Below are 288358 nucleotides of genomic sequence, written 5' to 3'. Positions count from 1 at the left end.
TCTTACCGGTCCTATTTCCATTTATCTCTTGGTCATAAGGAGGACGCCTCTGGAAGCTCCCTTTTGATCTTTCTACTTCAATCTCCATCTAGGGATGGAATCATTTAATTAGCGTCACTTTCCTTCCACTAGCGTCACTTTCCTTCCTTACCTTACTGTGTGACAAGAGTTACTTTTAATTTAATCTTTATGCCAACTCCAGAGTGGATTGATACACAGAAGAGTGAAGTAAATTAAAAGTAACTCTTGTCACACAGTAAGGTAAGAAGTAAAACAATAATGTAATACACCAGAGTGAGCTTAGTGGAAGGAAAGTGACGCTAATTAAATGATTCCATCCCTAGACGGAGATTGAAGTAGAAAGATCAAAAGGGAGCTTCCAGAGGCGTCCTCCTTATGACCAAGAGATAAATGGAAATAGGACCGGTAAGAAACCTCTAGGCCCATTAGTAAATCAATGCTGAAATAGTTGCTCAACTGAACATAAAATAGAAAAATGCATGTTTTTTTGCTTTATAGTACTGAAGTGGTCAAATTCAATACATTCTGAGGAAAGACCAGGAATATCGAATGATAAGGTAATTAAACAAAGGGAGTAATAGAATCCCATTTTGAATTGAACAGAAAAATCTAAACAAAAATTAAAATATGCTCTTTTTTATCTCGTCCCAAAAATAGAAATTCCATAGTAACAAAGGGTATGGAAAATTTGAGCAGATGCTAAACGGACTCATATGACTAGAGAAAAAGCTCCAGGGAATATAACCTGGGTAAGTTAAGGAAATGGAGAGGGGTGGATAGATCCAGTTAATTGAAAGAAAAGTTAACTCTAGCCCCAGTCACAATAAATGGACCCGTGAGAAATAAGGAAGCAGGTATATTGAAAAAATCCGAGAAAGGGGTGTGGAACAGGACTGTCCTGGAAAGTAAAGAAACCTGAGTCAGTCATTAGCTATGGAGTAATGAAAATACACTTCACTACTATTGTCCTGCCCATTAGCCAACCTGCCTATAGACAATGATAACAGACAGTGAAGGACATTTAATAATGTCGTTAGCAAAGGTGTGCACGAATCAATGTAAAGGTTACCAAATACTAGGATGAAATCAGTTATGTACTAAGAAAGTGAAATCGATGCTATAAGATGGGACCTAATGCAATGCTTTATGATATATGTTTTTGTAGATGTGACCAAACAGGGAACGAGTCCTGAAGAAGGTGCAAGAATAAAAGTGGCACCGAAACGCCGCGTCGACAGTTTTGTTCCTACTAAGATATTATTTCACTACCATGTATTAATATGTCTTTTTGTAAACATAGCTACAAAAGTAGTTTTTAAACTTAGAATTGTCTTAATGAATGTGTTATGAATATGCTTTGTACCAATTGAATGTATATTTTACAGTGTTTTTTCATGTAACAGTATTGCGATACTATGATCTTTTAAACTAAATTTTATTAATAAACGTACAAATATTTTAATAGAAATAAGTCTTTGATTTATATATGGTTCCCCATTGCACAGAAGGTTTTTGATATTTTACATTGTAAATTTGGTAACCTAGACAATATTGCACAGTCTTTTTGCATGTCGGTGGTCACCCCAAAGAGGTAAGGCACACCGCTCATAAGGTATAATCAGGAGAAGGTACTCTGTTTTTGCACATAAAACAAAAATGAGCCATAGTAGGAGGACAAGTACACCTAACACAATCCATAATTCAATCCATGGTGAAATCAGATATATTTCTTTGAGTTGATGAAAGAGTTCAGTCATTTTTTCTTTGAAAGTTTTAGTTGCTGGCGTTTCTTCATGGTTACATGCATCTTCAGAAAAGTCATCGAAATTGATGAAGTAGCCAGATCCAGTTCTGCCAATTATTGGAATTGCTTCCGGATTTTCATTTAATCTTTGCATTTGTGTAGTCAGAGGCTACATCATTGTAGATTGGTGTTTCTTGACGAACTGTTGCAATTTGGGTTTCAAGAGGCACAAGTTCCATGGCTTTGTTGCATAGTCCTTTTTTATTCGCTGCAGGTTTATCAAATGTGATTAGTCTCTCAGTTTGAACCTCTTGAATTGTAGCAAGGTTTGGTCTTCTGCTACTTCTTGGGAGTCCACTGGGCCTACTACTTATTATTGGCCACATGATTGTGGTTTTACCAGGTCGATTGATACAACTCTGTTCTCCTTTTTACCAGCAAGGAGCGGTAGTACTACTGATCTTGTTCCGCTGACAGCTAAGACTGCTTTTCTGTAAGAAGGCCTAAATTCCTTCTTCACCGCGATCTTTTCTCTGACCAGATCCCCAATCTTTGGAATCCAGACAGGTCTTGCTGGGACAGGTGTTTTTTCTTCATTTATGTCCTGTAAAACAGCCAAACGATCTTTGATATCAAAGGTGTTTTGTTCCACCACTGAAGTCTGACAATCGAGGTTACTGATGGTCTTTCTGGTACCAAACAAAAGTTCATACGGAGTGATTCCCCACAGAGAATTTCTTGGCAGATTATTAAGACTACGTTGGACACTTGTTAGATGTTTGACCCACCCGTCACCCGAACCTAATACCCTCGCTGTTATAGATTGCTTTATGCCACGTTTTTTTCTCTCCACTACCGCATTTCCCTCGGGATGGAATGGACTAGAGTACCGCAATGCAATGCCCATGCTGGTCATGGCCTCCTTGTAAGCTCGAGAGCTAAACGCAGGACCCTGGTCAGAATGTAGCATGCCAATTGCGTATGTGCCGATAAAGACTCACAAAATCTTTTATAACAGTTCTGGCGTCAGCCAAGCGCTGGGGCCTCATCTAAATGAATCTCGTCTTAATAATTATGGGATCGCATTTTTCCGTCTGGATGTTTGGGTATATATAGCCTAATGCTTTCTAATAGAGGTGTCTGGGCTGGTGTCTGGTCCGGTTCACAACTGCGATCTCTGTTGCAGTCCTGACAATTCATTGCAAAGTTATAAATTTGCACGCTCATCCCCGGCCACCAGTATTGTGATTGTAATTCTATTAGAGATTTCAAGATCTCTTGGTGCCTCAGTCCCATTCCCATGTGTGCTTCTTGAATCAAGTGAGCCCTCCGGTTCGTGTTTGGAATTACTCTGTCCCCCACTCCAGGGATTTGAGCAAAAGGAACGGAGTTCGCATCATTTATGTATGTATTGTTGAGTGGATAGTTGAGAGGTAATGCTGCATAGTCGCCTTTTAATGAGGCTTTTACTGCCAGCATGGTTTCTCCATCTATTTGTTTTTTAGAACGCTTTTTTGTAGCTACGGAAGCCGGTTGAACCGCTTCCGTTCTGGCTCTGCTAGCCAATGAATTCCCTGCAACGTGAACACCATCACGTTGAAGACTCTGCATATGTATCACGTGAGTCTTTTGTAGTTCTTTCTGTAAAAGAACTACTTGTTCCCAAAGCAACATATGCTTTATTGTGGCACCTGTCTCATCTTTGTAACCGTTCTTTATCCATGTCTGCATGTAATTATTGTAAGACTGGACGCAGTAATGCGAATCGCACACTATTAGTGTGGGGAATTCGCAATTGGCATTCTCAAGCGCCATCTTTAAAGATCTTATTTCAGCTCGCTGAGCTGTACAGTTTCTGGGTGATTCAGTTTTAGTGACCATCGGTCTGAATTTACCTAAGCGCCAGCGACCTTTAACAATCGCGCATGCTGCATTGTAAATTTGTTTTTCCACAACGTGGCGTTGTGCAAATCTGTCTGTGTAGATTACATAGGTGTACTGTTCTAGAGGCAGAATTTCGATTGACAGAGGACATTCATGTTCATATTCCAGATCTTCTATTTTTTTCTTTTCGGATCAAATGCGTGTTTCACGTCTGTTGCAGCAAGAGAATTTTCCCATTGTATCCATTTTGGATCTAAAGCTTTAGCATTCGGAATGCTTGGTCTTGTTACTGTCTCAAGGGCTGATACTGCTGTTAAAACAGATACGCTCTTGCCTTGGGCTAGGGCTCTTTCTTTTGCTACAGCAGTTTGAACCGCACCGCAGTCTGAATTCTATTTCAGCTTGTGTGTACAAGTGTGATTTATAAGCTATTTGTACCGTTTCTCCCTCATTAGAGGTCAGGTACGTGAATCCGCATCTTCCTGGGATGACTCGGATTACAAGGTTGTGTTCGTTCGCGCGTGTTTGCAGTTTTGTTTTAGTTAACATATCTGTTTGGATTGATCTTAAAATTTTTGTGTGTTTCTGAATCCAATTGATTGGTTTGAAATCAGGTTTTATTAATTCGTAGAGAGGTTTAACCCTCTCTGCATAGTTCAGAATGTAAGTTCTTCTGAAACTCAGGAAACCTAGAATTGATTGTAAGTTTTTCAGCGTTTTTGGAGCTTGGAGTACTGCACACTTCTCTAAGAAGTTGTCTGCTAGGCTTTTGCCTTCACTTGATAATTCATATCCTAAAAATAGGACACTTAGGTGGGCAATTCGTGACTTTTTGAAGTTGAATTTGTACCCTTCAGATGCGAACCCAAGTATAATGGTGTTCACTCTTCAAGTGTGTCTCCAGGTCATCGTCTGTAAGATAGATGTCATCGACATAGGATAATGCCTCATCATCATACATTTGTAGTAATTCTGTTACCCTGGCTGAAAATAATCCTGGGCTGTTCTTGAATCCCTGTGGGAGATGAAAAAATTGCTTTTGGGCCCCCATACAGGAGAAAGCAGTCAAATACCTGCTTTCTGGTGCAATGTTTTGACAAAAGAAACCATTTGAGATATCTAATGTCGTTTTATATTTTTTGCGCACGATGGTATTCATTAGTGCTGCACTGTGTGAGTTTTGTACTGCAAATGTTTTGCAGCATGAGTTTAGGTGTCTGTAGTCCAAAACTAGACGATATGAATCGTCTGGCTTGGAGACAGGAAACTAAGGATTGTTCATTTGTGAGGTGTATGTTTCAATCACCCCCTGATATTCAAGTTGATCTAAGATCTCCCTGACTTGTTTTTTAGCTTCTTGCTTGACAGGATACTGCCTTTGTGCCGTTGGTTAATTTTTTAACTGAATCTTATGGTGAGGAGAATCCTCATCCCATCCTACATGATTTTTATATAATGCAGGGGCTTGGGCCACTGCCCATTTTCTAGCAAATGTGTATTTTTTATGAATCGGAAAGTGATTTGAGAAGGCAGGCATTATCATTTCTTCACCATGTGGGCACTCCCTGACAAACTCTGGTGGGCAGTCTTTTTCTGCTAGCAGGATATCATAGCCTTTAGATAGATTCTCCCAAAAGAGACCTCTTATTTTCCTAGTTTTGTCCCCCTCTATACGTAATGTTATTTCATATAATTTATGGGGCACACTAACTCTGGTGTCTGCAGATGCCACTTGAATGTATTCATTCATGTCCACTGTCTCCAGAAGATTCATCAGGATCTTGTGAGCTATGGTCACTTCTGCTGCGCTGTCTAACATTGTCTGGGCCCATTCTCCGTTCTTGAGTTGTGTCCTCAGAATCCTCGGCATGTTGTATTTTAATGCTGGCTACCTTCTTTTTGGGAATTGTAATTTTTTACTTTGATGAGCAGGTTCCTTGTCTTAGGACTTGACGCACTCTTCTTTATGTTCTGACCGTCCTCTTCTTTCCGATTTCTGTGAGGAAGTCTGAAAAGATCGAGAGGGACGTATATCAACATCTTGATATCTGTCAGGTTTTCTTAAATTATCCCTATTTCTAAGGTTGTATCTTTTTTCAGAGGGCTCCCTTTGTGGAGACTTGCCTCCTTGTTCTGGAGATCTACCTCTCCGTTGGGGAGACCTTCCTCTGGACTGAAATTGTTTTTCTCTGGGAGTGGTTTGTTTATTACCCTCCCACCTCCTTTTTGGAGTATTGAGATTATTTTTGATAAAGCTTTTTTCAGGATTTTCAGTTAGTTGCAGTTTTAGTGGTTTCCCACCAAAACTATCTCTACCTAGTTCTTCATAGGATTTTTCAATTATTCTGGCAAGTTCAGAAGGTTGTTCTGCTATATCTGTTTCTTTGAATTTTTGGCGGCAGGTTGTACCGTCAATTGTCAATTGAACTAATTGTCTATATGCTTTTGTTAATTCTTTTAGCTTAACTAAAAGTTCTCCGCTTGACATTTTTTCAATGTCAGGATGTGGTGTATAGCTTGCTAGAACCGGCCATGTGGCTCCTGGTCTACCTAGTGGACCGAGCCTGGTGAAGTGATTTTGATGTTTTAGGGCGCCATTAAACCAGAGCTGATGCTCTTGGTACGTTAGTGGAATTTCAATGTCCTCAAAAGGAACGTATTCCGTTGGAGATTCATCTATTTTGTAGTAGTGAAAATCGCGTGTCACAGCATGTGCTGCTGGAAAATGTATCCAGGAATAGAATACCTCTGTCTGCTGATACTCATGGGCCTCTACCACAAATATGACTGTACCACTTCTTGGTGATACCCCATTTTTTTAATAAGTTTGTAAGTTACTCTCTTCCTTACATTGACTGGGATGATTATAGCATCCGGGTCATCTTACCGAAGACTTGTGTCTTCCGCTAAAAGTTGAGCTGCTAAAGCATCTCTTTCTTTATCCTCTTCACCTTCCGACATTTTACTGACTGAAAGGTTTTTTGCAGAGCAAGTTTCATGGAAACAAAGATTAGGTGCACGATATTTCGGAACACTGTATCCTTCAACGTTGACTAAACCAAAAATTAATACATAGGAATCTCTTCCTACTAAGTTTCGGCAGATATTAACCTTTCACCCACTCCAGACGTCTATTGGAGTATTTACGGGAAAAAGGGGTCTGTGTGAAAGGCACGACTGAGTTACTCTAGCATCTAGCGTTAAATTATCGCCTTACCAAACGTTGGGCGCCATGTAGTGTAGTTCCTATATTCCCAATAGGCTCTGCGCATTGGAATAACATAAACGATAGTTTAGACGTAGGACTGAGGTCGACTAGGTCTCTATTGAATATGTTAGACTTAATTATGAATGCCAGCTAGCTCAGAGGTCACTAGAAACTTTCTCGAGTAAACAAGAAGGTGTTCACTTTCCTGAATAGATAAGAAGGGATTCGTTTCTTACAACCGCAGAACATGACAACTTTGCTCCCTCCAGAATAAGGAGTATATCTCCAGAGTCGCTGAAACAATAGATAACTATTTCACTCAGTCAATCGTGCATACTTAGTTTCACCAGAAGCGCAGAGAAATAGAGAGACGGGCGTTTTCAATAAAAGTGGTTATTTATTGAACAGTCTTCTTTCTCATGCAAGAGAAGTGAGTTGCCACAATTGCAATACTTGTCATTAAGTAAAGTGCGTACAGTAAAAGGAGTATAATAAAATAATACTGTAAAAGCATGGTATAGTTTCTTAGCCATACGGTATCTAAAATAGATAAATATATACATAGATAAAACCATGACTAAACGTACTCAACTGGTGCTTCTAAGATACGCCTACCCCGGTGTCCCTAGCCTAAGCCTAGTACGTGGGAAGGAGTAAGTGAGCTGTAGTTTAAGTTAAGATAGTTTTTGCCAAGAATCTGAATCAAGAATTCTCTAAGGATCTAATCAGCTCCGTACCTTGGCTATAGAATGAAGAGGTCTTGTATCTCTTTCTAAGGACTCGATCTCCCAGCAACCCGCAAGGGTGACTGGAAACACTGAAGCTGGATTTCTCGGCAGGAGAAAAGACAGCGTCTCTCTCAGTGCATCAATGGGAGTGTGGGCTTCCTTCGGCACTTGCCAAAGCAGGGCGTCGGGCAAGTAGATAGCTGATCTGCTCCAAACCACCGTGTGTTTTGCTAGGGCAGCTGCTGGTATATTTATACCTGGAAGGTGCAGAGTTTGACGTAAGGTTGCACATAAGACGTCACTAAGAACTCGCAGTTCTTTCAGGACTCCAGGAGTTCATGGACAAATCAAAACAGAAGCAGGGGGAATTCCCGGGCTGCTGGAGGCTTGGTTTGTTTTAAGAACGCGTTGTACTTTCTAGGAGTCTATGGGAGTAGCCTTTCCGTATTTGGGCTGCATTGGCTATGACTGAATATGGATATGATTCTTATGCCTTTATAAGGATATGATTTGTTATAACCACATAAGAGCATAAATCGGGAATATTTAAATAGGGTCCTAGATACGTTCACAATATCACGAAGGACCACTCTATCTCGTACCCGAAAAATATCCACCGAGTTCTCACAAATTTTGAAGAGGACGCGCACAGATGGAAGGCCGTCGCCCTCACAATACTAGGTCGGGCGGCAATGTATAAAATGATTACCCTGCCGCGGTTCCTGTGAAGAACATTGAAACCTGAAACAGGGGTCCCACCGATACTTGGTCCTTTTAAACCAACAAAGAAGAAATTGGCACAGAAGCTGAAATATAAAAGAGCATCTTTAATAAACTCAAATGAGTGAGACTACGTCACAGAGAAGCCTTAGCAACTGAATGAGGCAGTCTCAGGAGTACGTAAAACAGAGGCTTTATATATGCTTAGGGTTACATACTCCGCATAAGACCCAGGGGCAGACCTGGCTCATGTAAGCATGCAAAATGACTAAGATGGGCATACAAGATCTGCTTGCTCAACAAAGTGGGAGGAGAGTTACTTCTCCATACAGCAGCAAAAATATCCTGACAGTTATACTAGAGAAGCAGGTGCATTCTACTAGCTAGGCCCTTATGGGCATGTGCGTAGGTGGAAGATGCTAAACATAGTTTAGTCTCTAGGCAGACTACAAGAGCAGTTAACAGAAAGGTAGGACCGAGCAAATGGCAAACAAAATGGCTGCCAGAAATACAAAATGGCTTTCACAAAGCGGATAAGATAACTTCTACTAAATACAAGATGGCTTCATCTAAATGCTAACCCATTGCTGTCAATTTACGACACCTGTACGCATTGCCAAACGAGTACTTCTCCCTTCCTCGGCAGGTATTTCAAGAGATAAATGAGGGTCTCTGAACGTTGCTTTGGCTGGGGAAACAGCCTAGGATAGCCCTCGAGACCCTACAGAGAAACCAGTATAATGGGGGGATCTCCCTACCCAATATATAGGCATACTATTGGGCGGAACACCTGGCGCCGATAAATGACTGGCTTCATGCCCCGGCGGATCACCCCACTTATAGACTGGAACAGGGAAAATTGGAGCGGCGTACATGTCTACACTATATATATGGTGGTAGGGGTAAAGAAACGCTACTATCCACGACACGGGTGACTGTAGAGCTGTGGGAAAAGGCAATAAGAAAGATCGATTGGCGGCACAAACCGTCGAGACAAACCCCGATATGGCACTACACATGGCTACGGGAGCTACATAAGTTGAGGGGGTTCAAAAGGTGGGACGACATAGGTATTTCAGCATTGGGTGACATACAGAAACAGGGAGCCTTGAAATCCTTTCAGGTGTTGAGGGCGGAATGTGGTTTGCACCACACTCAGTTTCTGAAATATGCACAAGTACGTCAAGCCTGGCAGGCGGAAGAGGTGCTCTCGGGCCCCTTGCCGGAGTATGCTCCACTGGAGGGTCGCCTACTACAGGACCAGGTCCTGTCTAAATTAGTTTCCTTGACTTACAAAACCCTGCTTAACAATATGCCGGACGGGCTGGTGAAGCTGAAAAGTACATGGGAATCGAACCTGGGGGAGATGGACACACTTGACTGGGAGACTGCCCTGATGCACCCTAGGGAAGTGGCAATAAAATCCCGGCTCCGACTCATCCAATTTAAAATTTTCCATAGAGCTTATTATGATAGGTATCACTTGCATCGGATGGGGCGAGCCAGTGACCCTAATTGTCTATGGTGTGGGCATGTCGAGAAATACTTTTATCATACCATTTGGGACTGTGGGATCCTCTGGAGCTACTGGGCCAAGATAGTGAGGGCGCTTGGTGAGATACTTGAAACAACCCTACCGTTGGAGCCTAAACTGGTTTTATTAGGGATAACGAATTAAGTGGATTTGACCCGAACCCTTTTAATTTTTCTAACACTGGCCCTAGTGGTGGCAAAGAGGGATGTGGCTCGGGACTGGGGAGCTCCGGACCCCCCCGAGACTAGACAAATGGAGGAGGGGTATGGATATTTACATGGCAGCAGAACGGGTTACATATAAAGCTAGAGGCTGCCCGAAGAAGTTTAATAGAGTGTGGGGGAATTGGCGACGTTACTATGGTTTTAACGGGGGCTTTGAGTGAGTGAGAACTGTCCTGTTTGCAGCCCTGGCGCTCGAGGGTGGGACTCAGGTGCAGCTGCATGTTCTAGAAGTAGGTGGCGTGTTATCATATACAGATGAAGTGATATGTTTTGTAAAACGCCGGCGATGGAGGGTGGTGGGAGGGCAGGGTATGATGGACAATTATATGTGACATGCTTGATATGTTTCTATGGTTTGAAAATGCAAATAATAATAATAAAAAAAAAATAATAATAAAATGCCTTCATGTTGATGTAAAACAACTAAGCAGCAAGGCCATAGAATGAACCATTGCGCTGATCACACAGTTAAACATATTGCTGAATATGCATCACGCTGCATTACATGAAAAGCAGAGGAGACATGCTGTATTGAGTCACTCTATCCTATCACGGGCAGGCCCCAAGAAAAAACTGCTTGTGGGGTCACTGTAAGCTCCTTAAGCAGAATAACACGTGGTACAATGTAAAACACAAACAGGGTTGAAAACGCACCTTTCACCAACATAACAGTCTAATGATATTCTGCATTTTTCCGCACAGAATGTCAAAGCCATTATAAAGATAAAATTACAAATCTGTCAAAATGCAATGCAAGCCCCTTAGTCACTCCAAACATAGTGTCCAGCGTCTCCCTCCAGGACTACTGCTCCCACAATGCCTTGGTATTGCTCCTTGCTCATACGCCTGAATTCAGACACTGGATAGCGTTTTCTGGCTGCCAACACGGACAAATTCAAGACCGCGGCAACATGGTGCAATAAGGTATTGATCATTAACCTCTTTGGTGCTCATGACGAGACCAGCTTGTCATGAGTCACAGTGGAGCTGTACTCATGACAAGCTGGTCTCGTCATAACGGCTCCGCTCTGCCCACGTGCGAGTAATTAACTGCCTGTGCAGGCGAATGAATCAGTGGGCAGAGTCGTGACGAGACCAGCTCGCCATGAGCACAGCTCCACTGTGACTCATGATGAGCTGGTCTCGTCACTAGCACTGCTGCGCCACCCCCCTGCGCCCCCGCACGGTGGGGGAATTGTCAGGTTATATCAAGCACTCTTACCTGCGTATTCTTGAACTCTTACCTGTAAGGTGCTTGATTGGTTTTGCAGAGACACTATGAGCCAAACTCCCAGAGACCCTATCCTACAATCTGTGATTCTTTTATAACACTAGGATTGAAAGATATCAGTCAGGGAGGAAGGCCGGAATCGGACGCTAAGGTTCTTTTCTTGTAGTCGACCTGCGAAGCAACAAGAGCTCCCTTTAACTTTTGTCCAATTAGGTAAACTGTGACTTTAAGAACGTCTAGCATAAATCTGCATGATGACTATTCTTAAATTCCTACCTGCGAACTACTTGTGTTAAGCTTCGCGTCCTGGAAGTCGTGGAAGTCCTGTTGAGTGAAGTCGAGTCAGCTGAAAGTGGTTGAGATCTTTCAGAGGCTTGTTTCTAGGTTGAGTTGTTATCTTTTGTTCTTTTGCGCAGGACAATGCTTCGAATATTCTGTGAAACAATACATGAAATCAGTGCATTTCCTTTTTAGACTTTCACTTTCTTACTTATCTAACCTTTCCAGAATTTTACTTACTTAACATTCCCCTGCTTGATGCTCTATTCGACTTCAAGTTGAGCGCTTCCTAAAATTTACATTTAGTCAAAACAAACAGAAACATTTTAAAACATTTTCACAGTACACACTGTATAGGTTTTAACCTGTCTGTAAAATCATCTGTAAAACTTTTATTCCCTTCTTTAAAAAGAGAGTCCAAAAATTGTTCTTTCTTGAAGAGTTGTCTTTAGCTAGCGTTGGGCGCCTTAGAAGGAAGGAATTGTACTTAGCTTTCTTCTTTCTTTTTCAGGTACATCGTGGGTTCCTGTAGACTCCGACTGGTACGCTGCACAGATGTCCCTGAGGCCCGAAATCAAAAGCGTGATGTTCCTCTGAGGCTGTTCGGAAGGCTAAGCACCTTCTGGAAGTCTGGGTGTGGCTTTTATAGTCTTGCGACACCCAAAGACGTCCGTTCTGCCGCCTACGTGACCCTCGCCCTTACGCTGTGCTCAGAACTGAACACAGCGCGAGGACTAATGCGTGCAACTTTAAAGGCTCACAGCGCGAGGGCTAATGCGTGCAATTTTAAAAGTTCCCGAAGTCTTTCCTTTTACATTTCTTCCTCGCGCTGTGTTGAAACATTCACACAGCGCGAGAACAGTGCTTCAGTTTGACCTTAACATGATATGATCGTCAACAACAGTGACTACGAACTTTGGCATTTATAATGGCTCAATTTGAAAACAAGCATTGGCATAATCACAGAATGCAATGTATCGTCATTCCTTATTGTATGCACCAAACACACACATGCACTTAAGGAGTGCTGGATGCACGGGACAGGGGCGGGTTTCTTTAAGGGAAGATCTCCTTATTTACAAGGAGTTTTCTAGGTGAGGTAATCACGGATGGCAGAATCATGACAGGAATTACCCCCGCAGGGAAGGGGTTAACTTTCCCCATATGCCAACACAAGCCTAGCATTACAGAGTGTATGCCGGTACTCCCTTAAGGCTTTATAACGAGTTAATCCTTTTAGCCACTGACGCATTGCTGAGTTCGAGCCCGGACTCCCTGGGGGTTTCAGAATGGGTTAATCCATTTAAACAATGAGAACTTGCTCAGTTCGTACCGGACTCCCTGGGGCCTTTATAATGCGTTAATCGCTTTAGCCACTGACGCATTGCTGTGTTCAAGCCCGGACTCCCTGGGGGCTTTAAAACTCTTAAATCAATGAAGTATGATAACAGCAGGTCTTGTCATGTAGTGGCATGCAAACTGTGCATCCCAACATATATGCGAGGTCAGGGGAGACCCTATTTCTTATCTTTTTTTAACCCTTTTTTCTTTCTCCCTCCATGGAGGCACAAGATGGCTGCCAACACTTCCTGATTTGAAGGGTTGGCAGCCAATTAGAGCCAAGCTCATGCTCGGGGTTTCGCTCCACCCAGATATCGATATTTTTTCTTTTTCTCATTTCTCAGGAACCTCTAAATGGATTTACACCATTCAACGAAAATGACTCATTATGAACCAAGGGCTAACTTTTTGCTGAAATTGGTGAAATTTCATTCAGCAGTTCGGGCTGCAGCTTTGTCTAAAGTTTCCTATGGAAATTAACACGGGGAACACGCGTTTTCGGATCCACTTTTTTCTCGGCCCTCGCTCAATGAATCACCCCTAAACTTTCAAGACAGGAGCTGACCGGAGTGGGCCATTAGTTTAAAAAATGTAGCGAAGATTTATCAACCGGCGCCAAAGTTATAGGGAAAAGAAAAAACGCTTTTCCTATGGAAACTAGGTCCAAACTATGACTACCTACTGGCGACCGCCAGTAGGTAATATATATATATATATATATATATATATAACATTTTAGAATTTTCTAGAAACACTCAGTCACTGAATGATGTCATCAGTGATGCCACTGTGATGTCAGCAGTGAAGTCACTGACCATATCATGAGTGATGTAATATGTGACGTCATCAGCAGTGCATTGCGGGGGTGTGAGTTAAAGTTAGCCGAATTTCTCTGGTATTATAGAAGTGAAATGTCCAACTAATTATAAAATCCCTGAAACCTGTGTTTTTTTCAGTGACCAATAGCGCGTGTTCAAAGGACCCGTCTTGTAAGAGGTCTGCGAAAATATTGGCAATATCGCTCTTCAAACAGCCAAGGTATTGGACTTTGCAAGCCACCTTGAGTCAGGACCAGACAAGCAGCCGCTGCAATTTGCAGTACGTGACTGCACGGGGATGCGGGATCACGGTAACACCATGTCACGGCCCGGTTTGGCGCTAGACTTGGGGTTGAGGCTTTGGGGACTTGAGGCGGCCTCGAACACCAGAAATGTGGGATCCACTTGGCAACAATTAGCCCTCTCCCCCTTTCACCATGCACAGCAGCGCTCACATGAGCACAACACAGCTCCGCCACTGACACCTATCAGAATAATGGCAGCTGGGAAATGAAGTCCCTGAAGAACTGGACTACACCAGCAAGCAATCAAAAACGGAGACTGCTTCATTCCAGCCAATGGGAATGCATTGTGACTTTGAAAGGAGAGAGGCAGTGCATCCTAGTGTAATCCGGCATCTGACGAAGGCTAAACGCCGATATACATTATGCCCTGTTATGCTGCGGTGAATAAAGGACTGCCAAAAGATCAAAAGATTCCCCGCTGGTCCTCTGCTTGTTTCAATGGAACGGAGTTATGTATATATATATATTCCCACGTTATAGTTAGTTGGACTCACTATAACTTGCGCGTGCAATGCACTGCTGATGACGTCACATATTACATCACTCATGACATGGTCAGTGACATCACTCATGACATCACTGATGACATCTCAAATGACATCACTGATGACAACATCCTTGTGACAAAGTGTCAGACCTCCTATCAGCATAAAATAACCTTTGACACACACATTCAAAAATAGAAACTAACATTTTCTTAAAAAAGGAGAAACCAATACCAATTACAACAACTTATTAGGTAATTCCAACAACTACATACACATCCACTCATTCACCAACAGTTCTATATAGTCACTCATGCATGTACTTACTCATCATATGTACTCATACACCTATACATCCTGTTACACACTAATCTCATCCATATAGTTACTAACACACAAATTCACATATGCAAATAAACTATCAAAAAACCATTTACTTGATTATACTGCTATATACACACCACTACACATACTTCTACAGAAACGGAAACATATTTACTCTCTTAAACAATCAATTATAAAAACACATACTCACTAACCCACCCATACACACAATCATCCACCCATACAGTCTTGCACACATGCTGTCTTCAAAATACATACAAATAGTGAGTCACTCATTCATGCATCTGTGCTCTAAGTAATATCCCCCACCGAACCATACAGATACTGATACTGATACTCAAAAAAACAACTAATAACCCATATACACACTCATGTAGCTACTCACCTACCCATGCAGCCACTTATACACAAAGTGAGACACAGATACAGATATTTAAATATTTAAACATTACTCGCTAATATATGTATTCACTAAGACACATTTAATAAGTCAGTTAACCAATCAATTTTACACAAAAAAACATCCATTTAGACATTTATTTACCCATTTCTTCTTCCATCAACCTTTAGATATACATAGAAAGATACACATTCATTGGATGATGTCATCAGTGATGTCATCAGTGATGTCATGAGTGATGTCACTGACCATGTCATGAGTGATGTAATATGTGACGTCATCAGCAGTGCATTGCACGCGCAAGTTATAGTGAGTCCAACTAACTATAACGTGGGAATTTCAATGGTTTTATGCGAGTAAAATTTCCACCTAACTATAACTGGTGTGAAACCTATGGTTTTTTCAGTGCATTTAATAGGTTTTTTAAATGCTAATTCCTAACTATAACTGGTGTGAAACCTATGGTTGTTTCAGTGAATATATATATATATATATATATATTCACTGAAACAACCATAGGTTTCAGGAGTTATATAGTTAGGAATTAGTTTTATAAAAAACCTTTGAAATTCACTAAAAAAACTATAAGTTTTAGTGGTGTTATAGTTAGCTGGACATTTTACTCATACAAAACCAATGAAATTGCTCCTATATAGTTAGTTGTACTAACTATATTTCGCGCACCCGCAATCCACTGCTGATGATGTCACATATTAGATCATTCATGACATGGTCAGTGACATCACTGATGACATCTAAAATGACATCACTGATGACATCACTGATGACATCATCCAGTGAATGTGGTTTGCTTCGTTATTTAAATATGCATTATATATATAGCAATTTACATTGAAGAATGAGTGGATATATATAAATAAATATTTGGATGGAGGATTTAGTAGCAGTGTAATTGACTGTTTACTTGACCAATTTATAATGTCTCACTAAATATAGTGGATAGTGACTAAACTGTGTGAATATATGTATCACTTTGTCAGTTGTTGTGTAAACTGATTCTACAGTTGGTTACTAGCTATGTGAAAGTCTATATTAGTTATTGATTAGTTAACTGAGTATTTGTATGGGAGTGTGAAAGTGTGTGTGGTTCGGTGGGGTGTGTGTGACTGTCCAAAGATGTGTGAATAGTTGATTCAGTAGATATATGCAGTTAAAACTACATGTTCTAACAGTTTGGGTGAGGGAATCTCTTTATGGGTGTGGTGATGAGCAAATATATTTCTCAAAGGTACAGGTCCAACAAACTAGAAAAATAAAAGGCAGTGTATGTGTCAGTTGTTGTATATAAATAAGTATACATAAGACACAATGATTGTGTGAGTGACTGTATGGATAACTGTATACTTGTAATAATGATTTTATAATTCACTAAGTATGACTTACTATCTAAATGAATAGAAGAAGTGGTGTTTGTATAAGTGTTTTGCTAAGTAAATATGTAAGTATGATCCATTGTTTGCATAAGTGAGTAGGATGACTTCATATGTGAATAGGATGCGTGCCGTTGTTTAATGTCGATATAGATGTATAAGTATTTTTGATAGTGTTCTATTGTTCATTGACAGCATGTTTGAGTGAATCCATAGGTAAGTGATTAGATGTGTGAATACATCTATGAATCACTGAGTGGATTTTTAGATACTTGTATTGCTGTGACAATGGATTTAAATATGATACTCTGTATTTTACAAACAGTGATGAAAAATGGTAATAGTGTATGAAAAGGTGTATGTGATTGTCACGTGGATGATATCATCAGTGATGTCATCAGTGATGTTATTTGAGATGTCATCAGTGATGTCACTGACCATGTCATGAATGATCTAATATGTGACATCATCAGCAGTGGATTGCGCCTGCGCGAAATATAGTTAGTACAACTAACTATATAGGAGCAATTTCATTGGTTTTGTATGAGTAAAATGTCCAGCTAACTATAACACCACTAAAACTTATAGTTTTTTGAGTGAATTTCAAAGGTTTTTTAAAAACGAATTCCTAACTATATAACTCCTGAAACCTATGGTTTTTTCAGTGAATTTCAAAGGTTTTTTTAAATGCTAATTCCTAACTATATAAGGCCTGAAACCTATGTTTTTTTCAGTGAATTTCAAAGGTTTTTTAAATGCTGATTCCTAACTATATAAGGCCTGAAACCTATGGTTTTTTCAGTAAATTTGCAAGGTTTTTTAAATGCTAATTCCTAACTATATGAGGCCTGAAACCTATGGTTTTTTCAGTGAATTTCAAAGGTTTTTTAAATGCTAATTCCTAATTATATAAGGCCTGAAACCTTTGGTTTTTTCAGTGTTTAAAAAAAAAAATTGATTGGTTAACTGGCTTATTAAGTGTATCTTAGTGAATAAATATATTAGCGAGTAATGTTTAAATATTTAAATATATGCATGAGTGATGTAATATGTGACGTCATCAGCAGTGCATTGCAGACGTGCAAGTTATAGTGAGTCCAACTAACTATAACGTGGGAATTTCAATGGTTTTATGCGAGTAAAATTTCCAGCTAACTATAACTGGTGTGAAACCTATGGTTTTTTCAGTGAATGTCAAAGGTTTTTGAAATGTTAATTCCTAACTATAACTGGTGTGTAACCTATGGTTTTTTCAGTGATTATATATATATATATACAATTTCTATGGCAAAATGAAACCCCTCATTTTGTTCCTTTTCAAATTAAATGTATTAAGTGTTACCACTTTATTCCAATTAAGATGACTTCAGGTGTGCAATACTTTTGTCATAAGTAAGACTGTTAGCGCTCTAGTTGTTCTTTAGAACACTCTGGGACATTCTGTCATTGGGCTATAGTTGGGCTACATCTGGCTGATATCTGGGCTGCATTTGTTTTTTTTGTCTCTGGTGGCCATCTTTGGGCTACATTGAGCTACATTGGGCTACATTTGGGCTCTAACGTATATATAGCCCAATGTAGCCCAATATATATTTTTTCAAAGTTAATTTTCGTAAAAACCACTGGAGCATATATCTTGAGACATAGCAAAGGCACATCGGGGTACCAGTCCCTACAATTTTGCCAAGTTTGGTGGAAATCCATTCAGCCGTTCGGGCTAACTTTCAGGGAAGGAGCGGAGCTCAGCGAGGCAAAGTTAAGGAAAATTACAGGCAGATCCCTCATTCGGCGCCAAAGTTATTCCCAATAGAATGTTGCGGATTTCCTATGGAAAATAATCCTAACTATAACTACCTACTGGCGACCGCCAGTAGGTAATATATATATATATATATATATATATATATATATATATATATATATATATATATTCACTGAAAAAACCATAGGTTATAGACCATATATAGTTAGGAATTAGCATTTAAAAAACCTTATTTTACTCACACAAAACCATTGAAATTCCATATATAGTTAGTTGCACTAACTATATATCGCGCACCCGCAAACCACTGCTGATGATGTCACATATTACATCATTCATGACATGGTCAGTGACATCACTGATGACATCACTGATGACATCTCAAATGACATCACTGATGACATCACTGATGACAACATCCAGTGACTGTATGTTTCTGTAAAGTTAAAATGTGTCTTACATATTGAAGAATGAGTGGAAGTATAAGTGTCTGGGCAAAGGATTTAGTAGGTGCATGACTGAATGTATGAGTGAGTGATTAAATGTGTCTCACTGAGTGCATGGGTTAGTGACTAAAGTGTCTTAATTTGTGCATCATTATGTCTGTTGTTCTGTAAACTGCTGCATGTGTTGATCTGTAGCTATATGATTAACTATATGGGTTACTGATTGATTGTCCAAGTATTTGTATGGGAGACTGAGTGTGTGTGTGGCTGGCTGGGAGGTGTGTGACTCTGTGCAGATCAATGTGTACTTATATCAATGATTGTATAACAAGGTAAGTATGTGTTAGTATATGTTTGAAAATGTAAGGTGCTCTATGTTTAACTGTATAGACAAGAAAATGGAAGTGTGATTGATTCTTTACAGGACTGACTAGGTGTGTGAGTAACTCCATGGATGAGTGGCAGAGTGTGAGTGTCTGTATAGGTGTATGAGTGCATATGATAGTGTTGTAAAGATGAGTGATTGTATGTATGAATGATTGTATGGGTGAATGAGTGAATGTGTGTGTAGACGTAGGAATCAGTGAGTACATATGTAGTAACTAGTATTGGTGTGTCAATGGTTTCAAAAATTATACTCTGTATTTAACACTGGGTGAAACAGAGGTTATATTAAAATGTGAGGAGATGCATTGTATTGTCACATGAATGATATCATCAGTGATGTGGTCATTGATGTCAAATGAGATGTCATCAGTGATGTCATCAGTGATGTCATTTGAGATGTCATCAGTGATGTCATCAGTGATGTCACTGACCATGTCATGAATGATGTAATATGTGACATCATCAGCAGTGGATTGCGGGTGCGCGATATATAGTTAGTGCATCTAACTATATATGGAATTTCAATGGTTTTGTGTGAGTAAAATAAGGTTTTTTAAATGCTAATTCCTAACTATATATGGTCTATAACCTATGGTTTTTTCAGTGAATTTTCAAGGTTTTGTAAATGCTAATTTCTAACTATATATGGTCTATAACCTATGGTTTTTTCAGTGAATTTCAATGGTTTTTTAATAGCAAATATCATAAGCTGTCGAATGTCAAGTACGTGGTAAGTGAAAACATTTTCGTGTTTATGCACACTGATCTGCTTTGAATGGTGCCCCCCCCTCATTTCTATTAGGAGTACTCTCTCTTTGCACATAGTGAAGGGTAGTTAACGCAGGCCTTTGCCCCCGTTGTAATACGTCGTGCCTGCTTCTCTCTCCATTTGATTGATTGTTATCCAAGTATTTACTGTTTTAGAATTGGTTCTCTTTGGTTCATTCTCTATTTACAAACAAACACAGAGTCGCAATACTCTGTTTAGTCTTTGCAGATAACGAAAAATCGTGTAAAAAAAAAGAAAAGGAATCGAGCAAAATCAGTAGGCCACTAATGGGATCTCTTTTTGACCTCGCTAAAATAGAAACATTAGGAACAACCCCTCATGACAAATACAAAACTAGTGAAATGAACTGAACTCCACACAATGATGGCTGCAAAACAGCTCGGCTCCGCCACCCACCCCGCCCAAAATAACGATAAAGAGCGGCTGCCATGATTGGTTGCGGAATGGCCACGACGGAGCTACGAAATGGTGCTGCTCTCATGCTAACCCCAGCTTCAGTCTGAAACATCCAGAAACACTGTAGACTACCAATTCGATCAGTTCCGGTAGCGCCCCAATGTAACCCGGTAGAGAAGAACTAGCCCTCCCCTCTTTGACTAATGGTTCTTGTTGCCTGTCCCTTCTGTTGTCATTTAACAGAACTATTTAGCCTGCTGAAAGGGGTTGTGTTCCGACCGCTGGTTGGTGGAGACATTTTGACTATATTCTGGACCTGCGTTGTCGCGTAATGCGTCATATGACGCGCCGCGTTAGCGCATCCGGAAGTCATCCGGGGCGCGCAGCGCGTAACGTAAGCATAACAAGTCATGTGACTTGTTAATAAAACTTTTCATTGGTTCATTTTACTTTTCTTATTCTAATGATGAAAGGCTTGGTCATATGACCTAAAAATTACGCTTTTTATTACTTCCGAACATTATTTTTTCTTAAATATATGTTATAATGTTCCAGGCTAATGTACTTTCCCGGAAAATTTACAACTGTCCTGCAAGTAAAATATATTCTTTTTTCGAGAAAAAGAGCGTTTCTTCGTCCCATGACGGAGCCGTTGAGCAAAAGAGGGTCGACCTGCTGTCTTAGTCGCCGATACGCCTGAATATGAGATTCTTATCGATCACTTTATGTTGCAGGAATAGAAAACACAACAGCCCTTGACCATTTATCTTTACTGCGTTCCTTCGTATTATACCTTTTACCCTTCATGTAATTGGTCTGCTTTATTTCACTTGCCTTTTAATGATTCTAAAACAGTGACTAATATTAAAAACTTTACCAATGTATATACTACTACCATGTTTTCTTTTAAAAACCTTTATTGTGAAAATGTCATTATACAAATACGAGCCTATAACCACGTGGGCCGGCCACGGAGCAAACTGTAATCGTATATGATGAGTAGACATTTACACTGTAGAGGAACGTAACGGGTGGGCCATTAGATTGCAAGAACTAAGGTGTCTAACAGTTACGGAATCGGTGGACGACCATTTTATAATTAAAATACGACAGGGCCAGTTACAATAAAATTATCTAGATATACATTTGCGGGCAAGTACCATGGGTGACGTTAATTAGAACTTTCAATAGTACAGTAATCAATAACACATCAGAACTTAATATCAATAGGGATGTCGAAATATTCAATCAATTCTCGTCCCCGCCCGCCATGTGCTTCAAAACTGCATACGTATCTCGTGATTTCAAGGTTCTGCAACCAGTACACAACAAGGAGTTACGAGTCCCATTTATTCCGGCGCCATTTTGGGCGAGGACGGGCAGGTCCAGGATATAGTCAAAATGTCTCTACCAACCATCGACTATGATGATGTTCATATGCTGTATTTATTAGAGTAACACTCATCTGTCCACATGAAATTAATTTGCCACAATCTAAACATGTCATTTTAATCTTTCCAAAGTTCTTCTAAATATTTGGGACCGTTTCCCTTGCCTCTGATGCTGTCAGTGCCACTTCTTTGATGAATGTACTAGCAGGTCAGGGGTTCTCCTCCAAATCTCTCTTTTATGCAGCACTATAATTAATTGGTGCCACCTCTCCATATGACGATGCATGGTATAGTTACCATAATTATATATTTTTTCGGTTCCTCTGGAGAGTTCATCGTGGCAGATGAAGCGTGTAACGTACCGGGCATTTACCTTTTTTTGCATGTACCGTAAAGGAAACAAAAATCGAGCGTCCGAGTTCTAAGGTGTCCCAGGGCCATTTTAGTGGACCAGGCCCAAATCCAAAGAACAGGCCGCCATTTTGAGAGTCCTGTTGCAGCCGCCTGTCGCTGTAGCAGCAAGAGCAGCCGAAACTCAGCTGAATGGCAACTGAAACGGTAAAGGGGCGCCCCACTACAGCAGACGAGCCTCCACCTAGGAAGGCCTGTTCACGCCACCCCCCCCCCTTCGGGCACCCCACGCCGTTATTCGGAGCAGTATTGTAGGATGGCCACACCAGTGCGGCAACTTGCTAGACATCACCTCGGTGGTAACCGAATCTCAGCACCTTTTGGTGTCTTCTCTTCAGAAAATATTGTTGCGCTGCCTTTGGCCCCATTCGCACATCGGTCCGCTACTGACGCCATCTCACAGGCTAATGGGGCGCCCCACGCCGAGTTTCAGCATTGTAGGATGACCACACCAGTACAGCAACTTGCTAGACACCACCTCGGTGCCATCCGGATTTTGGCATCTCAACGCCTAGTGGTGTCTTCTATTCGGAAAATATTGTTGCGCTGCCTTTGGCCCCATTCGCACATCGGTCCGCTACTGACGCCATCTCACAGGCTAATGGGGCGCCCACGCCGACTTTTACCATTATAGGATGGCCACACCAGTGCCACAACTTGCTAGACACCACCTCGGTGCCATCCGGATCTTGGCATCTCAGCGCCTTGTGGTGTCTTCTATTCAGAAAACATTGTTGCGCTGCCTTTGGCCCCATTCGCACATCGGTCCGCTACTGACGCCATCTCACAGGCCAACGGGGCGCCCCACGCCGACTTTCAACATTGTAGGATGGCCACACCAGTGCACCTTACTAGACACCACCTCGGTGCCATCCGGATCTTGGCGCGTTGTGCTGCCTTCGGCCTATTCGCACATCGGTCCGCTACTGACGCCATCTCACAGGCTAATGGGGCGCCCCACGCCGAGTTTCAGCATTGTAGGATGACCACACCAGTACAGCAACTTGCTAGACATCACCTCGGTGCCATCCGGATCTCGGCGCCCCACTGCAGATGAAGTGCCTCTCAACTATGAAACCACCACGGTGACATCCGGATCTTGGCGCGTTGTGCTGCCTTCGGCCTATTCGCACATCGGTCCGCTACTGACGCCATCTCACAGACTAATGGGGCGCCCCACGCCGAGTTTCAGCATTGTAGGATGACCACACCAGTACAGCAACTTGCTAGACATCACCTCGGTGCCATCCGGATCTCGGCGCCCCACTGCAGATGAAGTGCCTCTCAACTATGAAACCACCACGGTGACATCCGGATCTTGGCGCCTTGTGCTGGTTCCGGCCTATTCACACATCGGTCCGCTACTGACGCCATCTCACAGGCTAATGGGGCGCCCCACGCCGAGTTTCAGCATTGTAGGATGACCACACCAGTACAGCAACTTGCTAGACATCACCTCGGTGCCATCCGGATCTTGGCATCTCAACGCCTAGTGGTATCTTCCATACAGAAAATATTGTTGCGCTGCCTTTGGCCCCATTCGCACATCGGTCCGCAACTGACACCATCTCACAGGCCAACAGGGCACCCCACGCCGACTTTTACCATTGTAGGATGGCCACACCAGTACAGCAACTTCCTAGACATCACCTCGGTGCCATCCGGATCTTGGCATCTCAGCGCCTTGTGGTGTCAGTCAGAAAATATTGTTGCGCTGCCTTTGGCCCCATTCGCACATCAGTCCGCTACTGACACCATCTCACAGGCCAACAGGGCGCCCCACGCCGACTTTTACCATTGTAGGATGGCCACACCAGTGCCACAACTTGCTAGACACCACCTCGGTGCCATCCGGATCTTGGCATCTCAGCGCCTTGTGGTGTCTTCTATTCCGAAAATATTGTTGCGCTGCCTTTGGCCCCATTCGCACATCGGTCCGCTACTGATGCCATCTCACAGGCCAACGGGGCGCCCCACGCCGACTTTCAACATTGTAGGATGGCCACACCAGTGCGGCAACTTACTAGACACCACCTCGGTGCCATCCGGATCTTGGCGCGTTGTGCTGCCTTCGGCCTATTCGCACATCGGTCCGCTACTGATGCAAACTCACAGGCCAACGGGGCGCCCCACGCCGACTTTCAGCATTGTAGGATGGCCACACCAGTGCTGCAACTTGCTGGACACCACCTCGGTGCCATCCGGATCTTGGCGCGTTGTGTTGCCTTCGGCCTATTCGCACATCGGTCCGCTACTGACGCCGCCTCACGTGCCAACGTATTTTCTCCGCATTTTATACCCTATGCCGCATAACAGGTCATGTGGCTTGTTTATAAAACTTTTCATTGGTTCATTTTACTTTGGTTTCCTAATGATGGAAGGCTTGATCATATGACCTAAAAACAACACTTTTCATTGGATGAAAACTTTTTTTTTTCCCCAAACGATGAAAGCCCCACCTTGTTTCTGGATGTTTCAGACTGAAGCTGGCGTCAGCATGAGAGCACCACCATCTCGTAGCTCCGTCGTGGTCATTCCGCGAGCAATCATGGCAGCCGCTCCCCACCAGAAGCCTACAGGAGTCGGGGGCCCCCAAAACTTTTGATGAATCCTCAAGGCGGAGGGGACGCTTTCGAGAATGGGGTCCAAGACCTAGCAGACAAGCGTCCGATTTCCAAGGTGTCCCAGGGCCATTTCAGTGGACCAGGCCCAAAAAGGAAACAGCCTGCCACCATTTTGAGAGTCCTGTGACAGCCGCCTATCGCTGCACCGCAAGAGTGGGCGCAACTCAGCTGAATTGCGGCTTTTGACACAGTGGACCAAAAACGGACGGAATGGCAACTGAAACGGTAAAGGGGCGCCCCACTACAACAGATGAGACTCCACCTGGAGAGGCCCGTTCACGCCGCCTCCCCCGGGGCGCCCCACGCCGTTATTCGGAGCAGCATTGTAGGATACCAAAACCAGTGCGGCAACTTACTGGACATCACCTTGGTGCCATCGTTCTGCTGCCTTGGAACTTTTCGCACAACAGTTTGCTACTGATGACCCACCCCCCGCGACGCCCCACGCCAGAAATCTGGACGTTGTGCTGCGTTGGGACTATTCGCACAGCCGACCGCTACTTCGTTGTTTTTCCCTAAAAATGTTTATATGTTATTACTGTTTTTGTTTTCTTGTATATATTTATAAGTTATTAAAGTTTTATAATCTTACTACTTTGTCGGAGTGCTATATATTTTTAATGTGACACATAATTGTAAAAACTTTTATGTACAAAGAGTCATCCCTGGAATCTTCCGCTTCAGGCTCGGTCCCCTCCCCAATCACAATACAGGATGGTTTTCAGATAATAGGAACGCGTCTGCTGTGACGGATCTCATCGAGTGTGGGCCTTGATCTACTATAACTCCTTTGAAGAGGGGTGATTCTTTACAGCTGGGGCCATAAACTACATCTGCAGGGCTAGCTGATAGCCTAGGACCGGCCTGGACAATCGGACACAGAGGAAAAGGAGTGTCAGAGGGTGCGGTAGTGAATAGGGCGAAAGGGAGGTGTCGGGCGGGCACAGGGTGTGATTCTCAGGGAAGAGCAGCGCAGATGGGGGGAGGTTTATTACCCATGCATAAGACAGAGAGCGGGGGTGACCACTGCCTGGGGGAGATGCTTGCGAGGGTGGGGAGCCATGCTAAGGATCAACAGCGTGCACAGAGTGGGTCTGGTCAAGGCATCTAAAATGACTGCCGTGCACGACAAAAGTGTGGCATTTGAAAAAAGACAAGATGGCGCAGACAATGTTTTTCAACACTTCCTGATTTCCTTCTAATCGAACGTTAACAGACGTTGGGGTATATTACCAAAGTTAAGCGATATTTATCCCTAACGATGCTTAGCAATGATTTTTTTACCGCTAAGCATCGTCAGAAATTATCGCAGATAAACCTTGCTATTATCAAGGTTTATCGCAAATACGATAAAAAACGACCGCAATGCATTAATATCGCTGAAAACTCAGCGATATTCATGCATTACCGAGCTAATGCTCTTAGCCATGTTATCCACCTCCCATTGGATAACATGGCTAAGAACTGCTCAGGGCAGGTGCTAGCTTTTGGAGATATTCGCGCTTATCGCGAATATTTCCAAAAGTTGATAATAGGAGATAGCGATGTTAGCGACTGTTTCCAGTCGCTAACATCTTGGCATGCCCACTTTGCATGTCATTAGTGATAAATATCACTCACATGCAAAGTGGGGCCCAAGATGGTCGCTATCTCCTACTAGCCGTCGCTAACTGGTGTTAGCAACAGCTAGGTAATACAGATATAATTTTATCTCCGCGAAGCGGAGCGCTGTTACAGATATATATCTTGTTTTTGAACGTTAATTTCTCAAAATCCACTGAAGCACATATATTGAGACCTAGCAAAGACACATCGAGCTACCAGTCCCTACAATTTTGCCAAGTTTCGTGCAAATCCATTCAGCCGTTCGATTATAATTATTATTATTTTCTTTGCCCCGCGGGGCCCTTTTAAAACCTCCACATCAAACCTAAGAGGTCAAGGAGGATCTACTATGCCCCCTTATGGTCATTTGCCCCTTCGCTTTGGCCTCCTCTTGTCTCTCGATCCTACCGAGAGACAAGATGGCGGCCGCTACAGACTGTTTGCAATGTTTACAGACGCCGGAGAACCAATCAGCTTCGCAAACCTCCGTTACGCGAAGCGGAGCGCTGTTACAGATATATATCTTTTTTTGAACGTTAATTTCTCAAAATCCACTGGAGCACATATATTGAGACCTAGCAAAGGCACATCGGGCTACCAGTCCCTAATATTTTACCAAGTTTCGTGCAAATCCATTCAGCCGTTCGATTATTATTATTATTATTTTTTTTTGCCCCGCGGGACCCTTTTAAAACCTCCACATCAAACCTAGGGGGTCAGCGAGGATCTACTATGCCCCCTTATGGTCATTTGCCCCTTCGCTTTGGCCTCCTCTTGTCTCTCGATCCTACCGAGAGACAAGATGGCGGCCGCTACGGACTGTTTGGAATGTTCACAGATGCCGGAGAACCAATCAGCTTGGCTTCACAAAGCTCCGTACCGCGAAAAGTCCGCGAACCGGAGCGCTGCCCGGTCCGCTGTTACAGATATATATCTTTTTTTGAACGTTAATTTCTCAAAATCCACTGGAGCACATATATTGAGACCTAGCAAAGGCACATCGGGCTACCAGTCCCTACAATTTTGCCAAGTTTCGTGCAAATCCATTCAGCCGTTCGGGCTAAAAGTGAGGCCAACCGCCCTATGGAAAACTCAATGTTAAAAACACGTTTTGGGACCCCCCTTTTTTCTCGGCCCCCCCTTGACGAACCCCCCCCAAATTTTCAAGGGCTGCTCAGAAACAAAATGTGCCATTTTCCTGAAAATTTCAGCCAATTCCGTCCACAAACGCCAAAATTATTAGACATAGAATTTTCAAAAATCCCATAGAGAAAAAATCCTAACTATATATACCTACTGGCGACCGCCAGTAGGTAATATATATATTTATATATATATATATATATATATATATATACATATATATATATATATTAACTGAAAAACCATAGGTTTCACACCAGTTATAATTAGCTGGAAATTTTACTGGCATAAAACCATTGAAATTCCCACGTTATAGTTAGTTGGACTCACTATAACTTGCGCGTGCAATGCACTGCTGATGACGTCACATATTACATCACTCATGACATGGTCAGTGACATCACTCATGATATCACTGATGACACCATCCAGTGAATGTGTGTCTTTCCGAGAAATAAATATGTGTTATATATGTATATGTAAAAGTTGATGGAAGAATAAATGTTTAAATAAGTGTTTAGATGTTTTAAAAAAAAAAAATTTGATTGGCTAACTGGCTTATTAAGTGTATCTTAGGCAATACATATATTAGTGAGTAATGTTTAAATATTTAAATATAAGGATTAGTGTTTCACTTTCTGTATGAATGGCTGCATGGGTTGGTGAGTAGCTACATGTGTATGTATATGGGTTATTAGATGTTTGTTTTAGTATCAGTATGAGTGTTTGTATGGTTTGGTGGGGGTATTACTTAGCACATAGATGCATGAATAACTGACTCTCTGTATGTGTTTTGAAGACAGCATATGTGCAGGACTGTATGGGTGGATGAGTGTGTATATGTGTGTGTTAGTGAGTGAATGACTGTCTCACTAGTGTCTTTATCAGTAACTACATATGTTTTAATCTAGTATATGTGAATATTGATGTATGTAAGTGAGTATATGTGAGAGTATGAGATTGTAAGAGTTCCTGTTTAAATAAGTATGTGTTTCTATAAGTGATTGTTTAAGAGAATAAATATGTGTAAATTTCCTTAGAAGTAAGGTGGTAGTGTGTGTATAGCTCTATATGCAAATAAATGGATGTTCAATCGTTTATTTGCATGTGTGAGTATGTGTGTGAGTAACTTTTGGATGACTGTCGGTGTGTAACAGGATGTATAGGTGTATCACTACATATGATGAGTGAGTATATGTATGAGTGACTATATAGAACTGTTTGTGAATAAGTGGATGTGTATATAGATGGTGGAATTACTGAATTGGTTGTTGTAACTGATATGGGTATCTCCATTTTTTTGAAAATTGTAGTTTCTATTTTTGAATATGTGTTTCAAGGGTTACATTACAGTGAAAGGAGGTCTGTCACTCTGTCACAAGGATGGCGTCATCAGTGATGTCATGAGTGATGTCACTGACCATGTCATGAGTGATGTAATATGTAACGCCATCAGCAGTGCATTGCACGCGCAAGTTATAGTGAGTCCAACTAACTATAACGTGGGAATTTCAATGGTTTTATGCCAGTAAAATTTCCAGCTAATTATAACTGGTGTGAAAGCTATGGTTTTTTCAGTGAATTTAATAGGTTTTTTAAATGCTAATTCCTAACTATAACTGGTGTGAAACCTATGTTTTTTTCAGTGAATTTCAATGTTTTTTTAAAAGCAAATCTCTATAGGTATGAAAAGTAATATTTTTTATAACGAATTTTATATTGTATAATTATGTAATAGTATTTATTTATTTATTTATTTTTTTTGCCCCGGAGCGCTCCCGGGGCGCGTACCGATGCGCTCACCGGTAAGCGCAGTGCTCCGGCGCGCCCTGGGGCGCGTACCGGTGAGCGTCCCGTTAGCGCTAGTCCCGCGAACGAAAACAACATCGTGACGTATCGCGTAGCCGCGTGATGCATCATATGACGCACTGCGTAAGCGCACCCGGAGGCACCCGAGCGCATACGATCGCGCAACGTAAGCGCCGCCGGGGCGCGCCCCCGGGCAAGCACCGGGCGCGTAGCGTAAGCGCGTCGGGTCATGTGACCTGAAAATAACACTTTTGATTGGTTCAGAACACTTTTGGTTTCCAAATGATGAGAAAGCCCAGGTCATGAGACCTGAAAATAACACTTTTGATTGGTTCACAACAGTTTTGTTTTCCAAATGATGAAAGACCTCACCTTTTTTCCTCATTCTCACTTTGTTGTTTGAGTGAAGAAGACCTGCATTCATTCTGTGAGAAAGTCACTAGTAGCAGCTGCAGGTGCATCTGCACCACCACCACCTCCACCACCACCACAAGGACCACCACAAGATCACATTGGTGGTCAAGAAGAAGAGGAGGACGAAGAGGAGGAGGAGGAGAGGCACTTTCTGCCTGAGGACAATCCCCCATACAGACCCAAGGAACATTTTATTTGGGAGTTTTACAAGATGCCAAGGGGTGCAAAAAAAGTGAATGCAGCTAAGGTGACTTGCCTCATCTGTGGTGAACAACTGTCGAAAGGGAACCCAAACAAGAAGTACTCTTTTGGGAACCACACTATGATTAGACATATCCAGAGGAAGCACCCGAACAATTATTCGGCAGCAGAGGTCAGGGAACTGACCAGGAACCCTCCCCATCCTTCTTCTTCAAGCGCCTCCAATCAACCCACTCCATCGGGTGCAGAGGCTAGGGAGATGGTCCCTAATGTACAAACCAGGTTTGCAAAATTTTAATTTGTTTGCATATATTGCAACAAAACAATTTCATATGGTGAGCAAAGCATCACTTTACTCAATCGAGCTGCAGACAACCATCACTGCAGCAAGCAGCTTTAATTTTTTTCTATTTTTTTTTTGCTCCAGTTGAGCTGTTTGCAATTCCCTGTGTTTTGTTTGACCCCAGAAAAACTACAAAAAAATATAAAATTATTCAGAAAAGCCCAAAAAAATGTTCAAAAAAACAGTAAAAAAATATAAAACAACAAAAAGAATAAAAAAACAGTTCTTTTCAGAACTACCTCCAATTTATATAAAAATGCTACATTTTTAAAAAACTCTGTCTTTCTTTTTTTCTCCAGGGTACGCGTACCGGTACGTGTACCGGGGCGCGCACCCCCCAAAAAATAAAAAATAAATAATGAGTGTGTGTGTGTGTGGTGTGTGTGTGGGGGGGTGGGTGGGGGGTGTGTAAGGTGTGTGTGTGGGTGTGGGTGTGTGGGGTGTTTTGGTGTGGGTGGAGGTGTGGGTGTGTGAGGTGTGTGTGGGGGGTGTCTGGGTGTGGGGGGTATGTGTGTGGGGTGTGTGTGTGTGTGTGTGTGTAGGATGTGTGGGTGTGTGTGTGTGAGGAGTGTGTGTGTGGGTGTGTGTGTGTGTATGTGAGGTGTGTGTGTGGTGTGTGTGTGGAGTGTGTGTAAGAGGTGTGTGTGTGTGGGGGGGGTGAGGTGTGTGTGTAGGAGTGAAGTAAATGATTAAGGGAAAGAGAATGAGTGAGGGAGCAAAGGAAGGGAACAGAGGGTAAGGGAAGTAAAGAAGGGGGACTGAAAGAAGTTGAATGTGGGAGGGGAGTTAGGGAAAGGGGAGTAAACATGAAGGATAAGAATAAGTGAGGGAAGCAGAGTAAAGAAACAGGAGTGAGGTAGGGTGAGAACATAGTAGTGAGGTTAAAGCAAAGGGTGATGACAAACTACATTTTTTTAGTCACACTTACCATATAATTAATGTAACTTTAATTACATTTTTTTACTACACTTTGTATCTGTGAAAGAGAGAAGAAAAAATAAGTTATAATTAGTAAAATATGTATTTTAAAATAAAAGACACAAATGAAGAGGTTAAAAATCATAACAGTGTATTTAGAAATAAAGTAAGAGTGAAGGACACAGAAGGGGAAATAAAGTAAGGTAGAAGGACAAAAAGAGGGAAAAAGAAATAGAAGGAGAGCAAATTACTAAGAGTAAGGCATATAGATTCACTGACAGAGAGGAAGAGAAGAAGAGAGAAATGAACTGAAGGTAAGAAAGATACTAAATGAATGTGAGTTAGCAAAACTAAATCCGGAAACAGGAGTAAGTAAAAAGATAATGACTGAGAGGGAAAGGAGTCTAATTAAGGATGCATTTAGAAGAATGAGGAATGGAAGATAACTGAGAGTAAGTGAAGGAGAGTCATAGAGTGAAGGGATGAAGGGAGAGAGGATAATATAGAAGGTTTGAGGGGAAAAAGAGTGAGGAAGTTAGTAGACAGAGAGACTAAGAGAAGGACTGAGTGAAGTGGAGTACAATGAGTGAGGAAAGGAAATGAGTAAGGGAGCAAAAAAAAGGAAAGAGAGGAGAAGAGGACTAAAACAGTGGTACTGAGAGAAAGTGATTTGGTGATGAATGTAAAGAGAAGAACACTGAAAGATAGGAAATGAGGGGTAGTAATGGAACCAGAGTAAAATAAATGGGATGAAGAACGATGAGAGAGGAGCAGTGAAGTTGTTGTAAGAGAAATGATAGAAGGTAGATCAACACAAGTGAACATAACACAAGGAGAGTGAGGGACTGAGGACACAGAGGTAGTGAACAGAAAATAGAGAGAAGAGGTAAAAAAAAGGAGCAAACAAAGATAAGCGAGGGAGAGTGGGTTAGTTATAGTGATAAAGTGCAACAATACTGGTGAGTGAGTAAAGAGGAATTACTAAAAGAGCAAAGGAGGAAAAGACGGAGAAGGGAAGTAAAACAGAGAGACTGAAAGCTGAAATGTGATGCAAGGGAGAGAGGGGATGCAGACAGTTGAAATGGAAATGAGGGGTTGTGAAAGAAGTGCAGTAAACGAATGGATGTGAAATAAAGTGAGAGGCAGTGTGAGTGAGTAAAGAGAGCTGAAACAGGAAAAAGGAAAGTGAGTGTGAGACAATGGGAATACAATATAAATTACACAATACAAACTATAGAATAATTTATACAACATGTTAGATAGTTTATTTTTGCTGTTCTCAGAACATATTGAATTTCACTAAAATCAGTGAGTTCAAACTATTCATCATATTACAGCGGGAAAAAAAACACAATCAAAAAGATTGTGTTTTAAAAAAAACATATAAACTTACAAATCACATATGTACACTAATCTTTGATTCACTTACTTTTCCTTTAGGCCAAATAGTACATCATGAAGGTCCTTTTCGTTGGAAGGTACTCTGCTGTTCTCTAAAAATTCCATTTCATCGACTCTCTAGAAAAAAAGCTCCAAGAACATCTGAAATATGTTTCAATGTTTGCATATACTCCTTCTGTTCAGTCATGACTCTTTGCTCATTCCTTCACCTTTCCTTAAGACCAAATAGTGTCAGATGTATCAGTATATTTTCAAATTACTTAAAACAAACTCAAAAATTACTGTTTTCCCGACGTTCTGAAAGAAAGGCTCAAACAACATTTTCACAATATTTAAATATTCATAATTCCAGCTCTGGCTCTCTCATGTTGAACATTTCCTATAATACTGATATCACTTAATATGCGATCCACTTACCGTACCTTCATGAGAACTATAATTTTTATATTATCTTCATCACTTTTACTCACAATATAATTTTAAACAGCAAACTAACTTTTATTAACTGCTCCCGTCTTCATAGGGCAATTACCTTTACTTAAATTTTGGTTCTAAAAACACTAGGTATGAATTTTTTAAGTCAAACGGCAAACGTTGTTTGAAAGTCAAATGAGTGTCATTACAGTTAGTCCAACCTTTACGACTTTTTAAATAGCATGTGTAATGCCCTGATGTTGTTGAAGGACCGTCATGATAAATAATAGCTACAGTTGCAAAAGTTCTTCCTGAAATTGATAACTGAGAAGCCACAACATTTTTAATAGAAGTTGACAATTTACTTCCATCAGGTCTACATCGTTGGAACATTAAAATGACATATTTACCATAAGTTTGTAAAAATAATGTGGACAGCATTGCAGACTTACATTGGGTACACACCATATTGTGACCAGCTGCTTTAACTAGATTATTAAAGGACACTGATTTGCAGTCTGGTAAAGTCAAATATATAAATCTTTCAGTGTCTATTCTAGTACTACTTGATAAACTACAGTTGTCGCAGTCATGCTGCCATTGATAAGAAAGGCTAAAAAGATTTTTTATATCTACACCTTCATCTTCCAATACATCAAACATATACATTAAAAATTCCTGACAATCCTGCTGAATATTCTGTGAAAATTGATTTTGACCAGAACATATGTCTAGAAGATTTCGAATTTCTGAAACACTTTCTATTTTTACTCTATCACTGCTACATTTCTCAAACACAGAATTCAATAAACAGCAGAATGTTTCATCCCGATTTTCAACAATCTGTTCTTGTAAATTTTGAAGAAAAAAACAACATTAAGCACTACATTAGCATAGCAGTTGACACCAGAACTGTTTTCAAACTGAAATCCAACAACATATTCAACAGAATCCTTTTTCTTTCTGCTTACAATTACAGTTTCATCTACTTTTTGTCTTTTTGCTACTACCTCACTACAAATATTCTCATTTCTTCTTTTTCGGCCTACCACACATTTTTCAAACAGAGGATATTGAGGCAAATGTGGAGCATACTCTCTTCTTAACCTATTGAATTCTTTAACACAATCTAGATCAGCACAAATCTTTGTTTCATCACACTCAATCAAGTACAATCCTGATAAAGTTCTGACTCGTGATAATGCCACATATGCCATACCCTCTTTAAACACAGAACTTCCAATGTTCACCAAAGCACTATCTACACTTAAACCTTGAGATTTATGAATTGTCACCGCATATGCCAAACAAACAGGAAACTGTTTTCGGCGAACATATAAGTCTTTCACAAGCAAAAATCTAGCTGAACAACGACAAATTTGTTCTATTTCGTCAATGCCATCAAATTTAATTTTTAAAATTTCAATTCCATCTCTATTTTTGTAATTCACAAAATCAACAACATGACCCATTGCTCCATTTACCAGACCTCTTTCAACATTTAAATTCCTTCTCAAAATGATACGACAATTTAAACACACATTCAGAGTCTTTTCAAAACCAGCAGTTTTAGATATACTCTTCTCTAATGATTCCAATTTTGATTTCACATTTTCAGACAAAATAATTGTTGCTCCCATATGCTCTATTTTATCTATAGCTTCCAGTTTCACAATCTCTTCATTTTCTAACTTTAACATTTTGTTGTTGAAGATGGAACATTCTTTCAGAGTTGGCATCAAACATATCCCAGATTTGTTCTCGTTAATTTTCTTAAAAATATTCTCTGGAAGAATGTTTTCATTTGGATACAAATTTAAAATTAATCGTGCATGCGGAGTTAATCAAAAAGGAATGGACACTAGTGTCTACTGAACCATTGGTTCAAACTTGACAACCCTCATAGGCAGCCTGATTCAATCGATGCGGTGTATCTTTATCCGCCCCGTCAGGTGTCATGGCATATTCATAGGGTAGTCAAGAAGCGTGTGGTATGCCTGCCTCACCCGAGGCTACCTCTGGTCCAGGTAGAAGTGTCCAGGAATAACAGGGAGGGTAAATTATTATAAAAGGCAGTGTATCTCCAAAAGTTTTTTAATGAAAAAGGGGATGACACTGTCAATTAAGAATTGTCGATATATATATGTATTCGAGTAACTAGATTACCATATACCTATGTATATATGGATGCGTCAACATGTTTCAGCTCTCTAGGCCCAGCCGGGTCTGTAGAGCTTTCGTCAGGACAAAGAACAAACAAAACATAAATGAGGTACTCACACTAGTCGTGTAGGTTCCTTTCGCTATTTTTAGCGTTTCTTATTTAGTCACCTTAATAGGTTCTTTGGAAAACTTCAACAGGGGTGTGAGAGTCGCTAGGCGTGGTCTTTGCCACGTGGACCGCGGTCAGGTCCCTGTGCTGACTCTGTCCCTGGTTACCAACTTCTTTCCCATGCTCACTTACTTTTCCGATTCTTACATCTTGTAGAATATTTTTATAATCTTCATCCTTTGCCTGTCGCATATTTTGAAGTAGTTCTGCATATTTGAAATGTAACCATATATTAACGTTTCCAATGCTTCCTAGGCACTTCCTGGTATCTTCATGCGTGACCATTTTAAACCCTGGTTGTCCTTTCACTGGAGTCAACTGCAGTAGATCTCCAAAAACAATAATGTGTTTTCCTCCAAATAAGACATCATAGTCTGTTCTAAGAATTTCTTGCATTCTCAAATGCACAAAAGCAAGCATTAGATTTGAGACCATGCTTACCTCATCAATGATAAGAAGTTTCATTTTCTTCAGGACTCTGGAAACTTCAGAACAAGCATCTCCAGGTAGCTTGTGGTATTGTAATTTGTTACCATGCTCAACTGGTAGCATCAGTAAACGATGTAAAGTAATCCCTTTAATGTTATGTGCTGCCAGCCCAGTTGGAGCGGTAACAACACAAGACAGCGGTGATTCAGTCCTTTTTTGCAGATAAGTTGCAATTGCTTTAATCAGAAAACTTTTTCCAGTTCCCGCTTCTCCACTCACATACAGTCGGACAGGCTTAAATGATGTACATGAGCACTCTTTTTTCTCATGACTGAATCCATGTTCAACCTGTTCTGTGACTTCGTCATATATCTGTTTCTGCTCACTGTTTAGTTGTTTCACCAAATCTTCTAAGTTAATTACATCCTCTTCAGCTTGTTCCATAGCTCTTTCCACCTCATCCATGGCAGTGGCAGCCTCATTTTGAATAATTGGTCCTCCTAGTGGATCCTGACTCAATGAAGTAGAACTCTGACTGTCTTGAGAACTGTCTCACGCAATCTCTGCAGCAATTGTTGCTTTTTGCTCTATTTCTTCGTTCAACATTTGCAGATAATTTGGAAAAACAGGACATTCTATGGTATCCTTGGTTGCATTAAAAGAGTCTTCGTAACAGAGAAAATCTCCAAGTAGTTCCTCTTCTGTACGCCATGGTTTAAAGAGTTGCAAAAGAGCCAAATAGTAAAATTCCCTTTTGTCTGGATTTTCGCAACTTAATTTTCGATGATTAATCAAATGACCTTTTCTCTGTTTCACTAGACATCCTTCACATCCAATGACAGCATATATTCCATTATTGATATCTTCTCTGATGTTCCTCTTATAAATATATCTTTGCAGAACTTCATAGAGACAAGCGTTCTCAAGGTAAGGACTTCTATTTGGATAGTATGTATCCAACATGTTTGTTTTCAAAATATCTGTACTTTCTGGTTCTTTCTCCGCCAAATACTCTATTTCTTGTACAGATTTCAAAACTCGGTTTCGTGTTGCAGCAAGACCTAGACTCACCCAAATGATGGTTCTAGATTTGGCATATAGACTTGCTGATGACAATCGATCAGAACATTCATATGCTCCAATTTCTCGATGTGACAACATCTTCAGACTGTAACTGTATAATTTCTTGCTTAGACTTTTCATGTGAAATATCCTCCCACATTTCCTTCAGTTCTGTCTTTTCTTTTTTTGTGATGTAAGACGTCACATATCGAGCCACAGCAATAGAGTTTTCAGCAACACATTGAATATCCATGTTAGCATTCCAAATGGACAAAATCACTGGGTTGTAGTCGTTGATGTACTTGGATTCTTCGTTTCTTTTTAAATTGTATGTATTTTTGGGTGATTTCCTCGTCACAGTATGTCGTAGAGAAGACATCAAATTATTTACTCTTCCTTTAGAAATCACTGGTCGTGGAAAGCTGAAACGACATTTTGTGTAGAACTTTTCCTTGTTTTTGAATTTACTACGACAATACTTCCCACAACGATGGGATTGAAAGCGTAAAACTTATTGCCTTAAACTGTTTTCCTCGGTAGTTTTCGGAACAGCACATGTTGAATACTCTTCAATGAAACTCATCACTGTTTCATCCGAATCTGTTCCAAATTTGGGTGCATCTTTAATCCACAACAACATATGTATGTGAGGAGCACCTCTCGCTTGATACTCCTTTCTCCAAAAGAAATCCAAAACCTCTCCAAGTGGAGGATTTTTTTTGTTGGTAATAAAAGAAATCATAGCTTCAAATCTATGATTAAAATATCTGCATACATTCACTGGATCCAAAGAACACAGTTCTCCAGGTGTTTTGAATTCTATATTTTGTATATTTGCATTTGCCTCGCGTATAAATTGAAGTAAGTCGTCCCATGCATACTCGGCACAGCTAAGAGTGAGGAACCATGTAGGAGTTCCTAAGTTTCTTAGCATACATTTCAATTCCCCATGATGACGGTACCAATACTCGTTTGTACCACGCTGACATGCCATGAGATTGATTAGATGAGATTCCAAAATATTATCTTGCAGATTGACTTTCTCCATAAAGTCCCTCGCCGAAACATTTTGCAGATGTGCTCCACTTTTCAGTATATGATTTACTGCATAAGAAAGCCCAGACAAGTCACTTTCATACAGTAGATGAAACAAATATGGAATACATTGACGAAACCTTGGATCTTCAGCATATAATCTTAAAGTCCGGTATTCAGATGCAGGAATTTGAAGTGCTCGATCGTCATATCGTCCACCTCGACCTGTTGGAAATAAATGTGGAAAACAACGAGCTTCCAAACTTTCTTCCCATACACTAATGGGACTTCCTTTTGCTGATTTCATTTGAAACAAGTCAATTGCATTCCCCATTACTTCTTTGGAATGCAAAGGATAAACAGTATAATGTTCATATATTTCTTCACTTGTAGACACATCAACTTTTTCAATTTGGCCAGCTGAACAATCACTGTCTTCATCTGCAGCTGTTTCCGCTGCTCCAGCACATACATGTTTGTAGTACTCATTGTTTTTGACCAAATACAACGTTGCCTTTTTGACTTTCCTAACATCCACTAAATCTTGCCAGATTTTCTTACTCTTTGTCGGAACCCCATTAACTAGAATAACCAGAGGTCCCTCTTCCACTTTCTCTACACCAATTGTATCAATATTTTTCTTGAAATCTAGAGGCAAATAAACAACTCTTCCCTTTAATCCTCTCTGTAAATCCGAAGGAGGCAATTTCCCTATCTTAGGCTCCATGCGAACAATTGCCTGAAAAGGATGGACACATTGAATCAAAATAGACTCATATGTATTTAAATCCATCAATTCAGGAGGAATGTCTACCAACTCAAGATTATTATGAACAGCTCTAGCAGGCATTCTGTTTTGATTTAATTTATTATAACAATATTTACAAATACGCTGATCAGAACTCAAATCAAAAGAATTCTCCACCCACAAATAAGTTGCAAAATCCTTCCACTCATAATTATTTATTTTTTCACTTTTTACATATAAATCAACTAATCTAGTTTGATGCTTATAATGAGTTCGTCGACAACACACACAAGTAAAATTAGGCCTTTCACTTGATTTCACCTTAAACCTGGTAATTTCCTGGTCAAACTTTTCTGTACTTGAAATCTGTACATTGTCTTCCACATTAAATTGTATTACTGTGTCAATTTCTACACTGTCCTCTTTTTCACAAAAATAACAAATCTCAATTTCTTCACAAATCTTCTTCACATCTAATTCAGTTCCATGCAAAAGAGCACTATTTAACTGTTTAAGCTTAAGTGCTGGACTTTTTGCATAATACAACCTTCTCACTAATGTCCTCATTTTGTTATGATGCACTGCTAACATCCTAAAATGATGAAAAACACTCTGACAGACTTTTCTAGAAAGTCAAGCCAGTGAATGCCCTTGCAAACCTGTGTTTTCTTTCACTCTGCAAGGATCTAAGTCTTGCAACATCTTCATTTTCTGTTTTAGACTTTTCTTACTATATGTACGTAAGAAATTACGAAGCACATCGATTGAATCCTGTCGCACACTACAAATACTACTACACTTCCAAGTGTACACTGGACCCTTAGTACGTCTCCCTAAAACTTCATCAGCTAACACCTCTTCTGCTTCTCTAGGCACAAGTTTCTCTTTTTCAATCGGACAACCGTCTTTCACCTCATATGCTCGACCACTGGTGTCAACTGCATGCACCAAATCATTCTCCTGGAAGTAACTCTCCTCATTAAAAAATGGCTCACAACTTGAACTATGCATCCATTCTCCAGAAAAAACTTTACAAAATTAGTCCGATTAATTACTCTTTTGCATCTACTCTTTGATTTGAAAACATCAATTGTCTTGTTAAGTGTCCTAATTTTATTGATTACTAAGATAAATCATTTTTTCTCAACTTCAAAAGCCTGATCAACGATCTTCTCTACACTTTTATTTTTCTTATAAAAAGCATCTCTCTGTTTACCTTTCTTAATATTTTTTAACAAATTTAAAACCACCCTATTGCGAAACATTCGTTTACGAATGTCCCTAAATTGATTTTGCCTTCTATTCCTATACATATTATTGTCTACTGCTGCAGTAGTAAAATTTTTGGGGGATTTCTCCTTCCTCTTCAAATTTGCTCTCTCCTTCTGTACATTCACATGTATATTATCATTTTTTTTGGATCTACATATGTTCTGAAAAAAAGACTTAGTTGTCTTACCAGGAGCTTTTTTCGCGTTTTTTGAAGTATTTGTTGTAGGAGACTGCTTTAATTCCGTTGCTGTTTTTGATTTTTTCCGCTTAGCATCTTTCCGTCTCCTCTGCCTTGAGGGCATATTTCCTTACTATTGAAATCTTGATTTCAATCTGTGGTAAACAAATAAAAAAAATAAAAAAAATCATTATAGACCACTATTACCAAACAACAAAGCAATGACAATAAGCAAACGATATAAACACTATAATGCTTATACATATGACCTTATCTCTGTTTTTTAAATGTTATTCTAAAAAAATATTTCGGGCACATGAATTGGTTTTACATTATTGACAAGGATTAGATAGTATCTGCATGATTAAAAAAATATATTTGCACATTTCACAATCATATCCCCTGTGTTTCCTCAGATTAGTAAGCAGATTGTACACATGAGGTAAGGCCTGTCCTGGGGAGCATAGGTGGTGAGACCGGTGTCAAAGAGTGCACTGGACTGGACTTCATGAAGCCTATCCCCCACTACACTCTTAGACACAGCCCTCACCTTCTTTCCACCCCTGGACAGACCTCTCTTCCACTACACTCTTCAGCACAGGCATCACTTCCTATGCACCCCTGGACAATCCTCACCTCATCTGCAACCCTGAATAGACCTCAACTCATCTGCACCATTAGACAGGCCTCAGTTAATTTACACCCCTGGACACGCCTCTTCTTATCTGCACCCTGTTACCATCAATTATACTCAATGTATTGAGGTCTGTCCAAGGGGCACAGATTAGTTAATGCTTTTCTAAGGGTCAGAGGAGGTAAGTCCTCTCCATTGCACTCATGGACACGGGCCTCAACTCCTTTGCACCCCTGGACATGCCTCACCTCATCTGCACAATCCACTTCCTAATTTGAGGAAACACAGGTGACATGATTGTGAAAGGATCAAATATTTTTATGTAATCATGCACAAACTATTTATTCCTTCTCAAAAATGTAAAAGCCATTGATTTGCCCCCAAATCATTTTTTGAATAACATTTTAGAAACAGAGCGCAGGTCCTATGTACAAGCATTCCATTTCAGTACTGAAAACTCACTATTTTACAAAATACATTTCCTCTCTATTGCAAACATTCCTACCAAGCATTACCAAAAAAATGACACAAACCAACAGCAAAGAAGCTCAGTCTGCTTCCTAATCTGAGGTAACACAGGTGACATGATTGTGAAAAATTTAAATATTTTTATGTAATCATGCACACACTATTTATTCCTTCTCAAAAATGTAAATGCTATTGATTTGCCCCAAAATCGTTTTTTTGAATAACATTTTAGAAACAGAGCGCAGCTCCTATGTACAAGCATTCAATTTCACTACTGAAACTTCACTATTTTACAAAATACATTTCCTCTCTCTTGCAAACATTCCTACCAAGCATTACTAAAAAAAATGACACAAACCAACAGCAAAGAAGCTCAGTCTGCTTCCTAATCTGAGGTAACACAGGTGACATGATTGTGAAAGGTTCAAATATTTTTATGTAATCATGCACACACTATTTATTCCTTCTCAAAAATGTAAAAGCCATTGATTTGCCCCAAAATCGTTTTTTCAATAACATTTTAGAAACAGAACGCAGGTCCTATGTACAAGCATTCCATTTCAGTACTGAAAACTCACTATTTTACAAAATACATTTCCTCTCTCTTGCAAACATTCCTACCAAGCATTACCAAAAAAATGACACAAACTAACAGCAAAGAAGCTCAGTCTGCTTCCTAATCTGAGGTAACACAGGTGACATGATTGTGAAAGGTTCAAATATTGCATTTTCAAAAAGCATCACACAAACCAACAGCAAAGAAGCTCAATGTGCTTCCTAATCTGACCTCTCTATCTATATTGAATGAATCATAACTCACCTTTACAAATGCTTTGGGAGATTGAGAACAGTGTCAGATACACACACCATTATTTCTTTAGCAAAGCAAAAGGTATGTACTCCAGGCACTGCAACCATGAATGGCACAGAAAACCTCTAATTCTACACACACATCCCTCATGTTAACCAATTAAAACTCTTCCCTCTCTATTTTCAAACCAACACCCGTCCCCCCCTCAGCCCTTTCTACCTGTTACCATAGCAACTCCCTCCTCACTGAGCTCTCAGGGTTAAAAGGTTATTCTACAATGTTGCAAATGAACTCAGCAAGGATGTTTGACCTCTCAATACACCAGCTTATCAGGTGCAATCTTTCTTTTAATGACTTTTTCTTAACCATTCAAATTACTTCTTTCACAGAACAGAACCATGCACCCTAACTTTCAGTTTTCAACTATCATTGTTTGTGATTCAACAGCACTGAAACTCCAGTTTCTTTTTGCAAACTCCTACTGTTCCAACTGTCATTTTATTCCTACACTTCATCTGACTGCACCAGAACCTCCTCTCACCATGTATTCTGTCTGGATTATTGGACATAGCTACATCCACTGGGCTCAAAGGTATGCAGCTCTCAGAAATTTTCACAACCTTGATTTTCCAAATGTGCACATCAAATGGATTGGCCAAAGAGGATTGAGATGTCATTAATTGATACCATTGGTGAAAACCTTTCACCAGCTGCCACACCCTGACCTTATAATTTTGCACTGTGGTGGAAATGACCTAGGCACTTTGACTGGGGTAGGTCTGGAAATGGTTTTAAAGGACACCTTTGGGCAATTGATGACACTTTTTCCACAAACTGCCTTGGTATATTCCAATATATGCCAAAGACAGAAATGGAAGTGGTCCAACCAATTTTGTCCACAATTTGAGAAAGCACGGAAACATGTGAATAAATCTGTTTCTGCTTACATGAAAGACTATGGAATGGGTTCAATATACAACAATAACTTGCGTTACAACATGCAAGATATCTACAGAGGAGATGGTGTGCACTTCTCAGATGAGGGGAATAGAATATTCCTTCTGAATTTAAGACTGTGCATAGGAACCTACTTGTAGGTACCTAAATCATCACAGAACCCAAAAGCTCTTTTCAGGGCTACCCTACCTCTGATCACTCAAAATGATTACTTTTCTCTAACTTTTTTCACTGTTTTTCACCAAAGTACGCTCCCCGGTACGCTCCACAGGACGCGTACCGGGCGCCCCCCCGCGAAATATTTTTTGGCCTATATGGGCCTCCTAAGCCCCCCTCAGAAAACCTAGGGGGTCAGGCGGTGTCTACCGTGCCCCCTTTTACCCATTCCCAAAGTTGTTTGTCCTCCATCTTGTGTCTCAATTCTTCCAAAACACAAGATGGAGGACTCCCGTAGCGCTGCCGGTGCGCGTCAACATTTTTTAAAAGGTAATTTACATAAAAACCTCTGTAGAGATGTTCACCATATATAGAATAGGCCATACTACATACCAGTCCCTACCATTTTCCCAAATTTGGTGATATTCCATTCAGCCATTTAGGCTATAGACCTGTCTAAATATCCTGAGGTAAATTACATGACAAAAACACATATGAAAGTGTTAGAAATTACAACCAATTACAATGTTACTTACATTTTGTACTTTTATGCGCTGACATTTGATTGGTTATGTACATGAATATATATATAAAAAAAGAGAGGGAAACACAGCCATTTTGACTAGTACTTACTGAAGTACATTTGAAAAGGATTTTCACTGAAAACTTCAACTGCTTTCACAGAGGTAAGTTGTTAATTTGGAAAGGGAAGTATGTTGTGCACTTTAAGTTAATTTGGGAAAACATTTTCTGATAGTTATATACTATCCCTCTGTAATAGTTATAGATTGAGATAGGCTTCTCTGTAATAGTTATGGATTGAGCTAGGCTTCTCTGGTATAATTATGAATTTACTTAGGCTTCATCACATGCACTTTTTAATAGTTCTACTTCCTGCCTGAAACCATACACTGCCGAAAATTTACTTCACTGTTAAAAACTCAGAAATACCTGTCTGAACTTAAACCCAAAAGTACCCTAACTCAACTGATAAAGTTATTTTTTATGCAATTTACAAAAAGAAAATGGAAGAAAAACAACAATCCAATGTTATTTCTTTCGAAGTAAAGATTGAAAACAATCCAGATGAAAAAAAAATGTCTTGGATTTCATGGATGACTCTATAGACCAACAATTAATTGACTGTTTGGAACAAATTGAATCATGCAATGATAATTATGAGGAAATTCCAGACAATATAATGTTAGAAGTTTTATTAAATTTTGAAAAAGAATCAGAAGAATAAATTTATATTTATTAATCAAAAATTGTTTGAGACATTATTCATTTTTATACGTAATTCATGAAGTACTACCAAAATGATTATAATATAAAGTGAGACTTATAGTATTCTGTGCAACGTTTTTGTCTTACATAGTAAGTTTACTCATTTTCCTCATCATAAGGGAGCAGGATAGACTACACATGATCCCCTAGGCCTTCTCAGGGAGTGCTTAAAGTATCTATTTCTGCTTTCCTGACAGACTATGATATGGATTCCATATACCACAATAACTTCTGTAACAACATGCAAGATATCTACAGAGGAAATGGTGTACATTAAATTTAAGACTCTGCATTGGTACCTACATGTTGGTACTTAAAACACCCAAACAACACAACTCTATTCAGAGCTACCCTACCTCTAAGCACTTTAAATTATTATTTTACTATTTCACTGGGTTTTCACCATAGTACGCTCCCCGGTACGTGTGTGTGTGGGGGGGGTGAGGTGTGTGTGTGGGTGTGTGGGGTGTGTGGGTGTGGGTGGGGGTGTGGGGGTGTAAGGTGTGTGTGTGGGTGTGGGTGTGTGGGGTGTTTGGGTGTGGGTGGAGGTGTGGGTGTGTGAGGTGTGTGTGGGGGGTGTGTGGGTGTGGGGGGTATGTTTGTGGGATGTGTGTGTGTGGGATGTGTGTGTGTGTGTGAGGAGTGTGTGTGTGGGTGTGTGTGGGTGTGTGGGATGTGTGTGTGTGTGTGTGGGGGGGTGTGTGTCTGTGAGGTGTGTTTGTATGTGTAGGATATGTGGGTGTGTGTGGGGTGTGTGTATGGGGTGTGTGGATGTGTGGGGTGTGTGTGGGAGTGTGGCTGGTGGTGTGGGTGTGTGTGTATGGTGTGTATGTGGGGTGTGTGGGTGTGGGTGTGATGTGTGGCTGTGAGGGGGGGTGTGGGTGTGTGTGTGTGTGGGGTGTGTGTGTGTTGGTGTGTGTGTGTGGGGGTGTGGGGTGGGTGTGTGGGGGGGTGGGTGTGTGTGTGTGTGAGAGAGGTGTGTGTGTGGTGTGTGTGTGAGGTGTGTGTCAGAGGTGTGTGTGTGTGGGGGGGTGTGAGATGTGTGTGTGGGATGTGTGGGGTGTGTCTGTGAGGTGTGTGTGTGTGGGGGGGGTTGAGGTGTGTGTGTGGGTGTGGGGGGGTGGGGTGTGTGGGTGTGGGTGTGGATGTATAAGGTGTGTGTGTGGGTGTGTGGGGTGTTTGGGTGTGGGTGGAGGTGTGGGTGTGTGTGTGGGGTGTGTGCGTGTGGGTGTGTGTGGGATGTACTTGTAGGTACCTAAATCAGCCACAGAACACAAAAGCTCTTTTCAGAGCTACCCTACCTCTGATCACTCAAAATGATTATTTTACACTATATTTTTTCACTATTTTTCACGAAAGTGCGCTCCCCGGTGCGCGTACCAGGCGCTCCCCCCGCGAAAATCGAAAAAAATATTAATTTTTTTTGCCCCGCGGGGCCCTTTTATGGCACCCACATCAAACCTAGGGGGTCAGGGGGGCTCTACCCTGCCCCCTTTTCGTCATTTCCCCCTTTGTTTTTGCCACATCTTGTGTCTCGATCCTACCGAGACACAAGATGGCGGCCGCTCCGGACTGTTTGGAATGTTGACAGACACCCGAAAGCCAATCAGCTTTCCGCTCGCAAACTCGCGGTGCGCGCTGGAGCGCTTCCCGGTACGCGTACCGGTGCGCGCTTATAGATATATATATTTTTTTTAACCTAAATTACTCAAAATCCACTGGAGCACCTATCTTGAGACATAGCAAAGGCACATCGGGCTACCAGTCCCTACAATTTTGCCAAGTTTGTTGGAAATCCATTCAGCCGTTCGGGCTAAAAGTGAGGCCAACCGCCTTATGGAAATTAACATGGGGAAAACATGTTTTGGGACCCCCTTTTATCTCGGCCCCAACTTCACGAATCCCCCCCCCCCAAACTTTCAGGGAAGGAGCGGAGCAGAGTGGGCCATCTTCTTTGAGAAATTCGCGAAGATTCGTCCACCGGCGCCAAAGTTATTCTGAATAGAATGTTGCGGATTTCCTATGGAAAACAATCCTAACTATAACTACCTACTGGCGACCGCCAGTAGGTAATATATATATATATATATATATATATATATATATATATATATATATGAAAAAAGAGGGGTGCCTCAGTGAACAGGTCGTACCAACAGGAATAGCGTACACCATCACCAGCAGTTACTAGCACAGCATGACCTCCCACCTTCATGCGCAGCCAAACGTGCATCGAGCAAGATGCTCTTCGTCAGTGGCCATAAAGGGAATGCAGAAGTGGCAATAGATGCAACCCTATTTATTTAGTTAATGAGAGTCCCACCCCATTGGGCGCATGGCATCGTGGTAAGTGTAGTCCATTAAATCGTTGCCTGGGCTCATGGTTGAAATGCACACCTCAGTGGGTCCTGCCCACCTCTGCAAAATGTTAAAATAAAGTCTCCAGCATGTTAAGTTCAATATCTCCCCAAGTGGGCGAAGGAGAGCATGAATGCCAGCCAGCTTCCCATAGTATCCTGGTAGTGAGGCTTCCTGTAGTCCAACCTGTACCTGCGGTTGTGTGAACTTGGAGCCGCCAGATCAGCAGCGGGACCTGTTCGCGGCCGGACCAGCTACTATAAACAAGAAAAAAGAGGGGTTCCTCAGTGAACAGGTCGCACCAACAGGAATAGCGCACACCATCGCCAGCAGTTACTAGCACAGCATGACCTCCCACCTACATGCGCAGCCAAACGCGTTTCGAGCACCACTCTTTTTTCATATATATATATATATATATATATATATATATCTATATGGTGCACAGTCAAAATATCGACTACAAAATATCGACTGGACACAATATCGAGTTTTGAATATCGAATGGACAAAATATCGACTGGACAGAATATAGACATCAAAAATATCGTTATTAAGGTAAGTAATGTAATATCGATTGTTAAATATATAGACATTTAAAATATCGAAGTATATAATATAGTTTATTAAAATTATCGAATTTTTGATAATATTGAAATTTTTATAGTAATATTTATGTTATTATGTGTGTTAAAAGTGTGTATTTATGTTATAAATAATTTTAATTAATGAAATTTTTATTTTTTATTTTTTACGTAATTTAAATCTGTAGCGGGTTGTGGGTTTATAGGGGAATATGGTGGGAAGTAATTTAATTATCATTAATTAAATATGTAAATGTATTTATTGTTATTCATTTTTAATTATTTGTTAATTAATTTCTATTTGGTAATTAATTAACTTTTAATTGGCAATTGATTTTAATTAATTGATTATTTGCTAATTATGTTAATTTTACAAATTTATTTTCTGTAGCGGGTTGTGGGTTTATAGGGGAATTGTGTGGCAAGTAATTTATTTATAATTAATTAAATATGCTAACATATTTATTGGTATTGTTTTAGAATTAAGTGCTAATTAATTCTTTATGGGTAAATAATTAAATTAGAATTGCTAATTAATTTTATTTAATTGATTAATTGCGAATTATGTTAATTTAATCATTTTTTTTCTGTAGTGGGTTGTGGGTTTATAGGGGAATAGAATGGGAAGTAATTTATTTATAATTAATTAAATAAAACAACTTTTTTTAATTGTATTTAATTATAATTTATTGTAAATTAATTTTTAAATGTGAAATTATTAATTGTTAATTTGTAATTCATTTGTATTAATAGTTAAATAATTGTAATACTTAATTTTAATTTGTCATTTTAATTGATTAATTATTATATTATATTAAATTCGTAATTACTTTTAATTAATTTTTGATAGATATTAATTTATATTTATTGAAATAATATATGAAGTCTTTAATTTCCCTACTGTTGCACCTACTGGAGTGGGAATAGTAATTTTTACCTCTACGCTATCCAACGCTTTCTCTACTGTTGCACTCTTTGGAGTGGGAATAGTAATTTAAACCCCTACGCTATCCAATGCTTTCCCTACTGTTGCACTCTTTGGAGTGGGAATAGTAATTTTTACCCCTACGCTATCCAACGCTTTCCCTACTGTTGCACTCTTTGGAGTGGGAATAGTAATTTTTACCCCTACGCTATCCAACGTTTTCCCTACTGTTGCACCCACTGGAGTGGGAATAGTAATTTTTACCTCTACGCTATCCAACGCTTTCTCTACTGTTGCACTCTTTGGAGTGGGAATAGAAATTTAAACCCCTACGCTATCCAACGCTTTCCCTACTGTTGCACTCTTTGGAGTGGGAATAGTAATTTTTACCCCTACGCTATCCAACGCTTTCCCTACTGTTGCACCCACTGGAGTGGGAATAGTATTTTTTACCCCTACGCTATCCAACACTTTCCCTACTGTTGCACCCACTGGAGTGGGAATAGTAATTATAACCCCTACGCTATCCAACGCTTTCCCTACTGTTGCACTATTTGGAGTGGGAATAGTAATTTTTACCCCTACGCTATCCAACGTTTTCCCTACTGTTGCACCCACTGGAGTGGGAATAGTAATTTTTACCTCTACGCTATCCAATGCTTTCTCTACTGTTGCACTCTTTGCAGTGGGAATATTAATTTAAACCCCTACGCTATCCAATGCTTTCCCTACTGTTGCACTCTTTGGAGTGGGAATAGTAGTTTTTTACCCCTACGCTATCCAATACTTTCCCTACTGTTGCACCCACTGGAGTGGGAATAGTAATTTTTACCCCTACACTATCCAACACTTTCCCTACTGTTGCACTCACTGGAGTGGGAATAGGAATTTTAACCCCTACGCTATCCAACGCTTTCCCTACTGTTGCACCCACTGGAGTGGGAATAGTAATTTTTACCCCTACGCTATCCAACGCTTTCCTCACTGTTGCACCCACTGGAGTGGGAATAGTAATGTTTACCCCTACGCTATCCAACGCTTTCCCTACAGTTGCACTCTGTAGATTGAGAATAGTATTTTTTACAGTTATGCTCTTGTACGGTAATAATATTGGATATTATTTAATTATATTATGTTAATATATATATATATGTTTTAACAAATATGATTGTAATTTTTTTTTTTTTATAACTTTCATTAATTATTTAATTATTATAAGTTAATTTAAGTATTTTTAAGTATATTTTAGTAATTAATTTTTAAATTTAATTTAACACTGTTTTTAATAAAGTCGATATTTTTTAAAACTATTTTTGTAAACGATATTTTGTACTCAATATTTTTGTACTTACCTGTTTGTAGATACAAACTCAATATTTTGTCTGTAGATATTTTTTCCTCGATATTTTTGCTAGTCGATATTCTGTAAGTCGATATTATTTCAGTGATCCATATATATATATATATATTTCACAAACATTATAGTTAGGAATTAGCATTTAAAAAACCTTAGAAATTCACTGAAAAACCATAGGTTTCACCCATGTTATAGTTAGCTGGACATTTCTCCCATACAAAACCATTGAAATTCCCTTGTTATAGTTAGTTCAGCTAACTATAACTTGCGCGCCGGCAATGCACTGCTGATGACGTCACATATGACATCACTCATGACGTTTTTGCTGCTGCCTTCGCTTCTGCTCTGCTCTGCTTGGCTCTCCGTTGGTGCCACGGCTGGCTCCGGCGCTGCTGCTGCTCTCCTGAGGCACCCCGGGAGTTCACCTGATCTCCGATCTCTTCGTTGAAGCCGTCGAGCCGCCGTGAAGTGGCCGGGAAGCTATCCGAGCCCTCCTGCAGCCGCACTGGGAAGCTGCTTGGCAGCCGGTCGCCCCGCCAGTGTGTGCCGGCCTGCCTTTGCCGTGAGCGGCTGCGGTGAGCCCAGGGCGGGCGGGGCAGGTGAAACGAGGCCAGGCAGGCAAGGCTTCACTCGGCAGGAGGAGGCTGAGGCAGTGGCGGGCTTCATGATCCCTGGGAGCAGTCTGAGGCATTTTTGAGCCTGAGGGAAGCTGCATGCTCGTGGACCACAGTACAGCCTGTAGCTGCCAAGCTGCCCTAATTGCTCAAGCTACCATTGGAATTCCGCAGGGAGTCTAGGGGAGAAGCTGCAACGTGAGCCCCACAACAGCCAGAGAACAGTGGAAACAGTGTCTCCTGTGAACTACGGAGCTACGGAGAGCGGAAAGCAGAGGGCGGAGTGTGAGCTTGGCGTTTGGCGTTTGGTGCTCGGAGTGCGGAGGAGCACGGAGGTGGGGAGCGCAGCGTCCGAGTGGCATCTGTGATCTCTTGATAGCAGTAGGTACCGCTGCATAGTGGAACAGCGGAACAGCTCACCCTGACTCCGATTCTGATTCAGGACCTTGTTCTCATCCCGATTTGGCGCACCGCTGCACCGCCAACGCCACGCCGTGGAGGCTCCAGCTTCAGCTGAGAGCGGCAAGGGAAGTAAGGTGAGCCACCCGCCCCCCGCACTGCCTCGCACTGACTCGCCTCGCCACACAAGCAGCAGTCTCTGCTGCTAACGCTGCCCGCCCACCCCCTGACCTCAGAGAGACGCGAACAATGGTAGAGGGGAGTGAGTGATCAAATGATCAGCTAGGCGGGCTGCATCAAGGAATCCTAATAATAGCTTTGCCCCCGCTTTAATTAATCACCACCTCAACAAATCACTTTTTCAGCCTCTATCATACCGCTCTTGCCAGGTCGGGCACCCTCTCAGATAGAGATAATTGGCAATTACGGCGGCATCTTTTGAACAAACTCCCCCACCTATCATCACCGGACAACTAACTCAACTATCTCAAACGGAAGGAAATGGCTAGCTTCCCTACTCTTGCCTCTTTGCTTGCCGTTTTACACCTTCCTATATTGGATAACATACTGGATAAGACAGGATAAATATTGTAACTTACATTTTTAAAGTCTAGACGCTGTAATAAAGACTTGACAACTATCATGCAGATTAATTATACGAACAAGGAACGCAGGCCTTATACAACCCCAGTCCAACTATCGTCCTCATAAGTCCGCACAACGCTAAAACGCCAGAATGCTATACCCCATGGGCAAAGACAATACAAGACAAGACACGTCCCCACAGGATAGGACCCTACACAATGGGAATCAATCGGGAGAAGAAAGGACAAACTTCTTCCCAGCTTCTGGATCAGCTCCAGGGACAGATGCCAAAAACACAAATACAACTATAAAGGGGGCTACAGGCATGACAGGCATAACAGGAAGCCTGTGCAATCACGATGACACGGACAACATAGACTGTATCAAAAACACAAATAATAGCATCAGTACTTGCAGTAGAAGCAGCCCCAAAGGCAACAATGACATCAGGAAATACTTTCCACAACATCCAAAACAAGGTAATTCCATTGCCCACGGAAAAGCAATTGATGTAAATGTAAATGTGTGTATACTTGTAAAGCGCACTGCCGCCCCATCTCGGGGCATCCTGGTGCTGTATACCACTGTGGAACCCGTCCTGGATCTCCCTGTGAGATGCCCCCTCCAGGGCACCCCCAAGGTGAAGCCAGGCATCCCAGCGCTGTTGGGGATGTTGTGGAGATTAAGCAAGCTATTGCCCAGAGTTGCAGAGTGGGACCCATGATTAGAGTAGGCACCGAGGCGAGAATTATCGAGTCCACGGACATTGAGCCCAAGACCCTGCCGGGTCGGGAATTGAACCCTGGTTCCGGGCCTGACCTCTGCTTCAGGGTCTGCCGCTTCTAACCAGTGAGCCACACTTCTCCACTGATTCACTCCACTTCTCCATTTGATACTTTTCCTGATGCCTCCAGGCTTGACACTCGCCGCTTTAACGCTAACAAACCATCAGACACAGTTAAAAATGAAACATTGAGTCAAAAGCCCTCATCGACTGTTCCTCTGTTACCAAAAGTCTTGATCGTGAAGGGTAATAAAACACAAGCTGAAGACAATATAAAATCAACCAGAGCCAATGTCCTAGGAACCAACACACTGGCTCCGACAAATTTATCTTACGACCCCCCGGAACTACAATCTATTATGGCTCCAGAGGGAAGTGAAATAAATAAGGAATCTTATACCCCCACAGAAAACACTGTGAACCTCAAGGTTATTTGCACACCTTTGAAATCTCAGCCGGGCTTCCTGAATGCTCCATATGTACCATTAAATTGGGGGACGATGACGTAGCCCCCATACAAAATGAAAATCTTGTCTTAGATTTGTGGCAAGTTTAACAGACTCAAACAAACAGTTGCCGCTCTGGAAATCTAGCTTGGCCTCACAAAGAATAGAAACCCACCTAGCACTAATTAACAAGGCCTTGATATCAATGGGAAATGCGGCATTAATGCAGGCGGACAAACTTGACATTCAAATAAACATTCTGCCGTCCGTAGCAAGCCTGAACACCGGAGTGGATTCAAAACTGGAACCTTTAAACTCCTTAATACGCAGAGCACAGGCAGACACAGAGGTAATGATGAAACCACAACGACTGCGGGTGCTCCCCGTTACCACAGTCTTTGGAAAAACTCCCGGAAATAATGAGCACATTAGTCATGGATCTTAAACATGAGGCAAACAGAAACAAGAACAATACAACACGCTTCTCCCCTCAAAATTCAATAACGAGAACAAATGCAAAGAACATAAATAACGGGACAAAAGCCACACATTCACCCTCAGGGCCCTCAAGGCCAAGTGGAGATCCAATAAACAAAACTACTCAAAGGGATACACAGCCCACTTTGGACCCAACCCTCTGTTCAAAGGCCAGCCAGGACAGCCTAGTGAGAACCCAGGAAATTCCTGGTAATAACATCAATGAACCAAAAAGCCCATTGAGCCCCAACTTTCGGGTATCAAATCTAAACTCACATCCAATATCACAACTCTATCAAACAACTAACAATAACCCTGGAAAAGTGGACGATTCAAATCCATCGCCCTCAGAGCGACAATCCTTATCTAGGAAAAATAAGAAAAAACTGAAAAAGTTAAATAAAATAAAAAAAGACAAAAGCTATGCAAAAGGAAAAATCGAGCATTGGTTTGCGCCAGCAAACAAGGATAATAAAACTACCGGCAGTGAGGACAAGAAGAGTGGGGGTCTAATATTGGCAGACCAAAACAGAGACATACAAACAAGTGGAACATCCACCATGATAACATCTGCCAAGAGCCTACCACGCGTCTTAAGCGAAAACTTGATTAAAGTTTCGACTACAAAATCTCCCGCGCCAAGTAGCATCTTGAATTATGCACAGGGCCTACAGGTCTACGAGCCCGGTCACGATAACATGTACAAATCTGACCCTGCAGACACAAATGCCCATAAGGACCGCCAAACGGAATCTACATCCAACGTTCAACGGGAGAAAATCATTATTCGGGCAAGCCACAAAGACGGCCAACCTCCCTCGGACCAAACCATCACCGCTGGGATTGATTCACAAATCCACACTGTAAAAACAAAAAGGATCGAGGAGGGACTAGCCCAAGGTGACAATCCCACATGGAACCTGATAGCTCCTCTTGAAGCTCCTGCGGTTCCTTTCAACTCACGGAATCTTGTTCAGTTGTCAGACCCAGACCGCGAAACCTAAAAGTATTGCTATATTCCGAATACATCTCACAAGGGAGTTGGGACATCCTCAACAGAGGGAACCTCTTGAAACTCTGCGAAAGCATCCCAGGACTGGAGAACATAAAAACAACAGACATTGAGAGGGTGGCTTTCTCTGGTCCAGGGCCTAGTGAACAAAACGGAACGACAGAGATAACCTTTTCCAACTTTAACATGGCGAATGCACTAAAGGGATACAAAACACAACTGGATAATTGGGGAATAAAAATTAAGGCTCATCCACCGACGAAATACCCTGAGATTTTGAAAGATAATAACAATCAACAGGGAGATGAAGACTTGAAGGGACGGAAAAATATGAACATCAATCATCCAACTCCACCTGCCACCGGATCCATCTTACATGGCTCAATAGGTGGCACACAAGCAATACAGCTGAATAGCAATTCAATTCAAATCTTCAAACATACAGAGGGAGGTAACCGGTCATGCTCAATTATGGGGCAGAGTGGTAAAGACTGGTCTTGGCTTGCCCATGCCTTAAATTCTACTTCCTAATAGTAACATTGACGGTTTACCGAACATCCATCTGACAACAATAAAGAATACCTTGGGCCATACCAGGCATAATGAGCTTGTTTCGTGCAACATTAGCACCGGTCAAGAGTCGGGTAACCATCTAGCACCAACAAACTCCAACATTAGCCACAATGACTATAACAACCCCACGGTAAACAATCCAATCATCAACATAGTGTCTTGGAACGTCGCTGGGATACACAAAGCTGTGCAAAGCCCAGGAGCAGTGGGACTTATGGTTGGAGCAGATATAATCTGTGTACAGGAAACATGGGCCACCTCCTCTACACCAATAGGGAACTACGCCGAATATTTTAAACCTGCAAAAAAGGTTAACATTTTTGAGAGACCATCAGAGGGCATTTCAACGTATATAAAGCATGCTCTGAAAGTAAATTCCTCAACAATACAGAACACTTCAGACATGTTCCTGGCTAGAATTTTGAAAGGCCTCATAACGATTGATGGCCCGACTCCAATTCTCCTCATCAACGTTTACTATAATCGGCATGGACCGTACTCTAACGACAATCTGACCCGCCTATTAAATGAGATCGAAACCCTACTAGTACAGTACGCAGGCATGGACTCAATCATCTTGGGTGACTTCAACATCCACGACTTAGGGCAAACCATTGATGAAAATCATCATAACAGTAACACCAGCAGATTTAATGCGTTAATGCGTGTCTAGAAGCTGGCAACATCACACAGCATAACTACAAAAAACAACCCAACTGTACTGATACCTCCTACTTTTAACAATCAGACAGGGGAGAGGGGTTGGCCTAACGGCTAAGGCGCTCGACCTCGGACCTGGGGATCTGGGTTCGAGTCTCGGTAACGACGCCAAAAACCCCCTGTGATTCTGGGCAAATCACTTAATCTCCCCGTGCCTAAAAAAAAAAAATGAAAGTGTGTCCTCATGTATCGTAACTGGTGCTATGTAAAGCGCTCTGATAACTGATTCGGTTCGGTTCTAGTTCGCACTATATAAAACTCTGCAAAAAAAAAAGACAACTATTGACTACATTTTATTAAGCGAACGCCTACAAAATCATATGTCAAGCTATAACGTACAACCTCGGACTGAAAGTGACCATGCCACCCCAATAATAGAGTTGTCCATGAGTGCGAAAATTAGGCATACTCTTCCATGCATTGGAGCCACAAATGGAGATGAGCAACACAGACTCCTTCGAAGAATCAAATGGGGACCGCATCCGTCCCATAAGTTTGTTGCATGGAAATCAACTTGGAATGGTTGGCAGACCTCCCGTAATGATCAGGGCAGAATTGGAGAGTGGGGCGCTCTCGCATATGTCTTAGCGAGCCAACTTCGAGGGAGCAACAATCAAAGAGCTCACGACAATTCCACCTATAAACTGGGATTCCAGCCGGCAATTAAGAAATCCTCAAAAGTACTCAACCCTAAACGCAGAGCTTATCGAGAAATCAGCTCGATGACTGCAGAAAAAGATTTAAAAGAGGCGGCCAAAACTCACGCAAAAGTTGTTTGGCAAGTGAAACGTGAAGCAACAGAGCGAAAAAGGTTAAAGATCTTCGAGCTGCTTGCCCCCCTAGTAAGACCCAAGAATTTTGGCAATACATAAATAGCTTACCCATGAAACTTGCAACAGGGAGAATCCACTTGATCCAAGTACTTGGATAGCCCACGTAAAAACTCTCTAGACCAACGACCCAGAGAAAAAATCAAATAAGAGAACACCCTTGGAAGAACATCCAAACGAAGAAATGACTTAACCCACGTCCCCTGCAGCTAACGCTACACCTTCTGAAAGAAAGGCTTTAAGAGCAATTTTGAAAAAAATACGCCACAATGGGGCCCACGGAGCAAATGGTCTGCCGGGCTCTCTCTTTAGGGAGGACATCGACTTTTGGGCAGAGAACCTGGGTCAGCTGTATGCAGAGTGCAGGCTCCTGATGGATGTCCCAGACTCCTGGAGGAGATCTCTAATACATCCAATCTATAAATAAGGGCCAAGCGTAGACCCTAAGAACTACCAAATGACTCTGTAATGATACTTTGTATTATTTAAATTTTCCAGCCTTGATGAAGTCCTTGTGTAGGACGAAACACGTGTTGGCGACTTACGTGCTGGGAGAATATGTTTTATGAAATTTGAATACCAATAAAGAAAAGATTGAAGAAATCAAAAAACTGGACTATACTTGAACTTCTATTGATTTGTTGGAATCCCCACTGAATAGAATCGTGGTTTTGTCCCTTACGGTATTTTCCATGACAACTAGAGTGTGTTATACCTAGGGCCTTATGCACTTTATGCCCAGACTGTTACAATATGAATTATTAGGAGTGCTGTAATTAGAATCTCAATCCCCTGTAGCTTATATGACACACACTTTCGTGTATGTCAATAGCACCTTGAGGTAGTAGGTGCCCAGAGTTTCTTTAGCACCCTTTTTCTATAAACTTTTTCTTGTGTGAACCAGACTGTAAGTGTGTACAAATTATATATTGAACAACATTATCCTTTGGAGAGTTGTGCGGACGTTTCCCTATGGGAACACTACTACCTATCTTTGTTGTTTTGATATAAGTGAGCCCTGCACCTCTCCTTCCTCTGTACACGTGAGCTGTGTAAGATTTCTTACCAGACACCTTATCTTGTCAACCACTTAGTGAATAGAATTAAACAACTAGGACCTAGAATGACTAGTTTTTCGGATGACAGGGACAAATTGTTTAGTGATATCTTTTCGGACAAGGGGATCCAATCCCAACCAACGACAAGTGTAGAGGAAAAACCTGTTGGTTTAAAACAATTATTTGTCAAATTAGAAAGGCTCCGCAAAGCGGAACTTTCCCGATGGTGGGACCTGGCCACTTTAAAAAAGTATTTGGAACTTAAACAAATCCCGAGGGGATTGCGTGTGATAATTTTTCCCACTTTTGAAGATCTTGACCTAGACCTTCTTAGTGAATGGGAACATCTAATTTCTGGGTCATCTTTTGAGATGATTGACATCCTTATTCGACATGCGGAACGCAAAAGAGCTAAACTGCTAACTGATATTGAAGCAATAGAAGAGGATATCAAATTATTGAATCTACCAGAAATCACAGAGAAAAACTACAAAATCCTAAAGGGAATACTGAACTCCCACCAAATTTATCTAAGAGACAAAAAGATTAGAAAACTTAAGAGAGACGAAAATGATTATCGCAACGGAAGGATTTTTACTTTCGCTAAAAAGTTTGACGAAATCAAGCCTAGATCAGGTGTAGCCACTTTGTTAAATAAGAGAGCAGATGCCACCATATCAGCAAGTGACTCTAATCTCTCAAGCTGTGCTAGTGAAATTAGTGAGAACAGGAGCGAATCCTCGCTCACGACTATAACCTCTGACAACACTGGCACAGGTTCAGCTCTTTTATTAGAGCTAGAGAGATTCCGCAAGGGAACCAAGTCGACATACAGTCGAAAAAACACAGGAAAAGAACCAGGAGGGGTGGGAGAAAAAACAGGAACAGACGAGAGCAAACGGGTGACAAGATCGGCATCACGTGTACAAAGGAAGTAGTGGTAAATACTGATATATGTAACAACCTTCAAATTGCAAAATGTCCCTCTGATTCTAATGATGTCTCCATTATAAATTTGTCTTCAACAACATTAAGTACTGTAGAGGAAAATGTTCTGAAAAAAGGCTTAAATTTCTGCCCAATGACTAAACCTGATTTTATTGCATTACATGTTGATTTATTTAAATTCACTCGAAGATTGAAATTAAAGAAATTTTTTGATGCAAACAAGAGAGTGTCAACTAACACCAAGATATCTCATTTCTGCTGTAGTTTTTACCCCTCTCGTGTTAAGATTCCAGGTCATTATCTCGGTCTTGTCTTGATTCAACTGGTAACCAGAAATCCTACCAAAGTCTTTTGTTGTGTTTACTAAGTTTTCCAAAGATCTAACTAAATTAGTAGAATAAACAATAATATCGTCCGCATATAAACCTAATTTCTTTGCCCAACCCATCACAGCAAAAGGAGGTATCTCTTCTGAGGCTCTAATTTTACAAGCGAGAGGCTCTATATATATATTAAAAAGTAAAGGTGATAAGGGACATCCTTGCCGGGTGCCCCGCATTACCCTAATAGGAAGCGTAAGAGTTCCATTTATAAGTACTCGCGAAGTCGGAGCACAATATAATGAAAAGATGGATTGCGTAAATTTGTCTCCTAAATTAAGATATTGCAGGAGAGTTTTTAAGTATACAAAATTAACTCGATCAAAGGCCTTGGCAGCGTCTAATGCTATCACTGCCAAGGGATATTCATATTTAGAGGCTAAATCTATCAAACCTATCAAAGAGTAGGTAAGGTCTTTTAAATACCTACTCTTAATGAAACCCCTTTGATCTTCATGTATCAATTTATGGATTATTTTACCAAGCCTATCAGCCAAAATTTTTGAAAAGAATTTAAAATCAGAATTTAGAAGTGAAATCGGCCTATAGGCATCCATGTTTTTTGGAGATTTCCCTGGTTTAAGTAATAAAACAATATTTGCCTCATTCCAAGAGCTTGGAATTTTCACTTCCCCCCTAAAAATTCTATTATACAAATTGCACAGAGTGGGGGCCAACGTATTTCCTAGGACTTTATACACTTCTGCAGGTAGACCGTCTGGTCCAGGGGCTTTCCCTCTTTTGCTATCATTAATCACTTTCATCAGCTCTTCTTGAGTGATTTCCTTATTAAGCCCAAGCATATCCTCATCTGACAGTGGTTTTATTAGGGGTAGCCAGGTCTCAATCTCATTTTTATCTGGACAAAGGTCTTCTGTATACACATTCGTAAAGTATTCCTGAAATGCTTCTACAATCTGTTTGTTTTCTGTTATAGTGTGATCTATGCCCGGTTTCTTAATTTCTTTGATATGATTACGTACGACATCCTTCTTGGCTTTCCACGCTAGTAACTTGCCACATCCCTCTCCATATGAAAAATGTGCCAACCGACTAGCTTCCCATCTCTCTTTAACTCGTTGTGTAAGTATTGCAGTAAGTTGGATTTTTAAGTCTAAAAGATTTTTCTCCCATGGGCCATCTGAAGTAGTCACATCTTGGGGGATTCGATTAGTTTCGCACTCTCGAATCTCTTTTTCTAACATTGAGACCCGACTATAATACAGTCTTCGTTTCTTTGCCCCTTGAGCTCCCATTCTACCTCTCATGAACGCTTTACACGCTTCCCATACTACATCTTCCTTAGCTGAGCCCACATTTACTTCTAGAAAGACTTCTATCTCTTCTTTAAGAGTTTCTAGGACCTCTGCGTCCGCTAAAATTGTCCGATCTAGTCTCCAAACTGAAACGATTTCTTCTGCTTCCAGCCTCAGATTTAGACTCACACCAGAATGATCTGACAAATGCGCCCCTATATGATCTACACCTATAACTCTCTCTTTCAGTCTATTATCAATCAGAAAAAGATCTATCCGTGAGCTGTGTTTATACTTTTTATTGTAGAAAGTAAACCCCAGCTGTTGTGTAAATTTAAATCTCCAAATATCACAGAGTCCTAGTTGCCCCATCATTGACTTAACCTTGTCCGTCATTTTGCTATTCGTTATTGCTCTTGCGTTGCCTGCTCTATCCAGCTTTCCATCTAATACTGTATTGAAATCCCCTGCCATAATAATTTTACCTGGGAAATCCAATAACTCGAATTCAACTTTCTCTAAAACTGTGGGGTCATCTATATTCGGACCATAATAGCCTACAACTATCAACACTTCACTAGACAGTCGTAATCTACAAATCACCCATCTTCCTCTACCATCTACTACACTTTTTTCGACTACTATATCAGCTCCTTTTCTAATCAAAATAGCTACTCCCTTTGTAACCAAGTCTTGGGATGTAAAAATAGCATTTGCAATCCATTTTTGAGTACTAAATATCTCTTTGCTTTCCTTTTGTGTTAAATGTCTTTCTTGCAAGATGATGATCTGCGCAGGTGAATCTTCTAAATATTTCAAAATCAGTAATCTCCTAGATTTAACTCGGAGCCCATTGACATTCCATGTAAGGAACCGCAACTCTTTATTTCCAGCCCTACTCATCGTACTTATCATGCTTGTCACATACTGCCCATTTTTTCTTTCTAATTAAGTCCCAGCAAGACCGCTCATGAGGAATGTTTTTTTTTAATTTTCTCCCCTACCCCTATCCCTCCCCTCTCCCTACACTCTCTTCCCTCCCTGGAAAACCCATCCATTACTCCCATGGCCTAGGCCTGTGGATGTCTCAGTGGTGGTGTATCTTTTTACTATTTTACAAATATTATGGCCGACAATTTATTTCTATTTCTTTTCATTATGAGTAACATCCAAAAAAGCATCTACCTCGTCCACTGTACGGAATGTATACATTTTGTTGTGCCACATGACTTTTAGAAAGGCGGGGAATTTTAATTGAGCCGTAGCTCCTATCTCTCTTAAGGGTGTCAATCGCTTTCCCATCTCCCATTGCCTATTTGCTGTAGCTGGTGACAAATCAGACCGGATATCCACTGTCACTCCATCTATCACAATAGATTTTTTCTTTAAAGCAAGTGACAGAATTTTCTCCTTTAATGAGTATGTCGCGAAATTAATCAAAATTTTTCTTGGCTTGGCACGGTCTGGATTCAACCTAAAAGGATCTCGGTGTATTCGTTGAATGTCACGGACTAGATTTTCCTCAGTTTCCTCTAGTGCCAACTCTTTCTTCAGCAACTGCACTACAAAAGTCTTTATATCTGTCCCCTCTTTTCCCTCTGGAAGTTTGAGAATTTTTAAGTTGTTGCGCCTTTGCATATTTTCCAGCCTTTCTATCCTTTCATCCATTTGCCTGTCTTTAGAGTATAGAGTCTCTATCTCCTTACGGTTATCCAAGACTCTTCCCTGCACAGCTTTCATTGCGGATTCCATCTCTCCTGCACGTGTCGTTAATTTATCTATCTTATCCTCTAACAACGCACATGTGGCACTAATACGCTCTTGATTCTTCCTAGAGGCTTCGAAACCTAAATGGATATCCTGTTCCAATTTTCTTAAAAGTTCAATAACAGACACGTCTGATGAGGCAGATCTCTCTTGCTGCCCTGAGCCCAACTCAATTGTGGAGAACATCGTCTTTTCATTACTACGGGTTTCATCCCTCTTTGCAAATATATCCTCTACCGCCTTCTCTCCCAATTCAGCAGAGACGACAAGTGAGCTTTCAGATAGCATATTTAATGTGACTGATGTTGTAGATTGAAATATCTGCTCCATAGATACCTCTACATCAGAACTAGCCCCCTTGTCTGCCTCCATCTCTGTATCCAAAACCTGAAATGGGTTTGGTGTTGAAAGAGTTGACCAGTCCTGTTCGCGTTCCTCTTCTTCCATAGATTTTAATGTATTTTCAATTTTTTCCTCAAGCTCTACTGCCTCACCAGCCCTACCTTGAGGTTGAGGGATAGAGTCAGGTTTCAACACCAGCACCTTTGGGACTGGCTTAAAATAGAGGTTAAGTGAAGGAACTATTGGGGTCTTAAATCCTGTTTCTTTTTTTTGTTGTCTTTTTTTCTTTTCTCTTTTTGAAGGCGAAACCTTAGATTTATATGCTGTGAGCTTAGGGAAGGCTTTTTCCTCTGTCTCAGCATTTTTCACCCCCCCTTGTGTACTGTCACTTTGATTTAACCCCACAGGAATATCTTTTCCCAGCCTCTTACTCCTTAACTGGTATCTTGTGGGGTTTCCTCCCTCGTTCACCCCCCTGCTTACTTGCGGTATGCTTTTGGGGTTGGGTTTGCTCGTGATGGCTTCCAGCCCTCGACCCCTTCCTCCGCTTGTAGGAGTGCCGATTTTCGCCAGCACTCGGCGTCCTCTGCTGACCCCCTGCGCCGCTCGCTCCCAGCTCCCGGCCGGCAGGTAGCGCGACTCCGCCCCCTCACTCTCAGTCTCGGCACCTTGCAGGGCTGGGTTCTCCGCCATCCGCCACTGCCGTTGCCGCTGTTGCTGCTGCTGGTCTCCCGAACCCAGCCGGCAGACAGCCTCCAGAATCTGCCGGTAGCTCGCCGTGACTTCCAACGACTTCCACCGAGTCTGCCTAACAACCCGGTACGTGCAAGCCTGAAATCAGACGCCGACAGTCGGCCTTTCACATCAAACTAACTCCACCACTTTGCTGACATCCGCGACCCGCTGGTTAGCCGGCCGCCATGTTTTCCCCTGTCCTCCCTTGGATTACACAGAAGATTGAGGACTTGGCTAAAACTAATTTTGACAGAGTGAAAAAAGAGGTTGGTGAAATGCTAAAAGGCTGGATAAACATACCTTTGTCAATATATGGGAGATCTAACCTTGTAAAGATGGTGATTATACCAAAAATTACTTTTTTGTTTGAGACTATTCCGTTGTGTTTTAAAAAGGAATGGTTGGCGAAAATACAAAGTATGATAATTTCATTTATTTGGGCGTCAAAATCCTCTCGAATTTCATGGAAAAAAATAAGAAGAAGGGTAAATAAAGGAGGGTTGGCGGCTCCAGATCTACAAGTATATGCATGGGCTTTTTGTTTAAAAAATTGCAGGATGCTATTGGGTACCCTTGTTCAATCTCAGATTGGCGGACTTTTTGGAATAATGCTGAAGATATCAGGTTATCACGAATTTGGATACTTATATAAGTTTGGAGACCCCAAGTTTTTTAAAAAGGTGAAACTTAAGACTCTGAGGGACCTGGCCGAGATCTGGTATAAAATAAGGAAAGTATTTAAGATCCCCTATCTAAGTTATATGGCTCCGATATGGGAATCTCCGGGAGCTCCTTCCTGGACAAGAGACGCTTTAGCTTTAAATTTGATAAAGGAGCCCGACTTGCAAAGATGGAAAGATTTATTTCTAGACGGAAACTTAATTTCTTGGAGTTCTTGCCAGCAAAAGTGGGGCCCAGTTTTTTCAAAATATAAGTACTTACAGATCCAAAGTTGAGCAAATCAGTCAGAATCAGGGATTGGACGGGAAAATGATTTTGAACTAAAGTTGGAGTCAATGGTTTTTAAGAAGGAAGTTGCTTGCTGGTACTGGCGAATTTTGGAAATGGAGGATGGAACATTTGATCTACCAGAGACCCTGTGGAAGAAAAGCTTGCCAAGGATCGCGACAGAAGACCAATGGCAAGTAACTATGAGCATGCTATATAGAATTGTTAAACCTGCAAACCTAAGGCGAAATGTTTTATTTACCATTCACAGGGCATACTGGTCCCCGTACAGGCTCTCTAAATTTAAGGATGGAGGAATAGTCGAATGTCCAAAATGTAAAGCTCCAAATGTCGATGACTTACATATGTTTGTATCGTGTCCGAATATCAAACTATTCTGGATTGAAGTGAGTAACTCCCTTTCCAAAGCATTGAACCAACCTATTGAGGTAAGCCCTGAATTAATTATTACCGGGAGATATGATTTACAAAATAGAGTTTTGGGTAACAATGTTAGACTTATTTTTTATGCTATGTTATTAGCACGCCGAGAGATTTGTAAATTATGGGTCTCACCATCTAGTCCTACTTTATTGGATTGGATCTTAGCCATGAGATACATGGCTAAGCTTGATATATTAGATCGCTCTAAAAGAAATAGAGGTTTTTGGATACCCTTCCTGCTAAATTTTGGTTAAAGTTATATTTATGTTAAAAGTCCGATGATTAAGCCTGTGCCTGTCTAGCTGGTATATGGATCATCCGAGTACGAGGAATAGAGATGGTGGAGGACACACATCTTGGGTCGGGTGGTCAAGAAGGACAGTTGAGAGGATACCAGAACCAAAAATATGTGTTGTCTACGCCCCATAATTCTAACCAGCCTAATAGACAATAACAGCCCAGTGGCGGATAAGTACGAAGTTATGGGCGGCAAGACGGCAAATGAGGATAAAAAAAAAAAAAAAAAAAAAAAAGAGAGTGTCAACTATACCTTTGTACAATGTAGCTGAAAGTGGTCAGTCTATCAGGGATATACAAAATGTACAAATGTTATTGGAACTCGATGATAGTTTTGAGAACCCTCCAGGAATACAGGACATTATGGATGATTTGGGTATTGAAAGCAATCTTCAAACCAGTAGTGGCCTCAAAAATAAATCAATGTTTGTTCCCCAACTTCCTCATGATAATCTTATCAACTGTTTTTTCAAAGCTGTTACAGAGGAACTCTACAAATTAGAGGACAAGCTAAAATGGGTATCCCTTACCAAATGTGATAATCTCAATACTCAGGAAAGGGTAGCCCTTAAACAACTCTCTGGCTATAATGATACAGTCCTGAAAGAAGCTGACAAAGGGGGAAACATCGTCCTATTGAACAAAAGTGACTACTTCTTGGAAATTGATAGACAGCTTATGGACACTAGATCATATACTAGAATTGAATCTAATCCAACACAGGAAGTAAATCATCGTTTAGAGAGAATGCTTAAATATTGGCACAGCACTGGGGTTCTTTCTGATCTAGAAATCAAATATCTGTATAATCCCAATCCCATGGCAGCATATATTTACATCCTTCCCAAGGTCCATAAGAGTGCTGCTAAACCACCGGGAAGACCCATAATATCTGGGATTGGCTGTGCGACAGAGCACCTCTCTGAATACATAGATATCACATTACAACCCGTTGTGCGTAATCTACCGTCCTTTATAGAGGACACTAAAGACCTCCTCAACAAACTAGAAAACATGACATGGATGGATGATGCCTTGCTGGTCACGCTAGATGTATGTGCCCTATATACCAGTATTCCAGTCAATAAAGGTATGGAGGCCCTTACATACTTTCTCTCTAAACGTGACGCTACTTTGTATCATCACACTGAAATGGTTCTGGAATTCACCCGTTTTGCCCTGAATAACAACTTCTTTGTCCATAACAAAACATGGTATCATCAACACTCAGGTGTAGCAATGGGGGGGAAATTTTCGCCCTCTTTTGCCAATATATACATGGGGTTTTTCGAAGAATTCCATATCTGGAAACATGGTCCCCCTGAGCTGTCTAACCACATCATTTTTTGGTGTCGGTTTATAGACGACATCTTCCTGATATGGGGAGGCAATGAGACCTCTCTTAACCAATTTGTTATGTACATAAATGAGAATACATACAACTCAAGCTTCACCTCACATTACAGTAAAAACAGTGTAGACTTTTTAGACACTACTCTATATGTCAACAATGGCAAACTAGAAAGTAAATTATTCGGAAAAAGTACTGCCTGCAATGCAGTTTTACACGCGAGCAGTGCTCATCCATCATCACAGATTACATCCATTCCATTTGGGGAAATGACTAGATTGCGCCGCAATTGCAGCTCGGAAACTGATTTTCAACATGAGATAGACAACTTAAAGGAACGATTCTCCATAAGAGGATATGATAAGTCAATATTAGACAAAGCCCATAATCGTATCAATAAGATATCCAGAACTGAAACCTTAAAACGTACACCCAAAAAAATACTGGATAAGAGGGATGATAAAATTCCCTTTATTACCCAATTTAACTCCCATAGTAATCATGTGTATAGGACAATAAATAAACACTGGAGTATTCTAAGAATGGACCCTGATTTGGAAACTTATCTAACCAACAAACCCAAGATCGTGTATAGACGAGGACGAACTCTGAGAAATATCATAAGTCCCTCTATAGTCAATGAGCATGTGCAAACCAGCAATACCAACAAATGGTTTCCTAACAAACCCAAAGGCTTTTTTAAATGCACTCAATGCTGTGTATGTCAGTTTGCTGACGACAAAAAGAAGAGCTTCAAATACAACACTCAACAAACCCACCATATTGATCAATTCATAAACTGCAACACCAAGTACACTATGTACTGTATTGTTTGCCAATGTGGTCAGATTTGTGTTGGGAGCTCCACCAGACCTCTCAAAGAAACAATCCAGGAACATTTACGAGCGATTCGCAATCACAATAAAAGTTATCCCCTGGCAGTCCATAATAACACGGCCCATGCAGGATCTGAAATAATTGCGATCAAATTCCATGGCATCACTGAGGTAAAAGCCAATCCTAGAGGAGGTGATAGAGTCACTGCACTGAGAAAATGTGAATTGCAATGGTTAATAAAATTAAGGGCAGTAGATAGGGGACTTAATATTGATTGTGAACTTCATGTCTTCCTGAAAGACTGATTTATGGAATAACACATTCTCCCCGTCTACTGCATACCAAGTGCTAACTGAATAATATCTACTTCTTTGGGTTTTGCACATATGTTGTTTAAAATGTTTTCTTCTCATGTATAAGCTGGATGTCTTGTGTGTCCTATGCATACGATAAAATCTCTTATGATCATGAACCTTACTGTATTATTAGGTCAGCTGTATACCCTATGAGTTGCAGCTTTCAGGCTTATTTGCGGCCAAGCTTTCCCTTCCCGTTTCAACATGTCTGCCATAAGCTTTTGAGGCAGTGTGATGTTTTCCTTCCTCATATAATATGAGGCTGAGTTGTGGCAGATACGCATCAACAATATATTAATACAAGGACAAACTCTTACAGTAAATAGTTGGCTTTAGGAGATTTTGACTGATCATGTACAAATGATCGCAATGCCGCGTATTCGGTTAGATTTGAGACACTCCAAGATGGACGCCGATACAATCAATGCTGGGTATCTATGATAGAGCTAGTCCTTCCTTTATCTTTATGTCCAGTGGCCGACGCCGTACACGGCGGCTGGCGATACTTAGCGGCCAGTGTATAAAATGCCGCCATGGTATGCACTAGGTTTTCTGCTGCGTGAACGGACCTGTGTGGAAACGCTACTCTTTAACCTACTGGTAAGCAGATATGGGACCTTTACAGTAGCGGTAGCTAGCTCGGTTGTAACTGTTGGCCCATTCACTTACCCGATCATGTTTAAATTATTTTTTTAGCGAAGCAACTTTCAGGGTTGCGAAAACGTGTATTTCGCGAAAACGGTTGAGCCACTGATCACTTACCTGGATCTCCACTGCACAGGAGATGTACTAACGTTATAATGATGTGTATATAGTGAGGTGAGTTTTGCTCACTAATCCTAATATCTGGGATATGTGTCTTATTGGGACAATTGATGCATTTGTATATGTATGGTTAGTTAGGCCAGATATTTATGGACAAACTCACCAGTCAGCAATGCGAGCTATTAGGACATTTCCTCTTGCCTGCACCTTTTGTTACATTCTGTGGGGAATCTGGTGAATCCTACCTATGATAACAACCTTGTACTAGTCTCATACCAAATAGCACAGTATACGTTTATATACTAATAGGAAATATAATTGGTTCGTTCGACTGGGAGTAAGGTAGCGTTTTGGTTACTGTTCCCATATAATCTCGCTGCTAATCATTATATATAATTAGACCTGTATGTATTCTTATACGTTTGTATATTGACTTCTGTTGTTACATTAGGATACATGGATACCATCGTTAACTTATTTGATTTCTGAGTGGGGTAATGCTGGTTTACATGCCCCATATCCAGCAGAATAAATACATTTCTATTCTTAGCTTGCTGGTCGTACTATAGATTTTTACCGACATATATATTTTCTTCATTTTAACTTGTGAATCATAGACTTGCCATAATCTTTGTCTGATCGATATATACTATCTCCTTTTCTCTAATTCTTAGTAATACAGCAGCTTCATCGTACATGACTGTTGTCACGATTGATTGACAGATTTGAATCAGTTCCTTACGCTACACTGCAGGTGTCTACTCTATCATCTAATTGTTTGGTGAGTTTGATAATAGGTGTTCATACTATGTAATTATGGCTTATTGACATCAAAACCGTTTTCTCTAAAATAGTATATTGTAGACTATTATGTCACACTGCCGTAGTCTGGATATCACTGTTTGTCCTTGCTCTTCTTGTATTTAATATAGATGTTGATGCTGTCCAATGCCTCTCTGTGGATTTACTCACCATCCCACAATATGTTTCCCGCCATTGATTTGTGTTTTGTTTTCTCTTCAACACCACTAGTTGTTCTAACCTTTGGATTACTTATGCCATTGTAGATATGACAACTATGTTCCATCCTTTTAGGTACTCTGCTTCAAATACACTACAGTTCGCGTTTCTTACCTTGATGAACGAATAAAACTCCACTCCACCACATGTATGGTGGGTGTAGATTTTAATTTTACATAGTGACACTTTTTGTCTGAATCAGATATATGAAATGTCTTTTTATCTGTATTCACCTGGGTTTCTGATCATGCATGATGCCCATGTGCGCTGATTTTGAGATGGTGTGTGATCAGGATTGTAAATATAATACTTTTTTGTGTATATATATATGGGAACCTATTATCACACCAATTGTATTATAATGTATGAGGTTACTGTTATCCTACATAGTAATGTAGCACGGCAACTTGTAAATATGTATATAAATGTATATATTTGACTCTGTAATGATACTTTGTATTATTTAAATTTTCTAGCCTTGATGAAGTCCTTGTGTAGGACGAAACACGTGTTGGTGACTTACGTGCTGGGAGAATATGTTTTATGAAATTTGAATACCAATAAAGAAAAGATTGAAGAAATCAAAAAACTGGACTATACTTGAACTTCTATTGATTTGTTGGAATCCCCCACTGAATAGAATCGTGGTTTTGTCCCTTACGGTATTTTCCATGACAACTAGAGTGTGTTATACCTAGGGCCTTATGCACTTTATGCCCGGACTGTTACAATATGAATTATTAGGAGTGCTGTAATTAGAATCTCAATCCCCTGTAGCTTATATGACACACACTTTCGTGTATGTCAATAGCACCTTGAGGTAGTAGGTGCCCAGAGTTTCTTTAGCACCCTTTTTCTATAAACTTTTTCTTGTGTGAACCAGACTGTAAGTGTGTACAAATTATATATTGAATAACATTATCCTTTGGAGAGTTGTGCGGACGTTTCCCTATGGGAACACTACTACCTATCTTTGTTGTAACTACCAAATGATTGCCTTATTGGACGTGGAGGGCAAGGCATATGCAAGTTCTCTCCTTATGGAATGAGCAGACTGGGTCATCAAGAGAACTTGCTTCCCTTCTATCAAACAGGGTTCCGCACGGGAGGCTCCACCATAGATAACATTACAGCCCTATCATACTTAATACAACAATCAATGGCTCAGGCGACCAGCCTCTTTTCACCTGCTTCATTGACTACACAGCAGCCTTTGATGGTGTAGACCGAAATATTCAATGGAAGAAACTGGCTGGCTGGAACATCTGTCTGAAACTTCTTCAAGCAACCAAATCAATGTACACCCAAACGTGGGTAAGAGTCAAACTCTCGTGTGAATCAGCCATGAAAAAGATCAGCACCGACCACGGCTAAAGTAGGGATGTGTCCTTGCCCGCTTCTTTTTAACTTATATCCAGCATATCAGGGCAACGCATTGCAGGGGGCAAAACTGGTGACTCCTAGGATCGGGGGAGTTAGAATCCAATTGATTCAGTATGCGGACGACCTGGTCCTCTTGGACCATACCAAAGTTGGCCTTCAAAAAGGCTTAACAGCATTAGCAGTGTATAATGCCGAAAACAAATTGGTTGCAAATCCAACAAAATCAAAGATACTTATCTTTGGCCGCTATCCAAAAAAGAAGCTAATAAAATGGAGACTAGGATCACTACTATTATCAAGCACACAATCATATAATTACCTTGGAGTTTGGCTCAGCGAAACTGGTCGGACACAGGTTCATCGACACAAGCTCCAGCAGAAAGCCAAAATGGCCACTTATGCCATTTGCAAACTCCACGCCACTTTGGAAAGTCCAACTACTACGGCAATCCAACGAGTTCTGAGTGCAAAATGACTACCCTCCCTCAATTACGCCATACAGGCGTTCCCAGGTAAATTGGGGCAAGACCTCAAAAGAATCAACTGTGCAGCCTACAAAAAGTTATTTTGCCTTCCGTTATGCACAAGGAACACTCTAATACGTAAGTTAGAATGAATTCTTAACCGGCAATCTTTGGAAGAACTAGCAAGCCTAGCAAAATATTACTACCTAGCCACCACGGCACCAGAGAACTCGATGAAGTTCATTATAAACAAAATATTTAAAAAGCCAGGTAACCCGTGGTCAGCCGGTCTAGCCTCAGCCAAGGAGCTCTTGAATTTAGCGACTGAGAACTGGGACCCCAATACAATAAAATACACAACCATCAAAACAGTCATAAAAAACAAGTAAGATCTTGCTCACGAAAACTGGATATTGAAGCTTTGACAGTCAGAGGCTTCCATGAGACCCAAAGTTCCCCTCACACTTTAAATGGCCATAAACCACACCTTGTACAGCCGTTGGGCAGGCAAGCCCTACAAAGGATTCTGGCTGCAAGATTGCATGCGCTCCCCTTAAAATATCTGTATCCTTCTGTCAAATTAAGTCCAGCAATCACGGAGTGTCGCCTCTGCCACTACAAGCGTGAAACATTGCCTCACAACCTATTATGCTGCCCTGCCCTGTTGTCAGTCCGTAGAATCCATCTAGGGCCCATCCTTCTCCAACTGGGAACGCGGACTGTAAAAGAGGCAGTTTATCAACTATACTTGCTGGACACGGTGAAACACATGGCCAACTTCGCCAAATTCATCTACCATGCGCGACAAGCCCTAATGAACACTCTGATCGCGGTATAACTTGACTTTTAACAGATAGAAGGACCCATGTTGCACATGCTTCCTACACATACATTATTTTATTCAATTTTAGATATGTTTTTATATTGATTGCTCTCTTTATGTATTGATTTTTAATAATCACTCAAATAGAGTATTGTCATTGTCATTTGTCATGACATGGTCAGTGACATCACTCATGACATCACTGATGACATCTCAAACGACATCACTGATGACATCACTGATGACATCATCCTTGTGAAAGAGTGGCAGACCTCCTCTCAGTGTAATATAACCCTTGATACACACATTCAAAATAGAAACTAAACATTTCAAAACAATGGAGATACCAATACCAGTTAGAACAACCTATTCAGTAATTCCAAAATCTACATCCACATCCACTCATTCACCAACAGTTCTATATAGTCACTCATACATGTACTCACTCATCATATGTACTCATACACCTATACATCCTGTTACACACCTACACTCATGCATAGAGTTACTCACACACATACTCACACATGCAAATAAACTATCAAACGTCTATTTACTTGCATATACAGCTATACATACACCACTACACTTACTTCTACAGAAACGTACACATACTTACTCTCTTGAACAATCAATTATAGAAACACATACTTATTTATGCAGGAACTCTTCCAATCTCTCACTCTCATATATACACACTTATATACATTAATATTCAGATATACTAGTTTAAAACATATGTAGTTACTCATAAAGACACTATTGAGACAGTCATTCACTCACTAACACACACATACACACATTCATCCACCCATACAGTCCTGCAGACATGCTGTGTTCAAAACACATACAAACAGTGAGTCACTCATTCATGTATCTATGCGCTAAGTAATATCCCCCACCGAACCATACAGACACTCAGACACTTATACTGATACGCAAAAAAACAACTAATTATCCATATACACACTCATGTAGCTACTTAGCAACCCATGCAGTCACTGAAAGACAGAGTGAGACACTGATATAGATATTTACATATTTAAACATTACTCGCTAATACATGTATTCTCTAAGATACACTTAATAAGTCAGTTGTGCAATCATTAAAAAAAACCATCCATTCAGACACTAATTTACCCATTTATTCTTCCATCGACCTTTAGATATACATATATAAAACATATTTATTTTTCAGAAAGACACATTCACTGGATGATGTCATCAGTGATGTCATCAGTGATGTCATTTGAGATGTCATCAGTGATGTTATGAGTGATGTCACTGACCAGGTCATGAGTGATGTAATATGTGACGTCATCAGCAGTGCATTGCGGGCGCGCGAGTTATAGTTAGCTGAACTAACTATAACGAGGGAATTTCAATGGTTTTGTATGAGAGAAATGTCCAGCTAACTATAACATGGGTGAAACCTATGGTTTTTTCAGTGAATTTCTAAGGTTTTTTAAATGCTAATTCCTAACTATAACGTGTGTGAAACCTATGTTTTTTTCAGTGAACTTCAAAGGTTTTGTAAATGATAATTTTGAAATATACTAATTATTATATTTCTTTCTTTTTATAGTAATTTCCTACATTTTTCTTATAAATACTTATATTTATTTTATTTTTAAAGTTACATTTCATATTTTTAATGTAAAATAATAACAAAACTACATTAAAAAAGAATGCACTGCTAGTGAAACTGCCTCAGTGAATTTGTAAGTGTTTGTTAGAGGAAGATTTACAACACCCTTGTGCCTCTTTTACACCACCGTTGCATCACTTTTCTGATGAAGCAGTGGTGCAAAAGATGCACCAAGAAATACGGTATTTAGAATGTGACGTATCTGGGAGGTACGTCATATTGTAAATCCCTGTACCAGAAGGACACATTCCTACATGGGGAGGCGTTCCTGCGCAATAACACCTCCAAAAAGTGGCTGAGTGAAATCTACGAGATTTCACTTTGTCACTTTTGGGCTCATGCTGTGTCAAAACCCTGCACTACCTTGAAGCAGGTGTAAGGATTGACACAGAATTCTCAGCATAGGGCCCCCAGACCATTGCTGGAGATACGTTGCACTTCCAACATAACTCAAACAATGCACCACCTTTACAGCACAGATACATCACATATATGTACCATTTTTGTCCCATGGTACACCGCATTGTAAATACGGCGCATCCATAGTGGTGGTGTCACGGAGCACAATAACTGACATATTCCTGGGGATATGCCAGTTATTGTATATGTGCCCAGTAGTGTTTTAATGTAGTGATAGGATTACTACATACAGATGAATGAGTCACAACAAAACTAAAACAACAGTGACAGAGTGTTTGCTGGAAGTGTAACGATAAAAACGAGTAAATTGAACGTATAAAACACAAATTTGCAAGTACATAGAAGACTGCATTCATCGTCTATAAGGGTTTTGAAGCAGTCTATGCCCAAAGTCTATTTTAATGCATGAGTACTTAGATAGTGAGTGGATGATTACAAGACTGCAAGAAAAGAACCTGATTGAATTTATAACATCCTCAGTTGTACCACAGTATACAGATAAACACATTCTGCTGAATGGCTCACTACAATATTGAAACAGTAGTGTGAGAATGTTTGCTGGAAGTATTACGATGCACATTGAGAAATTTAACGTATAAAACATAAGTTTGCTGGTGCATAGAACAGTGCTTGCACAATCTATAGAAGTTTGAAACAGCCTATGCACTAAGGCCTCTTATAATCCATGAGTATCTAAATACTGACTGGATCATTATACTTTAGCAAAGAAAGTTCCTCACTAAATTTATTACAGCTTCAGTTTTACCATGGTACAATGAAAAAGAACATACTGCTGACTGGCTCACTACAATACTAAAACAGCAGTGTTGCAGTGTTTGCGGGAAGTCTAAGGATACAGACTGGGAAATTGAAGGCATAAAACACAAGTTTGCAGCTGCATACAAGACTGCATGTATACTCCATACGGATTTTAAGCAATCGGTACCCTCAAACCCACTTTGCATATTTTAAATCAATACAAACATTTAAAGAATATATAACTGAATCTATTACTGCTTCACTTTTAGTACAATAAATACATTAGTAGATAGTGCTCAAACCTTTATTATTTTTCAACAATAAATTTATTCTTGTAACATCTCATAATTTAACAGACATTCCAATGCAACTTTATCATATATGTCATTCAGATCAATTTCCTCGTCAGCAGTTTCTGATTTAATTTGTACTAAAATTTCAACATAATTTAAAACTTCCATAAAATCTCCATCAAAGCTTTCGTCTTCAAAATCACAATTCATGTCTGCAGCACTAATTTCCCCCTCTTCACTCTCATTACCTGTGACAGATACGATTAATTCTTCAATTATACTCAAAGTAATATCCAAAATCTCCTGAGTATGAGGCTGTTCTCTTTCCATAGTTTTTCCTTTATGTTCTTCCTCCTTCTATAAAAATATAAACAGTTAATTTGATCACTTTTCGTAATATATAATACAAAACTACCGTTTTCACCTATTTTGGCCTACAAAAAATACTGTATAAATACTATTATCTAATAACATTCCATTAGTAGAGTTTTAGCCCTTTGCAAAATTATACAACTATAATTACTTATGAGGATTTCCTGTTCTTAGCTTTCCTTAAATTTTGAAAGCAGTCACTCCGTATGACTATAGGAGAAGATTCAGGCTGTTATAGTAAAATACACTACTAAAAAATGTAGAATATGTCTATTCACCTTACCCTTTCCAAAATAATAAATGTGTTTTACTATAATGGAAAAGATAGTATTCATTGTTCAGAATAACACTGTGTTTCTGTGTATATTTAGACATCATTATCACACTACTTTTTTAATACTTTGTGTTTACTCTATCTCTATTCCTCATCTATAACTTAGTCTAACCCTACTAATTACCTACTTCTTCCAATTTCGAACTAGCCTCTCCTCTAGTATTTATCTGCAACCTTGTAGCTTACGGTTCTTTATTTTTCTCACTGCTTATAACCTATTATTACGTAACATTCATTAACCTAGGCCTCTCAGTTTATTGTCTAATTTTTATATTATTAATTTCCTCGTGTTCTTCTACTAACTTTTCTTTATGCAGTTGCTTGTTATCTATTCTCTCAATCCTTCAATATCTTGTGTTTTTCATTAATGTTCCTTCTTAATTCAAAAGTCTTCCTACTATTCCTAACTCAATGTGTTCTTTTCCCTTAAGACCTTGCTTATCACAAATTTTATCGTTTCTTGTTTTAAGTTAGAGAAAATACATCGACTGAGTACATTCAATATTGTCTATAATGTCAGGTAAGTTTACTTACTCACTAACATGTTAAACAACGTTCTTTCACTCTCACAGAAATATTTCCACTTTCTCTTCACAAATGTCTAAGGAGCAATTGAAAATGGATCTGAACTCCGGAACGTCTTCGGTGAAATGCGCACTCGTTAGTGAGCGCGCGCCTCACCAAGGATTCCCCACAACTGTGTAAATGACTAGATCGCAACAGCGTCTTTCAGCCGCGGCCCGTGGAGGGACTTGCGATGGGGCAGGCAGGGGGGGCGGGGGAGTGGCAGGGTGAGGGGTGATAAACAACGGAATCTGGATGATTGCAGGTAAGTAAACAATTACATTAATAAAACGAATTTCGGGCCATATTATCAACAAAACACGATATAAACAAAAGGCGATACATTATCCCCGCTTTTATCAGCAGGAAAGTGTTGATAAAGCGGCGATATTCTATCTCGTTTGGTTGATAATATGGCCCGAAATGCATGCTATAGGCTTCGTGGTGACGATCACGTGTGGTTATGACTGCGTTGTAATGGCTGTTTCCCCCCAGGACACTGCAGCAACCTGGTCTGGGCGTCGTGGACTCCAGGGCAGTAGGCAGAGGGCCACGCAGCTCCTCATACAATATAGAAATCTTTGTGGGGTGATTGTTTCCGTGGTTTGAGGGGTATGATTGAGGCCCAAATATTTAAGTTTTGTAGGGGGGTAACTTTGCATGGTAAAATGTTGCAAGAGATTTGTAAATGTGGTACACATTGTTTCTTATTATTTTGATTTCTTTTCTAAGTTGTAGTCTATTCAGAGGAAATAGAAGTCATTAGTTTTCAATCCTAATCTTGAATATCTTACTATACTATTTCAACATTATTTCTATTGTGGACCGTCATACACCCCTCCCCCCACCACAAAATAAAAGAAGTATGTACTTTTTTTATTAACTTTTATTTAAAAAATAACTAAACGAAATTTTATTATAACTATATTACAAACAAGTAGAAAAATAAGTTTAATAACAAACAATATTATAAGCAAATTGTTAAATGAACTTCATAAGATGTCCGATTGGTAATCTGGAAAACAAAAAAGAAAATTAGAGTTTAGAATTATGTAGATGTGAGTAAATGAGCTGAAGCATTACAAGTCACTCTATGGTTTTACGCTTTTACGTGTGCAGTGTGCCTCGTACATTTCAGTTCTGTTATACTGCTGCGTTTAAGTGGTGTCTATATGAAAGAAAAACCACCCAACACTATACCGTCAGTGACGACAGCCTGGGGTATGCCAAAAATCACCGGACACTACCCCTGCTCGGACTGTAGCGTTTGCCATTTGACTCAAGCTACTAAAACATTGTCACTTGAAGAAGGCAAAGTGTGGACCCAACGTGAACACACGAATTGCAACTCAGTAAACGTGATCTACCTAATCACGTGTCCCTGCCAGCTCCGTTACATAGGCATGACCACGAGAAAGGTCAAACAACGCATCTGCGAGCACCGGAGCAATATAAGGTGCAAAAAAGTAACAACTAAACTGAGTCGCCATTTCCTGGACAATAATCACACTACCAATGACATGAGATGGACCATCATTGAAGTAATTGATGGCACAAGGAATGTACAAAACAGATTGTTTGAAAAAGAGCAGCGTTGGGTATATCGTCTGGGGACCAACATCAATGGCCTTAACGACGACATCCCATGGAACACTGTTCTGTCGTAAACCCTTGAGCCAGGCTCCAATTATCATATCATGTGTAACAGCAATATACAAATGCTCTCCTATTTTTCCTGCTGCTGACTATCTGTGCACTTAAAACAACTAGTGCCTTGTAATTATTCCCAATATCACCACTGAGATCGTGTCTAAAAGCAAAGCCCTCTAAATATTCCCATTAGCATTACTGATATTGTGTGTATGAGCATAAAATGCCCTCTCAATGTTTTTATTGATATATATATTTTTTATATATATTTTTTATAATTCATGCATTAAACGTCTAGTGCCTTACAACTATGCCCATTTCCTTAAATCATAGGAGCACTGCCAATTATCCTTTATTGATCCCGAAGTGGTAGAAACTCTGTCACTAGACACCGACCGTCACAACATTGATGGCCGGCGAGCGTCAGGTTTGTGATTCCAAGCCTCGCTCTGGAAACCGACCGTACCCCGCCCACACGAGCGCGTGCGCTCCAAGCCTCGCTTTGAGCGAGACACGCCCAACCCGGAATCGCGCGCTGAAACACAAACACAGCGTATTTAAACTCACTCTCCGGTCCCGCTCTCCATCGTCGGGGTCCGGTTCAGAGGAATTTTGAAGGTTCAAAAGCGGGTTGCGAGTGCTGAGGGCGTGAGTCTTACATTACCGATAGGACGGTCATCTCAATCTCCACGAGCTAAGTACTTGGAAGCAATGCCATTTAACTCTTTTCCTTTTCAGGATGTGCCAGGCGCGCTCCAATCCTCCTCCCGAGACCCATGGTGCTAGTAGCGCCCTCTTTTAAAGTGAGATATCACCCATATTTACTATCTTAGGGGGGTCACCGACCTCTTGGTCAATTGATCCCTGCTACAAGGTGAATTCATACCGTGTTTTTATTTCCCTTCTACAGCTGTAGTTTTAAACACCACTAGCACTTCACCTCCCAGAGTTTAACGCTAAACATCCCCAAAGGGCTACTTGGATGGTGCTTAAAATAGCGTTTACTATGGGCACACTAGTATTTGCCACCATCTATGGAGCACTATGATAATTCGCAATGGCGTATACTAATTGTATGTATGTCCTTGTGTGTTTGTTTGTACATCTTCTCTCCACAGGTGCTGAAATACCCCTGAACTTGGGGCTTTTTTCTTTAGAATGAGCATCACGCTCTTCTAATTTTAAGCACTTTTTTCACCTTTTCTTTTTTCACTTTCACGCCCCCAGGTTAGGGTGGACTATTAGAGTGTCCATACCGCCGGGGTATAGTCCTGAAGAATGCCTTGGTGAATATATACCACTAGTATGGCAGAAACATGTTGACTGATTAATTAACTGTGTGGTACTTAGCTGAATTTAACCAAATCCTAACAACCTTGGCACGTAAATTCAGACACATATACCACTTACCTGTGTCTTAGGGATCACTCATTAAAAAAATCTTTTTTTGATACCCTCCTAGGCACTTTTAATTATACTTCACTCACATCACGCCCTCCCCACACGACCAGCTCCGCAGTATTTCTGGCGTCGCAGCACACCAAAGAGGCACTCGGCCTCTTTGGTGGGGCCCGATGATGAAGCATGACACTGACCAGGTCGGTGTGTGAGGGCCTTCCTACTCAAAATTGAGTGTGTGTGTTATCCCTTCTTCATTCGCTCCAATTTTGTGGCAGTCCTGCGACTGACCAGACCTCTCTCTTTTTTGTTGAAGTATATGGAAGTACCTACTGCGTTACTGACACAAAAGTGGCATAACGGGATTGTAAATATGTCGACTTATTTCTAATGCAATGCTATGAAGGCTTTGTAGATCTAGGCCTCTGTGCTTACCGTTGTATAAACACTGCGACCAAAGACTTCAGCCAGTGGAATTCATGACTTCAGTTGGGCTGTTCTTCTACATGTGCAAGTAGACAGCAGTGTCTATAAGTTTAAGAGAGAAAGAGAAATGATGTCACAGAGAGGGAGAGAGAGAAAGAGAGAGAAAAGAACATTAAAACTGTCTCACAGAGTCTGGAATTGAGATTTTTTTCTTGAAAAGTGAGACGTAGATTTACAAACTCCTTGCGTCACTTTACCCATGTTAAAAGTATCTCAAAAGTGGTGTAATAAGGTTGTGTCGATCTGTTTGTCAAACTGTTGTAAGGTATTTGTTGTCACTGCTTGAAGGTAAATATAGATTTTACAGAGAAGCTGCTGTACACTACGCACTATGGGCCATATTATCAAGCCTGGGCGACAAAATTATCGCCACTTTATCAGCAGGAAAGTGCCACTAAAGTGGCGATAATGTGTTTGATAATATCAACACTTGAAACCAGGAAGTGTTGGTGGCCATCTTGTGCCTCGGTAGCACCGAGTCACAAGAAAACAGTAAAACAAACTTGAGAAATAAGGGAAGGGTAGAAACATTCTGGTCCTTTGCGGTTGCTCAGGGGGTCGTACATGGATGTTTAGGCTCTTTTTTTTTTTTAAAGAAAAATCGCGCTGTACGCGTACAGAAATCCATACAATTACGAGCAGGAGCTGAATGCTGATTGGCTGTCAATACTCCAAACCAGGAAGTGTTGGCAGCCATCTTATTTGTCACGACAGCCGAGTCACAAGCAAACAGTAAAACAAAGTTGAAAAATAAGGAAAGGGGGTAGGGTAGAAACATTCTGAACCTATGCTGTTGCTCAGGGGGTGGTAGATTTCAAGAGACATGGCTTGCAGATCCCCCACACCTTCAGGGATACTTGCGCTTTTACACCGGCGCGAAAAGGACAGCTAAATATGGGCACCTTCAAGGTGGCCTAGCAACTTACGTATCAATCACAAGCTTCCTGACGGCAAAAGAAGTTGGACCATCCTCTACAGCCTCGCTGGCAGTAAACTTTCCCCTGGCGCAACTAAAAACAGGCATCGCTGATACCGACTTCACTCTAATCAATGTCTATGTTCATCCGAGAAGAAAGAGAAAAGCTGTCAAAGACCTATGCAACTACATGGAGGAATGCATAAGAGAAAGACCTTCAACTAACGTCTTGCTTACTGGGGATTTCAATCTCAACCTCATAGGTGTCACGCAAGATGTTGAGATCCTAACCCAAAACTCAATTTGGGACATTCCATCACAAGGGAAGTCACAAATATCCAAACAAACTAAACTAGGCAAAAAGACCCTAGAAGAACTGGAACATTTTAACATCAGGGCCCTAAATGGAAGGACTTCCGGAGACAATCCTCCGGCCTCAACATTCCACTCAACAAGAAATAGCAGTATTCTAGATTATACCTTCATCTGATTACCATTATTTCAATACATAAGTTCTTATCGGATAGGCAGAAGCGGAGAAAGTGATCATTGTCCCCAAGAAACTACTCTTGAAACTATAAAGCCAAACTTTGAGCCGTCCAAAGAATCATAAGAGTCAGCCCACACTGTTAATTAAAAAAAATACTCAGCACCTAACAGGGTCAACAGCCTTAAAGAAAGCAATAATTCGACTCTAAATGATGATCTGTCGAAATTACAAAATACTATCCGGCGCCAAATTAAGAAAGGAAGAAGTGAGGGAGCTCCGGGACCGAATGGCATCCCGCCCATTCTTTACAAACAAGACGTGGAAGGCTGGGCAGCAGCCCTCGAACCGCTTTTTCTGGAGATAAGACGCTACAACACCGTGCCAAGCTCCTGGAAGGGCTCCATCATTTCTCCAATCCACAAGGCAGGAGATAAGGCTTCCCCTCAAAATTATCGATTGGTGGCTTTAATCAATAACGAGGCAAAATATTTTGCAGGCATCCTCTTAGAAGAATTGTTGTCATGGGCCACAGAGAGATCCTTAATCCCGGTTAACCAGACAGGCTTTGCCAAATCAGTAGGTACAACGACCAATATTCTGACCATGGGCATGGCATAGACAAGGCAGAATCAAACAAATTTCTGCTTTATAGACTATAAGGCTGCCTTTGATCACATAAACCGGAACATTTTATGGTCTAAACTGAACAGCTGGGGGATACCAAGACCTCTGTTGGATCTGCTGATCAACCTACACACAGAGACCTGGGTACAGATAAAGGTAGGGAATGTCCAGTTTTGTCCAGGCGCATACCGACCAACAAGGGCCTGAAACAGGGCTGCGTCCTGGCCCCCACTTTATTCAACCTGTTTTTAGGCGACCTTGCTCCGATTCTAAACAACTGTAACTCCCACGCTCCCAAGCTAGGAGTACTCCATTTACCTTGTCTACTATATGCAGACGACATTGTCTTAATAAGCCACACAAAGGTAGGGCTCCAACATCTACTGAACGCAACATACAGCTACTCAAACAAAAACGAGCTGACAATAAATTTGGAGAAAACCCAGACAATGACCATTAGCCAGAACAAAAGAAAATTAACATCATGGTACTGGAACAACACAAGAATCGGAGATGCCCCAACATACAAATATTTAGGAGTGAAGATCGACAACGGCGGGCAGTTCTCTATTCAGAGAACAAGTATACGAGGCAAAGGGCTATCTTTGGCAATCTCACTGAAAACATTAAACAGCAAACTTTCTGGTCCTTCTCTTCTTCCCCTGGCGCAAGTGATACGCGCTAAACTCCTTCCAACAATCACCTATGGGAGTGAGGTACTCAGAGGAAGTGACGCCAAGATCCTCGATAACACAATTACAGCTGCTTACAGAATCATTTTTAGCCTGCCCAAGCGAACCTCACCAGCATAAATCAGGCTAGAATTCAGCATTGAACAACAACTCTTGGCAAGGCAGGGAGCCTACATCTCAGCCTGGGACAAAGTGAGGAAATCTAAACATGGAACATTAAACAAGCATTTATGGACGGAGCTAACGCAACATCCGTCCTCACCAGCAGCCAAGTTCCTCACAGGCAGTCTGGTGAACACAGGATTGAAGCAGCTCTGGGATACCCCGGTACACCATACAACACTCAAAAAGCTGGTCAAGAAATCGATCAAACAACTATCGTGGGTCCAAGATAAGGCAGCCCTTTCAAAAAGAACGCACAGCTGGATGACCCTGAACTCTTACTCAACGATAGCACCACAGAGCTACTTTGGCGTGGGTTACGCAAAATCCGTCAAAATGCACTTCTTAAAGTATAGGTTAGGCTTGCTACCCTGCATTGAAAACTTCCCACGCTGGATAAAAACCAAAGTTGGTTTCCTTTGTCGGCTATGCGGCTCAGTGCAAGAGGACATGCTGCACTTGATTTGCTCCTGCGAGAAACTGCTGGACGAACGGAAACATTTGCTGAAACATCACTTCAACCAACGAGAGATACGCACACGAAGGAATGCAGTTCTCGCCTGCTTCTCATCCCAAGATCCTCAGCTGAACTGCAGTTTTGTAAAATTTATGAAGGCAGTGGAAAGGAAGATGCCAAAAAACCAATCTCCAAGGGGCTTGATTTGACTAAACATTACATCATCCACTGTCACTGCTGACTTCATAAGAACATGAGGATACCGGGACAGCAAAAATATTTTTATAACAGAAAACAGAATCAAACTTAAAAAAAAGAAATTTTTTAAACATTTTTTTTTAACCGCTCCAGGAAGACATCCTGTGTATAATTGAATCGAGGAAATGTGACTGTGATATGCTGATTTTACTGAATATGTAGTTTTAACAAAATTTTCTTTTCATCTGTTTTGTACTGCAATGGTTTTAAGTAACTATGCTAAATAAAGTACTAATACTACTACTGCTCCTTTATTAATAAATGATTTTGTCGAAATCCATGGCTGGAGGAGTGCGTTTCTTAATGCAGGGGCATTCTTGAAGGAGAGATATATATATATATACACACAAACATACATACATACATACAATTATATATATATTACCGGGGACCGCCAGCTATCTAGGGCTATATGCTTGAGGGGCAGGACCCCCATGCCTTATTGGAACAATAAAGCCCAGGGGAGGGGGCAGTCCATGGGGCTGCAGAGGACCACGTGCCTCCCTGCATTTATTGACAATTGCCCCAGGGAGCCGGCAGTCCCCAGGGCAGTGGGGGCCACCGCATCACAAATAGAAATGTACCCGAGACCTGGCCCACCCGGGGGATTAAAGAAAAGAAGCAAGGGAGCCTGTGCTTCGTTTTTAAAAAACAAATTCTGCCAGATTCAAGCTCCCAAAGTGAATCCCACCAATTTTATTTTTTAATGCTTTTATGGGCCCTGGTGGTCCCTGTGTGACCCCGAGTGAAGGCCTTGGGGGTCAGGGTGTTTCTACCCTACCCCCTTTTCTTATTTTGTATCGTTTTTCTTACCTTTGTAAATTTGGTGTAATTCCAAAAAAGTGTTTTGGGGCCTTCCCTTTTTCTCTGCCCCAGCCTGACGATTCACCCCACAACCTTTAACACACGAGGTGAAGTAAGCAGGCCATTAGTTTTTAAAAATTCACAAAGATTCGTCAAACGGCGCTAAAGATATTGGCTTGATTAGTAATGCCAGGAAAAACTATAGAGGTGCCATCTCCAGGGCAAAGTCAGAGTGGGAGAATCAGTTTTGGTGTGATCTGAAACTGGCAAGCTCTGCCAGGGACTCGAAGGGCTTCTGGGAACTGATCAGAGCTAGAGACAAGCCTGTGGACATGCTTATAACCTGCAACATTCCAGAGGCCCTCTGGTTCGATCACTTTTCCCATCTCTATAATGTGGTAACAGGCAAGGGGGAAGATCCTATTGATGTCTCTTTTTTAGACTACTCTGAGTTGGGCACAGACTATTTGTTTACGGCCAAGGAAGTAGAGGGTGCAATCAAGTGTCTTGTCCCTAACAAAGCTGCGGGCCGGATGGCCTACCAGGAGACCTGCTACGTATTAACCCGCTAGAATGGGGGAAACTCATTGCCACACTACTGACTGCTAGTTTTGCTTGCGCAGCTCTCCCAGAATCTTGGAGGGGCGCTGAGGTCGTCCTGATTTTCAAGAAGGGAAATCGGGATGACCCAGCAAACTATCGCCCTATAAGCCTGTTGGATTCTACACAGAAGGTGGCAGGAAAGGTGGTCTTGGGGAGGGTCCTGCAGTGGGTTGAGGAGAAAGGTATTCTTTCAGATTTCCAGGCAGGTTTCAGATCAGGTACAGGGACAATCGAGCAAACATTCCGGTTGATGATGATATATTGGAAGGTAGTCTGTATCTTGCATTTATGGATTTGCGGACTGCCTTTGACCTGGTCCCCCGTAGTCACCTCTGGAGGGCACTATCTGGGTTAGGTTTACCCCCATATTTATTGTCCCTGCTAATTAAGCTGCATGCAGATAACTTTGCGCAAATCAGGTGGGGTAATCAGGGTCAAAAGACTTCACGAATACCTGTAAACAGAGGCGTCCGTCAGGGATGTGTTTTGGCCCCCACTCTGTTTTCATTGTATGTTAACGGGGTGGTGGGCCACCTCTTACAAATCCCTTCAGATGCTCCATCGCTGGCGGGCAGGAAAATACCCACTCTTCTGTTTGCAGACGACACCCTCCTGATTTCTAAAACCCCGGCAGGACTGCAGAGTCTCTTAACTGGATTCCAGTCTTTTTGTGACTCGAGGGGACTGGAAATAAATACTGGGAAGACAAAGTATCTGGTCCTAAACCCCCCGAAGAAGATTGGCAGGCCACCTTCATTAAAATCAGTCTCCCTAGAAAGGGTCAAAGTTTTTGACTACTTAGGAATTCGCCTTTGCGACACCATGAGATGGAATTGTCACCTCCAAAAGATGCTGTTGAGTCACAAGAGGGTGGTGGGGGCATTACTTAAAGAACAAAGGGCCTCCTCCCTCAAACCGATTGCTCCGGTGCTTGATATCTATAGGGCAAGAGGTGTGAGTGCGGCACTCTATGGGGTGGAACTTTGGGGTGCACAGAATGTGGACCAGTTGCCTTGCTCAGAAAATAAATTCCTCAAGGACTATATGCCATGCAGCCCCCCATAGCCCCAGGGACTGCCTCCTATCCTGGGCTTTACTGTTTTAATTAAAGGCGTGGGGGTCCTGCCCGTAACAGCTCCAGGGACTGCCGCTTCCCCGGGGCTACATTTAAATTTAAAATGCCTCCCCGGGGCCCACCTCCTCCCCAGGGCTACCTTTGAAAAATTGTGTGGGGGAGCTTAAGACCCCACAGGGGGTCCATTCAGACCCCAGACCGGGGAACACCACTACTGCTTTAAAATGTGTTGGAGGGGGGCCAGTGGGCCCTCCTCCAACACAGGGCTTGGGGGATGGAGTCTCAATTGCCGAAAATGGCCCGGGGGATGGAGTCTCCATAGCCGAAAATGGCCCGGGAGGGGGGCTACTCGACCCCCTCCCTTTTTTTATTTAAAAAAGAAATTGGCCGGGCCCAGTGGGATAGGGTCCCTGGGGTAAGATGGGCCTCAGGAGGGAGGCCACACAGCTCCCCTCCAAAAAATCTAATAAAATAAAATAAAGGGCAGGCCCAGAAGGATGGGGTCCCAGGGGCCAGAAGTGAAATAATCTCAATTTTCTTTAAAGTCTTCGGCATATTTGTTTTTGAGCTCTGAGTGAGTTGTTAAACCAAGGTTCCGATAGTGAAAGCCTGGGGCTTCGACGGCTAGCCGGAGGGGCCAATTGCAGGGTTGCGGAGTCAATCTAGGACTGATAGTTCGCTACTGCGAGGTCTAAATCAGGAGAAGTCTCCTGTAATGATTCAGTGAGCAAGGTTTCTAATTTTTCTGCTAATATCTTATTCCATGGCCAACTGGTGATTACCTTCCCTGGGTATCTAGCGGACAATGTTTGTGAAAGAAAGATTTCAAACATAATCATTTTATGGTCCGACCATATTATGGGAAGGGAACTGGTCTATTTAAGGTTGGGATTGTCCAAAAAGATCTAATCCAGACAATGCCCTGCTGGGTGCGTTGGCCCTTTTACAATTTGTCTAAGTCCTATGCTGGCCATTTATTTGGTCAAGGAGTGCTTCTGTTTCTCAGTCAGAGATATTCTCCAAATGGAAATTAAAGTCTCCTGAGATGGAAATGTTGGACCCGCCAGCCTTGGCTGGCTTCCAAGAGTTGACCGATCTTGTCAAGAAATGCATATTTAGTTCCGGGTGGATGATAGAGTAATATGCCATTGAAAGTATTTTGACTGTCTAAATCAATCTTAAAGGCCAAAGCCTCACAGTCTAGATTGTCTGGAAGAGACTTACGGAGGAGTCTGCATCTCCTCAATAAAAAAAATAAAAAAGTGAATAGGCTAAGATCAATTTCTTAATGTTTTTGTGGCCAAGATCTCGTTTTGCAAATTGGCCTCATTGCCTATCACATTTTCCATGGAGAGCAAACAAGGTTTCCTATTTGAATAGAAATCTAGCCCTTTACCTTTTGTAAGTAAAAGAAAACAGGGCTAAAATTCAAACAAAATGTCGGGGCATGAGTTAAAAAAATAATGCTGGCCCATGTTGATGTTTGTTTGGAGTTAGTTGACTACACTTACTTGGTAAAATACATTTTCAGGAACTTGAATGGGAAATGTTTTATTTCAAATTAGATTATTAGATTTTATAAAATATCTAAAATTGAGTGTGTGTTGCTACCACAGATTTCTCCTACAGAACGTTATTTATTATAACTCTCAGATACAGTTCTCACTCTGAACTCTGGCACTTCTGTTACCATGTAAACAGCACCATACATGGTTGTACATTGCTTTGTGATGCAAAACTGATCTTGACCAATGAGGTACTCGCTGCATCTACCAAGTCACAAAGGTCCAACATCCTCATGATATCTCTCATTGCTTTACTGCGATTGGTGTTGGTGGAGGTGTTTTCTAAGGTGTTGGTGGAGGTGTTTTCTAAGGTGTTGGTGGAGGTGTTTTCTAAGATGGCGGGATCATTGGTAAGTCAGGACTTATTTAGTCATAAGTGTAATATATTTCTGGACTAGCCAACCTTAAGGAGATGGTAATTCCATTTGGTTACAGATGAACCTCAGGTCATTTTCTACAATATCTTTGAACTTCACTGTAAAATAAGAACATTTTCTAAGGCACTATTGGGCCAATTCGTAAATCCGTTTTCTCATATAAGTTACGTGTGGCAAAAGTGATAACTTTGCAAGTAAGGTCTGGATAAGTGAGAGTATGCATATATTTATGCCCTGAGGTCATCTAAGACTGCAAACACACGTTATTTGAGGATTAATCCACAATCAAAAGTTCGATGTTAAAAATGGGGATGTGATCGTTGCCAAGTTAGTGTTGGGAGAGTTGTGAGAGCAGACAATGTAAATAGCATTACCACCATTAGAGTTGAAGATTTGTCACTATTTCCAGACATTCACAATGAACTAACCATACTTATTTGCACGGCAATTTGAAGGTGCTTGAATAGATCTGTACATTTCAGAAAGGATAGGCAACAACAATGTTCTCACTCTAAATCAGAAGTAACTGTACAGCAGTAATATATTCATGCTTTTGAGTATTTCCTCCTGCTTTAGCACAGATCTCCAATGGGGGCAGTGTATAGACATTGAAATTGTACCTAGAAGCAAAAGATATATTGTATAAAAGATGTCAATGTTATCTCACAAGGAACACTATTTGATTTTGAAATATGTAATTAGACTATGTAATTTTGCTAATTTATAACAAGGCTAGGTTTAATTTCATTTGGCCTTGGTTTGAAATAGAGACACGTGTCTTTTGAATTTGAGCACAATTAAGAAGGAAATGTATGAATTGCAAAAATGTGCCCTACAATCTGTGTTAAACTTAATGTCGTGATGTTTATTCAGTTGAAATATGCCCTTATTTTATTCTACTATACCTGCCTAAGTGTCTCGGTTGAGGCATATGTGTATGTGTATATGTGTTCATGTATATATGCATGTATGTAAGCAGTGCATTATTTGTAAACGAATAAGTGCCAGGGCTCACAGTTTTGGTTAGATGCAGAAGGCCAGTGATACCATACATCAGGGATGCCGAATACCAAGGCTTTCTAGCCTTGATTACACCTCATGCTACTTCCATCCACCTCTCTACATTCCTTGCCCCTTTATCTCACTTTTGCAGGTTCTTCTCACTTCCCACTTTCTCTCTTTGCCACTCCTTTTCAACCTTTCTCCTCCTCCTTCGTGCTCTCTTTTCTTCATGGTCAAGGTCTGATCATGAAATATAAGTCTGGTTCCCGAAAAGTGAGTGATGTTGAACCCCACCTGCAACCATCAGCTCAAATTAAGCCCTGTATGTAGGCAGTATTTGAACACAGTGAAACTAGCCAATAGACATTCCATGTGTTATTAGAGGGACGGCTGGTTTCTATAAGTGAAAAGGGTGTTAATGGATTGTGGTTTAGATTTCTTTAATGAGTTGTGTCATCAGCTATTTATGAAATTGATGCAGTTTTGGACAGTTGTGATGCATATGGCATTGCCCTCCAAGATCCTGGGTGCAATGGTAGAGAAGTTCTGTTTTTGACTGAAAAATTACAAAACATCTGTTTGCATAAAGGAGCGGATTTGGCAGAATGGCTTTTATCAACTTTGGGAGGGTGGATGATTCCGTCAGCCGGATGGCACTAAAACCTGTTTCCCTGCATGGATCTCAAAAACGGTGGTTTATTTTATGTAAAGTAAGCACTGAAGAGACTGTCATTTTAGACAGTGCTTGATTATCAATGGAACTTTAAAGAAAGTAACAGCGTTTTCTAACATCTCTAAAGTTCTTGATGCAAAAGAACACAGCACAGTAGTGTCACACAAATTAAATTAGCAACTCAACAAACCCATAATCGCTTCCCAGGTCACAAAACATCAAGCACAGTAAAGCACAATAGTTAAACAATGAGAACGCCTGGAAGAGGGCATGGGCACCAAGGGAGGGCGAAACACAGGGGCAGGGGCAACACAACGGGCGAGGGGGCATGAGTGGGTCAGGGCTGTGGCAGGCGTGGAGCATTGGCAGCACAAGAGACCAGGCAGGAATGAGGCAGAGGCCCATGCAAGGAGAACAGGAGGGTCGGGGACGCAAGGGGGGCAGGGGAGGCAATGAAGGGCAGTGTCAGCACAAGGGCAGTGGCAGCTCCATAGATGATGAAAAGTGGACAGGGGCGTGTACACGAAGAAGTGGGGGCAGATAGAAGAGACACGGACAGGGTCAGCAAAGGGGGTAGAGTGGAGGGGGTCAAGGACAGTGGCAGCAAAGAAGGGCAGTGGCAGCACAACCGTCCAGGGATAACAAAAAAGGACAGGGGGAGGATTTAGGGGGCATAAGCAGAAATGGAGGACAACTGTTGCACAGGGAAAGTGGCTGCAAAATGGAGCATGGAGGGAATGGCAGCTGCATGCACAGGGAGAACTGCAATGGATGTAGGGGCTGCAGCGGAGGGCATCAAAGGGACAGTGGCATTAGAAAGTGACTGGGAGACAAGGGTCAGGGACACACATACTGAGTTTGCCCCAATTTGGCGTGCTTTTCTATTTATGCACCTGCTGGACACCCCTGGTAGTTAAGTTCTGCCTAGATAGGAATCGAATTCCTTTCCTCCTCCCCCTCTGTGTCCTTACAGTTCTGCACTTCTCACAGCTAGGAGTTCCTCCAGCTATATGCTCTGATTCCTCTATGTAGTCAGCGTTTGTTTCGTGTCATCATTAATTACTATGTAAACAAAGCTCTTTTTAACTGTTGAGGCAGCTTGATTGGGTGCGTCAAAAGAGGAGTGGTTTCAGAGTCTTCTGGTAACAGCTGAGCACGTACCCTTCCACTGCTCAATCATTTGCCAGGATCAGAGTATTAATGACGTATCCCAAGTTTTCATCTTTAGGGAAAAGTGTGCACTCTCTTTTAATAAAAGTCTGGCGAATTCTGGCAGTAATACTTAGTTGTATTTCAAATACTTTTTAATTTATTTCGGAATCTATGTTAATTTTGTGAATAGTTAAGATCTGTTTCTTAACTTTTTTGCAACCAAGTTTTCCATCTTTAAAATGGCCTCACATTTTCCATAATGCAAATGTTAATGTTAATGTTAATGTTATGGTGATTTGTATAGCGCACGGCTGCCTCAGCCAAGGGGCGTCCCGGTGCTGTGAACAAACAGTTTACAGAAGAAGAGAGGCGCAGAAATGGAACAGTTAAAGAAGAGATGAGTTATAAAATGGAAAAGTTATTGAAAAAGATGGGGTTTGACAGCCTTTCTGAAGGCTAAGAGATCCTGTATCCCACGGATAGCTTCAGGCAGGCTATTCCATAACTTGGCCGCCAGAAAGCTAAAGGAACGGCCGCCCACTCTGGCCAGTCTGGTGCGGGGAATGATTGCAAGATGCTGCCCCTCTGAACGGAGCGATCTTCTAGGGATGTATTCTGACAAAAGCGGGCAAAGCATTGGGGGAGAGGAGGTTTTAAGAATTTTAAAAGCTAGGCACAATGCCTTAAACTGGACCCTTTTGCCCACCGGGAGCCAGTGCAGTTTTCTCAAGGCTCCAGATACCGAAGAATAGCGCGGGAGACCTACCAGAGCCCTGGCTGCCGCATTCTGAACTCTCTGCAATCTAGTGATTTCAGCTAGATTTGCCCCCAATAAAAGAGAGCTGGCATAGTCCAGTCTGGAAAGGATGGTCGCCTGGACAATTAATTGGCGGGTGCGGCAGTCAAAGAACTTCAGAATGGGCCTGATGTTACGCAAAATGCCAAAGCACGTGGCAGCTACTTTTTTAGTGTGGTGAGTGAACTTTAAAGCACAGTCCACCCAGACTCCCAAATTTTTGACGCATTCCTTCGGCATAGGGGGTGGGCCTAAGACATCAGGCCACCAGTTGTCACCCCAGGTCGAAGTGTTTTTACCCAGGAGCAATATCTCCGTTTTCCCGGCGTTTAATTGAAGGAAATTCGCCGTCATCCAGTCGGTGATGTCAGTAAGTGTCTGTTTAAAGTGATGAGCCTCCAGACCACTGCTGTCATTAAGTGACACCACCAACTGGGTATCATCTGCATAGGATACAAGTGCCAGACCGTTTCTTTTAGCCACCTCCGCCAAAGGGCGGACATATACATTGAACAGGGTGGGGCTCAGGGAAGAGCCTTGCGGCACTCCCTGTCCAATGCTATGTTCCTCAGAGATGTAGGGGGGGGTAGAGACTCTGAAAGACCTGTTGGCGAGGAAGTCTCTAAACCATCCCAGAGCTGTCCCTGTAATACCGACTTCCTCCAATCTCGTCAAGAGGACCTCGTGCAACACCGTATCGAAGGCAGCACTAAGGTCCAGCAGGACCAGTGCTGCCGTACCGCCGGTGTCGAGAATGGTACGGAGATCCTCTGAAACACTGAGCAAGGCGGTCTCGGTGCTATGACCCGCTCTAAACCCGTGTTGGGAGTCATCCAAGATGTTATTGGTGAGGAGGAAGTCGGATAAAATGTTGTTGACATGTGCCTCGATGATTTTGGCAGGCCAGGGAAGCAAGGAGATGGGTCTGAAGTTCTCAGGAAGCAAGGGATCTAAAGTGGGTTTTTTTAGAATGGGGGAAACCCAAGCCTGCTTCCATTTGGAGGGAACTTTAGCGGTCGAAAGGGACATATTGATGATGTCACGGATGTGTTCGATGATAAATTCGTGGGCTTCACAAAAGGTATCCGGTTTTAGGGGATCGGCCGGGGAGCCAGATTTAATCTTTTTGCAGATTTTGAGGAAACTCTCTCGCTCGAGCGTAGGTAGAGAGGAGAGAGAGGGCCTGGTAGGGTCAAAGCTAGCCAATGTCTGCGGATATTTAGGAAAGGTGTCATACATTTTCTTGATTTTATTAGTGAAGAAATTAGCCATATTATTACAAAGGTCAGGAGAAATGATAGTGGTGTTAACGTTTTTTTTTGCAGTAAGGTCTTTCAGGATTTTAAATACAGCTTTCGAGGTGTTGGAGCTGTTACTGATTTCATTGGCATAATATGCCGCCCTAGTTCTGCAAACCTTACGATGGTAAGTTTTTTGGAGCAGGACATAATCCTGTTTGAGGTTAACATCGTAGTTTTTTCTCCAGCACCTCTCTGCCTTTTTGCATTCCTTTTTCAGAGTTGCTAATTCGATATTATACCAAGGGCTGGTTGTATGGGTGCGGACCTTGGTACATCTAGCCGGGATCAAGGTATCCAGTGCCTGGGTGATCCAGAGGCAGAACTGATCATAACCTACGTCCAGATCTTCACTAGGGGGTGGGGGATTTAATACCAGGAGATTGTGTAGATCTTCAAGACGAAGTTTTCTCCATGGCCGTTTCTGGACTAATGGGGTAGGCACCGCTACAGGTCTCAGGTTACAAGAAATGGACAGAGTAACTAGATGGTGATCAGTCCAGGTCATAGGGATTGGCAATCCTACGGAACAGCTAGTGATGTTGGAAAATATGGGGTCAAGAAGGTGTCCCGCTCTATGGGTGGGGCCAGTCACAAATTGATTAAGTTGAAAGGCCGCAAGATCAGCAAGAAAAGTGGTAATCTTGGGCTCGGATTCCCTGTCAAGATGAAGATTGAGATCACCTATGATCGTAAAATTAGCTGTTTTAAGAATGTTAGTGTCCAAAAACTGTAAAAGTGAATTAATAAAAGGAGTATCAGCGCCAGGGGGTCTATAGATCAAAAGGCCCGTTGCACAGAACTGTGGGTTAACTTTGATCGAGAACCGTGCGCTTTCACTGCCTTTAATGTCCACTTTGCTAAGCTGGCAATCAAGATGGGATCTGATTATAAGCGCCACCCCCCCCCCCTCTCGTGCTCCTATTCACCGTGTGAATGGTATATCCCGTGGGGGTCGCTAAGTTGCAGACCGAGTCCATTTCATCGAGAAGCCACGTCTCAGTCATGAACAGGGCATCGAGAGAGTGGTCTGTAAGAAGGTCAGAAATTTCGGAATGATGCTTATGCATAGATCTAACATTAAGATGACCTATCCTGAAAGTGTGGATCTTGGGAAGTTTGGGTTTAGTTTTTATAGTGGAGCATAATTGAGAGGGATTTAATAGGGGATATCGTATATGGGCCGGGTTGCGTCTAGCACAGGAACAAGTAGGGTGCTGAAGACCCAAGAGCTCAGCTTTGGAATAGCACATCTTACCGCTACACCAGCAGAGGGGATGACCAGGATGACTGGCGCCTGGCGCTGCCTTAGCGCAGACGGGCAGCTCTTTGGCGGGTCTTCGGCGGGCTGCGCGCCATCGCTGCGCGCCCGAAGAGCTGCGAGGGCTAAGTAGCCTCCAGGAAGTACAACACTAGAGCGCTAACCGCTCTTCCTGCAGGGCAACCGGAAGTGCCCCTACGAGGAGATGCAGGGAGGCGGCTCCAGCAACTGTCAGTAAGGCGTGTGGTGCAGGGGGAAAGTGTATTTTAAAAAGTCACAATAATCACAGGCGCAAATCAAGTTTTCTAAAATAACAGCATACAATAAGTAAGTTTTAAAAACGAGCGCTTTCTTTATCTTACTGCCCAAGGTCTGAACACAAAACGGGTCGGGGACACTGCCACTGCCTCCTTCCCGCAGCGCGCTGCAGCCCTGCTCAGCCTAAGTAGCCTCCAGGAAGTACAACACTAGAGCGCTAACCGCTCTTCCTGCAGGGCAACCGGAAGTGCCCCTACGAGGAGATGCAGGGAGGCGGCTCCAGCAACTGTCAGTAAGGCGTGTGGTGCAGGGGGAAAGTGTATTTTAAAAAGTCACAATAATCACAGGCGCAAATCAAGTTTTCTAAAATAATAGCATACAATAAGTAAGTTTTAAAAACGAGCGCTTTCTTTATCTTACTGCCCAAGGTCTGAACACAAAACGGGTCGGGGACACTGCCACTGCCTCCTTCCAGAAATAATGGTTTCTATTTGAATACAAATCTGGTGTTTTACCTCATCTAAAACCTTTTTAAAGAAAAAAAACAGGGCTAAAATTCAAACAATATTTCGAGGAATGGTTTAAATGAATAATATTGGCCCATGATGATGCTTGCTTGGAGTTAGTTGAAAACTCTTACATGGTAAAGTACATTTTCAATACCTTGATTGAGAAATGTTTTATTTCAAATCAGATTATCAGACCCTATAAGATATCTAGGATTGAGTGTGTGCTGTTAACAGAGGGTGCTCATACAGAAAGGTTTTTACTCTGTTGTTGCCATGGAGACAGACCACCTTTTATGATTCTACTTTGCTTTGTGATGTAAAACCGACTCATTACAATGAGGGCCTTACTGCATCCTTGGTGTCATGAGGGTCCAGGATCCTCATTATCTGTCTCATTTCCTCACTGGAGTTGCCTTGTGTTATCAACTGAGGTCTTCTCAGAGAGATAATTATTGACCCAATTCGTAAATCCTTTTCCTCATATGAGTTTTGCGTTGGAAAAAGTGACAACATGCAAATAAATATTTGATAAGTGACGGTATGCATATTTGTCATGCCGTGAGGTCATCTAAGACTGCATAATCCACATTTTGGGAGGAATTATCTACAATCAAAAGTTACATTTAAACGTGGGGAGGTGGTTGTAGCCAAGTGACATTTTGGAGATTGGATGGTGTAAATAAATGGCATGGCCATCATTAGAGTTGAGGATTTGTCACATATTTCCAGACATTTGCAATGCACTAGTCATACCTATCTGCACTCATTGGAACTTGAAGATACTTAAATAGTACTTTTGGCTGAGTTAAACAACATAACTTTTGTTTTTTGTAGGTTAATCTCAAGCCCCCTTTCCTTTAAAAAGGCATCAAATTTATTTAGAACCCTCTGTATACACACAGGAGATTTTGATAATAACAGGGAATCGTCGGCAAACATCATGGCTGGGATATTACGTGCTGCCAACTTAGGTACATCTAAATTCTTCTCAGTATTCAAAAAATCAACTAGCCCATTTATAAAAAGACTAAAATGGGTTGGGGCAAGGACGCATCCCTGGCAGACACCTCTACCTACGGTAAACAGTCATAATATCGATTCCAAAATATAGAATGGACATAATATAGAAGTAAAAATATAGAATGGACAAAATATCGAATGGACACAATATAGTGGTTAAAAATATCGAATTTAAGGTAAGTAATATCGATTTTCAAAATATAGAAGTCAAAATATCGAAGTATACAATATAGGCATTGAATATATCGATTTTTTAATAATATCAATTTTTTAAAGTGTTTTGTATGTTAGTATATGTGTGAAAAGTGTATATTAATTTTTGTAATGTATGTTTAATGTATTTTAAGTAATGAATTTTATGTTATTTAATTTTTGCGTAATTTAATTCTGTAGAGGGTTGTGGGTTTATAGGGGAATAGGGTGGGAAGTAATTTAATTATATAAAATTAAATATTAATTTTTAGCAATTATTATACATTTTAAATTACATTTTGCTTATTAGTTCTGTAGCGGGTTGTGGGTTTATAGGGGAATAGGGTGGGAAGTAATTTAATTGTAATTAATTAAATATTTTTATTTATTTATTGGTATTCATTTTGAATGTATTATTTTTTAATTGGTAATTAATTGTTATTAATTGCCAATTAATTTGTATTAATTGATTAATTGTTAATTATGTTAATTTTCTAAATTTATTTTCTGTAGCGGGTTGTGGGTTTATAGGGGAATAGGGTGGGAAGTAATTTAATTGTAATTAAGTAAATGCTTTTTTTCATTTATTGGTATTGATTTTAAATTTATTGTTAATTAATTTTTAATTGGTAATTAATTTCTAATAATTGGCAATTAATGTTATTATTTGGTAATTATATTGTATTAATTAAATATTTGATAATTATGATAATTGTATTAATTTATTTTCTGTAGTGGGATGTGGGTTTATAGGGAAATAGGGTGGGAAGTAATGTAATTGTAATTAATTACATATTAAAAATACTTTTTGTGTATTGATAATTAATTTACAATTAATTTTTAATTGGTATTCATTTTTATTATTAATTAGTTTTTGTTATTGAAAATTAATTAGTTGTTAAATAATTATGAATAGGTTATTAATTTTTAATAACTAATATGTAGTTGTATTTCTAATTAATTATTACATAATATTAAATCGGTTATTAATTTCAATTAATGTTTTATTGGTATTGATATTTAATTTATTTTTAATAATATATTAAATCATTACTTTCCCTACTGTTAAACTCACTGGAGTGGGAATAGTAATTTTCACCCTCCCGCTATCCAACGCTTTCTCTACTGTTGCACTCTCTGGAGTGGGAATAGTAATTTTTACCCCAACGCTATGCAATGCTTTCCCTACTGTTGTACTCTCTGGAGTGGAAATAGTAATTTTTACCCTTCCAATATCCAACGCTTTCCCTACTGTTGCACTCTCTGTAGTGGGAATAGTAATTTTTACCCTTACGCTATCCAACGCTTTCCATACTGTTGCACGCTCTGGAGTTGGAATAGTAATTTTTACCCTCCCGCTATCCACATGCTTTCCCTACTGTTGCACTCTCTGGCGTGGGAATAGTAATTTTTACCCTTATGCTATCCAACGCTTTCCCTACTGTTGCACTCACTGGAGTGGGAATAGTATTTTTTACCCCTACGCTATCCAACACTTTCCCTACTGTTGCACTCTCTGGAGTGGGAATAGTAATTTTTACCCCTACGCTATCCAACGCTTTCCCTACTGTTGCACGCTCTGGAGTTGGAATAGTAATTTTTACCCTCCCGCTATCCAACGCTTTCCCTACTGTTGCACTCTCTGGCGTGGGAATAGTCATTTTTACCCTTATGCTATCCAACGCTTTCCCACTGTTGCACTCACTGGAGTGGGAATAGTATTTTTTACCCCTACGCTATCCAACACTTTCCCTACTGTTGCACTCTCTGGAGTGGGAATAGTAATTTTTACCCCTACGCTATCCAATGCTTTCCCTACTGTTGCACTCTCTGGAGTGGGAATAGTATTTTTTACCCCTACGCTATCCAACGCTTTCCCTACTGTTGCACTCACTGGAGTGGGAATAGTATTTTTTACCCTCCCGCTATCCAACGCTTTCCCTACTGTTGCACTCTCTGGAGTGGGAATAGTAATTTTTACCCTTACGCTATCCAACGCTTTCCCTACTGTTGCACTCACTGGAGTGGGAATAGTATTTTTTACCCCTACGCTATCCAACGCTTTCCCTACTGTTGCACTCTCTGGAGTGGGAATAGTAATTTTTACCCCTACGCTATCCCACGCTTTCCCTACTGTTGCACTCTCTGGAGTGGGAATAGTATTTTTTACCCCTACGCTATCCAACGCTTTCCCTACTGTTGCACTCACTGGAGTGGTAATATTAAATGTTACCCTCCTGCTATCCTATGGTAAAATATTGTACATTTTTTATTAATAACTTAAATTAATTATATCTTAATTTTAAGGTTATTTGAGTATTTTTAAGTATGTTTTAGTTAATTATATTTATTATTTCATTAATTTTAAATTACTTTTAAGACATTTAAAGAAATTCGATATTTTGACTGACTATATTTTTTACAGACTATATTTTGGATTCGATATTTTTGTACTTACCTGTTTGTAGATAGGAATTCGATATTTTGGCATTCTATATTTTGGTGACTATATTTTGGTAAGTCTATATTTTGTCATTCTATATTATGTCAGTGATCCGAAATTTATATCTAAGTTAAGGAGGACACACAGAAAGTCATTTGAAGATGTTTCTAGCTGTATAGCTGTGCAACCCAAATGTACACCCATTCAGACACAAAACCCCCTGAAGGCCTCCCCTTTCCCCCCGATGACTCAGCTATGCTTTATGTATTGTAGCCTAATTTAAGGATGTCCCCCCTTGCCCATGTCTCTTGGAACATACAGAGCTCATATTGCTCAATAAAACTTCCCCATTCGGGATTATCCATCTTGGTAGCTAGACCAGCTACGTTCCAAGATAAGATTCGCAGCCTCGATGGATCCGGCCAACTATCTATGACAGCAAGTTCAGGGGAGGGTGGGTGCGGAATCCTCCCAGTACACAAATGTAACTTCTTTGTGGGCTCATTGAAGGAGATAGAAGATTGACTGTTAGTTGGAGCCATCTTACATCCATCAATTTTGTCCCTTGCTGTCCCACTCAACCATATGCTGTTCACACCCTCTCCTGATGTCATAAGCTGGCCTATGTTCTTCCCTACTTGGACAGTTTTCAGCTGTAACTCGCCCTGGTGATAGTGTTCCTATAACCCATACCCCTTTGGCTCGAGTCAATCTACTCCTTCTAGAAGCGGCATATTCTCAAGAACATGTGATAACCATTACAAAAGTAACTAAGCATTCGAAAACACGGCGGGACCATGCGATAGTCTCCAGATAATGTATCAAATGATCATGTTAAAATCAACGCCACACCGCAAAAATGCGAAGCACGAATGCAAACAATATTGCGATGACAAAAAACAGCAAAAAACAGCAAATCCCACGAGTCTTTCGAGAAAATGCACTATAGTAGCTACAAAAACAGCACACCAGAAACAATCCAAAGTGCGTAGCAACATGAATGCACCATGACCGAGTGCAGAGTCAAACGCAAACTCCACAACCCCCACAGACCACCAGCAAGGAACTACGGAGTCGGGAAAGGCCAAGGAGAAGAGGGAGAGGAAGACGGGGTGCCGTCCGCAGCAAAACCAGATCAGAGTCACAGAGGTAACAGAAAACACTACCATCAACTGACCCACGATTAGAGCACCGTGAATGCAGTCGGAGTGTCGAGGAGACCAATGGAAGAGGCCAAGAGGCGCCGGCATGATGTGAAAACCTAAACCAGGCACAAAGCCGCTGCCAAGAAGAATCAATCAATCAATCATGGATATTTATATAGCGCACTACTTACCCGGAGGGTCTCAAGGCGCTTGGGGGGGGGGTGCTGCTACTGCTCGAACAATCAGGTCTTGAGCTTCTTCCTGAAGGAGAGGTGGTCTTGGGTCAGGCGCAGGTCGGTCGGGAGGGAGTTCCAGGTCTTGGCGGCCAGGTGGGAGAAGGACCTTCCTCCTGTTGTTGATCTTCGGATGCGGGGGACGGCGGCGAGGGCGTGACTGGCTGATCGGAGGTGGCGTTTGGGAGCGTAGAAGTTGATGCGGTTGTTGAGGTAGCTCGGGCCTTGGTCGTGTAGGGCTTTGTGTGCGTGGGTGAGGAGACGGAAGGTGATTCTCTTGTTGACGGGGAGCCAGTGCAGGTCTCTCAGATGTCCGGAGATGTGGCTGCGTCGGGGGATGTCGAGGATGAGTCTGGCTGAGGCGTTCTGGATCCTCTGGAGTCTCTTCTGGAGCTTGGCGGTGGTTCCGGCGTAGAGGGCGTTGCCGTAGTCCAGTCGGCTGGTGACGAGGGCCTGGGTGACCGTCTTCCTGGTCTCGGTGGGGATCCACCGGAAGATCTTTCGTAGCATGCGCAGGATGTTGAAGCATGACGAGGAGACGGCGTTGACTTGTCTGGTCATGGAGAGGGAGGAGTCCAGGATGAAGCCCAGGTTGCGTGCGTGGTCTGTCGGTGTGGGTGCGGTGCCCAGGGCGGGGGGCCACCAGGAGTCGTCCCAGGCGGAGGGCGAGGAGCCCAGGATGAGGACTTCCGTCTTGTCTGAGTTCAGTTTCAGGCGGCTGGTCGTCATCCATTCGGCTACATCTTTCATCCCTTCATGAAGGTTGGCTCTGGAAGCGGCGGGGTCGTTGGTCAGTGAGAGGATCAGCTGGGTGTCATCGGCGTAGGAGATGATGTTCAGGTTGTGTTGGCGTGCGATGGGCGCGAGGGGGCTCATGTAGACGTTGAAGAGGGTGGGGCTCAGCGAGGATCCTTGAGGGACGCCGCAGATAACCTCGGTGGCCTCTGACTTGTACGGTGGTAGGCGGACTCTCTGTGTTCTTCCGTCGAGGAAGGAGACGATCCATTCCAGTGCCTTCTCCTGAATTCCGACGTTGCTGAGGCGCTGAGGCAGCAACGGCGACAGGAGGTGGGAGTCCTGTGCCACAGGAGGAGCTGGAGGAAATGGAGGCCACAGTCATCAGTGTGGAGACGGTGCAAGAGGTGGGAGTATGGTCACAGCTCGAGAGGACCGGACACAACATCAACAGGGTGAGCAACGACCAGGGACTGGGGGGCGGGTGGGAGATGGGCACAATGACACACATGCACAATGATTTGTAGCACACTGCACACCCACAATGACCCTGAATCATGTCCCTGACCCCAGTGGCACACTGCAGCACACACACTTAGCAATAACAGCACATCCCACAACAATGCTGTACAAAGTGCAACACCGACACTGCAGAACAGGGGACACAACTGGGTCCGCTCATGCGCAGACACATGCCAAACACCAAACAGAGCAGGAAATCGTTAGATACATACCTACGCGTACAACCTCACATCCCACGGGCATAATGAAAGTTTAAGGGCCCCTCCTGCGATGTACACAGAGGGGCCCCCGCTCCGGATTTAATTTGGTGCACTCAGACCTGAGGACTGGTCTGAGAGGGCTCCCTGCAGCTCGGGGACCCCACCGCACCGCAGGGGATGTGGGGGCCTGTGTTACACCCCTGTCACATCAGTCACGTAGTCCAAAAGTCCACTATCCCACATAAATTTGGCAATACTGCCCAAACAGTCACAATGTACATTGTCATACAGTCTGCATGTCAACAAGAACAATGCGCAAATATACATGTCAACACAATGTTAACATACACCTCCCCTTCACATTTCAGAGGGACAAGCAACACCTCCAGCAGAGCAGACCAGGCAACCCATCAGTGATGCTGCAGAGGACCACCAAACCTTTGACACCCGCGCCCTACAACAGCTGATGGACAACCCCGGCAACCACCACCAGGGAAGACAAGCTACATAGAGGAGAACCCAGCCTCTGCACAGACCACACAGCAGGAAGCACCCGCAATCACGGCTGACACCCAACACGCCACCGAGGAACACATTGCATACAAATGGCAGGTGTCAGAATACCGAAAGGAGTTGGTCGAACAGGTGCTGGTGGGGTCAGGGCTCATGGAAGCCGAATAGCATTACATACGGGTTCTCCAAGTCCCATCAGGGCAAACCTGCACCCCACAAAGGAGACCCACACTGCGACAGAGACACATGCACTTGCACATTTCCAGTACTGAACCACCCCCAGAGTCCCGGAATTACCATTCACACACCCACGCTGGACCTCCATACAACGGCCCAGCACACTCCCCTTACGTAATGAGTGGCTGACGACAAAGCTACATGTCCAAGCACTAACACGCTGCCTGCGAGGACATGGCTGTGTCTGCTGCACACAGCACAATGTAATGTTGTAGGGCCCAGGGCCCTCATGCACACATAATGACCACACTGACACAATCAGATAGTTTGTGGAACTGGCTATGTGCACGTGTTCCCGGCCCCTTTATTGGCAGGGTCACATGTACAGTGACACCTGTGCTGGATGTGTGTGGTGAGTGTAAGCCAGCCCTCACAGAGTGGTTGGTGCTGGCACCAAATACAACAGTGAACACTATGAAGATGGAAACAGTTAACACCAGCATTACAGAGACAACTGTGGAGCATCATGGAGGTAGCCGGAGCAAGTCCATAGGTCACACAATGAGCAAACAGAAGTGTCCGCGAGTTGCAATGCACTGAGGTTGGGGCACCAGAGCTGAGCAAACTCATGCAAACAAAATGTCTAGGATTGGGTCCCTTCGGGATATTTCTAATGCTGCTGCACCAGGGGAAATCACACCTGCATCGTCTTACCCATCATTGTCCCAGGTCTGCCACGCTGCCTGAGGAGACATTGCTGCGTGAACACGCCACAGCACATAACCAAAACAATAATGGATGATGACTTGTGGTGCACTGAGTTAGTGGCACCTGGAGTGCTGAGCAGGGGATCAGGCAGTTGATGACATCCACGACAGGTCTGAGCAACTCCGTTAGCCTGCCAGTACCACTGTTTCGACTCTGGCAGATGGTGGTTGGTGTTGGCCCTGGCGTTGTGGCGTGTGCCTCCTGCGGTGATGCGACGTCCTTGCCGGTCAGGACTCGATTTGATGTATGAGCCCTGGTGGCCGCAGTTGAGGCCGGAGGCAGCGGACAGCGCAGTGCCACATACACATGGCGTCAATGACCCGAAGACCACCGTCTCAGAGGTCATCCAATATTCATTCAGACAGGCTTCCTGACTTGAGCTGCACAGAGTTAGTGGCCCCCGGATGCACAGCTGCCGGCAAAGGCACCCCGCCATGGGACGGTGCCTTGTGGTGCACTGAGGCAGGGCCACGCGGACTGAGTGGGTTCTCATCGATGTCCGAGGTGATTGTGGCAGGGGGTTGCGGGGGACAGTGGAAGATGTCCCGCAGGACATGTTGCAGAGGGTATGAGCCGTCCGGAAGCAGCAAATGGAGGAGTGGAGTGCTACAGCCTCGTTTCCACCAACATTTCAGTATCAGCTACATGAGAATGAAGACAACTCACAGTCCATTGACTCAGACGCCACCAAAGTTCAACCAGAGAGTGTCCATGAATGTTGGGGAACAGACTTAGTGTCACCGTGGCTGAGAGGGGTGCAGTCTGCGATGATACAAGTACAATGATATGAACTCCGCCATTGCTAAATCAGGGCTCAATCCCAAATGTGTGATCTACTGGACCGCAGTGAAGGCCAGAGGCAGCGGTCAGCAGAGGCCCACAGCCACTTGTCGTTGGCTCGCGATCCACAGAGTCAATGACACCAGGGTAGTTGTCGGTAGTATTTGATCACCTCCGTAATGATGATCCTTTTTCACTCCTGTCTGCAATGCGTTTTCCTCTTCACCTCTCCTTGCGTGCAATGATATGTACTCTGCCATTGCAAAATCACTGCTCAGTCCCAATCATGTGACCTACTCGGGCGCAGCGTAGGCCAAGAGCAGTAGTCCGCGTGGGCCCACAGAATCGTTCGGTTGTGATGCACTACTAAGACCTGGTGGCACCACATCGAAGGGAGTATAGTGACATCAAATCTGCCATAAATATTGTTCTCTACCATAGTGTAATCAAGACACAGTTCCAAATGTGTGACCTACTAGTCCGCTGTGTATGCCAATAGAGTACGTCAACAAGAAAGGAGTACTGCGGGCATTGTTCGCGGAAGCCATGATGGTCGTAGCAGGTTGCCAGGTTTGCGTGCCTTGGGCATGGAACTTGCACCGGCACGTGGTGGGCCCTCTTCGATACATGCCGGTGTCGGCAGGTGAGCAGTGAGGCCTGGGTGCGCAGGGGGGGCAAGTCGGGTTCGGGAACAAGCGGCCTGGGGTGCTGCAGGTGCACAGGATCGCATGCCACACTGCTCACGGTGACGGCGTCGGCCGCGTGGCGGGCTGAGGGGCGCCACCCTGGCAGAGACGTTGGGCATTCTGGAAGAGGCCCACACCCAGAGCTACGTGCTTTTTATTCACACCCCTACGCTGGCCTGGCGTACGCCGGGCAAGCCAACTCCGCTCACGCTTACGGGGGACATAATAAGCTACATTTCCGCTTGCTTCCACAGTGGCTGAGGTGACATGGTTGCATCCACTGTTCACTACACTCCATACACCAGCAGTGTATGTCGACATGAATATGTGTGTGGTCTGCATACTGCAGTCTGGCCATCACATCCACGCCACACTTGGCAATGGGTACCTTATCATGCATGGGTCACTCGTCTCCTTCGCACATGCCTGGTTCTCACTTTTCCTCACATTCTGCTATGGTTTGGCTGAGGTGCCATGACGTTGATGGCTCATGTACATGGCTGGCCCAGGTTCCCACAGTAAGTTGTGCTGTTGTGTCTGGTGGGCATGTTGTTTGGCATGTTATATGTGAGTTTGTAACATGTTCATTTCCAGTGTTGTAAGTTACATGATTGTGGAGATGAGGTGTGTGTTGTGTTCATTTGGTACTTGACAACGAGCAGTGCGTTTCCATGTGTGCCATCCTGGTACCGCTGGTTGCTGATGGACTGTCGGCAGGTGAAGGAATCATGCACACTGCCTGGGTGGTTGTCATCGACGTTGGTGGAGATTTCCCTGGGGACCACTGTTCATAGACGTTGGTGGAGAGTTCCCTGAGGACAGATATTACCTGCACATTGATGGGATGCGTGTGCTTTCTGTTGCGGTTATTGTATGCAGTGTTGCCAGGGGGCACCAGTAGGACACATGTGCAGTCAATTGCACCCACAACTTGCGGGAAGACAGCTATGGCGTAGACACCTTGCTTGGTCTCCAGCTGTTCCTGTGCAGTGTGAGGAAAGTAGAGGTACTGGGGTGGCAAGCTAATGATGAGGAACTTTTATAGGGCTACTCGGTCTCTGGCAGTTGTTGGTTGGTAGGTACCAGAGGCCAACAGGTGCAGCAGGGCCAGCAGCTTTGTCTGCAGTGGGATGTTGGTTGTCCCTTTGAGTCTGCGGTGCCTAATGTAATTCTCGGGTGTTGGGTGTGTGAGGTTAGTCCGTTTTCAGGGGGTTGCTGTCTTTGCCTGCGTTGCCACTGTTTTGTGCCCGGGGGAGGAGGTCCTGGGGGTGTGGTCCTGGGGGTGGTGGCGGTGGGTGTTGTGGCCTTCTTGGGTGTCCGGGCTGCATGATCAGTGGCTCCAGGGCATCTGTTGCCCTTCAGGTGTTGCTCTGGGCTGGGCTCCCTTTTGTGGTGCAGTCTAACGCGCCTTATCGCATGTTTTGTGGTTTTTTCGCCAGTCTGGCTGGTCGTTGAGAATGTTGCGGAGTGGTGTTGTCGCGGTTTTTGGCACAGGAACGCCTACTCTGCATCTCATTAGCGATAGTTGCCGGGGGAATTTGGGGAGATGTTTTTTACAGCTGATATCGCGGGTAAACTGGTGATATGGGCTATCACCTGCTTGTGAATAGGGCGTTAGTTTTATTGCAACTTTGGCTGCGATAAAGTGCCGATAACACGGTGAAAGTTCCTTGAGAATATACTCCTCAATATTTTTGTTGTGGGAATATTGAAAAGTGGCTGCCTAGGCCAATCGTAATCTAAGTTATCAGTTTGAAAGTTTTGATTTAAAGGTCTCCCCTCCAAACCATCTTGCTTTCTAAATTGTGGGGGTCTCCCTGGAGGGTAAAATTAACCTAGCAGAATGGCTCTTATGGCCCCCTCCTGTCTCCAGTCATCCCTATTTAGGATTGCTCGGGTAACTAGTGAATATCTAAAATTTATCACTATGCAGTCTCCCTGCATAACCTTGGGTCTCCGCCCACCCAGCCGACTCTGCGGGTTGTTAGGATCTCTCGTGCATCCTCATAATGAAATTGCTAATGATTGGCTAACTAGAACATGCATTTATTTTTTAGATCCTGGTGGGATTCATTTTTCCCCCCCTTCCCAAGCTCGGGAATACCTGCCAGAACTACAACATAAGGGATTGAGGCAGATGGTAGACTAATGCACGGCGGGGGAAGATTTTATTTGTTTCTATGCTTGTAATGAGTCCTACCCCCTCCCACTGTCTGCTTTCTTGCCATTGTCTACTGTTATGTGGATGTACAGGGGTTAGATTGGTCTTACTAGAGCTTGTAATACTCTGTCTTGCTTGATTTGGGGCAGTAATGGAAGCGGGGCCATTCTGTACAGGGGGAGGGGCAGCCTTATTGATAGTGTATGCAGCCTGGGCTTCTTGACAACTGTCAATCCCTTCCCTCTCGTGTGTTACTCCTCTACTACCTGCCCGGGCCTCACGCAACATAGTCAACTTATCAACCCTTTTTACCAGCATTTTGAGCACATCCTTTACAATAGCCCTTACTTGAGTTTGTTAGTCCACCACTAAATTTGTGACACATGCAGGATGTACATTGATCGTTTCGATACTATTGGATGAACCTCCTTCCCCAATGTCTGTATCGTTCATAAATTCTTCTGCAACCTTCTTCCTTTTCACCCCCATTCTCGCTGATGCTTTAGGTTTTCCTTTTTTCACATGTCGTGTAGGTGTGACCCCTGTATTTAGTTCAACGTTGGGTACTTCGTCTATAATTGTCTGGGCCTTGGGTTGTCACTAGCCAAGGGTCCCGGTGCTTGCGATATATCCAAATCTATCAAAGGAAGGTCCAGGTTTGGGGTGAGTGATAGCCGTCTCTCAGTCCGCTCTATTTCTGTTGCCACCACTCCTATTACTCTCTTTAACATCCTGTCAATGGAGGTGAGTTGGGCTTTAGGTTTTGGTTTTTGGAGTGCTGTTTGTTTCTTATCCAAAAACAACAGTTGATGGACAGAATGCAGAACAATGTCATACATTCACCCCAGTACAAAGATCTGGGCCTAAATCCATCGTGTTTTTTGCACTCCACACCACCCCAGTTCAGACATGGCCATATGCAAATCAGCCTTGACCCTGTGCCTCATGGGAACAGTCCAGCCCGAACTGCCAATCCATGTCTTTCCTTGACCGGAATCAAGCATCCTAGGACCGGTTTCTGGCTATCAGCCGTCTTCAGCCAGGATAGCTTGACTCCAGTGGTGTGGAGAGCATGGGACTCACGTCTGAGCATACCCATACCACTCGGGGTGACAAATGCAAAAACAACCGTTGATGGACAGAATGCAGAACAATGTCATACATTCACCCCAGTACAGAGATCTGGTCCTAAATCCATCGTTTTTTTGCACTCCACACCACCCCAGTTCAGACATGGGGTAGTGTGCAAATCAACCTTGACCCTTCGCCTCATGGGAACAGTCCAGCCCGAACTGCCAAGCCATGTCTTTCCTGGACCGGAATCAAGCATCCTAGGACCGGTTTCTGGCTATCAGCCATCTTCAGCCGGCTGTAATGCCAGAAACCGGTCCTAGGAAGCTTGTTTCCGGTCCAGGGAAGGCATGGCTTGGCAGTTGGGGCTGGACTGTTCCCATGAGGCACAGGGTCAGACTGATTTGCATATGACCATGTCTGAACTGGGGTGGCAGAGTGGGCTAAAGAACGGTGATGGATTAAACCCAGATCTCTTAACTGGGTGTGAGTGTTTGATTGGTTTAGATGCTCCGTCCATCACTACCCCCTGTTGTACCGGTTTGTTTCTTATCAGCACAGATTCGCTTACCCATTTTTCCTACTTTTTTTCTGCTTACTTTGTTGATGCTGTGGGGTCACCACTTGTGTTCAATACAAGCAGTAGGGCAGCTGCTCTTTTCTAAGACTTATACTACTTAGCCCCATATAAAAATCAAGCAAACGAGGGAGCCCACTTATACAGTAGGATGTATAGAGGGTTATTTGGGTACTGACCTTAAGCTAAGCGATATCCAGTCTGCTTATTTCTTTGGCAGGGACCAAGGTGGGCGGCCCAGGCCAGCCAAGATCGGCCGTTGAAGGACGCAGATGAGCCCGCCCTTGACTCGGGCACACCTGCGCGCGTCTCGCGCTGCGGGAGCTACCATGGCTTTAATGTGCCTCCAGGCACAGGAAGAGGTATCTCTGAACCCACAGGCTGCTGGGACTCTCAGTCTTTGCTGCTGATGCTGGCCGTTCCCCTCATGGCGCGCGTGTCGGTCTTACTGGGCTTCCCGCGCTGTGGGAGCCCACCACAGCTTTAATGCGCCTCCGGGCACAGGAAGAGGCATCTCTGGCCCCACGGGCTGCTGGGACTCGCAGTCCTTGCTGCTGATACTGGCCGTTCCCCTCACGGCATGCGCGTCAGTCTTCCTGGGCAACAGAACAAACCCATTATAGCTTCCCAGGACACAAACCAATAACCAGAGTACAGCCCAATAGTAACACAATCAAAATGACTGGGAGGACCCAAAGGGGGGCTGGGGCAGCACTGTGGCAGCTTAACAAACCAGGGAGGATGGGGACATGAGTGAACTATGGAGGAAGGTGGAATCTGACTGCATGGTTGCCCCCACTTTTTTCCTGGTGTTTTGCTGGTTTTTGACTTAGATTGGCTGTGGGATCCTGCTATTCAGGACCCCAGCCTAACTGCTTCCTCTCTAAAAGGATTGCATGTACTTTAGGCACACTCCAGAATGGATTCTGGGGTACCCTTATAAGACCCTAGTATATGGTATACTATGTACCCAGGGAATAGGTACCACAGAGGCCTCTCAGGGCCTGCAGCATGTATTATGCCATCCTGAGAGACCATTCAAACTGATACCACAGGTCTGCTACTGCAGCCTGTGTAAGGTGGTGCCTGCACCCCTTACTTAGATATAGGTTCACTATATCTATCATATCACTACACATATAAACCTATGAGTCACCCCTGTGACAGGCCTTATCAATCCTGAAGACAAGGTGCTGGGTTTTGTGTGAGAGGGTGCCCATGCATGAGCAGAGCCCCTCTGCAGCCTTCGGAATCTATCCTCCGGGGTTGTTAGTGATGCAGCCTAGACCATATACTTTTAAGTGCATTATAACCTCACGGTAAATACTAACTTTTAAATGGCTGCAGAGAACCATGTCGTGTTTGGTGTCAAACACCTTGGAATCATACCTCCACACCAGTAACTTGTGTGGGAGGTATGATTACCCCATGGTAGAACCACTAGTGTGGGGCACCGGGCTACCCGGTAACAGCTTTCCTTAACCCTGGCATCAAAAAATGGATGCTGCAGCCACAGACACAAATCTGGCCTCCTGCTGCTGGACGAAACTCTGGCAGAGGAGGCCTGGACAATAGGTTTCCTGTCACAGGGAGGTGTAACCACCTCCCAGACAGGCTTTAGTGTATTAGGACTCGGTGGGTGCACTCCAAGAGTGCTTTGAAGTCTGCACTGGGGACACATTTGGTGTCCCTGTGCATAGCCCAGTTCAAACTGATTGCAAGGGCTACCAGCCCCTGCTCTGGCGCGAAACTGGAGAATGTATGACACTACAACGCATGCTTTTACAACGCATGCCATTACGACACAGGTTTTACAACGCAAGTCGTTACTACGACTTGCGTTGGGGGGCGCTGGATAGTGAATAGTTTAATTTACTATTCCAACTCCAGTCCCCGTGGATAGTAGGGAAAGTGTTGGATAGTAATTAAACTATTCCCTATCCTAGAGCACCCCCCAGCGCAATTTGTTGTAATAACTTGCATTGTAAAAGTTGCGTCGTAATGGTGGTGCGTCGTAAAAGTTGCGTTGTAAAGGATGTTTCCCGAAACTGGACAATGGAAATGGGTGTAGCCACCCCTCTTTCCTGACCCTCCCATAGGTGGGTCCCCAGATTTTGTTCCAACCCTTCCTTTGGTATAAAGTAGGAACCCCTGATTACAGGACCTTAGATTTTATCTGGATGAAACTTTGTTACTGAATCCTGGACCTTCGACGATCTACACAGCATTAGATGACTGAAGAATCTCCCTTGGAGTAAAGGAATTATTCCCCTGCTTGGCAGGCACCAAAGGCGCAACTGTCCGGTTGGCATCTCTGAAGCTCCTGAGGACTGCGATGACATCTGCCACACAAGAGGTGGGCTTCCAAGTGTCCCCAAGGCTAAACCATGTGCTCAGCAATTCTGAGACCTGTAGCCCTCATGGGGACCGTACAACCGGAACCCCTGGACACCATGACCATTTGCAGCTGCATAGACTTCCCGGCCTTCCCAGAGGCTGTGCTTTGGGCAACTTGTAGTTCTGATCCCAAGCAGTGATTCCATCAAAGATCACCAGCTTACACTCCACGAGTGATCCGTGGGCTGGCTCCAAGTGTTTCCTTTTGAGATTCCTTCGCAATCCCTTGTCCGTCGACTGTGGGTCCCTGAGAAGGGTAACTGTACTTTCAGTGGGCTTTCCTGGTTGCTTCACAGGTGCCCTGACTCTCCATTGCTTGGGGAGTCTCCTGGACCTTTCTGGTCCACACCAAAGCCTTTTTACTCTCACCCCATGGGTTGCAGTTGCCAAGGCTTGTTGGTTCCAATTCGGGAACTGAAACGCCAGCACTCGACATCCTTTGTGGGACAGCTTGCCTGCAGCTCCTTGTCATTGTTGACTTCTCCTGGTCGGTGTGGCAGCGGAGTCAAGCTTCACCTCTTCACGCCTGAAGTACCTAACATTAGTGGGCATTCTTCTATCGTGCCCCTGGTCACTGACCAAGACTCTGTCCCCTCTGCTTTCAGGTTCTTCCCATCTTCGATCCAGGCTTGGATCTGCTCAGACACTTTTCTTCTTCACGGCAGCAGCACTTTGCAGAAGATGACCATTGAAATCAAAAACGATTTCCGACACCATTTGACACCTATGCACCCTGCTTCCCTGGGTGAGGTAACTGTTCTCACACTGCACGCGTCCCCAGTGGGGCTCCTGTGTCACTACCTTGGATGGTTCCGTGGGGTCCCCGCAATTCTACATGCTCTAGGCACTGTGTCTAGTCAAGTTGTGGTTATTATACCACTTACTTAGTATATGGTTTGGTCCCCCCCTGGGGCCTGTCGAATATATAGTGCTATTTTACAGTGATATTTTATAAAGAGATTAGTAGGGAGTGTTTAGAAATAAATACATAAATACATATATTTATATATATACCTGGTGTGTTTCTCCTTTCATTTGGTCATTCAAGAGATTAAAGACTGGTAAAACATGCTGCTTTACATTCCTTCAAGACTTAGCCTGAAGGCTGCTCTCCGTAGCCACCACTAGGATAGCTTTCAATAAAGGTTGTTTGTAACCTATCATCAATGAAGGTTCTTTGGACTGGTGCAAGGTGCCCACTTTAATTAGTGGACAGCATATGCCAGACCTACTTCTCACAAACACATCGAGAACTGGGGCCAGGGATTGAGGCAGGAGCGGCGACAGAGGGGAGTGGCAAGTGTTGGGCAGTGGCAGCATAATGGGCCAGGAACGGAGTGGGCACGCACATGCACACAGAGGACAGGGAGGGCAGCAAAGGAGTATTGTTCCTCACAGGGGCAGTGGCAGCACAACAGAACAGGGTAGTAAGGCCTTCACTTGTAGAATTGGGGCAGGGTGGAGGGGGGAGGGGCAGAGACACACCAAGGGGAGTGGCAGCGCAATGAAACAGGGACAAATACAGGAAGGAGGGGCGCATAGAAGGGTTACTGGGGGTCAAGAGGGATGGGGTAAGTCACAAAGGCAGAAATGGAGGACAGTGGCAGAACAGTGGACTAGGGAGGGACGCAGCAGGGGCATGCACATGGAAAACAGGGGGCATGGGAATGAAGGCGGTGGTTATAGCAGCAACGGAGGGCATTGGGGAGTGGAGTTGGCCTAAAGGCTAGGGCGGTCAAACGCAAATCTGGGGAACTAGGTTTGAGTCTAGGCAAGGACACGCAACATCCTGTGATTCTGGACAACTCAATTGATCTCCCCGTACCTAACAAAATAAATGTGGCCTCATGTATTGCAACTGGTGATAGTGTAAAGTGATCTGATACCTGATACCTTCGGGTTAAGTTTGTTCTATATAAAACTCCTTAAAAAAAAACAAATATTGGCAGCACAGGGGCAATGGCAGTTATACAGACCAGCAAGTGTAGGGGCAGGGGAACACACTTGGAGACCAGGGAGTCAGCAGGGGCATCAAATGAGGTCAGTACAGCACAGGGGCAGCGGTAGCACAATAGACTGGAAATGGAGGAGGGCAGCAGCACTGAGGCAGTGCCAGCACAACAGATCAGGGTAGGGGGTGGCAGGGGCATACACACACAGAATGGGGAGGGTGGAGGAGGGCAGGGGGCATCAATATAGGGCAATGACAGGACAACAGACCAGCGAAGGAGGGAGCAGGAGCATGCACCTCGGAGAATAGTGTGCAGAGGAAGGGGGTCAGGGGCATGAGAGGGCATTTATGCATAGGGACAGTGGATGCACAGCAGCCCAGGGAGAGTGCAGGGGAACACACACCATGAAAGGGGAGCGGCGGGAATGGCAACAGCAGGCAGTGGCAGCACAGAGACAGTGGCAGCCAATTGACCAGAGGGCTGGGACCAGGGGCAGCAAATGAGGACTGATCAGGACAGGGGCAGTGGCAGAACCACAGACCGGGGAGGGAGTGGGCAACTACATGCACACTGAGAATGGGGGAGGGTGCAGGGGTAGTGATAGCAAGGGAGGGCTTTGGCAGCACAGGAGCAGGAGCAGTGGCCGTACAACGGACCAGGAATGGAGGAAGCAGGGTACACGCAACGAGAGCTGGGGCCAAGGGGGAGCGGGTTAAGAGGCAAGGGCAGCATTAGAGGACAGTGACAACACAGGGACAGTGGCAGCACAACGGACCAGAGAGTGTGGAGGCAGGAGCACGCGCATTAGGGGATCAAGGGGCAGAGGGAGGAGCAGCAACGGAGGGCAGTTAGAAACCTTGGCCGTGTCTGCACAACAATCTAGAAAAGAAGGAGTCAGGGGCTACAAACATTGGGAAGAGTCATACCCCCAGATTCATCAAAGTCCTGTTTTGCGAGTCCTTAATAGCGATTTTTAAGGAATCGCTAATAAAGACTCGCAAACGGGATGCATGTAGAAATCGCAATATTTTTTGCGATTTCTACTGCTTCCTTATTTGCGATTTGCTAATTGCTAATCGCAAATAAGGAATGACTTTCCCATTCATTCCTATGGCCTAAAGGGCCATAGGAATGAATGGGGAAGTCATTCCATATTTGCGATTCGCAATTAGCGAATCGCAAATAAGGAAGCGATTTCAAGGGTGCCAGGGTGTCCAAAGGAGCACCCCTGAAATGGTAATGTACTCTGGTGTTGCGCACATGCGGACATGTGTGTGTGTAACATACAACTTAGAAAAATGCAAGTTTTTGCTGTTTACCACGTAGTTAGACTTTGCGGTAAATAACGGCCCCAGATGGCGAATTCGCAATTTTAAAATGGTTCACAACTTGCATTTAAGGAATCTCAATTGAGATTCCTTAAATGCAATTATTCGCAATTTAGCGATTTCTAGAATTGCGATTTTTGTGTTTGGGATGATGAATCCCAAATGCAAAAATAGTGCTCGCAAAGGACCAGATTCTCAGAATCTGGCCCTTTGCGAGCCGATTTTGGCTTGATGAATCTGGCTGATAGCACTCAGCCGAGATTACCATGATGGCTTTGGAAGAAGAAATAACAAGCCTTGCACCCATCTTGGCAGCTCACATTCTGAACCACCCAGCCATAGCAAGTTGCATGCTACCACTGTCTCCAGCCAAATCAGACCATGCTGTCTCTGAATTGACCCATGGGGTTGAGTCACGTTATCAATGATTACTTTAAGCTTGTAACCTGTGGCACACAGCAGGTAAGTATGATACAAAATGCCTAGTTCTCCTCAGGCACTTTTGCAGCATAGTCCTGCTGCCACCAGAAAACGTCATAACAATCCTGTGTAAAGAAAATGTAAAAAAAGAAATGGGTACTGACACGTGGTCCTGAGGTTATCTATTCATGCATGGAGGTTTATAAGATTGAGGTCTGTATTTCAGTGTGTATAGTCATTTCATGGGTGCCATGATATTATAGTGCCCATTACTGAGCAGGAAAGACGTAAAGGAAATCTAATGACTTGGTCAGAGATAGCATAATGGACTAGGAAGGGTGCGTGGCACGGGCATCCACACTGAGAACAAGGGTGGGTGTTGCAATGGTTGGATCCTGGAAGACAGCGGTAGGGCCATGAGCACAGAAAACAGGGGCATGGGGAAGGTGTGGGGTTCAGTGGCCACAACATAGGGCAGTAGCAGCATAGGGGCAATGGCAGTATAACAGACCAGCGAGGGAGTTTGCGGGGGAATATACACAAAGAACGGGGGTCAGAGGGAGGAGGAAGTGGCAACAATAGAGGGCAGTTGAGTACAGAGGCAGTGGCAGCCCAGCAGTGAGGGAGGGGGCAGAGGCACACACATGGAGAATTACAGACTGGAGGAGGGGACAGCCGCAGGTTAGTGATAGTACACTGGACCATGGAAGGAGGGGGAGAAACACACACATGGTGAATGAGGGGAGGTTGGCACGGGCAGCCATAGATGGCAGTGGCAGCACAAAAGACTAGAAAGAAATGGGTCAAGGGCGTGCACATGGAGAACAAGAGGATGGAGAGGACATTGGGGACAGGGATAGCAACAAGGGCATTTTAGCGTACGGGCCGTGGCAGCGGACCATGGAGGGCCTGGTCATGGGCATGCACATTGAGAATGGGGGTAGTGGTAGGGTGGACGGGGCTGGGGCAGTGACAGCAACGGAGGGCAGTGGCAACACAGGTGCAGCAGGAGTACAAAGAACCAAAGAGGGGGTTCGCACCTGCATGGACTTGGATAACAGGGTAGATGGGGAAGTGAGGCAGGAGTTGAGGCAGCAACAGAGGGCAGAGACAGTGAAACAGACGTGAGATGGAGGGGGCAGGGGCATCTACCTGGATTTTGGGGGCAGGAGCAGCAACAGAGTTCAGTGGCAGCACAGGAGCTGGGGCAGACCAATGGACTAGGAAGGGAGGGTGCATGGACTTGAAAAAGGAAAACGAGGCAGATGGTACGGGTAGGGCATCAATTGAGGACAGTAGCAGCACAGAGACAGCAACAGCATATACACAGAGGAAACAGGCAGAGGAGGTACTGGCAATGATCCATCTTCTATGGGGAGGGGATTTCAATCTTCACCCATGTTCGAGGGCAAATTCCCAATGCTGTGGGTTTGTGGACGAACATGAGGCCTCATTAGCCCATTTCGCCCACAATAAATTGGGAAACATAATGAACAACATACTCTCCGACTTTGACCTGGTAATCGCTAACTGCCCAAATTTGGAAAAAAACCTTTTTTATCCGACCTATGTGGGCAGAGGCCATCAAACGACAGTCGATTATATTCTTCTGTCTCCAGGACTGCTCCCGATGGCCAAAGCCTACCATGTCATTGCTAATCACCTAAGCGATCATTCCGCATTAAAAATGGACCTCCACATCACTGAATCCAAATCCAAGGTCACCGAAATAGCTAACACTCTCACACAAAATAGGTTAGAACTAGCAAAAAACAACGGTTTCTCAATAAAATGGGAAAAAGTTAATCCCAATGAACTCACAAAAAGTTTTGTGGACCGGGCATATCCAAACATAATTAAATGCCTCGATCCTGCGGCAAACCATAAAGAGGTTTTAAATAATTTTACAGAAATCCTAGAAATAACTAAGGGATTGCTCACGGCGAAAACAACAACCAAACACCCCAGTAAGAAAAGGTGGTTTAACCACGATTGCACTAGAGCCCTATCTGATCTAAAATCTGCTCTACACAATAAACCAAGAGATACGGGCCTTATCCAACTCCTTAGACGAAAATACACCCAAGAACGCAAGCTAAGAGTTCAACAATTGAAAGAGAAGCTCTGGGAAGATCTAAACAAGAGCGCTCTCTCAAAAAATAGTCAGGCCTTCTGGCGAACGGTCAGATCCCCCTATCTCACAGATAACAATTCTCCTAGGATAGAGGTGGCCATAGATGAAGATACTTGGGTAGCCCATTTCGCAAATATTTTTAAAGATCATGTGAGCGCAGATGGGCCAATGAACCCTCTCGCTAAGGTACAATACCCAATTCCATTGTTTTTTGACATTCCAGACATATTAGTGGCCCTAGAAAAAAGTAAGACTGGAAAAGCTCCTGGCCCTGACGGCGTCCCAGTGGACCTTTTTAAATTTAACCTAGATTTATGGGCGCCTATTCTCACAAGAGTCTGCATAGCTGCAGCTAGCGAGGGCGTAATAGACTCTTGGACCAGGTCAATTATGGTCCCCATTTTTAAGAAAGGGGACGTGAAATGCTATCGCCCCATCTCACTCCTGGATTCTCTTGGTAAAGTGGTGGGGAGGGTCATCCTGGAGAGACTTCAGCAGTGGGGCGAGGAAAGAGGCATTATTTCGGACCTGCAGTTCGGGTTTCGAGAAGGCTTTGGGACGGTAGAGCAGGCCCTCAACCTCAGTCTAATAATGGGCAAATACATGCAGGCAAAGAAGAGCACGGTATACATGGTCTATGTGGACCTGTCCGCCGCATTCGACTGCGTCTCGCATTCAAAACTATGGACAGTCCTAAAACAAATGGACGTGGACCCCTCCCTACTAGATTTTCTGAGAGAGCTCTATTCGGGTGCCTCGGTGAGAGTTCGCTTTGGAAGAAACGGCGAGCTGACGGCGCCCTTTGGAGTAGAGCGGGGAGTTAGGCAGGGCTGTGTCCTGGCCCCCTTCCTCTTCTCGCTTTATACCAACGGCTTGGAGGGGGATATGTTGAGGGGGGCCCAGGACCTCCCAAGAGTAAACCAACGCCTGATCCCGGCTCTGCTCTATGCGGACGACGCCGTCATTCTGGCGCGAACTCCGCGCGAACTCCAGAGTTCACTGAACAGATACACTACTTTCATGAGCAGTCTGGATCTAAAGGTGAATGTAAAAAAAACATTTGTCATGATCTCGGGGGGTGTGAAGAAAGGCACAAAAAAGATTTATATTGACAATCAAAGACTTGAGACCACCGCCCAGTATCCATATCTCGGGATTATGATAGATGATAGGCTGACATGGAAACCAGCAGTGGAGACGAGGTGCCATTTGTTTAAAAGATCGATAGCGGCCCTACAGATTTTCTCACAGAAGCTGGGGAGGAGGGCTCCAGTTGAGTTATTGAAAATCTATAATGCCAAATGCCAGGCTATCGCTCTTTACGGAGCAGGAGTGTGGGGTCATACGGACACTAGTGCCCTCCAGGTAATTGAAAATACATTCCTAAGATTTCTCTTAGCTACACCAAAAGGCACATCAACCTACGCCTCCCACATGGAACTGGGAATCCCCTACCTTGAGGACCTTCTCAAAATCCAGCCATTGATGTTGTGGAGGCGAATTTGGTCATCTGACACAAATGCGCTAACACAGTCAATTGTGGCTGACACAATGTCACTCGACCAGTCCTCAAGGCTAAAATGGCTCTGTTATATCAGAAACTTTTTTACGGACCTTGGCCTTGAGAACTACTATCTGCAACCTGAGTCGATAGTTGGCTTGTCGAAGAAGGCCCTGAAGCAACTAGCCCTCCATCACTTAGAAACACTGAGATCGACATCAGAGGCAATAAAACCATCTGTCATTCATGCGAACCTGGTCCAGATAACATATGGCATTCAACCATATCTAACCCTGCAGATTAAAACATACGAGAGAATGCTGATGACCAGACTCAGACTGGACACTTTCTTTAGATTGGTTGTTTTCCCAACGAATAAAGGTTGGGAACCAAGTTTGCCCCCATGTCCCTGTGATGGGAAATCAACACAGTCCAACATACACGTGATTATGTTCTGTAAATTTTACCATCCGCACAGAAAATGTTGGCTTCTCCCTATATTTAGGCGGTGGGGTCTCAGACAGTGTCGTCCAGCATTCTACCGACTTCAAATGCTAGAGACTGAAGAAGTGTGTTATGCAGTTTTAAATTTTTTAAAATGTATCATGAACCACAGAAAAAACCTTTAAAACACATTTTCTGTAAAAAATAACAACAATGAAACATATTACTATTTTAATATGCCTGCTTATAGTTATTGCATACTGTCTTTTGTACGAACTTTTTTTTTTTTAATTATTGTATAACTTGCACTTTTTTATCAATTGTATTGTTGACCGTTTCTTTTATGGTTGTCCTTGTGATATACTGAATAAAGAGTTGTTATTATTATTACTGGCAATATGAGAGGGCAGGAACTGTGGCTCCACAATGGGCCAGGAAGGAATGTGCCAGGGGCACACACATGGAAAATGGGAGGCAGAGGAAGGGCAACAGGGGTAGGAAATGAGGGCAGTAACACTACAACAGCAGTGGAAGTAAATCGGTCCAAGGAGGTAGGGGACAGAGGCACACACAGACAATGGCAGGGCATGAGGGAGGTGGGTAGAGCCAACTTGGAGAGCAGGAAGAAGGGGCAGTGGCAGCACAACAGACCAGGGAGGGAGGAGGCAATTGTATGCACCTGGAGAATGAGGTGGGAGTAGGATGGGCAGGGGGCAGTGACAGTAATGAAGGGATGCAGCCGTACAGGGGCACTTGGAGAATGGTGAGACAGGATTAAAGGATCAGGGGCAAAGTCAGTAATGATGAGTGTTAGAACTGGGGGTCTCTAGTTGACAATGGTGTACACCTTTGACCAAATAGGGACCCTTGCTTCTAAATCAGGACAAGGGGATTGCACTCCTAGATAACCTCTGCTCACCCCCTTGGTAGCTTGGTACGAGCAGACAGACTTATCTCAGAGACAGTGTGTTAAGCATTTGTGAATATACACAGTAATGCAGTGAAAACACTACAGATGGATACAACACAGGTTTTATCAAAATAATTATTCTGTGGAAAAGTACATTTTGCCATGTTGTATGTGCCTACGTGTTCCCCATATTATGCTATATGTGCATGATCGATATGCATGTATACCCCTCTGATCGATTAAAGACGCAATTATAGTTGTGTCCATCTCTAGTATGCCAGTTTCCAGTCCTCGTGAAAACAACGAATATTAGGCTTATGTAAACCTACGTTGCCACATTTTACGGTGTGCACGTTAACTCATTGAATTGTCCCCGTTTCTAGGCCTCAAAAGGGCCCGGACACCAGATTCAGCTCCTGTCTCCTGAACCCTCTCCGAGGAGCGATACAGCCCCCACCTGCATCCCTGACCCTTCGCTTACTTCATGCCTCGCAGTGCCCGGCCCGGCCTGGCTCTGCCTCTCAGTCTGCCAAGAGTATGTTATGTTTCTAGTTATCAGTCCAGCCCTCCTTCTCTGCATTCCTAAGCTACTGCATCGCATCAATAGTTTCCGTCATGGTCTAGCCTTTATGTCTCCATGTAAGAGAAATACTGTATTAATATTCATAGAATATTCCTCGTACACGCAATACATGTAGAATTATGCATGCATCAGTCCTAATGTCTAGTAGCCTTTGCCCTGATAACTTTTGGATTCTATCAATATGTACTCCAAACACCAGATACCAGATATGCCTTAGGTACATGTCGCTCTGACACTCCAGACTTTAGTCTCCTCTTCTAGCGCAGAAGTCATAGCCCCCAGTTCTCCCTGGTAACACGTCATTGCCCGTTTGCGCGCACCACTAGGTTAGAGGTCCCAGCTGCTCAGGTAGCCCCCTCCATGTTTCCGCCCCGTTTATGACACTTCTGTTACGTTACATCACATGTCTATGTATACGCCCTGAACACGCCTTCTTGTTACATCATTTTGCCCTTATCTTTCGCGACTGCTACGAGTCACGCCTATTGCTACGCCTACTGTATTGAATGTAATGCAATTGTTTTGATATATATACTATGAACTGGTACAAAAAGTTGCCCAGTTTTCCCTTGTCCCTTCCCTGGCAGCTGCCATCCCGTACTATTGCAGGCTGTCCTGTTCCTGTCCTTTATGCCTGATTAAAGCCTGTAGACTCAAGATACCTCGAATCCTGACTCTTATTTATTGAGCTATCTGTTTCATTCACTGTATTAAAAAATAGAACCGGTAATTAATTATTTATTTACCACATAATGGCGCCCGAATAGGGACTTGCCCTTTCCCCACGCGCCGGCGAAGCCACGCAGGCCCCCTGATCCTCTGCAGCCATGACGGAACTCTACTGCGCACCGGCAGATATTTCTGCTTCAAGTATCCCTCAGGTCCACGGAGGAGACGGAGGTTGCGGTCCAGCATCCAGACGAGGCGGTAAGGAACGCGGCGAGTCCCGACCAGAGCCCAAGCCGAGAGTCCAAGGTCCGAGGTATCCGGAGGCCCACCTGTAACTGAAGTCCGAAGGTCGTAGTCCGTCGTCGTAGCAGTCCAGTCCAGTCCGAGGCCTTCCGTTCTTGCTGCCCGGTGAGTACCGTTGCTGGGGTAGTATCTAGACAGGGTCAATTCATTTGTCTCTGGTCCGTGGGTTTGGGTACACAGATCCAACACGAAGTGTTCACCTAGGTGGACGCGGGTCCTGACGTGTCTCTTTATGGGACCGGTAAGTTTCGCGCTGTTTTAGCAGTGCATCTAGTCATTCTAGTAAGTTCTGTTCTCGAGAAATTCATGTGTTCTGTCCAAACTGTTATTCTAAATGTTATTCCATGTGTTTTCAATGTCGTGGTATGATTGATTTGTTTTTCCAGTTATTATTGTGTTTATCGTGTATTGTATTGTGTCCAGATTCCAGCCTAGACAATGCCTCTATTCTCGAAATTACGTCAGTTAAAAACCAGAAAAGGGTTATTAGAGGAAGCAGTTCCTGTCCCGCCTAGGGACAGTCCAGGTCATTTTATGTATCATAAGCATGGCTTAAGTGCCATATTATATCTAGACTTATGGGTGGATTACACCAAGGAATTAGACGAGAAATATAGATGGCCCATATCGGGTACATGGGATGCCGAGTGCATCATGCGAGTAGAAGAAGCATTATGGAAAAAGAAAGCCAGACAGTCCCAGAAAGATGCCATCGAGTTATGGCGCAAAGAATCTCATAGAAGAACCGAAAAAGAGATCAGAAAAACAGAATTAAGTAGGGAATCCTCAGAAAGAGCCCAAGAAAGGGAATTAATCGAAGTAGGTGAACGAGTTAAAGCAGAACAGTCAGACCGACAGAGAAATGCCCTTATTAAGGGTATGTATCCTCTTCTTGCCGAGGGCTTGCCAAAAGCAACCCCGGAAGCACCATGTAATTTTCCGCCGCCATTAGTTCCGACTAAGCTACGTCACAAACCGACCGCAGCTGATATATTTCTCTCGTCCTATTTGGATGACACAGTCCCAGCCTATGCTAATCCTGTTCCGCCTGCTCCTGTAAATAATGTAATTCCTGTTCCTCCAGCCACCGGGGCACCCGTTGCAGCACCTGTCATGGCACCCCCGGTCCAGCCTACAGTACATGTACCCGCCACATCAGTCACTCTGCCCGCACGTACAATGCCTGTCGACGATTCTAGTCTAGGAGCAACGGGGGGAAGTCCTCCTGGAACCCCGCCTCAACACAGACGTCTGACGCTACTTGAACTACATGAACGAGCGTTACAGCGTTCGCCCAAACTTCAGTCAGTTGCAGATATCAAGCGAGCCCTTACCGAATGCCGTTATGATCCAGTCCCAGGCGATGATGATATGGTCCTGTATTCATTGCGTGTAAGACGGGTGACCGAATATTTGGACACCCTGCCGAATATGAAAGGATATCTAGACAGAATATATCGTTTTATCCGTACCGGAGTAGATCCAGAAAGTATTGGCGACGCCATGGTTCAAAGAAAAGTCGAGACTCAGCTCATGCTTTTAAAGTTTCTAATTAATTGTTTAATAAGAGAACAAGATTGTCCAGGAAAAGATCAAGAAGAAATGAAAGTCCTGACCAGGTGGAGTGACCATATAGCCGAGGGAAGACACAAGACACAGAACTGTATAGAGAGTATGTACAAGAAAATCCGTAGGGAAATAATAAAGTTACACGAGAAACGAGAAGCAACACAAGCAACCGAGAAAGAAGACGACTCCCCTACCGAAGAGGTAGACGACGAGAATCCCTCCAGAATAGCGTATGTAGGTAGAACTAGACTTCCCGACCGACATAAACGCCTAGATCACAAGAAAGTTTTCCCTCCTCCAGCACCAGAACAAGGTTCTCTTGAGCAAGTATTCCAAGCTACCGATCACATTCTGAAATCACGAATCGGTTATAGTGAACTTAGTACAATGCATGAACAAGAACTAGCCCGATCAGCAGTCCGGTGGACTACTGATTCTACCACTTTTCCAGACGAAATAGTGGCACAAATGTTTCTGAAACTGCCCCCAGCCGAGCAGCGACTGGTGGGTATGTATATGATCCAGCACCTCATTACACTGTATGAGGGACAGCATTCTGATCCAGGTCCGCTACATGATGTATTGAACGAGTTACTCCAGTATAGATGGAGAGGTCTAGGTACTGATTTAATTAGTATCATTCTAGAACAACGCCACAAAAATCGAACGTTTCTGAATCCGCATTTTGTTCATGTCTCACCTCCAGAAAGTAAATCATTTTACATAGATAGACAGCATCCGTTACGAGAAGTACACCCAGTTAGAGGAACGGGTGGTGAACTAGAACGAGTATTTGTTTACACCCCTATCACAAAGATGGAACTCTTAGAGATGAAAAAGTTAATTCCTTGTCACGACAAAGATCCAGCAGGGTTCCATCGAGAATTAAAAGACATGCTCCGTATGGGAGAATACACGTATCCTGATATCATTAAAATGTTAAAGGTCCTGTTGCCCGTAGGGGTATATGAAAAACTCAAGGAAAAAGAATGGGAGGTGGGAGAGAAAAAGATCGATTGGACAGCTTTAGAAGCTGAAGATAATTCACGAGTACCAGGTACCGGTCTTGGGGGTAAAGTTAAAGAATTGCCCGAGTTATTGATACAGGTTTTGCCAAGATTACTAGCCACGAAAAAGGAAGATTGGGATGCAATCTCAGCTTGTAAACAGAAACAAGATGAAGACACTAGTGATTTTTATTCTAGATTCGAAAAATGTTTTATTATTAACAGTGGTCTGAAAACAAGTAGTGAATCGTACCCTCATCTTTTTGTTACCAAACTAGTCGAGAATTCAAGTCCACAAGTTAAAAATCGAGTATTGAAAGTCGAAAGTACCTGGCAAGCTAATACTCCGTCACAGATGTTACAAATGCTCCAGTATCACCAGAACAGAATCAGGGAAGAGCAAGAACACGAAAGAAGACGTATGAAAGACACAAAAATGAAAGTATTAGTTGCACAATCTGTTCCACAAGACAGTCAGAAGAGGGGTCCGAATCAAGCCAGTCATCCTGCAGCTCCCGTTAAAGGGACTTGCAATTACTGTAAACAGCCAGGTCATTTTATAAACGAGTGTGCAGTTCTGAAACACAACATAGCTACTGGTAAAACTAAAGAAAGACCACGTCCGCCCAGACAAGAACAAGTTTCACAGACTTCTCAGCCACCACAGAATGCACAACAGACAGTCACGGTACCGCAGCCTATAGCTGCAACACAACACGTTACACAGCAGATGTACCAGTACGCACAGTCAGAGTATCCAGATTATCAGCCATATTCATGAAACAGCCTAGAGAGGGAGGTAGGCTTGCCTCTCATCGAGATACCTGTAGATCAAGAGGGTCCCTATGTACACAGTCAAGTATTAGGGAAAGACAGAAAGTTTTTGATTGATACAGGGGCAAGTAGGACTACCATCAGTCATGACGAGGTTCCAGGGGCTCCGCTCTGAGGCTCTAAAAATGTTTCCCTTGGATTTTCAGGAAAGCCAATTGTTAATGAAATTTCGAAACCAGTTACTCTAGAAGTTGGTCCATTGTCCCGAACTACTGATTTGTTACTCACGAAGTCTTGTCCAGAAAATTTGTTAGGCATTAAAACATTGAAAGAATTAGGAGCAGTTATTTGCTGTTCCCCAGAAGGGGTCAGACTGTTTCTGAGAGACTTTAAAGGTCATTATGTATTACGTGATTTTGATCCGAGATTATTGAATGTACCACAGCAGTTATGGGCGCAAGGTCCAACTGATGTAGGTTGTATGCATATCACACCCCATCGTGTGACTCTCAAACAAGGTGTAGTTTTGCCACGAATCAGACAGTACAAATTGCCACCTGAGGCTGTAGCAGCCTTATCCAAAATTATTGACGAACTTATTGCTCAAGGAGTGGTTGTAGAAACTGACTCCAATGTATGTAATTCTCCTATCATTCCAGTTCTGAAACGAACTGATCCAAATGCACCTCCAGTATATCGATTAGTGATTGATCTTCGGGAGCTTAATAAATGTATCATACCCCAGTATCCAGTAGTCCCAGATATTTCATCCCTTTTGATAGCCATTGATTCTGAAGCTACGTTCTTCACAGTTATCGATCTCAAGAACGCATTCTTCAGTGTCCCCATTCATCCAGACAGCCAGTACCTTTTCGGTTTTTGTTTAAATGGAAGGAGCTATAAATTCACGCGAGCTCCTCAAGGTTTCACAGAAAGTCCTAGTATTTACAGTCAAGCACTTAAGAGACAACTAGACAATATCCGCATGCCAACTGACACTGCCCTGCTCCAGTATGTCGATGATCTACTGATCACAGCCCGTTCTGAACGTGACTGCGAGCGAGCGTCACTTACAGTTCTGTATTTTCTGGCTGAGATGGGGCACAAGGTGTCCCCTTCCAAATTACAATTCTGTGTCCAGCAAGTGGTCTACTTGGGACACTTACTGTCCAAGTGGGGTAGGCAGTTGACACCTGACCGTATCCAGTTAATAGCGAGTCTTCCACAGCCCAAGACACAGAAGGAGGTACGAGCTTTTATCGGCCTCACTTCTTACTGCAGACAATGGATTCCTCAGTATGCATTTCTAGCCAAGCCACTGATACAGTTAACGACACAGGAGGCAGCCGTATCGACTGTCCTCCCTTGGACCTAGGAACATACACTTGTATTCAATGAATTAAAGAAAGCCTTATGTCAAGCACCTGTTCTAGCGACACCAAACTACAGTAAGCCTTTTACACTTTTTGTTACAGAACGTGATGGTACTGCATTATCTGTTCTCACACAAGATCAAGCAGGACAATACAAGCCCTGTGCTTATTTTTCTAGCACATTAGATCCAGTGGCCCAGGCTCTGCCTGCGTGCCTCAAGTCAGTTGCAGCCACAGCTCTAGCTATCAGACAAAGTGATTCCATAGTGTTAGGACACTCCCTGACAGTACAAGTTCCACACTCCGAGGAAGTTCTTTTAAATCGAACACAGACTCAACACTTGACAATTGCACGTTTAACAGGTTATGAACTGACACTGTTTCAGCCACACATAGAAATCAGACGCTGCAACATTTTAAATCCAGCTACACTGTTACCGTCAGTCACTTCCAATCCTGCCACACATGACTGTGTGGAAGTTGTTAACACTATGACAAAGCCAAGACAAGATCTGACAGATATTGCATTACCTAATCCTGACCTGACACTTTATGTGGATGGTTCATGTATGAGAACGAGTACAGGAGAACTAGTAGCCGCGTATGCAGTGACTACTGACACTGAAGTTATAGAGACACATCGTATTGACACCCTGTCTGCTCAAGCAGCAGAGCTAGTAGCTCTGACCCAAGCCTGCATACGTGCTAAGAACCTGAAAGTTAACATATACACAGATTCACGTTATGCATTCGGAGTCGTACACGACTTTGGAGTGCTCTGGCAGGAGAGAGGTTTCATGACTTCTCATGGAACCAAGATTCAGCATGGTCTCCTCATTCAAGCTCTGTTAGATGCAATACATTTACCGACAGCTATCGCTATCATGAAGTGCAAAGCACATACGAAAGTCACTGACATCATTTCCCAAGGTAACGATCTAGCAGATCGAACAGCCAAGCTTACAGCTCAGACTCCAGACATTCCAGTTAACACGACACAGACACTCACTCCAGATCAGACTACTTGTATGACAGTTAAGGACCCTACACAAGATGTCATAGACATACAGTTACATGCTACTCCTGAAGAAATCAAGAAATGGTCTGAACAAGGAGGGGTCCAGACTGATCAAGGATGGTTGACGAAGGGAAAAGCCACATGGTTTCTCCCCGACTCTATGGTTCAAGTCATTATTAATACCGCATATAGTCCAGCACATCTAGGAGAAAAAGCTATGTTAGACAGTATTCAGAACCTTTGGTTCAACAAGCATTTACGAGCTGCAGCCAAGCAGAAAGTCCGTACCTGTATGATATGTTGTCAGTTCAATCCAGGTAAAAGTGTCCCGGTGGAACAAGGTGGATTCCAACCTCCTGACCACCCTTTTGAAGTCCTCCAGATGGATTATATTCAGATGGAGCGATGTCGAGGTTTCAAGTATGTTCTCGTAGTTGTATGCGCTTTGTCCAGGTGGACAGAAGCATATCCGGTTCCAGATTACACAGCTGCGACCACTGCCAGGCAGTTGGTTCGTGAGTTCTTTCCCCGCTATGGACTCCCTAGGGTCGTGTATTCAGATAACGGCCAGCCATTCTCATCTGAGCTCATGAAACATGTTTCCTTTCTGTTAGGGTACCAGTGGAAGTTCCATTGTGTGCGCCATCCTGAAGCAGCCGGTCTCGTAGAGAGACATAATCAGACTTTGAAAATCCGCATTGCAAAAGTATGTAGAGAAAAAGGTGTAGACTGGCTAGTAGCTCTGCCAGTTGCTCTGTTCTATATGAGGATGGTTGCACATTCCAGATCAGGTCTGTCCCCGTATGAGGTCGTATTCGGCCGCCCCCCAAACATGTGGGGTACACCTAGACCCCGCAGTATTACAGATGTTTCCAGTAATATGCTGACAGATTACCTAGCTTCCTTGATGTCTGCCCTACACTCTTGTCGTTCACAGGTTGCCGCCGCATTTCCAGACAACACCGAGGTGAAACCGCATGAAGTCGTTCCTGGTGAACATGTTTTGGTCCGCAATTTTGATCGTTCAAGTCCGCTGGAGCCCCGTTGGAAAGAACCTCGAATGGTGTTGTTAACAACAAGGACCGCTGTAAAACTTGAAGGCAGGAAGGGGTGGGTCCACCTCAGCCATATAAAGAAGTTCCATGGATTACGACAAAAGACATTTGTTAAGGACTACCTTGTTCCTAAAGACTGCCTAAAAACAGACTCTGAACTCAAGCCTCCCCTGTTAGAGAAAACTCCGCAGCAGGAGTATAAAGAAAAATTAAGGTCTAGTAAAATAAGTCAGCCAGTTTAATTGTCTAAGTCCCTCTCGGGTGAAACGGTTAGACAGGTTCCTGACATGTATGAGATAGACCCCCACAGTGAGAGAGTTAGTCAAAACTCTAAAAGATGTATTATCGTTCTATTCTTCTTGTTATTTTTGAGTCTTATGGTTACATGCATAAGTTATGCTTTACATTTATGTTTTCCAATTTCACATGTACATATGTTTTCTAATGCTACAATAGAGCACACTTTTAGTGATCTGCCTCCTCACGAGCTATCCTATCGTCTTGCTATGCGCAATAACACATTCATTCGAATGTTACACTATTCACACCAGACCAGCAATGCCACTAATTGTTGGGTGTGTGGTCGACTCCCCCCTTTCCAGACACCGAAGGGAGTTCTGCCACTTTTTCCTTATCCGTTTTCACATAATGGTTCGTGTGGAGCATGGTCCACGTTAACGTCATCCTCCAATGATATGTCCCTTCTGAATAGAACATGTTTTCCAGACAAGCAGGGTCTCTCCCATAGAACAGGATTAGATCTAGAAAATGAAGTATATGATTTAGGTAATTATTCTTCGAATTTTATGGTCCTGAATGTTCAGTCTGATACTACTCCAGATTTGCCTGCTATTTCAGTACTACCAGTCAAAGGCAAATTATGTGTCAGAAAACATGGTTCCGCACATGTAGGACATAGTGATTGTACTACTATTGTCAAGTATAGTGACAGTGGGAAATCTATTTTCAAAGCCTCACGTCATTCTTATTTTGTTTGTGGTCAGACCGCATATGTTCGTCTGCCCCTCGATTGGGATGGAACATGTTACATTGCCTTCCTACTGCCACCAGTTTTTCTAGCCCCATCCGATTATCACAGAAACACACATCTAGTACACGTCAGACCTAGAAGGGAGATCGAGTCCCCAATTGTCGATCAAACTGAAACTACTCTAGAACAGTATCAAGACTTCAACAAAGGTTTCTTTTTCTTTATAGGACCTATCCAGAATAGTAAGTTAATACGTAGGTTAACCAGAACCCTTGAAGCTGTAGTGAATGAGACTACTTCCGCTCTAGGTAATTTAACAGAAGAGCAATCTGCTATGCGTTTTGTTGTGCTCCAAAATCGTCTCGTTCTTGACGTCATCCTGGCCGATAGAGGATGAGCATGTAGAGTCATCGGATCTAGTTGCTGCATTTTCATTCCTAATAACGCGCCGTCTGTTTATTCAGCTATAACCAGACTTCATAAAATTGCCCATCAGTTACACCAGAATCCAGGCACCTGGACATGGTCCGGTTGGCTCTGGAGTATTATATCTGCCTGGGGATGGAAAGTATTGTCATTCCTAGGTATTGCAGTAATGATCATATTCAGTTGCTGCCTCTGTATACAATGTGGCCCTGCGATTTGCGGCATGTGCGCTACCTCTTGTATTCCTAGTCCTAAATCCCGTTCCAAGACAAATCGAGACGAGCAAATGATGCTATATGAAATGATAGATGGTATCATGAATATTGATGTTTCCTGATGGAAACGTAGGGCACAAGGAGGGAATGTGGAAAAGTAAATTTTGCCATGTTGTATGTGCCTACGTGTTCCCCATATTATGCTATATGTGCATGATCGATATGCATGTATACCCCTCTGATCGATTAAAGACGCAATTATAGTTGTGTCCATCTCTAGTATGCCAGTTTCCAGTCCTCGTGAAAACAACGAATATTAGGCTTATGTAAACCTACGTTGCCACATTTTACGGTGTGCACGTTAACTCATTGAATTGTCCCCGTTTCTAGGCCTCAAAAGGGCCCGGACACCAGATTCAGCTCCTGTCTCCTGAACCCTCTCCGAGGAGCGATACAGCCCCCACCTGCATCCCTGACCCTTCGCTTACTTCATGCCTCGCAGTGCCCGGCCCGGCCTGGCTCTGCCTCCCAGTCTGCCAAGAGTATGTTATGTTTCTAGTTATCAGTCCAGCCCTCCTTCTCTGCATTCCTAAGCTACTGCATCGCATCAATAGTTTCCGTCATGGTCTAGCCTTTATGTCTCCATGTAAGAGAAATACTGTATTAATATTCATAGAATATTCCTCGTACACGCAATACATGTAGAATTATGCATGCATCAGTCCTAATGTCTAGTAGCCTTTGCCCTGATAACTTTTGGATTCTATCAATATGTACTCCAAACACCAGATACCAGATATACCTTAGGTACATGTCGCTCTGACACTCCAGACTTTAGTCTCCTCTTCTAGCGCAGAAGTCATAGCCCCCAGTTCTCCCTGGTAACACGTCATTGCCCGTTTGCGCGCACCACTAGGTTAGAGGTCCCAGCTGCTCAGGTAGCCCCCTCCATGTTTCCGCCCCGTTTATGACACTTCTGTTACGTTACATCACATGTCTATGTATACGCCCTGTACACGCCTTCTTGTTACATCATTTTGCCCTTATCTTTCGCGACTGCTACGAGTCACGCCTATTGCTACGCCTACTGTATTGAATGTAATGCAATTGTTTTGATATATATACTATGAACTGGTACAAAAAGTTGCCCAGTTTTCCCTTGTCCCTTCCCTGGCAGCTGCCATCCCGTACTATTGCAGGCTGTCCTGTTCCTGTCCTTTATGCCTGATTAAAGCCTGTAGACTCAAGATACCTCGAATCCTGACTCTTATTTATTGAGCTATCTGTTTCATTCACTGTATTAAAAAATAGAACCGGTAATTAATTATTTATTTACCACAAAGGAGGTAGGGGACAGAGGCACACACAGACAATGGCAGGGCATGAGGGAGGTGGGTAGAGCCAACTTGGAGAGCAGGAAGAAGGGGGCAGTGGCAGCACAACAGACCAGGGAGGGAGGAGGCAATTGTATGCACCTGGAGAATGAGGTGGGAGTAGGATGGGCAGGGGTCAGTGACAGTAATGAAGGGATGCAGCCGTACAGGGGCACTTGGAGAATGGTGAGACAGGATTAAAGGATCAGGGGCAAAGTCAGTAATGATGAGTGTTAGAACTGGGGTCTCTAGTTGACAATGGTGTACACCTTTGACCAAATAGGGACCCTTGCTTCTAAATCAGGACAAGGGGATTACACTCCTAGATAACCTCTGCTCACCCCCTTGGTAGCTTGGTACGAGCAGACAGACTTATCTCAGAGACAGTGTGTTAAGCATTTGTGAATATACACAGTAATGCAGTGAAAACACTACAGATGGATACAACACAGGTTTTATCAAAATAATTATTCTTTATATAGACTTAACACATGACCACAAACAACGAAAATCCACAATACTGTACATAAACTTGACTTAAAGATGATAAAAGTTGCTTAGTTCATGTTAACGCAAAACAAACAAAAGGCTCACAGAGTCGGAGATGCTTCGGTTCTGTGATCCGGGGGAGATGATGCGTCGTGCCGCAATGCTTGCACAGTGTAGGGGATGCATTGTGATCCTTAGCGGTGTGGAGGTGATGCGTAGATTCTCGTCCAGCGGCCTGGTTGCGATGCGCAAGATGGCACCTCGATGTGATGCGAGGTGAGAAGATGGCGCCCTTGATGCGATGATGTGACGAAGATGCGTTCAGGTCCTGGCAGCCTTGCGACGACTCTGTACTTTGGAGCTGCACAGGCCCTGCGACACGCTTCTCCGGTAATGCGGTGGTGACTCTCTCGATGGCGTCACGCTTCTCCAGTGATATGACAGCAGACAGCTTCGACAAAGACACGCTTCCTGGGAGATGCTGCAGCGGCGCACTTCTCTGGCGATGCGACGCCTTTAGCTGCGGCGGCGTCACGCTTCTTCTTGTTGCGTCTCGCTTCCAGCTCCCAGCGACACGCAGGCTTTTGCAAACAGAATTCCCAGCAAGCAAACTCTGAGGGGAGCTAGAGGTGAAGTCTGTTGTCCCTGAGACTTCAGCAGGAGGCAAGCACAAGTTCAAGCCCTTGGAGCAATATTCTGCAAGATGATGAAAGTTCTTTTAAAAGTTCCTTCTCCTTTCCTTGGCAATAAAGAAACCACTGCAGGCCAACCCAGCAAACAGCACAGTGGCAGAGGGGCAGTCCAACTCTTGCATATTCCTTAGTTCTTCCCCTTGGCAAAAGGTTCATCTTGTTCCCAGAAGTGATCTAAAGTTCTTGGGTCTGGGTCCCAATATTTATACCCCAAAATCGTTTGTTCTCTGAAGGCAGAGAGGCCTCTGCCTAATCCACTCCAAACCAGTTCTTGAGCATTTTTTTACAGGACTTTCCTTTCACAGTGCAGGGCAGAAACATTAGACGCCCCACAGGGGGTGGAGCTAGCACTGTGGAGGGAAGGCACAGCCCTGGAGCACTTTATTGACAAGATTCCTCCTCTCCTTTCACAGTGCAGGGCAGAGACATCAGACACACCACAGGAGGTGGAGCCAGCATTGTGGAGGGAAGGCCTAGCCCTCTTCAGGTCCCAGGTGCAACTCCTCCCTCCCATCTAGATGCAGATCTCTCTATTCACCACTGGGCTGACTCATCCTGTCTCAGGGAATCCCCCAGCCCTGTCACTCAAACTCCAGACAAGAAATACACAATCTAGCAGAGGCAGGTCATTCACGAGATTATAGACCGGTAAAACAAGCTGCTTTACATTCCTTCAAGACTTAGCCTGAAGGCTGTTCTCCCCAGCTACCACTAGGATAGCTTTCGATTAAGGTTGTTTTTAACCTAACATCAATAAGGGTCATTTGGACTGGTGCAAGGGGCCCACTAGAATAGTGGACAGCATATTCCAGGCCAACTTCTCACAAGGCATGTATACGGTACTCTCTCCTGTACACCACCAAACTCCGAATCATGATGAATGCTTGTCTACACATATTCTCTGACTAAAGCTGGCCAATAAATGTAATGGGAATTATCCTCTGGATTTCTTGACAAGACCGGAGGCTAGCATTATGCATTAACTTTTATTGCCAGCTCCTTGCAGCACTTAAAAGAATGACATCACTTAACATTACAAAATTCCAGAACTTTAGAATGTCCCAAACCAATATAAACTCAGCCCCAGCAGCCATCTTCCTCTTTTATATGCTTCTCTTTGTCAGATAAGTATCACTCATCTTTTTATAAAATATTTAAGTAAAAATATATTCATTAAGTTAAGTGAATATGGTTGGTAATGTGTTTATAATTAATCTTTTTTTATGGTACTGTGATTGTTTGATTGGTTTAGTAGCTAATTCTTTCCTTTAGGAAATCTAGTTAGCATTTTCAGTATAAATTTTACCCAATTTATGGGATAATTTGAGGTTGGTAGGTGTTCGAGATTTGGTATATGCGGAAATTAGTTTAATATCTAAATTTAAATATATTTTTTAAATAGTTGCAGTTACGCTGCGAGCGAGCATCTGGTTTCAGCATAGGTGGTAGCTCCGGTGTTCGCGAGATGAAGAGTTTTCGTTTGCGCGGGCAGCAGAGATGAGGTTTGATCTCTGAGAGTGCCTGTAGTTTGGTTTACGTCATTACGCTGCATGCGTGAGGATGTTGGGGGCCATTTTAGTTAAGTCAGATATTGTGCACTTGATGGTCTGAAGTGTTTTAGCCATCAGTTAAGAGGAATGTGAGTGCAGAGTTTCGCAACTGTCAACTGCTGAGTTTGAAAGGCGAAGTCGCACTAGTTTGTTTCTCGCATCTGTATAAAGCTGAAATTGACTATTTGGTCGGGAGAACTTTAGGTTTTGGAAGCTTTATAAGGAGAGTTTAAAGGAATTTAAGAATTAAGATCCAAGGTAATATTTATTATTTGGAGTAGAGAGTTTTAGGTTTTTAAGTAAGTTTAAAAAAAGGGAATAAGGGCAATTTTGGTCTTCGGGTAGTTTATGATGGATGTGAATGAAGGTGCACAGACTTCAGGTTCTGGTGATTCTAATTTAAGGAAAATTGTACAAGAAGAAATGAAAAGCTCAATGAAAGAAGTCTTACAAAGTGTTTTCAAGAAAGGAAGAAGGGTAGTAGAATTCTCTGAGGACAAATATTGGTCTATGGTGTCGTTCGCGCACAAATGATGGAGAAAAGTCTCATGATGAACTCCAAGAGCAGGAGTTTGAAGAAGAGTTGGAGAGTTTGTCTTAGATTATTACATGGAAGATTAATGGGATTTGGGCATGGATAGAGTAGAAAAAGAGAGGAAAGAAAAAGGGATTGTTAAAGATTCTCAGGTAGAGGACATGTTCAGTCCGGAGATGATTCGTCAACCTAGAAGTGCGGGTGGTGGCTGCTGCCTCATGCGGCAAGTTTCATTAGGCTTTGGGTTAGGAGGGCTTTGGAAAAGGAGGCTAGGGCAGTTATGAAGCAGAATGCTCTCTCCCTGTCGTGGGCAGTAAAGCTTGCATGACTCCGGATCCGGATTTGATCAGCTTCCTGTTTAAATTGGAGCGCGACCCGAGGAAAGGATTGGAAAGGGCTCTTAAGCAGTTCCAAGATCTCTTATTGGTCATGTTAGGTCCTTTGGCGCTGTAGTAAAGTTGGATCTGCTTCTTATGGTTACCCCCACATTTTGCTTGATGATTCACTGTTTTTGACTAGTCTGACTGGGATCCTGCTAATCAGGACCCTAGTCTATCTGCTTTCTCCCTTAAATTGTCATGCATGTACTTTGGTAGACTCCAGATTGGATACTGGGGTACACTTATCAGTCCCTAATATATGGTACCCATGTACCCAGGGCATAGGTAGCCCAGAGGCATCTCATAGGCTGAAGCATGTATTATGCCACCCATGAAAGGCCATGCAAAATGGAACTCCAGGTCTGCTACAGCAGCCTGTGTAAGATGGTGCTTTCAACTCTTACTTTAAATATAGGTTCACTATATCTATAGGTCAGCACACTTAAAACGTATAAGTCACCCCTATAGCAGGCCTTAACAATCCTGAAGGCAGAGTGCAGGGTTTTTAGTGAGAGGATGACCCTGCATGAGCAGAGCTCCTCTGCAGCCTTCCAAGACCATTCTCCCGGGTTGTCTATGACTCAGCCGGACATATAGGTTGACGTGCATTATAACCTCGCGGTAAATGCTCTCAAAAACGGCTGCAAAGAAACATATCATGTTTGGTATCAAACACCTTCAAATCACACCTCCACACTGGTAACCGGTGTGGGAGGTATGCTTCCACCCTTCAAAAGCGAGCTTCGTGGGGTCACTGGTCTAACCGGTGCCAGCCTTCTCCACCCGGACAGCACAAAATGAATGCTACTGTCCAGAGACACATTTCTCCCCTCCTGCTGCTGAGCCAAGCTTGAGCAGAGGAAGGCAGCACAATAGGCATCATGTTACAGGGGTATGTGACCACCTCCCAGACAGGGTTTAGTGTATTGGGGCTAGGTAGGTGCACTCTGAGAGTATCTGAAAGTCTGCACGAGAGGCACATTTTGTTCCCTGTGCATAGTCCAGCTCAGACCAGTTCTGGGAGCCATTGGCTCCTTCTTTGGCACAAAAACTGGACAAAGGGCATGGGTGTAACCACCCCCGTGTCCTGAACCTCCCCAGGGAGGGGCCCCCAAATCTGTCCAACTCGTCTCCGTGGGTACATAAGGGGGTTACCTTGCTGTAAGACTTTAGATTTTACGAGGACAAGATTCTACAAGAAGAAACCAGTGACCCTCGACCGAATGGACACTTTGGACCTCGACTAGGTCCGACTTCATCTCCCTTTCCGTCCAAAGCTTTGTCTGTGCCCTTGCTCCATACAGGCTCCATGCAGGACCTGTGGCGCACTAAGGACAACTGAAGAATCTCCCTTGGAGTGAAGGTGTCACTCCCCTGCCCTAGCAGGCACCATAATGCAACTGACCGGTCTGCTGCTCCTGAGCTCCTGCGGACTCTGAAGATTTCAGCAAAACAGGAGATAGGTTTTTGAAGGTCCTCAAGGTCAATCTGCCCTCTCAGCAAGTTTAAGGCCAGTTTCCCTTGTGGGGACTGCATAACCCGAACCCCTGTGCACCACATTCATATGCAGGTGCATATGCTTGTTGGCAATTCCTGAGCTTGTTCATTGGACTCAATGTAGTCCTGACCCTGAGCAGTATTTACACCAAAGAACTCCGACCTCCTCACACCATGTGCTCCGTGGGTTGGTACTTTGCAATCTTGCTCGAGGTCCCCTCCCGACTACTGCTCCTTCGGCCTTGGGGCATCTCAGAGGGTCATCTTGATTTCTGTTGGACTTTCCTGGTTGCTCCAGATGTGCCCTGACTCCCCATTGCTTGGTGAGCCCCTGGACCTTGCTGGTCCACACCGTAATCTGTTTGACCTCGCTTCATGGGTTGCTTTTGCCAAGGCTTGTTGGTGCTCCACCCAGACACCGACCCCTCAGCACTTGACATCCTTCATGGGACAGCTCACCTCCAGCTCCTGGTCATCCTCAATGTCTCCTGGTCCTCGTTGCTGCAGAGTCAAAGATCCTTTCTTCACACCTGAAGCACCTGACATCGGTGGGCATTCGCCTACCGAGCCCCTACTCACTCTGAAGTGACCCAGACTCTGTGCCCTCTGCTTTCAGGTTCCTTCCTAACCCAAATCTAGGCTTGGATTCCACCAGACCTTCTTCACCTTCACAGCAGCAGTACTTCTTCACAGCCCTCCATTGAGAACAGCAGTTTCCGACACCACTTCAGACCTATGCACCCGGCTCCTCTGGGATAGGTAACTCGGGTACTTCTGTATCCACGGGTGGGGTGGCTCTTCAAACTCTTAAGTTACAAAGCGTTTACTCGAAGTCCTCCTAGAAGGATCCTTAAACTTTAAAAGTGTAACCTCGACTTTCCTATAGAATTGTACGGAGCTTGCGGTCGTGTTCCCACCCTGTACCCAGCCTCCGTGGGGTCCCTGTCTACTCACCTTGGGTGGTTCCTTGGGGTCCCAGCGATTCTAAGTTCTCCAGATCTTGTCTTGATCTCAGTTGTGACTGTTATACCACTATTTTAGTATATGGTTTGGTCTCCCCCTGGAGCCCACTGTGTATTGTGCTACTTACAACTATTCTATTGATCTCATATTGTGTGCTTTGTGTTCTATCCTCATGTAGAGGATAGTAGAGAGTGTTGCATTAATAAATACATATTTTATATAACTATTGTGTGGTTCTCCTTTCATTTAGTCAATGTAGGAGGTGATATTCCGGTAAAACAAGCTGCTTTACATTCCTTCAAGATTAAGCCTGAAGGCTGCTCTCCACAGCTACCACTAAGATAGCTTTCTAAAAGTTATCTTTGACCTCATACATCATAAAGGTCGTTTGACTCGTTTGGACTAGTGCAAGGTACCCACTTTAACTAGTGGACAGTATGTATCAGGCCAACTTCTCACATTGGTGTACAGCGGTTGGGATTCAAGCCTGCATTGTTTTCCCAGATAAATCTCTTTGTATTGATTAGCTGAAAACCACTAAAGTATTCAGGCACATATAATAATTAAAGATTAGAATAAGTAAGTTCTACTAAACTCAGGGTTGGGTAAGTAAAGGGTCTGGCACACCAGAGAGTTTATTTCCTACTAGGTTAGGTAGGTGCATACACCACGCCACACTGAGTATGTCTTCTAAAGGAGAAGCCAGTGGCTCTCTGACTTCTAGATACAATGGTCTTACATTTCAGGATTTGAAAGCCATGTGTGCTTCTAGGAAGCTGAAGACAGGGAGAAATGTCATCACATGTTTTATTGAGGTGTTACTCTTAGATGACCTAAGAAAGAGTGGGTAGGGCAGGGAATGAAGACACCTTTTATGACCTAGACTCAAACCCTGACCAGGAGGATCAAAATGATTCCAACCTGGACAACCTAGATCTTCAGAAAGAGGGTGGAGAAGGCCCCAGTGGCCCTCTCTTTACTCCTCCAGGAAGAGTGCAGAGTTTACCCAGGAGAGCTAGATCTCCCTCTGCAGAATCTGACCATTCACGACACTCTATAGGGACCTTCATATCTCATAAGAGAGATAACGCTTATGAAAGATAGTGCCAATTTGTAGATCTTGAGAAAGTCAAACTTAGGCTCAGGCAAGAGTAATTGGCCCTAGAAAAGGAATCCCTAGAACTTCAGAAGGCTTGGATGAAATTGGGACTATAGTCCCATGGTGGCAGTAACATTGTCCCTAGGACTAAGGTGTATACTTATGACCATAGGAACCTGAGCATGATAGTCCCTCCCTACCCTGGTGGGGATGACATCCACAATTGGATAACTGCTTTAGAGAGGGCCTGTAAGGTACAGAAGGTCCCTCACGAACAGTGGGCAGCTATCTTGTGTCTCTCCTTTGCTGACAAAAGTTGAGATAAGCTCCTCACTGTTAAGAAGAGGATGCTGACAACTATTCAGTCCTGAAGAGTGCTCTCATTGATGGGTTTGGCTTAACCACTGAACAGTACAGGATTAAGTTCAGAGACACCCAGAAGACACAGACGCAGGACTGGGTAGACGTTGTATATTGTGATACTAAGGCTCTGGAAGGCTGGTTACTTGGCAGCAAAATGAATGATTTCAAGGGATTGTACAATTTGATTTTGAGGGAACAGATCCTTAATAGTTGCCTAAATCAGTTGTTGCATCGGTACTTGGTTGACTCTGATCTGACTTCTCCCCAAGAATCGGGAAAGAAGGCAGATAGGTGGGTCAGAACCAGGGTGAAAACGAAAAAACAGACCACAGGTGGTGACCAGAAGAAGCAAAATGCTAAACCTTCAGCTAAGGGTGGGGAAAAGGATAAAGACCAGATTACTTAATCAGGGCCCCAAAAACCTGCATCCAGTTTTCCCTTGTCCCTTCCCTGGCAGCTGCCATCCCGTACTATTGCAGGCTGTCCTGTTCCTGTCCTTTATGCCTGATTAAAGCCTGTAGACTCAAGATACCTCGAATCCTGACTCTTATTTATTGAGCTATCTGTTTCATTCACTGTATTAAAAAATAGAACCGGTAATTAATTATTTATTTACCACATAATGGCGCCCGAATAGGGACTTGCCCTTTCCCCACGCGCCGGCGAAGCCACGCAGGCCCCCTGATCCTCTGCAGCCGTGACGGAACTCTACTGTGCACCGGCAGATATTTCTGCTTCAAGTATTCCTCAGGTCCACGGAGGAGACGGAGGTTGCGGTCCAGCATCCAGACGAGGCGGTAAGGAACGCGGCGAGTCCCGACCAGAGCCCAAGCCGAGAGTCCAAGGTCCGAGGTATCCGGAGGCCCACCTGTAACTGAAGCCTGAAGGTCGTAGTCCGTCGTCGTAGCAGTCCAGTCCAGTCCGAGGCCTTCCGTTCTTGCTGCCCGGTGAGTACCGTTGCTGGGGTAGTATCTAGACAGGGTCAATTCATTTGTCTCTGGTCCGTGGGTTTGGGTACACAGATCCAACACGAAGTGTTCACCTGACGTGTCTCTTTATGGGACCGGTAAGTTTTGCGCTGTTTTAGCAGTGCATCTAGTCATTCTAGTAAGTTCTGTTCTCGAGAAATTCATGTGTTCTGTCCAAACTGTTATTCTAAATGTTATTCCATGTGTTTTCAATGTCGTGGTATGATTGATTTGTTTTTCCAGTTATTATTGTGTTTATCGTGTATTGTATTGTGTCCAGATTCCAGCCTAGACAATGCCTCTATTCTCGAAATTACGTCAGTTAAAAACCAGAAAAGGGTTATTAGAGGAAGCAGTTCCTGTCCCGCCTAGGGACAGTCCAGGTCATTTTATGTATCATAAGCATGGCTTAAGTGCCATATTATATCTAGACTTATGGGTGGATTACACCAAGGAATTAGACGAGAAATATAGATGGCCCATATCGGGTACATGGGATGCCGAGTGCATCATGCGAGTAGAAGAAGCATTATGGAAAAAGAAAGCCAGACAGTCCCAGAAAGATGCCATCGAGTTATGGCGCAAAGAATCTCATAGAAGAACCGAAAAAGAGATCAGAAAAACAGAATTAAGTAGGGAATCCTCAGAAAGAGCCCAAGAAAGGGAATTAATCGAAGTAGGTGAACGAGTTAAAGCAGAACAGTCAGACCGACAGAGAAATGCCCTTATTAAGGGTATGTATCCTCTTCTTGCCGAGGGCTTGCCAAAAGCAACCCCGGAAGCACCATGTAATTTTCCGCCGCCATTAGTTCCGACTAAGCTACGTCACAAACCGACCGCAGCTGATATATTTCTCTCGTCCTATTTGGACGACACAGTCCCAGCCTATGCTAATCCTGTTCCGCCTGCTCCTGTAAATAATGTAATTCCTGTTCCTCCAGCCACCGGGGCACCCGTTGCAGCACCTGTCACGGCACCCCCGGTCCAGCCTACAGTACATGTACCCGCCACATCAGTCACTCTGCCCGCACGTACAATGCCTGTCGACGATTCTAGTCTAGGAGCAACGGGGGGAAGTCCTCCTGGAACCCCGCCTCAACACAGACGTCTGACGCTACTTGAACTACATGAACGAGCGTTACAGCGTTCGCCCAAACTTCAGTCAGTTGCAGATATCAAGCGAGCCCTTACCGAATGCCGTTATGATCCAGTCCCAGGCGATGATGATATGGTCCTGTATTCATTGCGTGTAAGACGGGTGACCGAATATTTGGACACCCTGCCGAATATGAAAGGATATCTAGACAGAATATATCGTTTTATCCGTACCGGAGTAGATCCAGAAAGTATTGGCGACGCCATGGTTCAAAGAAAAGTCGAGACTCAGCTCATGCTTTTAAAGTTTCTAATTAATTGTTTAATAAGAGAACAAGATTGTCCAGGAAAAGATCAAGAAGAAATGAAAGTCCTGACCAGGTGGAGTGACCATATAGCCGAGGGAAGACACAAGACACAGAACTGTATAGAGAGTATGTACAAGAAAATCCGTAGGGAAATAATAAAGTTACACGAGAAACGAGAAGCAACACAAGCAACCGAGAAAGAAGACGACTCCCCTACCGAAGAGGTAGACGACGAGAATCCCTCCAGAATAGCGTATGTAGGTAGAACTAGACTTCCCGACCGACATTCACGCCTAGATCACAAGAAAGTTTTCCCTCCTCCAGCACCAGAACAAGGTTCTCTTGAGCAAGTATTCCAAGCTACCGATCACATTCTGAAATCACGAATCGGTTATAGTGAACTTAGTACAATGCATGAACAAGAACTAGCCCGATCAGCAGTCCGGTGGACTACTGATTCTACCACTTTTCCAGACGAAATAGTGGCACAAATGTTTCTGAAACTGCCCCCAGCCGAGCAGCGACTGGTGGGTATGTATATGATCCAGCACCTCATTACACTGTATGAGGGACAGCATTCTGATCCAGGTCCGCTACATGATGTATTGAACGAGTTACTCCAGTATAGATGGAGAGGTCTAGGTACTGATTTAATTAGTATCATTCTAGAACAGCGCCACAAAAATCGAACGTTTCTGAATCCGCATTTTGTTCATGTCTCACCTCCAGAAAGTAAATCATTTTACATAGATAGACAGCATCCGTTACGAGAAGTACACCCAGTTAGAGGAACGGGTGGTGAACTAGAACGAGTATTTGTTTACACCCCTATCACAAAGATGGAACTCTTAGAGATGAAAAAGTTAATTCCTTGTCACGACAAAGATCCAGCAGGGTTCCATCGAGAATTAAAAGACATGCTCCGTATGGGAGAATACACGTATCCTGATATCATTAAAATGTTAAAGGTCCTGTTGCCCGTAGGGGTATATGAAAAACTCAAGGAAAAAGAATGGGAGGTGGGAGAGAAAAAGATCGATTGGACAGCTTTAGAAGCTGAAGATAATTCACGAGTACCAGGTACCGGTCTTGGGGGTAAAGTTAAAGAATTGCCCGAGTTATTGATACAGGTTTTGCCAAGATTACTAGCCACGAAAAAGGAAGATTGGGATGCAATCTCAGCTTGTAAACAGAAACAAGATGAAGACACTAGTGATTTTTATTCTAGATTCGAAAAATGTTTTATTATTAACAGTGGTCTGAAAACAAGTAGTGAATCATACCCTCATCTTTTTGTTACCAAACTAGTCGAGAATTCAAGTCCACAAGTTAAAAATCGAGTATTGAAAGTCGAAAGTACCTGGCAAGCTAATACTCCGTCACAGATGTTACAAATGCTCCAGTATCACCAGAACAGAATCAGGGAAGAGCAAGAACACGAAAGAAGACGTATGAAAGACACAAAAATGAAAGTATTAGTTGCACAATCTGTTCCACAAGACAGTCAGAAGAGGGGTCCGAATCAAGCCAGTCATCCTGCAGCTCCCGTTAAAGGGACTTGCAATTACTGTAAACAGCCAGGTCATTTTATAAACGAGTGTGCAGTTCTGAAACACAACATAGCTACTGGTAAAACTAAAGAAAGACCACGTCCGCCCAGACAAGAACAAGTTTCACAGACTTCTCAGCCACCACAGAATGCACAACAGACAGTCACGGTACCGCAGCCTATAGCTGCAACACAACACGTTACACAGCAGATGTACCAGTACGCACAGTCAGAGTATCCAGATTATCAGCCATATTCATGAAACAGCCTAGAGAGGGAGGTAGGCTTGCCTCTCATCGAGATACCTGTAGATCAAGAGGGTCCCTAAGTACACAGTCAAGTATTAGGGAAAGACAGAAAGTTTTTGATTGATACAGGGGCAAGTAGGACTACCATCAGTCATGACGAGGTTCCAGGGGCTCCGCTCTCAGGCTCTAAAAATGTTTCCCTTGGATTTTCAGGAAAGCCAATTGTTAATGAAATTTCGAAACCAGTTACTCTAGAAGTTGGTCCATTGTCCCGAACTACTGATTTGTTACTCACGAAGACTTGTCCAGAAAATTTGTTAGGCATTAAAACATTGAAAGAATTAGGAGCAGTTATTTGCTGTTCCCCAGAAGGGGTCCGACTGTTTCTGAGAGACTTTAAAGGTCATTATGTATTACGTGATTTTGATCCGAGATTATTGAATGTACCACAGCAGTTATGGGCGCAAGGTCCAACTGATGTAGGTTGTATGCATATCACACCCCATCGTGTGACTCTCAAACAAGGTGTAGTTTTGCCACGAATCAGACAGTACAAATTGCCACCTGAGGCTGTAGCAGCCTTATCCAAAATTATTGACGAACTTATTGCTCAAGGAGTGGTTGTAGAAACTGACTCCAATGTATGTAATTCTCCTATCATTCCAGTTCTGAAACGAACTGATCCAAATGCACCTCCAGTATATCGATTAGTGATTGATCTTCGGGAGCCTAATAAATGTATCATACCCCAGTATCCAGTAGTCCCAGATATTTCATCCCTTTTGACAGCCATTGATTCTGAAGCTACGTTCTTCACAGTTATCGATCTCAAGAACGCATTCTTCAGTGTCCCCATTCATCCAGACAGCCAGTACCTTTTCGGTTTCTGTTTAAATGGAAGGAGCTATAAATTCACGCGAGCTCCTCAAGGTTTCACAGAAAGTCCTAGTATTTACAGTCAAGCACTTAAGAGACAACTAGACAATATCCGCATGCCAACTGACACTGCCCTGCTCCAGTATGTCGATGATCTACTGATCACAGCCCGTTCTGAACGTGACTGCGAGCGAGCGTCACTTACAGTTCTGTATTTTCTGGCTGAGATGGGGCACAAGGTGTCCCCTTCCAAATTACAATTCTGTGTCCAGCAAGTGGTCTACTTGGGACACTTACTGTCCAAGTGGGGTAGGCAGTTGACACCTGACCGTATCCAGTTAATAGCGAGTCTTCCACAGCCCAAGACACAAAAGGAGGTACGAGCTTTTATCGGCCTCACTTCTTACTGCAGACAATGGATTCCTCAGTATGCATTTCTAGCCAAGCCACTGATACAGTTAACGACACAGGAGGCAGCCGTATCGACTGTCCTCCCTTGGACCCAGGAACATACACTTGTATTCAATGAATTAAAGAAAGCCTTATGTCAAGCACCTGTTCTAGCGACACCAAACTACAGTAAGCCTTTTACACTTTTTGTTACAGAACGTGATGGTACTGCATTATCTGTTCTCACACAAGATCAAGCAGGACAATACAAGCCCTGTGCTTATTTTTCTAGCACATTAGATCCAGTGGCCCAGGCTCTGCCTGCGTGCCTCAAGTCAGTTGCAGCCACAGCTCTAGCTATCAGACAAAGTGATTCCATAGTGTTAGGACACTCCCTGACAGTACAAGTTCCACACTCCGTGGAAGTTCTTTTAAATCGAACACAGACTCAACACTTGACAATTGCACGTTTAACAGGTTATGAACTGACACTGTTTCAGCCACACATAGAAATCAGACGCTGCAACATTCTAAATCCAGCTACACTGTTACCGTCAGTCACTTCCAATCCTGCCACACATGACTGTGTGGAAGTTGTTAACACTATGACAAAGCCAAGACAAGATCTGACAGATATTGCATTACCTAATCCTGACCTGACACTTTATGTGGATGGTTCATGTATGAGAACGAGTACAGGAGAACTAGTAGCCGCGTATGCAGTGACTACTGACACTGAAGTTATAGAGACACATCGTATTGACACCCTGTCTGCTCAAGCAGCAGAGCTAGTAGCTCTGACCCAAGCCTGCATACGTGCTAAGAACCTGAAAGTTAACATATACACAGATTCACGTTATGCATTCGGAGTCGTACACGACTTTGGAGTGCTCTGGCAGGAGAGAGGTTTCATGACTTCTCATGGAACCAAGATTCAGCATGGTCTCCTCATTCAAGCTCTGTTAGATGCAATACATTTACCGACAGCTATCGCTATCATGAAGTGCAAAGCACATACGAAAGTCACTGACATCATTTCCCAAGGTAACGATCTAGCAGATCGAACAGCCAAGCTTACAGCTCAGACTCCAGACATTCCAGTTAACACGACACAGACACTCACTCCAGATCAGACTACTTGTATGACAGTTAAGGACCCTACACAAGATGTCATAGACATACAGTTACATGCTACTCCTGAAGAAATCAAGAAATGGTCTGAACAAGGAGGGGTCCAGACAGATCAAGGATGGTTGACGAAGGGAAAAGCCACATGGTTTCTCCCCGACTCTATGGTTCAAGTCATTATTAATACCGCGCATAGTCCAGCACATCTAGGCGAAAAAGCTATGTTAGACAGTATTCAGAACCTTTGGTTCAACAAGCATTTACGAGCTGCAGCCAAGCAGAAAGTCCGTACCTGTATGATATGTTGTCAGTTCAATCCAGGTAAAAGTGTCCCGGTGGAACAAGGTGGATTCCAACCTCCTGACCACCCTTTTGAAGTCCTCCAGATGGATTATATTCAGATGGAGCGATGTCGAGGTTTCAAGTATGTCCTCGTAGTTGTATGCGCTTTGTCCAGGTGGACAGAAGCATATCCGGTTCCAGATTACACAGCTGCGACCACTGCCAGGCAGTTGGTTCGTGAGTTCTTTCCCCGCTATGGACTCCCTAGGGTCGTGTATTCAGATAACGGCCAGCCATTCTCATCTGAGCTCATGAAACATGTTTCCTTTCTGTTAGGGTACCAGTGGAAGTTCCATTGTGTGCGCCATCCTGAAGCAGCCGGTCTCGTAGAGAGACATAATCAGACTTTGAAAATCCGCATTGCAAAAGTATGTAGAGAAAAAGGTGTAGACTGGCTAGTAGCTCTGCCAGTTGCTCTGTTCTATATGAGGATGGTTGCACATTCCAGATCAGGTCTGTCCCCGTATGAGGTCGTATTCGGCCGCCCCCCAAACATGTGGGGTACACCTAGACCCCGCAGTATTACAGATGTTTCCAGTAATATGCTGACAGATTACCTAGCTTCCTTGATGTCTGCCCTACACTCTTGTCGTTCACAGGTTGCCGCCGCATTTCCAGACAACACCGAGGTGAAACCGCATGAAGTCGTTCCTGGTGAACATGTTTTGGTCCGCAATTTTGATCGTTCAAGTCCGCTGGAGCCCCGTTGGAAAGAACCTCGAATGGTGTTGTTAACAACAAGGACCGCTGTAAAACTTGAAGGCAGGAAGGGGTGGGTCCACCTCAGCCATATAAAGAAGTTCCATGGATTACGACAAAAGACATTTGTTAAGGACTGCCTTGTTCCTAAAGACTGCCTAAAAACAGACTCTGAACTCAAGCCTCCCCTGTTAGAGAAAACTCCGCAGCAGGAGTATAAAGAAAAATTAAGGTCTAGTAAAATAAGTCAGCCAGTTTAATTGTCTAAGTCCCTCTCGGGTGAAACGGTTAGACAGGTTCCTGACATGTATGAGATAGACCCCCACAATGAGAGAGTTAGTCAAAACTCTAAAAGATGTATTATCGTTCTATTCTTCTTGTTATTTTTGAGTCTTATGGTTACATGCATAAGTTATGCTTTACATTTATGTTTTCCAATTTCACATGTACATATGTTTTCTAATGCTACAATAGAGCACACTTTTAGTGATCTGCCTCCTCACGAGCTATCCTATCGTCTTGCTATGCGCAATAACACATTCATTCGAATGTTACACTATTCACACCAGACCAGCAATGCCACTAATTGTTGGGTGTGTGGTCGACTCCCCCCTTTCCAGACACCGAAGGGAGTTCTGCCACTTTTTCCTTATCTGTTTTCACATAATGGTTCGTGTGGAGCATGGTCCACGTTAACGTCATCCTCCAATGATATGTCCCTTCTGAATAGAACATGTTTTCCAGACAAGCAGGGTCTCTCCCATAGAACAGGGTTAGATCTAGAAAATGAAGTATATGATTTAGGTAATTATTCTTCGAATTTTATGGTCCTGAATGTTCAGTCTGATACTACTCCAGATTTGCCTGCTATTTCAGTACTACCAGTCAAAGGCGAATTATGTGTCAGAAAACATGGTTCCGCACATGTAGGACATAGTGATTGTACTACTATTGTCAAGTATAGTGACAGTGGGAAATCTATTTTCAAAGCCTCACGTCATTCTTATTTTGTTTGTGGTCAGACCGCATATGTTCGTCTGCCCCTCGATTGGGATGGAACATGTTACATTGCCTTCCTACCGCCACCAGTTTTTCTAGCCCCATCCGATTATCACAGAAACACACATCTAGTACACGTCAGACCTAGAAGGGAGATCGAGTCCCCAATTGTCGATCAAACTGAAACTACTCTAGAACAGTATCAAGACTTCAACAAAGGTTTCTTTTTCTTTATAGGACCTATCCAGAATAGTAAGTTAATACGTAGGTTAACCAGAACCCTTGAAGCTGTAGTGAATGAGACTACTTCCGCTCTAGGTAATTTAACAGAAGAGCAATCTGCTATGCGTTTTGTTGTGCTCCAAAATCGTCTCGTTCTTGACGTCATCCTGGCCGATAGAGGAGGAGCATGTAGAGTCATCGGATCTAGTTGCTGCATTTTCATTCCTAATAACGCGCCGTCTGTTTATTCAGCTATAACCAGACTTCATAAAATTGCCCATCAGTTACACCAGAATCCAGGCACCTGGACATGGTCCGGTTGGCTCTGGAGTATTATATCTGCCTGGGGATGGAAAGTATTGTCATTCCTAGGTATTGCAGTAATGATCATATTCAGTTGCTGCCTCTGTATACAATGTGGCCCTGCGATTTGCGGCATGTGCGCTACCTCTTGTATTCCTAGTCCTAAATCCCGTTCCAAGACAAATCGAGACGAGCAAATGATGCTATATGAAATGATAGATGGTATCATGAATATTGATGTTTCCTGATGGAAACGTAGGGCACAAGGAGGGAATGTGGAAAAGTAAATTTTGCCATGTTGTATGTGCCTACGTGTTCCCCATATTATGCTATATGTGCATGATCCATATGCATGTATACCCCTCTGATCGATTAAAGACGCAATTATAGTTGTGTCCATCTCTAGTATGCCAGTTTCCAGTCCTCGTGAAAACAACGAATATTAGGCTTATGTAAACCTACGTTGCCACATTTTACGGTGTGCACGTTAACTCATTGAATTGTCCCCGTTTCTAGGCCTCAAAAGGGCCCGGGCACCAGATTCAGCTCCTGTCTCCTGAACCCTCTCCGAGGAGCGATACAGCCCCCACCTACATCCCTGACCCTTCGCTTACTTCATGCCTCGCAGTGCCCGGCCCGGCCTGGCTCTGCCTCCCAGTCTGCCAAGAGTATGTTATGTTTCTAGTTATCAGTCCAGCCCTCCTTCTCTGCATTCCTAAGCTACTGCATCGCATCAATAGTTTCCGTCATGGTCTAGCCTTTATGTCTCCATGTAAGAGAAATACTGTATTAATATTCATAGAATATTCCTCGTACACGCAATACATGTAGAATTATGCATGCATCAGTCCTAATGTCTAGTAGCCTTTGCCCTGATAACTTTTGGATTCTATCAATATGTACTCCAAACACCAGATACCAGATATGCCTTAGGTACATGTCGCTCTGACACTCCAGACTTTAGTCTCCTCTTCTAGCGCAGAAGTCATAGCCCCCAGTTCTCCCTGGTAACACGTCATTGCCCGTTTGCCCGCACCACTAGGTTAGAGGTCCCAGCTGCTCAGGTAGCCCCCTCCATGTTTCCGCCCCGTTTATGACACTTCTGTTACGTTACATCACATGTCTATGTATACGCCCTGTACACGCCTTCTTGTTACATCATTTTGCCCTTATCTTTCGCGACTGCTACGAGTCACGCCTATTGCTACGCCTACTGTATTGAATGTAATGCAATTGTTTTGATATATATACTATGAACTGGTACAAAAAGTTGCCCAGTTTTCCCTTGTCCCTTCCCTGGCAGCTGCCATCCCGTACTATTGCAGGCTGTCCTGTTCCTGTCCTTTATGCCTGATTAAAGCCTGTAGACTCAAGATACCTCGAATCCTGACTCTTATTTATTGAGCTATCTGTTTCATTCACTGTATTAAAAAATAGAACCGGTAATTAATTATTTATTTACCACAAAGGAGGTAGGGGACAGAGGCACACACAGACAATGGCAGGGCATGAGGGAGGTGGGTAGAGCCAACTTGGAGAGCAGGAAGAAGGGGCAGTGGCAGCACAACAGACCAGGGAGGGAGGAGGCAATTGTATGCACCTGGAGAATGAGGTGGGAGTAGGATGGGCAGGGGGCAGTGACAGTAATGAAGGGATGCAGCCGTACAGGGGCACTTGGAGAATGGTGAGACAGGATTAAAGGATCAGGGGCAAAGTCAGTAATGATGAGTGTTAGAACTGGGGTCTCTAGTTGACAATGGTGTACACCTTTGACCAAATAGGGACCCTTGCTTCTAAATCAGGACAAGGGGATTACACTCCTAGATAACCTCTGCTCACCCCCTTGGTAGCTTGGTACGAGCAGACAGACTTATCTCAGAGACAGTGTGTTAAGCATTTGTGAATATACACAGTAATGCAGTGAAAACACTACAGATGGATACAACACAGGTTTTATCAAAATAATTATTCTTTATATAGACTTAACACATGACCACAAACAACGAAAATCCACAATACTGTACATAAACTTGACTTAAAGATGATAAAAGTTGCTTAGTTCATGTTAACGCAAAACAAACAAAAGGCTCACAGAGTCGGAGATGCTTCGGTTCTGTGATCCGGGGGAGATGATGCGTCGTGCCGCAATGCTTGCACAGTGTAGGGGATGCATTGTGATCCTTAGCGGTGTGGAGGTGATGCGTAGATTCTCGTCCAGCGGCCTGGTTGCGATGCGCAAGATGGCACCTCGATGTGATGCGAGGTGAGAAGATGGCGCCCTTGATGCGATGATGTGACGAAGATGCGTTCAGGTCCTGGCAGCCTTGCGACGACTCTGTACTTTGGAGCTGCACAGGCCCTGCGACACGCTTCTCCGGTAATGCGGTGGTGACTCTCTCGATGGCGTCACGCTTCTCCAGTGATACGACAGCAGACAGCTTCGACAAAGACACGCTTCCTGGGAGATGCTGCAGCGGCGCACTTCTCCGGCGATGCGACGCCTTTAGCTGCGGCGGCGTCACGCTTCTTCTTGTTGCGTCTCGCTTCCAGCTCCCAGCGACACGCAGGCTTTTGCAAACAGAATTCCCAGCAAGCAAACTCTGAGGGGAGCTAGAGGTGAAGTCTGTTGTCCCTGAGACTTCAGCAGGAGGCAAGCACAAGTTCAAGCCCTTGGAGCAATATTCTGCAAGATGATGAAAGTTCTTTTAAAAGTTCCTTCTCCTTTCCTTGGCAATAAAGAAACCACTGCAGGCCAACCCAGCAAACAGCACAGTGGCAGAGGGGCAGTCCAACTCTTGCATATTCCTTAGTTCTTCCCCTTGGCAAAAGGTTCATCTTGTTCCCAGAAGTGATCTAAAGTCCTTGGGTCTGGGTCCCAATATTTATACCCCAAAATCGTTTGTTCTCTGAAGGCAGAGAGGCCTCTGCCTAATCCACTCCAAACCAGTTCTTGAGCATTTTTTTACAGGACTTTCCTTTCACAGTGCAGGGCAGAAACATTAGACGCCCCACAGGGGGTGGAGCTAGCACTGTGGAGGGAAGGCACAGCCCTGGAGCACTTTATTGACAAGATTCCTCCTCTCCTTTCACAGTGCAGGGCAGAGACATCAGACACACCACAGGAGGTGGAGCCAGCATTGTGGAGGGAAGGCCTAGCCCTCTTCAGGTCCCAGGTGCAACTCCTCCCTCCCATCTAGATGCAGATCTCTCTATTCACCACTGGGCTGACTCATCCTGTCTCAGGGAATCCCCCAGCCCTGTCACTCAAACTCCAGACAAGAAATACACAATCTAGCAGAGGCAGGTCATTCACGAGATTATAGACCGGTAAAACAAGCTGCTTTACATTCCTTCAAGACTTAGCCTGAAGGCTGTTCTCCCCAGCTACCACTAGGATAGCTTTCGATTAAGGTTGTTTTTAACCTAACATCAATAAGGGTCATTTGGACTGGTGCAAGGGGCCCACTAGAATAGTGGACAGCATATTCCAGGCCAACTTCTCACAAGGCATGTATACGGTACTCTCTCCTGTACACCACCAAACTCCGAATCATGATGAATGCTTGTCTACACATATTCTCTGACTAAAGCTGGCCAATAAATGTAATGGGAATTATCCTCTGGATTTCTTGACAAGACCGGAGGCTAGCATTATGCATTAACTTTTATTGCCAGCTCCTTGCAGCACTTAAAAGAATGACATCACTTAACATTACAAAATTCCAGAACTTTAGAATGTCCCAAACCAATATAAACTCAGCCCCAGCAGCCATCTTCCTCTTTTATATGCTTCTCTTTGTCAGATAAGTATCACTCATCTTTTTATAAAATATTTAAGTAAAAATATATTCATTAAGTTAAGTGAATATGGTTGGTAATGTGTTTATAATTAATCTTTTTTTATGGTACTGTGATTGTTTGATTGGTTTAGTAGCTAATTCTTTCCTTTAGGAAATCTAGTTAGCATTTTCAGTATAAATTTTACCCAATTTATGGGATAATTTGAGGTTGGTAGGTGTTCGAGATTTGGTATATGCGGAAATTAGTTTAATATCTAAATTTAAATATATTTTTTAAATAGTTGCAGTTACGCTGCGAGCGAGCATCTGGTTTCAGCATAGGTGGTAGCTCCGGTGTTCGCGAGATGAAGAGTTTTCGTTTGCGCGGGCAGCAGAGATGAGGTTTGATCTCTGAGAGTGCCTGTAGTTTGGTTTACGTCATTACGCTGCATGCGTGAGGATGTTGGGGGCCATTTTAGTTAAGTCAGATATTGTGCACTTGATGGTCTGAAGTGTTTTAGCCATCAGTTAAGAGGAATGTGAGTGCAGAGTTTCGCAACTGTCAACTGCTGAGTTTGAAAGGCGAAGTCGCACTAGTTTGTTTCTCGCATCTGTATAAAGCGGAAATTGACTATTTGGTCGGGAGAACTTTAGGTTTTGGAAGCTTTATAAGGAGAGTTTAAAGGAATTTAAGAATTAAGATCCAAGGTAATATTTATTATTTGGAGTAGAGAGTTTTAGGTTTTTAAGTAAGTTTAAAAAAAGGGAATAAGGGCAATTTTGGTCTTCGGGTAGTTTATGATGGATGTGAATGAAGGTGCACAGACTTCAGGTTCTGGTGATTCTAATTTAAGGAAAATTGTACAAGAAGAAATGAAAAGCTCAATGAAAGAAGTCTTACAAAGTGTTTTCAAGAAAGGAAGAAGGGTAGTAGAATTCTCTGAGGACAAATATTGGTCTATGGTGTCGTTCGCGCACAAATGATGGAGAAAAGTCTCATGATGAACTCCAAGAGCAGGAGTTTGAAGAAGAGTTGGAGAGTTTGTCTTAGATTATTACATGGAAGATTAATGGGAATTGGGCATGGATAGAGTAGAAAAAGAGAGGAAAGAAAAAGGGATTGTTAAAGATTCTCAGGTAGAGGACATGTTCAGTCCGGAGATGATTCGTCAACCTAGAAGTGCGGGTGGTGGCTGCTGCCTCATGCGGCAAGTTTCATTAGGCTTTGGGTTAGGAGGGCTTTGGAAAAGGAGGCTAGGGCAGTTATGAAGCAGAATGCTCTCTCCCTGTCGTGGGCAGTAAAGCTTGCATGACTCCGGATCCGGATTTGATCAGCTTCCTGTTTAAATTGGAGCGCGACCCGAGGAAAGGATTGGAAAGGGCTCTTAAGCAGTTCCAAGATCTCTTATTGGTCATGTTAGGTCCTTTGGCGCTGTAGTAAAGTTGGATCTGCTTCTTATGGTTACCCCCACATTTTGCTTGATGATTCACTGTTTTTGACTAGTCTGACTGGGATCCTGCTAATCAGGACCCTAGTCTATCTGCTTTCTCCCTTAAATTGTCATGCATGTACTTTGGTAGACTCCAGATTGGATACTGGGGTACACTTATCAGTCCCTAATATATGGTACCCATGTACCCAGGGCATAGGTAGCCCAGAGGCATCTCATGGGCTGAAGCATGTATTATGCCACCCATGAAAGGCCATGCAAAATGGAACTCCAGGTCTGCTACAGCAGCCTGTGTAAGATGGTGCTTGCAACTCTTACTTTAAATATAGGTTCACTATATCTATAGGTCAGCACACTTAAAACGTATAAGTCACCCCTATAGCAGGCCTTAACAATCCTGAAGGCAGAGTGCAGGGTTTTTAGTGAGAGGATGACCCTGCATGAGCAGAGCTCCTCTGCAGCCTTCCAAGACCATTCTCCCGGGTTGTCTATGACTCAGCCGGACATATAGGTTGACGTGCATTATAACCTCGCGGTAAATGCTATCTCAAAAACGGCTGCAAAGAAACATATCATGTTTGGTATCAAACACCTTCAAATCACACCTCCACACTGGTAACCGGTGTGGGAGGTATGCTTCCACCCTTCAAAAGCGAGCTTCGTGGGGTCACTGGTCTAACCGGTGCCAGCCTTCTCCACCCGGACAGCACAAAATGAATGCTACTGTCCAGAGACACATTTCTCCCCTCCTGCTGCTGAGCCAAGCTTGAGCAGAGGAAGGCAGCACAATAGGCATCCTGTTACAGGGGTATGTGACCACCTCCCAGACAGGGTTTAGTGTATTGGGGCTGGGTAGGTGCACTCTGAGAGTATCTGAAAGTCTGCACGAGAGGCACATTTTGTTTCCCTGTGCATAGTCCAGCTCAGACCAGTTCTGGGAGCCATTGGCTCCTTCTTTGGCACAAAAACTGGACAAAGGGCATAGGTGTAACCACCCCCGTGTCCTGAACCTCCCCAGGGAGGGGCCCCCAAATCTGTCCAACTCGTCTCCGTGGGTACATAAGGGGGTTACCTTGCTGTAAGACTTTAGATTTTACGAGGACAAGATTCTACAAGAAGAAACCAGTGACCCTCGACCGAATGGACACTTTGGACCTCGACTAGGTCCGACTTCATCTCCCTTTCCGTCCAAAGCTTTGTCTGTGCCCTCGCTCCATACAGGCTCCATGCAGGACCTGTGGCGCACTAAGGACAACTGAAGAATCTCCCTTGGAGTGAAGGCGTCACTCCCCTGCCCTAGCAGGCACCATAATGCAACTGACCGGTCTGCTGCTCCTGAGCTCCTGCGGACTCTGAAGATTTCAGCAAAACAGGAGATAGGTTTTTGAAGGTCCTCAAGGTCAATCTGCCCTCTCAGCAAGTTTAAGGCCAGTTTCCCTCGTGGGGACTGCATAACCCGAACCCCTGTGCACCACATTCATATGCAGGTGCATATGCTTGTTGGCAATTCCTGAGCTTGTTCATTGGACTCAATGTAGTCCTGACCCTGAGCAGTATTTACACCAAAGAACTCCGACCTCCTCACACCATGTGCTCCGTGGGTTGGTACTTTGCAATCTTGCTCGAGGTCCCCTCCCGACTACTGCTCCTTCGGCCTTGGGGCATCTCAGAGGGTCATCTTGATTTCTGTTGGACTTTCCTGGTTGCTCCAGATGTGCCCTGACTCCCCATTGCTTGGTGAGCCCCTGGACCTTGCTGGTCCACACCGTAATCTGTTTGACCTCGCTTCATGGGTTGCTTTTGCCAAGGCTTGTTGGTGCTCCACCCAGACACCGACCCCTCAGCACTTGACATCCTTCATGGGACAGCTCACCTCCAGCTCCTGGTCGTCCTCAATGTCTCCTGGTCCTCGTTGCTGCAGAGTCAAAGATCCTTTCTTCACACCTGAAGCACCTGACATCGGTGGGCATTCGCCTACCGAGCCCCTACTCACTCTGAAGTGACCCAGACTCTGTGCCCTCTGCTTTCAGGTTCCTTCCTAACCCAAATCTAGGCTTGGATTCCACCAGACCTTCTTCACCTTCACAGCAGCAGTACTTCTTCACAGCCCTCCATTGAGAACAGCAGTTTCCGACACCACTTCAGACCTATGCACCCGGCTCCTCTGGGATAGGTAACTCGGGTACTTCTGTATCCACGGGTGGGGTGGCTCTTCAAACTCTTAAGTTACAAAGCGTTTACTCGAAGTGCTCCTAGAAGGATCCTTAAACTTTAAAAGTGTAACCTCGACTTTCCTATAGAATTGTACGGAGCTTGCGGTCGTGTTCCCACCCTGTACCCAGCCTCCGTGGGGTCCCTGTCTACTCACCTTGGGTGGTTCCTTGGGGTCCCAGCGATTCTAAGTTCTCCAGATCTTGTCTTGATCTCAGTTGTGACTGTTATACCACTATTTTAGTATATGGTTTGGTCTCCCCCTGGAGCCCACTGTGTATTGTGCTACTTACAACTATTCTATTGATCTCATATTGTGTGCTTTGTGTTCTATCCTCATGTAGAGGATAGTAGAGAGTGTTGCATTAATAAATACATATTTTATATAACTATTGTGTGGTTCTCCTTTCATTTAGTCAATGTAGGAGGTGATATTCCGGTAAAACAAGCTGCTTTACATTCCTTCAAGATTAAGCCTGAAGGCTGCTCTCCACAGCTACCACTAAGATAGCTTTCTAAAAGTTATCTTTGACCTCATACATCATAAAGGTCGTTTGACTCGTTTGGACTAGTGCAAGGTACCCACTTTAACTAGTGGACAGTATGTATCAGGCCAACTTCTCACATTGGTGTACAGCGGTTGGGATTCAAGCCTGCATTGTTTTCCCAGATAAATCTCTTTGTATTGATTAGCTGAAAACCACTAAAGTATTCAGGCACATATAATAATTAAAGATTAGAATAAGTAAGTTCTACTAAACTCAGGGTTGGGTAAGTAAAGGGTCTGGCACACCAGAGAGTTTATTTCCTACTAGGTTAGGTAGGTGCATACACCACGCCACACTGAGTATGTCTTCTAAAGGAGAAGCCAGTGGCTCTCTGACTTCTAGATACAATGGTCTTACATTTCAGGATTTGAAAGCCATGTGTGCTTCTAGGAAGCTGAAGACAGGGAGAAATGTCATCACATGTTTTATTGAGGTGTTACTCTTAGATGACCTAAGAAAGAGTGGGTAGGGCAGGGAATGAAGACTCCTTTTATGACCTAGACTCAAACCCTGACCAGGAGGATCAAAATGATTCCAACCTGGACAACCTAGATCTTCAGAAAGAGGGTGGAGAAGGCCCCAGTGGCCCTCTCTTTACTCCTCCAGGAAGAGTGCAGAGTTTACCCAGGAGAGCTAGATCTCCCTCTGCAGAATCTGACCATTCACGACACTCTATAGGGACCTTCATATCTCATAAGAGAGATAACGCTTATGAAAGATAGTGCCAATTTGTAGATCTTGAGAAAGTCAAACTTAGGCTCAGGCAAGAGTAATTGGCCCTAGAAAAGGAATCCCTAGAACTTCAGAAGGCTTGGATGAAATTGGGACTATAGTCCCATGGTGGCAGTAACATTGTCCCTAGGACTAAGGTGTATACTTATGACCATAGGAACCTGAGCATGATAGTCCCTCCCTACCCTGGTGGGGATGACATCCACAATTGGATAACTGCTTTAGAGAGGGCCTGTAAGGTACAGAAGGTCCCTCACGAACAGTGGGCAGCTATCTTGTGTCTCTCCTTTGCTGACAAAAGTTGAGATAAGCTCCTCACTGTTAAGAAGAGGATGCTGACAACTATTCAGTCCTGAAGAGTGCTCTCATTGATGGGTTTGGCTTAACCACTGAACAGTACAGGATTAAGTTCAGAGACACCCAGAAGACACAGACGCAGGACTGGGTAGACGTTGTATATTGTGATACTAAGGCTCTGGAAGGCTGGTTACTTGGCAGCAAAATGAATGATTTCAAGGGATTGTACAATTTGATTTTGAGGGAACAGATCCTTAATAGTTGCCTAAATCAGTTGTTGCATCGGTACTTGGTTGACTCTGATCTGACTTCTCCCCAAGAATCGGGAAAGAAGGCAGATAGGTGGGTCAGAACCAGGGTGAAAACGAAAAAACAGACCACAGGTGGTGACCAGAAGAAGCAAAATGCTAAACCTTCAGCTAAGGGTGGGGAAAAGGATAAAGACCAGATTACTTAATCAGGGCCCCAAAAACCTGCATCTGGGGAGGGAGTCACAGTCTAAGAAAGGTAAAGGCAAAAAGAAACCTTGGTGCTTCCTGTGTATGGCGAAAACCCATTGGACAAGAGATACCAATCGTTCAAGTGCCAAGGATCCTCCTACCACAATCACTGCCCCTAAGGCAACTGTTCTCCCTAGTCCAGCTCCAAGTGGTAGTACAGGAAACAAGAATATAATTGGGTTAACCCTCTCATCTGAGATGGGTTCTGGCTTAATAAGAACTCCAGCTCAGTCTGTTTTAGTCTGTGATGGAGGCATGGATATTGCCTCAATATTTGTCAGTCCCAGTAATCTGGGCAATTACAGACAACATCCTTTAATTAATGGTAAGGAGGCCATGGCATATAGGGACACAGGAGCTAGCGTCACAATGGTCACAAGAGATCTTCTGGGCCCTGACCAGATCATATTTGGTGAGATGTACCAAGTGACCAATGCTAACAATGGCAGGACAAGACCATTCCTTGACAGTTGTTAATTTCAGCTGGGGAGGGGTAACTGGCCCTAAGAAGGTTGTGGTTAACTCAGGCCTCCCTGTGGAATGCTTGTTGGGTATTGATTTGGAAACTTCAGCATGGGCTGAGGAGAAACTCAGGACACATGCAGCAATGTTGGGCATCTCTGCAGATGTGTTTGCTGTGACTAGGTCACAGGCCAAACTGTCTTCAACTGAACAGACCCTGGATCCTGGAAAAATGGACCAGGTGCCTTCCAAGAGAAGGAACAATAGGAGTAACGCAGTGACTTCCCCGCAGACTCAGAGTGAGGATCAGCCACCTGAGGGAGATGACCCAAGTCCCTGTAAAGGAACTGTCTGAGAGGAACTTGAACCTGATCAGGTTGAGTTCTTGGGGCCAGGGCAGAACTGAGTCAGGAGCATCACAGCTGCTCCTCTCTTGAACCCCTCAGACAGCAATCTGCTGCTGAGGCTGCTGGGAGTACCAGTGGGTCCCACAGGATGTACTGGGATGAAGGACTCCTTTACTCAGAGGGTAGAGACCCCGAGCCTGGTGCTAGCAGGAGGTTGGTTATATCTCTGAAGTGTAGGGGCTTCATACTGACACTGGCACATGATATCCCTTTAGCAGGACACCTATGCCAAAGTAAGACTTTGGACAGGATTGTCCCTCACTTTCACTGGACTCACATGTCAAAGGACACAAAGGAGTTTTGTTGCTCCGGTACCACCTGTCAAGCCAGTGGTAAGGCAGGTGGTACCACAAAGGCCCCCCTGATATTACTACCTATGGTGGGGGTTCCCTTTGAGAGGGTTGGGATTGATATAATTGGTCCCATGGATCCTCCAACTGCCTCTGGGCACAGATACATTCTAGTGGTGGTGGACCATGCCACTAGGTACCCAGAAGCAATACCCCTTAGAACCACCACAGAGGCTGGGGTACCCAGCGCCCTACTGAGAATGTTTTCCAGAGTGGGTTTCCCTAAGGAGGTCTTAATTGACAGAGATGCAGACGTCATGTGTAGGTACATTACTGCTATGTAGAAGGAATGTGGAGTAAATTACAAATTTCCCACACCCTGAATTGAATTGAATTGAATTGAAATTGCACTTGTATAGCGCCATCTACCCGGAGGCCTCGTAGCGCTTATGACTAAAGCTAGCTTAGCACAGGCTCGGGCAGATTAGCGGGATGTGGCAAACAAGTGGGTTTTCAGGGCTTTTCTGAAGGAAAGATGATCGGTGGTTCCTCGAAGGGAAAGGGGGAGGGTGTTCCAAAACTTGGCAGCAGTGTATGAAAAGGAACGGCCTCCCCAACGGGCTTTCCTCACTCTGATAGAGGAGGCCAGCTGGAGGGTACTAGAACGGAGGGAACGTGAGGGAACATAGGGGGTGATCAGGGGTTGCAGAATTGCAGGACCAAGGTGGTGGAAGGCTTTATGTAGAGTACACATAGCTTTAAATTGTACTCTGGCGGCTATGGGGAGCCAGTGAAGTTCCACGATGGCGGTCCTTGCTGACTCCCAGCGAGGGAGATTGTAGAGCAGACGGGCCGCACTGTTCTGGGTGACTTGAAGTTTCTGAATGACATAGGAAGGGGCTCCCATATAGAGGACATTACCATAGTCCAGGCGGGATAGTATAAGGGCCTGGACTAGAATCCTCCTGGCCTGGAATGGGAGCAGAGGGAGCACCTTCCGTAGCATCCTCATCAAGCCAAAACAGGTGGCTGCGGTCTTTGTGGCTTGGGCTGAGAAGTTCAATGCGGTGTCCAACCAAACCCCCAGCTTTTTATTTGGGGTTTGGGAGCAGGAGGCGGGCCCAGACATGGAGGCCAGATGGATGAAAAGACAGAGGGCGAGGGGTTGCCCAATAAGATGACATCTGTCTTCTCCCCGTTAAGTTTTAAACGGGAGGATTGCATCCATCTGGCAACAGCCTCTAGACAGGGACCTAGGGTGTTGGACGATACCTCTGAGTGGTCCAAAGAGACCACCAGTTGGGTATCGTCCGCGTAGGTGACAATACGCACACCGAAGGGCTGGACAATCCTATCACCCATGATGCAATGGGTTAGTTGAGAGATTCAATAACACCCTGAATGGCATGATCATGGGCCTCCCAGAAAAGCTTAGGCAACAATGGGATATCCTGTTGCCCTGCCTTCTCTTTGTCTACAGGGAGGTTCCTCAGAAGGGGGTTGGCTACAGTCCTTTTGAAATTCTGTTTGGACATCCAGTTAGGGGTCCCTTATGTTTAGTGAATGAGAGATGGGAGTTACCTCTCAAACCACCTAAACAAGACATAGTGAACTATGTTCTTGGTCTCCGCATTAGGATGGCTGAGTATATGAAGAAGGCCAGTAAAAACCTTGAGGCTAGCCAAGAATTACAGAAAGCTTGCCATGACCAAAAGGATGTGTTGACTGTGTACCAGCCAGGACAGAAGGTATGGGTGTTGGAGCCTGTGGTCCCAGCAGCTCTCCAGGACAAGTGGAATGGACCCCATACTATTCTTGAGCAGAAGGGAGAGGTCACATACCTGGTGGACCTTGGAACTCCCAGGAGCCCCCACAGGGTGTTGCATGTGAACAGGCTAAAGCCATATGTTGGCTGGGCAGACATGGGCTTGCTCATTGCTACTGATGAGGGACAGGAGGAAGAGAGTGACCCACTCTCTGACCTCTTCTCACAGAACCCTGATGATGGCTCTGTTGATGGTGTAGTCTTGGCAGGCAGCCTCACTGAACAGCAACAGACTGGTTGCAGGAAGGTCCTCAATCAGTACAGACATATGTTCTCCCTGACTCCTAGTCAGACCACTTGGTGTACCCATGAAGTGGAAACTAGTGAACGCCTACCTGTTAAAAATAAGATTTACAGGCAACCTGGCCAAGTCAGGGACTGCATCAGGAAGGAGGTCCAAAAGATGCTGGAATTGGGAGTCATTGAAACCTCATATAGCCCTTGGTCGAGTCCAGTAGTCCTGGTACCCAAACCTCAAACCCAGGGTGGTAAGAGAGAATTGAGGTTTTGTGTAGACTACAGAGGGCGCAATGCAGTCACTAGGACTGATGCTCATCCTATTTCTAGGGCAGATGAGCTCATTAATACTTTGGTCTCAGCCCAGTTCTTGAGTACATTTGACCTCACAGCTGGATATTGGAAAATCAGACTAGCTGAGGATGCCAAACCCAAAACAGCATTTTTAACCCCTAGTGGGCACTATCAATTGGTGGTGATGCCCTTTGGCTTGAAAAATGCACCTGCCACATTTCAAAGGTTGATGAATAAAGTTCTCACAGGCCTGGAAGCCTACCGTGCAGCTTATCTTGATGATATTGCTGTCTTTAGTTCCACATGGGAAGATCACCTGGTCCACCTAAGAAATATTCGGTAGGCTGTGCAGAAGGCAGGCCTCACTATCAAGGCCATCAAGTACCAGATAGGGCAGAGTAAGGATGTGTACCTGGGCCACCTTGTGGATGGAAGCCAGGTTCAACCATTGCAGAGCAAAATCCAGACCATCGTGGACTGGGTTGCTCCGACTATCCATACTCCGGTCAGAGTTTTCTTGAGCCTGGCTGGGTACTAGAGGAGGTTTGTTAAGGGATATGGATCCATATTGACCCCCTTAAATGATTTAACCTGTAAAAAAATGCCTAAGAAAGTGCAGTGGACAGTTAGCTGTCAGAAGGCATTTGATGACCTGAGCAGGCCATATGCACTGCTCCCATTCTGGAAAGTCCTGACTATTCCAAACAATTCATTGTTCAACCTGATGCATCTGATTTGAGGGTAGAGGCTATGTTATCACAACTGAATGAAGTGGGTTAGAACCAGCCAGTATCTTTTAAAAGCAGAAGGCTGACCTCCAGAGAAACGTTGGTCAGCTATTGAGAGGGACGCATTAACTGTAGTTTGGACTCTGAAGAAGCCGAGGCCATACTTGTTTGCCACCCACTTCATTGTTCAGACAGACCATAAGCCCCTCTTATAGCTAAAACAGATGAAGGGCGGGGGGGGGCATGGCTAACAGCCAAACAAGATGGCTGCTTAGTTGAAGAGCTCCGGGGACAGCATAGCCTTTCTCATCAATCCGCATACTAATCCGCAAGACTACGGTGCTCCGAGGGCCTGCGCCGAGGTCTAGGACCAAGCGGACCGACCGAAGGAACTTCAGAACGAATCCGACACCGGGAAGCGGAGAAAACGGTGGCAGCCTACTCCTCGAGCAGAGACCGGGAACTGGCCGCTTCGACCGCTCGAGCCTGCCCAGGCGAGGTCGCTCCACTTATGCCGCTCCTGCCTGCTGCTGCCAGCACGCTGCCCTGCTGACGGCTGCGCACTTCCTGCTACCTCCGTTTTCGCCGCTGTCTGCCATCCACTGCGTGCCTGGTTACCCCTCAGTCGCCTGTTGTTACCCCTTTTTTTTTCTGTACCCTGCTGTGTGCCTGTTGTCTCCCCTGCCCGCCGCCTGTCTACCCTTTTTCCTTCTTTACCCCTCTCCCCCGCTTAGGCTGCCCTCCCCCTCCGGTGTGCTCCCTCTTGCCGCCTTCTTCCCGCCACTGCCCTCTGGCGTCTCCGCCCCTCCTCCTGCCCATTGGCCGCCCCGCTCCCGCCACCCAGCTGACCCGCCCTCCCGGCTCCTCACTTAAGGGGTCCCAACGCAGGGGTAAGGAGTGACCGCTCGAGCCTGCCCAGGCGAGGTCGCCCCACTTACGCCGCTCCTGCCTGCTGCTGCCAGCACGCTGCCCTGCTGACGGCTGCGCACTTCCTGCTACCTCCGTTTTCGCCGCTGTCTGCCATCCACTGCGTGCCTGGTTACCCCTCAGTCGCCTGTTGTTACCCCTTTTTTTTTTGTACCCTGCTGTGTGCCTGTTGTCTCCCCTGCCCGCCGCCTGTCTACCCTTTTTCCTTCTGTACCCCTCTCCCCCGCTTAGGCTGCCCTCCCCCTCCGGTGTGCTCCCTCTTGCCGCCTTCTTCCCGCCACTGCCCTCTGGCGTCTCCGCCCCCCCTCCTGCCCATTGGCCGCCCCGCTCCCGCCACCCAGCTGACCCGCCCTCCCGGCTCCTCACTTATGACGCCCCCAGAGCGACCGCGCAGCGGACGCGCGCAGCGGGAGCACCGAATGAGCGCCGAAGGTGCGCCAAAGGTAAGCCCGTCAGTGCCCGTCCGCGCCTGGACCGCCCTGGACCGCGCCCAGTGCCAGGACCCCTGGCCCCCACCGACAGAAGCCGACCCGACGGACCTACGACGCCACCGAACTCAACGCACTCAACACCGGCCGAACCCCGGGTTGCTACCGAGCAAAACCGAGACGCACCCACGGACCCTTCAGCTGCCACTCCTGCAAGTTCACCTGCAACCGGACCCACGCTACACCAGCACCCACCAAGCCGAACTCCAGCAGCACCCACCTGAAGTGTATCCTGCTCAACACCCGCTCCGTCCACAGACACGCCGTCGAGCTCTGGAACCTGCTCGACACCACAGCCCCAGACGTCGCCTTCCTCACGGAAACCTGGATGAACGCCTCCTCAGCGCCCGACATCGCCATCGCCATCCCGGACGGCTACAAGATCATCCGGAGGGACCGCGTCAACCAGACAGGAGGAGGCATCGCCATCATCCACAGGAACACCATCGGCATCACGACCGACACCGACGATACCCTCGCACCCACCGAACACCTGCACTTCCAGGTCCACGTCAACCCCAAGACCACCCTCAGAGGCACCCTCATCTACAGACCCCCGGGACCACGCACACAATTCAGCGAAGACATCGCCGACTTCATCAGCCCACACGCCCTCCCCTCCGCCGACTACATCCTCCTCAGGGACCTCAACTTCCACCTGGAGAACAACAACGACCGCAACACCACCACCCTGCTGGACAACCTCGCCAACCTCGGACTCAAGCAACTGGTGACCACCCCCACCCACTACGCCGGACACACACTCGACCCGGTATTCTCTTCCAGCAAGGACATCGCCTTCAGCCACGCCACGGGACTCCACTGGACGGACCACAGCTGCGTCCACTTCAGCTTCAGAAGGACCACGTTACACCATCACCAGCAACAGGTTCCCTGCAGAAGCTGGAACAAGATCACTGCAGACCAGCTCGCTACTTCCCCGAGCAAGAACCCTCCCACCAGCACAACGAACCCCAGCCAAGCGGCCACCAACCTCACGAAATGGATCAGCAACTGCGCAGACGACCTCGCCCCCCTGAAGACCCCGCCGAGCAGACCCGGCAGCAAGAAAGCCCCATGGTTTAACGATGAACTCAAGAGCTCCAAGAAGAACTGCAGAGCACTCGAGAAAACCTGGCGCAGAGACCCAACACCGGACAACATGACTGCCCTCAAGCTCGCCACCCGAAAACACCACCAACTGATCCACGCCACCAAGAAAACCGCATTCAAGGAACGACTGGACAACAACGCACACAACAGCAAGGAACTCTTCAACATCGTGAAAGAGCTCTCCAACCCCTATGCCGGAAACAACGACATCACCCCTTTGCAAGACCTCTGCAACTCCCTCGCCTCCTACTTCCACAACAAGATCGCGGACATACACAACAGCTTCAGCACTCAACCGACGCACGCCACGACCGAACCACCACCCCCCACCACCACCCTCCGCGCCTGGAACCCGATCAGCACCGAAGACACCATCCGCACGATGAACTTCATCCACTCCGGATCTCCGACAGACCCCTGCCCTCACCAAGTCTTCAACAAGGCCGACGCTGTCATCGCACCCCACCTGCGGGACATCATCAACACCTCCTTCGACACCGCCACTTTCCCGGAGAGCTGGAAGCACGCCGAACTCAGCGCTCTACTCAAGAAACCATCAGCCGACCCCACCGACCTCAAGAACTACCGCCCCATCTCGCTGCTCCCGTTTCCGGCAAAAGTCATCGAGAAGACCGTCAACAAGCAACTGGCCGCCTTCCTCGAGACGAACGGTTCCCTCGACCTCTCGCAGTCTGGCTTCCGGGCCAACCACAGCACCGAGACCGCCCTGATCGCAGCCACCGATGACATACGAGCCCTGCTCGACAACGGAGAAACAGCGCCCCTCATCCTCCTGGACCTCTCCGCGGCCTTCAACACTGTCTGCCACCGTACCCTAGTACAGCGCCTCAGCAACGTCGGAATCCAGGAGAAGGCACTGGAGTGGATCATCTCCTTCCTCGCCGGAAGGACACAGAGAGTCCGCCTCCCCCCGTTCAGATCGGAGGCCACCAAAGTCATCTGCGGCGTTCCTCAAGGCTCCTCGCTCAGCCCAACACTCTTCAACGTCTACATGAGCCCCCTTGCAGCCATCGCACGCCAGCACAACCTCAACATCATCTCCTACGCCGACGACACCCAGCTGATCCTCTCCCTCACCAACGACCCCACCACCGCCAGAGCCAACCTGCACGAAGGGATGACAGACGTAGCCAAATGGATGTCGAACAGCCGCCTGAAACTGAACTCGGACAAGACGGAAGTCCTCATCCTGGGATCATCACCCTCCGCCTGGGACGACTCCTGGTGGCCCCCCGCCCTGGGCAGCGCACCCAAACCCACAGACCACGCACGCAACCTGGGCTTCATCCTGGACTCCTCCCTCTCCATGACCAGACAAGTCAACGCCGTCTCCTCGTCGTGCTTCAACATCCTGCGCATGCTACATAAGATCTTCCGATGGATCCCCACCGAGACCAGGAAGACGGTCACCCAGGCCCTCATCACCAGCCGTCTGGACTACGGCAACTCCCTCTACGCCGGAACCACCGACAAACTCCAGAAGAGACTCCAGCGGATCCAGAACACCTCAGCACGACTCATCCTGGACATCCCCCGCCGCAGCCACATCTCCGGACACCTGAGAGACCTGCACTGGCTCCCGGTCAACAAGAGAATCACCTTTCGGCTCCTCACCCACGCACACAAAGCCCTACACAACCAAGGCCCAGGATACCTCAACAGCCGCCTCAACTTCTACGCTCCCAAACGCCAGCTTCGATCGACCAGCCACGCCCTCGCCGCCGTCCCCCGCATCCGAAGAGCCATCACAGGAGGAAGGTCCTTCTCCCACCTGGCCACCAAGACTTGGAACTCCCTTCCGACCCACCTCCGCCTGACCCAAGACCACCTCGCCTTCAGGAAGCACCTCAAGACCTGGCTGTTCGAGCAGTAGCGGACCCCCTCCCCCCAGCGCCTTGAGACCCTCCGGGTGAGTAGTGCGCTATATAAATGCTTTGATTGATTGATTGATTGATTGAGTGGTTTACGAACCGGGCGCGAGTGAGGCGCCGAGTAGGGAGTGGCAAGTCGAGGCAGAGAGCGCATCCCGCAGCTCCACTAACAACTGCAGGCAGACCACGCTACGGAGGCATTGCGACGGCCATTAGTACAGTAGGAACACCGCCGGAAACACCGTGGCGGTAAGGCTTAGCGATGAGGTAACGGTAGAGAGCTGGCATCCCGAAACGCCATTACAGCTGCCACACGATAGAGCGTTAAGGTACGTGACCTCACAGTGGCTACGGGGGCACTCACAACGCCGAAGAGGCGGTGCTGAGTCTTGGGGGCCCCCCATCTATCCCCCCGAACGGCGGCATCGTGTGTATACGGCGATAGTGCAGGTGCCATTTGGTGTGGGGGCCCCAGTGGACAAAACACAGGGTGCAAGACAGGGAAACCCTCGCAAAAGACAGAAGGGCGCCACAAGTGCCACTTATAACAACACTGGCATAAAGCAAATAATCACTACTTTTCCTGTGTGACAACACCAACATAGAAATCATCGACCAGTAGATTACAGGATTGTGGCTGAGTGAGTGCTACGCAGGGAGTTGCCTGGCACGCTTTTACGGCGCCATGTCGGGCAGGGGAGCAAGAAACCAGACTACGCAGGCCAAGCTGGACAAATACGCATACGACAAGGGATCTCCCGCGCTGCCGGAGGGACGTGCCTCTGTAGGGAAGGGGGCAGACGGAGTAGAACGCAGAAGGTGACACTGGAGGACATCATGAAAGCACTTTTGCAGGTCCAAACTACAGTAGGGACGTTTTCCACAGATGTCTCCCTGCTACGTGCGAACTTCCAGAAAAATGACAGAGTCAAAGAGGTGGAGATAGTCACCAAATCTCTAGTGGCAGACGCATCAGAGTTACAAACAGCCGTCTCTAGACTCAAGGCTGAAAATAAACTATTGCCAGCGACGCTTGACGATCAGGAAGGACGCTCAAGACGGAATAACGTACGCATTCTTGGAATCCCGGAAAGTGAGGGCACTCAAGCGATGGACCTCTACGTGGAAGACTTGGTAAGAACACGACTACAACCCAAGGGGCTGTCGAGCTTTTTCTCGGTGGAAAGAGCTGATAGGGTTCCGGGTGGGAGAGCGAAACCGGGAGCGCCCCCCCCCCCCCAGACCGGTGCTTGCCAGGCTATTCAACTTTAGAGATAGGGATGTAATCCTGCAAACAGCGAGAATCGCCCCGCCAATCCGGGTACAAAACTAACAGTCGCCTTCTTCCCAGACTATACAGCGGCGGTCTCACGACGTAGGCGAGACTTTCTAGACGTTAAGAAAGGCTTGAGAGCACAAGAACTACCCTATTCCATGCTATTTCCAGCAAGGCTAAGAGTGTTGGCAGACGGGAAAACATGGTTTTTCGAGACACCAGAAGCAGCTTACGATTGGCTTGAGGTTGGAGAACAGTGAGTAACCCCCGTCGCGGAAACAGGAATCACCGTCGTCATGAAGAGGAAGACGCCTCCAGAAACCAAACGGCACAACGCCAGGAGTCGGACCACTCCCAGAGACAGAAACTGAGACCACCGGTCATGGGTAACCTTATTGGCCAAAAGACCCCCGGGACCATTATCCACTGTGTGATTAACTGCGGTCGAGCTGACTCTGGACTGAAGCCGGTCTTGGAGGGCAGGAGGGGCTGGTGCTTCCATTGGACCCTTCACCCCCGGCAAGCAAGTATTATGGTTTGGGATGGGGAGAAGCACTCTGCTGAGTTGGGGAGGCAGGCGGTCTTCAGTCCGTTGAGCAGGGAGGCAGAGAGGGAAGGGAGGATAAGGGGTGGGGTAATTCACAATTTGTTTAGTTCTGTTACAGTTCATTACGGCAATGTTGACATAGCAGAAAGTCCCCCGGCTGGGGATTCCGCAATAGCGATGATTGGGCACACGATACTAACATCCACATATTACATCTAGGTCACTAGGTTCACAAGTTAATTGTTCCCCGTCCACGACCCAAGTAACACAGGTAGCCCAGTTGAAGCTCGTGACATGGAACGTCCGAGGGCTAGGGGACAAGATTAAGAGAGGTCTGGTGTTGCAGGCTCTAAAACGGCATTGTCCTACGTTAGCACTACTGCAAGAAACACATCTCACGGGAACGGCATGTAAGGCGCTAGACAGATGGGGGTATAAGATGGTGGCCCACTCCGAGTTTTCATCTGGTTACAGGGGGACGGGCATATTGGAGCGGAAAAACTCACCCTTCATGGTTCTCAGTACCAAGATCGACAACCAGGGAAGGTTTGCAGCGATACAGGGTCAGTGGGAAGGCAAACTTCTAAATGTAGTGTCAGTATATATCCCACCCTCCTTACACACGGTGGCATTCCCAGTGCTTAGCGACTTTCTACTTACTTTACTTGAGGGGGGGCCTTGTCGTTGGGGGGGACTTCAATGCTACGATGGACGCCACTATGGACAAATACCCAGCTAGGCCACCGGCACCTGGGGCCTCTCGTTTGCAAGGCTTTGCTGATGCCGTGGGGCTAGTAGATGTGTGGAGGCATTCCCATCCAGCAGAGCGCCAATACACGTATTACTCCACAGTACACAATAGCCTATCATGACTAGACTATTTTATGATGTTAGGGACCGGACTTCACAATGTTGAGGGAGTGAAAATTAAACCAAGGGGCATCTCTGATCACTCCCCGGTATTATTGACTTTCTCCTACCACCAGAAAGCCCGACGGCGGATATACCCTATCTACCCCGGCTATCTGCACGTCCCCAAAATAAAGAAAGAACTCCGCATAGCCACAAAACATTTATTTGAGGAAAATACACATTTAGTTAGCTCACCCTCAATAGTATGGGAGGCATATAAGACTGTACTTAGAGGGCAGGCGATAGCGTCCATCTCGGGCCATAGGCGGGAAAAACAGAAGGAACTTTTAGACCTGGAAAGGGCACTGCAGATAGCCGACATAAATCACTCCGCAGATCCAACGACGGAAATGGCGCACACACTACGCATTAGACAGCAACAACATAGAGGCTATTTGCAAGAAAAGACAATAGCTAACCAGACAGCCACTAAACACAAGATTTATGACGTGGGAGACAAAGCGGGTAAACTGTTGGCTTGGTTGGATAGACGGGAGACAAGTTCCAAAGGGATACAACAGATACGGAATGCAGAGGGACAGCTGTCGACAGACCCAGAGGACATAGTAAACACATCGGCAGACTATTTCCGGGAGTCTATACAGCGGCTTCGGACGTAGAGGAGGACTAGATAGCAGAGTCCTTGTTACACATAGAGATGCCGCGGTTGCCGCACAAGGTTTCTTTGGAGTTAGAGGCAGACCTCACGAGTGAGGAGTTACAGTTAGCAATTAGATCACTGCAATCAGGCAAGGCACTGGGACCCAACTGGATCCCCGTGGAATGGTATAAAAGCATGGCAGAAACTCTCAGCCCCCATCTCTTAGTAATGTTCAATGACAGCCTGGACAAAGGAGAGCTACCAGTGGATCAAAGAGTAGCGACAATAGTGGCAATTCCAAAACCCGGCAAACCCCCATCTGAATGTGCTTCCTATCGCCCTATTTCATTGCTAAATGCGGAAGCAAAAATACTAGCTAAATTAATAGCCAACAGGTTGATGCCCCACTTACCACACCTGATCCACCCGGATCAGTCCGGTTTCATACCCCACAGGAATACGGCGCTTAACCTCAGACGGTTGCATGGAGTAATGGCTAGGGCACTGTCGCTGTCGGAACCAGCAGTGATTCTGTCACTGGATGCGAGGATGGCATTCGACATGGTAGAATGGCGGTACCTCTTTGCGGTCCTCCCTCATCTAGGGTTCGGCCCCAAATTTTGCGCCTGGGAGCCCGAAGGCTCATATTACAGCTAACGGGCACATGTCCAACAAGATATCATTGGCAAGAGGGACATGTCAGGGTTGCCCCTTGTCACCACTCTTGTTTGCATTAGTTCTAGAACCCCAGGCTACGCTGATCAGAGATGCCCCACTATTGAAGGGTATTAAATGGAAAGAGGGCTGGGAGGACCGGCTCTCTTTATACGCTGACGATATATTAGTATACCTTACGGACCCAGAACAATCAATATTGACACTCCTCGATATCTGTGGGGCTTTCGGGAAGCTCTCAGGTTACACCATAAACTGGACCAAGTCGATACTATACGTATTGAAAGGGCCGGTGCCAAAACTCCCTGCCAACTGCCCATTAATAGTGACGAGTGGCTCCTTTAAGTACTTAGGTATACACATCACACTGATTGAACCTGACTTCTTTTCCAAGAATTTGTTGCCCCCCTGGAGAGACTGCGGAGAGATGTGTCACACTGGGCGGCCCTGCCTCTTACACTGTTAGGTAAAGCGGCACTATACAAGATGATGGCCCTACCCCGATTCCTCTACGCTTTAGATAATATGCCATTTCAGGTTCCACCCAGGTACTTTCGACATATAGCACCGCAGGTATCGACATTGTTATGGGGCCACGGTACTGCTCGAATAGCGCAGGCTAAACTACACAAAAGTTGGTACGATGGTGGGATAGCACTTCCAGACGTACAGTTATATTATTGGGCAGCACACCGCAAAGTCATCAACCAGTGGTTACACGCACCGCAAGGCGATCCAGCCTTCAGGGCGGATAGAGCCTTACTAGGGGCGAGTAGCATGCTTACATACCTCTACAACAAAGGACCAGCTCTGACACTGGAGGGCCCTACAAAACATACGGCTACGATATGGCACTCAACACTGACACGGTTGGGATGGAAGGGTGTAATTACTAAACTTACCCCGCTGTGGGACAGCAAAAAACTGGGACTCCTGAGGAATAGCAAAGGGTTTGAACAGTGGGACAATATTGGCATTTCTACAGTGGGAGACCTATGGGATAAGGGGACGGTAATCCCATTTGAGCAACTCCAGCGTCAATACGAACTAGGCCCAACGGAGTTATACAGATATACACAAATTAGACACGCGCTATTGGCAGCGATCCAATCAAACACTGAGGTCCCTGAGGCCTCCCCACTGGAGGACCGGCTCCTAACTGAGCACATGCAGACGAGCGCCACATCACTCACATATAGAAAGCTACTCAACAACTTACCTGACCCAACAGTCTCACTACGGGGCAAATGGGTGATGACGTGGGGGAAGTAGATGACTCTGAGTGGCAAGAAGCACTAGCGTCACCCAAGGAGGCGGGAATCCCTGCCAGACTGCGGTTAGTGCAGCTTAAGATTCTCCATAGAGTATACTACACCAGGACCATGTTATTCAAAATACTGAGGGCGCAACATCCATATTGCCTGAGAGGGTGCGGAGAAGAGGGAACTTTCCTACACATAATATGGGGATGCTCAGCATTAGTGGACTACTGGCGGCAGATAATGAGAACAATGTCGCAGGTGATGGGGGTGTCCCTGGTACCGGAGAAGCGCAGATGTCTTTTAAACATATGGGAGCCCAACGACCTCACACGCCATGGACAAACATGGGTCACTCTGGGACTCACGGTGGCAAAACGAAATATTGCACAAAAGTGGGGAGCAGTTGACTCACCATTGCTTGCGACTTGGTGCAAGGATATGGACCTTGCTATGATAGCGGAAAGAATAGTCTATACTAATCACAGAAACCCACGTAAATGGACAAAAATATGGGCGGCTTGGAACACATACAGGGGGGACATCTGCGACCCAATACCAGAAGATGACTCTGACAGCTCTGATGAGGATTGAAGGGGATAGGCTGGGGACTGATTTACCATTTACAGATGTTGAAAGAGATGTTAATTAACTCTGTATAATATTGAAACTGATTTCTGAAATGTGTCACCTGATTGTACCACATGTTCCTTTGCAAACGTGTCATCATTGCCTAAAGTTTGTTGAATAAAAGGTTTTTGGAAAACAGATGAAGGGCGAAAACCCCAAACGTTTGAGGTGGTCCATTTACCTACAGGGGATGGACTATACAGCGGAACATAGACCTGGGAGTATTCATGCCAATGGAGAGGGACTCTCCAGATATCTCCACTTAGAAAATGAATACTCAGCTGGTCAAGGTTAGTCTCATGTCCTTTCGTTTGGGGGGGTTGTGTAGAAAAGTAGTATCTGCTTCTTATGGTTACCCCCACTTTTTGTTTGATGCTTCACTGTTTTTGACTAGTCTGACTGGAATCCTGCTAATCAGGGCTCCAGTCTATCTGCTTTCCCCCCTAAATTGTCATGCATATACTTTTTTGCACTCCAGATTGGATACTGGGGTACCCTTATCAGTCCCTAGTATATGGTACCCTATGGGCTGAAGCATGTATTATGCCACACATGAGAGGCCATGCAAAATGGAACTCCAAGTCTGCTACAGCAGGCTGTGTAAGAAGGTGCTTGCACCACTTACTTTAAATATAGGTCAACTATATCTATAGGTCACTGCACTTAAAACTTATAAGTCATCCCATAGCAGGCCTTAACAATCCTGAAGGCATGCTGGGGTGCTGGGTTGTTGTGTTTCAATTAGATACTCATACATAGCTTTCCCGAATCATGTCCTTATATAGGCACAACTCGCATTGCCCTTATTCAGGCATAGAATCCTAGTCCTTATTTAGGCATTAGCCATGCTATCCAGATACAGGCATGGTCACCTACATCCGTCTATCCCACATCACGAGTTCTTAGAAACCAGACCCTTAAGCCATTGGGACTTTCCCTGCTTGGATTATTGATATCTCCAAGAACTCATTTATTATTCATGAACTACTATTCCTTAGGGGTTCATTCATGACATCATCCTCTGGCCGGCTTTACATCAATGCTAACATTCCTAGCCACCTACCAGGGATAAAAATACCTTCCTTTACCAAGGCAAACCACGGAATTGCTCGATTTTGCTTGGCTCGCCTCAGCAACTTCAGAAGAAACCACAACTCCAGGAGAAGTCGTATCCCAGCCTGACGCACTGACCAGACGCTGTCCTCCCTGCTTGAAGAGAAACCAGCTTCCAATGTGCTGACTCCCTTTGCGGGGTGTTTGAGTTTGAGATCCGTAAAAAGATTCCCACCTCTTTCATTGTAAGGTATGGAGCTGACTAGAACCTAGAGGTACTCTTGGCATATTAAAACTATTGCTTTACATACTATAGAATACATCACCTACTTCTTACCTCACACTACACTTAGGTTAGGTGCACTGGGTTAGAACTATTTAGAAGCATCAGACGAGTATCCATATTATAGCCTGTATTATTTATGTATGTTTAAATGAATATATGTCACAGCTAAAAGTCAATGCTATTGCAGTATTATTTCTTCTTACTGCTTACGCTGTACGTATTATATCTCGCATACTGTCTTGCGATTGTAACAGCTCATATCTCTTACACGAGAAACAAGACTGTTCAATAAATCCTTTTATTGAAACGTCCGTCTATCTATTTCTGTGTAACTGAGCATGCTCGATTGACTGAGTGAAACTGTTGTTTCCACGATTCTGAGACTGTTCTGATTCTAAGGGAAACAAATTTGTCATGTTTATGCGGTAGTCAGAAACTACTCTCTTCTTGTTTATTTGAGAAGTTTCTAGTGACCTCTGATTTAGCAGGCACACAAAGTAATTAAGTTTAATGTACTCAATAGAGGCATAGGATCACTGACATAACCTCGACAGACCGAATATCGACTGGACAAAATATCGATGACAAATTATCGACTACAAAATTATCGATTGCCTAACTTAAACAACAAAACACAAAAATATCGAAACCACATTATCGACTAAAATAAACAACGACTACAACAATATCGACTAACAACATTATCGATTTCTAAAACATCGATTATCACATCTTTAAATGAAAAACTGTCAAAATATCGAATACAAAAATATAGATAGCAAATTTATCATTTTTTAAAAATATCGAAATTACTACATCCTTGAATAAATCACTGTATTATCTTAAAATTTAGTCATACTATTGCCGCTCGCCAAGAGGTTTCTTTTGCCCTGTGCTCGTTTCACGCCGCTACAGGAGTAGCTGTGAAGACTTTCCTCAGCCTGTTTGCTTCCAACTGGGAGGAGGAGACCAACTGTCCGGCCGCAGAGGAGGCGAGAGGCGCGGCTCCGGGACTGCGAGGACCAGCATCCTCCACCACCAGCTGGGTCCTCTTCCCGTGTGAGCCACGCCCCCTCCCAGTGCCGCGCCCCCTCCAGAATCGTTCTTCACTACTCGCGGCCCCCGCGGGGGCCGCTCGCCAAGAGGTTTCTTTTGCCCTGTGCTCGTTTCACGCCGCTACAGGAGTAGCTGTGAAGACTTTCCTCAGCCTGTTTGCTTCCAACTGGGAGGAGGAGACCAACTGTCTGGCCGCAGAGGAGGCGAGAGGCGCGGCTCCGGGACTGCGAGGACCAGCATCCACCACCACCAGCTGGGTCCTCTTCCCGTGTGAGCCGCGCCCCCTCCCAGTGCCGCGCCCCCTCCAGAATCGTTCTTCACTCCTCGCGGCCCCCGCTACGCGGGTGCCGCTCGCCAAGAGGTTTCTTTTGCCCTGTGCTTGTTTCACGCCGCTACAGGAGTAGCTGTGAAGACTTTCCTCAGCCTGTTTGCTTCCAACTGGGAGGAGGAGACCAACTGTCCGGCCGCAGAGGAGGCGAGAGGCGCGGCTCTGGGACTGCGAGGACCAGCATCCACCACCACCAGCTGGGTCCTCTTCCCGTGTGAGCCGCGCCCCCCCCAGTGCCGCGCCCCCTCCAGAATCGTTCTTCACTCCTCGCGGCCCCCGCTACGCGGGCGCCGCTCGCCAAGAGGTTTCTTTTGCCCTGTGCTCGTTTCACGCCGCTACAGGAGTAGCTGTGAAGACTTTCCTCAGCCTGTTTGCTTCCAACTGGGAGGAGGAGACCAACTGTCCGGCCGCAGAGGAGGCGAGAGGCGCGGCTCCGGGACTGCGAGGACCAGCATCCACCACCACCAGCTGGGTCCTCTTCCCGTGTGAGCTGCGCCCCCTCCCAGTGCCGCGCCCCCTCTCCCACATTAGGAACATAAGCAAGGTTACTAATGCGCACCGCGGGACGCGCGCGGGTCGCAGCCCGGGGCGAAGCCCGGGCCAAGGGCGGGCCCGTTGTTGCCCGTTAGTGCCCGGTAGAGTCCGGTCCGGCCCACTCCCCTTGGTTCTCATTGTTAAACCTTTCCACCTCACAGCGCACAGGGTCATCTCACATGTCTACCATGCCTGGTAGAACCAGAAGTAAAACTAAAACCAAAACCAAAACAGCCCTGGCTGTAGCTCAATTAACCGGACCAATAGACCAATTTATCTCACGGACCAACGAGGTAATCGATCACAGTATCTCTCTTCTAGAACGAAGAGTGTCACTGGACCTCATGAACGCAAAACGCTCGTCCTTGGGCCTTCTAGCAACTGCAGTTTCCCCTATCCAGCAATCCCTACCAATTTCTTCCCTTTCCGTGTCTGTGACTGTTGCTGACATCAATACAGTCCCTTCCACAGTTGACTTATCTGTAACCCAACTCGATTCTGATTCGCCATCATCAGATGACTTAGAAGCAACTCCCGACTTAGTAGCCTGTCAATCACTCGAAGGGTCAGATACCAACATAGATATCTACCTCCGAGGAGTAAGGGAAGGAGCCATTCCCAAACAAGGTAGTACAAATCCATCTGATAACGCAGCACTTCCTGTTATCCCTACAGGATATGAGAGGGAGCCTGTGAGGGATCAATCTAACCAGTCAACAAAACTCGCACAACTTACGACAATAACCCCAATAGAAACTAACCTCTTACTCCCCACTATCCCCACCGAGATTATAGATAACCCCTGTAAAACCTGTAAAACCACTTCTCACATACTAACCTCAATCAAAGACCTTCTGTCTCACCAGTTGCAACCCATACAAATAAGTATAAGAAACCTGGAAGCCCAACTGGCAATTTTATCTTCCACGCATCTTAATACAAACTCACATTCTGCTAAGAAAGGGTCAAGAAACGTTATTCAGCCCTCAAAATCACCTCTCCAACCGCAACCAATCATAGCAACAAAACAACCAGTCCTGATCATTCCACCGTCTCAAAATCTCAAACAAAACGTCCGCGTGCAAAACCCGCAATACGCAATGCAGAGTGCACAAAAGGCTAAAATATCCTCGGAGCTGCCCCAATATACGTCCAGTACAGGTTTGGCAAAACCAGGAACAACAGGGAACACATCAGGCAACGTAACCACAAATCACACTATAAATAAATCGACACCCGCACCTTCCAAATCAACGGTCATACCCCAGTTGCTATCCAAAAAGACCCCAAAAAAGACACCAGCAGTCAGGCGTCCAGTTCATCTGCCGCCAGAGGCTACTCCCTATACAATTATTCTTACTGGTGTACCTGAACTAATGGAAGGTACGTCAGAAACTGCTTGGTCACTTAAAAATAAGGTCATGCAATGGCTAAGTATCAACAGGCCACTAGAGCCTCACCACTCCGGAGGGATCTCTACAGTCCGCAGAGTAGTATGGGTAGGTGAAGTACCTAAGTCGACCCGTGGAGACTGTGTTATAGTAACATGCAGAGATCCTTCTACCGTGGAACACATTTGCTCCTGGCCCTCACTGGAGAAAAAAGGTGGAATAGACGCCCAACACCTTTCCTTCTTCTATCCGCCATTGAACTCACATCAATATATCCCAGCCTGGAATTGGCACCATCCCAAAGAAGATCAGTGGAAACAGGTGGGATATACCTACGACCATGGAACCAGAAACAGATCTAGAGACTGGCAAAGGCAGCCCTGGCAAAGCAGACCCTATCATTCACAGGAGGGCTGGCAGGGTTTTCCAACAAGAAACCGCTTCGACTGCCTAGAGATGGTGGATTGACCGTTTAGGTCCCAACCAAAGAGTAAAAACATCAATACCACTCCCCCTCTAGTAAACTCTGGACACCAACCACTCTCATGTAAATCCGGAACCCAAGCAAAACAAATTCTCCTTACTCTAAGCTAGGGATTATGGTAGACACCTCTTACATCTCAACCAACGGCGCGACGACTAGAGCTTCCGTTTCCACTAGGCATGGGATTGATCCAAATTCCCATCAACTGAATTCCCATCAACCAAACGTTCCGAAAGATCCAACTAACCCTTCTCTGATCCTGATAGAGATTCCGACAGTGAACCCTTTGAGGGAAGCCCCTGTTCCGCACGTATCCCTTGTCTCCAACAAATTGAACCTTTCCATTATGTACTGGAACGTCGCAGGACTGTCCTCCAAAATAACATCAGAGTCATGGCTCGATACAGTAAGGGAACACCAGATACTCTGCCTCCAAGAAACATGGTGCACAACCCCAAAACATCTAACGGGATACAAAACCTTCTTCTCCCCAGCAGTGCAGGGAGTCATGGGCAGGCCAAAGGGGGGTCTCACGATCTACGTTGCTAACACTCTCCCCTGTACATCCACAAAAATGTTAAAAGAATCCTCGACTTACCAAATTATGCAGACAAACCTTACAAACAACTGTACCTATACTCTCATCAACTATTACAATAATTCTGGTACATTGGACTGTCTGTCAACCCTAGCAGAGATTGCCACATTCCTAACAACTCTGCAAAATGACTCTAACCGAAACACAGCACACCTAATATGGGGCGGCGATTTTAACCTCCCTCTGTGTCTCAACCACAAAAGAGGAATCTGTGGATTGCAAAATGAACTTGGAAATCCCATGCCCCATTTTGCCCACTCAATAGGTGGAAACAAACTAAATGAGATTATATTCTCTTTAGACCTGGACTTTGCAAATGAATTAGTAGAGCCACAGCATGACTTTTTGCCAACCTTTCATGGAAGAGGCTTCTTAACAACTATAGATTATATACTGTCCTCCCATTCACTTAAGGGGCAACTAACAAACTTTCTAACTGGGACAAATGTAATGAGCGACCACTATCCACTCAGTGTAAGAATCACCTCGAAATTGGTAAATGCACACCCTGTAACATCAAGTCTTTTAAACCAGCAGTCACTAAACATGAATAAACTGAATGGCTACACGGTCAAATGGGCCAAGATTGACCCGGTGGAGATGACAGAGAGGATCCTTGAAAAATCTAACCAATGGATACTGGAATGCATGTCCTCAGAGACGCCACCTCAAACAATCATTAATAGCTTCCACAATATCCAAGAAACAATAACTAATGAACTCTTTGTCAAGCTAAAGAACAATAAGCCCTCTACTATGAGATGGTTCGATACAGCTTGTCGGAAGGCTCTTTCAACCCTAAAAGAAGCCTTGCACAGACCTACAAGAGACAATGTGGAAATTTCTAATCTAAGAAAATCATATAACCTAGCCAGAAGGGAACGTAAAAAACAAATCAAACAAGAACTATGGTCACAACTGCATGACAGTAGCCAAAGGAAGGATAGTGCCTCATTTTGGCAAGTAATAAGATCCCCTTTTTTGGCCGACACTACTGAAGGAAAACACCTAGATGTGGCAGTAACTGAAGAAGACTGGGTCACGCATTTTTCCAAAATTTTTGGTCCATCTTCCGAAGTAGCAGCAGATATTGGCCCAGAAACAAGTGAAGTCCACATATCGAAGAATACCACCTACCCGATAAATATTAATTTCCAACTTAGCGAAGTTATCAAAGCAATCAAGGCATCGAAATCAGGCAAGGCTCCGGGCCCGGACGGAGTTCCAATGGACATCTTTCTCCATAATACAGAATTCTGGTCACCGATAATCACCCGGGTTATGGCAGCAGTAACCTCGGTTGGGCTTTTTCAGTCATGGTCGACATCAACCCTTTTACCCATCTTCAAAAAAGGCGACCGTAACGACCCAGCCTGTTACAGGCCAATCTCCCTTCTGGATTCCATGGGCAAAATTGCAGGTCGAGTGCTCCTGGACCGTTTACAATCTTGGGCCCAGGAAAACAACATCATAACCGACCTGCAATACGGCTTCCAGAAGGGGCTTGGGACCGTGGAACAGGCCCTCAACCTTGCCCTTCTGACCGGGAAATATGTTGGCGCCAAAGGAGGTAACATCTTCCTCGTCTATGTCGACCTGAGTGCGGCATTTGATTGCGTCCAACATGGGAAACTCTGGGAAATACTCAGTGACCTTGGAGTCGACCCCTCATTAATAGTTTTTTTACGTGAACTCTATTCGAATGCCTCAGGGCGAGTAAGATTTGGTACCAACGGCGAGCTGTCCCGCTCATTTCCAATAACAAAGGGAGTTAGACAGGGTTGTGTACTGGCTCCCTTCCTGTTCAATCTTTACACCAATGGACTAGAGCAGGCTATGCTGGAAGGGAGCCAGGACTTACCCCAGATAGACCACCGTCCGATACCTACACTGTTATACGCCGACGATTCAGTCATCTTAGCCCGCACTTTGAACGAACTTCAGAAACAAATTAACAAATACGGCAGCTTCATGGACTCACTTGGCCTCAAAATAAATATAAAGAAAACCTTCACAATGCACATTGGCCCCAGGGTTAAAAACCATAGATCGATAATGGTGGATAACAGGAAATCGGAAAAAACCTCAGTTTACCCCTATTTAGGAATTCTGGTGGACGACGCGTTAAATTGGCGTCAAGCTACTACCGCCATAAACCTTCACTTTCGTCGCGCAACATCGGCCTTGATCTCATTCTCGAGGAAAATGGGGAAACCTGCGCCACCGGAACTTCTGAAAATATACTACGCCAAGTGTCACAGTGTGGCTACTTACGGAGCAGGCTTATGGGGATACGGCCATATAGACCACCTACAAATAACGGAGAATGGCTTTATTAAATATGTTCTAGCCCTCCCGCAAAGTTCCCCGATCCTTGCCTCGCACTGTGAGCTCGGCATGGAATATATTACAGACACCATTTGCTCTCAACCCGTCTTACTGTGGCAACGTGTATGGACTAAACCCGAGTGTCACTTAACCCGTTCCCTCATTACAGACTGTTTAGCTTTATCTAATTGGCATAAGATCCCATGGCTTGCTTACGTACGGAACTTTTTTAACAACCTTGGTTGCAAGTCCTACTTTGAAGATCCTGCCTCGATCGAAGATATCTCCAGGAAACACTTAAAATCAATGTGCTTGGCACACCTGAGAGAGCTTCGTAACCAAGCTGAGATCATAAAATCTTCAAATGAACAAATCTGTGCAATACAACTTTTCAAAGGCATGCAACCATATCTGTCCTACTTTTTGTCAAACCATGAGAAATTCCTATTAACAAGATTCCGTTTTAATACCTTTTTTCGTTTAGTCTCTTTTCCGGAAACTCATAACTGGTCCCGCAACCTGTTGAACTGTCCATGCGATGGAATTTCTCCACAGACAACGATCCATGTTACCCTGTTCTGTAAATACTACAAATCTCCACGCAAATCCTGGATTATTCCACTTCTTCGATCCAGTGGCCACAGACACTGTTATTCTGCATTTCTTTTTTTGCAGTCCTTGAATACCCCACACGAAGCTAAATTCATAGTGACTTTCCTTAAAGCAACCATCACAATACGCCAACATTTTTTAAATTAACCAGAAACATTTAAATTGTAAATTTCTATAAACTATGTCTTTTTTTACTCTGTTTTTCTTCTTTAAACTTATGCTTATGTTGAAAACTGTTTTACTATGTACTTTTTATGATTATACAAATGATAATCGAATAAAAGTTATTGAATTGAATAGTCATACTATTCATAATTATTCACTAATTGTTTCTAAAAAGCTATAAAACATACTATATATTTTCCTAACATTTATAACACAAAATAAATACAAACATACATTTTATAATACATAAACAATGTTTCGAACAACTAAACATTTCTTACTGCAAATTATATATATTCCTCCACTTTAAAAATATAAAGATAACATTACCTATACTAAATAAGGCCTTACACATTAAATAAACGTTAATTGGCGTCACCCATATAAGGAAAGCAATTAGCATAACAGGTTACAAAATTCAAATCCACAAATTAAAACAGACTATCAATTTAAACAACCAATCCTACTTCAGAAACTATTAGACTAATACTATATAAACAAGATTACAGCAAACTAAAAATGCAGCCTAAATCTCCTAACTAAAGGAAGACGAAACTCTGCAGGATTTCTGAAAGAAAACGTATTGACTTCAACATAAAGACAGCTACACCTATCTAAAGTAAGTACTACTACATTATTTTCCATCGAAAATGTAACTCTCAAACCTCACACCTATGTTTAAAAGCCAAATACCTAAAATATATGGTTTTTTTTACTATTTATCCTACAGACAAAAAGAAAATACAGAAGACCTAGACAACACCTGGACATCAAAAGTTAAATATAAATAAGTAAGTATATAATTTAAATGTAACTTCGACATTTAATAGATAGGTAACTAAATAGAAACTAGCTAAAAACCTCTACCAAAATATCATAAATAGTTATAAAATATTTGTACACATTTTCTCAACTTCCACAGGTACAAAAATATATACACAGAAAATAACAGTTTGAAGAACATCAACACCTGAAAAGAACTACTTGAAATCATAAAAAGATTTACAGGTAAATCAGAAATGTGTTAAACTGTATTATTAGAATACAACATAATTTTTTCAAAAAATGTAATGACATTCTCTTTTAATTACCTCCTAGCACTATAATACAAGCATGACTGAAGGAGCTAAATTCATTTATTCACAAAAAGGGAAAATGCTTCTTTGTTACATGGGATATGTCTACACTCAAGAGAAACAAAAAGATTTGAAAGTTTTTTGGAAGTGTACGAAATATTATGCCAACAAATGTTATGGTAGAGCTATAACTCAGGAAACTACTGTTACTTATACTAAGGAACATAATCACCCACCCAATGTAACAGAAATAGAGATTAGACAAATGCTAGATTCCCTTAAAGAAGCTAGTACTAGTACTGATCAACCAACAACTGCTATTCTGAAACACCATTTAAGTGTACTTCCCCAACATGCTTCTAGCCGATTACCATCTATCGAATCCCTTAAAAGAACTATAGCTAGACAAAAAAGAGCAACATGCACTACTCCTCCCACACCAAAAACTTTTGAAGAAGTGCAAATTCCCCCTGAACTCTCTGTAACTCACAATAAAGATGATTTTATACTCTATGACAACAAATCTGAAGATAAAAGAATTATACTGTTTGCCACAGCAAACAACATGACTAAACTTACCCAATGCCAAACTTGGATGATGGACGGTACTTTTTCTGTATGCCCCAAACCTTTTTATCAATTATACACTATCCATGGTCATTTCCAAAATGCTAATATTCCATTCCTTTATGCCCTTCTACCAAACAAACAGCAAGCTACCTATCAAGAAATACTAACTGAAGTCAAGCAACATACTAACAACTATTTTCCACAAAAAATGATCATTGTCTTTGAAAAAGCAATGATAAACAGCATCCTTAAAACATACCCACACACAGCAATACAAGGTTGCTATTACCATTTTAACCAATGTATCTGGCGACATCTAGAACAATCTACCTTGAGTATCCAATACGCCACTGATAGCACTTTTGCTTATCAAATAAAAAAACTCATCGCCCTAGCCTATGTTCCACTGACAGATGTAACTGAGCACTATAACTTGTTAATAGACAGCCCCTACTATAAAAGAAACGAAGAAAGACTAAGCCCTATGCTTGACTACTTCGAAGACACATGGGTAGGAAGGCTACACAGATCAGGCCATAGAAGACAACCCAAATACCAAATAGCTTGGTGGAATGTCTACCTTAGCACACTAAATAAGGAAGCAAAAACAAACAATGCAGTTGAAGGATGGCACAATGCCTTCCAAGCAACTACAGGCCGAGGAACGCCTACCCTTCACAAATTAATACAATCCTTACAAAAAGAACAGAGTTACCAGGAGCTTCGAATGGAGCAATCAGTAACTTTGATCGGACCTAAACTCACCAAAGAAAGGAAAAAAATGTATAACACACTCCAAAGTCAAGTTACCCTCTATCCAACTAGCAAAGGACTAGACTATCTATCAATGATTGCAAAAACTATTCTTTAAAACATAACATAACTATACACGTTACATTAAGCATTTTTTTGGGAAATTCCTTGATTTTTACATGTAACAATTTGCAATTAAATTATCAAATACATAATATTAACATATATAAAATGTATTTAGATAATGTATTTACAAAATGTTACATACAACGTAACTAAAGCAAAATTTAAAACAGTTTCCCCACCCATAAAAAGTTTTGTAAATACTTACATTTCTGTTGCACCTTCAAACGTAATCCAATTCCAAGCAATCCATACGACACCATTGCAAAAACCCATACAATCCATGGAAGCCCAAAAAAAATGAAAAAATACAAGCAAATCCATAGCGACTCCTCTCCAATGTAATACACACGATATACCATTGAAAACCCGAAAATAGTCATTTAAAAAAAAAAACTCTCCTGGAAAACTTGTAAACCAAAATATTTGTGTGCAAAAATAAGAGTATATAATACTCGTCACACAACTCTGATCGAAAAAGAAGGACCTCCTCAAAAACAGTAAAACGCGACGATAACCTTGAAAAAATAAAATACATACCCACCCACACAAAAACACCCATACATATATAAAAAAACATATTTATACACCAAACACATTATCTTTGTAACATTTAAACATATTAGCTCACGTCACACACCTACAACTAAAACGCGGTAAAAATGAAATATCGTACACTCTACCTAACACCGAAAACACAATCTTCTCTTAATAACCCTATCTACATAAACTTAAACACACCACACATACACTAACACTAACTTCATTAACTTCTAAAATACAATTAAAACAAACTTACCCTCTCTAACGCGAAGCAGTATCCAACCGCGATCTGTTCAAGCACCAAATAAGCCTAAATAACATTACGCGGTTAAAAAGTAGTCCCTGTATACAGCAAAAACCTCTTTAATTTCTATATTCCAACACTTTAAAAAAATACACTGAGTATTATATTAAGTGTAAATAATTATTTAAATTGTAGAAAATTATTTCTTAAATATTCATTACTTTCAAATAATTATTCAACTGTTATCTGTTACTTTAAATAATATTTTATTATTTATATATACATTTAGAAAATAATCTATATGTTAAACAAATTTGAATATATAACCTTGTTACAAATAATTTGTTTATAAAAATAGCTAATATTAGTTTAAACATTATGTATGTATATAAAAATGTATTTGTGTGTTTATCTATGTAAAAATTAATATTATAAATATGTTCAATATTCATAATATTAATTTGTAAAAAAAATATGATTACTTTGTAAAAAACAAAAATGTTACTGTTATAAAACAAATATACATATTTATCTATGACAATATGTTCAATGTCTATGTGAATAAAATAATTGTTATTAAATGAAAAGTACATATTACCAATGTGTTTCTTTAACTATTTAAATTACAATATATGTGAATAAACATAAAATTATTTAAATATCATTTATTTGTTAAAAACATATATATGCACTTCATATATTTTGTTGGATAATAAAAACTGTTTACTTACAATTTTCAATAGAAATAAAAAATACATCTCTACTTACAATTTATTTTTTATATGTTAATAAACTGTTTTTCATGTATTCCATTTAACCCTGTGTATGTTTCCTTCTTTATTATTCTATATAAATATTAATTACATATGAAATATTCTATTTAAAAATGCATTTTAAATTTTAATAATTTAAAAAATGTATTTATCTTTTACCTTCTACAATAACAATAATTATAATTAATACAAAATTTTTCTATGTAATTTTAAAACTTTATTATAGTATCCTACCAATAATAATTATTTGTATTAAAAATGTTTTCTTATTTCCACTGCACCAATTATAAACTCGCAAAACCATACTACACATTAAAACCATACAAATTACAATTCCCACTTCACCAATTGTAAACTCATGGAAGGTGCTGGACACTGAACCCATACTAATTACTATTCCAGCTCCACCAAGTATAAACGTAATTTTTACCCTGTACCCCTGTACCCAAAAACCCCAAACTGACCCTGAACCCTAAAAATACCCCTTTACCCAAAAACAGAAAACTGACCCTGAACCCTAAAAATACCCCTTTACCCTAAAACCCAAAACTGACCCTGAACCCTAAAAATACCCCTTTACCCAAAAACTGAAAACTGACCCTGAATCCAAAAAATACCCCTTTCCCCAGAAACTGAAAACTGACCCTGAACCCTAAAAATACCCCTTTACCCAAAAACTGAAAACTGACCCTGAACCCTAAAAATACCCCTTTACCCAAAAACCCCAAACTGACCCTGAACCCTAAAAATACCCCTTTACCCAAAAACTGAAAACTGACCCTGAACCCTAAAAATACCCCTTTACCCAAAAACTGAAACTTGACCCTGAACCCTACAAATACCCCTTTACCCAAAAACTGAAAACTGACCCTGAACCCTAAAAATACCCCTTTACCCAAAAACTGAAAACTGACCCTGAACCCTAAAAATACCCCTTTACCCAAAAACTGAAAACTGACCCTGAACCCCAAAAATACCCCTTTACCCAAAAACTGAAAACTGACCCTGAACCCTAAAAATACCCCTTTACCCAAAAACCCAAAACTGACCCTGCACCCTAAAAATACCCCTTTACCCAAAAACCCAAACCTATAACATTTTAAATATAATTATATACTTACCAATACTTACGTTGTAATGGTATGCGTTGTAAAAGTACCTGCGTTGTAAAAACATTCGTTGTAAATACATGCGTTCTAATGGTATTTGCGTTGTAAAATTTTCGTTGTAATGGTAGTGCGTTGTAAAAGTTGCGTGGTAAACGTTGTATACCTTTAATAAATAATATTATTTCATTATTTATTATTAAATTACTTCCCACTCTATTCCCCTATAAACCCACAACCCGCTACAGGAAATAAAAAAATTTATTTAACATAATTAGCAATTAATCAATTAAATTAAATTATTTTCCAATTAAATTTTAAATAATCAACAAATATTTTTTAATTAACAATTAATTAAATATTACTACCAAATAATAAATTTACATATTTTATTAATTATAATTAAATTACTTCCCACCCTATTCCCCTATAAACCCACAACCCGCTACATGACATAAATTATTTAAATTAGCATAATTAGCAATTAATCAATTAAATTAAATTAATTACCAATTCAATTTTATATAAAAATTTTTTTTTATTTAATTAACAATTAATTAAATATTACTACCAATTAATACATTTATATATTTAATTAATTATAACTAAATTACTTCCCACCCTATTCCCCTAAAAACCCACTACCCGCTCCTAGAAATTATTATACTATTTGAATTATTTTTTATAATTATTACTTTTTTATAAATTTAATTTCAATATGAATAAATAAAACAATATCACATATATTTTAACAAGAAATGTTGTAATAAAAAAATAAAACAGTGTACATTTAAATATTCGAGATTATTTATATCGATATTATTAGTCGATATTATGACAGTCGATATCATGACTGTCGATAACACAACTTTCGATATTCTTAAAACCTATATTTTGACTTTCGATATTTTTAAACTACTAGAAAAAACGATATTTTTTACTATCGATATTACTTACTCGATATTTTTCCAATCGATATTTTTGAACATACATGACAATCGATAATAAATACATCGATATTACTTACCTCGACATTAATGCCATCTCGATATTCTAGAGTCGATATTATGTCCATTCGAAAATAAAAACTCGATATTTAGACTGCACACCAGAGGCATACTGACCTCAGTCCTATGCCACAACTGTAGTGTATAATATTCCAATGTGCAGAGCCTATAAGGGAAATAGGAACTACACTACAGGGTTTTTAGTGAGAGGGTGCCCCTGCATGAGCAGAGCCCCTCTGCAGCCTTCGGAGACCATTCTCCCAGGTTGTCTGTGACTCAGCCGGACATATAGGTAGAGGTGCAATATAACCTCGTGTTAAATGCTATCTCAAAAACGGCTGCACAGAAACATACCTTGGAATCATACCTCCACAATGGTAACCGGTGTGGGAGGTATGATTTCACCCTTGAGAAGCGAGCTTCATGGGGTCACTGGTCTAACCGGTGCCAGCCTTCTTGACCCTGGCAGCACAAAATGGATGCTGCTGTAGTGTAGTGTAGTGTAGCTCCTATAGTACCCTTAAATCAGGACCTGCGCTGTTTGCGGATAACATGTACTGTGGGTCTGGTGGCATACTGACTCTGTACACCCCGATGAATATGTTAGCCAATGTTTTGTATTAGCTAGCTCACAGAGCCATAGAATCTCCTATTATCAGAGAGATTTGCTTTTGGCAACCTTAGAACACAACAAACCCTGGTTCCTCAGATTCGTGGAAACAATATACTACTTTTCACCCAGTCACTTGTGCTTGCTTGTTTTGCTCTCAGAGAGATACACAGAAGAAATAGTTGGTCGTGTTTACAATAATAATGTATTGTTCCGTTGTACTTCTCATATAAAATAAATGTGCTGCTACAACTGTGACACAGTAGCAGAGATATAGAACCAGCAGTACAGTGAATAAAAATGAACAGTATTGTTCTACCATTTTACAATAGTCATGAACTCATACATGAAAATAAAATACATTTATAAAATAAAGTGCGTACTCCTAAGATGCCTGCCTAGATGTACCTAAATGTACCTAGCATGTTAGTAAGTGCGAAAAGAGCCTAAGCCTAAGAGTCTAAGAGCCAAAAGTACCACTAGGATTTAGTCAAACCCAATTATCTGAATAGTGAGAGTGTGGGACTTCGTCCTGCACTTGAGTTGGACACCCCGCAAGGAATAGTGAGACCACTGTCAGCTGGAGCGATTGCATGTTGGAGCCGCAGCACCTCTGGTTACTGTGTCGGCCTTGAAGTCTCGGTTCCCTCCTGACTACTGATAGCAAGAGGTGCTGTTTTTATATAGTCTATGTGCGTGTGTTACCCATTGTTCAGTATGAGGATGGTGTTGGGGATTACACCTTGTGTGCCGATGGGAGAGGTGAATTATACCTCCTGGAGAGTGTACTCATAAATTATTCATATGTGCTAAGGATGATGTCTTAGCTATATCGATTAGGAAAAACTCACATGCTGTATGGAACTAGGTGAAAGTTTTAGTGCATAAAAGGCTACAGTCCTTATAAGGCGTTATGTTCCTATAAGACATTCTCTCCTTATTTGGAGTTATGTCCTTATAAGGCTCCTTCATATGAAATGACGGGGAGATGATGTAGGGAAAGTGTACAATGTTCCCTGGACGTATATCAGGATACCGATATGAAATATAACACCCACTCCACCTAATACTTAACAATAATAATGCACATTTGAGATACACATTTATAACGGTGTCAGTGCATAAAATTATCAAGCATTAATGTTAAAAAAATTATAATGATTAGTGGAAGGAGCGTCGTATTCACAAAAAATCTTCAGTCCAATACTGTAGCCCAAAGTTTTATTATCCAAAAATTAGTCCAACATCAAATCAATTTCCAACAGAACAAGTGTTCAATCAAATGTACATTCCAAGACAAAATTCTATCCGAATCAATGCTTCTTGGGGCACAAAGATATAAAAACTTAGAACAGCCTACGCATTTCGTCCAGTATGGACATCATCATGGTTCAAAAACATTCCAGCTCAATTGTGCGGTGGCCTGTGGCCTATATGTCTACCCAGGATATCTATTCTTCACCGCGCTCACCAAAATTGTCAGTGTCTTTCCTTTCTGAATCTTCTATCATTCAAAAACGTCCCATTCAGTTCTGGCCTGAGTATCCGAGCGTATCTTATTCCAAATCTTCAAACTCTTCCCAAGTGAAATCACGTCCATCGAGTCCCAGGCCGGCGACAATGGGTCGGTATACATCCACTTAAAAAAATTATTTAATAAAAGTTTAAAACACTAGGAAAAATGCTCTGTGTGAAGTTTGACATTGTAGTAAAGTTCTGCAAATCACAGTTCTATATCAGTTCAATCACACAAGTTGAACTACTGCAAGCGTACTTAGAAGGCCATGTTTTGTTATCAAAAGTGTCAATTTGAAAAAATTATTTTGCGAAAAAGGGAAAGAAAAACTGAATTCGTTCCCAGCACACGGTGAGCCAGATTATATGTCCTGACCGGGAGACATAACATTGTCGCTGCCTGCTGCCGTAGTGGACAAACATTGTAGTACCTTGCATAGCATGTCTAGAGTGCAGAGATGAAAGTCAGTGCTGCCAACAGCTGTTGGAGAGGCAGCCAGTGCTGTAGTTGATACCTCGGTGCCTAGGGTGGAACTGAAATCCAACTCAGTTAAGGGCACCTTCGGATCCCTGAGGAATGCATGTGTTAAGATGGGAATACACTGAGAACAGAAACGAGCATTGGACTGCAGTGGTTCCAGTCTGGAGTCTAAGTCCGCTGGCATCTCCATTAGTGGTGTCAGACAGATGTCCAACTCGCATTCTCCTCCGCAAAGCAGGCATTGGAAAACAGGTACAATGCAGTCTTCGAAGACGGGTCTCAATGACAGGAACCAAGAAGCACTTAGTTCTCGAAGGCGAGGTGCACCCAGATGTTGTACCATGCGCTCACGGTAATATCTTTCCAGGAGAGCTTTTGCAATCTCGCTGGCTGATGGTCCGTCCATTGCGTAGCACTTAAAGAACAATCAGGATTCCAGCAATAGCAAGCAGGATCAGAGGTAGACCCCCAAAAATGCTTCCAAATACGGAGTGTATAAAGTTAGGAATAGCACCGAGGATGGTCTGGAAGGTGTTAAGGATTTCTGACTCTACGGTCTTAAATAGGTGTACAATACCGCTCGTATCTGACATATTAACGATACGACCCATCATTTCTATGAAATGTCGTGGGCAGTTAGTACACATTAGCGCCTGTATCTCTGTCGAGGTCCTTGCAACTTGAAGTTCAAAGGTTTCTCGAGTGGATAACACTGATTCCCCTGAGCAATATTTGATTGGGCATACTTACCCAGTCACCAATGCTGACAGTGTTACCACTAACCATTTTATTTTATTTATAGCATTTATAAAGTGCCTGACTCACCCCAAATGGGGAATCTCCATGATGAGGACAACTAGCGGAACAACACACTAAAAGCATGCGATACTAGAAAAGCTGGGTCTTAAGCTTTTTCCTAAATGCCAAATAATTTGTATTTAGGCGAAGTTCCAGGGGCAATTGGTTCCATAATGTAGGGGCAATGTAGGAGAATGATTTTCCTCCTAATTTGGTTTGCTTAATTCGAGGGTCGACAAGCAAGCCTTTTCCCTCAGAATGAAGTCTATGAGCTGGATTGTATTTAGCTAGTTTTTCAGCTAGATATGTAGGGCCCATATGACTGAGTCCTTTGAACACTAGGCAGCACACTTTAAAGTGAATTCTCTTCCGAATAGGAAGCCAGTGTAAGCTGTGTAGCAAGGGGAGAGAAGGGGCACGATAGGGAGCACTGGTCACCAGGCGTGCTGCAGTGTTCTGCACTACCTGCAAACGTTGTAGATCAGAATCCTTGGCGCAAAGTAACAAAGCATTACTGTAATCCAAGCAACTGAGCACCAAAGCATGGATTAATGTTTTTAGCGTTCTCATGGGAAGAAAATGGAAAATCTTTCAAAGTAAGCTCAGCGCATAGAAGCAAGATTTTTGATAGTTGCTATATGATCCTCCAGGTTGAGATCTCTATTTACTAGAACCCCTACATTTTTGACAACTGTCTTAGGTGTGGGAGCTAAGCCCAGTTCTTCTGGCCACCATCTAGGAGACCATCTAGTAATAGCGTCCTTAAAGAGCATGATTTCCGTTTTTCCTGCGTTTAACTGCAAGAAATTACTCCTCATCCAGGAGGTAATCGTTTTTATGCCTTCTGAGAACACATTCTGGATGTTAGGGGTGTATTTGTTATATGTGAAAATCAGTTGCGTGTCGTCCGCATAGGAGATTGGGAGAAACCCAATTTTCCTAAGAAGTGCTGCTAAGGGGGCAACATCTACATTACATAAAGACAGGCTGGGACAAGAGCCCTGCGGCACCCCTTTTGTGACATAGCTGGTCTTTGATTGAAAAGAGCCTAAGTTCACTATTTGTGTCCTATCTGTTAGAAAATCTTGTATCCAGTTCAGGGCAGAGTTCTGGACACCTATGGAACATAATCTATCCAACAGGATTTGATGAGATATAGTGTCGAATGCGGCAGATAGGTCAAGCAGTACCAGAATTACTGCCTGACCTGCATCCGCCAGCATTCTTATATCATCAGTTATCTTCACCAAGGCAAGTTCGGTACTATCTCTATGCTATGGCTATGGTGACATTAGACTGGGGGGTTACTGGCCTGAAACAAGTAGTGGTATCTCCAAAGCTACCAGCTGCATCTCTGCTTGGCAGTGACCAGGAAACCTCAGCCTGGGCTGAGATTGAATTAAAAACTCATGCATCAATGCTGGATATCATTGAATTGGTGTGTGTAAAAACAAGAGCAAAGAGCAAAAGGCAGGGTGAAAAAGAAGAGTTGGAGCCTGAATGTATGGCCCAACCTTCCAAGGGAAAAGGTAAGAAGACTGGGGGACCAGTTTCTGTTCAGCAAAAGGGTCAGGACCCCTCTCCTCAGGGAGAGGACTTGGACACCCCTGAGGGAACTGAGCCTATGGAGGTAGACCCATACCAGGTTGAACTCTTAGGCCCAGAGGGACACTCTAGGGAAGAGCTGTGCCAGTGGCAGCAGGACTGTCCCACTCTTGAAAGCCTGAGGCAACAAACTGTTTCAGAAGCAAAGGAGGATGTCAGTGGTACCCACAGATCTTATTGGGAAGAGGGATTACTGTACACTGAGGCAAGAGAGTTCAAACCTAGAGCCTCCCGGAGAGTGGTAGTGCCACAGAGGTACAGGAAGTTCCTCCTAACTTTAGCTCATGACATCCTCCTAGATGGACATCTGGGCCAAATCAAGACTTGGGAGAGGCTAGATAGCCACTTTTACTGGCCCCAGATGCACCAAAAGTTGAAGGAGTTTGTCAGCTCCTGTGTTACTTGTCAAGCTAGTGGCAAGACAGGCGACCACTCAAAGGCACCCCTGATACTACTGCCTGTGGTGGGGGTTCCCTTTGAAAGGGTAGGTGCGGACATAGTGGGTCCACTTGAACCTCCCACAGCACCAGGGAACAAATTCATTCTAGTGGTATTCGATCATGCCACTAGGTACCCTGAAGCAATTCCCCTTAGGACTACTACAGCTGCTGCAGTAGCCAAGGCCCTCATTGGTGTCTTCACCAGAGTAGGGTTTCCTAAGGAGGTAGTTTCAGACAGAGTTTCCAACTTCATATCTGCTTACCTAAAACACATGTGGAAACAATGTGGAGTGCAGTACAAGTTTACTACACCCTATCACCCACAAACCGATGGCCTTGTTGAGAGATTCAACAAGCAATTGAAAGGCATGATTATGGGACTCCGTGAAAAACTCAAAAGGAGATGGGATGTCCTCTTACCATGCCGGCTTTTCACTTACAGATAAGTGCCACGGAAGGGAGTAGGGTTTTCCCCCTTTGAACTTCTGTTTGGCCATCCTATGAGGGGACCACTCTGTCCTGTAAATGAGGGTTGGGAGAAGCCTCTCCAAGAAGCCAAACAAGATATTGTGGACTATGTGCTAGGCCTAAGATCCAGAATGGCTGAGTACATGGAAAAGGCATCCAAAAATCTTGAAGCCAGCCAGGAGCTTCAAAAGCACTGGCATGACCAAAATGCTGCACTAGTTGAATTTCAACCTGGGCAGAAGGAATGGGTTTTGGAGCCAGTGGCTCCAAGGGTACTCCAGGACAGATGGAGTAGCCCTTACCCTACCCTAGAAAAAAAGAGTGAGGTCACCTACTTGGTTGACTTGGGCACAATCAGGATACCCCAAAGGGTTATCCATCTGAACCGCCTAAAGCTCGAAAAAGACAGGGCTGACTTCAGCATGCTGATGGTGACTGAGGAGGGGCAGGAAGCAGAGAGTGAACCTCTCCCTGACCACCTCTCCTGCAGCCCAAAAGATGGGTCAGTAGATGGAGTTGTCTGTTCAGACACCCTCTCTGCCCAACAACAGACTGACTGCAATCAAGTCTTGCAGCAGTATGCTAAGCTCTTTTCCTTGTCCCCTGATTTGACAAACTGGTGTACCCATGATGTGGACACTGGTGACAGTGCACCTGTCAAAAACAAAATCTATTGACAGACAGACCTACTCAAGGAACGCATCAGAGCTGAAGTCAGCAAGATGCTGGAGTTAGGGGTTATTGAACCTTCTGTGAGCCATTGGGCCAGCCCAGTGGTTATAGTCCCCAAACCTCACCCACAGGGTAGAAAGAGAGAAATTAGGTTCTGTGTGGACTATACAGGGCTCAACTCTGTCACCAAGAAAGATGCTACCCTATCCCAAGAGCAGATGAGTTGATAGACAAATTGGGGGCAGACAAATTTCTAAGTGCCATTGACTTAACTGCACGGTACTGGTAAATTGGCATGGCCCCAGGAGCAAAAGAGAAAACAGCATTCTCCACTATCAGTTCACTGTTATGCCCTTTGGTTTAAAGAATGCCCCTGCCACCTTCAAGAGGTTGCTGAAACAAGTCCTTGCTGGGTTGGAGTTCAGCTTATCTTGATGATATTACTTTCTTTAGTTCCACCTGGTAAGATCACCTGATCCACCTTGGAAAGTTTTTTAAAAGCCCTGCAAACTGCAGTCCTAACTATCAAGGCATCCAAATGCCAGATAGGGCAGGTAACTATGGTGTATTGGGCCACCTTGTTGGTGGAGGCCAGGTACAGCCCTTACAACCCAAGATCCAGGCCATCCTGAACTGGGCAGCTCTACCCACCCAGACCCAAGTCAGGGTCTACAGGAGGTTTGTGAAGGGATATGGGTCCATTGTGACTCCCCTCACAGAACTCACGTCCAAGAAAATGCCCAAAGAGGTAAACTGGACAGTTAGTTGCCAAAAGGCTTTTGACACCCTGAAAGAAGCAATGTGCTAAGCACCAATTCTGAGGCTTCAGATTATGCCAAGCAGTTCATAGTGCAGACTGATCCCTAGAGCTAGGGTTAGGAACGGTCCTATCCCATACCAAGGATGAAGACCAAGACCAACCTGTTGCTTTCATAAGCAGAAGGCTTCTCCCCAGTGCCAGTGGAGTGCCATTGAGAGGGAGGCCTTTGCTGTTGTTTGGTCCCTGAAGAGGCTGAGACCATACCTGTTTGTGACTCACTTCCTAGTTCAAACCGACCACAGACCCCTCCGATGGCTAATGCAAATGAAAGGGGAAAATCATAAACTGTTGACGTGGTCCATCTCCCTACAGGGAATGGACTTTGTAGTGGAACACAGACCTGGGACTGCCCATGCCAATGCAGATGGACTTTCCAGGTTTTTCCACTTAGACAATGAAGACTCTCTGGGGAAAGGTTAGTCTCATCATCTTTCATTTGGGGGGGGGGGTAGGGGGGGGGGGTTGGGTGAGAAAGTGCCCTCTTTCTGCATGGTATGCCCCCACTTTTTGCTGAATTGCCGATGTTCTTTAACTGAGTCTGCCCTAGGCTCCTGCTAATCAGGTACCCAGGTCCTATGTTCCTTCCCTAAAACTGCATTGAAGCCTAAACCCAGTTGGCATCCCGAGCCACAGGTGGGCCCATGGTAAATGGTACCACAGGTACCCAGGGCACTGTGACCAGGGAAGGCTCCTAAGGGCTGCAGCACTTATTGTGCCACCCTTAGAGATCCTGTACCTTTTCACACACACTGCTTTTGCAGGCTGCATGTCTTAGTGCAGAACAAAGTAAAGCATCTACATGGCACACATTCCTGTGTGCCATGCCCACGACCCACTGCCCTGGCCTAGATCAACCACCCCTCCCGGTGGGTGCACTATGCTAGTGGTGAGAGTGCAGGTGCATGAGCCCTGAACCCCTACAACGCCTAAGTTCATTCTTGGGTATTGTAAGTGCAGTGCTGCCATTAAGAGTATATGGTGCTGGGAGTTTGTCATTACAAATTCCACAATACCATAATGTCTACACTGAAAACTGGGAAATTTGGTATCAAACTTCTCAGCACATTAAACCCACACTGGTGCCAGTGTAGGATTTAACGTAAAATGCACGAAAGCGGGCATCTTAGAAATGCCCCCTGAAACTCAGCCAACTTCTAGTGTCCTGAGTGAGTGTCTGACACCAACAGACACGTTTCTGGACCCCTGGGTCGAGAGCCTGCTGCTCTCAGGGCCTGAAACAATGCACATCCTGGACAGGGTGCCAATCCTCCTCCCTCAGGATGGGCAGGGTTCACGAAGGGGAAGCTTCAAAGGCTTGTCCCCTTAGTGAGCATCCCCAGACCATTTGCTGCTTCCGGCAACTGGTTCCCACTGGTCCTATCCCTCCCTTTGAGTGGGAGAACAAGCGAGAAAAATAAGTGAGGGAAAGAGGTGTGCACACCACTGCCAATGCCACCCCTCAGGTGGGGAGGTGAGGTGAAGCACAACTCTGAGTCCCCACCATCTTGAGGATGTGGGTACCTAACCAACCAGGCACAGGCTTCTGTCCCCCTCCCACTGGAGGATGGCACGATATGGGTTGTACCCAACCCGGGGAAGGGACCCATTGGTCCCTGCCCTTTACCTACCTGTAACGCCCCTAAATCTAGTATTTAAGGGGCACCCTGAGCCTTTCTTCCTTAGATCCATCCTGACAACAAAAAGAAAAGAAGAAGGACCGAACAGCCGTACAGCCAGCTAACAATAGGAAGACACCCACTGATTTGGCCCCAGCCCTACAGGCCTGTCTCTCCTCGAACCTGCTCCTGCGAAATCCCGGTGTGTTCTGCATCCAGCAACCTCAAAAATCCTGGAGATCCGATAACCCCTGACCTGCCTCAAGCCTCCAGCCGACGCCTGCAGTCTAAATCCAGAAGGCCCTCTTCACAGCGACCAGGAGCTGTTAAGGAGATCCAACCCCAAAAGGCACTCCTGCACCTGACGCCCCACGGCTTTGTGTGCCCAAATAGACGGTGCCTAACCAACCCTTAACTTCCTAACTTACCTCTCGAAGTGGTGGTCGCACCCAGAAGTTCTTTGTCCCCTGCCTGCAGGGCTTTTGCAAAATGGAGGTTCTCCATTGAAAACAACAGGGCGCCCTACGTCGAAACAGCACTCTCACCTGGCCGCCTCAGTGCCGCTGAGGGTGCACCCTTTGTGCTACTTTGTTTTCCCATTTGTCCTGGCCTAAAATCTAGGAGCTTTGCTCCCACAACCCAGTGGCCTGCTTGCCAGCAGACACCAACCGGAGGCCCCCTATCGGATGCATGACGTTACAATGCATACTTTTACAACGCCTACCTTTACATCGCAAGTTTTACAACGCATACCATTACAACGCATAATGCTTTTGGGCGCTGGATAGTGAATAGTTTAATTTACTATTCCAACTCCAGTCCCCGTGGATAGTAGGGAAGGTGTTGGATAGTACATTAAACCTATTCCCTATCCTAGAGCGCCCCCCAGCGCTATGCGTTGTAATGGTTTGCGTTGTAAAAGTTGCATTGTAATGGTAGTTTGTTTTAAAAGTTTCGTTGTAAAGGCTGTATACCCCCCATATCACCCATTGGATAGCATTGGGTCTCAACACTCTGCACCCGACCGCCCTAGTGCCGATGAGGGTGTAATAAGAGTGTATCACTGACCCTGGGGAACCGCTGAGTCTAACCCCAGAACCTTAACTCCCACAGTCGATAACTTACCTCTAAACCATTTTTCATACATAGGATAACATTGACAATTTTCTACTAAAAAGTTTCTAAGTGTGGAGTTTTGAAATCTAAAAATATTCTTTAAAAATTGCACGAATAACCAAAACGTATTTACTTACATGCTTGCAGGAAATGTACCAGTGCTGAATCTAGGTATCCAGTACTGAGTTAGAAAAGTAACGTAAAAAGTAACATATCTTTAATTTACTGAAAAATCCTATTCATTTCAATGTACTTTATTTGCTAGGTATTGCAATCTACTGCATCCCTGTAAATCAAACCAAGTACACTTCCTATTGCATTTTCAAACTGTTCTACATTTAGCAACTTATTACTGTAAAGTATTTAATGCTTACCTGTTCCAGGCTTGCTTGTTTCTTAAAATTAAACAACAGTATATATATTTTTATACAAAAACAATTGGCCTAGAGTACAGTTCTTGAGTGTGTGAATTAATTTGCTGACTGAGTGTGTACATCAAATGCTTAACACTGTCCTTTGATACTGCCTTACTGCTCGACCACTCTATCACAAATAGAGAGTAAGGTTCTATCGAGCTTTAACCTCCGCCTACCTCTAGGGTCACCTGGACGCCATACACACTATACCTCATTTTGGTGTAATATATATAGAGCCAGTTTCCTACAGGTATACAATGCAAAATCATTATAAACTACAGCTCAGGTGTTGGCTCTGGGTATTGTGTGTGTTTGGAGAACCTATAAACTCTATATATCTTTCATGAATGGAAGGGTATATAAGATGTAACAGAACATTGCTTTTGTAAATCTGCAATTGTGACAAAAAATTACCAATGTCTATTATTTTTTCCTATTGTTTTCATTATTTTTATTTCAGATTTAGTTTATTTGAGAAAACCTCTAGGAATTTCCAGAAGTCGCTTGCTGAATTTATAATTTATTTGCACTTTTTAGAAATATATAGCTTTTTAGGATCAGCCATGGGTTTTACACCGGTTTCTACTTCAAACTCCAAATTGATTGAAAACACAAACATTTGAAAAAATGGGCCACCTCTTATCGAAATGCAGAGTGTGGCAATAAATTGTTTTTAGACAAATCTCCTTACTCCTGAAAGGTAGGATGACAGTGATCCTAGCACAGGAAACCTTTCATTGATGCCAGTTTTAGAAAACAGAAAATGCTTTTTTGCACAATACGTTTTAACATTTTCGCCTCAAAATTAATATTTGACTATATTTTGACTATTTTTAAGGTATCGTCCAAGGGAATCTACAAACCCTGGGCACCTTCAGAATTTCCATGACATTAGAAAAAAGTTCACAAATATTGTGTTGCTATCTAATGTGGAAAGAGAAGTCATGAAGGCATAAGCACAAAGTACCGCAAGTAAAACAAGTATTTGCAATCAATTAGGTCTTGCATTTTTGAGAGTTAGAGCTATTGGGGTTGTAAATGACAATATCTTTTACCTAAGTGTTTTGATTTGGAGTGTAGTGGATGTATGAATAGAGGCACAGCTGCAGCACTGCCTAGAGGACTTACAATGAGGAATTAGCGACAGGACCCGAGAAGCAGCTGCAGCACTGGCTAGAGGACTAAGAATGACAAATTACCTTCGGGACCAGAGAAGCAGCTGCAGCACGGACTAGAGAAGTTATAATGAGGAATTGTTACCTTATACCATACTGTAAATTAAAACCTTATTACCACTTTTTATATAACCTCGAAGAAAAATGTAACAACTGATTAACCACCAGAAGACACAGCCTTTGTCACTGTATAACATAAAAAAATAAATAGGAACAATTGCAATTTCGCACCAAGGTAACCACCTGCCATTATTTTATAGAATTTGTTTTTCTGGAACAGTAGCATTCTCCTTTTAACTGCTATATTTTCGAGATCTTTTCCAGTGCAACAAGGCCAGACCTTTGGGTAAGTAAGTGCACTTTAAAAAACATGGCATAACCTTGAAGATTATTATTCCTCATTCATAAGAAAAATACCTCAACGACCTTCTTCCCCCTTTAGAAAGGACCCACAACCACCATCACCAGACAGAATGAGTCTCAAAATGATACAACTACTTACGGAAAGCCTGACCTGCCTAATCTAGGCATGACAAATTCAAATTGTCCCTCGAGGCAAGCCGCAGACTAGACAGAGCGCCCGGTATGTGTCCTGGGGAGAGCTGTCCCTTGTTGGCTTTCCTGCCCCTCGCCACTACCGGAGATCTGCCCTCCACCCACTTCTGCCTGCAGATTTCCTGCTCCCATCCGTGTCTCGAAATGCACCAATGTGGGCCGCAGTGCCCCCTGCTGCCCCGACACTCAGCGACTGAAAACACACATCAGTCATTGAAACACTGCTGCAGAGCTCCAGGGCGCACAGGACACCTTGTCAGTGACCAGACCTGGATCTTATACTGCCATGGAGGGTCAACCCTGTGGACGCGCACACCAGCCACTGCTGGGGCAGAGACAAGTACAAACATAGTAATGGGTGGGCACTGTGATTTCTATAGGGAGGTGGTTGGCAATGCCCCCTTTTTAGGTCTCGCTGAGCCAGCGTGCATGAGCTGTGAGCGAGACATTTAGTAACTGGCTTTTTGAAGGGCTTTCTCCGGCCACCAGTGAGTGGTTACACGCGCGCTTAAGAGCACAGGCGCCATCTCACGGGCACCCCTACAGCCACATTACTTTCACTTTCGGCCAATGCTTGTTTGCAAAAGAAATTGAAAAAAACCTCCTTACAGAATTCAGGGCTCACATGCAATGATTTGTATTTTAGGTATTGTTGCTTTGGTTCTATTGTCATAGCTATTCTAAGCATTTAACTGACGTGTTCACCTAGACTCATTCTTCCTTCTTGTGCTCTCTACATATCCAATAGCTTTTCTGAGCATCTATAAGGCTGCATTATACACCGCTTCTATTTCCCAGACTATCTTTGGGCATTATGCTATTCTTCACGCTGTAAATTACTCTAACCTAGCCTCTGCTACTTCTCCACCTCTTGTTTACACACACTACCCTCGCTGAGAAAACAAGAGTATAGGCATTTGCTTGATAACTTCACAGGTAGTCTTTAATTGGTCATGGATGCATCTGTATTATGACTGCCATGTCATTTAAAGAAAATGGAATTTGTGGATTAAAATTTTTATGGCAGGGTCCTGTTTTGCAGCATATTTTCAGTTTAGAGGTGGAAATTAGTTTCTTGGATAATCAACGAATGATTGGCTTACCATAAGAACACCTAATTTCCTCCCATAATTTGTGGAGACTTAGCGACACTTTTATTTTTACGTGCATGACAACTTCACAAAAGTAATCTTTATTAGTATTTATTATGAGAACGGCCACTTAACTGCATAGCTTCGCAGGAGTTTAATATGTATAGTTTTAAAAGCATGTCCTTCACAGTTCCTGTTTTGCTTCTGAATGCATACAACTAAGCATTTTGTGCCTTGATTTGGTCCCCATCGTTGTAGTAAGGATCCTGCACTATCTGTTTCTGTTGACACATTGTGGGGGATTGAATTTACTTCTTCTATCCATGGTGATACAGAGGGGCCGATTCTTTCCTTTCCTAATTTCGCATTCCCCTACTAATTGCTGTGGACTCGTGTTGTCTCACAGTTGACTCCTTTAGAGCTGATCAAACTTTGTAGTAGCATTTTGTGAGAACCTCAAATTTCTAGTAAGAATGCTCTATCTGCCTGGAAGAAATGTGGCATCAGGGTACAATGTAAGACTGATAGTTTATGGGATGGTTATTGGTTGGCCTCCCATCAAGACAACTCTCATGATTCATTGATTTCTATGCAGGATGTTGCCTCCTTTTGTTTTTTAGACTAAAGAACAAATTCCTTCCACATTCATTCTTTTATGCTGGTTTGCTTCTCTGATGTTTTAGTACTTACAAAGCAGTACCAGTACTTCAGCAGTTATAGATTCACAAGGTGGGTGGTTTTATTAGTGATATGGTTTATTAGCTTTCTGATGGATATTTCTGACTTCAGATTTCTCACGCAGCATACAGGATCCCGAGATCTTTCATAGCAGTCCTCCTGCGCACTGTTAGTTGTCTCCATATGGGTCTGCGTTGGCTCCCTGCCTTCTCGGAAAGTGTAGAGCAAAGGCGTGTATAAGCACCACCCCTGCACATGTATGTCCGTTCCTTTCTTTCCATGCCTTTAGGTGTGAATCTGGAACACCTCTCCCTAATATGTATTTTTCAGACAGCTTTCACACTTAATACAGTGTGCTACAGAACTTTGTTTCCACCTCAGACAACAGGATTCAAGCTGTGCTGCAACTTCAGGATAAAGGTTCTAGCCATGGACGCACACAATGTCTCCTTGGTGTCGGAGGCACCATGCATCTGAAGTCTATTTAAGACTGGGAGGCAAACATATATGTTGCCAAGCACAAGAATGGTTGCAGCCTTTACTTAGGTACTTTCCAAGTCACTGGCCTGTCTGATATCTGGGCACTTTTTGTGACCATTCCACTTCCCGCTTAAACTGTTCAGGTGAGTCCAAGTCCATCCCAAGCATAAACAAGCATTGGCATAGCCAATAGGTCTCGCCTTTGGGACATTAAAAGTGTTTAGCCATACAACAGTTGATGTTGCACCAAGGATATTGTGCTGCTTAATTAAATACTTATAGGGTCCCGAAGGCGAGACCTATTGGCTATGCCAATGCTTTTTATAAAGCCTGTGGAAACAGACAATAGCAGGGGAGATAAGGAGCTTTCCTACCAGTTGAGCCCTTGGAAGGATGAAGGCCAGGACATCCACGTTTTCTTCAGCCTCGCCTGGAGCCCGGTGTCCATGGCGTAGGAGGTGTGATCCATAGTGCGGTCCATGGTACGGTAGTGCAAATAGGGATTGGTGTCCGAGAAGCTGCGGTGCTGGACCCTGGCTGAGGCCGCCTACTACTGCGGGCGGGAGAAGCTGTGGGGCCTTCGGGCGGGCACTGCTGGAGTGGGACCTGCTGTCAGTGAGGTGGGCACTTATGCTTCTGATTATGTGTATCCGGCCAGCCTGTTCTCAAGAGGACCTCGTATGTATGTTTGGCCATTATGAGCCTTGGTGCAGTGAAAAAACGTATAAAGAGGAGGAGTCATTTTAGGTAAAGGGGAAACTTCACTGGAACTTGTACAATGTAAACCACTAATGTCCTTTCTATTTTTAAGGGGCACATGCACTTTGTACTGCTGAAAGTGAGATGATAATAGTTAGGGGCAAAAAAGCACAAACGTGAGATAGAGGGCGCGGGCTACAAGCAAGGGGGGAAGGGGGAGGATGAGAGCAGAGAAAGCAACCAGCAACAGGACTGAAACGAACAATAAGAGTTACAGGGAGGGAGGGTGGGGATGCGGTAGGCAGGGAGAAAAGGTCGTAGCTGAGAAGTGTGCCATTCCTGGCATTTAGCAAAATGCAACTGCAGTTCTCAAACAGGAGGGGAAAAAATTAGAAACTGCAATGACATACTAGGCTTTCTGCATTTGACACTCACTCGCATGCACACAGACAAAATGCTGTTGACTCCAACATGTTGGCTATGAGCAGCTTGAACCCATGCTCTTTGGCACATTTGTGGTAAGTACTTCCCTCGCAATTTTGGGGCGATTCCCTGCCCTAAGCCATGAACATTGTAGGCTCGCAGGTGAGAACTACACCTGACTGAGGGGAAGGCAGCGGGGGGTAACCCATAACCGGTCTCGATCTGTACTGGTCCCAAAAGCACCCAACTGCCCTCCAAAGTTTGGACTCTAACATCCCTCCTTGACCAAACATTGCACAGTGATCGGCGGATGGTGACTCCTCTACTTGCATTTGTCAGCCCCAGCCGGTCAAAGACAAGTAGCGCCACTCCAAGGACAGGGTGAACGTAGATTAAAACAGCATTTTAAAGCACAACTACGGCATATCCTACTCACCATGGCTGCGTCTACAGGAAAAAGGGCCTCCTTCTTCCGGTCCGCTGCTGATAATGCTCCCCGGCCTACGGTAAGCCGGAAATGCATGTGGTGTTTGCAAACATTGGCCAGGCCTACGGCAAACCGGACATGCGTTTTGTGTTTGCAAACACCAGCCTGGTCCTACGGCAAGCCGGAAAGGCATGTGGTGTTTTGTTGCTCATGCGTACGACGTAAGGCATCGCGCGCATGCGAGACAAAGAATGCGAATTCACCCAAGAATCAAATAACAAACAAGCATTAAAAATGCACTAGGACTCGTATTTATGCGAAACCTACTGCATTTTTAATGGAAGTACAGACGTGAAAGAATGCACAAACAGGTGGGAGTGGGGGGTGGTGGTGGTGGTCCAAGAAGTCACGGGCCACAGGAGGGAACGGGGAGTGGCAGCGGAACAAAGCTGTGTTTCAAGTAAAGGGGGCAATAGCCTCGGAAGGAGAAAAATGATGACATGGCCGTCAGGAGGTGGAATTAACAAGCCAAGCACCAATAACAATGCAGACATTATTATTGAAGCCAATCAACAATATGGCCATAAAGTGGGCGGAGCTTCCCTTTGCTATAGTGTATACTGCATGCCTCGCAAAGCGAGCAACGCGTTGCGCTGCACCGCTATGCGAGACCTAAAAAGGGTTCAGCACTCTGGATAGAAAAACCTCAGCAGTTAAGGGTCTAAGCCTGCAGGCCATTATCAGGAGGGGCTGCTGGAGATTTCAATGTGGCGATTGATTCTCTACACAAAACATTAAACACATTGTATAGGCCCCATTCTTTATCAGCTGTTAAATCAACATAGGTTATGACAAACAACAATATTTTTGGTATATAGCGCACTAACCACTGTGAGGCACATGGAGGAATGTGCCTCTCTACAACCCCCAATTCATGGTCCAGAATAGATTACTGTATTCTTGCCAGGAACATTGGCTCATGAGACTCCCACACAAAGCATCTGCCAGAGCCCTCTTAAATCATTCCCATGTACTGTTAGAATGGAGTATGACCCTTATCTCAACTTGTGACATTGATCGAGTGGTTTACCCTTGTGTGCTGGAAGATTGTAGACTATTTATCAAGAAATTAACAGTCTGTCAGCAGTCCATGCACGTCCTCAAAAGCTTTAAAAGAGGTCATTCATAATGTATCTATCTCCAGGCAATCCAAAACACTAAAAGATATCTGATTGCTCTGCTACAGTGGTAACTCCAGGTCTAGAATAATAACCAACTACAATGATTGTGGTGTGAGAACACTCATAGACTTATGGGCCAAGTTATATAAATACAATGAGGTAGTACATAATGAGCAAGGGGACGGTGAGAGATCGGGAAGGACTCTTGCACCAATAATGGGCCAGTTCAGATATTATTGAAGCACGCCTAGGAACTTGGTAAAAAAATCTATGAGGCAGAAAACATTCTGGGGTAATTCCACGTATTCTATTCACACCTTAGTTAGTCAAAATGCAACCCAATTGATGACAAGATCACCTCATGCTTTCATACAATTGAATTTACCTAGATTGATGATGTTTACAGGCAATATTTAGATGCCCTGATAGCCATAGAGGAAATTATATAAGTAATTAGCAGTTTGCCCAGTGGTGGAGCCCCAGTGGTAGATAGACTGATACTACAGTTTTATAAACAATACCCCAAAATATTAGCCCCAGTACTCATAGCCTTGTAGGAAGAATCATACAAGATTAAAATTCTACACCCTTCTCTTAGTGAAGACCTATTGATAGACTCCCGAAACCTGATTAACTGCCTGGCAAATGTTAATCCTAGCATCTTCTGTCATTAATCAACATTACCAACAAGAGTTTAGTCAGACTCCTGCTGCCCAAATTTGTTGGGCTGAGTCAATGGTGATTTGTAACACCAGCACTTCACATTTAAAAAGATCCACACAATCAACTTTGTCAACCAGACCTGAAGTTAAATGTGATTGTGTTTTTCTTGATGCAATAAGGCATTCTGCTCTTTAGTGGAACTTTCTATTTACGTTGCTGTCCTGATAGGCTTCTCATCTTTGGTTTTATGAGATGGATGAGGCTCCTGTATTATGAACCCTCTATCCTTTTTTGCCCAAATTGGCTGATATCATCATCTTTCAACATTTCAAGTGGCACCCAATAGGGATGCCCCATCACATCCTCTTTGTGATTCCAATTAAACGACTGGTTGCAAAACTCATTCAGCATCATTCAGACAGGGGTAGCAGTTTCCCATCCAGGCATTTCATGGTCTTGCTCTCTATTGGCAATGCTACACTGATCGTCAGGGATCCTGCAGTTAATGTGTCTCCCCTAATCGGTGAATTCCTCAGATTTGATTCTCTCCAGTATTGCAATTGTTCGACCTGGTATCATTGACGTGAGTCTCCTTTCCATTTGTTTTTTATCTGTTTTGCTGGTTAGATGCTTTGGGCAATGTGCCACTGCTATTCAGTGCCACAGTGCAAGTGCTACCTATATTAAATTGCTGTATGGATTAGTGACTCCATGATTGGGTTATTTGATTTACTTGTCAGACCCTAGTACAGTGCACCAAGTGTGCCCAGGGCTTGTAAAACAAATGCTGCTGTTGGGCTTGCAGCACTGGTTGTGCTACCCAAAAAAGCGGCTTGTAAAGTGTGTCTCAGCCCTGCCATTGCAGAGCTTGTGTGCAGTCTAGTACTGTCATGTCGACTTGGTAAGTGCACCCACTTGCCAGTCCCTAATCCTTCCCTTTTCTTCATATCAGACACCCCTAAGGTAGGCCCAAGGACAGGGTGCATTGTAAGTATTAGGTAGGACATGCCCTGGTGTGTGTGGCATGTCCTAATAGTGAATTACAGCCATTTTCGTTTTTCACTATTGCAAGGCTACCAGCCCCTATAGGCCAGAATGGGCAGTTTGCTTATAACCTCTTATAATCCTAACTGACCCAGGGAACATGGTAGAAATTCGAAATAAGTATGCCTGAATGATAAAATACATCATTTAGTAAAGTTTGTTTTAACATTCTGCGTTTTGAAATACCACTTTTAGAAAAGTGGGTATTTCCTTGCCTAACCATCCATCCTGCCTCTGCTAGCTTGTGTATTGTGTGTCTGTTTTTTTGAGTGGCAGGGGCTGGGGGATTTCAGGAGACAGGGTGAGTCAGCACAAGGCTGCATGTAGAAGGGTGGGAGGAGTAGCACCTGGGTCTGAATAGGGCCGTGCCTGCCTTCCACAATGCTGGCTCCACCTCCTGTGATGTGTCTGATGACCCAGGCCGACCCTGCCAAAGGAAAGAAGGAGTCCTGTACACAAAGTGCTCCCGGACTGCATAGAAACGGTTTGGACTAGGTACAGGCCTCTCTGCCTTCAGAGGACGAAGGATTTTGCTGTATAAATATGGGGACCCAGACCCCAAGACTTTAGACTTTTCACTTCTGGAACAACAAGATAAACCTCGGCCAAGCAGAAGAACCAAGGAAGCTGTAGGAGTTGGACTGCCCCCATGCCAGTGTGCTGTGTTGCTGGGTTGGCCTACAGTGGTGTCTTCAGTGCCAAGGAGAAGAGAAGGAACTTTTAAAGAACTTTCATCATCCTGCAGAATATTACTCCAAGGGTTTGAACTTGTGCTTGCCTCCTGCTGAAGTCTCAGCGACAAAAGACTTCACCACCAGCTACCCTCTGAATTTCCTTGCTGGTAATTCTGTCTGCAGAAGCCTGCATGTTGCTGTGAGATGGAAGCGCGACTCAACGAGAAGTGTGTCGCAGTTGCAGCTGTTGTTGCATTGCCGGAGAAGTGTGTCACTGCCGCATCACCAGAGAAGCGTGCCTCCGTCAATGCTGTTACCCGACGCATCACTGGAGAAGCGTGTCACCACCGCAGAGGTCACCGTCGCATCACCGGAGAAGGGTGTCGCAGGGCCTGTCGCGGCTCTAAAGTTACAGAGATTGCCGCATGGCCGCCGGACGTGCACGCATAGTCTTCACATCTTATCGCATCGATCCGGATTGCCGCATTGCATCGAGGCGCCGTCTTGCCGCATCGTAACCGGGCCACAGTACGAGAATCTACGCATCACCCCCTCTATGGTAAGGACCAAGACGCATCCCCTACTCTGCGCAAGCATTGAGGTGCAACGCATCGTCTCCCCCGAAGCAAGGAACCAACGCATCTCCAACTCTGCAAGCCTTTTGTTTGTTTTGCGTTCCGCATTCAGGTACTTTTGTGAGAACTGTGTCGCATTTATCATTAACATGAACTATGTGACTTCTACCATCTTTAAGTCTATGTTAAGTACAGTATTGTGCATTTTTGTCGTTTGGTGTCTTGTGTTAAGTCTATATACAGAATACTTCTTTTTATAAAACCTGTGTTGTGTCCATGTGTAGTGTTTTCACTGTATTACTGTGTGTGTTAAGAAATGCTAAACACACTGCCTCTGAGATAAGCCTGTCTGCTTGTGCCAAGCTACCAAGGGGGTGAGCAGTGGTTATCCTGTAGTGTAATCCCCTTTCCCTGACTTAGAAGCAAGGGTCCCTATTTCGTCAAAAGCATATACCATTGTCACCTAGAGACCCCCAGTTCTAGCATTGGTGGTCAGCGGTGAGGATTTGGACTTGCATTTGTGACTCATATACAGTGATTGGTGTACACTACTAGTGAGTGTAGACCAAACGCGACCACATACTATTTTGGTTGAATTTTTTTTGTCCTTGGACTGTTATTTTCCCTGAGAACTGCTGTTGCATCCATGGATCGAGATTTTGAGGAACAGAGGTTGGAAACCTACAATTTGAAACAGCTCAATTATCTCTGCAGAAAATTGAAAATTGCTACCCGTGGCATTTCCAAAAAGGATGACTACCAAAAGGCGCTGAGGGTCTAGATAGAAGCAAGAAATGCCCCAGAACTTGTGGTGCAGCCAGCTGGGGATGTGGATGGGCAGCTGGATAGGCCAGTGTTTCTAGCTAGGGAAGGGGTACCGTCCCCGCCTGGCAGTATCGTCTCTTCCTAAGGCATGTCCCCCAGAGAGCTGCAAGATAGGTACAGAAATAGGGTGCACAAGCTGTAATGTGATGTAAAAGGAATTTATAGAGCACACTGCAACCCATCGGGCATTCTGGCGCTAAAGAGCGAAGGAAGAAGACAACTGTGATTGGATTCAGCTAGAGATTAAGTTCTAGGAAAGAGCCAGGCTTTTATTTCTTTACGAAAGGGCAAAAGATCACTTAACTGTCGCAGCTCCAAGGGTAACTTGTTCCAAAGACTTGCAGTAGCAACACTGAAAGCTTGACCCCCCAACTTAGCTCTAGGGGTACTTTCACCCAGTTAGCTGCAGAGGACCGAAGGCAGCTGGGAGGGACATACCAGCAGAATTTACCCTGCAGAGGTAAGGGACCCAATCCATGCAGTCCCTTAAACACAACACAGAGGGATTTGAAATAAATCCTCTGCACTATAGGGAGCCAATGCAGCTCCACAAGGGCCTGAGAGGAAGAAGAATGACAGAGACGAGACAGGGCCAGCTTGGCTGCCATATTCTGAATTCTCCGCAGTCTACCAGTTAAAAACTTGGGGGACTCCAACAGGAGAGAATTGCAGTAGTCTAACCTGCTCAAAATCATGCTCCTAACTACCAGGGAGCGCGTTTGAGCAGGAAACAGGGGAAGAATTTTCCTCAGAACCGTAAAAGGGAAAAACATATCCCCACGGTTTTATTTACATATGTCTCCAAGGTTTGCTCCTAATTAAATGAAACTCCCAAATTGTGAACCAACTTAGATGGTAACAATGGGGGGCCCGCAAGAATAGGCACTCTCCCACTCTTAGTACAAAGAATTTCCGTTTTATCTGCATTGAATTGCAGAGTTGTTTTTCAACCACTGGACCAAATTTTGCATGCAGATATGAAAATTCTCCAATGAGGATGACTGTTCTCCCTCCAGTGATAGAATCAGTTGGGTGTAATCAGCATAGTTTACCATGTCTCTACCTAAGGATTTTATAATATCCACCAGTGGCCGCATATAAACGTTAAAAAGAATAGGGCTTATTGCAAAGCCCTGTGGCACACCATGGTGGATCTTGGTAAACTTTGATTGAAAAGGGGGAGGGCCATGGCCTGACATCTATCAGATAGATATGAGTGGAGCCATTTCAATGCCTGACCAACTACCCAAACTCCTTCCAGCCGTTCCAAGAGGACCTTATGATTGACCGTGTCAAATGCAGCAGACAGGTCTAATAGGATCAAGAAGGCATGTTGACCCTTGTCTGCATGCAAATGAAGGTCATCCAATACAGTCATCAGTGCAGTCTCTGTCCCATGTCCTGCATGGACTAGCTGCAGATGGCTAAGCTCAAGATGGAGAGTCAGAGGGAATTAGAGAATAACAGGTTATCCTTGGAGAGAGAGAGAATGAGAATGGAGCATGAAAGGATGTTGAGGGAGTTAGAGATCAAGGCAAAGGGCTTAGAGATCAATCCTTCTGGTGGCAGCGCACCATCTGTGCCTTCAGAAGGCAGGGTATATATCCCCAAGGATGTCATCAAAGATTTCCATAAGCATGAAGATATTGGGCAGTGGTTTGCAGCCTATGAGATAGCAATGGTGGACCACCGGGTCCCTGAAAAGGATTGGGGAGCGTGGTTGTTAGGCTGCTTTGTGAGTGAAGGAAGGTATACATCGTTAGACCAACCTGGTGAGAATAGGATGTCTTATGACCACATGAAGGAAGCCCTGATGACTAGGTATGGTTTGACCCCAGAACTCTATAGACAGAGGTTTAGGAATTGTAAGAAGCTGGAGGCAACCACTTGGGTAGAATATGTATCTTTCTTTTGCAGAGCTATGGATGGTTGTGTGAAGGGCAGCAAAACAGTGTTTTAAAGCACAACCACGGCATGGGGCGGGCCATCGAAGCCAGGAGGAGACAGGGCAGGGCCACCCCCTTTTTGTTGGACATTGGATGCAACTAATGACTCTGGTTAGTGTTTTTGGACTGTAATTATTATTGCTGTCTATTTATTAACTTAGCCGTGGTTTCAGTATTCCCTTTCAGTCACTAACTATGAGCAAGGGCAGTCGAAAGGGGGCAGGGGGGCAAGGTGTTGTTGGCGCACTCGATCCATTCCTAATGAGGGCTGAATCTGTCCTCATACATGAAATCGAGCTTATGCAAAGGAGACTCTCTTTAGAGCCTCGCCGTGCATCCTCCTTAGCTCTTCCTGTTTGCCCTTTGTTAATCACCGATCAATTTCCTGATTCCGCGCCCCCTCAGGGCACTTTATCCCCAATAGTATTGCTTTCTGAACCCCCACTCCAATTAGTGTGTCTTCGCCCACTCCCCCACCCCCATCCAAGATCCTTACTCGTAACCAGCGAATATCTCATGCAGAGGGTAGGGAAGGTGCCTCAACAGCTGCTGCGAAGAAAAGGAAAGCGGGTGGATTGCCACTTACTACTATTCAGGCTAATAAAGTGGCAAAGACCAGAGGGGTGGCGCGTGGCAATAAAGGTAGCTTCCAAGGAATTCTAGACATTAGTACACCTAGTACATTAGAGATCAGTGCACAGGCCCCACCTACTGAGGTTTCAGGTGACTTGGAAGCCCGTTTTTTAGTTAAAATCGAAGAAAAACTAACAGTCCTGCTTAATCCCCTACTCACCAAGTTGTCTGATATCAATATAAGACTGGATAAAATTGAGCAACAACTCTTTTTTCCTTAACCCGCTTCCTCCGAAGTAGTTGGTAATGGTCCATTGATCCCGGTAGAACTCTATCTTAGTCAGTAAATCCATCTAATAATGTAGCTGGCCCTGGCACCAATTCAGTAGCTGCACCCCGCTTGTGAACCCAGTAGTATACCTACTAGTATCCCAATGACTGCCCCCATGAGGGAACTAATTGGGGGCAATAAGAAGGGAAGGACAGGGAGTGGCGCGGCCAACCCAAATGACTATCTTAACTTACCTTCTGCCGCCACGCCCTACACTATTATACTATCTAATGTACCCCCATTACAATCGGAAAGTGGGGAACACTGGGTGTCGCTCAGGAACAAAGCCCTACACTTTTTAAACAACAAAACTGGGTTGAGCAGTCATTTATTCCATATATTCAAAATGATTCGGAGAATCTCATGGATCGTTAGATCGCCAAAAACAAGTAGAGGGGATTGTGTGGTGTTCAACTTTGGGTCCTCCTTATTAGTGAAAAACATTCTAGATAGGGCAGGGTCAAGGCATTTGGGCACGGAAGATATTAGTATTTTACTGCTGGGGTTCTTCTACCGAAACCCCCCAATATTGTCTACTGGGGTGGGTGATTATCGAGCTACCCCCCATCCCCAGGGATTCTATGAATATAATGTACCTACCCACAACAGTTTTAATTTACTTTACAATTTGGAGGAAATAGATTGACTGGGTTGTTTTTCTTCCTGCGAAAAGATTCCTTCTTTAGCGGCCGTCTCGAGTGTGGGTGACCCAGTTCTGTCCACCACACGGAGAGACCATTCTTTTTTTCATGCCACTTGTGGGCCATTACAGCGTAATTATTCTGGACCATCTGGACAAAGTAGGGCATTAGATTGTGGCTTGCCCTCAATTACTAATTTTATTCCAAATACTGTCGGCCACCTTGTGACGGACGTATGTCATTACGAAGTGGTGTTTACACCGCGCTACCATTACAACGCAGTTATCACAACGCAAGTCGTTACAATGACTTGCGTTGGAGGGCGCTGGATTGTGGATTATTTCAATTTTCTATTCCAACTCCAGCCCACGTAACAGTATGGAAGGTGTTGGAATAGAAAATTAAACTATTCATTGAGCAAGAGGGCCATCCAGCGCAAGCCATAGTAACGACTTGCGTTGTGATGTCTGCGTCGTAAAGGCCCCGCGGTGTAAACACCATGTTGTAAAGGATCTTTCCCCTTGTGACTAGGTGTGGTCCACGTCCCCATCCAAGTAATGGAGACCCTATGCATAATTGTGAAGGTTTAAAAATTACTTTGTGGAACATAGCGGTGATCATAAGTAAAACTGCCTCACCTGATTGGTCATACTTCATTGAGGAACAAGATATTCTGTCCTTTCAAGAGACTTGTGCGGTGGATCAGGTACTCCGCCCAGGTTATATTAACTTTTATAAAAGTGCGGAGAAGGGAGAACGGGGCAGGCCCAAAGTGGGCCTGATAATTTGCGTTAGGCAGTGTCTACAGCACAGGATAGAGGAAATCTACATTGATTCCAGGGATATTCTTATCATTAGGTTTTACCAGGGTAATTTTCCTGATTTCTTATTTATCAATGTTTATTCCAGGGGTTTGCAAGGAGAGAAGTCCTCAGAAACCATAGCACTGCTCAATGCTTTTTTAAATAATCAAAGAGGCCAAAACAACATAATAATAGCCGGAGATTTTAATTTAATTTCGAACACCTGGATTTCCATGATATGAACTTTAGTGAAGAGGAGGATTAAAAATGGTTGATTCCCTCTCTTGACCTCACACCAATAAAGAAGTGGAGAAGCTCAGCACTGCAACTAAAAGTATTCTGTTTGGAACATGGGGTAAGAGCCGTAAATGGATGTACTATATCAGATAAAAATGGGTTGACAACCTATGTTAGTGGTCAACGTACAAGTCGTATAGACTATATTTTTATTAATAAGGAGTTTTGGACCTACTTGCTAGACATGAAGGTAGATTCTCGCTCGGAAAGTGACCACGATCCTTTGCTTCTTTCTTTGCCGGATCGGTACCCAAATCGGGTTGAAGGAGGGATACCATGTGTCGAATGTGTGAAAACTTTCACAACAAATGACACACGGCACCTTAAATGGTTAAACGTGGCGAATAAGGTTGAACATTTGAACCAAATGAGTATACTAGTAACCAATGCTATAGCTTCCCTTCAGCTTGATGTTGCGCATGATGAATCCTCTTCTAGAGCTGCACAGGTTCATGAACAGCTTTTTAATGTCTTAAAAGATTTTTATTGCCAAACCTAAAAATTTTTGTTAAACAACCACGCCAGAAATCTGCTCCATGGTATAACTCGTCTTGCCGCGCCGCTTATAGATCTTTAGCTGCTGCCATCAGGAGTAAAGATGGTGGCTTGATTAGAGTAAAAAGGTCGGCCTATAAGGTAGCTCAGTCCCAGGCCAAAAGGGACTGGAATAAAGCACATTGGTCTGACCTGCTTAATGCATGTAGCAGGAAAGACAGGAACGCGTTCTGGCATTTGGTGATGTGAGGCAATGGGGACTCAAGTAATATTTAAGTATAGGCGAATTTTACGAATTCGCGATCCCCGATTTTGCGGATTTGCGAATTTGTGATCCGCAAAATTTGCGATTTTGTGAGGATTCTTTTATTTTTGCGTGTTCGCGGGGCGCTTTGCGTGTTCGCGGGGCGTTTTGGCCTGTTCGCGGGGCGCTTTGCATGTTCGCAGGTTTTTTTTTGTGCGAGACCCCGATGCGCCCTCTGGTTCATCACTGCCACCCTCTCGTTTTTGATGCCCTTCTGCCCTCTGTACCACTCGTTTTTGTGCCTTTCTGCCCTCTGCCCCACTCATGTTTGTGCCCTTTTGCCCTCTGCCCCACTCGTTTTTGTGCTCTTCTGCCCTCTGCCAAACTCGTTTTTGTGGTCTTCTGCCCTCTGCCCCACTCATTTCTGCCCTCTGTCCCACTCGTTTTTGTGCTCTTCTGCCCTCTGCCCCACTCGTTTTTGGCCCCTTCTGCCCTCTGCCCCACTCGTTTCTGTGCCCTTCTGCCCTCTGCCTAACTCGTTTTTTGTCCCCTTCTGCCCTCTGTCCCACTTTGTGCCCTTCTGCCCTCAGCCCCACTTAGAATGGCGCCGGCAAGCTGCCAGCGCCATTCTAAAATAGCTACAAAGTCAGCTTCAACAGGAAGCACTAATAGATAAATTAAAGCAGGTGCTCAAGTTGAAGGTCAAATTAAGTTACACAATCATTAATAACCCCAAGTTTGGGGTGATTAATGATTGTGTAACTGAATTTGAGCTTCAACTCGAGCACCTGCTTTACTTTATCTATTAGTGCTTCCTGTTGAAGCTGACTTTTGTAACTATTTTAGAATGGCTCTGGCAGCTTGCTGGCAGCTTGCCGGCGCCATTCTAAAATAGTTACAAAAGTCAGCTTCAACTTTTGACCCAATCCATTCCGCTCGCGGATTTTGTGGGAAATTCGCGAATCTCACGGACCTCGAATTTGCCGAAAATCCGCAAAATCCGCGGGCGGAACGGATTTTCCACCCATGCTTAGTAATTTTATAATTAATTATGTGGCGCCTGAACAGTGGGTTCTCCATTACAAAGACCAGTTTGCACGTGGTCCAGTAGAACAAGCTGTTTTTATAATGCCGCTTCTTATCCCCGCTATACACATAACTAAAAAAGAAGTGGAAAAGGCTCCTCCAATTTCCAAAAGGCAGCGCCCCTGGGCTAGATTGTATCCCCGCAGATCTGTTCCTACAAGATCTTGACTCCTGGGCACTTTATATCCAACTTTTGTTGAATGCCATTGCTAAAGGGGCATCGTTGCCCAGCTCTTGGGCAGGAGCAGTAATTATTCCGATTCATAAAAAAGGTGATCGCTCGATACCGGGTAATTACAGGCCCATAAGCCTGATTGACTTAGGGTGACCAGGCGTCTCCGTTTTGCCAGGACGGTCCCAGTTTTTCACCAGCTGTCCCAGCAAATTTCAAGAAATGTAGCTCATGTCACAGTTTTTAAAGAGAGTTGACTGAAAATGGTGGGATGTGTTATTTATGTTTTACAAAGCAGGGATACTTAGCAGTTGTTTCAAGAAAGCAATTTAATTAACAGGCAAGATAGTGGGTTTAAAAATTGCATTTGATGGATGTTCTTACTGCCTGTTCTGTAATTCTCTGCTGAGGAGTGCTCTTATCGCTTGAAGTAAAATTGTAGTCCTTCTTCTATTTTTGTAAAATGTCGCAGTTTTTGGCCTTAAAATTCTGGTCACCCTAGATTGACTGCATCCAAAAAGTTTCAGCCTGAGTGGTGATATGCAGAATTCAGGCATGGATGGAGAATTGTCACATCCTTTCTGATTTGCAAGCGGGGTTTCGACAATGCATTAGCCCAGTGCATAAGGTTTTAAAGTTTATTCTTATATATTGGTGGACGGTAACTCTGGGGAGAGGCACTATACTTTGTAGATTTGAAGTCAGCTTTTGATTTGGTCCCACGACCTAAGCTGTGGCACACCCTGCTAAAACTGGGCATGCCGCTTGAACCTTTAGCTCTTGTGGTTAAGTTACACACAGATAATTTTGCTCAGGTCAGATGGGACACGGCAGACGGTACCACGGAAAAATTCCCCGTCGAGAAGGGTGTAAGACAGGGAAGTGTCCTAGCACCGACTTTTTTTTCCATGTACATTAATGGGGTAGTGAACTACTTTGAAGATTTCCCCACAGATGCTCCGGTTTTAGCTGAGGTTAAGACCCCGTTACTAATGTTCGCCGATGACACCCTTATTCTCTTGAAGACGAGACAGGGACTACAATGTGCCCTCTCAAGATTCGAAGATTTCTGTGCAGACCACGACCTTATGGTAAATGTCAATAAAACGAAGTATATGGTGTTGCATAATTTAAAAAAAAGTCATCGGCGATGTTAGAATGAATGAAGGGTCACTGGAGCAAACAGAGACCTTCTCGTATCTGGGGGTATTAATTGACAGAAAACTGAGCTGGAAGCTAAAATTAGACTGCCTGTCTGTAAAACATGCTCAACTTTACGGTGCTCTGCTTAGGGAGCACAGACGCTCAAATACTAAACCCATAGCTCCTGTGCTACAAATTTAAAACGCTAAAATTGGCGCATCGATCCTGTATGGTGTGGAGTTGTGGGGACAGGCCAATTCGGAAACTTTAGTGGTGGGCCAGAATACATTTCTAAGGTCCCTAATCAGCCTCCCCAAATCCACTCCTTTAGTACCTCTTCTTCTGGATTTGGGATGCCACTCAGTAAGGGATGTGGCACATTACAGGCTTTTAGCTTATTGGAGGCGGCCTTGGGTGACTCCAGATCTCGCACATTATGCCCAGGCCCTGTTAGAAGTGAGGGATTTGGATGTGAACCAGAAAATTGGGTGGTTTAGCTGTGTTAAAAATGTATTATGTGAGGTGGGGATGAGCCATCTATGGACCGCCCCAGCCGGAAGTGCATTCCCAAGCAAATTGGAGATAAAGGCAGCTTATTGGAATTTGATTAATATGAAACGTTTTGCATCTTGTTCCAGTCGTTTTCTGTCCAAAGCTTTTCTTGAAATAAAACACGAGCCCAAGTATGAGGGGTACGGGGACCTGATCACGTCAACACGTGATAGGAAATTATTCCACCAGTTTAGGGTGGGATCTTTGCCTACACAGTCTTTTATCTCCAAATGGATTAATACAAATATTAGAATGTGTCCTTTCTGTCCAGATATGATTGAAACGTTGCATCACATTCTTTTTGTATGTCAAGCATACATCACACCAAGACAGATTTGGTTGAAACCTGTATGCTCTAGTCTGGGCACCAGATCCAGTAGTGAGGCCTTCTGAATTTTAAAAACCTCAGTGGAAGGCCCGACCGTGGTTGCTACAGCAACGTTTCTAGGCTGATTGTGGGTGATTAGATGGAATAAAACAAGATGTTCTAACTGACCATGCTGCTTCATATCTATGTACCTTGATTATAGTATTATGCACTTTTTTTTACAGTGGTTCCACTCCCCAAATCATACAATTTTAAATGTAAACGTAAACTTTTTTTAACAAGGTTTTTAAATTATGGGTTTGTTTTAAAGTCTTTTAATGTATTTATTAATTGTTTTATGTAGGACATCCAGGGTGTTAGTTTTACACTTCAAAGGTTTCCTGTTTAAGAGCTTTGTTGTATTGTCTATTTGGCCTCCATGTTCATGCTGCTCTAACTTTTATGATTTTTTTTAACAAATCGAAAAAAAAGTTTATAAACTGAAACTCGATACTTTTGAAGTGCTCTATGATTTGTTTGCATGGGAGCACTTGTCTGCTAATTGTTTTCCAGAGCTACGCCAGCACCTTATTGATAGCAAGTTGACTAACCCTAGGAAGCTTGCTGAGGAGGCGGACCGCTGGTTCCGTACCAGGGTCCACAAGGGTCACGTGGGAGACTCTGCCAAAGGTGGGTAGGGTCCCCAACATGTCGTGCAGGCCTCAGCCAGACCTGCTAGTGCAAGGGGTTCGCCCTTCTGCGCAAGAAGTCCTCAGACTCAAAAGGAAAAAGTTGGCACGGAAACTGGAAATGCAAAACACAAAGTTTATTACACCTCATGAGGTGGTGCTAAAGTTCAGACAGTACCCTTCGGCACTGCGAGAAGTAGCACAAAGGGCTACTGAACGCATGGTTTATTTATACCCACACAGGGGCTCAAAAGAAGGCAGTACAAAGCATAAGAGCACATTTTATGTCCATACAAGGAAATATCGAGAAGCACAATCGATCAGTGGGAGGAGCTAACAGTCTTGGGGTCTCGGCTAACACATTCCAATCTGAGGCTAACCATTAACAGATGTGGACCCTAACGGTCAGCGGCAAAACACAGAGATGCTATTATTAGCCTGTTGCTGGGCAGATTCAAAGGTCATGAGCAGAAAGGTAGGACAACGCATATGGTCGGCACGAGGCAGCGTGTGGCAGACAAAATGGCTGCCGTGAATCCAAAATGTCAAGATAACAGCCAAAACTAAGATGTCTTTTGCTAATGCTCAACTTAATCGCTGTCAAATTACAACAGACGACCTTTTTAGCGTTAGCTAAAGACATATGCTCTTTTAGGGTAATCTATGCATTCATCTTGTATATCTATGCACATTATATTTGTCACTTCTTTATCCAACGATTGTTCCGCTTTTACGGCATTTCGTTTGGACGGTATACAGGCATTTATGCACATAGAACATAGCATTGGGCCACAATGGATACACATACAACAGGTGAAAATGAATGCAACTGCAACACATAGAATAGTCAGTAATTTCCAACCCCAGGCCGAGACCAAAGTCCAAAACCATCCAGCAAAAGTCCAGGTGCCATTTTTCTCATGAATATCGGCAGCTATTTTATGCAGCTTAAGAATTGCTTCATATACAGATGGCGAATTGTCAGGGATAAATACACAACAACTACTTCCGATGACTTTACATGCACCTCCTCTATCTGCTAACATAACGTCCAGAACCATTCGGTTCTGAAGAGTTTCAATTCTAGCAACTTGCAGTTCCTCGGTAATATTACCAAGGGCTACAGCAGTTTCGTTGGTGACAGCTTCTACAACTCTGATCAATCGTCGTATTTTCCTACTGTTTAATGCAGCACCTACAAAAGGAAACAGGCCTAAATTGAAATCAACATATTGCTGCAGACTAGTGTCTGTTTGGTCAATGTCATCAACCCGAATTGTTCTTTTATAACGATTCATAGAAATATTTCTGAACAATTTAAAATCTCGGTGATATGAAGCTGGTGCAAGGAAATACAGGGGGCAATAGAAAAGACACATAGCAAATGCCAGATCACCCTACAGTTAGTCTATGGTACCCATGACTTCCACATACTAAATATGTGTTATGTGAGGCCAAAAAGGTGCTGTCATTAATTCCATCCATATTTAATACAACAACACAATCACTAGTTCCTACTGGAATTCGTCCAGTACTTTGTACACAAAGGTCTGCTTTTGTCCATGTTACAGTAATTACAGATTAATTGCTTGTGGTAGAGTCTCTTGTATGGGTGAAAACATAAGGCGTTGAAGCATTGTCCGGTCGATATTCTTCCCATTCCCATATAGTTCCATTCGCTTGAGGATACCCATGTTCATCTTGATAACACTCTTTATCCAAACGGAAGAGAAGTCCACCTACTGCAGGTTTTCTGTTCGAAAAGAGAAGAGTGTACCAGGCTCGACAAGAACCATTATGTGAAAAAGGAAGTGGAATGAACGGTGTTCCACCTTTCTTCTGATGAGCTGGAAGCATACCACATATCCAGCAGTTTGTAGTGTTAGTTGCATTGTGCGTGTGGTGGAGCATCTGAACAAAGGTATTATTCAAATAGGACTATCGATGCTTATACTCATGATATGGAAGAGTAAAATGCTGATGCTCTTCCGGGATCGGAGTAGTAGGAACCACAAGAAATTTGCGAGCAGGGATCATCATTTCAGCAGACCAGGTGATCACTGCTATAACTGTCAGAACAACAAAAATACTTAATACTCCTAAAATCTTCTTCTTAGTGGTATTCATAGTCACAAAAGTCTTCTTCAAACTAAAAAATTTGAAAAAACAAAATAGTCAATGAGCTCTTTACCCTGGGCAGACTTTGGTTTCTTCACCACAGATCAAGACCGGTGTCACTACACTACGTCATACCTTGTCATATTGGCTTTCCGTTTCCACTACCCAGAGCGGTTGCTCAACCAGCCTCGCAACAAAAAAAAAACTGCAAATCACTTTATTGATCTCAAATTGTATCGCGCTGGTCCTGGAATCATCTTGTCCGGGAAGAACTCCGCAGATCCGTCAGGTGATACAGCAGGGCCTTTCTCCGTAGTCAGGATATCTCGATGATCGGTCAGCACAGCAGGTTCCACCAAGGTCGACAATACCTTCCGACAATGGGTGCTATGTACCCAGTTCCTCTTGTTGGTAACCCGAACTGCCGTTCTCGTGGCGAGGAGTACTTGCTCTGGTCCACGCCACCTCGGCTCCAAGCTGCTTGACCTCTCGAAGATTTTCACCATCACGAAATCACCGGGTAGCTGTGTTCACTTCAGCTACAAAACAACCCTGACCCACAACCGTCTACAACCCATTCCCCGAAGAAAATGGAACAAAATCTCCACCGAACAACTCCTCACATCACTCAGCCAAAACATTCCCACCCTGGCAACGGACCCAGACCTAGCGGCCACCAACCTCAGGCAATGGATTACCCACAGTGCGGACGAACTAGCACCCCTGAAAAAACACCAGTCGAAATCATCCGGCAAAAAAGCTCCCTGGTTCAATGATGACCTTAAAAAATCCAAGAAGACATGCCGCACCCTGGAGAAGAATTGGAGAAAAGAACCAACTTCAGACAACATGGACTCCCTCAAGACAGCCACCCGCAAACACCCTCAACTGATCCGATCCGCCAAGAAGTCAGCACTTAAGAACCGTCTCGACAACAATTCTCATAACAGCAAGGAACTCTTCAATATCGTCAAAGAATTCACCAACCCTCCCGCAGCATCCAACGACATCACTAACTCCCAAGACCTCTGCGATGCGCTATCCTCCTTCTTCTACAACAAAATTGCCGACATCCACAACAGCTTCAAGAATACTCCCAATGACCAACTCACCCCACCCACTTCAGATCCCACCCCTCCGAATAACTACCTCAACTCCTGGAACCCAATCACCATTGAAGACACCATTCGCCTCATGAACTCAATCCACTCTGGCTCACCTTCTGACCCCTGCCCCCACTTCATCTTCAACAAAGCTGACTCCATCATCGCTCCCCAACTCCGCGATGTCATCAACTGCTCCTTCGACTCAGCCACCTTTCCAGAAATATGGAAACACGCCGAACTCAGCGCCCTTCTGAAAAAACCAACAGCAGACCCCTCAGATCTGAAAAACTACCGACCCATTTCCCTACTCCCTTTCCCGGCCAAAGTCATCGAGAAAGCCGTCAATAGCCAACTAGCAGCCTTCCTTGAATCCAACAACTCCCTGGATCCCTCACAGAACGGCTTTCGAGCCAAACACAGCACCGAAACCGCCCTCATTGCAGCGACCGACGACATCCGAGCACTCCTGGACAACGGTGAAACAGTGGCCCTCATTCTACTCGACCTCTCCGCCGCCTTCGACACTGTCTGTCACAACACCCTCATACAACGCCTCAACAACATCGGCATACAAGGAAAAGCCTTGGACTGGATCATCTCATTCCTAGCCGGGAGAACACAGAGAGTCCGACTCCCCCCATTCTACTCAGAGCCCACCGAAGTCATCTGCGGCGTACCTCAAGGCTCCTCACTCAGTCCCACCCTCTTCAACGTCTACATGAGTCCCCTCGCCTCCATCGCACGTCAACACAACCTCAACATCATCTCCTACGCCGACGACACCCAGCTAATCCTTTCCCTCACCAAAGACCCCAACACCGCCAAAAACAACCTTCACGAAGGTATGAAAGAAGTAGCCGAATGGATGAAACAGAGCCGCTTAAAACTCAACTCAGACAAGACGGAGGTGCTCATCCTAGGATCCTCCCCCTCAGCTTGGGACGACTCCTGGTGGCCTTCCGCTTTGGGATCTGCGCCCACACCCACAGACCATGCACGTAACCTCGGCTTCATTCTAGACTCCTCCCTCTCAATGTCCAGACAAGTCAACGCTGTATCGTCCTCCTGCTTCAACGTCCTTCGCATTCTCAAAAAGATCTTCCGCTGGATCCCCCTCGAAACAAGAAAGACTGTCACCCATGCACTGGTCACGAGTCGACTGGACTATGGCAACACACTCTACGCCGGAATTACAACAAAATTGCAGAAAAAACTCCAACGCATCCAAAACGCATCAGCGAGACTCATATTAGACATCCCGCGCCAAGAGCACATCACCGGTCACTTAAAAAACCTCCACTGGCTTCCCGTCAACAAAAGAATTACTTTCCGCCTTCTTACCCACGCACACAAGTCCCTTTATAATCTAGGACCCGAATGCCTCAACACCCGACTGTCCTTCTACTATCCCACCCGCCAACTAAGATCATCCAATCAAGCCCTCGCCGCAGTCCCGCGCATCCGAAAAACCACCATGGGTGGCAGATCCTTCTCCTTCCTTGCTGCCAAGACCTGGAACTCACTCCCCACCCACCTCCGCCTTACTCAGAATCACATCTCCTTCAGAAAAGAACTGAAAACATGGCTATTCGATAAAAAGTAAACCCCTCCCTCCAGCGCCTTGAGACCCTCTGGGTGAGTAGTGCGCTTTATAAATACCTGAACTTGAACTTGAACTTGAACACCTTGGGATTTATCAGGGAGCGCTTCTCAAACCTGTTGATGAATAGAAACCAAGCTGTCAGTTAATTGTGCCAAATAGTCATTCATTAAAACACAAGGTACATCATACACAGAGCTTGGTTTCAGGAACTCCCCAGATGTTCATAGGACGTCCGAATACCACCCCATACGGGGTAAGACCCGTTTTAGAATGTGGTACTGATCTAATGGACAATAATGCCAATGGCAGCGCATCTGGCCAAGTCAGATTCGTGGAGGCTTGAATTTTCGCGATTTTTAGCTTGAGAGTAGCATTATACCTCTCCACCAATCCTGCAGATTGTGGATGGAACACAGCATGAAACTTCTGCTTGATTCCTAATCCCTTCAGGACATACTTGATAACTTCCCCGAAAAAATGAGGTCCATTATCATTCCATAAAAGTCTGTAAACACCGAACCTCGGGAACAACTCCTTCAGTAGCACCTTAGCAGTAGTAATAGCAGTATTATCTTTTGTAGGGTATGCCTCAATCCATTTACTGAAGGCGCAAACCACCACTAAGACATACTTTAAATTATTACACTGCTCAAGCTGAATGTAGTCCATGTGCAGGACTTCAAAAGGTGCAGTCGGTGTAACAAAACCTCCAGATGGAACTCATGTCACTTTTCCAGGATTGTATTGCAAACAAATCAAGCAAGACTGTACTACTCTCTTAGCTGTGCTAGCAATTTCTGGATGCTCGCGAACTTGCATAAGTATTTTCGTTATCGCGGAAGCTCCAACATGTGCTAGCCCATGTGCCATCTGAACCATAGATTGTACGAAAGCTATAGGCAGCTTCCATCGATCCATTTGCTTGTTTCCCAAACAACCTTCATATTCTAACTCTCCTTCTTTAGACCACTGTTCACGTTCTTTTTCAGAAGCTGTCTTCTGTATCTCTCGCACTTCCTGCCTAGCATCGTGCCATCTTTCAGCTTGTGACTTCACTACGTACATAGAATTTCTCTGCATCGCAGTTTCACGTGCTACGCGGTCTACAAAGGCATTTCCCTGTCCAATCTTATCTGTTACTTTCTTGTGTGCACTGCACTTCACTATAGCAATTTTCTTCGGATATGTCAATGCAGTCAAAAGATTATGCACTAAGTCTCCGTGCATTATCTGTATTCCGTGAGATGTAAGAAAGCCTCTTTCCTTCCAGAGTAGGCCAAAATCGTGCGCTACTCCAAAAGCATAGCGGCTATCTGTGTAAATGTTAACATACAAACCAGCACTAAGTTCACATGCTCGTGTCAAAGCTATCAGTTCAGCTGCTTGAGCCGATTTCTGTGGTATGCGAGCTGTCTCCACTATTGTCTCAAGCGTGGTAATTGCATATGCGGCTGAGATCGTACCATCTGGTAATTTCAAACAAGACCCATCAACCCACAATTCACCATCTACATCTGGAAGGGGCGTATCCTGCAAATCAATGCGACCCTTTGTCTGTTCTTCAGTCAGAAAAATACAATTGTGCGTTTCTTGTGACTGAGGCTGGGTCACAGGAAATGGCAACAAAGTGGCTGGATTCAAAGTTGCACATCTCTTCAATGTAATGTGAGGGGCTAGCAATGTCAGTTCATATCCTGTAAGACGAGCGCTAGTCAAGTGCTGCGTCTTTGTCTGATTCAAAAGGGCATCAACAGCATGTGGTACTAGTACTAACAATTTATGTGACAAAACTATTCCCTCACTCTATCGAATTGACACCGCTGTTGCTGCAACTGAACGAAAGCATCCAGGTAATGCTCTAGCAACAGGATCAAGAACTGCTGAAAAATATGCACACGGACGTTGCTTATCGCCGTGTAGCTGAACCAACACTGACAATGCACATCCATCTTTCTCGTGGACGTAAAGTGTGAAAAGCTTCGTATAATCTGGTGTGCCTAACACTGGTGCTGAACAAAGGGCTTGTCGTAACTGTTGAAAAGCACTTTCACATTCTTCTGTCCATGGAAGGGGTACTGGGTATCTTTCGTCAAAAGTGCTAACAAGGGCTTAACAATGTGTGAAAATCCCAAAATCCACTGTCTACAAAAGGAAGTGAGACCCAAGAATGCACATACTCCTTTCTGTGTGGTATGAACTGGTGTGTCTAAAATTGCTTGTATGCGATCTGATGTCAATGCATGTCCCTCCTTAGACAAAAGGTGACCTAAGTAGGTTACCTTTGGTCTACAATATTGCAGCTTCTTCCGAGAGACTTTGTGATGGTGTGAAGCAAGAAAGGAAAGCAAGGATAGAGTACATTTTTCAAACTGTTCTGGAGTGTCGCTGCCAACAAGATGTAATCGACATATTGTATGAGAGCCACACCTTCGGGCAGTACAAAAGAATCAAGTTCCCTTTTCAATGCTTGACTGTAAATACTCGGACTCTCAGTATAGCCTTGAGGAACTCTACAAAATCGATACGATCGATTATTCAAAGTGAAACCAAACAAATATCGGCATCAGGATGAATAGGGATCGAAAAGAAAGCATTCTTCAAGTCTATCACAGTAAATGTAGTGGCGGCCGGAGGAACCAAAGTAAGGAGGGTTGTGATGTCAGAAACCACGGGATACTGTGGTACTACAATTTTATTGACTTCCCTCAAGTCAATAATAAATCTGTAAACTCGTGTGTCAGTATCTCTCTTCAGAATTGGAAGAATCGGGCTATTGCAAACATTGTATGGGACTTCCTCAACAACCCCAACTCGTATCAAATCATGTACAATTCATGTGAGCGCATCTTCTCCCTCCTGTGAAATGCGATATTGTGGCAAACGAGGTAACACAGCTCCCTCCTTGACACTAATCTGGACCGGAGGAATAACCATCTGACCCACATCAGTGTCTGAGGTAGCCCACAAAGATTCAGGAAGTGAGGCTAATGCAATATCTTCTTTAACAAGATAAATTCTGTCAGGTTCAGTATAATCATCGTTTAAAATGACTCACATCCCTTCAGGAAAACATCGTATCGTGGCTCTAAAGTACTTTAACATAACAAGACCCAAAATATTGTCTGGCGTGTTAGGGGAAAGCAAAAACAGACATGGAGCATTGAATTTATCAACATGGAATGAGAGTGGTTATGACAATGGGCTAAGGGAAGGTGTTCCATCGAAACCTATCGAAGTAATAGTTGTGCCAGACATGGGAGCCCTCGGAACCAAATGTTTAGACAAAGTGCTAAGTGTAGCTCCTGTATCAACTAGAAAGCGATCAGTAGAGTCCCAAACATGTGCTGTAACATTACCCTATCCTAGGCAATCCTATGCATGAGCAGAATCGTACAGATCAGGCTGGACATAATCAGACATTTGATATTGATTTCGCCTGTCGAATGTGTTCTGTCTCTGCTGTGGGCGTGTATTCGTGTCAGAGCAGGCACGATCGTTCATGTTTCCTCGAGTCTCCGAGAAACCTGAATTAGTTCTCCCTTGGCCCAGCCCTCTGGCATCCTGCTGAGGACATAGCAATGGGCAATTACGCATCCAATGGCCTAACTGCTTACAATATGCACATTGATTCGAAGATAAATCCGTACGACCATAAGGAGTATTGGAAGGCGTTCGTCCACCTCTATCATAATTTCTGTCAGGGCCCCTATCGTAACTTCTAGAAGGCGTACCATATACCTGGGCCAACATAACTTTCGTTTTAACTCTTTTGATTTCTTGTCCTCAGTCCCCTTCGCCTCCGTCTCCTTGCGCTCATAATACTGAGCCATTGTCAAAACAGAGGCCGGAGAGGATGTAGTCCAAGAACTTTCGCTAGCTTTTAGGCGGCTGGCTATCCCTGGTAACAGATTCGTTACATATTTATCGACAAACAAATGCCTGCCGGTATCATCTGTTAGAGACTGGCCACTAAATTCATGGAAAGCTTCCTCGAAGCGAGTAAAGAAATCAGAAACCGATTCATCTATCTTTTGTTTGCACGATGCTAAAACAGTCCAATCAATCTTTTTAGGGGGATAATCGTTTTAAGTTTAGTCAAAATGGCTGCAGGAAGGGTTAATATTAACTGATGTGGTTTTTGGGCGGGCTCTCGGTCAGCATCTAAGCGCTCTAAATCCTTCCATTCGGCACCAAAAACAGCCCGATCATCAATTTTACGAACAGTCCTCCACATGTCTGGGGGCAAGATTAGACCGAAAAACAAATGTATATCACATAAGGTCATAGTACAAGAATTTAAAGCACCTTCGACTTCCTCATAAAAAGCGGCTGGATTTTTACGCGGGTCAGGCAACGCATTTTTAAGCGCCATTACATCTGCTCTATTCCAAGAAGTGTATACCCAATTATAAATAAAATATCCTTTAGAATCAAGAGAATTTTTATCATCATTATCACCCGTTCCTTTAGGAGGAACATACAAAGGCGCGGCTTCCCGCATAGGTCGCATGACAACTGGCATCATCTTATCTGTCACGAAGATAGGAGACTGCGCCTCTCCAGGCGGATTAGACTGTGGAACGGCATCCGCAGCCTTTTTCTGCTCCTTCAGACGACTCGCCTCATTTCGTATTTTAACCAGTTGTGTAATCATGTCTTCTACCTGGGAAAAAACAAAAGAACCATCACGTAGCTGTTTATGATCAGTTGCGATATCAGCAGGTTCTAATACTGAGGAATATTTTCAAAACATTTCTACAACTTCATCAGCAAATATCAGAGTGAAATATATCTGCTCCTTTTCTGACCAATCCTTTATAATAGCAAAAAGATCTGAAGCAGGATCCGTGCTAGTCTTAGTGGTATTCAGAGTCACAAAAGTCTTCTTCAAACTAAAAAATAGAAAAAACAAAATAGTCAATGAGCTCTTTACCCTGGGCTGACTTTGGTTTCTTCACCACAGATCAAGACAGGTGTCACTACACTACGCAGGGCAGATCCCCCTCCCTTGTCATATTGGCTTTCCGTTTCCACTACCCAGAGCAGTTGCTCAACCAGCCTCGCAACAAAATAAAAACTGCAAATTACTTTCTTGATCTCAAATTGTATCGCGCTGCTCCTTGAATCATCTGGTCTGGGAAGAACTCCGCAGATCCGTCAGGTGATACAGCAGGGCCTTTCTCCGTAGTCAGGATATCTCGATGATCGGTCAGCACAGCAGGTTCCACCAAGGTCGACAATACCTTCCGACAATGGGTGCTATGTACCCAGTTCCTCTTGTTGGTAACCCGAACTGCCGTTCTCGTGGCGAGGAGTACTTGCTCTGGTCCACGCCACCTCGGCTCCAAGCTGCTTGACCTCTTGAAGATTTTCACCATCACGAAATCACCGGGGCGGAGTTTATGGCCCTCACCTTGGGATTTATGAGGGAGCGCTTCTCGAACCTGTTGATGAATAGAAACCAAGCTGTCAGTTAATTGTGCCAAATAGTCATTCATTAAAACACAAGGTACATCATACACAGAGCTTGGTTTCAGGAACTCCCCAGATGTTGATAGGACGTCCGAATACCACCCCATACGGGGTAAGACCCGTTCTAGAATGTGGTGCTGATCTTATGGACAATAATGCCAATGGCAGCGCATCTGGCCAAGTCAGATTCGTGGAGGCTTGAATTTTCGCGATTTTTAGCTTGAGAGTAGCATTATACCTCCACCAATCCTGCAGATTGTGGATGGAACACAGCATGAAACTTCTGCTTGATTCCTAATCCCTTCAGGACATACTTGATAACTTCCCCGACAAAATGAGGTCTGTTATCATTCCATAAAAGTCTGTATACACCAAACCTCGGGAAGAACTCCTTCAGTAGCACCTTAGCAGTAGTAACAGCAGTATTATCTTTCGTAGGGTATGCCTCAATCCATTTACTGAAGGCGCAAACCACCACTAAGACATACTTTAAATTATTACACATCGCTCAAGCTGAATGTAGTCCATTTGCAGGACTTCAAAAGGTGCAGTTGGTGTAACAAAACCTCCAGATGGAACTCATGTCCCTTTTCCAGGATTGCATTGCAAACAAATCAAGCAAGACTGTACTACTCTCTTAGCTGTGCTAGCAATTTCTGGATGCTCCGGAACTTGCATGAGCATTTTCGTTATCGTGGAAGCTCCAACATGTGCTAGCCCATGTGCCATCTGAACCATAGGTTGTACGAAAGCTATAGGCAGCTTCCATCGATCCATTTGCTTGTTTCTCCAACAACCTTCATCTTCTAACTCTCCTTCTTTAGACCACTGTTCACGTTCTTTTTCAGAAGCTGTCTTCTGTATCTCTCGCACTTCCTGCCTAGCATCGTGCCATCTTTCAGCTTGTGACTTCACTACGTACATAGAATTTCTCTGCATCGCAGTTTCACGTGCTACGCGGTCTACAAAGGCATTTCCCTGTCCAATCTTATCTGTTACTTTCTTGTGTGCACTGCACTTCACTATAGCAATTTTCTTCGGATATGTCAATGCAGTCAAAAGATTATGCACTAAGTCTCTGTGCATTATCTGTATTCCGTGAGATGTAAGAAAGCCTCTTTCCTTCCAGAGTAGGCCAAAATCGTGCGCTACTCCAAAAGCATAGCGTCTATCTGTGTAAATGTTCACATACAAACCAGCACTAAGTTCACATGCTCGTGTCAAAGCTATCAGTTCAGCTGCTTGAGACGATTTCTGTGGTATGCGAGCTGTCTCCACTATTGTCTCAAGCGTGGTAATTGCATATGCGGCTGAGATCGTACCATCTGGTAATTTCAAACAAGACCCATCAACCCACAATTCACCATCTACATCTGGAAGGGGCGTATCCTGCAAATCAATGCGACCCTTTGTCAGTTCTTCAGTCAGAAAAATACAATCGTGCGTTTCTTGTGACTGAGGCTGGGTCACCGGAAATGGCAACAAAGTGGCTGGATTCAAAGTTGCACATCTCTTCAATGTAATGTGAGGGGCTAGCAATGTCAGTTCATATCCTGTAAGACGAGCGCTAGTCAAGTGCTGCGTCTTTGTCTGATTCAAAAGGGCATCAACAGCATGTGGTACTAGTACTAACAATTTATGTGACAAAACTATTCCCTCACTCTGTCGAATTGACACCGCTGTTGCTGCAACTGAACGAAAGCATCCAGGTAATGCTCTAGCAACAGGATCAAGAACTGCTGAAAAATATGCACACGGACGTTGCTTATCGCCGTGTAGCTGAACCAACACTGACAATGCACATCCATCTTTCTCGTGGACGTAAAGTGTGAAAAGCTTCGTATAATCTGGTGTGCCTAACACTGGTGCTGAACAAAGGGCTTGTCGTAACTGTTGAAAAGCACTTTCACATTCTTCTGTCCATGGAAGGGGTACTGGGTATCTTTCGTCAAAAGTGCTAACAAGGGCTTAACAATGTGTGAAAATCCCAAAATCCACTGTCTACAAAAGGAAGTGAGACCCAAGAATGCACATACTCCTTTCTGTGTGGTATGAACTGGTGTGTCTAAAATTGCTTGTATGCGATCTGATGTCAATGCATGTCCCTCCTTAGACAAAAGGTGACCTAAGTAGGTTACCTTTGGTCTACAATATTGCAGCTTCTTCCGAGAGACTTTGTGATGGTGTGAAGCAAGAAAGGAAAGCAAGGATAGAGTACATTTTTCAAACTGTTCTGGAGTGTCGCTGCCAACAAGATGTAATCGACATATTGTATGAGAGCCACACCTTCGGGCAGTACAAAAGAATCAAGTTCCCTTTTCAATGCTTGACTGTAAATACTCGGACTCTCAGTATAGCCTTGAGGAACTCTACAAAATCGATACGATCGATTATTCAAAGTGAAACCAAACAAATATCGGCTATCAGGATGAATAGGGATCGAAAAGAAAGCATTCTTCAAGTCTATCACAGTAAATGTAGTGGCGGCCGGAGGAACCAAAGTAAGGAGGGTTGTGATGTCAGAAACCACGGGATACTGTGGTACTACAATTTTATTGACTTCCCTCAAGTCAATAATAAATCTGTAAACTAGTGTGTCAGTATCTCTCTTCAGAATTGGAAGAATCGGGCTATTGCAAACATTGTATGGGACTTCCTCAACAACCCCAACTCGTATCAAATCATGTACAATTCATGTGAGCGCATCTTCTCCCTCCTGTGAAATGCGATATTGTGGCAAACGAGGTAACACAGCTCCCTCCTTGACACTAATCTGGACCGGAGGAATAACCATCTGACCCACATCAGTGTCTGAGGTAGCCCACAAAGATTCAGGAAGTGAGGCTAATGCAATATCTTCTTTAACAAGATAAATTCTGTCAGGTTCAGTATAATCATCGTTTAAAATGACTCACATCCCTTCAGGAAAACATCGTATCGTGGCTCTAAAGTACTTTAACATATCAAGACCCAAAATATTGTCTGGCGTGTTAGGGGAAAGCAAAAACAGACATGGAGCATTGAATTTATCAACATGGAATGAGAGTGGTTATGACAATGGGCTAAGGGAAGGTGTTCCATCGAAACCTATCGAAGTAATAGTTGTGCCAGACAGGGGAGCCCTCGGAACCAATTGTTTAGACAAAGTGCTAAGTGTAGCTCCTGTATCAACTAGAAAGCGATCAGTAGAGCCCAAAACATGTGCTGTAACATTACCCCATCCTAGGCAATCCTATGCATGAGCAGAATCGTACAGATCAGGCTGGACATAATCAGACATTTGATATTGATTTCGCCTGTCGAATGTGTTCTGTCTCTGCTGTGGGCGTGTATTCGTGTCAGAGCAGGCACGATCGTTCATGTTTCCTCGAATCTCCGAGAAACCTGAACTAGTTCTCCCTTGGCCCAGCCCTCTGGCATCCTGCTGAGGACGTAGCAACGGGCAATTACGCATCCAATGGCCTAACTGCTTACAATATGCACATTGATTCGAAGGTAAATCCGTACGACCATAAGGAGTATTGGAAGGCGTTCGTCCACCTCTATCATAATTTCTGTCAGGGCCCCTATCGTAACTTCTAGAAGGCGTACCATATACCTGGGCCAACATAACTTTTGTTTTAACTCTTTTGATTTCTTGTCCTCAGTCCCCTTCGCCTCCGTCTCCTTGCGCTCATAATACTGAGCCATTGTCAAAACAGAGGCCGGAGAGGATGTAGTCCAAGAACTTTCGCTAGCTTTTAGGCGGCTGGCTATCCCTGGTAACAGATTCGTTACATATTTATCGACAAACAAATGCCTGCCGGTATCATCTGTTAGAGACTGGCCACTAAATTCATGGAAAGCTTCCTCGAAGCGAGTAAAGAAATCAGAAACCGATTCATCTATCTTTTGTTTGCACGATGCTAAAACAGTCCAATCAATCTTTTTAGGGGGATAATCGTTTTAAGTTTAGTCAAAATGGCTGCAGGAAGGTTTAATATTAACTGATGTGGTTTTTGGGCGGGCTCTCGGTCAGCATCTAAGCGCTCTAAATCCTTCCATTCGGCACCAAAAACAGCCGGATCATCAATTTTACGAACAGTCCTCCACATGTCTGGGGGCAAGATTAGACCGAAAAACAAATGTATATCACATAAGGTCATAGTACAAGAATTTAAATCACCTTCGACTTCCTCATAAAAAGCGGCTGGATTTTTACGCGGGTCAGGCAACGCATTTTTAAGCGCCATTACATCTGCTCTATTCCAAGAAGTGTATACCCAATTATAAATAAAATATCCTTTAGAATCAAGAGAATTTTTATCATCATTATCACCCGTTCCTTTAGGAGGAACATACAAAGGCGCGGCTTCCCGCATAGGTCGCATGACAACTGGCATCATCTTATCTGTCACGAAGATAGGAGACTGCGCCTCTCCGGGCGGATTGGACTGTGGAACGGCATCCGCAGCCTTTTTCTGCTCCTTCAGACGACTCGCCTCATTTCGTATTTTAACCAGTCGTGTAATCATGTCTTCTACCTGGGAAAAAACAAAAGAACCATCACGTAGCTGTTTATGATCAGTTGCGATATCAGCAGGTTCTAATACTGAGGAATATTTTCGAAACATTTCTACAACTTCATCAGCAAATATCAGAGTGAAATATATCTGCTCCTTTTCTGACCAATCCTTTATAATAGCAAAAAGATCGGAAGCAGGATCCGTGCTAGTCTTAGTGGTATTCTTAGTCACAAAAGTCTTCTTCAAACTAAAAAATAGAAAAAACAAAATAGTCAATGAGCTCTTAACCCTGGGCAGACTTTGGTTTCTTCACCACAGATCAAGGCAGGTGTCACTACACTACGCAGGGCAGATCCCCCTCCCTTGTCATATTGGCTTTCCGTTTCCACTACCCAGAGCAGTTGCTCAACCAGCCTCGCAACAAAAAAAACTGCAAATCACTTTCTTGATCTCAAATTGTATCTCGCTGCTCCTGGAATCATCTAGTCCGGGAAGAATTCTGCAGATCCGTCAGGTGATACAGCAGGGCCTTTCTCCGTAGTCAGGATATCTCGATGATCGGTCAGCACAGCAGGTTCCACCAAGGTCGACAATACCTTCCGACAATGGGTGCTATGTACCCAGTTCCTCTTGTTGGTAACCCGAACTACCATTCTCGTGGCGAGGAGTACTTGCTCTGGTCCACACCACCTCGGCTCCAAGCTGCTTGACCTCTCGAAGATTTTCACCATCACGAAATCACCGGGGCGGAGTTCATGGCCCTCACCTTGGGATTTATCAGGGAGCGCTTCTCGAACCTGTTGATGAATAGAAACCAAGCTGTCAGTTAATTGTGCCAAATAGGCATTCATTAAAACACAAGGTACATCATACACAGAGCTTGGTTTCAGGAACTCCCCAGATGTTCATAGGACGTCCGAATACCACCCCATACGGGGTAAGACCCGTTCTAGAATGTGGTACTGATCTAATGGACAATAATGCCAATGGCAGCGCATCTGGCCAAGTCAGATTCGCGGAGGCTTGAATTTTCGCGATTTTTAGCTTGAGAGTAGCATTATACCTCTCCACCAATCCTGCAGATTGTGGATGGAACACAGCATGAAACTTCTGCTTGATTCCTAATCCCTTCAGGACATACTTGATAACTTCCCCGACAAAATGAGGTCTGTTATCATTCCATAAAAGTCTTTAAACACCAAACCTCGGGAAGAACTCCTTCAGTAGCACCTTAGCAGTAGTAATAGCAGTATTATCATTCGTAGGGTATGCCTCAATCCATTTACTGAAGGCGCAAACCACCACTAAGACATACTTTAAATTATTACACATCGCTCAAGCTGAATGTAGTCCATTTGCAGGACTTCAAAAGGTGCAGTTGGTGTAACAAAACCTCCAGATGGAACTCATGTCCCTTTTCCAGGATTGTATTGCAAACAAATCAAGCAAGACTGTACTACTCTCTTAGCTGTGCTAGCAATTTCTGGATGCTCCGGAACTTGCATGAGCATTTTCGTTATCGTGGAAGCTCCAACATGTGCTAGCCCATGTGCCATCTGAACCATAGGTTGTACGAAAGCTATAGGCAGCTTCCATCGATCCATTTGCTTGTTTCTCCAACAACCTTCATCTTCTAACTCTCCTTCTTTAGACCACTGTTCACGTTCTTTTTCAGAAGCTGTCTTCTGTATCTCTCGCACTTCCTGCCTAGCATCGTGCCATCTTTCAGCTTGTGACTTCACTACGTACATAGAATTTCTCTGCATCGCAGTTTCACGTGCTACGCGGTCTACAAAGGCATTTCCCTGTCCAATCTTATCTGTTACTTTCTTGTGTGCACTGCACTTCACTATTGCAATTTTCTTCGGATATGTCAATGCAGTCAAAAGATTATGCACTAAGTCTACGTGCATTATCTGTATTCCGTGAGATGTAAGAAAGCCTCTTTCCTTCCAGAGTAGGCCAAAATCGTGCGCTACTCCAAAAGCATAGCGGCTATCTGTGTAAATGTTCACATACAAACCAGCACTAAGTTCACATGCTCGTGTCAAAGCTATCAGTTCAGCTGCTTGAGCCGATTTCTGTGGTATGCGAGCTGTCTCCACTATTGTCTCAAGCGTGATAATTGCATATGCGGCTGAGATCGTACCATCTGGTAATTTCAAACAAGACCCATCAACCCACAATTCACCATCTACATCTGGAAGGGGCGTATCCTGCAAATCAATGCGACCCTTTGTCTGTTCTTCAGTCAGAAAAATACAATCATGCGTTTCTTGTGACTGAGGCTGGGTCACCGGAAATGGCAACAACGTGGCTGGATTCAAAGTTGCACATCTCTTCAATGTAATGTGAGGGGCTAGCAATGTCAGTTTATATCCTGTAAGACGAGCGCTAGTCAAGTGCTGCGTCTTTGTCTGATTCAAAAGGGCATCAACAGCATGTGGTACTAGTACTAACAATTTATGTGACAAAACTATTCCCTCACTCTGTCGAATTGACACCGCTGTTGCTGCAACTGAACGAAAGCATCCAGGTAATGCTCTAGCAACAGGATCAAGAACTGCTGAAAAATATGCACACGGACGTTGCTTATCGCCGTGTAGCTGAACCAACACTGACAATGCACATCCATCTTTCTCGTGGACGTAAAGTGTGAAAAGCTTCGTATAATCTGGTGTGCCTAACACTGGTGCTGAACAAAGGGCTTGTCGTAACTGTTGAAAAGCACTTTCACATTCTTCTGTCCATGGAAGGGGTACTGGGTATCTTTCGTCAAAAGTGCTAACAAGGGCTTAACAATGTGTGAAAATCCCAAAATCCACTGTCTACAAAAGGAAGTGAGACCCAAGAATGCACATACTCCTTTCTGTGTGGTATGAACTGGTGTGTCTAAAATTGCTTGTATGCGATCTGATGTCAATGCATGTCCCTCCTTAGACAAAAGGTGACCTAAGTAGGTTACCTCTGGTCTACAATATTGCAGCTTCTTCCGAGAGACTTTGTGATGGTGTGAAGCAAGAAAGGAAAGCAAGGATAGAGTACATTTTTCAAACTGTTCTGGGGTGTCGCTGCCAACAAGATGTAATCGACATATTGTATGAGAGCCACACCTTCGGGCAGTACAAAAGAATCAAGTTCCCTTTTCAATGCTTGACTGTAAATACTCGGACTCTCAGTATAGCCTTGAGGAACTCTACAAAATCGAACAATCGATTATTCAAAGTGAAACCAAACAAATATCGGCTATCAGGATGAATAGGGATCGAAAAGAAAGCATTCTTCAAGTCTATCACAGTAAATGTAGTGGCGGCCGGAGGAACCAAAGTATGGAGGGTTGTGATGTCAGAAACCACGGGATACTGTGGTACTACAATTTTATTGACTTCCCTCAAGTCAATAATAAATCTGTAAACTCGTGTGTCAGTATCTCTCTTCAGAATTGGAAGAATCGGGCTATTGCAAACATTGTATGGGACTTCCTCAACAACCCCAACTCGTATCAAATCATGCACAATTCATGTGAGCGCATCTTCTCCCTCCTGTGAAATGCGATATTGTGGCAAACGAGGTAACACAGCTCCCTCCTTGACACTAATCTGGACCGGAAGAATAACCATCTGACCCACATCAGTGTCTGAGGTAGCCCACAAAGATTCAGGAAGTGAGGCTAATGCAATATCTTCTTTAACAAGATAAATTCTGTCAGGTTCAGTATAATCATCGTTTAAAATGACTCACATCCCTTCAGGAAAACATCGTATCGTGGCTCTAAAGTACTTTAACATATCAAGACCCAAAATATTGTCTGGCGTGTTAGGGGAAAGCAAAAACAGACATGGAGCATTGAATTTATCAACATGGAATGAGAGTGGTTATGACAATGGGCTAAGGGAAGGTGTTCCATCGAAACCTATCGAAGTAATAGTTGTGCCAGACAGGGGAGCCCTCGGAACCAATTGTTTAGACAAAGTGCTAAGTGTAGCTCCTGTATCATCTAGAAAGCGATCAGTAGAGCCCAAAACATGTGCTGTAACATTACCCCATCCTAGGCAATCCTATGCATGAGCAGAATCGTACAGATCAGGCTGGACATAATCAGACATTTGATATTGATTTCGCCTGTCGAATGTGTTCTGTCTCTGCTGTGGGCGTGTATTCGTGTCAGAGCAGGCACGATCATTCATGTTTCCTCGAGTCTCCGAGAAACCTGAACTAGTTCTCCCTTGGCCCAGCCCTCTGGCATCCTGCTGAGGACGTAGCAACGGGCAATTACGCATCCAATGGCCTAACTGCTTACAATATGCACATTGATTCGAAGATAAATCCGTACGACCATAAGGAGTATTGGAAGGCGTTCGTCCACCTCTATCATAATTTCTGTCAGAGCCCCTATCGTAACTTCTAGAAGGCGTACCATATACCTGGGCCAACATAACTTTTGTTTTAACTCTTTTGATTTCTTGTCCTCAGTCCCCTTCGCCTCCGTCTCCTTGCGCTCATAATACTGAGCCATTGTCAAAACAGAGGCCAGAGAGGATGTAGTCCAAGAACTTTCGCTAGCTTTTAGGCGGCTGGCTATCCTTGGTAACAGATTTGTTACATATTTATCGACAAACAAATGCCTGCCGGTATCATCTGTTAGAGACTGGCCACTAAATTCATGGAAAGCTTCCTCGAAGCGAGAAAAGAAATCAGAAACCGATTCATCTATCTTTTGTTTGCACGATGCTAAAACAGTCCAATCAATCTTTTTAGGGGGATAATCGTTTTAAGTTTAGTCAAAATGGCTGCAGGAAGGTTTAATATTAACTGATGTGGTTTTTGGGCGGGCTCTCGGTCAGCATCTAAGCGCTCTAAATCCTTCCATTCGGCACCAAAAACAGCCCGATCACCAATTTTACGAACAGTCCTCCACATGTCTGGGGGCAAGATTAGACCGAAAAACAAATGTATATCACATAAGGTCATAGTACAAGAATTTAAAGCACCTTCGACTTCCTCATAAAAAGCGGCTGGATTTTTACGCGGGTCAGGCAACGCATTTTTAAGCGCCATTACATCTGCTCTATTCCAAGAAGTGTATACCCAATTATAAATAAAATATCCTTTAGAATCAAGAGAATTTTTATCATCATTATCACCCGTTCCTTTAGGAGGAACATACAAAGGCGCGGCTTCCCGCATAGGTCGCATGACAACTGGCATCATCTTATCTGTCACGAAGATAGGAGACTGCGCCTCTCCGGGCGGATTGGACTGTGGAACGGCATCCGCAGCCTTTTTCTGCTCCTTCAGACGACTCGCCTCATTTCGTATTTTAACCAGTCGTGTAATCATGTCTTCTACCTGGGAAAAAACAAAAGAACCATCACGTAGCTGTTTATGATCAGTTGCGATATCAGCAGGTTCTATTACTGAGGAATATTTTCGAAACATTTCTACAACTTCATCAGCAAATATCAGAGTGAAATATATCTGCTCCTTTTCTGACCAATCCTTTATAATAGCAAAAAGATCAGAAGCAGGATCCGTGCTAGTCTTAGTGGTATTCATAGTCACAAAAGTCTTCTTCAAACTAAAAAATAGAAAAAACAAAATAGTCAATGAGCTCTTTACCCTGGGCAGACTTTGGTTTCTTCACCACAGATCAAGACAGGTGTCACTACACTACGCAGGGCAGATCCCCCTCCCTTGTCATATTGGCATTCCGTTTCCACTACCCAGAGCAGTTGCTCAACCAGCCTCGCAACAAAAAAAAAACTGCAAATTACTTTCTTGATCTCAAATTGTATCGCGCTGCTCCTGGAATCATCTGGTCCGGGAAGAACTCCGCAGATCCGTAGGGTGATACAGCAGGGCCTTTCTCCGTAGTCAGGATATCTCGATGATCGGTCAGCACAGCAGGTTCCACCAAGGTCGACAATACCTTCCGACAATGGGTGCTATGTACCCAGTTCCTCTTGTTGGTAACCCGAACTGCCGTTCTCGTGGCGAGGAGTACTTGCTCTGGTCCACGCCACCTCGGCTCTAAGCTGCTTGACCTCTCGAAGATTTTCACCATCACGAAATCACCGGGGCGGAGTTTATGGCCCTCACCTTGGGATTTATCAGGGAGCGCTTCTCGAACCTGTTGATGAATAGAAACCAAGCTGTCAGTTAATTGTGCCAAATAGTCATTCATTAAAACACAAGGTACATCATACACAGAGCTTGGTTTCAGGAACTCCTCAGATGTTCATAGGACGTCCGAATACCACCCCATACGGGGTAAGACCCGTTCTAGAATGTGGTACTGATCTAATGGACAATAATGCCAATGGCAGCGCATCTGGCCAAGTCAGATCCGTGGAGGCTTGAATTTTCGCGATTTTTAGCTTGAGAGTAGCATTATACCTCTCCACCAATCCTGCAGATTGTGGATGGAACACAGCATGAAACTTCTGCTTGATTCCTAATCCCTTCAGGACAATACTTGATAACTTCCCCGACAAAATGAGGTCTGTTATCATTCCATAAAAGTCTGTATACACCAAACCTCGGGAAGAACTCCTTCAGTAGCACCTTAGCAGTAGTAACAGCAGTATTATCTTTCGTAGGGTATGCCTCAATCCATTTACTGAAGGCGCAAACCACCACTAAGACATACTTTAAATTATTACACATCGCTCAAGCTGAATGTAGTCCATTTGCAGGACTTCAAAAGGTGCAGTTGGTGTAACAAAACCTCCAGATGGAACTCATGTCCCTTTTCCAGGATTGTATTGCAAACAAATCAAGCAAGACTGTACTACTCTCTTAGCTGTGCTAGCAATTTCTGGATGCTCCCGAACTTGCATAAGCATTTTCGTTATCGTGGAAGCTCCAACATGTGCTAGCCCATGTGTCATCTGAACCATAGGTTGTACGAAAGCTATAGGCAGCTTCCATCGATCCATTTGCTTGTTTCTCCAACAACCTTCATCATCTAACTCTCCTCCTTTAGACCACTGTTCACGTTCTTTTTCAGAAGCTGTCTTCTGTATCTCTCGCACTTCCTGCCTAGCATCGTGCCATCTTTCAGCTGTTGACTTCACTACGTACATAGAATTTCTCTGCATCGCAGTTTCACGTGCTACGCGGTCTACAAAGGCATTTCCCTGTCCAATCTTATCTGTTACTTTCTTGTGTGCACTGCACTTCACTATAGCAATTTTCTTCGGATATGTCAATGCAGTCAAAAGATTATGCACTAAGTCTCCGTGCATTATCTGTATTCCGTGAGATGTAAGAAAGCCTCTTTCCTTCCAGAGTAGGCCAAAATCGTGCGCTACTCCAAAAGCATAGCGGCTATCTGTGTAAATGTTCACATAAAAACTAGCACTAAGTTCACATGCTCGTGTCAAAGCTATCAGTTCAGCTGCTTGAGCCGATTTCTGTGGTATGCGAGCTGTCTCCACTATTGTCCCAAGCGTGGTAATTGCATATGCGGCTGAGATCGTACCATCTGGTAATTTCAAACAAGACCCATCAACCCACAATTCACCATCTACATCTGGAAGTGGCGTATCCTGCAAATCAATGCAACCCTTTGTCTGTTCTTCAGTCAGAAAAATACAATCGTGCATTTCTTGTGACTGAGGCTGGGTCACCGGAAATGGCAACAAAGTGGCTGGATTCAAAGTTGCACATCTTTTCAATGTAATGTGAGGGGCTAGCAATGTCAGTTCATACCCTGTAAGACGAGCGCTAGTCAAGTGCTGCGTCTTTGTCTGATTCAAAAGGGCATCAACAGCATGTGGTACTAGTACTAACAATTTATGTGACAAAACTATTCCCTCACTCTGTCGAATTGACACCGCTGTTGCTGCAACTGAACGAAAGCATCCAGGTAATGCTCTAGCAACAGGATCAAGAACTGCTGAAAAATAGGCACACGGACGTTGCTTATCGCCGTGTAGCTGAACCAACACTGACAATGCACATCCATCTTTCTCGTGGACGTAAAGTGTGAAAAGCTTCGTATAATCTGGTGTGCCTAACACTGGTGCTGAACAAAGGGCTTGTCGTAACTGTCGAAAAGCACTTTCACATTCTTCTGTCCATGGAAGGGGTACTGGGTATCTTTCGTCAAAAGTGCTAACAAGGGCTTAACAATGTGTGAAAATCCCAAAATCCCAAAATCCACTGTCTACAAAAGGACGTGAGACCCAAGAATGCACATACTCCTTTCTGTGTGGTATGAACTGGTGTGTCTAAAATTGCTTGTATGCGATCTGATGTCAATGCACGTCCCTCCTTAGACAAAAGGTGACCTAAGTAGGTTACCTTTGGTCTACAATATTGCAGCTTCTTCCGAGAGACTTTGTGATGGTGTGAAGCAAGAAAGGAAAGCAAGGATAGAGTACATTTTTCAAACTGTTCTGGAGTGTCGCTGCCAACAAGATGTCATCGACATATTTTATGAGAGCCACACCTTCGGGCAGTACAAAATAATCAAGTTCCCTTTTCAATGCTTGACTGTAAATACTCGGACTCTCAGTATAGCCTTGAGGAACTCTACAAAATCGATACGATCGATTATTCAAAGTGAAACCAAACAAATATCGGCTATCAGGATGAATAGGGATCGAAAAGAAAGCATTCTTCAAGTCTATCACAGTAAATGTAGTGGCGGCCGGAGGAACCAAAGTAAGGAGGGTTGTGATGTCAGAAACCACGGGATACTGTGGTACTACAATTTTATTGACTTCCCTCAAGTCAATAATAAATCTGTAAACTCATGTGTCAGTATCTCTCTTCAGAATCGGAAGAATCGGGCTATTGCAAACATTGTATGGGACTTCCTCAACAACCCCAACTCGTATCAAATCATGTACAATTCGTGTGAGCGCATCTTCTCCCTCCTGTGAAATGCGATATTGTGGCAAACGAGGTAACACAGCTCCCTCCTTGACACTAATCGGGACCGGAGGAATAACCATCTGACCCACATCAGTGTCTGAGGTAGCCCACAAAGATTCAGGAAGTGAGGCTAATGCAATATCTTCTTTAACAAGATAAATTCTGTCAGGTTCAGTATAATTATCGTTTAAAATGACTCACACCCCTTCAGAAAAACATCGTATCGTGGCTCTAAAGTACTTTAACATATCAAGACCCAAAATATTGTCTTGCGTGTTAGGGGAAAGCAAAAACAGACATGGAGCATTGAATTTATCAACATGGAATGAGAGTGGTTGTGACAATGGGCTAAGGGAAGGTGTTCCATCAAAACCTATCGAAGTAATAGTTGTGCCAGGCAGGGTAGCCCTCGGAACCAATTGTTTAGACAAAGTGCTAAGTGTAGCTCCTGTATCAACTACAAAGCGATCAGTAGAGCTCAAAACATGTGCTGTAACATTACCCCATCCTAGGCAATCCTATGCATGAGCAGAATCGTACAGATCAGGCTGGACATAATCAGACATTTGATATTGATTTCGCCTGTCGAATGTGTTCTGTCTCTGCTGTGGGCGTGTATTCGTGTCAGAGCAGGCACGATCGTTCATGTTTCCTCGAGGCTCCGAGAAACCTGAACTAGTTCTCCCTTGGCCCAGCCCTCTGGCATCCTGCTGAGGACGTAGCAACGGGCAATTACGCATCCAATGGCCTAACTGCTTACAATATGCACATTGATTCGAAGATAAATCCGTATGACCATAAGGAGTATTGGAAGGCGTTCGTCCACCTCTATCATAATTTCTGTCAGGGCCCCTATCGTAACTTCGAGAAGGCGTACCATATACCTGGGCCAACATAACTTTCGTTTTAACTCTTTTGATTTCTTGTCCTCAGTCCCCTTCGCCTCCGTCTCCTTGCGCTCATAATACTGAGCCATTGTCAAAACAGAGGCCGGAGAGGATGTAGTCCAAGAACTTTCGCTAGCTTTTAGGCGGCTGGCTATCCCTGGTAACAGATTCGTAACATATTTATCAACAAACAAATGCCTGCCGGTATCATCTGTTAGAGACTGGCCACTAAATTCATGGAAAGCTTCCTCGAAGCGAGAAAAGAAATCAGAAACCGATTCATCTATCTTTTGTTTGCACGATGCTAAAACAGTCCAATCAATCTTTTTAGGGGGGATAATCATTTTAAGTTTAATCGAAATGGCTGCAGGAAGGTTTAATATTAACTGATGTGGTTTTTGGGCGGGCTCTCGGTCAGCATCTAAGCGCTCTAAATCCTTCCATTCGGCACCAAAAACAGCCCGATCATCAATTTTACGAACAGTCCTCCACATGTCTGGGGGCTAGATTAGACCAAAAAACAAATCTATATCACATAAGGTCATAGTACAAGAATTTAAAGCACCTTCGACTTCCTCATAAAAAGCGGCTGGATTTTCACGCGGGTCAGGCAGCGCATTTTTAAGCGCCATTACATCTGCTCTATTCCAAGAAGTGTATACCCAATTATAAATAAAATATCCTTTAGAATCAAGAGAATTTTTATCATCATCATCACCCGTTCCTTTAGGAGGAACATACAAAGGTCGCATGACAACTGGCATCATCTTATCTGTCACGAAGATAGGAGACTGCGCCTCTCCGGGCGGATTGGACTGTGGAACGGCATCCGCAGCCTTTTTCTGCTCCTTCAGACGACTCGCCTCATTTCGTATTTTAACCAGTCGTGTAATCATGTCTTCTACCTGGGAAAAAACAAAAGAACCATCACGTAGCTGTTTATGATCAGTTGCGATATCAGCAGGTTCTAATACTGAGGAATATTTTCGAAACATTTCTACAACTTCATCAGCAAATATCAGAGTGAAATATATCTGCTCCTTTTCTGACCAATCCTTTATAATAGCAAAAAGATCGGAAGCAGGATCCGTGCTAGTCTTAGTGGTATTCATAGTCACAAAAGTCTTCTTCAAACTAAAAAATAGAAAAAACAAAATAGTCAATGAGCTCTTTACCCTGGGCAGACTTTGGTTTCTTCACCACAGATCAAGACAGGTGTCACTACACTACGCAGGGCAGATCCCCCTCCCTTGTCATATTGGCTTTCCGTTTCCACTACCCAGAGCAGTTGCTCAACCAGCCTCGCAACAAAAAAAAACTGCAAACCACTTTCTTGATCTCAAATTGTATCTCGCTGCTCCTGGAATCATCTAGTCCGGGAAGAACTCCGCAGATCCGTCAGGTGATACAGCCGGGCCTTTCTCCGTAGTCAGGATATCTCGATGATCGGTCAGCACAGCAGGTTCCACCAAGGTCGACAATACCTTCCGACAATGGGTGCTATGTACCCAGTTCCTCTTGTTGGTAACCCGAACTACCATTCTCGTGGCGAGGAGTACTTGCTCTGGTCCACGCCACCTCGGCTCCAAGCTGCTTGACCTCTCGAAGATTTTCACCATCACGAAATCACCGGGGCGGAGTTCATGGCCCTCACCTTGGGATTTATCAGGGAGCGCTTCTCGAACCTGTTGATGAATAGAAACCAAGCTGTCAGTTAATTGTGCCAAATAGTCATTCATTAAAACACAAGGTACATCATACACAGAGCTTGGTTTCAGGAACTCCCCAGATGTTCATAGGACGTCCGAATACCACCCCATACGGGGTAAGACCCGTTCTAGAATGTGGTACTGATCTAATGGACAATAATGCCAATGGCAGCGTATCTGGCCAAGTCAGATTCGCGGAGGCTTGAATTTTCGCGATTTTTAGCTTGAGAGTAGCATTATACCTCTCCACCAATCCTGCAGATTGTGGATGGAACACAGCATGAAACTTCTGCCTGATTCCTAATCCCTTCAGGACATACTTGATAACTTCCCCGACAAAATGAGGTCTGTTATCATTCCATAAAAGTCTGTAAACACCAAACCTCGGGAAGAACTCCTTCAGTAGCACCTTAGCAGTAGTAATAGCAGTATTATCATTCGTAGGGTATGCCTCAATCCATTTACTGAAGGCGCAAACCACCACTAAGACATACTTTAAATTATTACACATCGCTCAAGCTGAATGTAGTCCATTTGCAGGACTTCAAAAGGTGCAGTTGGTGTAACAAAACCTCCAGATGGAACTCATGTCCCTTTTCCAGGATTGTATTGCAAACAAATCAAGCAAGACTGTACTACTCTCTTAGCTGTGCTAGCAATTTCTGGATGCTCCGGAACTTGCTTGAGCATTTTCGTTATCGTGGAAGCTCCAACATGTGCTAGCCCATGTGCCATCTGAACCATAGGTTGTACGAAAGCTATAGGCAGCTTCCATCGATCCATTTGCTTGTTTCTCCAACAACCTTCATCATCTAACTCTCCTTCTTTAGACCACTGTTTACGTTCTTTTTCAGAAGCTGTCTTCTGTATCTCTCGCACTTCCTGCTTGCACCGTGCCATCTTTCAGCTTGTGACTTCACTACGTACATAGAATTTCTCTGCATCGCAGTTTCACGTGCTGCGCGGTCTACAAAGGCATTTCCCTGTCCAATATTATCTGTTACTTTCTTGTGTGCACTGCACTTCACTATAGCAATTTTCTTCGGATATGTCAATGCAGTCAAAAGATTATGCACTAAGTCTCCGTGCATTATCTGTATTCCGTGAGATGTAAGAAAGCCTCTTTCCTTCCAGAGTAGGCCAAAATCGTGCGCTACTCCAAAAGCATAGCGGCTATCTGTGTAAATGTTCACATACAAACCAGCACTAAGTTCACATGCTCGTGTCAAAGCTATCAGTTCAGCTGCTTGAGCCGATTTCTGTGGTATGCGAGCTGTCTCCACTATTGTCTCAAGCGTGGTAATTGCATATGCGGCTGAGATCGTACCATCTGGTAATTTCAAACAAGACCCATCAACCCACAATTCACCATCTACATCTGGAAGGGGCGTATCCTGCAAATCAATGCAACCCTTTGTCTGTTCTTCAGTCAGAAAAATACAATCGTTCTTGTGACTGAGGCTGGGTCACCGGAAATGGCAACAAAGTGGCTGGATTCAAAGTTGCACATCTCTTCAATGTAAAGTGAGGGGCTAGCAATGTCAGTTCATATCCTGTAAGACGAGCGCTAGTCAAGTGCTGCGTCTTTGTCTGATTCAAAAGGGCATCAACAGCATGTGGTACTAGTACTAACAATTTATGTGACAAAACTATTCCCTCACTCTGTCGAATTGACACCGCTGTTGCTGCAACTGAACGAAAGCATCCAGGTAATGCTCTAGCAACAGGATCAAGAACTGCTGAAAAATATGCACACGGACGTTGCTTATCGCCGTGTAGCTGAACCAACACTGACAATGCACATCCATCTTTCTCGTGGACGTAAAGTGTGAAAAGCTTCGTATAATCTGGTGTGCTTAACACTGGTGCTGAACAAAGGGCTTGTCGTAACTGTCGAAAAGCACTTTCACATTCTTCTGTCCATGGAAGGGGTACTGGGTATCTTTCGTCAAAAGTGCTAACAAGGGCTTAACAATGTGTGAAAATCCCAAAATCCACTGTCTACAAAAGGAAGTGAGACCCAAGAATGCACATACTCCTTTCTGTGTGGTATGAACTGGTGTGTCTAAACTGGACTGTGGAACGGCATCCGCAGCCTTTTTCTGCTCCTTCAGACGACTCGCCGCATTTTGTATTTTAACCAGTCGTGAATCATGTCTTCTACCTGGGAAAAAACAAAAGAACCATCACGTAGCTGTTTATGATCAGTTGCGATATCAGCAGGTTCTAATACTGAGGAATATTTTCGAAACATTTCTACAACTTCATCAGCAAATGTCAGAGTGAAATATATCTGCTCCTTTTCTGACTAATCCTTTATAATAGCAAAAAGATCGGAAGCAGGATCCGTGCTACGTAATACTTTACGAGCAACTTGTCTGATTTGGGCCGCACGGTCAGCAGACTACAAGGATCGAGTGTCCCGCATTTTCTGTTGGTCCGAACCAGAGTCCTCATCGTCTCCAGACGGAGCGGACGGAGCGATATACGGAGGTGGAGGTCGATCTAATAACAAAAAATCATCTTGCGGTTTATTAAGGATAGGATAAAGAGGCTGACGGACAGGATATTGGCCAGATATCTGCAACCTACGTTGTTTTTCCTCTCGCTCCTGTAATTCTTTCGCTTCCTTCTTGTTTAACTCCAGCGCTTTCTCATACACAGTCTTTCGCTGTTCCTTTTTAATCAACGCTTGCTCACGCTTCTCTTGCTGTCGTACCTCTTTCTCCCACATTTGCAAACTCTCAAACATATCACGCCTAGACTTTCGCTCAAACAGACATCGTTCCACATATTCAACCTTTGGCGCATCAAATGACCCATGCAGTGGCCAACGTAACTCAGGATCCTTTTTGGTATATTTATGCCACAACGTGCTGTACATTATGGCAGAAAGACCAAATTTTATATACATATCTCTATTAGGCATCCCCTCTGGGGGAGCCGGCTGCGATTCCTCAAGTCGTAAACTGGTACCACCAAACAAGCAACACATCTTTCGCAGTGCGCGAAAAACAGGCATGCTCAAGAATAGTGCAAGATATACACTACTATGGGGAAAGAGCGCTTAAGGTACTTTCTTATTACGTTGCGCTATACATATGAAAGTGGAGGAAAAATCCTCGCATGGCCTGCCTATATGGGTTGCAACGCTTATATTCTCATATCATATACATATCATATCAAACCAAGCAAAATCCACAGTAGACAAGTCTATCCCAAATACAAATATGCCACTATGCCACGGTAAATGTTCCTAAGACTACCTCACCGTACAAGGGCATCCAAAAACCTACAACAGGCGCCGCAAAACGGCTCTTACCAATCATAGGCTGTCCAGATTCCAACTGCCAAGTTCTAAATTCGACCAAACGGTCACTGCACGGCAGACTAGCAGAAGAGATCTCAGTCGAAGACCGGCGCCACCTGGATGGTCGGATCGGAAAGTAGGGAAGAACCACCTCGGGTGCCAAGACTCGGGTCTTCTCTGGCAGCGATCGCGTCCAAAGTGAAGTTCCGAACCTTCGTCATGACCAATCCTTAGGGCATCCGAGTCGTCGATGAGCCCCACGTGCCGGGCGCCAATTTGTCATGCAGGCCTCAGCCAGACCCGCTAGTGCAAGGGGTTTGCCCTTCTGCGCACGAAGTCCTCAGACTCAAAAGGAAAAAGTTGGCACGGAAACTGGAAATGCAAAACACAAAGTTTATTACACCTCATGAGGTGGTGCTAAAGTTCAGACAGTACCCTTCGGCACTGCGAGAACTAGCACAAAGGGCTACTGAACGCATGGTTTATTTATACCCACACAGGGGCTCAAAAGAAGGCGGTACAAAGCATAAGAGCACATTTTATGTCCATACAAGGAAATATCGAGAAGCACAATCGATCAGTGGGAGGAGCTAACAGTCTTGGGGTCTCGGCTAACACATTCCAATCTAAGGCTAACCATTAACAGATGTGGACCCTAACGGTCAGCGGCAAAACACAGAGATGCTATTATTAGCCTGTTGCTGGGCAGATTCAAAGGTCATGAGCAGAAAGGTAGGACAACGCACATGGTCGGCACGAGGCAGCGTGTAGCAGACAAAATGGCTTCCGTGAATCCAAAATGGATGCCGCTAAATGTCAAGATAACAGCCAAAACTAAGATGTCTTTTGCTAACGCTCAACTTAATCGCTGTCAAATTACAACAAACAGAAGAGCGGGGGGGACAAGGGTAAACAGAGGGAGTCCCAGAAAGGGCCCCAAAGTACTTCCCAAGGGAACCAATGGAAGGGTTCCCAGCCTCCCCCTGGGAAGAAGCAAGAGGCCCTGACAGGTAAACCTGTTCAGAGGGGCCTCTACAAGTGCTTTATGTGTGGTCAAGTGGGCCACCGTTGGTATGATGCACAGTGTCCCCTGAAGGATGCCAAAGCACCACCAAGTGCACCACCCCGTCAGATGGCGAGTGTAGCCCTGGCAGGGGAGGAGATAGGTGCCCAAGGTGGGTGGGGTACGCAGAAATGTCCCTTGTCTTTTTAGGAGACTTTGAGATGATCCCTCAAACCTAGCTGCCTGATAACACTAAGAAGTACAGGCAGTGGGTGACCATCAATGGCCATAGGGTGGAAGCTCTAAGGGACACAGGGGCCAGTGTGACAGCTGTCAATTGCCGGTTGGTGTCCAAGGAGCAGGTTATCCCCCATGCATTCCTCCCTGTAATTGCCGCGGACATCTCGCAGAGCCAGTGTGAGGTGGCTCAAGTTCCTTTTGAGTGGGGGGGACATCAGGTACTCTCCAAGTAGCTGTGAGGCCAGCCATGCCTGTGGATTGTCTGTTGGGGAACGATTTAGAGAGCTCCCCTTGGGCTAAAGTGGGGAAAAAGTCTCATTTGGAGATGTTGAGTCTGCCTGTGTGGGCGTGTCAATGGCAGCCAGTAGGGGTGTTCAAGAGATCCTGGAGCCTGAAAGCATGGCCCAGGTACCCGCCTTAAAGAGAAGAGGTAGGGGGCATGGGAAACCAGCCCCCAATGTTCCTACAGTTCAGGAGGAGGCAGACCTTGAGGGGGATGCCCAGGAACCTACAGGGGAGCATGTTGCTGAACTGGGGGACCTGCCTGAGCTGATCCATTGGCAGCCAGAAGGAGGCCCCTCCATGATGGAATTTTGTTCAGAGCAGAGGAAGTGCCCTTCTCTTGAGGGTTTGTGGCAACATGCCACAAACCAGGCAGCAGGTGATCAGTCTGGATCATATTGGATCTACTGGGAGAATGACCTCCTGTATAGCGAGCCTAATGTTGCTGAGCCTGGGTAAGCCCGTGTGCTGGTGGTATACCCCAGTGCTTCAGAGCCTTCCTACTGGGGTTGGCTCATGATGTGCATTTAGATGGACATCTGGGGCAGGACAAGACCTTTGAAATGCTTGTCACCCACTTTTATTGCCCCCAGATGCGGACGAGTTCAGACACTGTTTGTAGGACATGTCAAACTTGCCAGGCAAGTGGGACAAGTGGAAGGAAGTAAAAGGCTCCTCTCCAACCTTACCCTGTAGGACACCCGGTAAGAGGACCTTTGAGTCTGGTCAAGGAAAGCTGGGAGCAATCTCCCAGGAAACCTCCCCAGGATGTATACAGTTAAAAGCTGGCCTTCAGGAACCAGACTTGGCAATTCAGACAACTCGCTCAGGCGAACTTGGAAGCCAGCCAGGAGGAAATGAAGAGGTGGTACGATCAGAATGCCACTCTGAGCTTCAACCTGGACAGAAAGTTTGGGTCTTGGCACTGTACAGCCTTGTGCGCTCCAGGACAGGTGGACCGGACAATTTGAGGTGGTGGAGCGCAAGATTGAGTCACCTATTTGGTGAACATGCGGTCTCCTAGGAACCCTTTGCTGTCCTGCATGTCAACCGCCTGGAGCCCCACTTAGAAAGGTCCGAACTGGGCATGCTCCTAGCAACAGATGATGGAATGGAGGAGGAGACTGAGCCTCTTCCTGACCTCCTCTCTACAACAGAGCAAGATGGGTCAGTAGATGGTGTCAACCTCTCTGCCACACTGACCCTTGAACAGCAGCAAGATTGTTGCCAACTGGTGGGGCAATTCTCTGATTTGTTTTCCCTGGTTCCTGGTGTCACTGAGTGGTGCGTCCACGATGTGGACACTGGGGACAGTCCTCCTGTTTAGCACAAGGCTTACAGAGTGACTGACAGGGTCAGAGCTTACATCAAGGAAGAGGTCTCCAAGATGTTTGCCTTAGGGGTAATTGAGTCCTCTAACAGCCCTTGGGCCAGCCCAGAGGCCTTGGTCCCAAAGGCTGCCGCACCTGGTGCCACACCCGAACTCCTGTTCTGTGTGGACTACCGAGGACTCAATTCAGTCACCAGGACTGACGCGCACCCCATCCCTAGAGCTGATGAGCTCATTGATCGGTTAGGGGCTGCACGGTACCTCAGCACGTTTGATTTGACGTCTGGGTACTGGCAGATTGCCATGACTGATGGGGCCAAAGAGAGGTAAGCATTCTCCAAACCAGATGGGCACTACCAATTCTGGGTTATGCCCTTTGGGATGAAGAATGCCCCTGCCACCTTTCAGAGGTTGGTCAACCAGGTGTTGGCTGGACTGGAGGATTTCAGTGCCGTCAAACCTGGATGATATTGCAGTGCTCAGCACCAGTTGGGAAGAACATCTGCGCCATGTCTGGGAAGTGTTGATGGCACTGTGAAAGACAGGCCTCACCATCAAGGCAAGTAACTGCCAGGTCGGGCAGGGTTCCGTGGTGTACTTGGGACGCCAGGTGGGGAGCGGCCAGGTGGCGCACCTTCACCCCAAGATTGATTCCATCCTGGCATGGGAACCCCCAAATACTCAGACACAGATGAGAGCCTTTTTGGGACTCACAGGGTACTACAGGAGGTTTGTCAAGGGGTATGGCAACATTGTTGCACCCTTGACTGAGCTGAATTCCAGGAAGCAGCCCAAGAAAGTGAACTGGACTGACACCTGTCAGAAGGCTTTTGACGCCCTGAAGAATGCCATGTGCACAGTACTCGTGCTTCAGGCGCCCAACTTCTCAAAGGAATTTGTTGTCCAAACAGACACTTCAGAGCATGGTGTGGAGGCTGTTCTTTCACAGATTAATGAGGAGGGCCTAGACCAACCTGTAGCCTTCAACAGTAGGAGGTTACTTGCACAGGAACAGAGGTGGAGTGCAATTGAGCGTGAGGCATTTGCTTTGGTCTGGGCACTGAAGAAGTTAAGACCATACCTGTTTGGGACTCACTTCCGGCTTCAGACAGACCACAGGTCCCTCAGATGGTTGTTGCAGATGAAGGGTGAGAACCCAAAGTTGTTGAGGTGGTCCATTTCACTACAGGGGATGAACTTTACGGTGGAACACCGCCCTGGTACAGAACAGGCCAATGCTGATGGTCTGTCCAGATTTTTCCACCTTATTGAAGACAACTCCCCAGGGTAAGGGTAGTTCTCCCCATTGCAGAGCCTGTGTGCAGTCTAGTACTGCCATGTCGACTTGGTAAGTGCACCCAATTGCCAGTTCCTAAACCTTCCCTTTTCTTTATGTCAGACACCCCTAAGATATGCTCAAGGGCATGGTGTATTGTTAGTATAACGTAGGACATGCCCTGGTATGTGTGGCATGTCCTAATAGTGAAATACAGCCATTTTCGTGTTTCACTATTGCAAGGCTGCCAGTCCCCATAGGCCAGAATGGGCAGTTTTCTTATAACCTCTTATAATACTAACTGACCCTGGGAACATGGTAGAAATTCGAATTTAGTATGCCTGAACTCACAATGATAAAATACATTTTTTAGTGAAGTTGGTTTTAACATTCTGTGTTTGAAAATACTACTTTTAGAAAGTAGGTATTTTCTTGCCTAACCATCCAGCCCGCCTCTGCTAGCATGCGAATTGTGTGTCTTGTTTTGTGAGTGAAAGGGGCTGGGAGATTCCATGCGACAGGGTGAGTCAGCACAAGGCTGAATAGACATATCTGCATGTAAATTGGTAGAAGGAGTAGCACCTGGGTCTGAATAGGTCTGTGCCTGCCTTCCACAATGCTGGTTCCACCTCCTGTGGTGTGTCTGATGGCCCTGATCCATCATGCCAAAGGAAAGAAGGAGGCCTGTAAATAAAGTGCTCCAGGACTGCACAGAACTGGTTTGGACTAGGTACAAGCCCCTCTGCCTTCAGAGGACAAAGGATTTTGCAGTATAAATATTAGGAGCCAGACCCCAAGACTTTAGATCACTTCTGGAACAACAAGACAAACCTGTACCAAGGAGAAGAACCAAGGAAGCTGTAGGAGTTGGGCTACCCCCCTGCCGTGTGCTCTGTTGCTGGGTTGGCCTACAGTGGTGTCTTCAGTGCCAAGGAGAGGAGAAGAAATGTTTCAAGAACTTTCATCATCTTGGAGATTGTTAGTCCAAGGGCTTGAACTTGTGCTTGCCTCCTGCTGAAGTCTCAGGGACAAAAGACTTCACCACCAGCTCCCCTCTGAATTTCCTTGCTGGTAATTCTGTCTGCAGAAGCCTGCGTGTCGCTGAGAGCTGGAAGCGCCACTCAACAAGAAGAAGCGCGTCGCAGTCGCAGCTGTTGCAGTCGCATCGCCGGAGAAGTGTGTCGCTGCCGCAGAGGTCGCCGCCGCATCACCTGAGAAGCGTGCCTTCGTCAATGCTGTTACCCGACGCATCACTGGAGAAGCGTGTCGCCACCACAGAGGTCGCCGTCGCATCACCGGAGAAGCATGTCGCAGGGCCTTTCGCGGCCCAAAAGATACGGAGTCCGACGCCGAGTGTGCATGCATCGTCTTCACATCGTCGCATCAAGGGTGCCATCTTATCGCATAGCACTGAATTGTCGCATCGTGCCATCATCTTGCCGCATCGTAACCTGGCCGTAGTACGAGAATCTACGCATCACCTCCTGTCCGGTAAGGACCAAGACGCATCCCCTAGTCTGTGTAAGCACTGGGGCGCGACGCATCGTCTCCCCTGAAGCAAAGAAACCGATGCCTCTCCAACTCTGCAAGTCTTTTATTTGTTTTGCGTTACGCATCTAGGTACTTTTGTGAGAACTGTGTCGCATTTATCATCAACTTGAACTAAGTGACTTCTACCATCTTTATGTTTATTTTAAGTACAGATTTGTGGATTTTTGTCATTTGTGGTCTTGCGTTAAGTTTATATAAAGAATACTTATTTTTATAAAACCTGTGTCGGGTCCATCTGTAGTGTTTTCACTGTATTACCTTGTGTGTTCAGAAATGCTTAACACACTGCCTCTGAGATAAGCCTGTCTTCTTGTGCCAAGCTACCAAGGGGGTGAGCAGGGGTTATCCAGTAGTGTAATCCCCTTTCCCTGACTTAGAAGCAAGGGTCCCTATTTGGTCAAAGGTGTATACCATTGCCAACTAGAGTTCCCCAGTTCTAACAGCAATCAACTGGGCTACGCCATTAATATATCCTCTAAATCTATCATCAACTGAATGTGCTTTACATATTCTCTAAAATGATGTACATCCTCTTTGAAATATCTGTATTAGCAGAGATATGGATTCAGTATTACAAGATAATTTTGTAGTGCGATTGTGTTACTTGAAGACCAGATTGACAGTGACAGTGTACTTGTGTAGCTATTAGGAAATAGTGCACACAATAGGTAACCTTTAATAGTACCTCACAAAGGCAACAAAAGGGTCTTGAGGTTCTAGTGATGAAACAATACACCAAACAAAGTCATCAATACATTTTAAATTTCCCTTAGGAAGCATTTTAAGAATATAGCATTTTCCTCATCATGGAGGAAAAGTCTGCTTAATACTTACAAATTCTCATTTAGTTATGTCAAGAAGCCTTATGTGAAATAACCTCTGTGCTGTAATTGTATATGCAGGTACTCAAAGTATACTTTCTTCTCATTAGTCTTTGTCATATGTATGAACGGTTACCAATTCACAAAAGCATTCTTTCCACTATTGTTATCATTATAAATGTGTATCCTATGTGTAAAACACACTCAATTATGTCACATTCTATGCAGTTAACTATAACTGTAATATAAGGATGGAGCATTGTATGCTTCCAGTATGCAGCCATCACCTTAGGCTCTTGTTAATATCCACCATGAGTGAAGTGTAGTTTTTACGAAAATCCAGGCTCAGCTCCTGGTTTTGTTGGTTGTTTTTTAAAAAAATGTGCCACGCCTCGTTAGATAAATCACGAGAGTGTGTAATTGTTTTAATTACCTATGACCTTTTTGAAGCAAATTGAAATACTACCTCAAATCTAAAACTGATTCTGACAGCATACAATGAGACAAGTTGAAGCTTGGTTAACCGTGAATATGATAATATACTGATTCTGACCTTTCATGTAGGACAGTACATGTGCTAGGCATTTCAAAGCACCAACATGGATGATCAGTAATTGACACAATTTGATAGAAATTTGACACCAATTTAAAAAAGAAAGTGGATTTTTTTCATCTTAATATAAACATTAAAACGAACGAGATAGCTGACATATAACTGGAGTCATGGCTTTTGCAAGTAAATATAAATCACAGCAATTTAATACTATAGAATGTTTGCTTTATGGTCAATTGGAAAAAAGTGGTAATGACAATCAGCCACTTGCAGGTCATTTTGCTTGGAACCCACGGGGTAAAGGTCATGCGGGTCCCTGGACCAGGCCACAATAGTCAATTCCCTTTGACCTGGCCTGGTGAGCGTGGGTGCAGGGTTGTCCTGACTGTCCTTGATGCTGAACGGAAGCTGCGGGAAACTGTTTTTGCAACTTACACAGTGCTGAGGGAATACAAATTGCACAAACACAATAATGGTGTCACTGCTGACTTCAGATAAAGATTGGACGGTGTTCCCTCAAAGTGCAGCTTTGAGTGTGGGGGCCATTTGCCAGACTGGCTACCAACAAGCCTTGGCAGCAATAAGCACAGCAACATGTAATTGTTGACATCCGGTGATCCCAGGGAACACAGTAGCTGCCTGAAACGTTGTGGAAGGCAGAACTACAGTTTCCACAATGCACAAGACTATTTAGACTTGGGCGACATCTTGGAGGCCCCAATGGCCAGCGATTCTTCGGATCCAGAGCGTTGTTTTACCTGCAATGTGCTGGGAACTGGTGCCACTAGTCTACTGGAGTCTGAAGGTGCTTCAGGAACTTTCTGGGGTCCCTCTGCCTGGGGGAACCAAGCTATAGCCTAGGACGATACTCGTTCAAGAAGTTCCAAGATCACTGCCACAGGGACAGAGTATTTTCCCTCTTTTGTTTTGATGTGGCAAAGTCCTGTTGTCTTTGTCCTCTTTGAATCAAAATGTTTCAGAACTGAGGTTGCTTGTGTCAGGGGTGCCCCTTAAATCCTAGGTTAAGGGGAGGTAGGGGTGGGGGAGCAAGTAGCCAATGGGTTGCTAGTCCCAGTAGCTAATTTACTCTTGAGGTGACCCCATCCAGTGGTGTAGGCTGCCAATTCTACTCAGAACCCTCTATTCTGCGACTTCTAAGATGACAGAACCCTTCTTTCAGTGTACAGATTGAGCTGCCCACCCTGGAGATGTGCCTGGTGTCCTGGGGTGTACACCTCCTTGCATACTCAACTTCCCGCCTGTCCAAGTGCAAATGTCCCTGGGGTAGGGTAGAGCTGTTGCTTCCTCTGGGAGTTAGGCCTGGTGCATATTGGAGGAGGTGCATCCTTTCAAGCTCACTGCCTGGATGTGTCGCTTCACTAGCCTTCTTGGGAGGGAGGAGGTGAGACCTCCTTCTTGCCCAGGCCTTTGTTCCTGACTCCTGGTAATGATAACACGGCTTGGCAGGAGGACATAATATTGTCTTGGAGGCAGCCAGTGCCGTACTTTCAGCCAGAGACAGAGAAGCTGGGGCACGCAGGTGAGCAACATCCCAGTTAACCACCTGGGTGTATGCCACGTCCTTCTCAACATGAGATTTTTGTCAGGGGTGATAAGGCACGTCGCTTGATACCATACTGGACATATTTTCGAAGTACCATAATGGAAGTAACAACCTCAAGGGTGTCCGTCTGCAAGCTCATGTTATCCTTTGGCCCGTTTTTCACTTATAGTGTACTTTAATCGTAAAGAGTACTATAGGACTTCATGTATCCCCATTGCTTCAAATGCAAAATACGTGCCTATCTATGCCTTAATTATATAGCACGTAGGGATGCAAAGTTCACCCCCAGGAGTCTTCTCGGCATAGACCCAATGCATTTCGTGAATGGACAGCCCTTCGTCAGGGGTAACTCCAAAATTAAAATCACCATTTATTATTATTCTGTATCATTGAACATGCAACGTAAACTGTGTATATCTACTTGCAATGTGCAAGACTCCAATTTATGCCTTTTAACAGAACTTTTTCTTTCTCTCTGTCTTTTCAAACCCTTATCCCCATGTCCCTCTAAAAAACCTTATACTAAATCTGTGTCAAATGTATCCCCGCTGTTCCTACATTTATTTATTATTTATTTTATTTATGCATTTTTATATAGCGCGGACTTTACCCGGTGTCAGAGCGCTTCACAATAGGAACAGAACTGATACATGAGAACATTACAAGTGAGCAAAATACAAAAGCAAACGTTACATTAAATGAAGCAAAAAAGACAATCGTGAGCCAACAAAATACAAGAGGTAGCAAACGGTGCATTACAAAAGTGACAATCGTGAGCCAACAAAATACAAGAGGTAGCATAGGTGCACATCATGTTATTATTATTATTAAAACAGTCTTGTATCGCGCATAGTTACCCTGGAGCATCCCAGCGCTTGTGACATACTGCTAAATACAAATACATCATCATCAACACCAAAAGTAAAATGTTCGCCCCATGCAGTCTTATCAATCCAATTGTATTACCAATGAACACCGCCAACATGATCACTCTAAATCTAATAAAAACGGGAATTTATAACTGCAGATTCCCACTCTTATGCTTCGCAGTGAAAAACGCCACAACTAATCCTCTTCCTACCAACTTAACAGTGCTCCAGTGCACACCTTCAAGTGAAGCGTAACGATCTCAATTAAATCACCCCAAGCGTGACCTCTCCATCTTGACCTCCTATCTGAATTCCCACCTTGCACCTGACTTTAATTACCAAACGAAACCACCCCCAACACAAAAACCTACAGGTCCCATAAACCACTTCGTCCCTTACCATTAATACACTCCTGCATATACTTGAGATTTACACATTTTTGGTTACAAAGATATACAATGCTTTCACAAGATTCCGTTTGACATATCTGTGATCAAAATAATAATAAACATGATGAAAATGATGGACGATTTTTTCTTTTTTTTTAAAACAACACTGTTAGTTTTTAAAAATGGGATAGACTCCTTTAGTGAACTTGATGTTCCGAAAAAGTCTTTAACGTGTTCATTTCTTTTTGACTTTTAATCCACTTTATTGTTCTGGGTACAAACGATCCGAGGGGCAATTATTAATTGTATATCTGAGTGAATGATAGAATGCACTCCTTTTGTCCTCTAATTCATTTGTTTACGGTTGCACTAGGCAAAAAATATATGTGTGCAGACTTGACCCGTGCCCTGCCCCGGCAGCACAAATGTATAACTCCATAAAATGTGGAGCATCATCTTGCTCCATCTGTACGCCACACAGCAAAATTCAGACATATTCAAAAAGACTCCATTCTTAGTTCAGTTATCCATTTTCTTTCTTGCTTTCTTTGATGTATTTTTTTGTTCTTTACTTGACAAAGGGCTGTTCGTGCCCGAAATACATTGGGTCTTTGCGGAGAAGACGCCTGAGAATGAACTATGCATATCACGTGCTATAGAATTAATGCCTGGATAAGCGTGTCTTTTAGCATTTGACGCAATGGGGATACATGAAGTCTTGTATGTGAACGGAGAAAGTAAAGAACAAAAAACACATGAAAGAAAACAAGGGAGAAAATGGAAGAAAATGGATGAAGGCCAAACAACAAATTTAGGCTGACCCTTGATAGGTATAGACAGAGGTTCCAAGGCAAGCACAAGAATCTCTACATAGACTGGGGGGGACTTCCTTGTTATCATACTAGCAAGGCACTGAAGGGCTGGGTGAGAAGCAGCAACGTAGATGATTATTCAGGGCTGTATAACTTGATTTTGAACGTGCACATGCTAGACATTTGTTTTCCAGAACTACGCCAACGCCTATTTGTTATCAAGCTGACTGACTCCAGGAAGATTGCTCAGGAGGAAGACCTCTAGGTCAGCAACAGTGTCCAAGAAAGCATCTTGGGGGAATCCCAAAAGGCTGGTTAGGGTTCCTACCATAAGAAGATGGGGGAGAGAAAAAAAAAGTTCTCTTAAGGCCCCCAAAACAGTTCACAGGGGAAAGGGTCCCATCCCCAATCTGGACACCAGATAGAGAGCTTCCCTGACAAAAGTCAGAACAAACCCCTAAGTGCCATGAGTGCTACGAGTATGGGCTCTACAATGGAGATCCTAAGTGTCCCAAGAAGGCACAGCCTCCCACTGGAGAAAAGACACCAGGGGTGGTGAGTGTAGCATTTGGGGAGGAGTTTGTGTGAATTAATGGGGGAACTCACTGAGGTTCCCCTAGTGCCCATGGGTGAGGTGGAGATGGTACCAAACACCCACATGCCTTCCAATACTGCAAAGTATAGGCAGTGGGTTACCATCAATGGGCAAGGTGTTGAGTCTCTAAGGGACACAGGTTCCAGCATAACTGTAGTAAGTAGTGAGCTGGTGGCCCCAGAGCACATTGTACCCTATACATTCTACCAGGTTGTGATATCAGACAACTGTAAGGGTCCCTAACCAGTGGTCCTTGCTCCATTTGAGCGACGGAAGGTCTTAGGTCTTCTGAAAGTTGCAGTGAGACCAGCCATGCTTCTGGAGTGTTTGCTACGGAATGATCTGGAACACAATACCTGGAAGGAATTAGATCTCAGGCCAAACCTGGAAATGTTGGGGTTGACTGTGTGGATTTGTGCTACCACCCGGTCCGTTGCTGCCCAGGCAGGGAGTCAAGGAATTCTGGAGCGTGGAAGAATGTCCCAGACAGCTGCCAAAAGATGTAAGGGCAAGGGGCATGGGAGACCACCCTCTGAATGTCTTCCAGCTAAGGTGGATGGGGCTCGAGAGGAGATTGCCCTAAAACCCAGAGGAGAGGACAGGCTTCCTTTGGTGACTTGCCTGAACTTGCTGGATGGCAGTAGAAGGACCCACCAGGGAGGACTTCTGTAAGACACAGAAGGAATGCCCAATGCTCGAGGGCATGAGTCAACAGGTCAAAACCCAGGAAGCAGGTGATGCCTATGGTAGTCATTGGATTTACTGGGAGGACAACCTCCTGTATAGTGAGCCTAAGGCACCTGTGCATGGGTCTACAATGGCACTGGTCGTCTCTCAATGCTACAGGGCCTCCCTACAGGAGCTGGCTCATGGGATACCCCTGGCAGGACATCTGGATCAGGACAAGGCTATTGCTAGGCTTGTCCCCCACCTCATTGGCCCTGAATTAAGATTTTCTCATATTCTTTCTGTAGGACTTACCTGGCCTGCCAAGTCAGTGGAAAGACAGGGCAGAAGCTGAAAGATGCATTGAATCCCTTGCCTGTCCTTAGCACCCCCTTTAAAAGGTGAGGCATCAACACTGTAGGGCTCATGGATCTCCAGACCACTTCTGGCAATATGTTTATCCTGGTTCTGGTGCATAATACCACAAGGTACCCAGATGCCATCCCTCTGAGGACTGTAGCTGTACCTGCAATGGCTAAGGTTCCGAGTGGGAATTTTTAACAGAGTGGGTTTCGCCACGGAAGCGGTGTCTCGTAGGGGTACCAACTCCGTGTCTGCTCATATGTGGTCAATGTGGAAAGAGTGTGGAATTTCCTATACTTTGAGAGATTCAACAAGACCCTTAGGAGCATAAACAAGGGTCTGCCTGTGGCCATGAGTTGTAAGAGTAATGTCCTCTTATCATGCCGGCTCTTTGCTTATAGAGAGGTACTAAAGATGGGGGCTGCCTTTAGCCACTTTGAGCTTCGGTATGGTCTTACTGTGAGGTGACCTCTCAGTTAGGTTAGCGAGGGGTAGGAGCAATCACGTATGAAACACCCCAAGATGTTGTTAACTACGTGCTAGCCTTCAGAAGCCAGATGGCCAAGTTGTGGAAGCAAGCTTCTGATAATTTAGAAGCCAGCCAGGAGGTAATGAAACAGTGGTATGGCCAAATGGCTACCCTTCTGACATTTCTTACTGGGCAGAAAGTATGGGTAATTGAGCCCAGGGCTCTCCAAGACCATTGGACTGGGCCCTATAAGATTTTTGAGAGGAAGGTGGAGGTCTCTTACATTGTTGTGTAGTTTCTACTCTATGGTAGGAAGTGCACATCTGTGGTAAGCATAACCATTGAGATGGTTTCAGACTGATTCTAGGCACCCCCTCTGGATATGTTGGTCAGCTAGCTCACAGTGTCACATAGGCCCCCTAACCCTAGGTAGGTGGCAAATGGTCCTGGCAACGACTGTACATGACAACCCTTGTGTCCCAGGAATCATGATAACAGATCTGGAACCCTTTTGCTCAGTTACTCACTCCCTCTTTCTATCAGAGAAATTTACAAGGAATGCACAGTGGAGCGTTTTCAATATTTATCAATCCAACGTGGCGCTTGTATTAAATATGTATGCTGCAATGATCAATAAACAGAAGCAAATGAAAGTCATTAGAAGCATTAGGACAGTGAACAGAATGAAAAGATCCACCATCGTGCTAAACAATGTATATATATGCAAGCATATAATTTTAAGAAATCTGGTGTACTCCTACTATACGTCCCCTAACCTAAGTGTCTAGGGTGTGTGTGTTCTGCCAAGAATATCTGCACTGGATGATCCATCCCCCGTTACTTGAAGGGAAGTAATGTAGGTCCCCCGTCATGGTCATGAGCTGGACACCCCTCATAGAGATATCAGCAGGCTGTTAAGCCAAAGCATAAGCATGTAGAGTCCTTGTAAATGACAGTAAAGTGCTTCTCCACTAAAACTCAGAAATGGATGTTTATTTATAACAAAAGGCATCCTTGCCTTGGGTCGAGATCTTGATCAGGCATCCATTGTCTATATGTTATAGATGTCTCTGTCACCATATGTACAAAACAATTAATCACAGTTGCACAATGTACGTATAGACCTTGTACATGATGTGTCAAGGTATCATGATAGGGTTGTGAAGTTAGGGCCAGATGTAGGAGGCCATTTACCGACCGGTAACGGCCGATTTCGGCCGTTACCGACCGGTAAATGGGTATTTGTGATGTAGGTGGCCAATTTTACCGATTCGGTAAATTTACCGAATCGGTAAATTTACCGAATCGGTAAAATACCCAATCGGTATTTTTACCGATTCGGTAACTGCCAGATGTAGGTGGGACTCTTCTGAGTCCCAAAGGCCTTACAGATTCGGTATTTTACCACCCAATCCAATTGGGTGGTAAAATACCGAATCCAGGTGTGCATGCACATGTGTGCATGCACACCTATGCCATGTGACAGACCGACATGCCCTTAGGGCATGTCTGTGTGCCACATGGCACACATGCCTGTATTTGGGGTGCTAGAGGGTGTCAAAGTGACACCCCCTGCACCCTTGCTGGAATCGGTATTTACCGATTCTGTAAATACCGATTCGGTAATGCCCATTGATTCCTATGGGCTTCAATGCCCATAGGAATCAATGGGCATTACCGAATCGGTATTTACCGAATCGGTAAATACCGAATCTTAACGATTCGGTATTTACCGATTCAGAAATACCTACATCCCCCCCCTCTATTTTACCACTTCTTAAATACCGAATCAGTAAAATTCGGTATTTAAGAAGTGGTAAAATAGAATTACCTACATCTAGCCCTAAGTTTGTAAGCAAGTATAGATTCATAGAAACAAATCAGCACTGTCTCAGTTGCAAATGTGTGGGAAAAGTCATTGTGTGAGAGTAAAGGCAACTTTTAGGAAGAAACCAGTGTACATGTAAAAATGGCAGTGTTCCCTCTAGGCCTAACTGGTGTTGTATAGCGTTTTAGGACCCTAGTGTAATTTTCCCGATTCATGCCCTTATATAGGTATAAAATACTGTATACTTAAATAGGCATAGAAATCAAAACCATATTAAGACATAGCTCATGTAGTCCTAATATGGCTTGGCTACTTCAACTAGTTCTGAAAATCTACAATCATTTCTTGGAAAAACCCGCCTTCAGCAGTCAGGGACTTCCCCCTGCATGAATATTAATTTATCCAAGAACTCATGGAGTTTTCTGAGAAGTAAGTCTCTAATGACGTTATTATGTCCAACCTTACGTCAAACTCAGCACCTTCAAGGTATAAATATGCCCACATTTGTCCAAACAAACACACAGTGGTTTAGAGCAGTTCGACTATCTACTTGCCTGACACGCCCTGCTGCAGTAAGTGCCGAAGGAAGCCGACCCTCCAGCTGACGCACTGAGAGACGCTGTACTTTCTCCAGCCGAGAAATCCAGCTCCAGTGTTTCCAGGCTACCCTTGCAGGTTGCTAGGAAATCGAGTCCTGAGAGAGAGATACCAGACCTCCTACATTCTAAAACCAAGGTACGGAGCTGATTAGACCCTAAGAGAATTCTTGGATTAGATTCTTGGCAAAGAATACTGAAACTAAGCTACACCTCACTTACTTCTTCCCTTGTACTAGACCTAGGTTAGGTACACCGGGGTAGGCGTATTTTAGAAGCACCAGTTGAGTACTTTTAGTCATTATTTATCAATGTATGTATTTTATATATTTTATGGCTTAGAAACCATACCATGCTTTTACAGTATTATTTTATAATACTCTTCGTACTGTACGCTTTGTACTTTACAACAAGTATTACGATTGCAGCACTTCATTTCTTATGCTTGAGAAAGAAGACTGTTCAATAAATACATTTAATTGAAAACACCCGTCTCTCTATTTTCTCTGCACCTCTGGTGAAACGAAGCATGCACGATTGACTGAGTGAAATAACTATCTATTGTTTCCACGTCTCTAGAGATACATTTCTTATTCTTGGGAAACAAAGTTGTCATGTTTTAAGCGGTTGTCAGAAACTAATCCCTTCTTGTTCATTCGAGAACGTTTCTAGTGACCTCGGAGCTAGCTGGCACACACACAATTAAGTCTACTATATTCGGTAGAGACCTAGTTGACGTCAGTCCTACGTCTAAACTACAGGATACACTATTCCAATGCGCAGAGCCTATTGGGAATATAGGAACTACACTACATGGCGCCCAATGTTTGGTAAGGCGATAATTTAACGCTAGATACTAGAGTAACTCAGTTGTGCTTTTCACACAGACCCTTTTTCCCGTAAAATACTCCAATAGACGTCTGGAGTGGGTTTAAGGATATAATATCCGCCTCAAAGCTGAGTAGGACGAAAAATCCTATGTATTAGTTTTTGGTTAGTTCAACGTTGAAGGATACAGTGTTCCAAAAATATTGTGCACCTAATATTTGTTTCCTTGAAACTTGCTCTGCAAACTTTCGGTCAACAAAATGATAGATAGTGAAGACGAAAGGGATAGAGCTGCAGTAGCAGCTCAGGCAGTTTTGGACGACACAAAATGATCCGAATGCTTTACTCATCCCGGTAAATATAAAGAAAACTATTTCTATAAAACTCATAGAAAATGGGCTATCACCAAGAGGTGGTAAATTAATATTTGTTATAGAGGCACATGAATATAGGCAGACAGAAGTATTCTATTCATGTATTCTGTTTCCTGCAGCAAATGCACACGAGTTCCACTTCTATAAATTAGAGGAACCACCAGCGGAATACGTTCCTTTCGAGGACGTTGAAATACCACTAACTTACCAAGAGCATCAGCTCTGGTTTAATGACGCCCTACAACATCAAAATCACATTACCAGGCTTGGTCCACTAGGTAGACCAGGAGCCACATGGCCGGTACTAGCCAGCTATACAACACATCCTGACATTGAAAGAATGACAGCTCCTGAACTGTTAGCTCAGCTAAAACAGCTAATTAAAATACACAGACAGTTGTTTCAATATGTCATGAGGACTTTAACAGTCCAACCAGCTGTATGAATTTCACAGCACATCCCTCATCAGGGGAACACAAACAAAATTACACCACAGACTATACAGTCAGTCATTGGTAAATGACCCGCAAAACGGGAACAAATTCCATTCTGGTTAGCTCAAAAAATTACTCAAATAGAGGCTGTATTCCCTGATAGTACACCTCATGAGAAACACAGGATTCTAACAATCTGTTTACCAATGGCAATCTACACAAAAACACATGGTGTCCCGTCTATGGCGGTAATACCAGACGTTCTAAGACAGATTCAAAATGAGTATAGTCCAGAACCGGCCTTAAATCTGGGTATGAAATTACTAAAAGATTTCAAACAGGTCTCGGCTATACTATTAGCCAACATCAAAGGTGAAGCAGCATCAGTGGCAATCCGCCAAAAACTAAAAGAAACGCATATAACGGATCAACCATTTGAACTTGCCAGAATTATTGAAAAATCATATGAAGAACTAGGTAGAGATAGTTTCGGTGGGAAACCAGTAAAGCCCCAACTAACTGAAAATCCTGAAAAAGTTTTTATTAAAAATAATCTCACTACTACTAAAAAGAAGTGGGAAAACAGCAAACAGACACTTCCTAGAGAGAAGCGTTCACAGTCCAGAGGAAGGTCTCCTCAACAGGAGCCCTCTGAAAAGAGGTATAACCTCAGAAATAGGGATAATTTGAGAAAACCTGATAGATATCAAGATAATGATACACATTCCTCTCGTACCTTTCAGACTTCCTCACAGAAATCCAAAAGAAGAGGACGATCAGAACAAAAAGAAGAACGCGTGAAGTCCAAAGACGAACAACACGTTCTGAAAACTAAGAAAAGTCAATTCACCAAAAAGAAGGTAGCGAGTCTAAAGATCAGACATGCCGAGGATCTTGAGGACACAACTCAAGAATAAGGAGTGGGCCCAGACAATGCTAGACAGCGCAGCTGAGGTCATCATAGCTCGCAAGATCATGAAGGATCATCTGGAGACAGTGGACTTGAATTAATGCATCCAAGTTGAAACTGCAGATACCAGGGTTAGTGTACCACATAAGTTATATGAAGTAACACTCCGGATGGAGGGGAACATAACTAGAAAAATTAAAGCACTCTTTTGGGAGAAGCTATCTAAGGCTTATGACATTCTTCTAGCTAAACAAGACTGGCCACCTGCATTTGTCAGGGAGTGCCCACATGGCGAAGATATAATTATGCCAGCCTTCTCAAATCACATTCCAATTCATAAAAAATACACCTATGCCAGGAAATGGGCTGTAGCCCAGGCCCCAGCATTATACAAAAATCATGTAGGATATGATGAGGATTCCCCTCGACATAAGATCCAGTTGAAAACACAACCAACAATGCAAAGGCAATATCCTGTAAAACAGGAATCTAAAAAAACAGGTCAGGGAGATCGTAAATCAACTTGAATACCAAGGGGTGATTGAAACATGCACCTTATCAATGAACAATCTTTTGTTTCCTGTCTCCAAACCAGACAATTCATATGATCTAGTTTTGGATTACAGACATCTAAACTCTTGTTGCAAAACTTTTACAGTACAAAATGTGCATAGTGCAGCACTAATGAATAACATTGTGCACCAAAAATATAAAACTACTTTAGATATCTCAAATGGTTTCTTTTGTCGAAACATTGCACCTGAAAGCAGGTATTTGACCGCTTTCTCAATAATGGGGACACAGAGACAATGTTGCCGTCTCCCCCAGGGATTCAAGAATAGTCCAGGGTTATTTTCAGCCAGAGTAACAGAGTTACTACAAACGTACGATGATGAGGCATTGTCATATGTTGATGACATTTATCTTACAGACGATTTGGACGTGCACTTGAAAAGAGTGAACACCATTATACTGGGGTTCGCTTCTGAAGGGTATAAATTCAATTTTAAGAAATCACGAATTGCCCACCTCAACGTTGTATTTCTGGGATATGAGTTATCAAGTGAAGGCAGAAGCCTGGCAGCAAACTTTTTAGAGAAATGCGCGCTGCTACAACCTCCAAAAACGCTGAAAAAGGTACAGTCAATTCTAGGTTTCCTGAATTTTGGAAGAACTTATGTTCTAAATTACCCAGAAAGGGTTAAACCTCTCTACAAACTAATTAAACCTGATATCAAACTTACTAATTGGACACAAAAACACACAGAAATTTTGCGTTCAGTGCAAACAGACATGTTAGCAAAAACACAGTTACAAACACGCGAGAACGTGCGTAACCTAGTATTCCGAATCATCCCAGGGAGATACGGATTCACATACCTAACCTTTAACGAAGGTGAGATGGTACCAATAGCATACAAGTCACACTTGTACACACAAGCTGAAATGAAATTCACTTCAACAGAAAAGATTCTGACGGCGGTTCAGACTGCTGTAGCAAAGGAGAGAGCCCTTGCACAGGGTAAACGCATTAAAATCGTTACACCTGTACCTGCCTTAGAGGCAGTGACAAAGGCAAGCATTCCAAATGCTAAAGCTTTACATCCAAGATGGATACAATGGGTTAATTCTCTTGCTGCAACAGACGTTGAATACGTTTTTGACCCAAACTTAAAAACACAAGAATTCCTACAATCTGAATTAGAATATCCTCTGCCGAATTAAATTCTGCCCCTCGAACATTACGGCTGTATAATATATACAGACGGCTCAGCACAGCCCGCAATTGGGGGTAAGCAAGCCTATAGTGTTGCGTGCGCGATTGTTAAAGGTCGCTGACGCGAAGGTAAATTCAGACCTATGGTCACTAAAACTCAATCTCTCTGAGACTGTACAGCTCAGTGCGCTGAACTACAGGCTTTCAAGATGGCGCTTGAAAATACCGATCGCGAATTCCACACAATGATAGTGTGCGATTCGTATTACTGCGCTCAATCTTACAACGAATATTTTCAGAACTGGGTTTAAAACGGTTTCAAAGACGCTAAAGGTGGAACAATTAAGCATAAATTGCTATGGGAACAAGTAGTTCTTTTGCAAAAATAACTACAAAACACTCACGTGATTCATACACTGAGTTATCAGCGTGATGGCGCTCACGTTGAAGGGAATTCATTGGCTGATGAGGCCGCGAAGGCAGCTGTGCAAACGGCTTCCGTAGCTGCAATCACTGGTTCAAAAACAAAAATAGACGGTGAAACAATGCTAGCTGTCAATACCACGAGTAAAGGCAGCGGAGCAGTGTTACCTCTAAATTATCCACATAAATTAATAATTGATGCAAAGTCCGTTCCTTTTACTCAAATCCCTGGAGTGGGGGAGAGAGTAATTCCAAACAGGAACCGGAGAAGTGCTTTAATAAGAGAAGCACATTTGGGAAAGGGTCTGATACATCAGGGGATCTCTAAATCTATACTAGAATTAAGAGAGTACTGGTGGCCAGGGATGAATGGTCACATTCACACATTTGCATTAAATTGCCACAACTGCAATAGAGATCAAAGCAGAGAAAGCCACCAGATTCCTAACTACAGTATAGCCAGCCCAGTACAGACACCACTGTTATAAAGAGTCTATCCCCTCGATCTAAATTCACAATTAAGTACACTAGTGAACAATAATAAGTAGCAAAAAATTTAAGAAAACAGCTGTATTATTTATTCAATGATTTTTTTTATACAATTCATATTAAAAACACAATATAATACACATCAGATAAAAATCAATTAAAAGAATTAGACACAAAATGCAATGAAGTTAAACTGATACAAAATAGATTTTGACCCGCGTAATCAAAAAACACACAGACAGAAATATGTAATACATGAATAATTGTTCAATACAGTTAGTACATCCAATTGCCAATGGTGACACTTTGTTTTGTACAATGATTAAATCTGTGTTCCAACAGAAGTGCCCGGATCATGGATTGTACAGGAAAAGTGCAGACACTACTGTTAGACAGCATAAGGCTATCTACATGCGTACGTCCAAATGGACTGAAGCGGTCCCACAAATATTAAGACAAAATTCATTTGGATGTGGCCCCAGCGCTCGGCCGACGCCAGAACTGTTATAAAAGATTTGCGAGTCTTTATCGGCACATACGCAATCGGCCCGCTACATTCTGACCAGGGTCCTGCGTTTAGCTCTAGGGCTTACAGGGAGGCCATGGCCAGCTTGGGAGTTGCATTGCGGTTTTCGAGTCCATTCCATCCTTAGGGAAATGCGTAGTGGAAAGAAAAAAACGTGACATAAAGCAATCTATAACAGCTAGGGTATTAGGTTCGGGTGACGGGTGGGTCAAACATCTAAATAGTGTCCAACGTAGTCTTAACAATCTGCTAAGAAATTCTCTGGAGAGAATCACTCCATATGAATTATTATTTGGTACAAGAATGCTCATCCAGGATCTTGATTGTCAAACTTCAGTGGTGGAACAGAAACCCTTTGATATCAAAGACCGTTTGGCTGTTTTACAGGACTTAAATGAAAAAAGAAGAAGTCTGAGTAACACAACACAAAGCCCAACGACCACTGAAGAAAAACCACCTGTCCCAGCAAGACCTGTCTGGTTTCCAAAGATTGGGGATCTAGTCAGGGAAAAGATCGCGGTGAAGAAGAAATGTAGGCCTTCGTATAGGAAATCAGTACCTGTCTTAGCAATGCTTGGAACAAGATAAGTGTTACTACCGCCGCTTGCTGGAAAAAGGGAGAACAGAACAGTATCAATGGACCTGGTAAAGTAGTAGGCCCGGTGGACTCCCAAGAAGTAGCAGACAACCAAATCTGGCTACTATCCAAGAGGTTCAAACTGAAAGACTTATCACCTTTGATAAACATCAAGTGAGAAAAGAAGGACTTTGCAACAAAGCAATGGAACTCGTCCCTCTTGATACCCAAATATCAGTTCGTCAAGAAACTCCAGTCTACAATGATGTAGCTTCTGACTATACAAGCATGTAAAAGGAGGAAGCAGCTACAGTGATCTCAAAGAATCCGGATGCGATACCAACTATTGACAGAACTGCCTCTGGCTATTTTATCAACTTCAATAACTTTTCTGAGGATCCCAGTGAATCAGAAATAACGCCAGCAAAAAAACTTTTTAAAGAAAAAATAACAGAACTCTTTCATCAACTTGAGAAAACATATCTGGTTTAGCCATGGGTTGAGTTTTGGATTGGATTAGGTGTACTTTTTCTCCTGCTATGGCTCATTCTTGTTTTAAGTTTGGGAGAAATGATACATGGAAAATACAGTACAAAGGACAGAGCAAGTAAGAACATCAACTTGCTCCTGCAACCTTACAAGTCATCTCATCGTGAGGGAAGAGACCTGTCATCAGTGAACATCACAGCCGTTCCTATACCTGGTGGTATAGCATGGGACACAACTGATTATGACATTCATGGCCCGGTGGAATTGTTGAAAATTCAACACCAGTTTAAGGTTTCTTTAAGTGATTTTGTTTCACCAAGCACTTTTTCTGATGATTGGGACTTTGAAACTGTTAATAATATGATGTCAGACTTAGAAATGTCAGCAAAATTTCAAAAACATGAACACTTAGAAGGTTCATCAAGTTATGAAGAACTGTATTGTTATAATCCTTATGGTCACCATTATTTGCACAAATCTGCAAACCCTACAAATGTTTTTTCTTACAATCAATGGGAACATTGTCCAACGCCACCAAAAGGCAGCTCTAAAACATTTTATGAGAAGTTTCCATACTTTTCAGGTTTTAATGTCACAAATCCAGAAACGTTTTATTTTAAAAATATAAATAAGACAGGAATGAAAAACATGTTGACCAATACTAAACAAATTTATTCTGCGAACTTTTATGCTCAGCTGTCTACATTAGGGTTTAACTTTTGGAAAGACAATATTGAGACAAAAACTGTCTGGGGCACAAAAGAGTGGCTGGTGCAAGGTTTGGAAGCCTTGTTCAGAGCCTGCATTATTCCAGAACAAGTAATATTTTTAAATGACACTGTTCAACAAACATCTTGTCTTGGCCTAGCTAGGATAAAAGATTTAAACAAACCGTCCATACCTAAAGCCACACCTGACAGTAATGACACTACAGATGAGGAGGTAGACGTAAAACAGATTTTACAACACAACAGAACTAATCCTGATTGGAAAAAATTGTTTATCTGGCCCATAGACATGAATAACTGTCAAGATAGATTCATGAACAAAACACAGGGGTTCAAAATGAATAGGCCAGATCCAATATATTCCCAGAGACAACATCCAGGGATAGTAACAACATACAGTGTAGGAAAACTATGCCTTGACTGGCTACAGAAAGCCACACTTCCAGAAATTAAACAACACTTGACTTTACTTAAAGAAGGCGTTGACTTACGAGACTTCTTACTTGGGCCTCGTACACAACGTCAAAAACGCTTCATATACGCCGGTATATTTGCAGCATACAACAAAGCTTGGAAACCACGCAAATGGAAACTGCAGAAAAAATACGAGAAATTGATCGTGTTAATTTAGAGAAAGCTCTCCCTGTAGTAGACAATGGGTTAATGACTCTGTCCTCCAGAATTTATTCTTTGGACAGCATTGTATCCTCTGTCATTGACATAATAGAACAGGATTTGCTATTGTTACAACATGGCCAGTCCCAATCACGTTCTATAATGCTGCTAGGCTGTACGTTGCAAAATCTCCGTTCAGGCTACGTGCCATGGTGTCTAATCAATACCACGTCGTGGTTTACTGTCTTTAACCTTACAGATAAACAAATCTCTTTGGCACAAAGAGGAGCAGACTATACGGTGCTGAGCATTGAAAAACTGGAAAGATTACCATTAACAGTTTCTGAGAAACCTGTCGTAGAATGGATAATACATGGCACCATCACGATACCAGTAACGATTTTCCAATTTCAGTATTGTCTACCGCATGTACCAGCAGGCCTGTATGAAAGGTTGGGTAAAGGATACATTAAGTCAACCTGGATTATACCATACACACACAAATGTTGGAGTGGAGGAAAGGAGGTATTTCTTTGTACAAAAAATTGTAAAAATTCACTAAGCGGTACACTTTTATGTAAAGGTATTAATTTACATGGAGCCAGCGAAGGTTCTTTAAATAACCTTTCTTGCCACATGCACGGTACTCCAGCGGCAGTGATAGACCCGATTTTCTGTCAGCTTTCCAATGGCAGCTACGTTATGCTCAAAGATCACAGCTGTTGTAGCATGTTGCCAGGAAAAGCCTATCTAGTTAGTATGTCGGCCAGGGTCACTTGTTGTATGCAAGTATTGTATCCAAAAAGCAAGACAGACAGGGAGATGGCGTTATGGCCTTCACTGAATATCTCTTCTATACAAATTGATACTTTAAGCAGAATGAAAGCCATTCTTTTGCAAAAAACTGTGCCACTGACCTCTTCTAGAGAAACGTATGATCTGCAAGTTGCAAGGACTTCCGCAGAGATACATGCATTATTATCAACAAACTGCCCAGTACATTTCGCAGAAATGTTAGGTCAAATCTTAAACATGTCTGATACCAGTTGCATCGCACATGTATTTAAGATGATCCTTTCGGGACTGTTAGCACCATTCAAAGCAGTCCTCGGCATTTTTCCAAAATTTGTGCACTCTGTGTTTGGTGGTCTGCCTCTCATTTTGGGACTCGTAGCAGGAATTCTATTTTTGTTCCTTCTGCTCCGATATGGCAAGTCCAGTCACCAATGATGCCCAGACTACAATGGAATGGGCTCTCCTGGCCATGCGGTATCGTGACAGAATTACACAGATTCGTGGCTTAGCTCATTTAATAGATCTGAATACCACTTGGTTCCTTTCATTTCGACCAATTGCTTCTTACCTGTTCTACGATGCCTGCTTTGCGGAGAAGAATGCGTGTTAGACATTTGTCTTACACTTCCATCAGCACTGCCAACGGATATTGACACTTTGCAGGGTCCCGTAACGACTCATACATCGTGTTGCCCCCAACGGCTGCCAATCCTGATGACGGCATTCATTGAGATCTCACTGGCGATTCCAGCTATTGGTGAGGTACTTGGAACAATAGGCACACAGGTACCATCTACAGCGAACATTGCTAATGCGGATGACACTGACGGTGATGCTTCACATCTATGCACATTCGATCTACTTGATGAAGTAGTTCCACTTTCACCAACTGTGGTAGACGGATTCTTTGCCAGCTTAGATGACTTGATGTTTTCTCCCGACTCCGAGAATAACTTTTGAAACCGCACACAGCGTTCCATGAACTCTGAAATTCGGCCTTGGTTTTTACAAAACAAACCCTCTACACTTGGGAACTCAATGTTTCTACAATCTACATTTGAACTTTTTCTTTTTCAGAATAAATTTTTTTTGGGCAAGTAATCTGCTTAAAGTAGAACTATTCTTAGAGAACATGAGATTCATTTGATTCTTCCTAACAAAAATATTTGGCATTTTCCCATGAAAAAGATAAATGTAATATGCTATGAAATGGTCTTGAACTTTTTCTTCTGTAAATTTATAGCCATTTCATAAATGTCATTTCATTCTTCATTATGTTAGCAATTTTTAACGACAGTTATAGCTTGTAAAATGCGTACAAGACAAATACTCATGTATGTGTATAAACCAATTTTTGATGCATTTTATGTATTTTGGGTGGGATTATGAACACATGCTTTGATTATGTTTTTATGCTTATAGATTGAGTAATTTTAGACATAATATGTGGAGTGGGTGTTGTATAGCGTTTTAGGACCCGAGTGTAATTTTCCCGATTCATGCCCTTATATAGGTATAAAATACTGTATCCTTAAATAGGCATAGAAATAAAAACCATATTACGACAGCTCATGTAGTCCTAATACGGCTTGGTTACTTCCACTAGTTTCGAAAATCTACGATTTCTTGGAAAAACCCGCCTTCAGCAGTCAGGGACTTCCCCCTGCATGAATATTTATTTATCCAAGAACTCATGGAGTTTTCAGAGAATTAAGTCTCTAATGACGTTATTATGTCCAACCTTACGTCAAACTTGGCACCATCAAGGTATTAATATGGCCACACTTGTCCAAACAAACACACAGTGGTTTGGAGCAGTTCGACTAGCTACTTGCCCGACGCGCCCTGCTGCAGCAAGTGCCGAAGGAAGCCGACCCTCCAGCTGACGCACTGAGAGATGCTGTACTTTCTCCAGCCAAGAAATCCAGCTCCAGTGTTTCCAGGCTACCCTTGCGGGTTGCTGGGAAATCGAGTCCCGAGAGAGAGATACCAGACCTCCTACATTCTAAAACCAAGGTACAGAGCTGATTAGACCCTAAGAGAATTCTTGGATTAGATTATTGGCAAAGAATACGGAAACTAAGCTACACCTCACTTCTTCCCTTGTACTAGACCTATGGCTTAGAAACCATACCATGCTTTTACAGTATTATTTTATAATACTCTTCATACTGTACGCTTTGTACTTTACAACAAGTATTACGATTGCAGCAGTTCATTTCTTATGCTTAAGAAAGAAGACTGTTCAATAAATACATTTTATTGAAAATGCCCTTTTCTCTATTTTCCCTGCACCTCTGGTGAAACGAAGCATGCACGATTGACTGAGTGAAATAACTATCTATTGTTTCCACGACTCTAGAGATACATTGCTTATTATTCGGAAACAAAGTTGTCATATTTTAAGCAGTTGTCAGAAACTAATCCCTTCTTGTTCATTTGAGAACGTTTCTAGTGACCTCTGAGCTAGCTGGCACACACACAATTAAGTCTAGTATATTCGGTAGAGACCTACTCTACTTCAGTCCTACGTCTAAACTACAGGATACACTATTTCAATGCTCAGAGCCTATTGGGAATAAAGGAACTACACTACACTGGAACACATGACACCACCTCCGAGGACATTAGTCAACTTACAAGCTATCCCAATAAGAAAATTCCTATTGCTAAATGCAGCAGCATATGCAAAAGGAATCCTAAAATGTACACTTAAAAAGTAATTAAAAAAGATGTTTAAAAATCGATGCGATTTAGAAGCCCAACGCACAAAGAAAGTCATCTTAAAAGTGTAAAATTAAGAAAATAGTAAATTTAAAAATAAATTTAGGATGTTCAAAACAGCCCAAAGAGTTCCCACCAAACGCAATGGCCGAATGTTTATGTGTTCTGAGTGGTAGATGATACAATTCTGTTCCCAGTATCCGCAGACCAAGATCCCAGAGGCACACATCGGAGCAGCTTTACAGAGCAAATGTGTTCCCATTCAACCCCCACAGCAGCCACTGAGGGAGTGAAAATAACCAGTCGGGGTTCTGTTGACCCAGAGCCAAGATCCAATCCATCAAGGGAAGAAGCATCCCAGGGAGGCTCGTAGAATGCTGTGTAATATGCAGTGGACAGCTATACAGATGGACCTTTAAGGCTGACATATATATCTGAAGGCTCGAACAGTTCGATCCCAGGCACAAATCTAAGGCACACTTGAAAGTGCACAGCAGACAGCGGAGCACATGCTGCACGTAGTGAAGCCAAACAGGCCAAAATGGTAAGAACCAACGCTCATTCAGTTCTCGAAGCAAGTGTGTGCTAAAGCAATGCACCTTGCACTCATGGCACAGTAGCACCTGAGGTAGTGCCACCTTCGCTTGATCTCGAAATGGGACATCCATTGCGGAGCAAAAATATTAAAACAACTGTCAATCAACTAATCAATTAGGGTTGGTAAAGTGCAACTACTCACCCTTGAGGGTCTCAAGGTGCAACAGCTTCGTTGAGTGCTGGAGTCATCCGAAGAGCCAGGTCTTGAGGTCCTTCCTGAACTGGGGCAACGTGGGAAATCGCTGGAGGTGGAGGGGAGGGTGTTCCAGGCTTTGGCTGCGAGGTAGGAGAAGGACCTTTTTCCAGTTCTGGTTTTGTTAATAGGTGGGATGGTGGCCAGAGAGAGCTGGACTGATCAGAGGTGTCTTTTGGTTGCGTGGAAGGAGAGGCGGCTATTCAGGTATGGGGGTCCGGTGTTGTAAAGGGCCTTGTATGCGTGGGTGAGGAGTTTGAACTGTCCCAGCAATCGGGAGCAGAACCAGCAGTAGACCTATAAGGATGCTTCTGATGACGGAGTAAATAAAACATGGAATGACTCTGATAACTTCTGGGAGGTGCAAACAAACAGAGAGCCTATATTTTTGGAAACATTTGATATTACCTTTGCACTAGACATGTTAGAAATACGATACACCAGCTTTCAAAAATTTCATGTGAAGTCAGTGCTGAGTACGTTTTAAGTAGGATAAGTTCACCACAGGGGCATTGCAAGACCCATGCAACGAAACGTCCTTGCAAACTAAGTATTCACTTAAAATACTCTCGCAGTTTGAACCGCTGAGAAACAAATAAGTTCCCTATTTTGACATCGAAACTTAAAAGGAAGTTCCCAAGACTTATGTACAAACTCTCCTTCTAATGCTTCATATCTGCCCACTTGTCGTAGACAGTATTGACAATAAAGTGTCGAAATTTGCAGTGTAATATACCCATGGATTAATCCAATCTGCATATGCAATTCCAGCAACGTTTACAGGTAACTTCTGAAGCATCTCTAGTTAATTTAGCATCTTTGCGTGACATAAGAATCTCAGGTCTATAAGATGGTATGGGGAAACCAGACCCCTGACGTTGATATGTTGTCACAGCACTGTCCAGAACGTAATGTTTGTAATCTCCAGCTCAATAGCATATTAGACCTAAGTTGTGGCTGCCCTTGTTGAACAAGGTCTATTGCTGAGGATACTAAGTTTCCCACAGAGTACATCCTAGATGATAAGGTCATCATACCGTTGTCAACCACTGCACAAGCTTGTTCTAAGTCAGCCCTATCAATTTTTTTCTGCAATCTCTCAGTGGCCTCCTGCTGAGAGGCTTCCATATTTTGCCGTGTATGGCATAAAAGAAGTGTTTTTTACATGATTTTCGAGGAACTATCCCAAGTCTCAGAATTCCAGGTCATCAGATAATAGGGACAAGTGTTGTTTCATCTGAGACTGTATTGAGGTTTTTAGCCAGTCAAGGCACAACCTTCCAACACTGTAAGTTGTCACCACACCAAGTGTTCAGACTGCACGTATTGCATAACAGGGCTACTTGTTTTAAAACCCTCAGTGTTGTCGAGGAAACATTCCTGACATCTGTTCGTGTCTAGTGGCCAAACTAACCACCCGTTCCAAATGGGGTCAAATGAATTGTATGTGCCATTATGCAGCATGATATCTAATGCATCCTCACTGTAGTGTGGGAACCGTTGACAGTTTTCAAAACGTGTAAATGTGGGAATTCGTGGTGGGTTCAAATCTTTCATCTTGGTGAGTCCAAGACGTTGTTTGTTGCACCATTTTTGATCTGGAAAGTCATTTGTTTTGGTATCAGGCATGCTCTTCACTTTCCTGAACCTGTCAGTCTTTTGTGCCCCAAATAGACTTTATGTAGGAGGCTGGCTTAGCATATGGTGCACACTTATTTAAGTGAAGCACTTTACACTATCCAGGCATCGCTTATGGTGAATTTAGTGGTCTTTGATAACCATAGAAAGCTCTCAAAGTGTTAGCTGCGGAGAGCAACCTTCAGGCTTATCCTGTAGGAGTGTTTAACAGCTTGTTTTACCGGATCTAATCATGTAGTGTAGGTTAAACAAAAAAGAACCCACAGTGTATATATAAAAAATGTGTCACAACACTCACTAACACCTTGGTATATCTCTTACCTGGAGGTAGAAACAGAAATACACAGTTCAGTTCAAATAACTTTATTCAATTCACAAGAATCATAAAAGTGATCCATACATGTATAAAACAGGAAATACACAATAATACTTCAATTGCAAATAAGGTAATTAGCACAAAATACAGTGGTCCCCAGGGGGAGATCAAACTATGTACTAAAAAAGTTGAATGTGAACTGTGACCGAAGTCAGTACTTGGATCAGGAGACTCAGAGGAGCTGGGGACACAAGGAACTACCCAAGGTAAGTACCCAGGAACCCCCGGGATGCTGTTTGCAGAGTGAAAACACAGCCGCCTGTACAATAAAAGTCAGCTAAAAGTTACTAGTTGCAGTTTTGAAGAAGAAGTACACTTCTCAGTTGGTCCTGAAGAAACCCAACTGAAGACTTAAGGTTGGAGAGTCAACCCACCCGTTGGTACTCCAGGGACTGGGATACCTACACCAAGGAAACCGGGTGCATAGGAGTGAAGTGACGTCATAAACCGTCATAGACCACACTGGAGGACTTCAGGAAAGATACTGCTGGAGAAGACCATGCAGGAGACCAGTGGGTGGATTTTAGAAGTGAAGAACCTGCAAGCAGATGGAACAGGGTCTATGCCATTCGGAGGTGACCAGGAGGCACGGAAGAGCAATGCCAACCTAGGTCAGATGGTTCAGAAGAGTTGACAGTGACATTGTAGCAGAAGCCATGGGGACCAGGCAACACTGAGGAAGCCATACCTGTGCTGTCCCACAACCGAAGTTGAGAACAAGGGATCGGTGTCTGGCTGGAGCACCAACAGGCCTTGGCAATTGCAAAAGACATGGAAAGCAATGAAGGAGCAACGTTGGGACTAGCAAGGTTCAAGGGACTCACCGCAAGCAGGAGAGAGCGAGCAGACCCCAAGAAAGCAGGGGAGTCCACTGGAGAAAAAGAAGGCCCCGCAAGAAAATCCACAGGCCAAAGGTACAGGAGTTGCAAGAGGACCTCAACCAGCTCACCAAAGATGAAGGCCCATGGTGTAGAGGAAGCAGTGAGGACCCTGATTTTGGCAGAACGAGGTGCTGGAGGCTGGAGCTTCTTGTAGCCTGAAGTGCAGAGCCAACAAGCCTTGGCAACAGTAAGTTTTTTTTTAATGTTTTTTTTTATTTCACCATGCAGCATCTTATAGACATTATACAATAGTACATATATATATCGATCTCAACGTACATTCCATTGTTCTTCTACACAGCATTATATTTAAAGATGGTCTTACATTATCCTAGTGATCCAACCCTGGACATTGATACACAACAATAATACAGACACTGTAATGTACCCACACAACCTATATAGGTATCAGTAGATTAATGCTTGTGACAGATACATAGTTAGTCAGATCTATAAGCACTACCCCGAACTCCCTGGGCCAGTGCATCCCCCATTCCCACCCATCCCATTCTCGGTATCTGACAGCTGTTCCTCCTGTTGTTGGAGTAAATAGTCCAGAAATGGCTGCCAAAAGTCTTTGGGCCTAGATGCCTGCGGCAGCTCTTCCTCGTAAGTTCCCAGTGTCTCTTTTCAATATGTCATATCAGACAGCCAATCCTTGAACCGAGGTGGGCGTTTACTGCCCCATTTAATGGCTATTCGCCTTTTTGCCAGTAAGAGTGCCACCGCTAGCAACTTGCCCCTTCTAGGCTGTTTGAGCTTGTAGGTGCCCAGGAGGCACACAGTGGGTGTATTTGGGATCGGCTCAGACAACATTCGGGCCAGCGCTGCCAATACCTCACACCAGTATGTTTCCAGTTTAGGGCATGACCAGGCTGTATGGATAAAGTCTGCCCGGGGGGCAGAGCATCTGCGGCATTTATCATCTGCCCTGAGGCCATATCGATACAGTTTGTCAGGCGTGTAGTAGGTCTGGTGGAGGAATCTAAAGTGTATAATTCGTAAATTACAATTTGGTGTGAGTAAGTGCAGCTGTGTGCAGCTATAGTTCCAGTCGTCTTCCGAAATAGGCATCCCAGTGGTCTCCACCCATCGTGTTTCAGCCCTATCCGGATTTGTGTACTGTTCGTTCTGCGATGTAGTATATAGTTTTGTGACTAGTTTTTCACGCGTTGGTGCTGTGAGCAACGTCTGAAGTGCCTGCAGCATTGGGGGTTCAGCTGGGAACGTATCGTATAGGTCTTTTATTGCTGCCCTTAATCTGAGGTAAGCAAACGTCTTTAGCGGTGCTTGGTGCGTGCTTAGGGATGGGCATGTTAGTGGAATGAATGTGTTATGCGGAAATATCGTGCTCATCGTCGCCAGCCCCATTTCCCCCAGTGCCTCATCATGTTGTGCTCTTGTGTGACCGATAGTTTGGGATGATGCGCCAAGGGGAGCGCTGGTGCGTATATGGGAGATTTCCTTGCTCGTGTCGCCAACACGTGCCATGCTCTGGATGTGCATTTGACTGGATGTATTACACCGTTAGGGTAGTTCCTCACTGGATCTGCTATGTATTCTGTTAGTCTGTGCGGGCGGACACTGTCAGTTTCCACTGCTATATGTGGAATATGAGAGTGCCGTTGCGACCAATAATGAGCATGATGTGCCTGTGCACAGTAGTAGAATAGTTGCAGATCGGGGGCGGCGAAGACCCCTTGATGGTACGGTTTCGTGAGTACTCTCCAACTCACCCTGGGCTGTTTTCTGGCCCACGTGAGCCGTTGTAGCGCTGTACGTAGTCTGGCAAAGAACGCAGTCGTAAGCCATATAGGGATATTCCAAAACAGATAGAGGAATCTGGGTAAAACTATCATCTTCTGGAGAGCTATGCGGTCAGCCATAGATAGAGGCAATTTAATCCATTTTTCAATTTGGTCTTCCAATTTGTTCATTACCACACCATAATTCACCCTTTCCACCGTTTCTGTGTCTCGTGTACCCCTACTACGAGGTATTTTGCCGGATCTGTGACCCATTTCAATGGGTAGTCTAGTGTCGGTTCCGGGGTTTTTGCAGTTAAAGGGATCACTACTGATTTGTTCCAATTTATGCTAAGGCCTGAATATTGTTCGAACTTGATATATTCTCTAATTAGTGGATTTAAATTCTTATCTGGGTGTCTAGTATACAGGACCATATCATCGGCATATAGAGATATGCCCACAGGCCGGAGGCTAAACTGGAGTGCCGTTTCCGGGTGTTTTTGTCTGATTTTACGTGCGAGGGGCTCTAGTGTAAGTGCGAAAAGAATAGGGGACAGTGGGCATCCCTGCCTTGTTCCACGGGTTATCTCAAATTGCTGGGACGTGTGCCCGTTGATGCACACTCTTGCTCTGGGTTCATTATACAACAGGGCAATCCATTTAAAAAAGGCAGGTGGGAATCCCATTCTGGACAGGACGGTGATCATGAAATCCCACTCCACCGAGTCGAAAGCTTTTGCCGCATCTAATAGTGCAGCCGCTGCCGGTAGCTCGGGATGTAGGCTGTGGTATATCGTGAAAATTGTGCGAATATTGTGGGTTGTGGATCGTGTGGGGATGAATCCCGCCTGATCCGGTAGCACTAGGAGTTTTAGCAGTGGTTATATATGATCTGCTAATATCTTGGCCAGTATTTTCACGTCTATATTTATGAGAGAGAGGGCGGTATGATTCGCAAAAACTGGGGTCTTTGCCAGGTTTTGGAAAAGTTATTAACAGCGCTTCCCGTAATGTCATCAGGAGGGCACACTCTTCATACGCTTCCTCAAACATCTGAGCTAATTGTGGAATCAACAAGTCTTTATATTCTTTGTAGAATTCTCCTGGTATGCCGTCCATTCCCGGAGCTTTATTATTTGGCAATGAGTTAATCGTGTCTTTAAATTCGTCCTCAGTGATATGATGCCCTAGATATTCCCTGTGGGTGTCAGAGAGCCAAGCCAGGCCTATGTCGTCAAGGTAATCGTGAATATCTGTTTGTACGTGTGTTGTCTTTGCGGTGTACAGTGTTGCATAATATTTCCTGAAACTATCTAGGATGGAAGGAGTGTCGTATATCTGTACATCTTGGTCGGTCGTGATGGTTGTAATGAGTGCTGCTCCCTGCGTTGGCCTAATTTTTTTTGACAATGCTCTGCCTGGTCTCCCACCCTCTCCATATGCCCCGGCCCTGTATTGCTTGGAAAGGTATTTCATTTCAGTGTCTGCGTATTCGTTATATGTGTCTATTTTGTTACGGATGTCTGCTAAAAGAGAATCTTGTAGCGTGGTAGCATACTCGGCTTCCAGTGTTCGAATATCTCGTTCTACCATGTTTAGTTGTTGCCTAATATCTCTAAGAATGCCAGCATGCTTGCTAATGCAATGGCCTCTTATGGTTAGTTTGAAGGCCTCCCATAGCGTCCTATAACTCTCCACTGTCCCATTATTAATCTGAAAAAAATCTTCTATAGCCTGTCTCAATTCTCTCCGGAAGACTTGATCTTTCAGTGCTGATGGTCTAAGTTGCCATGTGAATTCCCTCGGTGTATGTGTGGGGATCTCTATCACCAGTAGCAAAGGGGAGTGATCTGATAGAGTCTTAGGTAGGTGTTCTATTTCCTTTGTCCATGTACTAACGTCCTGTGTAGTCAGCCAGAAGTTCAATCTTGACCAGGTATTGTGAGTAAGTGAGGTGCATGTACCGTCTCACCTCATTGGGTGTCTTAATCGCCATACCTCCACCATGGACCACTCCTTCATTCCCTCCAGGATCGAGCGGGCAGCTCGCTTCCCGTGTCTTTCGGTACCAGAGGCTCTATCTAGTAGTGGGTCTAAGCACTTATTGAAGTCTCCCCCCATACTATGGACGTCGGTTGTGTCTCTCTGAGTTTGCCCCAGAGGTCGTCTTAGAATTGCGGGTCATCCACATTAGGGCCGTATCCTGTGACAACTGTAAGGTCTGTCCCTCCAAAATTACCTCTGAGTATAATATATCTCCCTTGATCGTCTGTGGTCGCTTTAAGTAGAGTGAAGGGAATGTTGCGCTTAACCAGTATCAAGACCCCTCTGGCGTAGTTCGAGTAAGAGAATGCCACTCGGAATTGTGCCCATCTATATCCCACTCTGCATTGTCGTTGAGTCGCTGTGTGTGTTTCCTGAATACATGCTACGTCTATTTTGTGTCTATCTAAGTATGCGAGGACTTTCCTGGTTTTTCGCGGGTCTTGTAAGCCTCTCACGTTCCAGGTCAGTAGGGTTAGTGTCCTAATCTGTTGTCTCGTCTCAGCCATGTGTTACAGGTAAGTTAACGTCAATACTTTCTTGGACCACTACGCTCAGTCGTGTACAGTTTTGCGAGCAGAATGTGGTGCCGACTACTGCTGCATGGTGAATTTTTAACTTTCCCCCCTGTCTCACCTCTTCCCACTTCGCCTATATCCCTTCGACAAAGACATCTCCCATGGGGATACCATACTTATTCCTCCTCTCCTAGCATGCGTATCGTAAACAACCCCATGTAAATAACAGGTGTGGTGCACACGGGTGGGCAGGAGTAGCCGGGATCTTCCCCCTCTTGACATCCTGAGGAGGGGCCTCATTAACAGTATAGAAATGCACTACATCTGTGTAAACCCCGGTTCTATATCATCTCAATGCGGCAATTTAACGCCTAACAGCAACATTATCAACAACATTAACATATGCCTTGTGACACTTCACTCTTGTACATATATAAATACAGTTTTCCTGCAACTTATCTGACCCGCCAGTCTTCAATTTAGTGCTCCTGTGGCAGGATGTAGTTTAAAGTGTCGTAGTTCACCCCTGAGAGACCCCAGCATTTTCGTCTCCTTAACAGGGCGTCAGTGGGCCTAGTGGGACCAGTGCTGTCATTTGGAGAGTCTATGTCCCGGTACTCTCAGGCACAGGAGTCACGTGTGTAGCCTTTGCAGGTCATCCTATCATTCCACATCCGACAGGGGCCCCCGATCTTGCTGTCTGTCCCTCGGTCAGCATCTACGTTCCCCCTTCGGTTTCCTCGTCTGCAGATATTTCAGGAATTCCTTAGGTTCGTTGAATATCTTCATGGAGCCCTCATCGGCGATCTTCAATCGGGCTGGGTATAACATGGCGTATGGAATCTGTAAGTCACAGAGTTTTTGTTTTGCCTGAGCATATTTCTTCCTCGCCTCCTGGACCGATTGCGTGAAGTCGGAGTATAGAGCTATATCCATTCCCTCGTGCTTCAAGGCGCCAAGTTCTCGAGCCTTTCATAGCGTTGCATCTCTATACCGGTAGTTTAGCAGTTTAGCTATGATGGGCCTTGGTCTCGTGCCCACTGGTGGTTTCGGGGCTAGGGACCTATGCGCTCTTTCAACCAGGAAGACCTCCGAAAATGTCTCTCTGCCCAGCAGTGTGATAAGCAGTTGTTCCGTGTATTTTTCCACTGGGCCTGTGTTTGTTGTTTCCGCAATTCCCATGATTCTTATATTGCTGCGTCTAGACCGGGCCTCCAAATCCTCGGCCTTAGCGGTCAGTATAGCCAGTTGTTTGTCCACTCCGGTCTGCTTTGATGTTGCTTGCTTGCTGATATCTTCCAAGTCTGATATCCTGCGTTTCTGCCATGTCTATCCTTTCGGTATGCCTGATGCGGTCGACTCTGTGTGTGAGGTTATCGATTTTTCCGTCAATATTTGTCAGCGCCGTTTGGATCGTAGAAAACATTGATTGTACACTGTCTGTTGCGAGACCTCCCGCATTGTGCGCTGGCGTTGGATTTGTTTGGTGGTCTATCCGGATTGGTCCGGTATTTTTTTGGATTGATCAAAGTTCAACTTCGGCTGGTTTTTGTCTGGCGTACCCATCGTGACATAAGCATAGTCCTCTGTGCTATTGGCACGATTTCAGTCTACTGGTGCTTTGTTGTGAACAGGTGTCTGTCTGCGTTGTGGGCTAGTGGTCACGACAGTCGCGTATCTGGGTGTACCCAAGTATTAGCCTCTAGTTCGGGTATGTCTCCTGCTGCCGGACTGGGCCTACCGCTTAGACCCCCATATAGCTCCTCACTAGATGCTCTGGGCCGGGGTGCAGCACGCTTCCTCACATTGATCTCATTGGGCAGTGATGCACTCTTAACAAACTATGCGGTGCTGTGTCCCAACTTTAGCTTAGGGATATCTCATAGTTCTCCAGGAGCTATGGTTGCTGTAATTTGTTGTGCCGCCCTGCACGCTTATTGCGGGCCTCAATGTAGTGTGTATCGGCACACCTCCTCGCTATGCCGGTCAGTATGATTATTCTTGGTCTTGTGGCCCTGCGGCACGCCATGTGTGTCTTTCACCCCGATGGGTGAATATAGTAGGCCCGATCACCGCCGCAGTGCGCCCCTTTAGTCGCACTTCTCAACCGAGCGGCCTTGTGTGGGCTGCTATGTGTGGCACTTGGCGAGTAATTTAATGGCACAGGGACCAGCGTACCTATAACTGTTTAGGTCTTCTGGTCGGTCCTCGCAGGCAATGAGTCGGTGCATGTACCGGCCTCTGGCAGCGAGACCTCTGCGGTGGGCGGAGCCACTATAGTCCGAGCTACGTGCTCTGCGTCTCGGCCCGGCTCTCCACTCTATGCCGGATTCGCACCTCAGTCTCCCTCTTCATAGGCCGCCGTATCTTTTTATCCGATATTGCTTCTCGCCAGGGACTCTGTTTTTCTCCAAACTTCCGTCGAGTGCGGGTCCTGTATCAGGCTATTTATTGCTTGAGTATCCGGCGTGTGGACACAGTCTGTAGTGTAGGATCGGGATGATGATAGCGGGCACCCGGAGGAGCTCACTTAAAGTGCGACCATTTCGTTCCGCGGCTAACTCCGCCCCCGGCAACAGCAAGTTGACACGGTGCACAAGGGTTGGGTCCCAGCGGTTCCAACAAGGGATACTGGTCTTAAAGTTGCAGAGAGGATAAGTCAGGCCTCAAGGGAGTTGCAGAACCACCACCTATGTTGCTGAGCCTTTTAAAATCCATGGGACGTCAGAAGCAGCAGACCGGTCAACTTAGTTGCAGTGCCTACAGATGCAGGGAGTGACTGCTTCACTCCAAGGAAGATTACTTCGGGTGTCCTTGATGTCCACAGGTTTGTTGAAGATCCTGAAAGAAGCACAGACACAGATGACACAGAAGACATGCAGAACAGTGAGCAGCAGGAGCCTTCCTTGATGCAGCCTCGGTTCCAGGCAAAGTCCAAGTGTACAGATGGTGACGTGGCTTTAGGCTTGAGTCTTCTCCCATGACGAATCTGAGGACCCACCCACAGGTAATACCTTAAATACCCTAGGAAAGGTGTAAGAACAATAAAGGGTTGCCTCCCAGATGTAGGGCTAGACAGAGGGGTGGACACTCCCATGTCCTTTGTTCAGTTTCACGCCAGAGCCAAGGGCTACCTGAAGTGGCTCAAACGAGAGTATGCAAGGAGGGCACCAAATGTGCCCTTCAAAGCAGTCTGGTGGTGCTGGAAAGTGGCCCACCCCAGTCCAATCCACTAAGTTCTGCCTGGGAGATGGTCACATCTCTCTGTGACAGGAAACCTACTGTTCTACCTTCGCCTGCTCGAGGTCAGCTCAGCATCAGCAGGGCAGAATTGTCTCTCGGGTCAGCAGCAGCATAGGCTTGCTGGCAGATCCTGTAAGAGTATTACCGGACGTAGTGGTGGCTTCCGAGAAGAGCGCCCCCAGTGCAGGGAATCATACCTCCAACACTGGTAATGGTGTCGGGGAATGATTTCAACATGTTTGATATCAAACATTCCCAAGTTCGGCAGAGCCACTACATAGTTAGCCATTGAGTAATGGCAGTTGGCCGATATAGGTATCAAAATGGCTGGCCGCTCTTACACAGCCTAGAGAATCAACTCTGCGGTTTGCAGGGGTGTCCTGTTCATTCAGGGGCACCCTCACACTTTTAACCCAGCACCCTGCCTTCAGGACTCAAGGTCTGCCTTAGGGATGACTAATAGGTTTTAAGTTTAGTGACCTCAGATTTAAAATAACTTATATCTGTGGTAAGTGGTGCTAGCACCAGTTTACACAGACTGCAATGGTAGGCCTGTAGTCACAGTATGAGTGGTCTCTCATGTGTGGCACAATACATGCTGCAGCACTATAGAAAACCCTGGTGTACCTATGCCCTGGGTACCTTAGTACCATATATTAGGGACTTATATGACTACACCAGTAGTCAATTGTGTATGTACAGAAGTACTTACCGTAGTCAATGTAGGGTGAAGGCACAATGACTGGGGTCCTGGTTAGCAGGATCCCAGTCAGACTAGTCAAAAGCACATTGACAACACACAAAATGTGGCGGTAACCATTCTAGAAGGATCCTACCTTCCTATTTAACCCCCCCAAACGTAAGGAGATAAGACTAATCTTGTCCAGATGAGTCTTTATGTCCTAAGTGGCCATAAACGGAAGGTACAACTGAACTGGGATGGATACTCTCTATTTTATGGTCCATTGATAAGTTCCTCCCCTGTAGGGGCATGGACCCTCTCAAAAGTTTGGGGTGTGTACCTGTCAACTGTTTAAGCCAAGAGAGGGTCTTGTAGGGTGTCTGAATAAGCAAGTGAGGCCCCACTAGGGTTGGTCTCATCTTCCTTGGTGCACTGGCCACAACAGAGGCCTTTCTCTCCATGGTTGACTTGTACTCATCCTTAAGAGTCAACCTTTTGCTGATTACAGCTTTTGGTTGAACCTTTTGGTCTGGAACTATGTGTGACCAGTGAAGAGTTGGGACAGGCTTGTCCCAGGTCTTGCTTTGCCCTACAGAGTCCATTTGTGGTATGTCACTTGTTAAGGGTAAGAGGGATATCTCAGATTGTTGAGGGCTATCCACCAGGCTAGTACTACTAGGCTATGTTTCCCTAATCTGTGGATGAGGGGATTCCTCATGGCAGTATGCCCTTTGGACTTCAATGACATCCCTGACCTCTGCAGCACCTGGCAGGTTGAGGTCTGGTAGAGAGGGGCAGGATACATGCTCCAGACTTAGTTCCTCCTTCGAAGACTCCCCTGTCCTCAGTGGCTTTGCCAGGACAGGTCTGACCTAACCTGGGGCAGTTTCTTCAAAAGGGGCAGGATCAGATTCCTGAGGAGGCTGAACCTCATCTAGAGTCTGAGGGAAGGAGGACTTTTATTCTTCCCTTGTGCTCTCTGTTGGTGCTGGGTGGGCCATTCGTTCAAGCTCCACTGCTCATTAGTTTTCCTCGGGTTAGACATGTGCAGACCTCAGCGATGCAGCGAGCGCAAGGAAAGTGTTTTTTTTTCAAAGTGCCGTCCTATATCTGACTTCACAACCCCCACTCCGCAAACCCCCTGCCCTGTCTCACCACCCCACAGCTTTTACCTGTGCGAGCCATGGCTGGGTGGACCTATCTCTAGGGGCCTCCTCTGGGTCACCTGACCCTTTCCCTGTGGGATCAGAGTTTACAAGTGTGGGGTCCTCAGACTCCTTCTGGCCATGCTCAGAATTGTGGCTACTGGAGTGAACCACCCCTGACCCTTCTTCTTGAGCCCCATACATACCAAAGTCATCCTGCCCATCTGACTCTTTAGGATTCTGAATGTCATACTGCAGGCGCATCTCTAGGACTTGCTCTTTATTAGAGTTACTACCTGCATTTATTCTTCTAGATGCAGCTAATGTCCTGGGTTCCAGGAACCTCAGGCAGCTGTACTTAGAGGGCTCGACCCCACTGGCCTCCCCAACTAAAGACATGATAACCATGTGTGGTGTGGTGGTGTTGCACCTACCTACTATAGTGAAAATGAAACTTCCAAAGATTGGAGAAAGGGTTGTGATAGACCCTTGACTGAATGACAACCAAAAAAATTCAGTAGAGCCTACTACTTACAAAAATTGTTTTATTTGTGCCTATGCTAGTGACAGTTTTTCATCTGACTACACCTAGATTAGCTAGTAAAACAATGCAGGATTGAATCCCAACCGCTGTACACCAATGTAGGAGCCTGGCTTAGTATGTGGTGTACACTTCTTTAAGTGAAGCAAGTTGCACAAATCCAGGCAGCCCTTATGGTGATTTTAGTGGCCTTGGATAGCTGTAGAAAGCTTTCACAGTGGTAGCTGTGGAAAGCAGCCTTCAGGTTTATCTTGAAATAGTATTAATCAGCTTGTTTTATCAGATGTAGTCATGTAGTGTAGGTTAAACAAAAAAGAAACCACAAATTGTATATATAACAATATGTCTATTTATTATGCAACACTCACTAACACAATATTATATCTCCTACCCGGTATTATAAACAACAATACACAACAATACTTCAATTGCAAATAAGGGATATGGTACAAAATATTGAGATCTTCATGGGGAGACCAAACCATATACTAAACAAGCATTTGCAAAGCAATAGGTATCGCATTTACTTGAGTTTAAGCTATTGGCATTGTAAATGACATTGCCTTTTAGTTACGTTTTAAAAACGAAAACAAAAATAAAAGGCATTGTCATTTGCAATGTCAATAGCTCTAACTCGAATAAATGCGAGACCTATTGCATTGCAGATCCTTGTTCTAGCTTGTATTGTTCACACATCTGGACCACAGAGTCACATAGCTTTCAAACAAAACAAAATCCTGCCTTGTTTGTTGAAACTTGTATTCTTTGCCCTAATAGAAGTGGGCATGATAATTATACTTTGTTTTGGGATACAGTAACGCGCAATCTGTTGATTATCCATCTGAAGCAAACAAAAGCCATCGAAAGAATTAGATTATTTATAGAACTTGACACCCGAGCCACGAGGCGAATACACTGCAAGTACTCAGACCCCCTCCTCACACTCGTGGCACGATGTCGTTGCTCACTGCCTGTCCCTCTCTGAAGAAGCTTCTACGGCCAGGGGCGAGCCTGTTTTCGCTGCGGTGTTAGCTGCCCAACACAGGCCCTGTACAAGCATAGCCCTGTAATCACAAGACCGACAGGATCTTGATAGAAGAGCAGGTGGACGGGGCACAAGAAAGCGTGTCCTCCACGGATCGTGTCACAGTACGCATCCGTAATGTGACCAGAAAGCCTTACTACAACCAGTTCGCAGAGTTGCTTTGGGACGTTAGGAAAACTGTTATATTTAGGGCCTGTTGTGACCACCTTTATACCAACAACAAGGGGCTGTGAGCATATTTCTACGCTGTGTATAGCCGTGTCCTCGATGACCTTCCTCACCCCGAGAAACTGTCCCATGACACTGCCAGCCCACTGCCCACTGGCGGCATAGACCGGTTCTAAGGATGCCTTGGCCATTTTATGAGCTGTGATGAACTCAGCAGTTTAACGGGACAACGAGGAAGAGGCTGGCTTTAGCACCATAGAGTTTTGTCCCTCTACTTTCCATGCAAATAAAAAACACAAGCACCTAAAAGGGGGATGATTTTTCCATGGCACCTTTCAATAACTGGAGAAGGATGAAGAGCAGAGGCGAAAATCTGACCCCCGGGTGGGACAGAAGGCCATCTGTGTGTTTACACCACACTTGGAGGATAGCTCCTGATTGGGAGGGAGGGACGAGAGGGCAGCTGGAAGGCTTGTTTACCTTCTTTGTTTCCCCTCGTCCCCCTGGAGACTCTGCTTGGCATATGCAGTGTAACGCAGCAAGTGAAAGATCCAGTCCGGGTGGGCGGGGCCAAAAGGCTATAACAAAGAGGGACTAAGAAGCCTCAACGTACTAATCTGTCCATGGGTTATTAATAGGCAATCGGTGGACAGTTGGCGTTCCTTCGCCACAAATCAGCACAAGACAAAGATCCACAATGGCATGAAAGCATCAGAGTAAGAGTTGAACACGCAGCGTATTTCCCCGAACATACTAACCTGTCCATGGCTCCCTGTCACACTGGCGAGTACTGGCGCATATCACTCACTCTTACTGCCTCTGTGTCTCTCTCGCTCTGTCTTCCTGTGAGCCTCTACCTCCCCCTTTGTCTCAGGGCTTCCCCCATTCTAGTTAACACGCAGCGCATTTCCCCAAACGTACTAACTTGTCGGTGGCCTCTTATTAAACAATAAGAGAACAGTCAGCGCTTCCTTCCCCACAAATCAACAACACAAACACGCACAGCGGCGTGAAAGCAGAAAAGCGAACATTTAACACGCAGCATATTGGCCCGAAAGTACTAACCTCTCTCGTGAAAGCAGAAGAGCTACAATTGAA

The sequence above is a fragment of the Lissotriton helveticus genome, chromosome 10 (assembly GCF_964261635.1).
Source record: "Lissotriton helveticus chromosome 10, aLisHel1.1, whole genome shotgun sequence".
Taxonomy (NCBI): Eukaryota; Metazoa; Chordata; class Amphibia; order Caudata; family Salamandridae; genus Lissotriton; species Lissotriton helveticus.
Note: the sequence above shows the minus strand (reverse complement) of the source record.